The sequence below is a fragment of the Phasianus colchicus genome, chromosome 8 (genome assembly GCF_987193195.1).
Source record: "Phasianus colchicus chromosome 8, bPhaCol1.hap1.1, whole genome shotgun sequence".
Lineage (NCBI taxonomy): Eukaryota > Metazoa > Chordata > Aves > Galliformes > Phasianidae > Phasianus > Phasianus colchicus.
In genome coordinates this window covers 12,427,508-12,715,865 of record NC_143443.1, presented here as the reverse complement: position 1 = coordinate 12,715,865, position 288,358 = coordinate 12,427,508, and the positions used below count along the sequence as shown (strand labels likewise).

At 41.0% G+C, this 288,358-nt stretch overlaps 3 protein-coding genes and 2 long non-coding RNA genes across 36 annotated transcripts in view; 3 read left to right on the top strand and 2 right to left on the bottom strand.

Moving 5' to 3' along the window:
- The window catches only part of ZMIZ1 (zinc finger MIZ-type containing 1), a 326,518-nt gene extending 257,392 nt beyond the window's left edge, over positions 1-69,126 (top strand). For 9 of the 15 annotated variants that reach the window (XM_031602968.2, XM_090144977.1, XM_031602966.2 and 6 more), the window contains 17 exons: positions 16,990-17,134; positions 32,685-32,799; positions 34,965-35,182; positions 36,589-36,787; positions 37,768-38,058; positions 40,294-40,476; positions 42,749-42,923; positions 44,161-44,347; positions 47,658-47,868; positions 49,069-49,174; positions 49,723-49,883; positions 50,230-50,297; positions 52,209-52,277; positions 52,826-53,073; positions 55,963-56,126; positions 60,969-61,217; positions 64,507-69,126. In XM_031602968.2, the coding sequence (XP_031458828.1) occupies positions 16,990-17,134; positions 32,685-32,799; positions 34,965-35,182; positions 36,589-36,787; positions 37,768-38,058; positions 40,294-40,476; positions 42,749-42,923; positions 44,161-44,347; positions 47,658-47,868; positions 49,069-49,174; positions 49,723-49,883; positions 50,230-50,297; positions 52,209-52,277; positions 52,826-53,073; positions 55,963-56,126; positions 60,969-61,217; positions 64,507-64,614 (2,897 nt within the window). In that variant the 3' untranslated portion in view covers positions 64,615-69,126. Of the gene's footprint in view, positions 1-16,989; positions 17,135-24,694; positions 25,135-25,268; positions 25,347-32,684; positions 32,800-34,964; positions 35,183-36,588; positions 36,788-37,767; positions 38,059-40,293; positions 40,477-42,748; positions 42,924-44,160; positions 44,348-47,657; positions 47,869-49,068; positions 49,175-49,722; positions 49,884-50,229; positions 50,298-52,208; positions 52,278-52,825; positions 53,074-55,962; positions 56,127-60,968; positions 61,218-64,506 lie in introns of those variants that run through there. The other 6 variants (XM_031602969.2, XM_031602973.2, XM_031602970.2 and 3 more) reach the window with 6 other exon arrangements.
- A 6,733-nt stretch (positions 69,127-75,859) lies between these two features.
- On the top strand, positions 75,860-83,081 carry PPIF (peptidylprolyl isomerase F). The gene is made up of 6 exons (XM_031602965.2): positions 75,860-76,053; positions 76,949-76,979; positions 77,910-77,998; positions 80,356-80,452; positions 81,230-81,305; positions 81,740-83,081. The coding sequence occupies exons 1-6, from the start codon at positions 75,886-75,888 to the stop codon at positions 81,873-81,875; spliced, it is 597 nt and encodes a 198-aa protein (XP_031458825.1). The 5' UTR covers positions 75,860-75,885; the 3' UTR covers positions 81,876-83,081.
- A 22,484-nt stretch (positions 83,082-105,565) lies between these two features.
- ZCCHC24 (zinc finger CCHC-type containing 24) lies at positions 105,566-208,396 on the bottom strand. 2 transcript variants are annotated; one of them, XM_031602964.2, is made up of 4 exons: positions 207,828-208,375; positions 190,566-190,766; positions 117,151-117,315; positions 105,566-106,649 (listed from the first exon to the last, which is right to left on the bottom strand). In XM_031602964.2, the coding sequence occupies exons 1-4, from the start codon at positions 208,065-208,067 to the stop codon at positions 106,536-106,538; spliced, it is 720 nt and encodes a 239-aa protein (XP_031458824.1). In that variant the 5' UTR covers positions 208,068-208,375; the 3' UTR covers positions 105,566-106,535. The 2 variants fall into 2 exon arrangements, with proteins under 2 accessions (XP_031458824.1, XP_090001097.1); XM_090144971.1 differs by lacking the exons at positions 105,566-106,649; positions 117,151-117,315 and adding an exon at positions 158,965-184,540 and having other exon boundaries at positions 207,828-208,396.
- A 98-nt stretch (positions 208,397-208,494) lies between these two features.
- Positions 208,495-267,309, top strand: LOC116235122 (uncharacterized). 5 transcript variants are annotated; one of them, XR_016468770.1, is made up of 11 exons: positions 208,495-208,872; positions 213,536-213,629; positions 213,992-214,147; positions 235,478-235,527; positions 237,156-237,222; positions 240,375-240,581; positions 248,620-248,900; positions 249,275-249,495; positions 263,140-263,753; positions 264,814-264,909; positions 265,440-267,309. It is a non-coding gene; the product is annotated as an uncharacterized LOC116235122 (long non-coding RNA). The 5 variants fall into 5 exon arrangements; XR_016468772.1 differs by lacking the exon at positions 263,140-263,753; XR_004168283.2 differs by lacking the exons at positions 263,140-263,753; positions 264,814-264,909; positions 265,440-267,309 and adding exons at positions 251,951-252,011; positions 252,615-253,425.
- A 14,321-nt stretch (positions 267,310-281,630) lies between these two features.
- LOC149917025 (uncharacterized) lies at positions 281,631-287,480 on the bottom strand. 13 transcript variants are annotated; one of them, XR_016468762.1, is made up of 7 exons: positions 287,162-287,480; positions 287,051-287,091; positions 285,513-286,755; positions 285,244-285,404; positions 285,125-285,175; positions 282,682-282,808; positions 281,631-282,242 (listed from the first exon to the last, which is right to left on the bottom strand). It is a non-coding gene; the product is annotated as an uncharacterized LOC149917025 (long non-coding RNA). The 13 variants fall into 13 exon arrangements; XR_016468761.1 differs by having other exon boundaries at positions 285,139-285,175; XR_016468758.1 differs by having other exon boundaries at positions 285,125-285,404.
- Between the last annotated feature and the right edge of the window lie 878 nt (positions 287,481-288,358).

Here is a 288,358-nt window from a genome sequence, read left to right as displayed (position 1 = left end):
TGGCCATCTTCATAGTGGCCTTACAGGTCATATTCCAGTGCCACAGCATTCTGTGGAGCCTGTCAACCTGGACCATCAATATACTTTCTGAGATATGGTACTGCTTAGAGTAAGGAATAAAAAAGGGTGATATCACCAGCTTCTGAGGTACTGGTGTGCTGTTATGCGTATTACTTCTTGTAGGAAGAAGTACTCGTAGATAACTTCTACACTTGTAGAAGAACCCTGTGCTGGTTATTGGAGCTGGGCAGATAGTGCCCTGAATTCTACCATGCCTCTCTTCCTGGCACTGAAGCACGCTGTTTTGCAGCCTGGTGGAGGGTTGGCTCTGGGAATCCCATATCCTCCACTGCTGGGGAGGTCCTCCCTTGTGGGGCGGACAGATGGCTTTCAAACCTGGCGCCTGGGATGCATACGGTATGATGGGAAAGCTCATGAACATGAGACTGTTTCACCCAGTAATTCCCTTTTTCCACTTTCTTCCACCTACTCACCCCCATTTCTTACCCCTTTTCTCCCATTCTCCCCCCAAGCAGCTCTGTTGGCCATCCTGCTTCTTGGGCCTGACCCTGACAACCAAGGCCTAGTGCCCAGGCACCATGCTCTTGTCTACTGTGTGCCAGTCCTTTCACTTATTTACTTTCTATGTATTTTGCACATTGTTTTCAGAGAAATCTTTGCCTTATCCAATAGTGTTTACTGCCTTTTAAGCAAAGTAACAACAGCTATATTTTTTGTCGTAGCTGATATAATTGGTTTCTTCTAACTCATTCTCCATCTACAGCTAATAGCCAAAGCATTCTTTAATACACACTTTGAAACTGAAAACTAAATGCAGTACAGCTGGGTCCCCATGGTGCAACTTACGAGGCAGCACACAATAACATAATATTTTTCTAGTTTTTATAGTAATTTAGAATGTCATGTGATTTCACAAGGTTTAGGCAATCTCACTACTAATTCACTGGACTGGTGTTAGGTTTTATGGTTTTTTTTTTTCTGATTGTCATTTCTTCTACCATTACAAATGCCAGTTTCACATGTGCTCTTTCATGGAGAACAAGGCATTTGCCATTACTAGTTATTAATATTCGTTTTTTTTTATCTAAATCAGAAATCCCATTGTGCAAACAGTACAAACACATTTGAAGAGGAAGTCTCTGCTCCAACGAGTTAAGCAGCTTTGATACTTAAGTCCTTTCACCTTACTTAACGTACTACATTTTTGCACTCCATTGCTTAGAATGGATAGAAAGAAAATGGAGCCTACAAGAGCATTGGTTTAACTAGTGTAGTTTCTCACCTTTACTAAAAGAGGTCTTTCACAAAGCCCTTATGATTTGTAACCCAGTGGGTCTGGAACACACACTGCATGTACACATCAGTATCAGTTACATCAGATTACAGCTTTCTTTATTAATTGCTCTCTTGTTACTTGTCATTAGTACAGCAGTTATGCTTCACACCCACTCTCTCTCCCAGACCTTAACCCACATGGGTCCAGGCTGGGGGTTTTGCTGACTGTTTTTTTTTTAAATCAGTGTCTCTGCAGAAACTTGACAAAAGATTTTGATTGGTTTTATCATGATACCTACAGTAACATTTGGTGTAGATGTGTAATCGTTCTTTCAGTCTTTCCTTATGAAGTCTTTGTATCTTTTTAATGTATTCCTTTTATCTCACAGAGCTGTTACTGTTGGCTTGCTTGTGTTGTGTTCTGCTGTTCTTACTGATTCCTAGATTTTCCCAGGATGAAATACATTTTTGCTTTATAAGGCTTCCTTCTAGATGTCTTTCCTATTAGTTTATTCCACTTTGTAATAGCAGGAGCTTATTCTGTACTCAGTGAGAACTTTGAATACTACCCCTTATACATACTTCAGTCAACTAGACAACTTTACTGCAAAATTGCTTGGTTGCTTGATTCTAGTCTTCAGCTGTCAACCTGTTCCCTCTCAGTGATGCTCTGGCTGGCGTGGACCGATGCCGGATGTCACTGTCACTGTGGCTCTCGGAGTCAGACAGGCTACAGAGCAGAGCTTGTTCCAAGCCTGTGCACATGCTCGGGAGTCCACTTAAAAAGGACACTTTTCAGCCTTTACAGCATAGTTATAATTTGTTCTCTAGTGTTCAGGGATGCATTTGCTTGTGCAGAAATTTGCAAAGATGTTTTAGAATCCCTGGTTCATTTTCTGTGGCACGAATCTGTCTCTTTCCCAGCTCCCTGCAGGATTCCTCCTGTCAGATTAGCATAGTCTGGTGGTCTGCATTCAGGTTGTGAAAAGAGACTCTGAGCTCTAATCTCACATCTCATGTTGAGTGCATTGATCCTTTTCAGAATGCTGTGGATGATTATGAATGTATGGCCTTAATGATTGGCATTATTCTCTGGAACAGTTCTTTTCTTTGTTCAAGACTGTTCTATAGACATGAAAATCCTGTTCTATGTTCATGACCAAACCTGTACTCTCCTTCATGGTCTTTTTGTCAACAGTTGTCCAAAAGATCCTTCGGAGAGAGAGAATAATTTTGACAGCAGCAGTGTATCAGAATGGATAGAAATGTTGATGTCGACCTACCCGTCAGTGGCCTCAGGCTCTCTCACCCTAGCAGCACTTGGATGTGATCTCACCACACCTTCAGACAATAACTGGTCTCTGCGGCTTTCTAACCTGAGTCTTTTCCCAAAAGGATTATTTCACTACCTTAGTTTCCCTCTTGGTTAAACTAGGATGATGTTCTTCTCTTCATAGGATTAGGTGAGGATTAGCTAGTGTTTACTGGAGACTTGCAGATGAAAGCAGTACCTTGTTTACATGTATATCTGCATGGGCTTGATGCATGGCTGTGCTCAACTCTACCTCTGAAAAACACCTGCTGTAGGATACTGAGACAAACTCAGTGTTTCTTGCAGTTTGGAAAAGTTTTGCAATATTCTTTTTTTTTAATTATCTTTTTTTTACTTTTATTATTGTATTATTGTAATACATAGTATTTGCATGGTCATGCTAGAAGTTCCAATAGCATTTCTAGCTCAAGAGCTATAAGAACTGTATGAAAGAGGAAATGTAATGCCATCCTTGAAGAGTTACCTTGCTAGACAGATGGAGTACTCACTGTCTGCTGTTACCTTTCCATACCAAGTGTCCCTGGTTTACAAATTAAAGTATAAGGAACCAGAAATTCACAGTGCTTTTTCTGCTGCTTGTATGAATTCTGAAAATAAAGGCTTTGCAGCAGCTGGAATCAGCTAACAGGCTTGTTGAAAATACATCTTGTTCTTCCATGGTGATATTGGCTCTGTGGGGCTTTCTTAGTAACATGAGCAGATATGACTCAGAAGACAGAGGGAGAACAACTATGTTGTGTAGGAAGTTAAAAAATATTTTTTACCATTTTTTGGGCCAACATCACAGCCAAGCTGCACTGCCTGTATTTCATTTTTCTTAAACTCTTCTTGACAGCTTTTGGAACTTGAGCTGGTATCCTGAATTGATCTTAGACAATCAGCTTGAAATCCAAGAGAGATCAAAACAGATGTTTTCAACAGCCAGTTCTTTATTTCAGAGGGGTTGTGCTACTGAAGAGCTGCAAGGATTAAATGTGTGTGTAGAATACAAGCAGGAGCATGTCCACAGAGCAGTTTGTACCCCATGGATAATAAAGATGGGCACAAAACATGATATCTGAAATGATGTAACGCATCATTTTTGTAGCACCAAGGCGCAGGCTGCTAAGGAAGATTTATTCGTGTTAGATGAAATATTGCCTGCATTTATTATTTTAATTTGTCTAGATTTGGCTTTTTTTTTTTTTTTTCTTCCATGGGGTCATGTACATATGGGCTCTAAGCTGGAGGAGAGTATTGTTTATGGAGTACGTACAGCACTTAAAATGCGCAGGTGAAAGATCACACCTTCTTGAAACTGTGATAATTACCCATTATTCCTTCTCATTACAGGTCCAGACCTTGCCCTCAGATCTGCTCCTTGGTGCCTTTGTCCTTGTTCCCTGTTTCTGTTGCTCTTGAGGGTTCCCTTCATCTGCTCCTCCACCCTCATGATTTCATTTATTCCCCTTAGAGAAAGTTTCCTAATCCTTGGCTGCAAACCCCTTCTTTCTTTAAAGCCCTTCAAGTAACCAGCTCCTTCCAGAAAACAGTCCTATGCTTACTTTGTTGAGAAATTTTTGACCATCTTGTTTTGAACTTTTATTGCTTTTCTTTCAAGCTCTTTATGAAAGGAGTGAGTTACTCTGCACTTTCAAAAGGCCCTTTCTGTAGTCCCCAGGCAATGAATAGCCAGGCACAGTCTGCAGGCAGCCACATCTCCATCCACCTTTCAGAACCCTGATCTTTTGCTCTCATTTGTATTGTTTTGGACAACTGGTTTAGTCACTTTCCTGCATAATGTGTTAGTACATATCACAAAAGTTAACAGTTATGATTGCTTGGGCTAATACAAAAGTAATTGTGAATGTAAAAAGAAAAAAATATCACATGATCATTAAGGTTGTAGAAGACTACATAAATCATCTAGACCAACTCAGCCTATCACCACTGTGTTCACTAACCACATCCCTCAGTGCTACATACTGTGTTTTCTTTTACAGACTTAAAGTAGTGTGGTTTAGTGAAAGGATCAGATTGAAAGTCTGCGAATTTAAGGCATTCGGTCTTCTTGCTACAAAAACTATTCATGGGGTTTCCCACCAACTTCATCAGGAGCAGGAGTTGATCCACAACTGCTTGCACCAAGAGCAGACAGTTTTATTTACCATCAGCAGGAACAGCACCTTACTGTGTGCATTCTGGTCGTATTTGGTGTTCTAATGTCTGGTTTGAATCCTTTGATCCAAATGTTCTGGAAACATAAAGCAGATATAGTTGCTATTTTGATAGGATGTTTGTTCAGTGCTGGTGCAAACTACTGCTTTTCTGCAGGCTGTTGTCCTTGTGAGAAGCTCTGCAGAATTAGCGGAGTCTGACAGCTATCTACAGAATCCTGTTCTCTTCTTGTGCCTCACTCCCCTCTCCTTGCTAGGCTTGCTTCTGTTTCTGCTTCCAAAGATGAAAATCTTACCCCTACAATGTCATGTGGGTATTTCCATCTCAGGTAAACAACATTTTTGGTAGGCTCTGTTGATTGTGTCAAGTTGTATTCTAGTCCTTTTCCCAGGAAAAAAAAAAAAAAATAGCAACAAGTCACATACAATTTGTCCAAAACGTCCAAAATGCTTTCCAGTTCGTGTTACTAATGCTGTGTAGAGTTGTTTAAGTATTCAAATTATATTTTAGAAAAAAAGTTCTTTTGCACTGCTCTACTGCTTCAGGCAGCTTTGCTTTAGGAAATTGTCCCTATAACCTGGATCCTTGTGTCATTAGCACTGTATGGTTGTCTCTGCCATCCTCCTCCTGAGGTGCTGGGAGCGGGGTTGCCCGAGAGCTGCTGGCTCTGCCTCTGCCAGCCGCCTGCACACAGCAGTGCGTGATATGATTTCGCACAATGCCCCGCTAATGCCCTCGTCAGCAGCTTCTGAGGGAAGAGCTACACTGGAAAATACAATAGCGGTCCTCTGCAAGCTATAGGGAGTGCATGGACCAGAGCTAAATTTGGAAAGCTAAAGCTTATTTCATGCAAGATTATTAGAATTATTTGGGTTTCAAAGCGCGTGCTCACACACATGCATATATTGAGGGCCAGCCTTTCCACGTGACTCTGCTGGATCTGAGTGCAGTTGTTATTTATAGACAGCAGGAGCAGTGATGGCATTATCTTGTAGCACTTTGGTCCTGAAATTACAGCACTTCTGTGTGGGGAGAGGGGACCAGGTGCCCTTCATGGGAATTTAGATGGTCTGCTCACCCATAAATGTCTCTGTGATGAGATGCTCACAAATAACCTTTTCCCTCTTCCTCATTTTTTGCATTTTCAAACAGAGGAAAGAAAGATACTGAAAGATCAGTGTGGTGATTTGCACTGCCTTCTTTCCTGAGTGCGTGGAGAAAGCAACTAGCTGTGTTCATGTTTTCATCTGTTCCATAGGTAACCCGTTTCTATTCATGTAAAAACATAAACATCCCCTTGAGGACAAAGAAATAGCAATTTCTAATCTGTTCATATGATGATTCTAAACAAACGCAGCCTCCTGTTGCAAGCCACTGTGCCTGCAGTGCTGCTAGCATGACTGGGGCACGCAGGAGCACAGCAAAGCTGCAGCCCCTATCCATACAGGTGCAGAACAGCCACCCCCCCCCCCTCTGCACAGAGCCCAAGTACTGCAGGACCAAGCCAGCTGGAAAAAACAGCATAAAGTCAAGCAAGGACGGTCTGGAAGAGGAAAAAAAAAAAAGAAAAAAGAAAAAGAAAAAAAAAAGACCACTGATCTCCCTGGTCAGGTTCACAGGGTGGTCATGCAGACAGATGCTCCAACACAGCTGGGTGCGTGCCAGCACGGCAGGGCATGGCACATGGTGAGGATGGGTACCTGCAGGCAGAACTGCTGCTGCTGATCACTTTGTGTCTTGAAAATATGATGAAAATAATCTGAAGATCAGGGTAGCTTTATTTAGGCCTTGAATCCCATTTTTTATTTTATGCCAACTTTGGTTCTCTGTGTGGCTCTAATTGTAATGGAACATCAATGAGTTTTCCTTTATTGGTAATAAAATAAATGTGGTGCATGTTGTATCTTAAAGGAAATCAGAATGCCTTAATGAGAGCTTCCATTGCTCAGTCTGCTCCTTTAATACAACTGTATTTGAGTTGAGAAACAGAAGGAATGAATTTAGTAAGTGATGTTGCGTATTTTAAATTGTACTGTTGTTGCAGTATCAGTGATAATCCAAGACTCTAAGTAATGCAAGATTTGTAGGGAGAGGCAATATCTGTTGTTTGACCAAAAAAGCAGCCAGGAGAAACGAACTTTCAGGGTGCACAACTCTTTTGCTCCAGATAGTAACCAGGTTCCCAGTGCTGCTTGGAACAATTTAACTTCGGTGTGTTAATTAAACATTAATTCATCAGGCAGTTCTCAAAGGAAGGTGATGAGTACCAGAGGAGAAGAGCAGGTTGCTAGCAAAGGGAAGGTGACAGGCTGAGTGGAATTGGTGGGACACAGAGAGAAAAACAGAAGTGGTAGTGCTTTTAGAAAACCAAAGCATTAGTTAGGGAGCGAGGTGGGAAACACTGCCTGTTTGAACCTGCAGTACTGGCATGCATTGCTCTGCTCTGTGCTGTTAGAACAGAAATAATTAAGTTGAAAAATATTGCCGGCTGAGGTTTTTTTTTGTTAATATCCTTAACTGTTTCCACGTTCAGTGCAGGCAGATTGTTCTATATGTAGTTACAATTTTTTTTTTTCCAAAAGGAAAACAAGAGCATATGCCCAGAGTGCTTTCAGCTTATTTCTGCTTAAACACAGAGGTTTGGATAATGCAAAAAATGGTCCTGCTACCCCCAACTTCGCAAACTAACTTTTTTTTTTTTTTTTTTTTTTGCTGTAACGCTTAAAGAGAAGTTGGCAAAGACTGTATTAAGCTAATCAAAGAAAAGCAAAAAGTTCCGAGGACACCTGATAAAACATTCTTTTCTCATTAAAAAAAAAAAAAAAAAAAAAAGAATTAAAATGATGTAAAATAAATGTTAGGAGCGAAACTGCAAAACCAAGAAGCAAAACTTCCTAAAATAGCATTTGGTCCTTCTCAGAAGTTCTGGCTGTGCAGTGTTAACTTTGGAAACATGTTTCTGCTATAAATTTTGGTTGTGTGGTTTTCTTGGCTTTTGGGGTTTTTTTTTCCTCCTTGAAAGCCTCTCCAGATGTTCTGCAGTTGTTGCCTGCAAATGTTCCATGGCAGACATGAGAGTGCTGGCACAGAGCAGGAGCCCCTTGATGTGGCAGTGGTGATTTTTCCTTCCTGCAAAGGGAAGGTGTGTGATCTGCTCTGCTCGGGGCCTCGTTCAGCCATAGGCAGTGTGACCTTCAGCACAGCACCTGTACTCAGAGTAAAACTTTTTCTTCAAAACTTAGCCAGCAAGCCATGGATCTGAATGGCCACTTCAGCAGCCTCTGCAGGAGCTCCCCACTCTGTTACCATAATGTTAAGTATTCTTTAATTTTCTTGTGTTTTGGAGTAGTAATAAGTACAAGGCAGACATCAAATCTTTTCAGATGCAAGCTCTTTGAAATTCCTGTGCTCACAATCACAAATTCATTGGACTGTAGAAGTCTTAAAAAGTCATCAGTGCCATTCTCTGTTGGCTAAAGAACTCTCAGTGCCATCCTCACTGCTGCTTTTTCTGACCTGTTCTCAGCATCCCCAGTCATGGAGGTTCCTCAGCTTACCGTTTTCTGATGAGGAGAGTGATCCTGGTATATAACCAGTGTCTTTGCTATGTCTTCATAGTTTATTATTTTCTGGCTTTTATGCTGCTGATATAGATACTGGGGTATTACTCTTTAAAGTCAAATACCGCTCTCAATCTTCCCTCTTCTTAAATAGCTAAATAAATAAACCCACTCCATGCACTCTTATCTTCATGGTTAATTTAATAGCTTCTTCCTACTCATTCTCTGCCCATTCAGTGGGTGTGTAATGTTGTTGAGGAGAGAGAAATAGCTGGGCACTTCTTGAACTGCGCATGCAACTGAGTTCCTTCAACTCCACCTGGAAGAGCTCTTGCCTGCAGAGGCTTTTCTCACTCTGTTATGAAGATACGCAGTGCCATGTTTTGTACTTGTCTCTGTTGAACACTATTTCACACTACTTCTCCAACTTGTCAAGATCATTTTAACTTTAAACTTCTGAAGTAAACCAATGTTTCTTTGCAGCTTGTGCCATCTGTAAGTTGACCAGAACATGTTCTTTCCCTTTATCCATGGATCCTTTTTTCCATCATTGATATCTGTAAATGACGCACTCAGTAATTTTAGACCCTGAACAGAGTTCTGCAGAAACCTATCTGATTATGCTCGGGTTTATTACTGCCATTGGCTTGATATTTCTGTAAGTTTAAGTTTCCAGCCATTTTCTATTGTGTTAAGCTAGACCTTATTTCCTCTATCTGTTTGCAAAAAAAGTCATGTAGAGAAGTGCTGAAGCCTCAGTAACATCAAAATAATATTCACTCTGCACTCAAGATCCTTTGTTTGCTAGTAAAAAAGAATAGAAGCATGATGTGATTTGTTTCTGACCAATCCATTTTATTTTTTAGTCATTTTTCACTTTTCTCTTAGTTGTTTTGAATCATTTTGCTTTTTTTTCCCCTAATAAGATACTGGATCTTTAATTTTGCAGTTCTTCCTTCTGCTTTTTTGAAGATAATCACGAGATTTTGCCTTCTCCAGTCTTTTCATCATTGTACTGTCTGTGCATGGATTCCCTGTGTGCATGGATTCCCTGTGTTGAATCTCTGGTCAAATGCCTCTGGTGTTTTTTGTAGCACTTTTTATTGTTAAGCCTGCTGTTAGTTAGCTCAGAAGTTGTTTACAGTAGTGATCAGAGAGCTCAAAATGGTTTAAGAGGAAGTGAGCCTCTCACCTATGGGTCACCAGTTTGAATCTACCCGAAGATGGGCTGCCATGAGTCATTTCCATTTTTCAGATGCTTGTGTTATGTGTGAAATCTGTTGACAACTGAAACTGGCATTACACAATAAAAGCACACAGCAGTAATGAAAGACACTGTTGTTTGAAATCGAGGCAGTGAAACTAACAATTGGATGAGTAAGAAAACGAACAGTCTAATGCTATTTGAATGCATTTCTTTTGGAAAGTCAAATTCAGGAGCTCACAATTCACATGCTGGTGGCCTTTCACTGGCTTTGTCTTCTCTTTATAATGGTTTGTGTTTTCAGATGTAGCAACATGGGTACTGCTAAGTCTAAATGAGATGCTTATGTATTTTATCTGGATCCATGCAGTGTGTTTAGTGCTTGCCAAATTGAGCCATTGTGCTGTGTTTTGTAATGTATTACTTCAAAGTTAATGTAGTGAATCTGGTAAGATGCTCTGCCAAGTTTTGGCAAGTATAGAAGGAAATTGGGAAATCCCAGTTCCACTGAAGTCATGGGATAAGGATAGCAGTATTCAAATCTGTGTCTCCAGCATGTCCTCTTCCAATTGGCAAGAGCTTTTGGGAAAGCCTGTATATGTGTGTGTGTGTGTGTGTGTGTAAGTCTGAAGAGGTATTTATGAAGAGCTGAAAGTATGCCAAGGCAAACTGGACCCATATTCCAGACAAGACTGGTACGCTGTGTTATTCTCTTGCAGCAGCCTTGAGAGCTCATGCTTGATAATGCTCAGGTTTTATTAGGGTTTTATTCAATAATGCCTATGTTAGTTAACATCTAGTTTAATTAGGCATCCCCCATGTTATCTGTTGTGCTACAAACCCTCATGATGTTTGTTTTTTCATTCATAACAATACATAACTACATTGTAGATCGATCCCACCAGGGCAAAGCTGGGTCTTTCTGCAGGACACAAATGTGGTTTTGGTAATGGAGGAAACATTGGTGATAAACGATATGACTTAATATTGGTGGTGAAAGCAAGTATCCTACCCTGTTCTGCAGCACTGAATGATTGCTGTTGACTCTGTGTTTATGTTGGGCTTAGCAGGGCAGCTCATGCCTCCCCACACCACAGCGCCTGCCTGCTCTGTGAGGGAATTCATTTCTACACAGTTCCTTGTGCCCTTTTTACAGAACGTGTCCATTCAAAGGTGCTACTAAAGTCACAGATCTCCTCACTGCTCTGCTCAACGCAGTTCTGCGTTGGTATTGTTCAACTTCAGATCAAATTGGTCTGTTTAATCCAGTCTACTTACCACGACTGTTCCAGGTGATTCTGCCTGATGGAGAGCATCAGGCACAGCCCCCAGCTGCTCCAGGAAGGTAGGCAGCAGGGCATGAGCCCCCTGGGATGGGACGGGAGCAGAATGGAGAGCAGGCCTGGTGCTGTGCTGCGGGTGGTGCTGGCAGCCAGGCCTGTGAGAGGTGGGTGCCCGGCTCCTGTTGCACAGCCACAGGGAGGCTGCTGAAAAATTGACATTTCTGCTTTGTAATTGGGTTGTATGCATTTCTTTTGTGCTCTTGGCATTGGGGCGGATACAGATAGAAGGCTGTGTAATGACAGGGGTAGGGCTTGTCTGTCAGTGGGTCAGGACATGCAGGGGTACTCGGCATTGCTGAGAGGAGGGGGGAACACCCATGCTCTGAGCTGCTTTTAATCGCTAATTACATCCTTTCTCCTCCATGGCCTTGCTTTCCTGCCCTGTCTGACTCAGAGAGGTTAGTCAGCCATTGCCAGGCTCTGCTGACGTGCCTCAGGAGGAGAGCTGCAGGAAAAGCAGTCCTGGCAGCAGCTGGGAATGAGCAGTTTCTCCTCTGTCTCTCCATTTCCCAGCTCTTTACAAGTAAAAATGGCTTTTAGAAAAAGAGAAAAACAGATAATTTTCTGTTTTCCAAAACCGTGGACAAAGATTCTGTCCTTTTAAGGCAAATGGAGTTATTTCTGTAATAATGCAGCACTTTGAGCGTTAACTAGTTAACATATTTTATATTTGTTTTCCCAACACTGTGCATTCTGCATTATCCTGTGTTAAAAGAATGACATTCTTAAATAACCAAGATGATCGTTATTTTCACTCCTTTCCTTCCTTTCTTGTCACTGTTTCCCTTTCTGCCCCATCACATTATTTCATGGGATGATTTATAAACACTTTATTCAGATTGTGGTTTATGCAGCAAAGGATATAAAGCCATCAGTAACTCTGTATTCCCTTTACATGGAATTCTCCATACAAAACATATAAATCTGGTCCTACAAACAATATAAAATTAAGGGATAGAATCTGGGGAGGGAGGAAAGATTTTTAAAAAACTGGATTTTCTTACGGATGCTGTAGAAATGTTTCAGCCAAATGCATTTCATTCTGAGATACAGCAGCAAGCCAGAGAGATGGTGCTGAATAGATAGTTCTCCAAATCAGACTCATCCTTTTTTTCCTAATATTTTCATTGCAGTGAGTAAGAAATACGGGTCTGCCAGCCTGCCTATTGAACTATCTGCTGCAGCTTAACTGCAGCAAGAAAACGGTAATCCTATTGTGCTCCTCCAGCAGTCTCCTGGGAAGCAGAAGGCATTGAAATTACTGAGCTGTTGTCCTATCCCCTCCTCACCTGTCTTTGTAGCTGTAAATATAGTGTCTGCCTGTAAATAACAGTTTGCTGCATCTTTAAGCACATTCCCTAACAAGAGGCAGTGATTTACTGAGGTGATAAGCTGTAACTAATACTAGGGTATCATAATAGGTAAATAGATTAACACCATGCTTCTCTGTATTTTGCTTTCTAGGGAGCCCACTGGCTCATTCGCTCCTAGATGCTTACTGCAGCACTTTGCGATGCGCTGAGTTAAATCAGTCAGCTACAGGATTGTAGCAATCGACGGTGGTGTGTATACAGCTAATGAAATGCATTAGGGAATCTATCGGGTAGCATTGATTGCTTAGCCTATTTGCCTTTCCTTTTCTGTTCCCCTACCCAAAAAGGATTATAATGGACTATACCCAATATTCAATGCCAGGACTATAAACTACTCTTATAGACACGCCATCATCATTCATCGTGTAATTGTTGCTTTGTGAATGCAAGTACACTGGCAGCCTTTGTCACTGAGAAGTAAGGAAACGTGCAGGCAGCCTGGGTGGGAGGCATGGTTTCCCTCCCCTCCAAAGCCTGGCCGATGAGAGCACCTCGTCAAGTGTGTGCTGGAGAGGTCTGCTTTGTCTCCAAGTGACAGGTCTTCGGCTCCAAAGGGCCCTAGCAAAAGACGAGCAATGTTGGGCGGTGTTAATGGTGCTGCACATCTTGTGATATTTGGCACATTCCTAAGTACCTGGCTCCTGGAGGCAGGGGATTAAATAACGATTGCTTCCTTTCTCTTTGAAGAAAAGCTTAGCTCTGCGGTTGCAAAGAAATGCTTGAAATGTCACTCAAGTCGAAGGGAAAAAGATCTTCTGCCTTCCACCATTCTCCGTCCCCAGGCTCTCAGTGCACACATCGCAGTGTTGCTCTGTGATTTTTCAGTGAAAGCACTAAGAAGTACCGAAGGCACCCAGCAGGCCGCAGCCGTGGGATGTGGGGTATTGTCAGTGCGGTGGGGAGAGCTCAGCCTGCTCTGCATGGAGGCACTAGCACCTCCCTTCTCTGGAGACAAGCAAAACAACGGGCTGGCTGTGTTTAAGGAACAACGGTTTCTTAAATTCTTTTTCTTGCTTCCTTCAGAAACCTCGTTGGCTAGTTGAGATTGGAATCTCTCTCATTTTTAAATCTCTGTTTTTCTCCATTTCACAAGTGCAAAACCAGAGGCTGCTCATTTCTGTGTTGGTTCCCTAACACAGTCGTTCCTAGCAAATCGGTATTGATTTATTCCTGTGAAAACGCATCAACGTTTGAAGTAAAATGCAATCCCATTAAGAATGATACAGGTTTTCCAAATGGAGAAAAGTAGGTCAAATATTGCACCAATCAGCTCAGAGCATGTCCCTTTAAGCAAAATAAATGTGTGAATACACTTAAACTGTCAGCACATCATTTGATTGCCATTATTATGCATCTTTTGGCATGAGCTGGCAAAGCCCTCTGCGGCTGCACGTTGGCTGAAAATGTCAGTTCTGGGGAATTAACCAGGCTATGCTCTGCATTTGTTTGTGTACAGGGGAGCGAGGGGGTGCATGCTTAAAGGATTTTTGTTTCCTCCTTGCAACAGTTGACTTCAACTTAGGCAGGAGAGCTGGGTTATTATATGCAAGGGACATTGTAGCAGTGCAGCACAGGAACACGATTTAAATCTGATCATTAAAGTGCCGCAGTGAGAGGCTGTGAGAGACGGTGTGGATGGTCCATCTGCAAAATCTGTGCTCCTGTTGCAAGAAGGAGGGGTGGAGTGGGGAGAAAAAGCAGCTGCTTGGCTGTGCTGTGAGAGGGAGAGACTGACTGTTGGCACCATCTGTAGCTGTCCTTTGTGCTTGCTGCTTTATCTGTTCATTATAGTACGATACTGAATTTCTCGTGCTTTGAGTGTAAATGAGTTGAGATGTGCCCAATACTGTCAGCATAAAAAGCAGTAACTAACTACACTAAAGATGAATAGTGTAATCTGTAAATTCATTTTGAGTTTGTTTCATCTGACTTGAATAGCAGAGGAAGTAATGTTCTCCAGAAGGCAGCTGTACCAGATGTGAGGTGCACGCTCCCCCTACGCATCGAGCACGCAGCAGCTCATGGCAGGGCGGGGAGGGCAGCAGGCCCCTGTCTGGCTGGGGCTGTGGACTGGGAGCTTTGGGCAGGGTCTGTTTGCATTGCTGCACAAACACCAATGTCAGGAGGAGAGTGATTATCCTGCGTGGTACATGAGTTGAGATGTCCCCAGGGAAAAAGGTTAAACCTCTCAGTAATGAGTGCTGTGATAGGGATGAGTAAATGTGTTATGTTCTATACCCGCAGTCTCCTAGTTTCTGAAAACAGGAGTCCTCTCCAGATAACTTGTAGAATGTAACTGTCTGGCTTATCTTGAGGGCTTCTTTGTTCTTTGACAGTTCACATTTCACCTTTATAAATGCGTGTGTTAGATATTAGTAATAATAATTACTCATTAAGATCTTCCCTTATCTCCACCTCACCAAAGCAATGCTATCTCACTGGCATATTCCTTTTCCAAGGGTTACTCTGCTTTTTTCCAAAGCAGGTATGGCTTTTGTTTGCAGATTCATGCCCCCCTTAGGTTGCTTCTTTTTATCTTATTTGTCAAGTGCCTACGTGTACGGAAGGAGCAATGCCCTGCTTGCATCAAAGCCGCGTGTAAGATGGGCGATTTCCATTTGACACTGCAGTAATTGCACTTGGTGTGGTGATGCTCAGCATCCCCTGTTGCTCCGACATGGCTGCACTGCTGCGCAGCAGCATGGTGCTTGCCTGCAATGCTCCAGTGGTCTTGGTGTGGGTAGCAGCTGTGCCAGGCTGTGGCTGTGTCACTGGGCAGCTGGAAAAGAGGAGCATGTTAGTAGTGGTAGGGCAGGGATGAAAGGTGAGTGTAATGTGATCAGATGCTTGTTGACAGATTCCTTGGCTAATAGAGAAGCAGCTTAGGCTGACACTCATTGCTGGAACATTTCACACCGCTCGGGGGAACACTCTGCAGGCTGCATGCGAGGCTAACCATTTTGGAGTGGCTGTATTTGGTTACATAAAGGAGCGGTGTCCCCTTCTTGTCAAAGCAGAGCTCTAAAATGCCTCCCCGAACACCACAGCTGACCTTCCATTTGATAAATGCAAAGAATTTACTGCATCGCCTTTGTCCAAATGTGTGATTAATTCACAGGAATAGTCTAGCTTAAAATATTTTTCTTGTGTGGCCATTAAGCTTGAGAAATACCAATTGTTTTGCCGACTGAAAAATCATATTTGTGGGTGTTCTTGGCAAAATGAGTTCTTTTTTTCCCCTGCAAATATGACTTCACAATTAGTCCCTTTGGAATGTGCTCTATTAAATGTTGATTAACAGGACCTCCACAACAAAAAGGTGGGTGCTGCTTGGGGTTCTGTTACTGGGCTGGAGGATATCCATTAGAAAAAAATAAGAATTGAAACGAAAAGCCTCGATTTTGGAGAATTCTGCTCTTGCTCTTTTAAACTGGCAAGCCTGAAGTTACACGTAGAGCTCTCCTGCTTAAAGCTGCTATGGCAGTTTGCTTTTCAAGCAGCCTCCTGGTTCTCACCTGGCAGCACAATCTGTTGATTTGTTCCATTCATACCACCTTAGGAAAGCACTTAGTTTAAAAAAATATACAAGCACAAAACATGTTACTGTGATGAGGTTTATGCAAAGCACACTTTAAAGGATGAAAATCCCCAAGCGCTTCCACTTGGAAATGCTTCTCCAGCTGCAGAACAGAGTTCAGTTCACGTGCATCTCATTGGTGGGGCCCTTTGCCATGCTTGGTAATGTCTTGCCCCATGGAGCCACTCCTGCTGCTGGCACCGTGGCAGCTCTGTGGTTCAGCCATTCCACTGGTGGCTCTTTGCAAAGCCGTGTCGTCACAGCCAGACCCAACTCACAGTCACTTTCTCAGGCTCTGATTACTCCCAAGTACATGGGTTTTGTAACACGGGCTGGTCTTCTCTGTCTGTGGGTGCTTAAGGAAAAGGCCACATTTTCAGAGATAATGAACCCTTTCATGTCTTCTGAGGGAGTTGCAAGCTTTTAGTCTCTCTAGGAAATATCTGCCTGTCATCATTCATAAGCATGATGTTCCTGTAAGCACTGAAGCACCCTCATTGCCCAGAAGATTAGTCACATAATGGAGATAAGCATTTAGGGGTTATGCTGGTTCAAATACAGATGGAAGTATCTAACTTCTGTATAGCTACCCGCATTAGTGCGCCTGTATTCTCTTGTTTATCTATTCAGGACTGGTAGCTAATGGCAGTTTTGGAAATGAATTCTAGCACATGGGTTCCTCTTCATGCCTCTCCAATTAAGCGTTAGCACAAAAATAGCCAAACAGAAAAGAGATCTTGTTATCCACTGCTCCCCTCTGTGAATGATGTCTTCTGCATGTTTTTGTTACGTTTCTATTAGTGTGAAATGAATTCTTCAGTGCCTTTTTTCACCCACAACAGCTACCCCATGTCCTTGTGCCTCATCCATTTATCTCTTTGCTGCTCAGCTCAGACAAATTCTCTCGTGCCTCCTGGGCTGTGCAGACTGTTCGTAACTTGTGTAAAAACATTATAATGATAGTGTAGTGCAATTACAGACTCAATTTGATAGGATAATAATGTGAGTGGTGGTTCGTGGACGAACTTTTCACTCCTGGGGCTTGTCTGTTCAGTTTGTGGCTCTTGTTATAGCAGCTTGCATCTGCACTCAGCTGTACCAGTTATTCTGATGTGCACTTACTGTCATTTTGTTCTGATTGCACAGCGCTGCTCTCGTCGTGGTGTGAGGAGCTGGGACGGCTCTTGCTGCTTCGCCACCAGAAAAGCCGGCAGAACGATCCTCCAGGGAAGCTCCCCATGCAACCCCCCATGAACTCTATGAGCTCCATGAAACCCACCCTCTCTCATAGGTGAGTCTCAGCCCGGCCTGTAGGAGTGCAATGGTGTCAGATAACCTGTTTTTCAACTGAAATGCTCATTACCATTAACTAGAGGTGGCTACAGTTTTGTGCTGCGAACAGCGTTAGAGAAATCAGGGGATCTGTAATGACAGCACGTACTAAATAAATGCAGTTTTTGTTTTTGCCATTACCTGGTGCATAGAGAAATGATGCTTCCATCTTGAAATCTGTGCTCAGGTCAAGTGGGCTCACTTTGAAACTTGAAGTTGTGCCCAAAGGATAAACTTTCGCAACGTATCTCTCACCAAGCACTTTCCTACTGTTTATTTAAATAGAGCTGGCTTTTCTTGAGGTTGAAAACATTTCACTGATGTTCCATTTTGTACATTGCATTAGAAATGTCATGCTAAATTGAAGCAATTGTGTAGTGGGAGCGCCCAGAGGTATGAGAATGTCTTGTACCACCTTAAATCAGGTGAAGATCACAAAGTACTTGATATCGAGAAAATGTGAGTGTTAAATGAAGCTAGAAGAGACTAAAGATGTGAGCCTTTGATTACCAGTTTGTGCAGAAAAACAGAATTTGTACTTCTTGCCTGAGTCAAGGCAAAAGCTGAAGAGTAAATGTACACAGGGTTAAACACTCATTTAATGCTTTATGTTTCTGTGAAGCTTTTTTCAAGGCTTACTTTCCCATAGTGTCACATTAAAGAAATCATAATAGTACAAATTGTTTTTTGTGCAGGGCACTATTGTTAGTAAGGAATTATAACAGTCTAGATGAGGCTGGGTTCCTCATACCCATATACTGCAGAAGCATAACATGTCTTGAACTTTCATGGTAGAATAGAACTTAGGGGTTTGATTCATTTTCATAGCAGTGTATTTGTGTAAAAGAATTTGTCTGGAAACCACTTTTTTCTGCCCTTATTTGTTGTACTTATGGAAGAACTGTGGGACCTCTATGCTTTTTTTTATTATAGATCTTGAGAATAACGTTCATTTTCAAATATAATGCAGTATCACTGAGGTTTTGGAGCATCTGGATTGCCTTTTTTTTCAGTTGATTGCATAATAATGAATTGTAAACATAGAATCATAGAATGGCTTGGATTGGAAGGGACCTTAGAGCCCATCTAGTTCCAGTCTCTGGCCATGGGCAGGGTTACCACCCACCAGACCAGGTGCCCAAGGTGCCATCCAACCTGACCTTGAGCGTCCCCAGGGATGAGGCACCCACAGCTTCTCTGGGCAGCTGTGCCGGGACCTCATCATCCTCTGAGTGAAAACTTTTCCCCTATTATCTAATCTAAATCTCTCTCTTTTAGTTTAAAACCATTCCTACTTGGCCTATCACCATGTGCCCAAGTTAGAAGTTGGCCTCTCTCTTCTTAATAAGCTCCCCTAAGGTACTGGAAGGCCACAGTGAGGTCTCCCTGGAGCTTTCTCTATCCAGGCTGAACAAGCCCAGCTCCCTTAGCCTTTCTTCACAAGAGAAGTGCTCCAGCCCTCAGAGCATCTTCATGCCCATCTCCTTAACCTGCTCCAAGAAGTCCACATCTTCCTTGTGCTGGAGGCCCCAGGCCTGGATGCAGTAATTAAAAAAAAAAAAACAAAAAAAAAACAAAAAAAAAAAACACCAACCAAACTATAATGAATAAAACAAAAAGCCTAGGAAAATTTAAATTTCTGTATTGAAACGACTTAGTTTTTGCACCTTGAGAAAAGCTTTGCAGAATTCAGCATGACATTTAGTAGTCATTCTGCACAGAAACATGTGATACAGTGTGTAAACGTATGCACATTCTTGCACGTAGTTTTGTAGTTTTCAGATTCCCGATTCTCATCTGATGATTTAGCCTGAGTTGCCCTAAAGTCTATAAAGCAAGGATAAAATCACTGTCGTACCTCACAGAGGCTGTATAATATTTAACTAGATAAGATAGACACAATTATTTTTTCCTTCATGACATTTCTACCCCAGAACTCTGTCACTTGAAATATTCTCTCCTGCTAAAACTTAAAGTGACATTCCTGGCAAGACCAACTTACCCAGTATTCTACCTGATAGTAGGACATCCTGTCCAGTATCAAGCAATCCCTGTAAGTTTCTCCTGAGTAATGCCCTTCAAATGTTTTACTAAAGAAGACACTGGGAGTCGGTTCTAAATTACTGCTGTTTACCTACGAGATATCCCTCTAGAAACATCAATTCTGTGGCATAAGTTGTTATCTACAATAGCTGCTGCAGCATCTTAGGGATTTGAAATACCAGCCAGCTATGGAGCATCACTGCTTCATTGTGTACTGTTCTCTCATCTGTAGTTTAGCCATAACCATGACTGTGCAAAATATCTCAGGTGGTACATTAGAACAAAGCATCTTGTCACTCTCCAACTTCCTTTTCCAGCTGAAAATGTTTATTTGCCATGAATGATGACAGTAATAAAGCATGGAGGGGGGAAGAAGTGAGTTTTCTCTTTGTTAAATACAAGATGAAAAGGAGTTAAACATAATCCTAGCAATAAAGCTGTTGATGAGGCGAAATTTGTGTTAGATCGCATTTGGGTATGGAGCTTAGTATTGGAGTTAAATGCAGTCTCTAATTCAACAGGTTCTTGTGTGAATCAAACAAATTAAAAAATAACATCACAAAAAGAAAAGAACAACCAAGCCTGTTTTGCATTCAAGTAATTAATGTAGTCAGCTACTTTAAGTTGTGAAGAACTAGATATGAAATTAGAATAGCCAAGAGTGTATTCAGAAACCTTGTATATCTTAACAAAGGGAATATAGGATGGATGATGACTGCTTAACATCACCAGAAAAGAAAAGAAATTTCCCCTGTCATCAGACTACCGTTGAGTAGCCAGCACAAGGTTTTTTTCTTTGCCATTGCTTTAACGAGTGACAGAATTTCTCAAAACACTGGTCAGGCTCTCAATTGCCATTGCATATGATGCTACAGAAACACAGCTGTATAGTCTCTAAGTTGTAACAGGCCTCAGCTTTTTAAAATAAATTCTGACTGAAGAACACATCAAAAGAGACTATATCTAAGGATTTGTATTTAAGTAACTGTGGGCACATACATTGGAAAGAATTCAGGTCTGGCCTATTGTTGGGGGTAGCTTCTTATTTTGAGAAAGCAAATTGAGTTGTGAGAGAAAACTGAGGTAGACAGATCAAGGACTGTGGTGGCAATATTATTGAGCAGAACGTTAGCCATGTAAAGATCTGCACACATGCAAAAAAATGCTTTCAGAGTAGAGATTGCCTTGTGCTGATTTATTTATAAAGTAAGGGGATCAAGTGGTAAATAACTGTGCAAGTTGCATATAGAACAAAAATGCAATGAAATACCTGCTCTGTAATGTCGGATAGTTGGTTTGACAGCAAAATCGTGCGCTTTAGGGAGAGTGAGCACTGGCTTCTCAAAAAAAAAAAACAAAAAAAAACCCTGTTTTTATTTGTTGTTTTTATGTCTGTGCACTGTGATAGTACTAAGCTCAAAATTGATTTTGAGATACATAGATTTTCTTTTTAGACCTTTTTTTTTTTTACTGATCTACATGGGTAAATTTGACTCAGATACCAAAGGACCAGTATGAGACCTATCTGCCTCCTTAATCCTGTGTAATTTCTAATTTAAGCCCTACTTAAAGGATTTATGGGGGACTTAAGGAGAGTCTTTGGGCTGGCCTTTTGCAGAGGAGTGAAATTTCATTCTTAGTGTAACTTCTTTGTGTTGTAGCTTTCCAGTCTGACATAATGTCTATAACAACAGACAAATACTTCTCAAAGAGGCTGATTTATGCCATTAAAGATGCTTTAAGATCTTTGGCAAATGCTACAATGTAAGTACAAATTGCCATCATAATAACACCTTGCTTTGCTTTGAAGAAGTCCCTACTTCACACTTTGCTGCATTATGTGGTGAATCTCATAATCATGGATCAAATTGAATCTTGGTTACAGTGGGCACCATTTTCATCCCTCTCAGAGATTTGCACCTGATCAGAACCATCAGTCTAAGGTGGTTCTGAGCCATGCAGGCACATGGGGATTGCTTGTTTCTTGGCTAGCTTGTGGTAAAGCTCCTGTTGTCAATGAACAGCCAAGGATGTGCAGCTGTTCGCAGTAGCCTGCAGTGTGGTCCTCAGTGTTCTTCAGGTTCCTGATGTCTTCTCTCTAGTTTCAAGTGTTGGTCTTCTGTATTCATTGGCAGCTGTCCTGCAGTTGGTGAGCAAATTACAGTGATGTCTGCATAAGGCAGTCAAGGTTGATGAGAATTATGAAGATAGAGTTATTTTTAACACAAATGACTTAATGCCAGAGGTTTTGATGAAACTAAACAGTTTGTCAAATTAACTAGTAACTCAGTATTACAGTACTACTTTATTTATTATCATTATTGTTTTATATTCAGGCAATTCCCACAAATACATTTTATTGGTTAGAATCGCTTTACAAGGGTGCTTTATTTTAGTGTTGGTTTTGTCCCTTTATTTTCCACCTAAAGCTTAACTAACATCTGAACTTACATTGCTAGGAGCTTTTGGAAGAGATTGATGATCCTGTGTCTGAACTTCTACTGGGTGGTTAGGACCATCCCTTACATGGTTTGTTAAGAATGAGGAGCGAGCTGGCTGTAACACACTGCCAATATTGGTACCAGCATTGTCAACGTTTCTGCAGAGGTTGCTGCCTTATCAAGTTGGCTGATGGTGGTAGTTGCTTGTAGGAGTCCAGATGGGGGAAATTAAGTGAAAGGTCAGGTGCTGTGTGTACAATGCACCTGTTATGAAAACAAATACTTATGCTTCTTCCATACATCAGGGCAAAGCTGAAGACCATAGAATCATTAGGGTTAAAAAGAGCACTAAGATCTAGTCCAGCTGTCAACCCCTGCCACCCTGCCCACATCCCTCAGTGCCACCTCTCTACAGTTCTTCTCCACTATGGACAATTACTCTACCACCCCCTGGTGAGCTTCTGCCAGTGCATCTGAGAAGAAATTTTTCATAATATCCAACCTGAGATCACATGATTATTGCAGATGGCTGTGGTGTGCAGGTACAATCTTTGTAAAATAATTTAAAAGTGTTAAGCTGAAAAATAAGATTGTTTCAAAGACTTTTCATTTTTTTTAAATTATGAAATAAATGTAATTAGGGACTGAACAGATGGTAATGTAAGACAATATACTCTGTTAAACAAACTCTGTATCTCCCAATTCTGGAAGAATGCTCTCTTTCTTTAGTCCTCTAGATCAAGATATGATAAAATCCACAGCATCAGGAGAATATGAGGGAAGAAATTCAGAATCCAAAAATGTTTCTGCAGATGTGGCACTACTTAAAGAAAAGAAAATGTTGAAAGCAGTGTTAAGTAAGGATCCTCACGCTCTGAGTATTGTAAAAAGAAGACTGTAATTGCTTGAAAATACTGTCCCAAGACTGTTTGCCCACCTTGTCCCCTGGGATCACTAACATTAAATTTAGTATACTCCTATTATGGGAAGAAACTAGACTAAAACCTTGAAAGAGTATTGGAGCTAAAAGCAAATTATTAGTGATCTCTAATTGAAAAATGAAAGTGTGTAACTATGAGCTGTTAATAATTAAACCTCCAATATTTTCACGTGAAAAATCTGCATTTCATTTTAAGTGGGCTAATTTTGTGGTCAGTCATTGTGGTAAAAGGAGAAATGGATGGGCAAGAGCTGAAAACAGTAGTGGGCAGCTTCAGTACTCTTCCAGTGTGTGTTCTTCACATGTTTGGTAAAAGGAAGAGGGTAAAGATCATTTCTTATTGTGTGTACAGCACTGTGTGAGGCATCTGTATTTACGAGGGTGCCAAAGTAAGTGCTACTGCTATAAGGATAATGCATGGCAATACAGCTACTATCATTTTGGTATACTGGTATGTACACATAAGTGTATTCTTTACATTTTTTCATTTAAGCTCAATGTATACTAGATAAAAAGTTTGGGGTTTATTTTGTGTTTTTGGTGGTGGTGTTTTTTGTGGTTTTTTGTAATAAGTGTCAGCTGATATTTTTTAAATCCCTCATAAAGACGAGGCAAGCACAATGTAAGCTATATCTGCTGACTGAGGCAAAACCTGACCTTCCCAGGTTTTGCTCTGCCTTCAGTAGTTTTTAAAATATAGCTCTACCTTTGAAAAGACAGCTGAAGTCCTGGTGTTTGGGGCAGAGTGAACATCCAGTTCCTAAAAGCGTCTCCTTGATTGCAATTTACTGTTGGGTGAGAAGCGTTGCTGTCTCCTGCTCGTTGCAGGAGGGCTGCCTGCAGCAGCAGATGGTTTGTGCTGAGCCCGGGTGATTCTGCTCTCCCCGTGTGGAGGGAAGGTTCCCTCTGTCACTTGTTCTCCACGAAACCAATTCATTTGTGATGGCACCGGAGTTCAAATCCTTCAGCAGTGGCAACATCCTTAGTTTTTACCAATTTTGACTGCCAGCATGATAACCGTGTGGTGACACTGAGAGCTCTACTTTGCTTAGCTCTTTGATACAGCACATGGGGAGTCTTGTAACTGAAGGAGGAGTGCCTGTGACCGTCAGAGCAGCCTGCGCCCTGCACGCAGCCCTGGGTCGGGAGAAATATGTTCCTGCCATAAGTGATGTCAAATACGGCTTCTTTTTTACCTCCATGTTTTATGGGGGGATAATTTGGCAGCATGAACACGTGTGTTTTGTCTAAACCCGATGTTTTTTTGATGCCTTTTCATTGCATGCTCCTGTTATTCATTCTGATAGTTGAGAATGGGACCCTCCCCAGGATTTCTCCGTAGATGCATTACAAAAGGAGTGAATTATCGATATATTAATGTATTTTGTTTATTCTTACTATTCCCATACACTTGGGTTCTTAAGTCTCCGTAGTATCGCCAAGGAAGAAAAGGAAGCAGTCTCTACTAATTGCACGAGGGAGAGCTAATGGCTTTCCTAGAACAGGGTGGCTTAGAAATTCCTACTGAAATCGCTGCCGGATTTTACACAGCGATAACAAAGACCTCTCATTGACACAGAGCACCGACAACCTGTTCAGGCGAACCCGTGAATTAATTAGATACCGACGATGCCTTTAATAGGAATCGGTCGTTTCTCCAAATGAGAAAGCTGTTGTAAGAACGAGGAACAGCACCTCAGCCAGGGGATCGCGCATCGATGCATCTCCCCGAGCTCAGAAGGCGGGGAAGGTACCACCGCCTGCTTGTCCTCTCCTTTACCGCTTACCTCAGCAGGGAGATGCGATAGTCCGTTCGCCGGTGTCATTGTGGCAGCCGCGGCATTCCCAGGCAACTTTGACGGGCGAATTACCGGAGCCGCCTCCTGACGCCTCCCCGCCCGGCCCTTTCCGTGCCCCCCCACACCCCCCGCACGCCGTGCCCAGCCCCGCTACCGGAGCCGCCGCGTGGCCCCGGGGCGCTCCGCCGCCCGCCCCTGCCCGCTCCGCTCCCGGCCCCGCCGCGCTGCCCGGCCGCCCCCCCGGCGCCGCGGCTCCCGCAGGCAGCCTGGCTGCCTCCCGTAAGTTGTGGCGGGGCTCTGCTGCCCCCCCGCCTCTGCAGAAAGCGGCTTTTTCCTGTTCCCTGCGAGCGTAAATCAGCTTCATCTAAAATCTCGGAAGTGCAAGTCCATCACATCTCCCTCCTAGCCGCCCGCTACACCTGCGTGAGTCAGACCGCAGCTCCCGCTGCCCCGCTCCGGCGCAGGGCTGCTCGCGGTCCCCTCTCGGGCAAAAGCAGAAGTGGAATCTGCTCACGCGTTCGGCGGTTCCTTCCCCGGTTGTTGTAGCAGTCGCTGACCTCCAGGCACTATGAATAAACAGCAAAGCCGGGAACAAAAGGAGTCTTCTGGCTGCCATTATCTCACATTAACGTAGCGGACGCGCTGCGGTGTGAACAATGTGAGTCTCGTTCGCCGATAATCAGCGAGTACCCAGGCATTCGGATTACCACGGCAACGGGCAACGGTAGCCCGCTGGGTGGGTGTGTTTTTGTTGTAGGGGAGCAGCGGGAGCGGGAGGCCAGGCGCTGCGCTGAGCTGGGTGCTGCGGGCAGCGCTCGGGGCGCGTTCCGGCACACGTGCGTAGGTCGGGCACGGGCCGAGTGGGGCCGTGCCCCCAGGTGCAATAAAGGTTAAACCGCGTTTGCCGCGCTGAAAATGATCGTAAGATAATTTCAGCGTTTCGGAAAGGTAACAGGTGGCGTGTTAACGGCAGGGCTGTTGCCGGCGGACCGTGCGACCGGGATCCGGGCGGTAGTAGCGCGGTGCATGGGCTGCTGTCCAACATGGAGCCGGGGCGATGCTGCAGCCTGCTTTCCTTTGAGCAGATGGATGCCGTGGTCTCACGCTGCCGGGCGATGACAGCCCTCACGGCTCCGAAGCTGAGGGTGTTGCGGAGCGTTTCTATCGCCTACCTGCGCCGTGTGATCCGCGCTGAGTGCTGAGCGGTGTGACCCGTGCCTCGGAGCACACCCGCACGCGTGTGCAGGGACATTGGTGAGGGCAGGAACGTGGCAGGGCTGTTTGTGAAGCGGCTCGGGTGCTCGCAGGTCCAGAAACACCCGGCTTAATCTCGTCGTTGACCCGATGTATTTTCTGATTCCAGGGCTGGGTTTGGACGCAGCAGCTCTTGGTGAGCACGTGGCTGCCTGCAGTGTCGGCCAGGCGTGTGGCTCCCTGCAGCCCGTGGGACGGGCAGGCAGCATCAGCTCTTGCAGGCCCCGCCGGCCTCGCAGGCCTATAAAGTAAAACTTGAAGGCTTTCAATTTCCAAAGGTGCTTTCCGTTGCCTGCAAAGCACCATGGCTGTATGGATGGCTGCATGAATGGCTCCTGAGAGGGGTGCTGGGATCTAGCAGGGCAGCAGCAGATACCCAGCTGCAGGTGCTGTGAGCCTCCAGGCTGACAGCTTGCTCTCTGCTTTCACCTGCTGACTACCTCACCTTTGCCTGCCCATTGAGCTCAGGGTCAGGACCTTTCTGTTTTTCTCAAGCAGCTCACCAGAAAGCAGTTGTCCTTCGTTTTACAGTGAATGATGGGACCTCTAACTGCTTTCAGTCTTCCTCTTCAGTTCACGTTGCTTGTAGCCCAGTACAGGCAATGTCCAGTACTGAGACAATAACTTGAGGTAACTCCACAGATAGCTGCTCAGTGCTTTTGGAGCCAGGAGTTTTGCACAGAGTTGGGGAATGTGTTCGTCTGTTTGGAAGCAATGGACTTGACAAGCTTTTTAAGGATCATGTGGGGAGCTGGATGTTTTTCCAGAAGACCTCAATGCTTGGAGTCACACCTTTAAGAAGTAAAGAGGGAGATAGAATTTTGCAGAAGGTTCCAAAATGGCTCTTTTCATATTCACGTTACATAGTTGCACAGAGTGATTTGTATGGGCTCTGTCCATGGGCATTTATTGAGTGAATTATACAATGGAGCCTTAATTTATGCTGCAAACTTCTTCAAGTAATACTATAAAATACAGAGAGGTATTTGAGGAAGGTATGCAACCCATAGCTGTCATCAGTGGAAAGTAAATTTCTGCAGCTATCCAAAGCCACTGCTGGCATTCATGCTTGTTATACGGTTCTCTTACTTCCTTTGTCTTTCATGTAAGTACCTTAGGGCACCTATACACAGCACTGGCTTATAGTTTGCTTTGTGCTGAAAGGATGTTCGCACTCTTTGTTGCTTTTACAGTAAGTCTTCGTGTTTCCTTGCTGACTTAGGCCATCTTTGCATTATTTCTATGCCAGTGTCTGCTTGCTCTGCCTCTTCCTCCCTGTGAATGAGTTGTGTAGAATGGTTCCTACAGCATGCGTAAAACACAGCACAGAAAGTCAAGTGATATCTTGTTGCTTTTTTTTTTTTTGTAATAAAATTGTTAATAATTATGCTTTCTACTACCTACAAACTGAACTAAAAATAAAGTATTCTGATGTCAGAGGGCTTTGAGTGTTTCAGTTGAAATATTTCAGCCAAATGCGTTAGCCATGTAAAGGCAGTGCGTGTGTCTAAGTTGGTGAGGCATTCGTTTTGTTCCCCTGCAAAAAAAAAAAAAAAAAAAAAAAAAGAGAGAAGTCTGTTGTTTCCTTCTAAATGTGGGGGTTCTCAAAAACAAAAAACAAATGCAGACTGTTTCTGATTGCCAGTAAGGAGAAAGAAAATTCAGTTTTCCGGTGTCTTTTCTTCATAGAAATCACAGCTAACTACAGATTAAGTGGAAGCTTGGCCAGAAATAACAAAAATAAAAATTTCCACTCTATCTGTTATTTCTGAATGGGTTGTCAGGGCTTGCTAGCTTATTGAAATGGGACAAATCAGCTGGAGCCCTTCCTCTGAAGCATTCTGGTGTTGCAGGAAACTGCTAATAGTGTTCCATCTGTTCTTGTGATTTTATTTTTAAAGAAGTCGTTGGGTTTTGTTTATACTGATGAGAAAATGGTAGAAATGCAGTCGGATTCATGCCTGTTCAGGTTTGAATTCAAACCACTTTTTTGGTGTGTTCAGATGCGCTGCACCATGCAAAATAGTCTTATAGAGTATGCTTAGAATACGTTTGTGGTGGAATTCCTAATCAAGAAGGATTGCTAATTGAATCCATGTTAATAATTAAAGCTATGCAAGCACTGTTCATTTGAGAAACCCGAGTACAGCAAAACCTAAACCTGAATGAGAGCAAGTAAAGCTGTATACCTTGTGAGACAGCGTGGGATAGGGAATGCATGTATGAATACTAGAGTTGTGAAGGGCTTTGTCTCCTGTTCTGATTGTGCGATTTGTCCTTTTTTTTTTTCTCACTGCAGATGAATGGGATTTTAGGGTGGAGAGGAGAGACAGGAAGGAGCCTGGAGTCTTGTTTGGAAATTGTTGTGTTAGTTTGTATTAAAGTAGTGTCACCTAGAGGCTCCAGCCAAGAATACAGCCACAGGGTGCTCCCACCCTGCACGCACACTCTGCTCGGGGCAGAGGCACAGGCTGGGAGAGCTGCCACCTGCCAGGGGTTCTTACAGCTGCCGTGTGCTTGGATTGCTCTGCTTTTGGCTATGTGCTATATAACTATAGAGATAAGATCTGCAGAATTTCGGTTTGTGTCACCAGGTGTGCGCTCCTCTCTACGTGTGCTTGGGTTGCATAAGAAATGAGAAATGCTGGTCAATGTTGTGTGGGTAATCACCTGCTCTTATTGATGTCAGCGGAAGGAGTTGCGATAGATTTTGTAGATTTAAAGGACTGTGTGGTCTGTGTGTGTGTCAGCCAGCAGCTGAGTGGAGCGACTGTGGTTCGAAAGTACTACAGATTGCTGCAAAACTGCACAGTTGGCTTCAGGGTAAGGAGCAAAGAGTAGTCACTGAGAGCCCAGTTCTGTGAAACCTGATGTCAGTGCTTGGAGGGAAAAGGTTTGTTTTGGTTTTTTTTTTTGAGAAAGCCAACATTTGGTGCTTTTCTTCAATAGTTGATGGATTTTCTGTGTTTAAAATAGGGAGTGATTTAAAAGTGTAGTGGTTTAGACACCTGGGCTTCCCAACAAGAGATGTGGGAAATCACCAGGAAGATACTACTTCTCCACAGTATGTAAAGTACCAATTCCCTCGGGATGTGTACTTCACTAAACAGTCTGAATCTCGCTTTCCTCAATCAATGAAGATACGTAAACAGAGTATCTGATACACATACAATTGCTTTAATGACAACTGTAGTTTTAGTTATGTAAACATATTTTAAGTGCAGCATTTCCAAATAATGCCTCAAATCATGTGAGAGCCACCGTAATTCCCTAGCTTTTACTTGCTATACGGAGCCCACTTTCTCTTAAGCTATTTTTATTAGAGCTAGCTGACGATCTGTGTCTGATGCAAGTCTGTAACTATTCTGAAGAGGTTTGCCATCTGATTGGTTCTCTTTTTCTAGCACTGGGAATTAAGAGATGTGCCAGTGTACCTCTCTGGTATTTGTGCTGTATTACCACTGGCTTCAGTAGGCTAAGAAATCTTTCCTACTTACAGCTTGGTCACAGTTTCACTACATCATCATTGAAGAAGTATTTCCCTTCATCTCCTCCTCTTTGTTCTATGGCTTCTTCTGCTGTTTGGCCTTTCATGCTGACCAGTAGCATGCAAAGATTCATTAATGCTGTTATAAATTTAGTCCGTACTCTTTTAGTGGACTCCAGCTGAGGCTAAACTGACTCACTGTCCTCCAGGATATACTGAGAGACTTAATTACCCTTGTACTGTTCAACAGGAACAACGTTGCAGGCAGCACTTCACTTGGCCTGGAGACATCGAAGCTGCTTTGCCTACTGACTGACATTTTCAGGCCTCAAGAAAGGGATGTCAGAAATATGCAGCCTTGTATAGTAACAGCAGAGGTGACTGCTCTTTTGCAAAAGACAATTGGATTGGTCACGTCTCAGTATAATACTTACATGGATTTGCCTATGATGGTGGGAGTACTCCTCTGGGTTGTCTAAGGACAGAAATGCAACTTAAAGGAGTGGAGAAATGAAAGAGCAAGTTATCCTGTAGCTAAATGCTGTGTATTTCAGCATGTCTCACTGCTTAAAGCCAGAGAGACATTCATACAGCAGAGGTGCAGTGAGTGTCATGTCCAGTGTAGCAAGGTTGGACTCAAACGCATGTGTAAGAGGTGATAGCCAGGGCGTTGTGTCATGGAGTTCAAACTGGGAGAATGCCAAATATTCCTCACTGCAGTGGCCGAAGGAAAACTTGTGTGAAGTGACATCTAGCTCAATAAGTGCACATTAGGTGTACAAGTTGCTGTTCTACGAAGCACTACCTGCCATTATTACAGAGTTGCCGTAATTTCTGAGCTAAGTTCTGTGTTGGACAATGTAGGAGTCATGTGGTTTGATGTGTGCAGTGAATGTTCCTCAACAAATCTATGTATGGTCTTTTATTCTGGCTTTCATGTGTTATGTTGGGTTTCCTATGCCAGCAGCTTTCATCATATGTCAACAATATGGCTTCTCGAGGTGACACTTTACCATAATGTGGTAAAAATTGAGTGATTTACTCTTCTTTATAATTAGATGAAGTGATTGCATAATCTGCGAGAATCTAGCTCAACCTTTGACTAACAAATGTTCTGAATCTACAGTTGGATGAATAATAGATGAATTCTTTTCTGTGTACTGTAAAGGAGAATAGGAGAAACATACTTTGGAGGCAAAGAAAGTAAAGATATGGGTGCAACTTCTTACCGTAAGCTATGGCATCACTAGCTCAAAGCATGAGCGTGTGTACCAGCCACACTGCTTATTTGCATTAGAAGAGCCTTCAGTGACTCTGGTTTTATCCATGTCTGTCATTACCCTTCTTACACTGTCTTTACTCCTGCACTTACAAAATATTTTCTTTGTCCCTCAGGTTTTGTTACCTGTTGGCAGCACATCATTAGGAAGTATACAGAAATGGCTGCAGTGAGTCCTTTAACTGCTTATGTCATAGCAAGATCTTTGTAGTCATTGAAGTACACAAGTATCCATACGTGCCATAAATATATTAAAAGATCGCAGAGCAGACATCATCAAAAACCATCAGAGGAGGAAATAAAGTAGGAGGCATCATTCAGAGCAGGAAAAAAGAGGAGAGCTTTGTAGTAGTCACACATTGTGAGTTAGTCATCATTCATCTCCATGTTGACCGAGGGGACTCACTGAAACATTGCGTCACTTGCAAATATTAGTCACCAAAACCACTGTCTGAGACTTTGAGGGTGACTAGGAAGATTTTTAACCTTGCAAGAGAAAATATTTTAAAGAAAAATGGGCTAAGAGGACTCGCTGATTGCAAGGCATTAAATATGCCCTTATTCACACATCATTTTATATGCATGCTGTCAAGATAAACATTACCTGTCAAGCATTTCATATAGAATTAGTGTTTTCCATTAATTTTCTCTAATTATTTGTTAGGGGAAATTATTTTTTTCCCTAATTAAATTCTTTTCTTTTTCTATTATTACTTAATTCAATTTGGGTATTTTGAAACAAACAGGTCAGTTTAAATTCATCATTATGTTCTAATACAGTGCTGCTGAGCTGACGCAGGTATATGGAATTTGTTTGAAATTTACTGGTTGTTTGTAAAATGTACTCACTACTTCATTTCAGCTTAGCTGCTATTGGTGTTACTAAGATTATTGGTCACTTTGGACATGGGCAGTTTTTAATCACGTGTGCACACTTCTTTGTGCAATGTAATTCCTATTCTTAAATGATTTATGCTAGACTTTACGAGCTAGATGAAGAGCAAACACAGATGTAGTCCTTGATTTTGGCTCTTGGCAGAAAAGGGAAAAGTGGCCCAAGCTTGTATGCTGTCTGATAATACAGGAGCGTCACCTCTCTAGTCTGCCCCAGAGCCCTCACTGGGGCATAGGCAGCTCCGTTGTCTTGCCAGGTGTTGCTTGAATTACTTCTGAGGTCCCTGTAGCTTAGGCTTTGATGCACTCCTATGCATTTCTAGGAGAACCTGCATAGATTCTTTGGGCATGGTAGCTCCATAAGGAATTCTAGTGGTAGCTGGCTACCACTGTAGCTGTTCTTGATTAAAAAAAAAATACAGGTAAGGATCTTTTGGTGATGAAAGAGCAATTTGTATGCTTATTAAATGGTTTATATCTAGGTGAGGCAAGATCGTGTGTATATATGTACATATATGCAAATAGAAGTCTAATTTACAAGTTAATGGTATCAGAACAAGTAAATTTCAAATGGGGATGTGTTTTATGGTGATGGATCAATGGTTACTTTCACAGAATTTAGCATATGTCATTAATTACATGGTGTGTACATATGCTGTGTTTATTTTGCAACCATTTAAGTTTTTTAATGAAAAGAACTGTAAGAAATGTTTACTTGTATCTGTGGACAAAGCTAATGGAAAAACCCAGTCTTCTCATCCACGTATTTATCTGAAAGATGTGGTGTATATCTGCAGTTGATTTTCTAGCATGCTGATTAGCTAATACTGTTTTTGGCATGCAGCTTATCCGTTGTGTGGGAGAACACTATCTGAATTTCAATTTACTTTTCAAAATGATGTTGAACTGCTATTCCTTTAAAGGCTCTTCTGGCCATTTGAGGACCCAGTGCAGACAGTGGAGCTGCAGTCTAGTCTCAAAATCTAATTGAATTGTTATGAGGCAGCTGAAGAAGTGATTGTTGAAGAGCTTGAGATGAATTGCAAAAAAATAAGTGCTTCTGAGCAACTGGCTTAGTGTCCCCATTTGAAAATCTGCCCTTGAGTTTATTTTTACTTTCACTAGTAACAGACCTTTATGGTAAAAGCCCTGTATTTTGATACAATCAAGGAATTCATTAATTCTGTGTGGTTTTGGTGAGATCACATTGCTGTTAAAGAAGAAACTTTATGCCTCTGGGAGTGCTAAGCTAAGAATGGAAAAAGGAGTGGGGAGTTAAGGTAATGTGAGGTGTTAATCCTGTGTTCCCGCCAGCAATTTGCCACCATTTAACCTTCCAGAATCTCATTCTCCTAAACGTTTGTTTTCACAGTGATGGGTCTTTCCCTTACGACTCTGTTCCCTGGCAGCAAAATACCAACCAGCCTCCAGGTTCCTTATCAGTGGTCACCACGGTATGGGGTGTGACTAATACCTCTCAAAGCCAGGTAAGCTTCACTTTAATGTTGCCTCCCTGCTAGATTTGTGTTTTGATTAATGCTTGCAAAATGAAAAGCTTTTGGGAAAATTCTCTTATGATCATTAACATGTCTGCGTTCTCTTTGTTGTGCTTTAGTGCTTTGCTGCTTTTTTTTCTTCCTTTTTTTTCTTCTTTTTTTTTTTTTTTTCCAGTTGTGTTCTTTTTGGAAGCATCAGAAAGGAGGTGACTGAAAGCTTCAATCAGCAATCCTCTTATCTGCATGCAGATGTCAGGATAGGGCATAGCACATATTTAAGCACTACAGGCATGACTTTGTCACCTCTTTGTAAACCTCTTAGGAATTCTAGTTAGATTTTTTTTTATTGAAAAAACAGTGTTTTTGTCTAGATTCTCAAAATGGCAACTTCTGTTGTTTTTACCTGGGTCTGTTGTTGCGTTCTGAGATCTGTTTGCAAAGTCTACCTCCATGCTGAGGTACTAACTACCAACTGCAGGTTGAACTCTCTTCAACCTCACTGTTGGTACTGCCTTACTTCACTAATATATTTCAGTATGCCTTGGAGCAAAAGCAGGATCTACTGGCTTCCAGGCAAGAGACACATTTATGTGATTTTCATTCCATTCTCTCCATCTTTACTTCTGTTTCTCTTCTCCAATGTGTTAGAGAAGATGATGCTATGCAGAATTATGCTGTATGAAGGAAACAGCTTTAATGAAAAGGATACAGGTTATCTCTGATAGTGTGGTCTCCAAGGGTTGTGACACAAGTCATACTCTCAGACAACATTGCCCTTTCTTATACCATGGATGAAGCACCTTAAACACATTGCCATGTTTTATGGGCACAAGTGATGTGTAAATCCAACCTGTTTTTTCCGTGTTTCTCAAATGAAACATTATTAGATCCCTTACCAAATTTTTCTGTTTGCTTGTTTTAAAAGTTTGGTTAGAAAAATAAAAACAAAAATGTTGTAAATTGAGTAATTTAGAAAAGAAATCATTCAGGAGCAAAGTCGTATAGATTGTCATGTGGCAGTTATGTGAACACTGTGGCACAGTCTTCCTTCAAAAATACAGATAGGTAACACTTACCAGACTTCATTTATTACTGTTGATTTCTTTTTAAAACCAAGGTCTCCCATCTAGGAGAGCAACAGCTGAATAAATATAAACATATAGGTCCATAATAGCATTGGCCAGAAAATGGAAAGATAGTCCATTGCAGAAATGTTTCGCTCTTAAGATGGAAAAAGAAAAAATGATTCGGTGTTTTGTTCTATCTTAAGAACACTGTTATATTATTTAAGCTCTTCATGATACTTCAGAGGAATGTGCAGTTAAAAAAAAACAAGTGCTTTGGTAAAAAGAAGATGCTTCTTCAGAATTACTGCAAGGAAAGGGTGAAACTCTGAAACGTGAGGGTTGGCTGTAGCTGTTCAGAGCAGATTGAGACAAATGGCAAGGTTTCCCATAAGTCTTCCTGCTCCCTGAGGGGATGAGCTGGACTCACAGATTTGGTATCACAAATCTCAAAACTGGATAAACTCAACACCACCTTGTGGTTTGGTCTTTTGCAAAAATTGTAACTCCTAAATTTCTTTCTAAACAGCAGGCAGATTTCCATGCAGGTAATCCCTGAACCATCATGCTTACATCTCAAAGAAAGTCATATCATCTTTGGTTCAATTGAAAAAAAAAAAAAGTACAAAACAGGCTAAGCCATGGAAATACATACTCTTAACAGTTTTTGCATCTGTAACATCCTTTACAGTATGTCTGTGGGGCTGGATACTTGTAAGTCCTACGTGAAGTCCTCCGTAAACAAAACAAACTGAAAATAAATGTGCTTTCTCTTAATTGGATCAGTGTCACCTAAAGAACATGGATCTAGCAGGTCTTTATTGAAACTTTTTAGTAAGTGCTCTTGTTAACTAAGTAGAATCTAAACTGCCCTCTGTGAAGGAAAATTAGGTATCAGAGACTCTTGATAGTTTGAAAATGGGTAAAGGAGAGATCATCAGAAGCCAGTGCATCTAGGCTTCAGCAAGACACATGCTTAGAGTTCAGAGTACAAGATGGTTATATCGTAATTTATTGATTCCATCAAATCAACACAATTTGCTTGATGTAGTTCAAAGTACATCCCCTTATTCTCATGTTTCTTACTCACAGGTGCTGGGAAATCCAATGGCAAATGCTAACAACCCTATGAACCCAGGAGGAAATCCCATGGCTTCTGGGATGACTACCAGCAACCCTGGAATCAACTCCCCTCAGTTTGCTGGACAGCAGCAACAGTTTTCAGCCAAGGCAGGCTCCACTCAGCCGTATATACAGCAGGGCATGTATGGGCGACCCAACTACCCTGGAAGTGGAGGCTTTGGTGGGAGGTAAGGTTTACCTGTGTGAGGTGGAGAAGGGGTGTAAATAGTCGATGAAGCTTGTTTTAGTGATGTGATGGAAGTGTCACACACTCATTTCGATGCGTTAAGTCTCAGTAGTTATTTTATGCTGGTTAAATAAAATGCTTTTACAGCTTCAGAAATCAGCTACTCAAACTACAACAGAATTCATCACAGTAAATGGAAATGGCTTAGGTCAATCAATTAGTTCTAATAAACCCCCCAAATAAAGTTTTAATTAAGAGAGATTGTTAAATAGACCACAGGCTTAGGAATGATTAACGTTTAATAAGGCCAGGTTGTGAAAGATATTGATGACATAATTTATGTGCTTGTATGGAGAAATAAACTTGGGCATTAGGCAACAGTAGATTCTTATGGATGGAGCATTTCTGCCCAAAGTCTTGTACCACAGCAGGCATTTTGGAAAAAAATAAATAAATAAAAATGGAGGAGGCGCAGATTTTGTTAAGAGATGTGATCTTACTGTGTATTTGTTTTGTTTTGGATAAGTAAATAATGCATTTGCAAAGTAGGCCTAAAGTAATAGCCTGGGCTTTGTTAAATGTTGACATTCTGTATATGTCCTTTGTAAAGAAGAGTAGTAAGTCCACTTAACAGAACCACCATTTATGGCCTCTCAGCAACGACTGCTGGAAAGGTTGTTAACATAATCAGTCTAATGTGAAGAATATAAGCTTAGAACTTGAATGTCTTGATCTCTCATCTCTGGCACTGATCTACTGAGTGACCTTGAACAAACCATGAAGTTTCTGTACCTCTATGTTAACATCTCTAAAATGGACACAGTAGTGCTGACCCATATTTATAAAGATACTAGAAGTCTTGGAGTTGAAAAGACAGGATTTCGTTTCATTTATATTATGATCAATAGAAGACCTGGCTAGGAACTGCAAAATTCATTGTGCAAGATCTGGAAGGAGCTGATTGCAGTGGGTCTCTCCTTGCTGCTGTGCTCAGGTTGAGGGAGGAGTGCTTTTGCACTTGGCATAGTTTGCCACCAAGGCGGGTGAATGTGCTTCTTTGGAGGCAGCTGTCTGTCTGTTCATGCTGCTGTGCAGTCTGCCCTTAAATTATTGAGAAATGGAGTACACATTAACTTTTTGGATTTCAGCTCAATTTCTCAGTAAGCTGCAGAGCTGCTGCAAAGCAGTTCAGTGCCCTCCAGCAAACAACCAGGGGGAGATGTCTTGCAGTCCTGGTAGCATGTGAGCAGCTCTTGTATCTCACTTACATGCTGAATTTCTCCTCCTGCTGACTCCCACTGGGAATTGGTAACATAGTTTTGAAACAGTTCTTCTGGATGTGGAACACTGAAGTTCAGAACAAAACCAGACAGGTCTCAATTGTTTCTATCTTTTTTTCCTGGTCAGTTACCCTGGAGGCCCCAATACTCCCGCAGGGATGGGCATCCCGCCGCACACCAGGCCACCAGCTGATTTCACCCAGCCAGCAGCTGCCGCTGCCGCCGCTGCAGTTGCAGCTGCAGCTGCTACAGCAACAGCTACGGCAACAGCCACTGTGGCAGCCCTTCAGGAAACACAGAATAAGGACATGAACCAGTATGGACCGGTAAGAATGTAGCTCCTATGACTTCGTACCTGCCTGATTTGGACCATCACAGGGAACTGGGCTGCCTTCCCTTTATTTATTTATTTTATTATTATTATATAGGGTGCCAACCTATATTTTTGCATGAGCATGGTTATAAATGCTTATGAGAAACTGGTGGAATATATGTTGTTAATGAGTTGAAGTGTCCCATTTTTCCCCAAAAAGTCTGTCTTTTGTGGTTCATAGATTGTCCCTTTAAACAGTCAAAGACTACCTGAAGTTACGGGTACGTCTGGTGGAATGTATTATTTCTGCCTTTGCTAGTCCTGTGAACCTCTAAACTGGAGTACCTGGTGAAATGTTTCAGAATCTCAAAAATGGTTTTGTATTGCTTGAGTAATTGCTTATTTTGCCAACTGCAGTCGGTTTGTGTTCTCCCTTCAGACAAGGAAACAACAATAGAAAAGAGATTTGCTTTTTAATAATTCTTTCTGCCTGAACGGCTATGTGAGACATGCATTTCTGGTGATCCATAGCCTCCAGCACATCATGATTTGCTGTAATATTTTTTTTTTCTGAAAACAAACAAGGGTTCGATTGCTTCAAGTTTTCTCTTTAGCAAACCTCTCAGAGTTTTGAAGTATATAGGCGCGTATGCCAGGTGATGTAATGAAGAATAGCATCTTAGAAATTGTAGCACAGTGCTGTATGTATGTAGCGAGCTTTGTAGCCTAACCATTATAGACTAGCATTTTGAAACTGTTGCTCATTGTAGACATGCCTGTCTGTCTCTCTTATGTCTTTTACGATTCTAAGTGAGCTTTTATTATAAATAACATCACCACCCATCAAAAGCTGGAGAACGTTAAAGGAAAATGCGACATAACACATCCCTTTCTTTTTCCCCTCTCCCCCCAAAAGCATGTTCAGCCCCCTCTTCCCATTTTAAATGCATGTCGCATTTTATTCTTTTTTTTTTTCTTCTTCTTCCGTTGAAGGTTTGTTCCTCTTTCCAGATGGGTCCAACTCAGGCTTACAACAACCAGTTTATGAACCAGCCTGGTCCTCGTGGCCCTGCTTCAATGCCAGGCAACATGAACCCAGCAAGCATGGGAGCAGGAATGACACCTTCCAGCATGAGTGGGCCACCCATGGCCATGAACCAACCTAGGCCTCCTGGAATGAGTCCCTTCAGTACCCATGGGCAGAGGATGCCTCAGCAAGCCTACCCAGGCCCGCGGCCTCAGTCTTTGCCTATACAGGGCATAAAGAGACCATACCCAGGAGAGGTAGGAAGTTCTCTAGCTTGTTTTAGTTAGTATAGAGCATTATTTTGGCTGAAGGTTGCTGTATGCTAAATAATAACTATTATTTAACTATTATTAAACCTCTACAGTAACTATATCTTTGTTCCAAACTTACAAGCAGGAAAACTGCTTGTAAAGTCTGAGTGACAGCAGTTATTGATTTTTAGCTTCTAAAGTACTCAGATTGGTCTTTGATATGTTAGTCAAAATTACAAAAATCATTAAAATCAAGAAAGGCTCTAAACCATCTGAGTCTTCAAAATGTCACTTTGAGGTTCTCATGCTAGGTGGTAGAGTCATAGACCTTAAGCACACTTCCTTCAGAAGAGTGGATTTATTTTGCTTGACAACTTCAAAGAGATGTTCAAGGGTGAAATACTTCATTTGAGCCCAGTATGTATGTGGTCTACATTTTCTTGAATGGTTTTATTGTTCTAAGGAAGTACAGGGCATACGCTGTATAAACACCAATAGTAATAACATTTATTTTGAAGACCAAATGCTTTCCAAACCTCTTCAGGCTTGATTTTCATAGGTGCTTAGATGAATATAAATCATGCTGAGCTCATGATCCCTCTGTGTCAGCACTTACCTAATATAAGTTTATTTGGAGTGCAGTATTTCTAAGTTCTCATGCTGTTATGTGAGACCTGAGTGACTTCATATGCAAAATTACTTTGCCATGGACTTGTATTGTGACTTTGAGCAGTATAATTAGGGTCAAAATGATACAAAGATTAAAACAACTAAAGGTGTAGGCAGATGTGCTTTTGCATTTTAAAATGCACAATGACATTTTACTATTAAAATTGGTGAGAATTAGGCAGTAGGTGCTTTTGAGAATTCCATCCGTTACCTCTCTGCATCTGTATATGCCTAAATGTCTTTATAAAACTAGCCACCAGTTACTGGCTTCAGATATAATTTCCTAGTGAAATTATGTATAAAACAGAGACTGTAGTAATAGCTATAACTCAGCTGTAAAGCTTTCAATATTATTATTTTTTCCCCAGATGTAATAACAATAGTAAGAGTTTATAGAAAACATACAGCAAAGAGTACTATGGCATGCACAAAATATAGCAAGCGTTATTTCTAGAGCTGCATATATTTATTCAAGACTAGTTTTTTCCTAATCCATAAACTGTTCTTTAAAAAATCTGGAATAAAAAAAAAATAATAATTAAAAAAAAAAAAAAGGAGGAATTGTTTTTCTGGGAAGGTCTTTCACTCTGTAGAGCGAATGTTACCACTTACTCTAAAATAATAAAAATAAAAAATACTTGTCTTCAGATTTCATGTTTTAGGGAAGGCTGTGGCTTCTGTTTTTCTGTTTCAGAAGCAACTTTGTAGTCATAACTGAATATGATCATGTTCCCAAGAAGTTAATACTGATCAGAGCCTAACTGTTGCATGCCTGCTAGTCTGACAGCGCGCAAATTCTGTAGATGCTGTTTGTATTTTGGTTTTTGAGAGCTTAGTTTATGGAGACTTCTTATTAATCAATTAATCATCAAATTGACATTTTATTACCTTTGAAGTTACAGTTTTCATTATTTTCATTCTGGAAATGCGGCACAGTACTCACAAGAGTTAGCAAGGTGTTTATGACAAATACCAACTTGTATTTAGCTTGGGTACAGCTGAGCACTGTCACTCAGGGCCAGGGTGGCAGCTGTGTTGAGCAGTAAGAATGTGCTATTTTGTGTACGTTCTAGAATTGCCATATTTTTAAGGTACTTTTTCTTTCTGTGCTTCCATTCTCCATCTGGAAATGGAAACACAAGGATGGTGCTGGTAGTGCTTATAAAAACAGAGAGACTGTGAACATTTCACATTTCTACAATTCTAGGTTTCTTTTTGAAACTAGAATTTCCGTTTGAATCATAAAGGTAGCATAAACAGAAGATTGTGGGGACTTAACAACACCATAAGGGGTGTGTGTGTGTTTGTGGAGATGCAGGGAAAAATGTATGTGGTTGATCTTATTACTCTTCAGTTTGTGGGACTTTCACTCTTCTGAGTGAATATACACTTCCAGCCATCAGGGTGCTGGTTTACGCATGAATGATACTAAATGAAGGAATATTCACTTGGAGATTTGAATTTGTTCTGTTTTGATTCTACCACCTAATATATACTAACAATCAATTCAGGACAGTTGCTTGCAAGAAACAGACCTTTGTTTTGTTTTCTTTCATCTCCGTTGTGAAATAGCCAAATTATGGAAACCAGCAGTACGGACCAAATAGCCAGTTTCCAAACCAGCCTGGTCAGTATCCCACTCCCAATCCTCCAAGACCCCTTACATCTCCCAACTATCCTGGACAGAGGATGCCAAGCCAGCAGAACACAGGGCAGTACCCTCCTCCAACAGTCAACATGGGGCAGTATTACAAGGTAAGCATTTTTAGATTCTCAGTTCGCATTTGGGTAGACTTTTATGGATGAAGTCATATTTATGACTTCTCAGCTACTGCTTTTATATCATAAAAGGAAAGACAGAAAAAAATACAGTGCTTATACTCATGTTCTAGGTATCAGAGGAACAAGTTTATCAGCCAGGTTGGATTGCAGTTTCAGACCAGTTCATAAAGAAAACTGAATGTTACTGTGACTCATTAGGAGCTCTTGGTTTCACTTCAAATATAGATTCTAAAAATAAGTACCTAATGGATACAGCTGTAAAATTTTCACCTGTTCATAACAAACTACAAGAAACAGCTTTGGAAATTTGTAATAAAGAAGTTCCACATTGCAGCATCCCAATTTCAGACCTACAGTGCTCACTGTGAGGTTAAACTAGACCAAAATTAAAAGCTGTTCCAGCTGTAGAATTCATGTTCTTTCTCCCACTTCTCCCTGTTTTCTCTGTTGTTGTTGGTTTGTTTTTTTGTTTGTTGTGGGTTTTTTTTTTGTTTTTTGGTTTTTTTTTCCCTGTGCTTGTTTTGGGCAAGAAGTAGAATTGTTTGCGTGTTGTATAAAACCTTTTTTATGGAATTATCCCGATTGTTTCTGATTATCCATATTGAGTTTTACTGAAGACCTTCTGAAGTTTGACATCTCTTGCACACAGATACTTCAGTGAATATAAAAATTGAGAGGATGTGGATGATCTGATCTGCTCTTAAAACATTAGCTCTAGGTTACTTTCTCATTTTGGAGGTTGGAAGGTGCAAATTTGTCTTGGATTGGAATTTCTTGTGTTAATCACACAGAAAACACACCACTGAAAAAGGAGCCAAAAAAAAAACCCAAACCCTTTTCTATAGAGTATCTGTTCTATGTGCAGCTAAGCTGTCCACTGCAACTTGCCCCAGGAAATCCTGTTGCATCATAGCAGCTTTTGCAGAAGAACACAACAAGGTGACAGATCCTCATCCACTGCAGTTCCAGTGCAGTCGATTATGCTAAAATAACAGCAGAAGATTCCTTTGAAGTTTTAAAGTGACAGATTTAAAATATATATTTTACATTTGTTTATTTTGGCTGGGTTTTAAGGGTTGTTTTTTTTTTTTTATGAAATAGTTCTGATGGGGGATTTGTGGTCTTTCCAGTGCATTTTGTATTCAAATATAGACCGTTCTTGGAAACACTTAGAAAATAACTTGTCAAGAAGGGAGATTATCTCTGGCCAGGGGAAAAATAAAAATTCCATAGATGAAGCCTAAACCTATGGACTATAATGGTCGTGGAGACAGGAACTGTATGTTTTAATGAAAAGAAAAAAAAGAACACACACACAGAGAAATGTAGGATGGAAAAGTAAAGACTTAGAATGTAACTTTCTTCTTGGGTACATCAGAGTACCTTACTCTAGCAGCATGGCGTTTAGATGTGGAATCAGATATGCAGTCCTCATATTCTGGCTGCTTGTTAAGATGTTCATCCTGTGATGCTCTGCTGTGTGTGTACTTATGGTACACTATTAAAGGAGGGTGCCAGGAGTTGCAGTTTTGTTTAGTATCATCATCTTTCATATTATTCTTACTGGTTTATTCTGTTACCTCTACCCTTCCCCTTAATTGCAAGAAACAAAACCAATGGTGTTTTAATACTAGAACTGCTGTTTATAATCAACCATCTGTTTTCTTTTAGCTAGTCTGATTTAGCAGCAAACAGAGAACACAGTCAAACTGTAGATGCGTAGAATAAAATAGATCCCCTGAGCCTCAGAGCCTTCATTCTGAGTAGGTGAATTGGACAGGAGTAGAAAAAAAGGGTAGATGGAAGTGAAAGGGTCACAGACATTCTTATTCTATGTCCTTGGATTTTGTTTTTCGTGTAGGCATTTGAGCATAGGGTCTTTTTGGAAGGAAACTAAAGAGGTGCAAAGGGCTGGATGGGTTGGAGTGGTGTGGAGAAACTGAAACAGTTGGTTGTGGAAAGAGAGCGTTCAGTGGAACGCAGTAAGCGTCTTAGCAGCCTTGCTTTTTGTCTGGTCATTGCCTGAATGAAACTGGCTAGTCTGCTGGTTCCAGATCCTGCTTGCTTCTTCTGGTCTGCCTCTTCCCTGAAGGCCTCATGGGACATCCTGTGGTTTCTCTTCCTTCTGGAGACAGAAGAGCCTTCCTCCTTTGTAGTCCTTGATGTTTGATAACAGTACAGTTCACAAAGCTTATTATTGTTACTTTCAGACTGCAATAACAATGTGATGTTATTTATTTTCTAGCCATCAAGGCCTGTACCTGTGGCAAATTACCCTCATTCACCTGTTCCAGGAAATCCCACGCCACCTATGACTCCAGGGAGCAATATTCCTCCATACCTGTCACCTAACCAGGATGTCAAACCACCATTCCCACCTGACATTAAGCCAAATATCAATGCTTTACCACCACCTCCAAGTGAGTAGCAACCAGAATACTCCCCCTGTCATTTATTGTCCCTTTATTCTTTGCCACATACATTTCAGTCTGGAAACCAGGTTTGATTGCTGCTCTGGGAGAGGCTCAGATTGCTAAGTTGTAATAGATGGCATGGCCCTGCTGCGCAGTGCAGACTCTGTAGAGTGAGGAGAAAAGAAAAGGAAAGATTACTGTCCCCTCCTAAAATAGAATATCCCAAGAAATTCTTCAAAGTTAAAGTATTCTTTACACATTTCTTCAAAGTATTCCTTTGATACGCTTCCTAGTGATAAAACATTTAATTTCAAGTTGTGTTCTGTGTGCTTGGTATGCTTGTTGATTGTATGAACTTTTATTGTGGTATATTTTGTTCAAGGACAAAGCCATTCATTGAACATAACAGCAGAATGGCATATGATGTGAATATTTATAGCATTGTCCCTATTGTGATCCATACAGGCTTAAGAATATTCAGTAGCATGCCAAAAATTGATATATGTTCCTTTCAAAGCCACTCAACCTCACAGCTACATTTGGCTGGGAATAGGGAAGGAATAACAAGATCTCTCTGGCTCTATACTAGCACAAGATGTTTGATGTTTTGCTGTGACTGATGAACAGTAGGAGATATTACTTACTAGGGAATTGGGAGAATCTTTGTTTCCTAAAATGGACTTCTGCTGCATTAGCACTTGCAGCCAGTCTTTGGAATTCAGGATAGCTGAAAAATGAAGTAGAAGAAACTGACTTGCAGTATTGTTTGGGCAAAAACATAGTATTTTAAAGGCATTTGGTCTGTATTGTTTAGCTGTAAATTACCATAAAATCTTGTGTTGCTAGATCAGATAGCAATTGTGTGCTAGTATATTTGATCTTGGGAAAGATCCAGTTGAAACTAATTGGGTAATGTTCTGCTCAAAGCAGAAGAAATAGCTAAACATCATTGCTGTTGGCCATAATCAAGAGTTGTCAGTCTTTCTGCTAACAGAGTAAGGCTGGACACCAAACCTATGCGGTGATAAAAACACAAGTTCTTGCCACACTGTTGCCCAGAATAAAAGGAGAACAAAAGAGTCAGGTTTTCCATCGTTATCAGCCTTTTCACTTGACTAGATCCTGTAGCTACTTGTGTCTTTCTTTTGTGTGTGTATGAACCTGCAAAGTTAAACCCAGTAGCAGATCGCTGTGCCATTTGTTACTATTCTGTATAAATATACACATTATTATTGCACTGCAGATGCTAAAGGGAAAGTTCATGCTTTCTCTCCCTCTTCGATCCCAGCCAACCACAATGATGAGCTGCGTCTGACATTTCCCGTGAGGGATGGTGTTGTGTTGGAGCCCTTCCGGCTGGAACACAACCTGGCAGTCAGTAACCATGTCTTTCACTTACGGCCAACTGTTCATCAAACGCTGATGTGGAGGTAAGCTGAGTCTTGTTGTGAAGAAGTCTTGCACCAGCGATGGAGAATTGGCAGGCCATGTGAACTTCATTTAGGTTTGCCATTTCACTTCAAAAACTGTGGCCTAGCTTGGAAAAGTCCCGTTTATGCTCACAGATAATCTCACCTGCTGATTTCCAAAGGCAGTGTGTTTTAAAATACTTCCTGAGGGATGTTGCATTCCCTTGCTGATAGCACACCCTGAAAAGTCGTCGTAACCATTTCATCATTTCTGCTCTGGGCAGAATGAGTGCGGGATGTGCGCGACCAACACTGGTTCAAACTTTGATGTAGCAGACTCTGAAGCCCTGGGTGCTCTGTGACCTGTGAAATATTAGTTGCAGGTATAGCTGAAATTAAATGGCTGAATATCTGATAATTAAAAATAACACGCTAAAGAAGAACCCAGTTTAGATGCCTGATAGCATCAGTTGGAAAGAAGACTGCTTACATCCTCCAAAGTTTTGAAACTGATTTCATACATCCCCTCTCTTCCATGAATCCCCAAATAAGGATGGATCAGAAATACAGAACATAGCTTCCCATGCATAAAGTCTCCTGTTTTTCAATTACAGCAAATGCTACTACTTTCCAGTACAGAGAAATAGTTTTCCTAGGTGGTAGGAATTTAATTTGGATTTGCATGAGTGATTCCAGCTTATGTGCTGCTGTCAACATTTATATCAGCTTACAATCAGAGCCAGATTTCTTTTTCTATTTGTATGTTTTCGAATCCTGCCAAATAACTCTGTCTCCTGTTTTTCTCAGAAAGTATTTCAGTGTTATCCTGTTTTCTGATTGCATTGTTTGAAGCTCTGTGTACTGTGGAGCTTGGATAGCCACTCACTATCTTGTACAGAGATTGTTTTACAGGTGTAGCAGCTGAGGTGGTAAAACACTGCATCTTCAGCACATTTTCTGCTATGCCTTCCTCACTTTCAGCTTCTTCTGAGCCTGGATCAAATACACCCTGGCCAAAAGGGGACTAACAACTTGTAGTTTCAGCTTTTTCCACCTGAGGACCTTCTTCCCATTTACTGGAATTCATTTGAGACTTCCGTTTTTATGGCATGGACAAAGCACCAGGTGTTCAGGGGTAGCAGAGAGATGTGCTGGGTTCACTGCCCCCAGGATGGACTCTGGCTCTAAAGCTGAGACTGGACATAGGATACAAGAGTGGTTTGCTGCCACAGTGCCCAAACTTGAGGAAGCCTGGGGGTTAGAAGTGAGAGAGATTTCAGACAGACCACATCCAATAATTAACACCTAACTTTGAGGTCAGTTATTGCTTACTTGAATTTCATTATCATGGAGTACTAGAAGCAGAGGGAGTTTTGGCAGTTATTTGCTGGTTCTTATTAATAAGTAATCACTACTGGGGATTGTGCTGGCTCATTCAGTAGATTTATAGTGCTGCACTGAGGCATGAGGCTGTTTCTTAATATCTGTTCTTTCTTTCTGTTCGTTCTTTCTTCCTTAGCTCACCAAACACACAGCCTTTATTTAAACTCATTTTAATGAAGACTCGTAGGTAAACTGTGCTCAGGTCTACTGTTTTGAAAAGCTTGTCGGTGGTGGGGAGAACGGATGGTCCTGTAACAAAGTCATTGCAAATTTACCTCAGGGCTGGATGGGTTCCAAAAAAATGAATTAGCCACATGTGTGGAAGGATTTTGTTTTTATAGAGAATGATGGAATTGAGCCAGTTCTGAATATTTTTCTGCCAGTTAAAATATTCAGCAAAACCTCTCACGTGTACACTCGTTACGAACTGTTTTTGTCCCCATTGGGAACTTTTCATGGTTATGAGAAACAGAAGATTGAAAGCAAGAAATTGAAGCTGGCTTGAAGCTGACTCAATCTTAGCACTACTTAGTTATTAGCGAAGACCTGCTGGGGGGCTGAGTGCTAAGAACACGAAGGTCTCCTAATCTCTGTTCTCACCCTGAGACTTTCAGAAGACCTGGCCAGAGTTCTCAGGAATGCACATAATCCATTTGGGTTTTATATTAGAGGCACTGAGGCTTGCTTGCCTCTGGGTTTCAGTGGTTTGCTGTATGTTCTCATGAGATGAGAATTTCCAGTAGATCTTGCAGAGATCTTTCAAAACTTGTCAGTAAAATACTAGAAAAAAAAACATCTAGGAACACTTGATAGAGAAGGATTATACTGAATGGTCACGTAATTTGTATTCTGTGCTTTTCTTTACTAAAAACAAAACAAAACAAAAAGACATTTTTATCCAGTACTAAATCTAGATGTTTTGAAATCTGGAGAAGACGGTGTTAAGTCAGAATTCAACTCTCTATTTCTGGATAAGGAAAATGACAGTTAAGATGATAATCTGAATGAACTGTTCCTTGTGGATCTTACAAAGACGTATTCTTCCAGACAAGATGAAGAAATGAGCACCTGAGTTTTCAAGCATAGAAGATAAACATTGGGCAGAACGTTTTAGCTATCACAAACAGCAGAATTCCAGCATTTCAGTTCAGTTCCTCATGTTCTTTTACATTTCTTCTTCAAATTGCTCTTTTCTAACACACTGACATTTGTCTGTGACACTTAGGAGTCATAATCTCTACCCATTTAATTTTTATTAACTTAGTTTAGCCACTCCCTTTTTTTGGAGGTGTTATAAATCTGATTTTGAGGTGCTGAATAGCATGTGATATTTATTAGTAGAGAGAGGAAGGGAATCCTACTCTGAAAGAAGTTGTAACTTGGGTAAATTTAATCCAAGCTGTGTTAATTTGGAATCACAGACATACAGGCATTGAAAAACAGAGGTTACTTTCTGTTAGTTGATTACCTGTTCTAAGGCTGGAATAGCTGTATCTGTACTACGTCTGACAAGCACTTGTTCAAAACCTTGTTCAAATGCCCTGACATAGTGAAAGATCTGGAATCTTTTAACACAACCTGCTGCAGTGTATAACTTTCTTGTTCTTTACTTTTCACTCAGACATGAAAAACCTATCTGATGTTAACATTTCTTTTTTTGTAGGATCATTTCACAGTCTGTTTTTGCAAAGTGGTTTGAGATGTTCCCTTGGAAAGTCCTTTATAAATGTAAAATATTAACAACTCTGTAGTATGCTTGCATCATTAATTCATCGTGACTTCCTTCAGTTAAGGGCTTTTGTGATGAAAGTATGTTATATCTTTTATTGGGAATAATTCTAGAAGAATAATCTGATTGGTCAAGAAAAAAATGTTCCTAGCAACAAAAAAGACCTCCCTCTGCAATGTGCAGGAAAAGTTAAAGGAAGATTTATTGGTTGTTGTACAGGTCTGACTTGGAATTACAGTTCAAGTGCTATCACCATGAAGACAGACAAATGAACACAAACTGGCCAGCTTCAGTCCAGGTCAGCGTTAATGCAACCCCACTTACCATCGAACGTGGTGACAACAAGACATCTCATAAACCTCTGCACCTAAAGCATGTCTGCCAGCCAGGAAGAAACACGATTCAAATTACAGTCACAGCATGTTGTTGTGTAAGTACATCGAGCTTGCGGCTGCAGCTGCTGATGCTGACTTTGCTATTTAGTACAGTTTGCAAATGTCGCCTTGGCTGAAAAAGCCTTCCTCTCTTTCTTTTTTTTTTTCCACAATTTTTTTTTGGTAAGGTGCTTGTTTAATGGTGTTGACACATGCAGAGTACTAATGCTGATTTTTTTTTTTTTTTTTTTTTTTTGGTGCTGCAGAATTATACAAACTGTAGCAATGTCCCTTCAGTGTGTTTGAAAGGACTTGGGGGCCTGGGGGAGGAACAGAGTTTGCTCTCCAAGCTCTTTTGCGTGTGCCTGAATTACAAAGTGGCTGAAGGATTTTAAGGAAGTAGATTGTTGTGGTGTGGACTGTTATCCAGTACTAATTTCATTTATGTAGAGGATTAAACTGCAGTTGATTTGACATGATAACTTCAGCTCTCTCATTGTTGGTAATGACTTTCAGATGAAAAAATCGTATCGTATGAAAACCTTCCCCTTTCTCCATTTGCATGGTTTAGTTGCTTTCAGAGACAAGTACTATATTTTAAATGCAGACTGTTGCACACATTACAGTCTGAGCTTTTAACTGCTTTGTTGTTATTGACAAGAAAGCAAGCTGCTACCTCTCCCAAGGTCACAGTGTGAGACATTTTAATGGGGAGCCATTGACACATTTTGCTTTACCTCTCATTGAAGTATCTGTGCCTAATACCATTTATCTGTTGGCTAAAAGCAGGGGCAGCATCCTGCAAATCCACAGCAGGCTCTTACGGCTCTGCGTTGGGAAGGTGGATTCAGTGAGTTGCAGACAGATCAGTGGCAAATTGTGCAACTTGTAACATAGTGTGATGGTAGGCAGATGGTCTAGATTATGTAAAAAAATCCAGGGTCTTAGGAATAAACCCAAGTATCAGAGATGAATATATCAGCCCTCCATATTCTGAATATTAAGGAGAAGGAAAGTGCAGAACATTTTTTTTTTTTTCTAAAGCTATTGTATGCTGTGCTCCTGGGGAACAGAACAAAATACTGTACAGCATTCAATATATCCTTATGGGAGTGCATGCACTCAGCAGAGCAGCACCAGCTTTATTTATGTGTTAGATGCCTCTTGAAGCTATGCATCCAAGGGAAGAATGCAGCTCTGTTCATATGTACCATGTGTGCTTGGTTCTGGTGGTAACAAAGCATGTTCTCTTTCAGTCACACTTGTTCGTGTTGCAGTTAGTACACCGGCCATCAGTTCGCTCTGTACTTCAAGGTCTACTAAAGAAACGCCTCCTCCCAGCAGAACATTGTATCACCAAGAGTGAGTTTTGTTTTTTGTGGGTGATGACTTTCTTAAAATGCCTACATTCAATTGTGATTAACTGTTTCTACACCAGATTTGCTTGCTGACTGAAAACTTTAAACTACACTTAAGAATTTCCAGAATATTATATGCATAGATTAAAACCTTGGGATACTCAAATTTTAAAGTCTGTTTGGGTGGGGTAACAAAATACCAAGAACACAAGCTTAGTGCCTAATGATGGCTCTCCTGTCCTGGGATAATCTGCTTTTCCACCCATATTTGTTTTTCTCTTATTCCAAAGAGTTGCATTGAAAGATGCTTCTCCTTTTTTCGTTTGGGGCTGCTTTAAGTGCATGTGTAGCACTTGCTATAGGTGAGATTGTGGCTGATACCCATGTGTGTGATGGTTTGTCTGTACAGCGCAAGATTATGCAATGTACACTCATGTGGATAAATTGTCTGTTGAAGTAGCCTGTAAAGGATGAATTGTTGCTGTTTCAGATTTCTACAGTAGGATTTAAAGAGTACATGTATTTTCTCATGCATGCCTTCTTCCTAAACAGTAAAGAGGAACTTCAGTAGTGTAGCAGCTTCCTCTGGCAACGCGACACTAAATGGGGAAGATGGAGTAGAGCAAACAGCTATTAAAGTGTCTCTGAAGTGTCCGATCACATTCCGGCGGATTCAGCTCCCAGCAAGGGGTCATGATTGCAAGCATGTACAAGTGAGTAGATGCCAATGACATTGCAGTGTTCCCTCTGCCATATGTTATTACCTTTTGCTTGGTTATTGTAAGAGAGACCTTAACAGATTTCCTTTTTGTCTATCAACATAAAAAGTTAAATACATATATGTGTTGTTGAACATATATACATGTATACTGTTGAATGTAGAGACAAGTAAGCTACTTGGTTTAGGTGTTGGTTCTAGTAGGGTTTTATTCATGGCAGTTTTACTTTTGACTGACTCAGTTAATACAGTATTTTCCTTTGATTTTTCTCTTTTTTTGTTTTTTTTTTGTTTCTTTCTTTCTTTCTTTCTCTCTTTCTTTCTTCCTTTCTGATACATAGTGCTTTGATCTGGAATCTTACTTACAACTGAACTGTGAAAGAGGAACTTGGAGGTGTCCAGTATGCAAGTAAGTGCAACTATGCTACGTGAAATGCTGCTGTAGGTGATTTAACCTAATTCCAGTAATACTGAAGGTAATAAAGAAAAGATAATTTATTTGGAAGGGAGAGAAAGGAAATGCTAGAAAATAAGATGTATAAATACATTACATTTACCTAAAGTCCAATGAGAATTCTTCAGTATTGTATGAATTGAGGAAACACCCTGGATTTTTTAGAAATTAAAAAACAACTAACAGGACATTTTCTCACAAAGCATATAATCTGCTAGCTCTCATCAGGCTATCATTGTATTGTGTAGAGTTCAAAAGAAGCTCAAATATTTGTAGTGATAAGACAGGTATCTACATGAAACTGGTGAACTGGGAGTTGATTTTCTAGATTATAAAGTGTAAACAATGAGCAGATAGCAACATACCGTGATAAAAGAAAAGATAGTCTATTCTGGAGTTACTTTTGTATAATTTTCATGTTGTAATGCTCAAATTAGTAAACTTCAAATATTTAAATATTAAAATGCTCAATGTGCAGCTGAGCTTGGTGGTTTAAGGATGCCAAATAACCATCGTAGCTATCGTGCTTTGAGTCACGTAGGAATGCAGTTAACATCAGTGTCCAAGGAGAATGGGAATTTTGGAGGCTGCAGCGTTTGCCTGTTGGATCCTCCAAGGTCAATGTCAAGTGTAAATGAAGGCAAAAGCAGAAAGTAGAAAGGATTTCAGTTCAGAATAAGGCTGATTTTAAGAAGTTAAAATGTTTCCAAGAAGCTGTGACTAGTTCGGAGAAATTGCTAATAGAAAAAGGAAAATACCTCAGTATATTTTCAACCTTATGCCTTGACCAGAGCACTAGCATGCTGCAGAAGAAACAGAACATGATGCTTTAAAGCGGTCACATTTAACTGAGCAAAAAAGACTCACAGAATGTCTGCAAGCCCATTCAGTGTCTGTAACCTTCTGTGCTTAGTGCACGTGGTTATGATTTGGTTACAGCCTCAGCTGAGAGCCAGTGCTCTTAAGCTCAGGCATTTGTAGCTGTAGCAGTTTGCAAGCACCTCTGCCCATCTCCTCTTCAGTCCTGGTTGTGTCAGCCAACGTTATCTATTGAACAGATGTGGCCATTGTCCGTTTTATCTGCTTCTGTGAACATCACAGACTTGAGATAAGCTTGACCATCTGTGATTCATAGCTATCCTAAAGCTCAGATGATTTCTCTGAACTACCTCAAGCATTTTAATCTTTTGAGTTTGGCTAAAAATAAGAATTGGATGTCTTAAAAGATAGCAGTTGCTTCATAGTTTATGTATTGATATATTCAGGCTAAAATTTGTATCCTCTTTCTCTAAGTATGAGCACCTGCATTCTGATCTTAGAGCCGATGTAACTAACTCATTTCTGTTAGTTTTGTTCTGTCCCCATTTGTACTATGTAAAACAGTTCTAATACACAGTTAATTTGAAGACATATTACTGCATAGTTCAAGAAAACAGCACAGATGCGATTTTTAAAAATTAGTAGTTGTAGATGATCACAGGAGAGATCTACTGTGCTTGAAGAGACTTTATATGTGAAATATGGTTCAATAAAATCAACAATTTAAAAGATGTGAACAGTTTGTGGGCATATACAGATCCACATATGTATGTATGCATGTATCCTTATCTTACCTATTTGATTTAAAAAACTATTATCTTTGTAAAGCAGATGTAGAACTGAAGCTGTTTCTCCCTAGTCATTATAAGTTACTTGTAAGAGATAGTTGGTAGATCTTACACTGCTGATTATGTCACTAACCTAACCTTCTTCCATCCTTCTTTTAAATATATAAAATATTTATATAACTATATAGAGAGAGTATATAAAGATATATTCTAATATGAAGGAGTTGGTTTTTTCTTTGTTTTTTTTTTCCTTTTCTAGTAAAACTGCTCTGCTGGAAGGGTTGGAGGTTGACCAGTACATGTGGGGTATTCTCAACGCTATACAGAAGTAAGTGATTGATATTTCTGATATCCAAGACTAAGTAACTGGGAGATATTTTAATGAGTGCTGAGGCAGTCATGCCAAAGAAGGTGTTAATGATTGAACTTGAATATTCTGTTTCATGGCTTCTTGGTGAAGCTAGTAATATCAGTGAGTGTAGCTAATAATAGTGTGTGTGTCTCTTTCTGCCTACTTAATAGATCTTGTTTGGGTCATCTCCTGATGACAACCTCATCAGTGAAGCAGAAGGAAGGATGAGAATGGAGGATGAAATGTTTTCTCGTGTTTAGAAGGAGACCTTCTGATTCACATGTAGCAGATCATGTAGATACATTTGGATTCCATTGTGAGGATATAAACAGAAATGTGCTCTCACAGTTGCCTTTTCTAAAATTTGCTTTCAGCACACACTTGAGGAGTGAAAGATTTTGAGGTTGTGTATACTAGAACATTTAAAAACATTTGTTACCATCAGTTTCTTAGGGAAATATCAACAGAATTGATAGAAAACAGAAGAGCAATTAATGTGCTAAAATTCTCATGTTATTTTACAGCTCAGAGTTTGAAGAAGTTACCATTGATCCAACTTGCAGTTGGAGGCCAGTCCCTATAAAGTCAGATATTCACATCAAAGATGACCCAGATGGCATTCCCTCCAAAAGATTTAAGACCATGAGTCCAAGCCAGATGATCATGCCAAATGTGATGGAGATGATTGCAGCTTTGGGTCCTGGGCCATCACCTTACCCATCCCTCCCACCTCCTCCGGGAGGCAACAACTCCACCGAATATGGAAACCAAGGTAGGTTTTACATCATTGTTCACACAAATTGTTTCTCTCGAAGTCAGTGAGTCAGGCAGCCTCCTTTGTTATGCAGGTTTGTCGTTGCACCTTCTCATGGACATACAAAAGGAAAGCAAAATATATGTGGCTGCAGTTCTGAAATTCTGCGTAAGACTTTTTATATAAGATTCATCTGGTTAGAGGAAATATCTTTTAGTAAAGCAATTGGTGACTGCCAATGCAGCTCTCTCTAAATCAGTGAGCACTGTGTGTTCCCTTATGTATTCATGGCTTGCCACAATATACATCTTTCCTCATTTTTTCTGTCCATTTTCCTTCTGTTCACCTCTCATTCTAATGAAAGCTCCTCCTGCTACATTACTTACTACGTAGCAGACCTGAGTCATCAATCCTGCCACTTGGGCAGGTGGCTGACATTTCAAGGATCAATCAGAAACTTTTAGCTGCTTTGCAAACACCTTTGCATTAGATAATGACTTCTGAGATCCTGTCTATGTACTGCCAGTTTGAGAAACATAGAACTAAATCCAAGCAGTGGAAATACCTTTTCAAATGACTAGGATACTTGAATAACTAAATTATACTGACAATTCTGAAAATATGAAACCAGAGACTGTTCTTTTTGCAAGAAATAAGATATGACTCAGTTCAGCTCAGAGAAAAGACCAACTGTTCACACCATCAGAATCCTCAAATTGATTACAAGGTGATATATGTGCTTTTTGCAGGCATTTGAAGAAAAATGTATCTTGCATGCAAAATGTGGTTCATTTGCTCCAATGACTGCAAAAGTGGTGACAGATGATAAAACTTTCCAGGTTTTCAAACAGATGAATGATTACTATAACAAAGCCAAGAGCACTGAATCACAAATTTTTCAGTTGTTAAGTAGGAGTAAAATGCAGTCAGAACATGAGAACAGAGCCATCTTTTCTTCATCATCTTTCTAGCTCCTTTACTCGGGAATGGACACAGTAGTCGTGTAAACTGGGTTTTAGGGTTTCTTTAGTGATTGTTGCCTGGACTGTTATTTCCCTCCCTTCTGCTGAGATCCTGTAGGAGAGTTAGGCATTGCTGCTCAGAGCCTCAGCTCATCATGTGAAACCCATTTTGTTGTACCTCTGCTGCAACACACGTATCAGTTGCAATGACCAGATTATCCTAAATGACTTTACAGGTGTGTCCCTCAGCAGATGGCATAACTCTTCCCCCAGAGAAGGGTGTATTTCTGCATGGCTGTAAATGCCTGGGCATTGTGTTTTTATTCTCTATCAGTATGTGCAATGAAACTTAGCCTTTAGAATTAGGTGATGTCCTCTGATTGACAACATTCTAGAAAAGAAGTAGTAGTGTTATTACTGCGGTTTTGTTTGTAATTATACTGAAGTATAGTTTGTAAATATAGCAAGTACTTGGAAATACAAGAGCTTATTAAATTTTTCCTGAGAAGTGAGGCAAGAGCAGTTACATTCTGGGAGAATTATCCAGTTTGCAGATTAGCAAAATGGGAATTAGTAAGGCTCTGTGGTATTTACATGGTAGATCAAAGACCTGACTTCTCTGAGAAATACTCTTACATGGCTAATGACTTCTATTCCTCTGAGATTAAGCTTCTGCTTATGAAACTGGAGAGCAAATGTTGCAGCTACTTTGGTTTATTGAACTCCCTTCTTGACTTCTTCCATTTAAAGCTGCTGTATTCCGGCCGAGAAACTTCAAGTTCTCTGTTCAAGTTCTAAAACTATTCTATTGTTTCTGAGTTCAGCATCATGCAGTTAGGTCACATATTAAAAAAAAATAGCTCAATGGATTCGGTCCAGTCCTAATTCTTCAGAGCAGATAAACCAACAGAGTTGGTATCTCAAATGAAAGTGGCAACAGAGGGATCAGAACAGAAAAGAATTGTGAAAATAAATCCCCTGTACTATGATGCATGCTTACTGCAGAATTATAGTAACGCTCACAGGGCTGAGGTGAAAGGGATCAAAACACACTTGTCCTGAAATTGAGCAGAGGGCCTCAGGCTTGTTGCTGAACAGTAGATGTGTGAGGGTTAAAACCTGATTCTGAATTGTTATGGAATTTTGATGTTCTAGAGAACATCTTTTTCATCCAAAGTTACATTTCATAAATTTGCTCATTTTTCATTGTGAATGCTTGTATCCACATCTGAAACACAGGATGCGAGCAAGCAACTTGTAGCTCTGAAATTGAGGGTAGGTGTTTCCAGAAAGGGAAAATTGATGTATATCCCAACAGTTGAATGCATGTTATTAGGTTTCGTGGAAACAAGGAGAATTACATCATAAGCCATAATTAGACATGAAGGCCTCTTCTGCATTCTCTCAACAGAAGTTGCCTATTTATACTGAAAAAGAAGAGGTGAAATGAATGTGCAGCATCCATGTTGGCATCTTCCTGGTACAGCTCTGTCAATTAACTTTGTCAGAAACTGATGCAAAGCTACAGTCCTCCTTAGTGCATGGAAATGTAGATAAAAATAACACAGGTGTCCTATATATAATTTGTGCTTGGGCAGCGAGTCAGTTTCACTCTGATTCTTCTGACTTTTCATCTTGCTTAAGTTTAATTAGTGACTTAACAGCAGCTTTTCTAAGTGTCAGGAGGTTTCAGTTATTTTCACAAGGTACACGAATTACTGCAATCAATTCTAATATTCCCAGCAGTAGCCAATACATGAAAGCCAAATGACGTTTTTTCCTCCTTATTCCTTCAGCTGCCTCTGCAGTGGGGAGCACAACATTGTCACGTTCTCCCGTCCTATGCGTGGGAGATACAGCCCTGTGCAGCTTTTACAAGACTCTAAAAGATCAGTGTCAGGAAAAATATAAAAATTATTTTGTATCATATCTGCTTGTCTTTCAGGTAACAGTTACCAAGGTCATGGCAATTTTGATTTTCCGCACGGGAATCCTGGTGGAACATCTATGAATGATTTCATGCATGGGCCACAGCTGTCACATCCCCCAGACATGCCAAGCAGCATGGCAGCTCTCGACAAACCTCTCAGTCACCCTATGCAGGAATCTGTAAGTAATGGTGCTGCAGACATAGATCTTTCTTTGCAGGAGTAAGATGCTCCAGTCAGGCGAATGGACTTTCCTTGTGATTTGATTTTCCTTGTTTTGGAATCCTAACTTTGGCAGCATCTGAAATAGAGTAGCACTGAGAAATGTTGTCAGGAATGTCAGTTTTAGTTTCTGGCCTTTTCAAGTTTGTGGAGAAATGTTTTAAGGATTTTTTTAATTGCTGATTAAGCTTGTTTATCTGAAAGAAACAGCCTGGCTCAGTGTACTTGTGTTAATCATTGTGCTTTCCTCTGACACCTGGAAAAAACTAGCCAGCAGCATCTGTGAATGTCCATCTTCAGCAGACAGCTTGTTATAGCAAGACATTGACTGAGCAGGGACAGTGTCTTCCCTGACTTTGTCTCTGAGGTCAAAGTTTGCATCAAAGCATTTTGTGAGGGATTCTATCCAAGTAGAATAAAACGTACCTTTAAGCTGTTGTGAATAGGACAAACCTGTAGATTTCAAGGAGAGATACTGCTGCTGGTCTGAGGGTGCACCAATGTAATAGATTTAAAAAACAGAGGTTCCTCAGGTCTCAGGTGGAAAGGCAGAACTGCTCATGAGAAAAGCAGCTTGCTCAGTGAAACAAGTTTTATATATAGAACTTTACATCTAGATGATGCGGTACTGCAGCAACAAGATGATAGAAAAGTTACAAGCAGTGTTTAGCTCTTAGGCATGGCTAGTCATTTATTTTAACTCTGTGTGGTATATGTGTGTGTATATCCTTTTATATTCAATTAAGTTACAGGGCAGGGACTTTATAGCGTGCTGTTACTGCACAGGAAGGATGTTTAACTTGACGAGTCATCTGTGCTGTGTCTTCATTGAGCACTAGAAAGTACTATTTCAGAGTGTAATGAGGATATGTGGTAGCAGATGCTTAGGAAAAGCCTACTCAGTCAGTGTCTCCTCTAGCTGGCAGTGGATTTTCCGAGGAGGATGGTGAGAAATAGGAAGGGAACGGAGAGAGCATTCTTAGTATAGCTTGGACAGATCCCAAGTGAGAAAAATGTCTGCAAAGAAAGAGTACAGAAACTGTAATGGCTTTACCACTTCACAGGCTAATAAAGGATAGAACTAGCATGCTGTAAATTTAATTTTACTTTTGCAAACTTTACATATCAGTTTAATGAGCAACCTGAGTATCTGTATCTGAACCAACTGTACAGCATGAGAATGCAGTAGTGAGGAGAATTGCTACCACTCACAGCTGCTGTCCTTTGAACCAAAGCTGCAGGGAATTCTTCTGCACCTCCCATTCTGTGACACCTACATTTCCACTCCATTGGTTAACCGCTTTACCTTTGCTATAGCAGTTGCCCTAGTGAAATCTCTGAAGTGGTAGGATATGAAGCGGTTGAATATGAAAGTGAAGAATCTGTGGTTTTCTGAAAATTGGACTCCTTACAGATAATAGCAGAGTTAAAAGTTGCTCGAGGCTATGCATACTGCAGAACTGTAAGAGAGTATTTGGGCAAACGTTAATAAATTTTTGATTCTGTGGGTCAGTCTGTAGCAGATCTAATGCTTGCTTATGATAGATAGCAATTAAAGTAAACCTTTGCCTTGCTTCTCCCTCTTCTATTATTATATGCAAGCTATGCTATTTGGGAAAGGGAAGTAGCACTAAAGCAGACTCCACCTGGCTTATGTCAGTGGGTGATTTGCACTAATAAGGATCAGTTGTAACATCTCTTTGCACAACAGAATTAGATTGACCTTGCCAATTTGGCCATACAGTTTTTAGGCCACTTTTGTGGACTGATAGTACTCTAGCAGAACTTTGTCAATATTATAAAGTCTCTGCTTCGCTCCTCTGTTTTTTCTGTCTTCCGTTCTTCTCTCTCAGAAGGGAACTGTTTTTTGGCAGCAAACACACAGGAAAGATAGCTTTAAAACTGCTGCTTTTAGAGAAATGCATGATATTTGCACATGGTATTGATATAATTGAAAACAAATATGGGGGAGGTTTTCATCTGTGATAGTCCACCTGCTGAGTTTGCAAGGATGTATGCAATGGCAAAGGAAAAAAGGATGGGAAACGTGGCAGATAGCAGCGGCAGGGCAGGATAGCATCTTTCCATGGTTCTGCCATTTAGCACAGCTCAAAGAGTTGGTGAGTCTGTGACCTCCGTAGTGGAGAGATATATAAACAATTGACTTAACCTAATGATCTTTTTTTTCACTATCAATTTTCTCCTGAGATGAAAGGAATATTGTTCTGCAGCTGGCAGAATATCGTTCTGTTGCTGTTCATCTCAGCACTCCTAGAGGTCACTCTTAGACTGACTCATAAAGAATTGTGCTTTTATGCTATTAAACAGTAGATGTAGTTGTGTCAGCTATAAACTTTCCTTTTACAGATTGTAAATGTTTTAAGAGTGCCACAGTTTACACTCCTAAAAACAACTCTGAATTACCTTGCTATGTAAGCAGTGGCAACTTTGTTAGACTAAGCATTCCTAATGTAAGTTAGTGCTTTTGAAATAAAACAGTGCAAGTTGCAGGCACGAGCTGGAGACCCACGTGTCATACGTGTAGAGGGTTTTAACCAGTGGTAATTAATTCATCATTACTCAGCTGAATAAAGACAGAAAAATAGTCCTGAGCATTTACTCTGTCATGGGTAGGCCTGGATGAATGCTGTCAGATGGATTTTGAAGCTGTGTTGGCTGTTTAAGATTTTGATAACCCTCAGTCTTATAATGAGCAATGGGTCCTTGTCCAACAGTTACCTCTGCTCAAGATACTGCCTTATCAACAAAATATTTATATAATGTTAGTATATGGAAACATAATGTATAGAATTTCTAACCTGTTTATCTGTTCTGAAATATAGCTGAAACATATGCCTCTTTGTTTAAATAATTTCTTCTGTAAGCACACCAGCGTGACAATTGCCATGTGCATTTGGGGATAAATATGAGAGAGTTTTCAAGATGATCCTATTTTGTTTCATTTTCTAGAAACAACTTTCCCACTTCAGCAACACTGTCTTTAATTGCTCTTTACTTTTTGTTATTATTAAGCTTTCTTACTTTGCACAGTTCCTGTTGCACGTGTTCTCAATAAACGAAGAAGGAAACGATACTATTTGGACAGGCATCTACTTTCACTTGCAAAGACTTAGGCTGTATATTCATTTACATTAAACTGTGGTCTATGGGCAGATTTTGTACAGGTTTACCTTTAAGGTAACAACAATAATGTTACAGAATACCTTCCAGGTAGTCAAATTATGACCCTAATGGAGAGAAAAGTGTGCAGCAGTACTTTGTAACAGTTATTTTAAAGTCTCATATAGGAAGGAGAAACAAAAACACTTTACATGTAGAATCCTGCTAATTTCCACCAACATTCCTACTGCCAAACTGTTGAAAAGGACCTCCATGTAGCTGAGTATGAGTGTCCCATTGTATCACTGTTCAGATGTCAGTTTTCGTGCAAGTGGAAAAATGTTTCTTTATAAAATGCTTGTTTCTGTGATTTTTTTTCCTTAATATCTTGGAATATTTTAATTAAGTTTTGTAATAACCTCCCTTTTGCTTTCCAAAACTGAAGATTAAGGTTAAAATAACCTTGCAGTTTACTGTGATATGAAAGGGTCAATGCTGACATGTGACATAGCATTTTGCCAGTTTCTGTTGGCTTGGCTGGATGAATTTCATGCTGTTGTTGTACGTATCTGTTCTTTTGTTTCAGCTCCACTGTGTGGCAATGTAGCATTTCTCAAAAAATGTTTACATTTTTTGCTTCTCCATATACCCAATTAACATGAAACAATTTTAAGGCATTCACACTCATTTTTCTTGTGGCACCATGGTCAAGTCCCAAAGAGTCCACTAGCATTAAAGATGACATGTAGCGTGGGTTTGTGCATTTCTGTTGCTACTCTGTAATGTGAGAAAGATATTTTTTTTCCTCCATTCTTCCATAATATGGTTTAAAAGACGCATATGGTTTGGTAGGTTATTCCCCATTGAAATCCTAGAAAATACAAAGTTTTTGCTGGAGAATTTGCCATGTGAAGATAAAAATGCATTCTGTTGCATGATCTTTGATTAATTTAAAATAATGCGTTGTACTTCACAGGGTGTCAGCAGGTATGTGGCCACCTCCAGCAGCTCTGTGGGTGGCTGAGAGCTTGGCTAACCAAGTCCACTTGGTTTTTTCAACCATCAGCTAAGAAAATCCCTTAAAAGAGATGCTGCATTCTCAAAAGATGGATGAAAATAAAATAGAGGATGGCGTAGGGAAGGGCTGGCATTTGCCAGATGTTTATAACAAGCTGAAACAAGAATAGGTAGCAATGTCAGGGAAGCTACCCAATGAGCAATCTGAGCAGAACTTAAGCATTTTCTCAGTTAATCAGTTTGCTGGCACAGGGATTATTATTCAATGAATTCTCCATTCATTTCTGAAATTTTGCAAGGGCAGAGCATCTGCCTGGCTCATGCTGAGCAGCACCATCAGCCCCCCTCAACATCGTGGGCTGCTTGATTTGCACCTTCAGCCAGTTTCCCACATTACAGCAAAGCAAATGCAGCAGTACAAACCCAGTGTCTTTATTTCCCCTTAGCAAATGACCTCCAAAAAGCCAAAACATTTCCTTCGGCATTGGGATATGGAGCTTTCTTTTCCAATTATGCTTTTTTTCCTTTTTTTTCTTTTTTTTCTTTTTGGTCTTTTTAATTCATTTTCGTTGTTTCTTTTTAACATGCGGTTACAGAGTCAGGCACTGCGAGCACTGTACCTTGTGGCCTCACTTTCTTTTCCTGCTTTTTTCCTCCTCCGCAGATCCCTCATCCCGGCAGCACTGATCAGTCCCATACTTCCATGCAGCAAGGTTTGCACGTCCCTCACCCCAGCAGCCAGTCAGGGCAGCCATTACATCACAGCGGGCCTCCCAGCCAGCAGTCCCGGCAGCCGCCCCCGGCCGCTTCTGGCAACCATCCACACAGTGACCTGACCTTTAATCCCTCCTCAGCCTTAGAGGGTCAGGCTGGTGGACAGGGAGCACCTGACATGCCGGAGCCCTCGCTGGATGTAAGTCTGTGTCATACTATCATCTGCCTGCCATAGCGTGTGCTTGACATGGCGGCGGGAGGGCGGGGTGGGTGCGGGGATGGGGAGCCGCTTCCACAGCACATGCCATCGTCTCATGCTTGGGTACATGGGCGTAGTCACTGCAGCTGAGGTGACAGGGCGCTCCTGGCTTGCTGTGGAAACTCTTCTGTTTTAAGCTGTATGACGTGCCAGCCGTGTCCTCCTCAGAGTAGGCAGGCAGGTTTCTCTCGAGACAGCAGGTCGAGTGTCTGCACAGAGAGATCTCCCATCCCCTCGCTGCCGGATGAAGGCACTCGTGTGCACGAGCCCAGGCCCTGGAGCCGCTGCAGCCTCCAGATTAGAAGGAGGCAACCGCGTATGGGCCGGGCTTGGGCCGCGTGGTGCCCGCTGAGCTGTGTGCTGGCTCAGCTTCGGCCTCGCGGTGCCTGGCAGCGGGGTCCGTCCCTGGCTCTGGGCCCTGCCACCGGCACTCAGCAGCACATGTCCTGCTCCATGCCGTGCAAGTGCTTCAAATGAACAACGAGGACGTCTTCTGCCTCCTTAGCCAAGGTTGAGCGCAGCATGTGACTAAATGAAGATGAGCCTAGTGTTAAAGACAGAAGCAATGTCTGCAGCCACCCACTGCTAGTGCTGGGAGTGAGCTACCTGAGGCATCCCTCTGGTCAACCACTCACCTTCCAAAGGTTATATTTCTTAGCACTAGAGTTGGATTTTCGTTTAAGTCGTGCATTCCTGTACTTGTATCTTCTGTCTGGTCCAAAGTCTGCCGCACGATGTATTTTTCTGAGAGAAGTGTTCACTCTGTGCCTCAGGTTTATACCTGTCTGTGCTGTCATTGTGTGCGTGCCTGTTCCCTGTCCCATGACAGCACTGTGCCATCAGGCAGCCTTGCAGGGGAAGGCGAGCTCCAGGCACTGGGAGAAGCCCTCAGTGAGCAGTGCCTGTGCTGGAGCCAGGCTGTGTCTGTCACACAGCACGGCCATGGCACATCCCTCAGGAGCTGCGGGTCATGTGGCAACCGGAGGTCTGAGCCCTTAAGGATGCCGTATGAGTAATAGCACTAGGTGAAATAAAAATCTCATTTTTTGTTCAGGTATTTAAGTAACACTGTACACTGTAATGGGTCAGGCAATTGTTGCTCGGTGAAAAGAAAATATACGTTACAGTACTCTGAGTATGGCTGATGGAGGCATTTAGTGCAACACTGAAATTGCCGTAGCTGAGTGAAGCAGGCGCTGTGCAGTGTGGAGAGCATAGAGCTTAGAAATATCTGTGAGCTCAGTCACGCTCAGATGAATAATGTCAGGGACTGTTGTGGAACCAGGCTGAGCAAGGCACCATGCAGTACTGTGAGCTGGAACCAAGCTGGGAAATGCACTGTGGGCAGCTGGGCCCACTGCCTGCTGGCACAGATGGGGTCATTCATTAATGCTTCAGTGCAGTGCTTAACCAGGCAGAAGGGTACACCTCATATAGATGGAGATGACCCACCCTGACACCACACACAGCAGAGACACGGGGCGCAGATGCCTGGTGAGAGCACTACAGTATCGCTTCAGGAGCACCCTCTCAAAATTCTGACAAGTCCAACACACCCTCACAGTGCCTGCCCCTCTCAGCCCTCCATCCTTCCCTCCTGGCTCAGTACTGCTCTCAGCTGAGTCCTTGGATTTGCCTCTTGCTGCGAGGGGCTGCCGTGAGGATCCCCACACATCAGCGGCCAAGCTGCAGTGCCGGCTCCTAGCTCGAGGGCCGTGTGTTGCACAGGCCTGCATGCAGGGAGACACCCCAGCATTCAGAAATGCTCTTCTTGTTTTCAGGATTTCCTCCCCTTTACCCTTTTTCTCCTTGAGACTGTGTCAGAATATGCCTTAACTAGCAAAAACTGGACACTTCTCTTTTGAGAAGTCTTAGAAATATTCTAGTCTTGAATTTTTGCCATTACTTCATCTTATGAAATACACCCTCAAAATTCAGAAGACAGCATTGTTAACGAGCATATTGTTTTAAACTTTCACCTTTCTAAAAAAAAAAAAAAACACAAAAAAACACAATCCTCTGTATAAAAGAATGAGTCTCAAACACATTATGTTAATTTTTTAAGAATTGAGTTGGACTATCTGTGGACTATCTGTTGGACTATCCATTCAACCTTTTGTTACTTTCTAAACATATGGTGAGGCCGCAGTTTTCTTCTTGTCCCATACTAGATATTCAGAAAACTACGTTAGCAGGTAAAATGCATTTAAAAGCTGTATATCTTTAGTCTAGCAATATGACAACAGCAGTTAAAACTATGTATAAAAGAAGGAGGTGTTTTATGAAAAACATTCTCTCAGAAACATTTTGTTTATGCAGACTTTTTTTTTTCTTTTTCTTTTTTTAATAATGCTTAGGAAGTAATAAACTTCCTTCTTTGTTTCATGTATAGCTTATTTAAAAATATGTTCATCCATTTGAGCATATAGAAGCATATAAATATAGTACTTGTATGCTAAATGTGATGCAGTCAAGGTTTTACTTTCATAGTATTTGAAAACACAGAACAATTTAAAATGAATTTCTTGTACTTATTGTTATGGTTTTTTAATTATTCCATGTTTTTCTGTCTTGGCCTCAACACAGTGCTGAATATAACGGGAACTTATTACAAACTCTTCCCTGTCAGTTTATAAATACTTTTACTTTTTACCTTAAGACTCTTAGCGCGTTTTTTTAATTTTGATCTGGGGGCTTTTTTTGGTCTGGATTAGTTTCAAAATCTGGTGAGTTCCAGTTCAGCTCTCTGCCCAGCCTGTGTGTCCATGCACGAGGAAGGGTGGACACAGCAGCCTAGTTCCATAGAGATGCAGGCCTAAAGCAGTCACCACGCTGCTGCCTGCCAGTCACATACACCAGGCTTTGTTGATCCACTTTAAGGATCAAATAAGTCTTACATGACTGCATGGTTCAAGTTTACATTCAGTGTTCTACACGAAACTAACCTACGTAACTGGCATTTATCAAGCAGGTCTTATCAGCATCACTAGGCAGGAATTAAACTTTGTTTATTGATAAGCTTTGTGATGGGGAAGTTGAGTAATACAGACTTTCACAAACAAGTGGCTACTGCATCACCTTAGGGTGTTAGGCAGCATTACTGCTGTCAGATTCATTTCAGTATATTTATATGAAAGCCAGTTTCCTGGAATGTATGGTGTTTAATCCCTTTTTTTCACAACTGTATTTCTGTTATCTGTAATTTTCCTTTTATCTTTATATTTTATAGCTGCTTCCAGAACTCACAAATCCAGATGAGCTGCTTTCATACCTGGATCCTCCTGATTTGCCAAGCAATAGCAATGATGACCTTCTGTCTCTCTTTGAGAACAACTGAACCCATGTGTATTTCCCCATCCCTTTCACTTGTTCACACGTGTGGCTGCACAGCGAGGAATCTTAACACTCCTTTTCCACAAAAGAAGAAAAAAAACACCTCACAAGTTGATCCAGTGGTGCACTCCCTGCTTTCTTCATCTCAGAACTGCTTTTGTCAGCTTCAAAAACTGCGAAAGTGCCGGGAGAAAAAATACACAAAAAACTGCAGTAATCTCAGAGTCCGCCGTGCTACGTGTCACAACAAAACACAGACAGTTGTGCAGCTATTGGAAACCCTGTTTGTTGTTCATCCTATAGAGAGAGAGTTCTGTGATAAACATAGTGTGAAGTATCTTGGCAAAAACAAATCTTGGCAAGGGAAGAAAAGGCAACAAAATGGAACTGTCTTTAATTGACCTGTCTCAGAGTGTCCTTCCAATGCGTGTTCTTCCATTTTTTTTGAAACCATCTCCCTCCACCCTGCTTCTCCTCTGTCCCTCTCCAAGCACAAGTTTGTGTTGGAGTAATTTTTCTGGCCACACACAAAACGAAAAACAAAAACACAAACAAAGCTCCAGAAAGCACAAATCGTACGGTAAAATGGCAAAGGTAGGGAAGAAATACGAGCCCATCAAGAAGGTGAGAGCAGTTTAGTAAACACGTTGTCAGTAATGGAGTCCTGAGCATCTCCAGGCCGCAGCCGCGTGTGTTTGGACTTAGAAAAGTTCAGGAATCTTAAACACTTCTTTGCAAAGGATTCCTCTGTTCAAACACACACATTGGAAACACATGGAAAAAATAAAAAATACTTTCAATGTTTAGGGTTTTTCTGTGGTTTGGTTTCAAATCATTACCGTTTGTGGCTGTGTTGACACCCGACTGTCGAGATTGTTGTAAGTGGTCTTTTTGCCATTTAATCCATACAGAATGGAAAAGAGAGGGAGGGGGGAACGCAAACCAAAACACTCTCAATTATTAACTTACAGCCTTTGCTTCCTGAGCGTTTGCATCACTGTGTGTATTGCACAACACATAATAAGACAAGCTAGGTCAAAGGCGGATAGGAAATCGTTGCAGGATGAGGGAGAATAACATCACAATCTGCATAATTATTTTTCATAATCAGCTTGAAAAGGGGCATTGAAATTGAATAGACATAGCTTATTTTTTGTTTTCCTTTCGTTCTGTTTTCATGACTGTTACAAATAATTCAAACTTTCTTTTCTCCTCCTTCAGTTTTGTTTTTTAAACCTTAGGTACCAGGAAGAAATTGTTCTCATGAAGGAAAGGGCATGGGGAGGAAAATTGACTTGGTAGATTGCTGCTGCCCTCAAGAGACCCTAATGCCACAATCACTGTCTTGCCCCTGTGATCCGTGCTTCTCGTGTGGTTGCTTCTCCTGCATGAGCTTCCTATTGCTTCTGTGCCCATTTCTGTGCTCTTTGTCTCTCTCTCTCTCTCTCTCTTTTATAAATTATGTACAGTAGCTGTGTAAGAAGTGCATGTGTGCCAACTTTGCCCTCGTGGTGCAACATTTCAGCTTTTGCCCACTGTAGAGTTATTGGTTAATTTCTTTTTATTACTAAAGCAAATTTGACCTACTCTTTTCCTCATCCCAAACCCAATCCAGTAACTTTTATTTGCTCGCCACAACACATTTTAAACTTAAGTGCCAGACAAATTTTGTTTGTTCCCATCTGTTTGACTAGAGTTTCCTAGCCCTCTATGTTCAGTTTGCAAGCTGTAAATGGCATGCTATGTGCTTACAACTCTGGATTTGCTTTCCTCACCAAAGTCATGTTTGTAAATTCTTTGCAGTTCTTGTTTTATTTTGCTCTTTGTTAACATTTCCCACTACTGCTGTACATGCGTCGTGATATATATATGCTAGTCAGCAGCACCTTGCTGTAGATATTAAAGGAAATGGCGGTTTAGTTCTTTTATTTTCCAGTAGAAGTATTGAATCTGTCAAACATATTATGTAGAGATGGTCCCACACTTATATTTTTCCTGTTTCGAGTTTTTTTAAGAAAGGCGCTGTTCATTATGCAAAATCAATTATTTTAAGAATTGCTATTGTAAATATCTTTGTGAATATTTTAGTATCGTCTTTGATAATATTCAACATTTTCATGATCTGATTATACTTTTGCTGGTGTTTTTAAATACCTTGTCTGAAAAAAATATATGGGTCCTTTTTTAACAAAACAAAAAAAAAAAAACAAAACATTGAGGGTTCTTTAACAGAATAAGGGAGGTTTTTTTTTCTTCCCCCTCCCCGCCCCCTCTCCCCTCCCCCAACCCATTTTCTTTTGAAAAATTAGCCCAAACTTCATTTCTGTTTACCTGATGAATGAATTGATATGTCAGACAGTACCTGGACAATCAGGGCCCAGCTCTGTCATGGAAACACAGTAAGAAGTGATTGCCTAGGGCAAAAATCCCATCACCCAACCAACTGATGTTCCCTGCCCGTGTGGTGCCTGTGGGCTGGTGACAGCAGAAGTTTTGTCCCTTTGCCCCAATGAGCAGGACACCTAGGAGCAGCTGTCTGAACGGGTGAAGAAGCACTAAGGCAAGCAGCGAGTACGTAAGGTACCGTATTTATATCACTGTGCTGGTGTTCCAGCCTGCAGAGCTGGGCACACTAACACGAAGGGATGCTGGTGGGTGGGGAGGGAAACAGTATAGTACACTTTATTCTGCTTAGAAGTGTCTTTTTTCTTATGTAGGCTTGACAACCTGTAGAGGATCTCTGCAGAATATTAAAGATACCTTGGTATGATACATGGTAACATGGTTGTGGTGTGGTGCTGCTGCCACGCCAACGCTAGGAAAGACCATTCTTCAGTTACAGATGTGTTTTGTAGCCATTTTACTGTAGTAGTTTTCCCCTGTATTTTTGCTGCATTGTTCATATATGTATTGAAGTCATGTTCAGGGGTGGTGAATGATAAACTGACGTTATGCCCTTAGAATTTTGTTTTGTTTCATTTTGGGGGAAGTTTCTTAAGCCATAGGTTTTGGAATAAAGAACATTTCTCAGTACTAGATGGAATGGGTTGCTCAGATTTTTTAATTGATTCTATTTAATCCACTCTCCATTGTTTCCTGAGCAGCTAAGTTAGCCACCTGAAATTGTTTTTCTCTTAAACACAACGTTAGTATTTTAAACCAGGTATGTTAAGAATTGACTTTTTGCTAACCGGTAGTATTTAAAATGTATCATCTGAAAGTACCTGCTGGAAAGAATAAAGGGAAAAAAAAAACCCACATAGATATTAGCAATATGTTTGGAGCAGTGTTTGCATCTGCTTTGTTCAGTAATAGAGCATTAAAGTGGATGGTTGACACGTTGGAGCTTAGAGAAGCGTTTGGTTTCTAAGCAGAACTTACGATCGAAAACACGATTTTTACCCATCACCCAAATGTTGGACATACGAGACAGTTTTGAAACTATGTCAGCTAAAATCAGGTACTGTATAGTAGATTCAGTATGGAAAAGCTTCTAAATGAAAATTTAGTTATTTTTTTATCTGTTCACTGCCGTATTAAAGTTTAGAGGAAAAACCTAGCAAATAGGGTAATCACAGTCATTTCTTTTAAAGCTTAATTATTGTATGAAATTCCAGTAGTATTTTTATTCTTCTTTTTTTGTTTGCTTACTTTTTAATTGTTTCCCTATGGAAGTTCATCTGGGAAAGAACCCACAGAAATCTACAGTTCTGCTGGCAAGACATTATTATAGGACTGACAGATACACGCCAATGTCTGCAGCGGAGACTCAAGGGACATCTGTACATATGTAAATGACAAATAGAGACATGTTAACAGAAATGCATTCATTTTCCTTGGAATGTGCATTGTTTTTATTTCGCAGGAAAAAAAAAAAAAAGCTTGAAGCTCCATCTTATGTGGAAAATGAATCCTGTTTGTTAGCGTTTGTGGAGTCTCGGCATTCGTTTCACTTTCACTTCTGTAATATACTCTGATCCTTCGTTTTGTTTTGTTTTATCTACATGTAATATTTAGCTTACGTGTACTAGTCTATCACCTGTGTATTTTTAGGGTGCTACAGAAATAATGAAGAAAAATAAGGGGATTACAAAAAAAAGTAAATTGTAACCAAATTCATACTTTGTACAATTTTTGATATCGCGATTAGAGGGGAATTAAAAAAAAAAAAAAAAAGTACAATCTGACATAACACGCAAAAATGGCCATTGTCTTTGTTTGTACATTGTATGTACAGTACAATGCAATCATTTCATACTTTAAACTGGTCAGAAAAAATAATTGTGATTTTTAGTCTTGCAAAACTGTATGTAGTTAGATGATGTGACAACCTAATATTTATCTAATAAATATGTATTCAGATGAAACCTGTATATTAGGTGTTCATGTGGTTATTTTGTATTTAAAGATCAAATTATTTGACTATTGCTAGACATTTATATACTCTGTTGTAACACTGAGGTATTCTCATTTGCTCATGTTAATTCCTTTTCCTAAATAAATTTGCAAAATTAAGGTCTGGCTAATTGGCAGCTGCTTTGTAAATTTTCAGGTTTTTTTTTTGGAACACCCTACTTGCCCTTCTCCTTCTGGGCTCTTGTGTTCATCTGAAGGCTATGTGCGCAGGGTGGCGCTTCCCAGGAAGCACAGTTTGCTCCAGGAAGGGAAAAAGGTGCAAACCAGGGTGGAAGAGACCCAGGCTAGGAGTTAGGGAGCACAGATTTACTGATAGTCACAGGCTCATGTCAAAGAAAAGACCCTGACATGAAACTGTATTGATGACTTGCAGTTCAGCACAGACAGTCCTGCATACCACCAAAACACAGAGCGATTTCTTTGAAATGAAATATTTCCATGATATGAATAAGACAAAAAGAGGCTTATCTCTTGTGCTGACCTGTGTTCTGAAATGCAAGACAACTGTAATACTTGCAGCAAGATGTTAGTGGAGGGACTGACCATCCAGCAGCACAAAGACTGTTAGTTTCCTCTTTGTTTTAAATTCTCACCAGTCTCATTATTTTTCTTTTAATTGCAGTCTGTCATTTAGGGGAAATCAGTAATGGGAGATAACCAAAAATGAGATTTTTTTTTTTAATGTATTCCCATTTAAAGCTGAAGGTTGGTTTCAGATGCAGTTCTGAGGCCTGCTTAATCTCTCAGCACCCTGAGCTGCTGGCAGACGGAGCCATGTCTCTGTGAGCACGCACAGGGCACTGGCAGCAGCAGTGGCATGCACAGCACCATTCCTGGCAGAGTCCCACACCTGTCATACCCACAGTCACACACTAGGAGCTTTGTTGAAGGCTAAGGACTTGTTTTTGTAGAGAATTCCTGAGTACCTTCTGGATATTGCATTTGCAGAAGTGTTTAGCTTAAACCCACCTTTCAAATATATTCTGTAGACAGGAACAACCTAACCATTTCACATTGTGAGTATCTACATGTTGTAAGTCAGATACAGCAATTACCTCATAAGGACAGAAGCCCCTGCCGTTGATTGAATTACACATAAGTAATTATGGATATACATAAAACTATGGATATATATAAAAATTCATTTTCTCAAAATTGGAAAAAAAAGTTTCTGCCTCAGTTATGCCTTCTTTGCTATCATTATCAGTTAAAATGGTAATTCAGGATAAAGTAATAAACTGACTTACAATGCATTCAATGCATTTATCTATCCCAGCCAATAATTAATCAACATTTTGGTATTTTGTTTTCCTGGAAGCTCCTCAGAAGGGCCAGTCAGCCAGTGTACAGACCTGCCTCAGCGCTCAGAATGGAGACATTTCTGCACGAAGCGTGTGAGTGACGTCCTTCAGTGCTGGTTGTTCTTCATGCTTACTTGGAAGTCAGAAGACTGTGACAGTTTTCCAGATGGAGCTTCTCCCAGAGGTTGACACCAGGATATGTATGATGCATGCATCCAGTACATGCTGGAGTCTCGTGTTCCATCCTGTGGCAGCGTGGCCCTGCAATGTTTGCTCTCCTGTGGTTCCAGGCAGCCACATGTGGGAGTATCTCTTATGCCTTCTGTGCTTGTCATGGTGCCTCATTGTTGAACAATTTCAGAACACTCTCAGGTCCCTACATTTTTTCTCTACTCTTTCTAATCAGTATGGAATTCTGAGTACATATTATTTGTGTTTGTTGCATTATCTTCCCAGACACCTGATCATGCCTCTTATAGGAGCAAGAGACAAACTGCAGAAATGGAGGTGGCACCATCTGCTTGTTTGCTGACTGGACAGTGGGAGTGGGACTCCTGCATGTAAGTGCTGTGTCAATAGAGCTGCTTTCTTTCCTTTAAAGAAGGAAGCTAGACAACATAGAAAAAGTTGTACAACTCTTAATATAAAATATTCTCATATGTTACTGCTCTTTGTTTATTACTTCCTAAAACTCTTTAACATATTTGATTTTTGTGTACCTAGTCTTTTATTTGTTTGTATTTATTTTTACCTAGAAGTCACTTCTCTCTTATTTGCTTAAATTCCAAGTCTGCCCAAATCCTCTTGCACTGTGAACTTCCAGTTGTGAATGACTACCTTTCCTTTTCATAGTTTGAGTTAAAACTAGTGTGTCACTTTCTGACAGTTTTCCTTTGCCTGTATCCCTGAAATCCTACCAGTTCCGTGTGGGATGTTACTCCTGATGTCAGAGCCAATGCCCTGCTCACACTTCTCTCTAAAAGGAACAAAGGTCAGACCTCTGCACCTTCTGCAGAGGTATCTTGTGTCCATCAGTGTACAGCATTTTCCAGGGGAATGTAAAAACAGTCTACAAGGAACCTAACCAATTAAACATTCCTATTTAAAAAGCAAGCAGATAGCGATTACAGCATGACTCCTACAGGGCGTTAGCAAACAGCCTGGCAGGAGGGACTTACTGGTTTGCCCGCTCTATGGCTTATCTGCATTTTCAGGAGCTCCTTACCTAAACTGTAAAAACTGGTTTTCTGTTCTTTAACTCCATCTTTGTGTTTAAAATATTCTATTCTCAATATATGTGGGCTAGACAAGATAAAGCTGTTTCCCTTCATTTATAGAATACGTCTACTTGGTTTGTCCAGTATGTTTCCAATTACTGATCTCACTATTCTTGATAGACCCAGTAATACACACAAACTTAGATTCTCTAGAAATGCTAGTGTATACCCATTTTTAAATACCCTCCTTTCTCTATGTATTTTTGTTTTTTGTTCTACTGAATGTCCTAAGAGTTTCAGGATTACCAATTTTTTTTTCCCTCTAAATCCGAGTTTTTGAATTGATTGAATATTGCAATCTAGACATTGCTGTTTGCCCAGAGTTGTTTTATAGTGCTGTTCTGGGGATCCTGTTAAACTATTCCGGAAAATTTAGTTTCGGTTGTCGCTGTGCTCACATATCAACGTACTGATTATTGTGAACATGTTGAAAGATACTTTTTTGTGTTCGTTTTTTTTTTTTCATATTGAACTGATCAAATGCTAGAAAAAGCCAAATATTTTCAAAGTGCTCCAATTGTTAGGATTGTCATCTTTTTTTTTTTTTTTTTTCTCTTTCATTTGGTTTCTAAAAACTATTGAAGAAGTACCCACACTTAAATAATGAAATTCTGGAGCTGAGGTTTTAATGCATAAGTAAATTGAAAGCAATTTTCACCATCTATTCATATATTTCACATTTGTAATAGATGCTTATTTTTTCTTGATTGTTATTTCTGTACTTCTCAGAACGCACTTTCTGTATATTCTTAAACATGCAAAATCAACAGATCTTGGACTTTCTATGTGCATCTCTCACTAGCTGCCCTACTTACATTGCTTCACAATAAATCACACTTTGCTTAGATTTCCTTTTAAATTATGAATGATGTTCTCTGTGAGGAAGCATTACTTTCATATTGCCCCTACCAAACTGATGGCAAAATTTAGAGGAGCGACACTGGGATGGGATCAAAAGTTTAGGAAAGCTGGACTCCTGTCTCCATTGGCTGCTAATAAAAATTCTTACCTTGAGATTTTTAGTATTTCACCAAACATTTCATTATCCAAAAATGGCTTCTTCAGTTGTAAATGTGACAGACATTAATTTTCACTTGACAACATACTAGCTGACTTTGGTGGGGCACTGCATATTCAGGTGATTGTCATATGTAATTATGTCATCTGAGTATGTCATCAATTTCCACACTAGGTAATGCACTAATGCTTATGGTAAGCAATCCTTTCTGTAGTGAAACTGCAAAAAAAAAGTAGAAAGGAATCAGAAAAACAGCATTGGGAAGATGGTTCCTGAATTGTTAACTGGAAAAGTTGGTGGAATCTTTTAGCCATTGCATGTGTGAAGCATCATTTCTGGATGGTTTTTTTTGTGAAAAACAGTGGCTAACACTATATTTTTAGCATTCAACTTTTGTTGTGAAGTTGTACAACCAAAACCCAGTGTCTCATTATGATTATTGTTAGAATCAGTTTAGTGCTGACAGAATAGGTGGTACAGAGGAAGCTGCTAGCTCAAAGTGCCATCATTCAGATTGACACACATGACAAATTCAAGGAACATTCAGGGCTCTTCCAGACAGATGATTAAAGCAGGGCACTTACGAAACAGTAGAGAAGAAGAAGGATCAGGAAGATATGACACAATAAGGAAAATAATTAGATAGAAAGCTGCTAAATACTCTGAAGAGGAAAAGAACAGAAAGGAGGTCAATTTGAACCGAAGAACTATCAGCAAATTATTCCAGAAATTCAAGTATTACAGTGGGGAAAGAGCATTAAAACCCTTATCTGGGAGTCTGTTGTGCTGCCAGTGAGGAGCTGCCTGGGGCCGTGGGTATGGCACCTCGCTGCCTGTACCTCTGTAAACACTCCAACCATGTCCCACTTGAGTGACACTAAAATTCACCTCTAAAACACACCTCAGCCTAGAATGTCACATTACCACCCCAATAGTCTTAAAATGTTAAGTGTGATGTTCTTTCCCTTTGTTTCAGTTTGTTTGCAGTTCCTGTGTTACGGCTGAAATGTCTGTGTTTTGGAACACAGGCGGACTCCCGTAATATTTGCCATCCCTTAGTAGCTTCATCCACAGCTATGCAAGGCACCTGCACACCCATCTACAGATGTGGCCATCCTGGACCTTCTGATGCCTTCCCACTTGGAAAGAGCTGCATTTCTTCTGCATTCACTTGTAATGTTCCTCATGCCTTGCCAGCCTGCTGTGAACTCTCCATAAATGTTCCTCAGGCACTCAGGTGGTGCATGAGCAGCCAGTCACCTGAGCAATGCACGACCCCACGTGTGAGCACTGTGCTTCCATACATTATGCAGGGTGGCTGAGTAATGAATTCCAGGTAAGCAAGGTCATTCCTAATGTCTGAAAGGAAAATGCTAATCATAGTTGTAAGGAGCGTGAGAGGACTGAGTTTTTCTTGTATGACAATTTGTCGGTAATTAGTATGAAGTCATGTGGGGAAACTCCCCCCTCATGTACATGGTGTGCTGCAGAGAAGTTCATGTTTCCTAAGATGAAACCTTGATCAGAGGAAACATTTCTTGTCTATACATGTAACTGAGTGGCTACTCTTTGCCCTTCATGCATTTGTATGACCTAATTTCTCATTGCAATCACTCAGTATAATGGAAGGGTCTTTCACCATCTCTCCGGCTCTAGTCCCCATTCATAAATAAATGCACATCACAGATAATAGCATGAAATTCCTTCCCTCTCTCGGCTTATCTTCCAGCTTAGCCAAAACCTTGAAGAAAAAACTGATTGTGATGGGACCTTCAGCACCAGCACCAGGCTGCTTCTGCCTGTGCCAAAGCCTCTCCTACCTGCTGTGCCCATCCCTATCCTTATCCCACAGGGCTCGGGGCCCTGGGCATTCCTTGGGATGTAACAGTGAGCAGATCTTCACACAGGTCTGTTCAGTACTCTTCTAAAACCATTTCACATCATGCAGCTAGCTCTCAGCCTCATGTTCTCATGATCCAAGGTGGTCTTTTGGCAGATTTTTTACAGTGCTTTTTTTCTGCCTTTCTTGGAAAATGACTTCTCTGTAACTCCTGAGTTCTTAATGTCCCATCAATTCACTGATTGTGAAGAGGTAGAACATGACAGGTGGTTTGGTGGCTTTGTTGCATAAGCCTAGAGATAATAATTTAGCCTATCTTCCCAAGTAAAACACTACTGAGAAAGAAAGCAAGTTGTTCTGCTTCTCACAAAGCAGTAAGTGTGCAGGAGTGCATTGCTTGGCCTACTCAAGACTCCCAAGAACTCAGAGCAAAACAGCTCAGAGTGTGAAAAGAGGACATTCTGTTGCTCATCTTTTGTCTTGCTTATTAAATAATGAGCCCTTTAAGGCCAGAACTGTCTCTTATTATAGGTACACACAAAACCTAATACCCAAGTGCTCATTCTGGTTTCTGCTTCTAGTGGCTCCTACAATTAAAACAACACTAGAAAGAGTGTTTGGGGTTTTTTTACAGTCACCAGAGAATAAGCAGATTGATGGATTGACAGCTAGGTGAACTGAACTATTTTTCAAAATGGACTTGTGGCTGAGAGGATAAAAGGCAACTAGAAATGCATGCTTGTTGGGCTACTGTTAAACAAACCCACAATAAATCACCTTATGGCAGCCGGTACTCATTGTCCAAAAAGCAGGAGATGATGTGCAGTTTCACGTGCAGTAGGAGCTCTTCCCTGTGCGCGTGCTTCCCTGGGCTGCAGGAAACCATCCGCTGCTCGGCTGCTCCTGCTGTCACTGCAGCGGAGCTGCAGAGAAACTCTCGCCGCCTCACCAGCAGCGCTCGGCCTGGCATGGGCGCTTGTGAATCTTGGGGACAGGTATATTCTTTTTGTCTGTTACAGATACAGACACGGATACATTTCCTAAAGCCCATACTGCTTCTATTTCCCTTAGTAATCTCCCTTAAAGCCCACGGCAGCGAACACAGTGACACCGGGCACAACTCAGAGTCCTGCAAGTCGCTGTTCACCTCGCTTGCCCGATCTATTGCTTAGAATAGGTTACTCCTCTGTTACATGCTGCACCTACTGTAAGCATCACCCGGCATTTCTCATGACGAAGCCAGACGCGCGTCTAAAGACGCCCCGCCCCGCCGGCCCCGGCTCGCAGCCCGCAGCCGGATGACCGCACGGCGGCTGCGCGCGGACAGCCAATAGCCGCGGCGGCCCCAGCGGCGCTGCCGAGCCGATAAAAGGCGGGGGCGGGACCGCCGGCTTCGTACGGCCGTGCTGCCGCCCGCGTGCCGATGCTGGCGTTGAGCGCCGCCCGCCGCCTGCTGCGCCCGCCGGGGCTCGCCTGCGCGCGAGCGGCCGGAGCCCGCGGCTGCAGCTCGGACGGAGCGGGCCCGCGCAACCCGCTGGTGTATCTGGACGTGGGCGCCGACAACCAGCCGCTGGGGCGCGTGGTGCTGGAGGTAGGCGGGGCGGGGAGCGCGGCGGCGGCCGGCGTGGCGGGCCGCAAGGTCACGGGAGGGCGGGGAAGCGGCGGGAGCTCGGATCCGAGCGCGGGGAGGGGGCGAGGGGCCGCTCCGGGCTCCGCTTTCACACCGCGGGTCGCGGTGCCCGAGGACGTGCCAAGGGCGCAGCTGGGCTCGGCCGTGCGGTGGCTTTGCCCCCTGTGTCCCTGCGTGCTTACAGAGACCGCGGTGTGCTCCGTAAGGATGTCTCCGAAATGATTTGGTGCTTGGCCGGAGCCCAGCTCCTTCTTCATCCTGGGAAATGTTGATGTATGTGTTAATTGCACACAGACGTTTGAGATGGTCAGAGGTAAAAGTCCCGCTGTGCAAGTTCCTTCTTCATCTGTAAGATTTAGTAATGTCTGGGTGCTTTTGTGTGCCCTGTATGCCATCTTGATCTGATGTTGCTTTTTCTAGGTGGCACGTAGTGCTTGTATTTAGGATTAGTAAAAAGAGGTGTAGCAATCACAGGAGTTCCTGTCGTGAGTCAGATTTGATAAGCATTTTCTGTTCTTCTTTTTCCTTTCTGTAAGGCTTCACAGATGGCAGTGTGCTAGGGAGAGCTTACTGCTCTGGTTCTACCAATGGGGCTTTTGTCCCTGGGGTCTGTCGTAGCTTCCTCCTGATGTTTCTGTTTTCAGGGCTGTTTTCAGATATTGCTTAAGTCAGTCATCATTAACTTGCCCAAATTTCCATAGCAAAGGATGCCATTTGCTACTGGCTATTACTTGCCCACACTAAGCATTAGGTTTTTGGGTGGCCTGTGTTTTCAAACACCTTGTGTTTGGTTAAAAGGGTTTAGCTGAACCAGCCTGTCACACAGAGCTAACTTCTATTTTATTTTCTCTTACAGCTGAAAGCAGATGTTGTTCCGAAGACAGCAGGTAAGGCAGCATCTTGTGACTTTCATACTTGAAGTGGTAGGAAGAAGAATGTTCTGTTGCTTTATGGAACCCACTTCTATTATCCTTCTCCATTTGTTAAATAGGAAAATACACACTCAACTTTATCAGACAGTGCTATGAGTGGGGTTATAATCTTCTGCTATTTCAAATAGTCACTGTGTGCTTACAAAATAAAACAGTACGCTCCATGTTAGGCTATCAGTGGTGAATAAATGTTTCAAGACAAATTGCTTCCTATTAAAATCAAACCACAAAAGAAATAGGTAAGGGTAGGTGTACGGGATGGTGTCCCTTGCATTTTGGTTCTCAGGCATTATACAGGGGTTTGTCCTCATTGGCATTAGTTGACTGTAGAATCATAGAACAGCTTGTGTTGAAAGCAACCTCAAAGATCATCAAATTCCAACCCCCCTGCCACAGGCAGGGTTGCAACTCCTGGGTCACTTATCCATGTGCATTAGATCAGCGTGTCCAGGTTACAAAGTTCATGTGTTTTCCCAGGTGCTTCCTACCTCATCTGCTTATTTCATGGTTCTGAAAACTTTTTTCAGTTCCCAGTGGATTAATTGTCTAAAAAAAAAAAAGTGCCATCTGTACGATTAATGCAGAGAGCAAAGGGATAAGGTGTAAGAAATGAAACCTTTGATTCCAGAGTGGGGCTTAGGACTATACTTAAGATACGGCAGTAAATAAAAGAGCAGTGTGGGGGGAGAACTGTGTTTGTAGCCTGCTCTGAGGCAAACTTTAGGCTTTGTATCTGTAGCTATGCAGCAAAGGATTTTTGAGGGTGAAAATGATCATTGCAATAATACTGCCTTTTTTGGTTCATGAACTTTGGAACTAGTCAGCTGTGTTTGATTCTGTTGTATCATGTATGGGTAACAATGTTTTATGTGTTGTTTTTTCTAGAGAACTTCAGAGCGCTTTGTACTGGTGAAAAAGGATTTGGTTATAAAGGATCCACCTTTCACAGAGTTATTCCTTCATTTATGTGCCAGGTAATGTTTACCATTTGGTTTTACTTCTGCTTCTAATGTTATCTGTATGCTATTGCTGTATTTTTAGAACCAGTGATACCAGTGGTAACATTTTAAGTGTCCCTGCTCTCACTTTTGCTTACTGCATTTCTGGTCTTGCTGTGGCAGCTGCTTGGCATATGTTTTGTACAAATAAATGTGAATTCTGTATAGATTCACTTTAAAAGAGAAAAAGCAACTTTGCTTAAGGCTTCATGCTTTTATAACAGTGTACTTAAGGTGAGGCACACCTGGTGACTGGCACTTGTTTGGGAGAACTGTTTATGAGTAGAATGACAAGCAGTCTTACCTCTGAAGCCAGTTTAGAGAATAGTGTGTGCAATCTTAGTGGGTTAATTTGTTCACAGTAAACATTGTGCTTCAGGGGAAAAAATAGGGAGGGGGGATGGAGTAGAAAGTGTTGGGATAAATTTGGGGTGGCACACCTAAAGTAGGTTGTGTTTTGATTAAAAAAAAATATATATATATCTTTCAAAATTCTGAAATAAAACCCATATTAACTTTTTTTTTTAAAAAAAAAGCCTTTTTGGAAGCCCTTTTCTTACTGCATTCTGCTGCTATAGTGCACTGGATTGTATAATTCCTGGTATTCCTCTCTTCCCTTGGGAGAAGCTCCATTTCAACAGTATTGTGTTGTAGAATGAAAACAACTGGAAATCAAATGGGCTTTCTGTATTGATGGCTGTGGTGGTCCCTCATTCTTGTTTGGTTATTTAGGTGTTGTTGGTTTTTTTTTTGTAACAGACAGTTCTTTGAACAAGAAGTCCTCATCTTATGACCCATTTATACCTAAGAAGGTGGGCAGGTGTGCTGTAAAAAATGTAATATCTTGCCTTTAAAATGCAAATTAGCTTTTGCGGTGATAAACTGACAAAATTTAGCAGTCTTGCTGAGGTCATAAAACAGAAATCCTATCCTCAGTTGTACCACTAATTTGTGAAGTTAGTATAATTTGGTCTTACTTGTCTACTTTGTTTGCACAAATGGACCTGAAATGAGGACATAGGTGGCTGATGATACCATGAGATGACGACTTAACATCTGGGAAGTACTCGGTAGTCACTACAGAAGTGAAATATTGTCAAGGGTTACAATGATTTTTAAGATGAACCAATCCATAGGCCTTTCCACTTACTGAGATGGGGTGTTGATGTGAGTCAGGCGGTCACTATGCCTAATTAGAGTCCGTCATATCCAGGTGATGGCTATGACTTGTAATTAAGATGCCTCCTTACAGCACATGATACGCAAAGCATGCTTCTGGGATTGCATACAAGGTTACTGTCAGAAGAGATTGCTCAAGGTGAGAACACGAAGATGAGTATCACGTGCAGTGTTTGTTGCATGGCTGCTATGTGCCAGCACAGTGGTTTCTGGGAGCAGAGCCAGCGAGTTGTTGTGCACAGTGCTCAGGAGCTGCCTTTGAGAGTTGCTGTGGTAGGGTTCTGGTTTAGGCTTTTAGTTTTCATGTGTAATCTAAGGGAGGTGGCCACATGCATGCCAGCAAGCACATGCAGCTGAGGAAGTGTGGAGTACCTTGGATGTAGCATGGGATAATGATGTAGATGAGAACCTACAATGATGGTTTCTGCTTTCCTGAAGAAAAACGTATGGTATAGAGGTCTGATTTGTAGCTTGTTCTTGTAAGGAATAGCCTGTTCTATTATATCTTCAAAAAAATATATACAAAAGTTCTGGATTATGACTCTCAGAGATTCTGAATGTTTTTCAGTTATCTGTCAGTTCATCTATAGGTTTGTGCATGACCATCCAATTCTGTGCTGCAAAGTCAGCACTTACAGGTGCTGTGCCTGCTGAGTGGGAGCCCAGGTGGCTGCATGCTGCTGCTTTGCCAGCTCTCAGCCCTTACATGAGAAGAGCTGTTAAAGGTGAATAGTGATGACAGATCTTAGGAGTAAGAACTTTTTTTTAAAAGGGGGATGGGGATAAAATTCTCCTTGTGTGCTTGTGGCTATGCATTTTGATGTAATGTATTTGCTTGAGGGCCTTTTAGTTCTTAAAAGTACTACTGAATTTCTTTCAATATGTTTGGGAATAAGAATGGTAATACAGGAAGATTGTCTTAAGAGTTAGGGATGTCAGCTGGAGAATATTAATGATATCTAGAGCAGAAATTTGCTTTTAGTTTATTTCTTCATCTAGTTATATGATTTTAAATCTTCACATGAACTTACTTTGGAAAATCTGATGTTTTTATTCCTTCTACCGTAGAGCAGATGAGTATACTTTGACAGCAGTACTTCTGGTGTAAAATAACACTTGTGTGCTAGTAATGTTAATACCTATTTCTTTTTCAGGGTGGTGACTTTACAAACCATAATGGAACTGGAGGAAAATCAATTTATGGCAGTAGATTTCCGGATGAAAACTTTGTACTTAAGCACGTAGGACCTGGTAAATAAACATTTTTCTCTTCTGGTTACTGTAACCTTTGATGCATTGTTCTTAGAAATAAACTTTTTGGGGGAAAAAAAAAAGCTTCTTTAGATATTTGGTGCATGTGAGAGTTACTGAAATATTACTGATTACATTATTGTCCCTGACATGTATGTGTATGAACATGTTAGCCTGTAATAGGTGATATTGCTCCTTATATGACATAACTGTGAAAAATATATCTGTGGATTTTTAGTATTTTACTTAAATTCTACAAAGGTGAAAATACTGCTTTTTATTTCCTCTTTTTAAAATTTTCTCTTTTGTAAGTCTTGACTTAATTTTTACTCAGGTGGTTACTATAAAAGTAAAATCAATCTGGGACTTCTGTCTACTATAATACAAGTACATCCTTTAAGCTTAAATAAAATCCAGAAAAAAAGGGAAACCTATGCATAAACATATCTGATTAAAGGTTAAGTATCTTCTTTGGATGGTTATGTCCTTAGTACAAGGAACTACTGCTACAGTTGAACCACAGTAGAAGTTAGCTGATATTAATTAAAATATAAGGCTTGCTCAAATAAATATTACTACAGTTCTTGCTGTGGCAGGAAGAGAGGTTGGGCTGGAGGGAAAAGCTAAAGACAAGAGGTTGACATTAGAAATAATTTAGAAATCATTTGGAGACCATCATGTGTGTCTTCTGTCCATTATTAGTCTAAACTTGTAGAGGGGAATGGTCATTTCTATGACAGCCTTCTTATACTGATCTAAAACCTGCTTCTGTTCCAGGTGTTCTCTCAATGGCCAATGCAGGACCCAACACAAACGGATCTCAGTTCTTCATCTGCACTGCAAAAACAGACTGGTATGTTTTTAGCCTAGCATATTAACCTGATGAATCGATGCCTGGATCCATAGGTGTTGTAGTTATTTTTGGCTGTGGTTTAGTTTATCCATTACTTATGGAAAATAAACAGCTTTGTGTAACTTGGGTGCTCAGTCTGGCCTACCTCACTGTTATCCTTGACATATTGTAGTTGAAAATACAGCAGCCTTACTTTCTTCTGTGCTCTGGAGTAGACTGAAAGTTTTAAGTTAGAGTCTCAGCAAGATAAGGCCTTGGTCTCTTGTAACATATCTAAAACCCATAGCTAAATGGTTTTCTTGTCACTAGAAGTGCAGTTGTTTCTTTCCAATAATTGGAGTAGATCAGCAGGTGACAGCTATGCAGGTCTGCTTACATCCCTTCACTGAGCTGTATGTTGCTGAGTAAACATGCCTTTGTTATTTCTCTTCCAGGCTGGATGGAAAACACGTTGTTTTTGGGCACGTAAAGGAAGGAATGGATGTTGTGAAAAAAATTGAGAGCTTTGGTTCCAAGAATGGAAAGCCTTCCAAAAAGATTGTTATTACTGACTGTGGCCAACTGTCATAGCCTTTTGCTCTGCTGTTAAGGACAACTTCAATGCTGTGAAGAATGAATCATAAACATTTCTGATCCCATGAGTAGCAATATGAAGCCATATTTTCTATTTAACTTGGTCCTACTTTTATACTTGTATTGAATAATATGAATTAAAAGTGTAAAATGTGTATGAACTGAGGTATTGTGGTAGTCACAGCTGTGCTGACTTGTCAGAGTCCTACTGTGTTCTGAAAGAAGTAGCACAGTCTGCCTGTCCTGCTGATAACATTCTTAATATGTGAGTGCTTTAGGTACTAGAGTTGGTGGTGGGGCTGATAATTCAGTGCTCTGTAACTGAGGGGTAAATAAAAGCTAAATTGTGAAATAGCATGTTTCCTTCAGTTCTAGTAACCCCTTTCTGTTCTGTCTCGCCATCATTCAGAAAAATGGTACTAACTGGTGTTATCAGGGATAACTGCAGCAATTATGTCACGCATTTTCTTTGTGTCTCAAGATGATCCAGTAGAACTATTAATGTATGGTTGTGGGTTTTTTAATTAAACGTTAAATCTATTTTTGTAGTCTAATCACTGTTTAAAAAATGATCGATTCCTTACTTGCTTCAGCAGAGCAGTGTGGATTCTGGGTTGAGTAGCAGCCTGCTTCCAGAGCTTTACCTGTGCAATAAGACCACAAATGTGCCAGAAGATTGTGGGACAGTGAACTTGCTTGAAGTACAGTTCTTCTGAGGCCCAATCATGTAATGAATGCAGCACAGTTCTCAAGAGATGGGCTATTTTTGCACTTGGAGGACATAAACAAGAGTGTAGTGCGCTTATTTGTGTGAGCAATGGGCTCTATTGCTATTTTTCTGTTATTCTGGTCCTGCGAGGTCAGCCTGCCCTTGATATTTCTTTTTGTTGTGGCTTCTTCTCATCCATCAGCAGGAGTCAGAATTGGTCACCATGGAATTGCATGGCCAGTGGGTACAGCAAAATTGTTGTGGTTGATGCATGAGAAGGAAAGAATTTAGCTGATCAGATTCAGTTTCATTTGTAGAAACTGGTGTGTTTTTATGTGGAATCCTTGAGCAGTAACAAATGTTGGAACCTCGCAGTACTGCTTCTAGAATTGCTGAAGTTGTAAGCTTTCCATGCTTGGGGGGAAAGCATTTGGCTGGTTTTATGTGACCATCTTCTGCTGAAGAGAAAAATAAAATGTGATAGCTCTGTTCAACTGTGAATTTACTTCCACTGCATTCTGCTACCCATGTGGGTTTTAAAGTAATTTGCACTGCAGTTTTTTCCTACTTGGAGCTGCATTCTTGTGTATACATAGGAGTGTAATCTTACAGGAGAGTGTGATTTATGAGCTTCCCTTCACTAGAGCTGTTTCATCTTTGTATCATTTTTGATTTTTATTGTTTTGGTTTCTTATAACAATTGTGTTCTCAATTTGTATATAAAAACTAATTTAAATATAGTTCTGCTACAAAAGGAAAAAATAAGTTGTTTCTTTCTTAAATAAGACTGTACTCTTATTTGAAAGTAGAAAATGTGGTGCTGAATTTTGGTGTGTATACATGGGCTTCATTTAGAAAAGAATCATAGAATCTTTTCATTTAGAAGGGACCTTTAGAACTGCCTCCTAGTCCAACACCTCTGCAGTGAACAGGGACACCTACAGCTGGATCAGGTGCTTAGAGCTCCATCCAGCCTGACCTTGGATGGAGCACGGGGCCTCCTACCTCCTCTGGGCAATTTGTGCTGGTGTCTCACCACTCCTATAAAGAACTAAAGTCTCAATCTCTCTTCTGGATTCAAGGCAAAATGGCTTCAAACTAGCAGGCACTAGAGCTTTCCGAGTTGCTTCATCATTTCCTGGGAACCCTCGGATGTCACCAGCAGCCTGGAGGGCAGTGGTTTCTCCCTTGGCGGTGCTGCCCCATCTCTGGATGGGTGTGCAGGTGGCGGCTGGAGTGGGCGCTGGAGGCTGCTTTTTTACTGCTAAGACCTCTACCTCGCGGCGTTGTTAGGGACAGAGAAAGGCTTTAAGGACGTGTGTTTCAAGTGTAAAAGGATACAATGCCCGAAGTGACTTTTGAAATCAACTGGGATGTTAAATTCCCGCAGACCGCCTATTTCCCTTGTGTTCTAACGAGCGACAAGGCGGGAGGCGAAGCGCGATGTGACCGCGGGGTGGCGCTGCTGCCCGCCGGCGGGGTCGGGCGGTCCGGAGGCGGGCGCTGGGCTGCGGCCCGCGGGGCGGGCGGGTCGTGGTGCGCGGGGTGGAGGGGGCGCGGGGAGCAGCGCCCGGAGCCAGGGAGTGCCAACAGATGCGCGCCAAAAAGCCGAGTTTGTATTGCGGAGTTTTTCCAGCAAACTCACAAATGTTTTTGTTTAGTCTCGTGTTTTAATTATGTCCCAGACTCTGCTTACATAGGTTGCTTTCATTGGTGCTGGGCTGGGGCTGTGTTGTTTGCGTTTGTAACGTTCAAATACTTGGAAGAAGTGGCATCGGAGGTACCAAATACCGTTCCCTGCTGCAGTGCGTGCACCGCCTGTGGCAATGTATCCACAGAGCATGGAGGATGATATTGAAATGTGCACAGATCCGTTGTCCCTGAAAAGGCCACATCAAGTGATGCTGTGCTGCAGGCTGAAGGCTTGTGGCTGCACACACCTTCCCTCCTGGCAGTCAGGTCTGGGGAGTGTGGCGTCGTCCATTGGCAGCTTCTGTCTGCAGTGTCGGCAGTGAAGATGTCCCGGGACTCCGCTGGAAATGAAATACTGCTGATGGTTTTGACCTGAGTTCAGTGTAAGTGTATCAGAGGTCAGTGCTGACTGAGTTGCTTGTTATTTGTTAAGAGGTTCAGCGAACGAGAACTTAGAATTAGGTCATCATTGGGACTGATGAAGTTAGAGCAGGACGGAGGAAAGCCCAGCAGCACAGTGACCCCTCCCTCAAGAAGGCAGCAGTACACTCAGGTCACCAGCGCTCTGTTGGAGAGCGGTGTAAATGGGCAGGGAACCGGGCTTCAAGCCTGCAGCCATAGCCCCAGCCATGCGTCCCCACTGGGTGGACAGCTAGCTCTCCACCTGGTTTGGTAACGTGCCCTGTGCTTTACTGGGCATGAGCCCACTGCTGCTGAGTGGCACTTTGAAGCCCAGCTCTGCTGCGGAGCAGTGGGATCATGCATTGGGCTCCTGCTGTGCTGCCTGGCACTGGGCGCTGTGTTTCTTCTGGCATTCCTTGGCTCCAGCTGAGGGAGGGGAGTGGTGGGTGGATCCAGAAGCTGCAGTGTGGCTCTGGTGATCATTGACTGTAACCACCCAAAAGACAGCTTGGATGAACTATCACTTTTTTTTACTAGCCAGAACAACAAAGGAAAAAGAGCATGTATCAGAAGGAAAAAAAAATGACTGTGTCTTTAAAACAGGGTCAGGGAGAAGTTAAAAATGTGCAGATACAGAGCTTTGTGGGGGGGGAAACTCTGTCACCATTCTTGTTTTCACTCACCTCCTACTTACATCTGGGAAGGTGGGCAGAGCAGCTGCTGAAATTACCAGGTGGAAATCGCTTTTAGCAGTCGCAAGTATGGGGTGCTTTTCCTGCTCACTCTGGCCTCACCCCCAGCACACCCTCATGATGTGGGGCCAAATGCCACCCATCCATCTGTCTGTCCATCCTTTCTTCTGTTCCATCCGTCTGAGCCATGCCCGGCAACCAGGAGCTGCTCCCCTGGGATCCAAGGCAGGAGGAGGCAGCAGCTGCGCGGTTCAGCTCTGCTGCAGCCATAAATTTTGCATTAGCACTAAACAGTGCTCACTCCAAGTGATGCAGTGCCTTGGATTCTTTTTCTGCCTGCCAAAAGTCAGTGTTTGGTTGGGATTTTATTTTTTTGGAAGAGGCTTTGCTATTAACTTGATGGTTGCCAAGGCCAAACAAAGTGCAAAGTGTCCTTGGAGAAAGCTACGTGATTCTGTGCATTAAAATCTGGGGGATGCCAACACACGAGCTCAGCCTTGCAATGTCACGTGGCTTGCTTGTGCTGCCAGCACCCTATAAAAGCTTTGCTGAATTTTTAAAGGACATTCCCATGCTTAAACTGTAGAGGTTGAAGCTCTGCCTTCTTTGTCCTGCTTGTTGCATGGGACTGTCCAGCCCGTGGCTGGCCCAGCAGGGCCAAGGGGTAGCACCCAGCTGGGAGCCACAGCCGGTACTGCACACTTGTGCCATTGCTCCATGCTGACCCTAACCCTTGGTGCGTCAAGCTGCCACATGCAAATAGCAGTGGGCACTGGGGGGGGGCAGCGTCTCCTGACTCCTCCATGCAGGAATAAAGTCCAGTGCTCTGCTGAATGCTTCCATTTGCTTGCAGAGTGATCAGGATTGCACAGAGCTTGAGAGCTTAACACAGCAGGGGAAGAAGGGGAGATGGCTGCAGGGCCAGCTGCTCAGTGGTGGCTGCTGCTCTAGCACAGTGCCCACGGGGTCAAGGCAAAACTGCTCATTTTTCCAGCACTGTCATCTGGTTTCCCTCACAGCTGCTCTGAGTTGTGCTGCCCTGGATTTGGAAAACAGTGCTCGTGCACACAGACACGGGAACACACAGTGAAGGTAAATAAGATGCTCTTTTTAGTTGCAAGGATGACTTCATTTCCGGGGTGAGCTGGAGGATTACTTGTGGTTAGAAACAGAAAGCACAGAAATTGTTTTGGAACAGTAGTGGAGATAATTATGTCTTCCTCTTCTCCACCTTTCCAGCACTCCTTCTTTCATGATGAAAGGAAATGTTTTTTTTTCCTCTTCACAATACTATGAAAGAATTTTCCAGAGCCCATCCTGATTCAGTGGCTTCCAGCAGACTATGGCCCTGCTTGGGATCCTGCAGCTTGCAGACCCCATGCTGCCCCACGCTTTACAGCCAGAATGTCAGAAGCATGACGTTCAATGTGTGCAGCCAGCTCTTCTCCATCAGTTGCAGTCCCATTCCTGGAGCACTTCCAGCAGCCCCACAGCTCTGTCCAGCTGCGGGTGATGGCTTCACTCCCATTTAATTGCTGCCCCAGCTAATGAGCTGGCTGCCACCTCCCACAGGTGATCCTGAAGGTGCTGAGGAGTGGCAGAGTAAGGGAGGGATGTCGCCTGCTCCCAGGGTCCCGTCCCAGCTGTCGCAGCAGCATCCTGCAGCTGGCAGCAGCTTTACCTATTCTTTGCGCTTTCTGTTTTCTTTGCTTTCGAAACTGAAAAAGCTCTCAGTGGGACCTTGCAGCTGCAGACATTATTATCCCAGCCAGAACTCAGTTCCTTTTCTTCCTCTTTTCAGGCATTTGGAGCACCAGCCCGTGCCAGCTTCCTCAGCCCAGAAGCTGTCTCAGTTTCTCAGGAACGAAGCTGAATGGAGTTTTTCAATGGCTTCAGTAGCAGCTTGCAGATAACAGAAATTTGTTCCATGTTGTTCTTTGCGAGCAGAGTCCCTGACAGAGTAGTCTTAACTCTCTATCAAGGAGTCAAAGAGTTAAAATAATATTGCCCCAATGTGTCATTGCTGACTAAGGTCCTGGGTTTAACAAGACCCTAAATTGTTCATGTTCTAATGATGTAATTTGTTATCCCAAATTTCCCCCTATTTTGTCATTAGAGTGCCCGTCTCTAAGGTTGTAACTTTAACACAAATTCTTCACTCGAAATCAGCCACAATTGTGTGTCTGGGTGATAAACTAGTAGCAGCTCTGGTCTCACCTGCTTGATGCGGTCCCGTGGTCGCTGCCTTTCCACGGAGCCGAATGCTGGCCCTGCACTCGGCTCACTGGCTGGCCACAAAATTCAGCCAGGTAGGTGGGATATGTTGGAAGAGGGCAGTGGTCCTCAAGGGAAAAAGAGCAGGAAAATCACTTCTGTGTTCTTCAGGTTGATACAGATCTTATCTAATGAGTGACATTTTTCTTATATTCCAATCCAGTGTGATTTATTAGGACAAGAGTATTTCCTGCTGGGGATATACTTAATTTACAACCAGTTATTTCTTTTCTTGTTTTCTTTTGTGGGTTTTTTGTTTGTTTGTTTGGTTTTTTTTTGTGGTCTTGTAGCCAGGTTTCTCAGAGCTGGAGGACCAACACCAAGGTGGCTTCATTGCCTCCAGCAGACCATCAGCAAAAGTGAGCACAGCTGACATGGAAAGATGGAAAATGGAGGGAAACAGGCTATGGAGCAGAGAGAATAAAAACAAGAATATAAGCTAAGTCCTTTACTTTTGGAAACTTTCCAACAACCTCTAATACGCATATATGCATTAGTGAGATATCCTGCCTTGCAGAATGAACTATATGATATTACATCTTAGCCCTCCACATTTTCAAGTTCCTTGCCCTTTATTACAGCCACTGGTTTATTAAAACTAGACATGGACCTAGATCAAACCTCGGCATGAAACTGACTGAATGTCTGCCTCTGAAGCCTACAGCTAGCTACAACTGCTCTCTAATGCTTAAAATAACGCTTAACCCAATGATACACCCAAGTGCTTCTCATCCCTTTTCTCTTTGCTCTCCCTGAACAACGTTCCATGTGCCTGGATGTGCGGGAGCTGACAGCGTGCAAAACTCCCTGCCCACTAATGCTCCTGGTGTGGTGGGCAGTGTCTGAGGAGCCACATTCCATGCTATGAAGCATGATCGATGGTGAGTCTGAAAGGGTACTGCATCTGACTTGTTTTGAAGTCTGTTCATGTGACCTGTTCTGCTTCCAGGACTAGCTGGCAGTTAATTTCCTCTTGCTTTTTTCCAAAACGTCCTTCCCATGTCCTTTTATTTTATGGTCTTCACTAAGGAATGTTGTCCTCTGGATCATTTTTATTGGCTTTGCTTTTTAATAATCAGCATTTGTGTTTTAATGCAGTAGGGTTTTTTTTGGTAACAAAATTCATAGCTTAGAAAGAAATCAAAGCAGCCTTTCATTTCCTCAGATAGATCTGAAATGTGATTACTTTTGTAAGTTGTAAATAAAGAGCTGGTAACTGACGCTTAATGGGATGCACTCCCAGCATGTTTTCAGCATCCACTGATAGGAAAACTGCTGAGTTGGCGCATCGGGCCACTTCGTGCTGCTCTTTTCACTCCCGGGTCCATCCAGGCTGCTTCCCTGATGGCTTCTGCCAGAGGGTTTTTTATCCCCATAATCTGCCCTGGCAGTTCAGCACAGGGAGATTCATGGGGGGCAGTAACTCCTATTGGACAACAAAAAGCTGTAAGAACCATCTTCCTGATGACAGTGGGTGAGGGCCCAGCAGAAGGAGTGAGTTTGAGACAATTTTGGTAACGGAAAAAGAATTCTAGTATTTAAAATCAAATTATTTTCCTCCCTGACTGGCAGTCAGGTTGGAAGCAAGTCTAAGTCCCTGAGGCCACGCACTCCTCACCCCCCAGTGAGGCCCTCCCCTGGGCCGCCTGTCCTGCATCCTGAGCTGTGAGGCTGGGCCCTGTTAGAGGGATCCTTGGAATGGCCAGGCTGTGAGGCAGCAAGACCTCGAGGAACTCAGCTGTGCGTGGCCGCTCCCTGTGAGCTCACGCTGTCGGGCTGCCAGCAGCACTGGGGCTGGCTTCTGTCACACCATCACAGCAGGGAGGGTCCAGGGAGGCTCCCAGCCCAAGGGGACCTTCGCAAGGACCCGGAGGACCTGGAGGTACTGAGGCGTGCACAGGCTGACGTGGTCCCTGCACGCGTGGCTCGCTCAGTGCTCCCAGAAAGTGTACAGAGCACAGCAGCAGCAGCATCCAAACTTGTGACACCAAATCCTGTAGCTTAGCTCCAGCCCAGCCACTGGGGGAAAGCAGCCCTCCTGAAGTAGTCATCACATGGGCAGTGAGGGGTGGGAGTCAGTGGTGTGTCACAGGGACTAGGACTAAAGAAGGGCTGGAAGTGAAGGGACTGAGTGACTGAATTACACTGTGTGAGTGGAATGTGGGAGAAAATGCCAGGTACGTAACTCACCGTATGAAAGCACTAAAAGAAACAACACCTGAAAATTGAGGCATGAAAATTCATTCAGGAAATGAGAACCAACGCCTGAGCAGTGAGGATGATGAGTATTGGACCAAGCTACCAATTTATGTGAGTCTTCCAGTCCAGATGAAAGCATGCCAGAAGTCTTACAAGTCTGAGAGCAACTAGCTGAAACTCAGTGCCTTGTAGCATGCAGGCTGTCAGGCTGGATGCTTTCATGTTCCTTTTGGCCTCAGACTATATGAAAAATGAAGAAACCAAAAGCCTCTTTCCTGATCTGAATCTTGCCTCGCCAGGACTCCTTATCATTTCTTTCTATTCTTGTTCTCAATCTGATCTTGGAGGAGTTACTTTCTCTGTCCTATTAGAAGTCTCTCTCTCTCACTCTGCTTTTAGTAGATAAAAACTGGGGATTTTGAAGGTCCTGAAGGAAGTCAGACTCCCAGCTTCAACTGAATTCAAAGGGAACTGGGTGCCAAATTCAGAGCTCTTGTGAAAGTTCCAACCCAGAGCCCTGAAATTCAGAGTAGCTTTTGAAAACCTTGTAAAAAGCAAGCTTGCTGATAGTGGGCTGTCTCAAGTTTTATTCCTTACTCTTATGCATTTTTCTGATGGGGGGGCTCTATAAATATGCACAATGATGATGCGAAATAGAGTAAATGTCTGGCTGTTGCGTATGAATTTTCTGCAGTGAAAATCACCAAAGTTATTTTACTGGCTGGTTATCTCAAAGCAGCAAGTATCCAGACGGTTGTCTCCAACTGTTGTTATTAAATTCAGCAGGAAATCCATCCTGTCCAGAAGAATTATGAGTTTCCATTGCTCCTGGAGATGTCCGGAGATGTTAGTGTGCATATGCTCGTGTTGCACAAGCAGCCAGCAGTGTGTGGGGCTGGGTTTTGATCTCATCCTGAGCTGGGGGAGCTGGGTTGGAGCTGTAAAACTGATGTCAGTGTCTAGCCTGGGGGTTTATTTAAGAAAGCAAGCCTTCCAAAACACCCTGATCACTCCAGCTATAAATATGTTTCACATCACAGGGCAGGATTTGAAATTAGTGGTTCAGCATCCCATAGCGGGGCCCGGATGCCGTCAGTGGCAGCCTTTGCCATTAAGGACTTGGTGTTTGTCAGCTATTTCTGCTCAGAGGTGTGTGAGATACCACAGTTTCCCCTTTTACTTAAAAGAGGAAATAACTGTGGTGGCAATCTGGTCTTTGTCACTGCTGTAGATGCTAAACTGCAGAGTCCTGGTCCCTTATGTATCCCATAAGGCCCATTGTGGGTGGGACTCATCTAACAGTGGGTCAGGAAGCAGAACCCTGACTGGGGGATTTGCCCTGGCCAGGGGCCTGGAGCAGGTCCTCTCATATGCGGCCATCTGGATGGCTGGGGAGATGCTGCTGCTGCAGTGGCAGCCCCCAGTTGACACAGCTCCCAAATCCCCCCTGCTCTCTGTGGCACAAGACAGTCTGAAGACATCTGTGGCTGTCTCCTCACACATTGTTCCTTGCCCAGTTGACAGAGGACAGGATGGTGGAAGCGACGTGCTCAGCCCTAGAACAACCTCGCAGCATAGCTTTATTTTTCAGGTCGTTTTGATTGCACAAAATGGCAGCTGTTGTCCTGGATAAGCTAGGAAGCCTGTTGGTGTAAGCACACTGCTCAACTATCAGCCTCTGTTTGTTTCACAGGCTGAGACTAGATCTAACGTGATTAGAAAAATCCAGATTTGTCTTTAAAACTTTGATTCATCTCAAAAATCATTGTGTTCTTGGCAAAATATGTAAGTGAGCATCTTTAGAATATCTGCACCAGCCCTGCATTTAACTCACTGTAATACCACAGCCACATATAGCCACTTGGCAAAAGTCTCTTAGAGAAACACAGCAGCACAGAAACATGATGCTGTAGCCTTGAGAAAACAGCAACAGGGCACTGACACTGTTCAGATGTTTGATTTTATAGAAGATACCTCTGAACATGAATCAAATCAGTCTTGGTGAGCATATATACACATAACAGGGTGCATTGCCAGCAATGTGAAATGCCATATACTGCAATGAATAAATGCTGTTGTTGGAAGTATGGAGTGTACCAATGCAACTGGGGCTTTGGAACTTCTGAGGGCCACTCTGGATCCACACCAGCCTGTTCCATCTCAGCCAGAAGGCAGCCTTAGGAGTTGCAGGTAGCATTTCTCCAGTTCCACTGTGGGAGCACAGCAGTGTGCTCAGGATGCAGCCAGCCTGTCAGGCTGTCATGCGTCTATGCCAGCAACAGCACACTGGCAACCACTGTTGTGGCAATGCCTTGCGCAGTGCTTTCTTCTCCTCGTGTCAAGTGTGTATAGATAGGAGTCACTGTATGGTAACTGTTGAGTCACGGCCTGAACCACTGATTGAGCACCTGGGAAAGAACCCAGTCAGCTGTGGGAGCACAGGTGAAGGCAATTCAGCTGTATGACAGTAAGGGGTGGACCTGGCTGCACCTCTCTTAGCCCTCATTTAAGGGCTGACTGCCCCTGAGAAAGGGTCCCTAGTTGGAGATCTTTCCTTTGTGGAGTTTTTCCTGTATGCCTAGATCTTCAGAGAAGGGTGAGCACTTTTCCTTTGTAATACCTTTTCATTGTACTGGTCCCTTTGTCATTACATCTCCTGTATCACCATGCCACTGTGTTGATCTTTCTGACTGTTATAGTCACCGAGTTCTTAAGTCACTTTTTTTCTACCTTCCCCAGTTAGTGTAACCTTAATTCAGGAAGTTTTCTGAGGCTTTGTATGTACAGAACAAAGCTTTTTCATCAGCTTTGGTGCGTTTACAACTTTTCATCGAGAAAGTCAAAAACAGGAGTGTGTTGTCCAGCTTTTTCTGGGGCATAGTGCCCTTACTGCCTCCTCTCACTCTGGAAACTGCATGCCATGTGCATTTCCTGCTTCAGCCCTTCCTAGTGGAGCAGGGCTTTGGCAATTAGTAATGATACTGACATACTGATTTTCAAAGGAGCAGCACTGAAACCTCATACAAGCTAAAAACTCTTCTAGTGATGAGTTCAAGATGGAGAAAGTTCCTTACATGTTGCAGAGTGCCATTCTGGAAGAATTTGAACAGCTGTCCCTTAATATTTCCTATCTTTCAAGTGCAGTGTTTTACTATCTAATGGCTTACTGCTGACAACTCTTGATTATCTGGTGTAGCCAAAGGATTGGGATGGCCAAGACAAAGTAAAAACAAAGATAATATGAAGCATATGGCAATTAAATGCTAAGAAAATAAAGTCAGAGCACTGTGAGAGACCACAGCCCCTGAGCAGCACTGACCTGGGCAAGGGTGGCCACTGAGGACCACATGGTGGAAAAGAGCAGCGGTTCATCCAAGGCCTTTTGCAACTCACTTTGGACTCCCTGTGCTCCCAGTATGATTAATCCACAGCCCAGGTAATCTGCACGAGAACCGGTGATGGCTGCTTGGTTTTCTTTTAACAAAGCTGCGTTGCTTTAATAAAACATTGTGCACTGTATGTGTTACCAATGGTGCTTCAGTGTCAGAGCAGCACAGGAGGATGGAGAGTATTTTGCACTGTTGACTACCTCTTCTTTCCACACTGCAGACACGGGCTTGAATTTGCTCAGTTTGTGATGTTTCCCACCCTGCTCAGCCTGTGATGCGAAGTGCAGACTGCCTTTCCATACCAAACTGCCTGCAAGGGGAGCTCAGTGCAGGTGTATGTGGGAAGTGAGCGGGAATTGGGCCCAGATGTTGCAAGACATCTCCAGCTCCCAGCCAAGCTGCTGGGGGCTGTCAGCACAGCTTGCTGATCACTGGGGAAGTTTATGGGGGAGCCAAACTCCAGAGCAGGCAGCCACACATGGCAGCTTGGCCCAGCTCAGCTCCCACCAGGCTTCAGTATGCTGTTCAGCCACGAGTGTGTGCAACTTTCTGACAGCTCCTCTTGAGCGGCTTTTCTCCAAAATAACCATCCTCGCTCTCTCCCACTGGCAGCGTGACCCTGGAACAAGCGTATCACAGTTTTGGCATGTTTAGGACATGCTACCATAGTACAGCAATATTATGTGGCAAGAACAACATATGTTTTGGAAGGGAGTTCAGTTTATCTTAGCTGCTCCAAATTTACTTGACCTGTTTAATCCGGCTTTCACACTACATCATCTCAGTTGCTGGGATTGCTTTTAGGTCATGCCCCACGCAACATGTGCAGCCAGTTGGCCTTTCATCTATATGTTTAATTGTCCAAAATGGTTTCCATGTGATTAACACAACCCCTCCCCACTGGTGGTAGGCCATGGGTAGGCCAGACTGTGTTGTCCTCCCTTCAGTTGTCAAGTGCAGGGGGGGGGAGGGCCTACAAGGAAGGAATCGTGCTCAGTTGGTGAGCTGGAGAACTTCCTCAGGGACATTATCAGATTGCTCCCTGCCTGGGGGGTACAGACTCCATCACTGGGGGGGGAGAAGGAGGTATTTGCTGTCATCATTACTTCTCCAAGGGAGAGCAGCTCAGCTCTGCCCCTGCCTCATCTCCTGCCAACAGCAACAGCCATTGCCCTGCCCATCAGCCATTCCCTCTGTCCAGCCGAATCACTCTGGAGACATGAGGCAGTGTTGGGTGCTGAAACCTTACAAGGCTTACAGTTGCAGAATACACCCACGTGCCCAGCCTCGAAACTGGTTCCCACCCTGCAGAGAGAGACAGGCCCCCTCAGTTGGGCATTCATGGTGGACCAGATGGGGCTGTGGCTGGGGGCTGCAGAAGTTTCCATGTTTACCAGCTCCAGTCTTGCAGACCCATCTGCTAACTCCATCCAGCGCTTTCTCTCACATGGCAACCAAATGCGCTAAGAAAAGAAATTGAGAAGATCATTTTCACACCTGGCTTACTGACTGCAGGACATTTTTCTCCCGTCACTGCAAAACCATTGCACCGTGCCACTTGTCTTCCCTAACCTTTCAATATTAATGTGGTAAAATGCTTTATAGGGTTGGAAAAACAAAGTTCATCTCTGATAGAAAGGTCTCCTGGAGCAGGAGGGTGCCCTGATGTATACCTCAAATTAACATGGAGATATCCATAGAACTCACGGAAGAAATCAAAGCCAGGGCCCTAGGCTGTAATGCAAGTGCAGGTGGCGGTGCTTAGAGACTAACAGGGCAATCAGGCCCTCAGGCCCCATGTTCTGAAAAGCTTCCCTTTTGGTTCTGTGCTGAACTAAAGATAGGGGCTGTGTGAAGAACAGATGAGCAGTTGTAAGCGTGACTTGACTGTAGAGGTCCTGTGTTGCTTCCTGTGAGTGCAGTGAAATGGCTGTGGTCAGACACCTGCTTCCTTTCCATCTGGAAATGACTGCATTTAAGCACTGGTTAAACCCTGCCTAGCTGGACAACCTGTTTCTTTGTACTCTTCCAACAAACTTCAGGCCCTTCCTAATGCTTTAAAAACAAACAAACAAAACCCCAGTAAATTACTCAACTATAGACCAAATCATTTTATTTAGGCTGGGTAGCACCAGGGAACTTGTTATGCTGCTGATGGTGTGGGGCCAGGGCTGCAGTGGAGTTACTTAAGAGATATGCTGAGGACAATGAGAGGGGACAGCACTTTGTTGCAATACAAACTGATGCTTCTGAAAAACCAGAGTGGCACATAGCAAGTCAGAGGACTTCAGGCTTGAAGTAAAAAACTCACAGAAGACCAATGACTGTGAAATATTAGCAACAGAGGTAGCTGAGAGTGGTAGGAGAAAAAGGGGAGGTAGGAGGCAACTAGATACTTCAAGATTGCAGTTCCAATTATTTCATGTGCAGTCATGTGCAAACTAAGATGAAGGACTTTACTGAGGCTGGTCAATTTTGTAATCTAAACATATATGTCTTAATTTAGTGGCCAAGAAGATTTTAAACAGCTGGGTTTTTCAGAAGATCAGTTTAGTTATAGGGATTTATTTTATTTTATTTTTGACCTGGAGAACAGGAAACAGCTTTGGAGTGAATTAATAGCAGATTTTTGTTTGTTTGTTTTTATTTTTCTTTGTGTATCCCTGAAAAGGATTGGCAGCATGCTAGAGACCAAGTAGTACCTCAGTTTAAAAAAAAAAAAAAAGTGTTTAACTCTTAAGAAAACAATAATATCTGCCAGGAGCAAAAATGAAGTTTATGTGCCCATTACTGTAAAGTTAAATGCTACCAGCTGTATTGTCTACCTTTTCAAAAGGAACTTAGGTGACAAATTTCCCCTACTTTTCATATTTAAAAATCTGTTTTGAAATCTGCCAGGTTTCCTGGTAAGGTGTTGAAGAGAAGATCAGGTTTATGAAGTGTATTAAATTCTGATTTAAAAAAAAAAAAATCTAAGCTATATTTCAAATGTAGAGTCCTCGAGGGAGAAAATCACACATACCTTAGACTGAACTTCACCTTTCCTGGGACTGTAGAGCCTTTTTGAGCCCTTCTTTCTTCTCCTGTTGCACTAAATTCCTGTGAGGAGGCACACAGAGCTCAACATAGGAAGGAAATTGAGGGAGAAAAAGTTCACTTTCTTCTATTGGCTCCACTCATCTCACAAAAGCCTCCAGATGTAACTCCTTTTGTCTGAATATTTCTGTCTGCTTCAGACTGACATTTCCTCTCCTAGTAGAGAGACGGGCAGACATATTTATGGCAGAAAAGATAAACTGTGAAGCATTTCTCCATCCAGGTCTGCATTTGCTTGCACATCTTGTGCTTTCCCTGGAGCCAAATGTGCTTTCATGCATACAGGAGCACTTCAGGATGCCAAGCAGCATGAGAGGCTGCCTGGACATAGAGCTGTACCCCTAGGTTCAAGGATATTGTTTAAGACTTGTGGAGGTGAAATATGGTCATAAGCTAGCCAGCACTCATGGTCAGTTGGGATCTCCCCAACTGGGCAGGATGATATTGCCCAGCATGGATGAAAGCCACCGCTTGGTTACCTCCCACCAAGCTGTGGCATAGCACATAGCACATGGCACAGCCACGGCCAGGAGGAACACCCAAGCCCCCTTTCTTTGCAGGGCTGGTGAGTACCTCGTGCTCGTGGCCTCAAGCCAGGCCTTTCCCAGTTCTTGGCACTGCTGAATAGCAGCTGCAGGGGTCCAGAGGCCAGCACTAGATATTTCCACTCATTTGTTTTTTAAGCCTACGACCTCATCCTTACAAGCTCCATTTACTACACCTTCAGGATCCTGTGAGGTGGGCAAACACCTCTTAGAAATTTTACTTGGCTCAGTAAATTCCTCTGGGCCCCTGGTGAGCCATACGGTGAGCTGACCCTGCCCCACTGCTGGGAGACCCAGAGCAAGTGGCACATCCAGCATGGGGAAATGCAGTGCGTGGACAGGCTTAAAATAACCTTAAACACAGCTAATTGGGGTCAGCTTTTCCAACAAAAGTATCTGCAATTAATTAAGAAAAAAAAAGAAAGAAAGAAAAAACAACACCCCCCACCCACCAAATGAGTTACAGTTGTGCATTATTTGGTTGTATACTATGAATTATGGTGGGATTGTAGTTAGTGCCCTGTCTGTTAACCCAATTGAGCCTGAGTGTGGGTGACTTGCGGGATTTTCTTCCAGAGCGTGAGTGCTGGAAAACCAGAGGGCATTTTGTTAGGAACTGAACAGCTAGACTGAATATTGTGCCACACAAGCAGACCTGCCTATGGAGGAACTAACTGCATGCATACTCTTTTATGATGAAGCAGAACAGATCCTTTCAGGCCAGATCAGTGATCAGATGTGCACCGGCTCCAGTGTCATTTTTCCTACAATAGCTATTAAAACCAGGCAATTAAACGTCTGTTGGCACAGTCTTTGCTCCTGTGCTTTGGGACTTCCTGAGCCAGGGCTGCAGCTCTGCAGTTAATAACCCTTTAAGGATCTTATTTTTTTTTATGTGGTTTTCTAATCGTTTTTGAGCTCATTTCTTCTTTTGAATTAGAACATCCCATGGCTGTGAATTTCTATCTCCTGTGTGAAAACTTTGTTTTAATTGTTATCTCAGATAATTTTATCCAAAATTCTCTGTTTCTGGTAGGGAAGCGCTCTAGAAGCAATGAGTACTTCCTCTCTTCTTCGTGTCATTTATTAAGTTGCAGGCCATGACATCACATTGGTGATCTCTTTTTACAGGAAGAGAAGGCCTAGTGCACAGAGCCTCTTTCCTTTCACTGGTCCTAATTTTTTCAGTTCTGCTTCACCTTTTCAGAGTTTGTGAGTGCAAAATTAATCAGTAATGGAGTGATAAAGGCTATGTAATGATGTTTTCTCTTTGGTTTGTTGCCCTGAATTCCAAATCTTACACTTGCCTCTTTTTTTTTTTTTTTTTTTTGAATGATTATGGTCACTCAGTAAATTATGCAAAACAACTTATTCTTGACAAATACTAGTAAATTAAAACCTATTATTGAATATGCACAATTTGGGGAGTCTTTGCAGTTGTGCATAATTTGTGTTTACCACTGTTGAATTACAGGAGCCAACATTTCAGCCCATCACTGAGCATCATGTTGCTGGCTGGCTCTGTGCAGCCTGGGTTGCAGCTCCAACACTTCCCAGCAGGATGGGCCCGCTCAGTCCCAACTCTGGAGAGTGTCCCAGTAAACGCTGACTGAGGTAGGTGTTTCCTGATATGTTCTGTTATTAAAGCTTTTCCTAAAGTTTGTTAAAGCATTGTGAGAGGCTTTGTTCGAATGAAGTTTTGCAGTTCTGGTGAGTTGTACTAAGGCCCATTTGCTTGTTTTTCGCCTGAAGAGGTGAGGATGGGGAGGACGGAGAGGATGAGTGATGTCATTACTTCCAGTAAGAACAAATCGCTCTGTGAGCAGGTGTGGGCCTTACAGCTGGTGCTGCTGAGGTGAGAGTTTGCAAATACTATCCCTGAGGTCAGGAGGTGAATGCTAGAGAAAAGCAAGCCTGAGTGCAGTGTTCCCTTTGTTCAGGACCCCAAACAAACCACATGCTACATGCTTCTCATGAATGAGGATTCTGTATGTCCTTCTAGGTAGGTGCTTCACTTCTGAGTGGGAAGACCTGACTGTCAGCTTTCAGTGACCGGTGTTTTGGTCTTTAAGACTCCTCTTTTGTCAGTGTCTCCTGTGTGAATCTTCTTGAGAGAGATGAAGACAAACGAGGGCCTACCTTGTGTAGCTGCTGATGCACTGGAATATGCGGCTGGGGATGTGGTGTGTTTTGGCTGACTTAATAATTGTAATCTTTGTGCACTGTTTGTTTTTCAATAAAGAACAGTGAAACATTTTTACTTCAAAGTATGGATGTTATGTGAAATCCCTGTGATGAATTCCCTATTATTTTTCCTAAAGTGGGAACTTCTTAGTTCCTCTGTTACGAGCGTTGTCTTTTGACTTCGTTCACATATAACAGGAAGGCAAATCACTTGGGAATTAAGAGTAAAGGAAAAGTAGTTTGATAATTTATGTTGCTACTATATTGTTTGCGTTAATCTATTTTTGTTTTCAATATGAAAAAGTTATTTCTGATGGATAACATGGAAGATGTGGTAACAGGGAATTGGCATTTTGTCTGCTGAGTGTTTTTTCTGGTATCAGTGGAGCACTGAACTTGGCATGCTGGCATTAGGAGATCCCCTGGTTCCGGTGGAAGGAAATATTACAGTTAGCTTGGCTTTGTGGCTATAGCTGCGTATGAGAAGAGAGATCTTCACAATTTGTATACTGAAGAGCAGTGTGTAGTGTGTTTTGTGCTTACAACAATAATTTACTACTAATTCACTGTCTTCTATGGGGTTTAGCTAGGAGCACGCCTTTCATCATCAGATGGACATTGCTTTTTTCAGTGCTTCAAATCTGCATGATTCCTTGTCCAGTCTCTCCTTTGCACACGCATGCATGCACATGTATGTGTTTTGACTCTGATGCAAAATGAATGAGGGGAGCCCTCAAATCTTCCTAGCAATCAGGTTTGCTATGCAGTGTATGTCATGTCACTATGTTACAGTGCTCCAGATGTCTGAGACGCACCATATTTATAGGAGCCTATACGAACAGTGTGCTCATCAGACTACTAAAAATCCTTTCTTTCTAAATGAAGAGGATCCCTCGTGTTAGAGGCCATATACCTAAACTACAAAGTTAGTATAATGACAACCTCATTTTAATGTATTGCAAGAAAACCACACCAGTCACTGGTTTTTTTTTTTGTTTTTTTTTTTTGCATTATTTTAATACAGCATTAAAATGCTAGAATACTAGAGGAAAGCTGTATACTATCCAGCAAATAAGGCACATGTCGGAATGCCATTTTATGGACAATCCACAACAGAGGTTTTACAGTCTCTTTAGCAACATAGTCGCTCAGTAAGCTAGCTGTCATCTTGATTGCTGAAGCAGAACTGGTACCTCCGAGGCTGTTGTCCATAGGTTCTGTTTTTGTTTTAGCTGTACAAGTTTCTTAACAGTTACAGAAAATGAAATTGTACAAATAGCCAACTGAATCTGACAAAGTCAGTGGGCACAGCTAAACAAATGTAATAGTAATTAGGTTAATTTTTTTAAAGCTGAAGAAATTCATAAGATACAGTGTTAGTTTTAGCACTAGTACACAATGCAGTGAGTGCTGTACTAAACAATCTTTTAAAGGAAACAAGAATCCAGTACAGGGTTGGGCAGACCTCCCATTTTAGCATGGTAAAATATCAAACTAAAAACCCAATCCTTCATAATATAATCAAACTACATGAAATGTAAAGTGTAAAAATGCTTCAAATACGTGCACATGCATATTCTATATTGCTATGAGTTCTAATTAAAATAAACATAAATCCTTACAATCATCTACTTCAATGCATTTCTCTTACATCCTTTGATTAATATTATTGCTGTAGCCAGTACTGCATAGCTGAGCTCACAGTCTGCAAAGAGTTGTGAAAGTTGAGTTGTCAGACAGCGTCCCAACCAACTCTTTTCCCCTCTCACCATGAAAAAGGACAAGAACTACCATTTGAAACTTGACGCTTGTGCTTCAGAGTCTCTGAAAGCTGAGTCTCTGTGGTGCTTTCAGCATCTTCTGTCTCTCACAAGGTCATAAAGTGACACTATATTGTTATTTGCTCTCACTTGCTATACATCTAGTGATAGCTTTTTCTAGCAATCCTTCCCCAAATACACATAAATAAAATGTATAAGCATTTTCATATAAGTCAAAGCACTTGAATAATATATTGGTTACTTAATACTGATATTTTCATCCAAGGATAACAAAAACAATATGGCTTAAAGAATTGCAAGTTTTTTTTGTCAGAATTATGTACCAACTTTCATATAATATTTTATGTAGACAATATTTCCTTCTTAATGTAGTTCTGTTGCATACTTTATACAGACAAAAGCATTGTAAAAAAAAAAAAAAAAAAAAAAAGTAAATTACTTCCATAAATATTTTCTTGAGGATACATCCCTAGTTCTGCAAAATACTTAAGAAAACTTTTACCTCTGTTAGTATCCTAGTTGAGAGGAAGGCCCTTCTGAAAGCTTCCAAGTTGTAAAAACTTTTTCCCAAAGAACAAACAATACTTTTTCTAAAAAGGCCCTCAAATATATACAAAAAAGTTACTGCAAAGAGTTTCCAGATAAGATAACGATTCAGTATTACAAGAAATATTTGTAACCATTCAAAAATTTTAACATCTAGAAAGGTTTCCAAAATACACACATAGTATTAAAAAAAAAAATTGAAAGAAACTCTATGTCAAGTATAACTCAAGATAAATACACATCTGCAAGTAAAACTGTAAAATACTTCATACAGGGTAAACATTTATATCAATCATCTATAGCTAGTAACTGCACACGATTGTCCCTTTGAAATTCATCCTAGAAACACAAACCATCATCCCTATGTCTAAGATCTTGATCAGCCCTCTGAGCACTTCAGCAAAATAGCAACATTAATGGACAGCAGTGGTTTTGCGGATAGGAAGGAGATGTGATGAAGCCTGATCAGGAGTAGAGTGATATCTTAGAGGATGATTTTATATGGGGATAGTTCCATCGCATTTTAAAATGTTGGCAAAGGCAAATGGAAAATGTACGTCAGTTCACTTAAATCATAAACATGTGTTTTTGAAATCATTGCAATCTATTCAGTGGATAACTCTTAGCATCCACACTAGAGAAAAAAATGGTATTCCATTTGACTGCAGGACGTAGAGAACTAATCTATGAATACTGACATTTCCAAAAGCTTCTCAATATTTTAAAAGTAGTTTTATTTGGGAAATAATGGTTGGATCTTGTCAGGTATGCAACCCATGTTTAATCTAAATTTCATGTTATACAAAAGGTAAAATATAGAGAGCGCTTCTTGATAAAAGGCTTCTTTCAGACATCCGTAAATTCACATTTTTAGTTTACAAATTGTGTCCCATATAATGGGGAATTTAAAATACACTTATTTTCAGAAATAATATATACTCTTGTGTATTTATTTGAAATTAAGAGGCAACTTTAAGACAGAAAGGCCTCATTTTTTTTCTTGTGTGGCATCATTTTATGCCAGCAGTAGCAGCAATAGAAACTGGCTAAAAGGGGGCCATCCTTTAAGCTACAGGGATTTCTTTCATTGTCATGAAAGGAAGTATTTGTAACAACTTCAAAGGAGCTGCGTCAAGTTAAAACAGCTAAAAGCCTATACTACTTATTTTGGATTCCCAATGATTTTCTCCAGTGCAGGGCCAATGCCAAAGACAAATTTCATGTGAAATGTTCAGACCAACTAAAGAAACAATTTGTTTCAAGGAACAAATGAACCAAAAAAAGTCTGAAGGAGGAGGAAAATGTAAGAAAATCATCCCCAAAATACTGCTGCATGCTGGATGGACCTATGGATCTGTAGGTAGGCAGATAATAGCAAGCATCTGATGAGGTTTAAAACCAGGCTTGACAGATAAAGGCAGAGAGAGAAATTTATTTCAGGTACATCCCTGAGAATACTCTATTTAGGGAGACCTGCACTGATTTAAATTTCTTTACTGGAACAGCTTTGTTTCTGATAGCTGCTTAAAAATCCCTTTGAGAAATACTAGCTAATGGACTAAATGTAGAGCTATTTAAAGAGAACATCAAAAAGTATTCCTAAAAATACAAGTGGTAAATAAACTCATCCTCTTCCCAGTCAAAGTACGACTTTTAGGGTTGTATTTTTTCTGTTTGGAAGGAGTTTAGCCTATCGGTGAAAGATAAAATGATCTTATAGTCAATTTGTTTTCTATTTTTTTGATGGGAAATCAGTATTCAGAAGTTTTCTTTCTGTGCCAATGACCACAAGATATTGTATGGTTCTTAGAGCCATGTGTTCTTCCAGCAAGACACCAAGCACAGAAAAGCATGGAGCAAATGCCTAGCGCTGGATGCTACAGTCCTATGAGCAAACCTTGGCAGAAGGAATGGAGGAACCTCATTCATGCTTCCTCAGCCACCAGCTTGTTAGAGAGAGGCCCTGAGCAGGACAAGAAAAACAGGGTTGCCCTGCATTCTAGGGGAAGTTTGAGTTGAGCCCCGCAGACACAAGGACAAGGGTGTCCTGTCTGGGTTCCCAGTGCTCTCCTGTCCCACCCCATGCCTCTCAGCTCCAGCAGAGACAGTGAGATCAGCACGCTGCTTCCAGCCCCAGGGGGCTGCAGTCCAATTTAGGCAGGACAAAGTAGGGCAGTGTCTGGCTTCTAGCTTCTCCCCACATTTTTTAATCTGTTCTTCCCCAGCATAAGTGCAGGGGAAAATCGATTTTCTTCCTAGATATTTTAGATATGCTTAATATTTCTTACATACTTTGTCTGCTACCTGGAAAAATGTGATATATAAATATTGAACTCTTTCAACTCTACTTTTAGGAACTGTTACTCTACATGGAGAGTTGTTAAGTATGTTGAAGTTGTTCACGTATATTTTTAGGAAGTTTATTTTAAAATAAAACCTAAAAGCACCACCATGAAACATTGAATCTGGATAAACAGTTGTTAAGAGAATACTGTCATGAGAATAGCAATGATTGCATATAATGGCATTGGCAGTTGGCTTTTGTTCAGTATCTGCTGGTATGCTCTATACTGATGTAGCTATACCATGGGATGTGCTACTCTACTGATTTAGTGGTTATCAAAAAACAGGAATTATTTAAAAACAAAATGCTTGGTAGCAATGTTAGAGTTTCAGGGAGAAAAATAATTCTCTGATTTTCACCTGATGGTGTTCATCTACTTGTCCTTTAGTTGGATATGAAACACCAAGGATATTTCTGTTCATGTTCTGTTAAGTGCTCAAAAGGAAAAAAAAAAAACAAAACCAAAACCAACAGATCTGATTTAATGTGTTATTCTTTCAGTATAAGCATGCATGTTGGAAACTAATTATCAAGATTAACAAGCTTTAAAATCCACCCTCAAAATCACCTGTGTATTTTATTCTCTTATAGGCAAATTAGTATCTTTGTTTTTCTCTAAGGTATTTTTTTCTGAATCTGTGCAAAAGAATGCATTTCTATTTGAAAAAGCTGAAACTGTATATCTTGACTGATGTAACTGAGATCTCTTATTAGTGTTAACGTTCAATAATATTATTTTTCAGCTATTTTAGTTTATAGAATTACCATCTTGGCAAAACTAGTTTCAAAGTGATTAATTTTCTTTAAGATTTTAGAATTACATAGCATTTTTCATCCAGTGATGTCAAAACGCTAATGGACACTGAGTATGCCTCACAACACTGCTGTGAGGTAGGTGCACTGAAGTATGACCCCCCTTTTGCAGCTGGGAGAACTGAAGTCCAAGAAGGATCTCATGACTTGCCCACAGCCAGGGAGCTAATGTAAGAGTCATGGTCAGAATCAACAAATCCCAAGGTTTTTTCATCAAACTGACCAGTGGGCTGTGTCACTTGGGCTACACATAAATAATGCAGTTTGTGAGATATGTATATTACCCTACCACCAGAATAAGCAGACACTATTCTGCACTGTTTAGAACAAAGCAGAGAAATGGTCAAAGCTTCACCTTAGAACAAATTCGTAAAGACCTTCACATTTCCTACAGGAATGCTCACTGAGTTTTCAGTTCGCTTGACTGTATGTATTGGTTACATTTTGGTATTACTTGGCACAAAACCCTCTCTGTATTAGTACTATGGAATTAATCCTCAAAACAGATTTAATTCACATCAAGTTATTTAGGATTTTAAATATTTCCACTAAGTATTCACACAAATCAATCTCTAAAGGAAACCTCACAAAAATAGAAATTGTTCTTTTTTTTTTTTTTAAAAAAAAAAAAAACAACCAAACCTAAAACCACACAAACCATTATCCCTGTAAGTTTTCTCAGTGAATAATGCAAGTGAATTGCTTGTTTTGTCCTTATGCCCATGTATTCTTATACAGACATATAAACAGGATACTGTCTCGAGGTACTTTCAGCTCATCCCTGATGAGATACTACTTTGCAACAGGATCACCCTGCCCAAAGTTCCACCTGAAATGGGACAACCAAATATAACTCCTACATTTCTCCTAAGGTAAATAGGTGTTTCAGGAAGACAGGAAAGTGGGAATATTATATAGAGTGTTCTTCATACCTCATAACACCTTATGGCTAAAAAGTTTTACATTATAACAAATTTGTACAGTAGAAAACAGGACATAAAAAATATTTCCAGAAAGTGGCTTTAAAACTATTATAAATAGTAAGTTTGGCTAATCATTCAATTATGGATTTGGAGGACAATTTTAAGCATTCTTATCCCCCTTTATTCACAGTAAATTTAGTGTGCTTGCAGCCTAATGAATAGCGCATACACATGCAAAACCTGTTGTAGCAGAATTATATGACAAGAGAAGGATCTGTTAGTCACACAACCAAGCCAATTTTATCTCCTCCAAAAACCTCTTGAAATCCTTCCCGATGCTATAGGTCCCATTATGGCATTCCCTTTCTGTACAACCACACCCTCAAACAATTATTCACTTTTTTTTGCCACAAAATTGCAAAAAATGATTTTGCCTTAGCCCTGCCTGAGTGACACTAACAAATAGAAAAGTCCAAGAAAGCAGCAACACAAAACTCTCAGACTTTCTAAAACTGGGAAAACAATTATTTTCCTTCTTTTATGCTGTGGCTTGTTTAATCTCCCTTTGTCTTGTCATATAATAGGAAAAATATTCCTGTCGTGGGTGAGTGCTTTTAATCAGTGGCCCCGCAGTTATTTAACCTCTGCAAAACCCATTTATCACATATAGTCCTTGTGAATGTTATATCTTGCCTAAAGAATAGTTCTTCATTTCATTTCACCTGACCATGATATAGGGTCTGTGTAAACAATCAGCAGAACCTGCGACTGTGGTTCTGTTGTGAACACTATCAGTAATGCTTATACGTGTGTACGTATATATATGTAAGCTTACATATATATGTATGTATACAAATTCACCATAGTCCTGTAAATACCTGTTGCATGTGTGTGCATACACAGGAGAAATGTTACATTCCGTTAATGGTAAGGCATACTGTTAGGTTATAGATAGGCAATATTGGCAATTATTTTAGCTTTTATCTTGATGTGTTGTGTTGCTCTTGATCGTGTGCTGTCAGAGGATCTTTAAGGATGAGGGGGATGGGAAGAGGCCACTTGGAAGGTTTATTGCACACGGCGGCAGTAGTAGCCCAAAACTTTGCACTTCTCACACAGGTGCTGGGGATGTTCTTTGCTCTGGTCTGAAACGTCCAGGCCGTCCGGCTTTTCCAGGGGTCTCTGCAGAGAAGGGTGGGAACAAGAGTTGATTCAAGGCTTTGTCACTGCTGTTAATCTTTACTACGTGTGCTGAACATACTTTTAAGCTTAACCCAGCTTTCTCCTCACGGTTACAGAAGTCCTGCTGTCCTGAGCAGGGAAAATGCTTTCGACTCTTTGCTTCATAGTGGCATGAAGTTGCCTCACAATCTTGAACGTTGTTCTTCATAAAGGTTCTGTTTACCTTGCTGTAGGTAAACTAATGAAAGCCTGAATGGGGAGTATGTTTATGTGGTTACACAGCAATTTAGTCCCTTGGCTCCAGTAACTGAGACATCCCAAAAGTATTAGCACTTCAAGCATGGGAATCCCTCTGCCCAAAATGCCAGAAGGGTTAACAACACTGCAATTAGCTGCTGCTACAGGAAAACTGTTTTACCTATGCACAGATATCACATAGGTTAGTGAGGTCTCAATCCCATATTTACGAGGCTGATGTTTGTTTGTTTTTTAAGTAGAGCAACTGCAGAGCTATTAGTAAAAACACAACCAAAAAAACAACGAAGAACCAGAAGCACAACCTCTGTTGTGAACCTGACTGATAATTTGGATATATTGTTTAAGAACACTTGTGGAATCACAGGGCTGGCAGTATATTTAACTAAAATAGGGAACAAAGCTGCTTGGAGCTTAGTAATCCATGTGCTTTAATTTTCTATGACATGTAAGAAGTTTTGCAATCACTTGGAAAATATTAAGTATTGTAGTAGGGATATTGCTGTTTGGAAAATCTAATCAACAGAAGTGATAGAGCTGTGAGGTAGAACATAACACTGATGTGCACAGTTTGTAACATAATTTCTCAGCTTTCTTGGAATGTACTTGAAAAATGATTTAAATACTCAACGCCTTACCAAGAAGAAGACAGTGGAAGTTCTGTGGAACTGTGGTAGAGACAGTGCATGATGTGAAAACTCGAAATAAGCCATAAGCTTCTCACTGTTCTTACAAGGATAGCAGACTACTGCTTATCTTTCTTGTAACAAAGAAAGGATGAAAAAAATATAAAATTATGGCCATTTATCTTTTATACCTTCCCTAAATACTGTCATCATCTTTAAAACCTTAAAGTACACCTGGTCCTCTAAGTTTCCTTGTTATTTATTTTTAAGTTCTGCATGTCAAAGCCACCCATCTGAGTCCCACTGAATAAGAAGTATTGCGCTTTCTAAATCTTTTTTTTTTCTCTTAATGTTACTCTGTAAGAGCTGCTCACACCCTATGGATTGGAAGGGCTTCCCAGCATTCAGTGGTTACAGTCAGGCAAAATGTACTCTTTTCCTAAAAAAAAAGTCTGCAACTTCTTGCTATAATCAGCTGTATTGGATTATAAGTACAACACTTGTTCATTATGTTGCATAGCTAGTAGAAAGAATGTATGGGAGCAATTCATAGTGATTGCCAATGTCTTGTCACCAGTTCAGGATTCCTACCCACAGCACGTTGCCAAAATTTTTCTCTGTGCTAGGCTAGAGGCTATGTGACTTTCTGAGTTTAAATTTGTTTACAATTTAATTTCAGATTGTTTTTCCTTTCTTGGAGAGGGGGTGCTTGAACCTGTATTGGTTGCGTATGAGGAAGTAAGATTTTGGATCAGAACCGGCAATCTTGATTTTGAGACTGCAACTCAAATGATGATGCATTCTGGGCTTCTGCCACAACAGAGACAAGTTGAATAAGCTTATTGGGTCAGAGAAACTGCCTTTATGCCTCTTCTACAGCCTATTCCACCAACATCTGCCCATAAATTTTCTTCAACAGTTTGCATTACATAAATCTCCCTCAAAGATGATGTCCAGGTTTAGGGGCTCCAACATTTGATTTATTCTCCACGAATTTTAGAGCTTTGAAATGTTGCACTTAAGACAGTCTATTTGACTCAGCTCTGATTGCTTCTACATGCTAGCTGTGTTCTGATTAAAGAGAAAAAAATACAGCAGTTATCATGTTTATTGATATAAGCCAGATTTTTTTAATACACATGGCCTTGGGAATCATTTTTCCTGGAAACAGTGCAAAGGACATTGGGAGTGTCTTGAAGAGCCAAGAGTTTTTTGGACTGTTTTCAGAAACAATAGCTCTCCGTGGTTTGCTTTCCCCCTGCGTTGATTGAGCTCAGCTTTTTGGCCCACGAAGCATTTCGATTTCAGAGATGTTATTGTTACCAGCGTGTTACGACACAGAGGCTGGGGAGAGAGGGGTTACAAGGCAGGAAACTGGGTTTCCAAGGGCCGGCTGGAAGGAGCTGAGCTGGGCCCAAGCACTGCTTTTACTGAGGGCTGAAGCCTCAAAATGGTGGTGGGCTTGCACAGTTTGTGCATAAAATGAAGCCCCAGTTTATCTCTGTGGGTTTCCTGCAAGGCAAAAATCCCTGCAAGTGCTCTGAGAAGCAGCTGTTCTCCTCCCATTCTTACTGCTGATGTTCTAATCTTGTGGAGGCCTTTGAGGCAGTAATCTTGCAGACTTGCAACTTTAATGCTATGCGAAAAAGGCAGGATGTTAGATAGCTAAGGGTTTGCAGGTGATGAAGTGAGATTTCATTGGTACAGGCAGCTGAGGCTGACTCAGGAGCACTCTCACCAGCTTTGGAGGGTGGAAGCAGAAGGTGGAGAGTGCTGAACAGTTGTGTGGCTGCACACCATGGGGTAATTTGGGGAGTCTTCTGAATGCTGCAGGAGATGCACCCAGCTGAGGAGGCTCTAATCCTCCAGCTCTATGCTGCTGGGAGCCCAACAGCAGGAAGGCTCATTGCACTCAGAGCAGGGCTCGGAAAGAGGACAGGCTGCTTGGCTGAAGGAACAGTGCCTTTCCTTAGAAAGAGGCGAAATGCAGCCTGCAGAAGAGCAGAAAATCCTGCTATATTTCTCCGGGAAAGGTATTCTTTCTTCTGTTAAAGGGAGAGTTTACTGTTTTGGTTTTCTTTTTTTTTTAATGCAAGTAAACAGGATTTGATTGTCTACTTTCTGTAGATAGTATGGGGAAGGGCATTTCTCAAGGTCTTGAGTTTTTGTATCTTTTTCTTTAGCATTCTTTGGTAGTTGATGGCTCAGAATGACCTTACGCAGCTCCACCAGGAAGGCATTTGATGGCAGTGACTAAAGCCATTGCCCAAGGTGAATAAAACTGAACTAAATTTAAATTGATACAGCAATTCCTGTCCTGCAAACTAACTTTAGACTGTGAAGTATTGCTTCCCCATGTACTTCCCAAATGTACTGATTAAACTCTGTATTCCATAAATCCTTTTTTCAAAATAAAGAACAAAACATACTCAAAATGACTCATATATATATATATATATATAATGTCTTAGATGTTACTGGAAATGTCACAAGGACATCCTTTAGAGAAATTATTCTTAGTGGAAGCAAAATGGGTGCTTATATTTCTATTTAGAAGTTTGAATTTATTTTTTTCCGCTTTAGAGTGGAACAATTTGATTGTACCACTGGTAGATAAACCATATCAAAATTTAAATGCAAGAAAACAAATATATTTCTGGACTCATTACATCAGGCCTTAATGGAGCATGAATAGATGACAAGTTAGATATGCATGTAAAAATTGATTCTACAGCTAGAGGTGGCAGGATGCTGATAAAGGGCAATAATCTTCAGGTGCATTAGCTCCCATGCTTCTCTCAAGGCACAGACTCTCAAGAATTTGTATATTGTTATTACAATAAAAGATTATGTGATGGGGAAAAGAATTAAATGCAACGTGTTCTTGAGCGGCAGAGCTCTGCTCTCCTGCCTGTATGGCATGAACAAGGCCTTCAGTTGTGGCTGTGAAACAAAAAGACTGTGATGAGAAGGCTACAAATCCATGGCATGAGGATGTGAGAGCAGGCAGCCTCAGCTAGCAGCATACCTCTGGAACAGGCCAGCTAGGAATGAAAGAGAGCCACCTGAGATGAACAGCAGAAATCTCTCTGGCTCAGAGGAGCAGCAGTCTGGGATGACCTGTTTTCCAACTGCTGAGGCACACAAGGGTGGAAATGCAATGATTCCCCTCCAGCTGCTGGAGAGGGATTAAATCCAAATAGGAGAGAGAATACTTGCAGGCCTCAATCTCCTCACTAGTGTGTTGGGCTTCAGAGTGATCAGAGCCATTCCTCCCCAAGCAGAGGGAAGAGAAACTGCACCTGGACAGGGGAATTATGATGGAATCACTGCACTGCCTGTGGAAGTAATAGCTTGGATAACATGAAGAATGTATTTACATACCAAATTATTTTCAGTCTAGCGATAAATTCCTGACAGCTGGAAGTAAGTCATGTCCAAGAGGACAAGTCAGTCACCAGATGGCTGGTTCTACACCAGTGCAACAGCTGTCATCACAAACAGCCCTGGAGTCAGCCACGAAGTCAGAGGAGAAGCCTTGATAAGAGGCCAGCCAGGAAGCAGGCACAGATGCTGCTGCTAGAGCAGTCAGGGGAAGAAAATGAAAATTCAGAGCTTCGCGTCTGGGCTGTTACAATGCCAAGAACACTGGTGAAAGGCTAAAATGACTGGCTCCACACTGGAGCAGTATAAGGAAGAACACAAACAACTATATGGAATCCAAATTTCATGAAATAATAAGAGGTAGAATTAAGTTCCATCTGAGGCTTCTTTTTTTGTTGTTGTTGTTGGGTTTTGTTTGTTTGTTTGTTTTGTTTTGTTTAGGGTAGATAATGTGACTAGGCAGGAAACCTCTTTCGAAAGAGTAATCCAGTAACTTGGTCTGGGCAGTTCTTTGCTCTCCTGTTTCTCAGCAACACTTGAACTCAACAGGCCTCAAGGTCTTGGGAATTCCTGTAAGTATTTCCACCAGGAACTTAGTCATGAAGACAAAAATGCATGCAGTTTTCTTGGAACAGCTGAAGTAGTTTTGCAGCTCAGGTGTGAAAGGCACCCGATTTTTCCACTCTGAATTAGTTGGTATCAAGGCAGCAGACTTGCCAGTCAGGCTCTTGTGTTACTACTTGTTATGCATGCTGTGCCATCCCTCTCAAACACAAAGATTTAGAACTGTGTTTGTAGAGCACTCTGAAGTATATACACAGCTGTAAAATTGCTGAGAAGACTTTTCCTGCTGCAGAGAGATTAAAAGCTCATTCTCACAGATAGGGTATGTGGAATAAAAAAACAGAGCTGAAGAGACTTTCCTTGTGGGGAATTGGCACAGAATCTTTTCACTCCAGGAAAAAGCCTCCAGGAACAAAGAGCAGTTGGAAAGGATGTGTTGCTGCTCTCTTCTCCAGGGATGTCTAGTGAAAGGTATGCATAGGTAATCAAGATTTTAGCATAGGTGTAGAAGCCATTCACAGACACAGCATATGTTCTTGAATGGCTACCCCAGAGCTATACAGTGAAGATTCTTGTCTGCAGTACTCTGATACTATTGCTTGAGCCAGTTCAATGGAACTTAGGCTCAAACCATCCCCAGTAAATACAATGTAATCAAGCCCTACAGGACTCAGAAGTCCACAGATGGAGTAAAGCATCTGAGTAAGATGAAGTAAAGAGATGAAGATGATGACTAGTAAAAAGGGCAAGCCTGGGAATTGATTGAACTTCTAATTCACAACAGCATATATCAAGCAATCATTAATATAAAAATTTCAAAATTTTTCTCCTAAATTGGATAAAAGCATCCTAATCTCCAATATTCAGGGTTGACATTAAAAAAAACACATGGTGGCCCATGTGGTTAAGCCTCAGCTACTGAATAGATTCTAGAGATACTGGTCTGCTGGATGAGTGGGGGAACTTAGAGGCAATACTGGAGGGATGAGGAAGTATCCTTGGAGATGGTTGCTGTGTCTTATCCTAGATCCATACCTTCCTGTGGGCACTCTCTACTGCGTAGGATGGTGTGTGAAATGGAGGATGTAGATCTGACCTGATACGAGTTCTTATGACAGAATCATCATGCCAATTCTTTCACGCAGTATACGTGTATGGAAATGGAGATGCTGTAATATGCCCTCACCAGGGAAATGTGATAACTGTATTTTTAGAAATGGCATGGACTGTTTGCAGTTAGGTAATTTTTGTAATTCTGAAGGCTCTTGTAACTCAGCATAAGGTTGAGGAAATAACAATGATTAGCATCTGCTAATCAAATGACCCTCTTCTAATAATGTAAGGATATTATTGTGACCTAACAGATGGAGGAAGAGAAAAAACAAGTTGATTACCAAATGGTAGGGTAAGGAGTAAGAAAAGGATGCTGAGTTAAAATACATTGTAGAGGGTGTATATTGACCAGATTGTTTTGGAGAAGAAATAATTTAATCTGCTAGAAGTAATACTGTCTGAAGTAGAACGGAGGTGAAATTTCTGACTGGCCAGTTCATCTGAATTTTGTTAGTTTAAATTAAAAAAATATATATATACTAATATCATGTAGTATGGTAACTGCAGTGAAAGAACAGACATTATAAAACAGCAGTATCAATTTATTTCTTGAATGGAGTTTTATCTGTACAGGTACTGAGTGTAAAAACAGCTTCTAGAGAGAGAGTGTCTTTATTATATTAAGCTGAAAAAGATGTTCATTGGAAGATCCAGACGAGTGGAAGTACTGTCTAAGCCCTTATAATGAAGTCACTAGGAGCCCAGAATTAACTAAGAACTTCCATTGATGCACTGAGAGGGGGGAAAAAAATGTTTGTTTAGAAATGCATGGGAACGCTGTTCATGAATGAGAACTCTCCTTTGGTATATGTCAACAGAATAATGAAAATGAAGGAAAAGCAAGAAATGTATACAGAAAATGATAAAGGAGTGTAGGTAGTTCTAATAGTTTATTATAATACCACTAAATCTTACATCCATAGTATGTGCCTATGCTTTAACCTTCAAACTCAAAACACGGGACTCTTTAATTAGAACAATCAATCACTATGCTTTTATAAAATACATAGCATTACCATAAAAGTATTGCTGACTGAGTACAGCGCATTTTTAAAAAGCTGCAGAACAGCAACCCATAGCCATGTATAAGATATGCTTAAAGTCTGGTGTGGGGCTGGATGCTTAGGGCTGGATCCTTTGCTGCTAGCTCTGTGCATGAACTGATGTTTTCTTTACTGTCTGGCTATAGCTGATACATTTAATTAGAAATACAAGGCACTGGAAGAATGAAAAAGAATTGAAAGAATAGCAATAGTAAAACTGAGATATAGAATCAGACAGAGGTAAGGCAAGATGAGAAACAACAGAATGATAAATCTTTCAACTTGAGGTTGTAAGTTTGGATTTGGGGGAAAAAGCACTATTGACTGGCTGCAGGTTCTTTGCATCTGGAAGCTTAGCTGAAATGCATAGTCCAGACTTGAAGATCTCACCTGGCACCACCAACTACTAATGAGACATGGACACATGGATTGGTAAGAAGAGTAAAGCCCAGATTATGGTCTTAGGGGATGATGTGGAAACACAGTGATGGAGGTCAGGTGTAAACCTGCATTGCACATGCTGTGATTGTTCATATACATGTTCATATACAAGGAAGAAGCACTGTGGACTGCAGCCCATCCACAGAGTCTTCGATGTCTGCGCTATGCAGTTCACAGACTCCTCTAGCCCTGCCATGAGGGGCAGCTCTCCCCAGGGGACTGCTTGCAAACCTCCTTTACTATACAACATTTTTACTCCCCAGTATATAATGTCTTTTGTGGATGGGATACTTCCTGAGCAAGTTCTTGTGACTCTTTGAACACTAACAAAAATGATGGAGGTTATTTAGAAGAACAAAGTAAATATTTATAAACTTGTGTTGTAATTCCTCTTGCCATCAAGACTCTACTTCTTTATGTGTAATAAATGCTCAGCCTGGATTTTGTTCTAAGCAAGCTGTCTAAGCAGGAGCAAGGAATCAGAGACTTCTGAAGCTTTGAACTAGTGTCTCATCAGGTAATTTAGGTTTCTGAAGATAACCTCTTGTTTTTAGATTTGGAATCAGAGTGGTGTTAACCTAGAGATGGAGGGGGATTAGGATTAGGGTTACATCATCTGAACTGTCCAGCAGAAACAGTGATATTCACTGACTTGGCCATTTGTTCATCCTACAGTGGAAATAGTCGTGTGTTATTTAAGTGAACAAATAACCCCACAAAAAACTATCATTTCAAGTGAATTAAGTGGGTCAGGTCTAAATCAAGCCCTCTGCCACAAACATGTCAGATTTCAAAAACTCCAATTTATATTGCTTCAAGGTACTAGGTAGTATAAATTGATATCTTAGCTGAATATGGGAACACAGAATTACCATAGAAACTGAGCCAAAACTTACCCTTAGAATTAGATGAACATGCATGTGTATAAAAGGAAGAAATAGAGTTGATTAAATTTTCCTGGTTGGGATAATGTTAATAAGCTTGTCTCTCCATTGCGGCTTGTTGCAATGAATTTCAGTACTTCTATCTTTTCATCATAATAAAATCACAATATTACTTACGATTATTTTTTTACAAACATGCTTCCTCTCCCCAAAATCACATGAAATGGTATGAAGTGTTCCTTATGAGCCCATGGAAAGTTTAGCCAGCATTTAGCTGGCTAATGAGACACTTAAGACTCCCAATGGAATTTCCTTTTCACCTATTGCAAGTACTCCCAAATAATCCATCTGTGATTTGAGCATGGGTTATGAGTGGGCAGCAGATAATTTGACCCATAGCAGAGCCCTATTTATTGCTGAGATTCAGCTAGGATAAACTGCATCTGAAGCAAATTACACCTCCCAAACTCTTAAAATAATTCCCACTTATTTCATCCATAACAATTTACAGCAATATTGCAAAATCACACTTAAATTTTTCTGTAACGCTTCTTGCATTTGCTTAGTATCAGCTATCTTGAAGAAAAGTGCTGTGTGGCTTAAGACAGATGCACTCACAGGTGTCTCTCTTTTGACTGTGCTGAAATTGGCAGCATTAAATCCCAGGTGTTGCTCCAATAGCAGTTGAAGTTGTAAAGTCATTCCCTAGAAGCGAGCCTGCAATTGTGTCTTTCTGGTTATGCTAAGCAAGCTTTCACAGAATTGTAGGGATTGGAAGGGACCTCCAAAGATCATCTAGTCCAACTCCCCCTAGTGCAGGTTGCACAGGGAGGCGTCCAGGAAGGTCTCGAATATCTCCAGAGAAGTAGAATCCACAACTTTCCTGAGCAGCCTTGTTCCAGTGCTTACTGTGAAGAAGTTCCTTCACATAATGGTGCAGAACTTCCTATGCTCCAGTTTATGGTCATTTCCCCCACAACGGTCCCCACAGACCGTTGAAAAGAAGTTGGCTGTGTCTGTTTGGCTCTCACACTTAAGATATTTATAAACATTAATAAGATCACCTCTCAGTCTTCTTTTCTCAAGGCTGAACAGACCCAGTTTGCTCAGCCTTTCCTAATAGGGGAGGAAGCTCTGTGTACTTTCTAGCATCTATTGAGTAATTTTATTTATTTTTTTGTTTGTGTGTGTGTGAGTTGCTAAAAATTACTTTTTGCATGAAAATCCAACTTCAACAAAATCAGTCTGTAGCCTGGTTTGTCAGCAAAATGAGGAGTGTGAGCTTAGTTGTTATGAGCAATTGATCAGTCTCTCATTAACTGCCACTGTACTAGATGGTGGTTTGCAACCACTTCTGACAGGATACAGACGAGAACTGAGTCAGTCTTCCCATTGTAAATTGCAAATACAGGGGGCTGGAAATGCAGGAGATGCAGCTGCACTCCAGAGGGGGCAGGAATGAAGGCTATGGCTAGCAGCATTGCAGATATGGATTTCTTATTAGAGCTACTGCTTACACTTGACTGTTTCAGCTTATTAAGAGACTTTCTCTTGAAGTTCCTAGCCTGGGCACCACCAAGTACTATGGAAAACAAGAAATGCCTTTTTACACAGGCTGTCTTGCTTTACTGTTTAACTAAGTTATTTAGTAAGTAGGGGTCCTCTTAGTATTCTATTTTATCGCTAGTACTACATATTTATAAATATGTATCTCCCTATCCAAGTCCAATCTTATTTAAATGGATGAACAAAAAAATTATTCTTTGGAAATAACTTCACTGACACCAGTGCAATAAAGCAGCTAATTGGTGTAAATATGAAGAGAGTCAGAAGTATCAGGAGGCCCATTGCTACTGCTGAACTTGTCTTCTCTATAATGGTTCCATCTCAGACTATATGGTCCCAAAGTCTGTTTTTATAATAAAGATAAGTAAAGACTTTGTTTTGGAGGTATTTTTACTGAAAGGGTATTCAAATTTTGTGAAACTGGAAGTAATTCACTTCCCCAGGACTCTGAAAACAGCAGCTCATTTATGAAAGGTTGTGTTTTCTTTTTTATTATTATTTTAATTTTATTTTGTGGCATGCTGTTGTCCATGCCAAGTCCTGTTTAGGTCATAGCCATGCTATCCAAATTCAAGAGAATTCCAATTTCCAAGACTGTATGCCACCAGGTTGGTTCTTCTCCTACCTGTTTGTGAGGATAAACGTTAATGTGGCACTTGATGCACTCTTGTCCCATGTTAGCCCAGGAGTTTCCACTCATCCATTTTCTCTTGCATTTGGGGCACTTATATTCACCGAAGCAGCGTTTCTTGCCCTGGTACGGGGTCAGGCCTTCTCCCTTCGGACGAGCCTAAAGAAAACAAAAAAAAATGAGTAGCAATGAGTGATCAACACACTTTAATGAAAGAGCAGTAAAACAAGGTCTTTGTACAGGAAACTGTGAGAAAAAGATACTGGAGACAGGCAGCATGCAGGTCATATCTTAAGGAATAGTTTGTATGTTGAAGCTCAAGTTTAAGTTCAAAAAGGTACTTCTGAGAAGTATACAAAAATTCAAGAATGCTTGCAACACTTCTGGCACTGAACTCAGCATTTAGAAATTTTTGTGCACATTTGCAGTGAATATTTTTATTACGAATTTCACTATAACCAATCATATATTGAATAAGTATTGTTATGAATATAAATAGCATCTGGAGAAGTAGCTCAGTAGGCTTTTGTGGCTAGATCCTTATCTTCCCCAAGGGAAGCTTTCAGTAAGAAAGCTTTGCAAGTAAGAATTACTTGGCCTTAAATATTGAAATGCAGGTGATACACTAGTATGAGGGTATGCAATGCTATATGTGACAGTCAAACTGAGGTTAAGTATGAAGGAAAGATAAGATTTTGATCAAAGGAAATCGTTAATTTCATGAACTTCATTAGGATTTCTGCTCGCTGTAAACAATGTTTCACTGATCTTCTGTTTTGAAGGAAACAGGAAAGGATTCCCAAATGTAATGAACTGCCATGATGTTGAAATATTAAATATTGCCTAAAGAAAGCCTGCTTACCAGGGAAGCTATTAGAGTTGGCAATGATCTTATGTAAATAGCTTTTTTTTTTTTTTTTTTTTAACAATCAGATTATGTCGTATTCAACAGAAATATGGCGATATACATAATAACACTAATACTTTAAGGTGACGATGAGTATTGCATACAGCTGTCCTGAGAAGAGCTGTATGCATGAAGCTCCTTTCCCAGAGACTCTAGCAGATGTTGAAATGCTGCCCGCATATTCACTCTATTTTGTTTATTGTTGTCTAGAGTGAGAGACTTCCCCTGTGCTATGGCAGGATGGTACGATCACCTATCAAAGGATGCTTTGTTATTTGTTCACATGTCATGCTGTTGGAGCTTTTTTTTTTTTTTTTTTTAAGTTCCCATATTAAGTTTACAAAAGTTAAATGGCCCATCGTGCTGGGAAAGGGGATGTTTTGTTTTGGGAGCTTGTACGATTTCTCAGTGTGTAGGTCCAAATTGCTTTCTATGTGAAAACACTGGTTGGAAAAGCAGGTGGTTGGCAGAAGACCTGAGCTTGGCAGGCACACTGGGACTCCAGCTCCCATGGCTGGTGGTGTTCACTGCACTACCTCCGGTGTCGCGCGTGGGAACAGAGCATCAAGCACTGAATCCTGCACCCTGGCAGATGGGAGACAAGCAGGGGGCACCCGAAACCTTTTCTGACACACTGGCCCTATTTTTATTTATTTTTTATTATTTATTTATTTATTTATTTATTTTTGGTGCTTTTTCCTCAGCATAATTATTCTTCAAAAAATCAGATGTGGCAGCACAAACAGACAAACACTTCCAATAGTTTTTCATGACCTGATGTGCCGCTGTAAGTGTTCTGGCTCATAGTGAAGATGAAGCTGATGCTAAGACATGCATTTACACTGCACAAAAAAAGTGCTCAGTATAATGGGAAACATTTGGACTTTCATGCCTAAATGAGTGCTGGCAGGCACCCAGGGTTTAATCCTCCAATCCATGGTGTTCCTTGATAAAGATGGAGATTGCAATTGAATGTAGGGCAGGAAAATGTCAATTTATGGAGCCGTCCTTATTCAGGACACTTAATTTGGCACTGCCTCTGAGGAATTTGTTGCACAGCTCAAGTCAGTGTAAGAAGGAGCCACATGCTCTCTTCATTTACAAGTTCTCATGGAACTGAATAGGAGCCCTGTGAGAGCTCCCATGATTGTGAGATGTTTCCCCTCCTCCTGAGGTGTCATGGATTGCTTTGTTTGTAGTTTTGACTGAGGCTATGCTGTTGAGCAGTGGAAGAGAGTTATTTCCAATTCTCAGTTTCAGCGACACTGTACTTAAACTCTTCCTCTGGTCATAGCTGGGAAGGCAGCTTCATTACCCCTACTAAGCAGCAGTCCTTTCAGAAAAAAGTACAGGTCACTGAGCATGTTATTTCCAAAAGCAATAGCGTAGACTTTGGAGACAGAGCATGTCTGAGAAGTCCTACGCATGTTTATAAACAGTATTAGAACATAGAACTCCCACTGCAGTATGCTGTGCCAACCAGAAACAATGGTAAAACATCAGATTCCCCAGGCAATATGTTAGCTAGCCACACACTGCAGGCAGGGCAGCTCTGAGATGGCTGCCTGGAGCAGGATGGGGAGGACAGGTTTCTGCAGCTGAGGCAGCTGGCTGCAGAGACAGAATAGAGATCCTGTGCTCCCCCAAACCCGCTGCAGGGAACTGGAGGTGCTTGTCTGTGATGACCTCTATGGGTATAGCTGGGCACCAGCACTGGAGGCTTGCCAGATTAGAAGTCACTTCTCTGAACTTGCTCAGTCAGTGGGAAGCAGGACCAGGAAAAGAAGGCAGGAGAGGGAACTCCAGAGGTAATTTCCTGTTATAATTGCTTAGCTAAACTTCTGATTTATTTTTACTTTAACTATTCAGCTGTCACACCTTCCTCCTCATTCAGTGACTTTAATTAGTTCGCTGGCAAACTACAACCTTCTCTGTAGGTGTTTCACTATTCAGTTTTATGGATGTTTATACTTCATCCTAACAGATTTTATTTTCTTTCTCATATCCTCAGTTTCCCAGACTATGCCTGACAGGGAATTTGTTTTCTCAAACAAACAAGCTCATTTTCTCTATCAAGAAATGCCATTTGGAATCACTGAAAGCAGTGAAAGCAACTCTCCAACTCCCTTCACCCTTCAGGTCCAGACAAAACAGATGTGACAGTTTCTGGTGAAAGGCACAATAGGCAAAAGCCCTTCCAATGCCCTCTGTCCACAGCAGTCAGAAAAACGGGTCTTGTTAGGCTCATTAGATAGAGATGCATTACCTCAATCTTCCAGACAAAAGGCTATAACAAGTGATAGCATCTTTGCAGTTTTACCTAAGCACGTACCTGAAAGTTGGTGCATGAGCTTGCCTCAATGAGATTTAACCTATGTATAAAGCCAGCTTTTTTTTTTCTCTGTGGCACAGCAATGAAAATTACTTCAATGTTCCATCTTTTACTGACACCCAACTACTTCTATTTTTCATCTTCCTCCTTTCTTTAGCCAAAACCACAAATTGGCTATAATAAGATTTTAAAACTGTTAAAGTTGAGCTTTTCTGTTGGTAACTGGCCAGCTGATCTCTCACACATAACCTATTGGATTGTGCATCTCATGGAGGAATCTGCCAAATCACTTGGCAGTGATGGCCATAATAAAGGACTCTGCTTTCCCCAGACAGTTCTCTCCAAGTATCAGTTTGCAGAGTCAGCAACAAAACAAAACAGAATCTCCACATGTCCAGCTTAGAACTAGACTGATTATAAACAACAGCTTGCAGAGATTTCCTTCGAAGTGAAATGGAGAGGTTCAGTTTGTTTAATACTCTTCTTCCTTACATCATCCCCTGGGTTTGTGTTGCACAGCTGAAAGATGTACAACGCAGGAGGATGATGAAGTCAGCATGACACTGGTAGGTGGGTCCCCTTCCTAGAAGAACGATGTAAGTATCTGCTTATAAGGATGCTTCAACAGAGCAGAAAAGCAAGAACAGAAAACAATAGCTTGGTGCACTGCCTTCTCCCAAGTGATTTGCAGAAGTGAGAGGGCTGAAGTTGTATTTGGAAATATGAGCTTTCTGACATTCAATTTGAAGTCAGCAAAACTAGGAGACAGAATTCCTAAAGTACTTCTAGCACTCATATTTTACACTGTTCTGCCAACAATACTGGGAAACATAAAATGATTATGGTAAAGGATACCCCAAATGCTCAGTCATAAAATGAAAGTATTATGACTGATTTGACATATGGAGTGTCCTGGCCCTCTGCTTCTGCAGAGCATTGGAAAACTCATATTTGTGTAGGCTGTGTAGGGAATGAAGATACACTTGATTACCTATGGAAATCTTCAGCAGAAGTAATGCCAAAATGACACAAAATGAATCTATCTAATGAATGATGAGCATTATTTCTTTGTCTTTCCTGACCTTTGCAATAATTCAAATTTGAAATTCAGCATGAAACCTGGACTGATGCAGAGGCTGTGTGTTTAGGAAATGAGTTCTAATATAGCTGCTCTTATTTTGCTTGCTGCCCATGATCTATTTTGCTGGTGTATGATATTGCTGATGTGCGGCACTGGAGACTTCTGAGGTATTCAATTATTGTAGCTACACCTTTAATTAGTATGCACAATATAGGAACAGGATTTGGAGGTACAGAAACAAAATTCATTCTTTGTTTCAACCTTCTTGTTGCTGGTATAATTTGGGCATTATTGATATGATGAGAACTGGCAGGTTAACGGGGGCTCTTCATTACAGCATTACTATTAAAAGCTTTTATTTAATTAACTAAACAATAGCTTTTATGGAGTTGCTAGATATAACAGATATCCAAACGAAGGATTTATGACAAACAAAATTGTATCTGAGCAAGACATGAATGAAAAATAAACTTGCAAACTTGTATGTTTAAGATAACAGAGGAGGTTAGTATGTATTTTGCCTAGGATTTTCCTAGGGGTTTGACATGTCGCAAGGCCTGGGGTTACATCATATTCTGACTGGGAGGCTGTTATACAGCTGCTGCCATCACTGGAAGAATCAGTTATTTATACCTCTGCATTCATAGAAACAGGTTCATTCTTTGCTGCAGTCAGAGTTCACCTGTTGTTATCACTAATCTGAAATCTTGTGTGCACATCAGTTCTGCTCTTAAAATCCAATCAAGGCAGGAGGTGGCTTTGTACTGAGGTTCCTTATAATAAAACAATTACAGTCAATCATCTGATAAAATTAGTAGGATTTTTTGTCGCTCCTTCTCTAGGGCAGTATGCTTACTGTCTCCTTCCTGCTCACTGCCAGCGTGCTGAGCTGGGGAATAGGGGATGATGAGCTGCTGATGCCTGACCTCTTAAAGAAACACAAAATTAGAAAGACCAGACTGCTTAGGCTATATGTCTGCCTGTTTGATGCTCCAAGGGTCACCAACTACTGTGCTCTTGCTAGTAGTCTATTCTGTCACTTTCATAGAAAATATTTTCACAGCTTACTGTGTATACTCACCATTTCTCTTTTCTTTATTTCATCTTCATACCTATATCTCTATTAAGCATAATCACAGTCATCTGCTTTTAGGTTCTGATACATTCTAGAGTCATTTAGACTCCTCACATACTTAACACCTTCTTCTCTCCAGACTGTGTCTCCGCCAGCTGAGAGAGACATATTTAGCTATTCTGATCATCTTTTCTGGCAATATTCCCTCTTCATTAATGATGTTTTTCTAGGATTTGGTTCCATGCAGTCAGTGTCTTTCTGTCAGGGTGGTGTTCAGAATGAAGTGCAGTTCTCCAGGAATAGAGCATTAAGAGACACAAGTTTGTATAGCACACAGACAAAAATAATATTCATTTTGATTTGACTTGAACAAGCATCCTACTACAAATATTTTCATTCTCTAAGCCTTACTTTTTTGGGGAAACATGTAAGAGTATATTGATTAAGCTGTGTTGATGAACTTTTTACACGTATATTTTGAAATGGCAGGAGACCGATTTTATGTTTGTCATTTTAGTATATGAGTATGTGTCTTCTGGTAGCTTTGGAAAATCAGTGTTGTCAATATATCACCAACTTTGATCTCATTCCCACAATGATAATCCAAGGGTATTATTTGGCACTATGTGTTACTAATAACACACACATTGATGATTGAAGCAATAGGCATGATTGTCATGGGCATGCCAATCAACATTTAAAAATCCAAGAAGCCAGCTTGGCAAACATTTAAATCAAAATCCGGTTATGCAGATTTTTCAGAATATTAGCCATGCTTTTGAGACAAATCCTTTTTTCTGTTACAAAATGCCTAGTTGAGCTGATTATTGGAACCATCCTTGGGCTGAAGATGCATAATACTCTTTTCTTTATGTCAGTTTGAAGCATGATGCCTGCAGAACTGCCAAAAAGTAGTTACTTATGTGATCTGTCAATTACCAAACATCTGAGGACATGATAATGTGGATTTCAGTCATGTAATCACAATGTGCCTCAGCCCTTCCTTTCTGGGGTGAAGACATCTTACAGTTCCCCAGCTCTCTGCACTTATTGCGACATCATATAATCACTTTGTGTATAGGCTGCTCCAGAAGTAATGCCTCCTATTTATTTCCATGGAAGCTACAACAGATACAAAGAGCACAATAACACTTTTTGATAGAACAAATTCTCAGCTACAAAACACTATTTTTCAGTGTAGTCACCATCATTAGCTATGCATTTTATGTGAGAAATGAACAGGAGTCTCCATGTCATGCTCAGAAAAGTATGTACCAGCAGAGGTGTCCCACTGTCACTGTTGCCACTGCTGAAATGCACCACCCACCACCTTGCTGTGCTCACATCCACTATTCAGCAAGCACAATGTCAATAGGTGCCATTTTCTTCTGCATGGAGGAATTCAATAACACAGCTTTGCTTCATATGCACTTCCATGTCAGATGCCATTCTCTCACTCTGCCCCTCTGCTGTCACATGGCAACAAAATGTAATGGAATATTGGTGGGGAGGTTCAGCCTCTACTACCATATCATCAAGATCTGCCTCTGACGCTGTGGGCCAACATCATAAAATAGGAGGCATTATCTTTGGAGCAGCCCTTGTACTATGTATGGTACTGGAGCATATCTAGTTGCTTCTATAACATACTATGCAAACAGTACAATACTTTTGCTCAATCTTTTTAATAAAAGAACTTTAGGGTTCATAGTTATTGCGTATAAATGTTACGTGTTGATGAATCCTCTTTGTGGAGTCTTAAAAAATAAATCTCCCATTGCATTCATAATTTTAACTTATTACAGAATTTTCTTGCTAAATATTCTTGAATACTTGAATTTTATATGCTTTAGAATTTGAAACTCAGCTATATAATGTATTATGTACAGAGCAACAGGCAATTATGATGTGTTCAGTGTATTTGGTAAAGTTTAAGAGCTGTTGATCTCAACTAACCCTGCTCCAGTCTTCCATTGAGGAAGGCTGCAAATAATTATCACTGTTAACTGTACTTCCAGGACTTATTTTACCTGTGCATGCTATTCTTCGCTTGTTAAATGGCTGTGAAAGATCTCCAAAACTATCTGTACTTGCAGCCAATCACAGCTTTAATACATTTTTTCCCTTAGGACCTAGAAAACAATGGAATTACTTGAGCATATAAATAGCTGCTTAGTGAACCTACTATTGAAAGTATTGCATAACTAACTCAGATCCTAGAATTTCAAGCATGGGGAAAGAATAGATCTCTGGAATCTTATATGTGTGAAGATAACAGTCAAAATGTGAACCAAATATTAACATACACAAGGAAGCAAACATACTGGAAAGAATTCTCATAGGGAATAGTATCAACTTCTGTGAAAACTAGTTGGTTTTTTTTTTTCAATGTATCAATGAAATAAAAAGTAAGAATTAAAAAAGGCTGAGGACTGGGGTTAGAAAATGGAAATCAGTAGTGCTTAATTGAACCTGATCTCTGCTTTATAATTTATGTCTTGTATGTTATACAGAAAATGGAATTTACATATCAAATCAGGCATGTAAAGAGTTAAAATTGCACTCGCATGCTGGGATGCAATGAGGCACTTCTTTTCAGCGTTACAAGATCGTATTCTTCCAAACAGCTTGAGATAAAAGGAAGTGGTTGAAATCTCTCTTTCCCCTTCTCTGATACAAAATTGGCCATGTTGAATTAATTATGAAGAAACTAGGAATGTATTCATTTTAATAGTTTCCTGATGCGTGGACTCTTTTGTCTCTCTTCCTCTGTTGCTTGAAAACATACAACAGCAATACGCTCCTGCTCCTCACTTCCTCCCTCCCCTTTTGCTCTGCTAACATACTATGTTAAATATGCTAACTTTTTTTTCAGTAGTTGAAATCAGAGTTTTGGAGCAGTAAGAGTCACACCCTTGCTATAATCAAGATTTACTTTTTCTAAGCTAAAGCCAAGACTTATATTTTTGTTCTTGTAGAAGCTGCTTAATTGGTCCACCTTGGATAGCTTTATGTAGGTTTTGGATTTCTCCCAAGGCTAATGTGGCACAGCTGAGGCACTGCTCTAATGATGAGCTGACATGTCTAGAGATGATCTTCTGTCCTTTAAAAAGCAATGAAGTAGCCATAGTAGCCCCTTTGCTTCTCCTCATAGGTGGGATCCTTCCAGAGGCAAGACAGAGAGGAAGGCTGATGTTACTGGAGGTAATTTTATTTTTATTTAAGTTAGGTGTTTTTGAAGCCCTGCTCAAAATGAGGAAGCTGTATGCTTTGAAAGTGTTCTGAAGTGTGCTTGTGCAAAGCCTTTGCCTGAAGAGAATATTTGGACTGAATTATGCAGTTGCTATGCAGCTGTAACTCTCCTTTAGATCTTGTAGTGATATTAATTGTCCAGCTAAAGAAAATGGGTGAGCAGGCTCTGTTAAGGCTAGGTTAGTGTGCTGCTACTTGGTAGAAGAAGATTTTCAAAACAGGATCTGACCAGGGCATTTTCCCAATGATGTGGTGACCATATTCAGCTACTTCCTGTTTCATACTACAGCTGAGAATGAGACTTTTTTACATAAAACTGCTTGCAGAATGAATGTTACCTTTTCTCTCTACCATTTGTGAAAGCTGTGCAGGACTCTTAATTGCATACTTGGCAACTCCCCTGTTTAGTTCCTTGGCAAACATATTTAGTCCTTATTCTTTATGAAGTACTGTAGCCTAATCTTATAGCAGGGTGGCTTAACGTAGCTTCAGTGTGAATTCACACAGAGAGTAGAGATGGACCTATTTTAGTAGGTAAGAGAAGTGTAGGTGTTGATGAGAGGTAGTATCCTCTGCTGTTATAACTGTAAAATATTGCTGTGTGACTATCCACATCTTTGGGTGCCTTTATTGTGCAAATCTGGTAGCATTGTGGCTTTCCTCTGTTGGTCTGCAAAGTAGAGGGGAGGGGCTTTACTACCACAGAGATTTTAAGAGGTGTAACCTCATCTTGGAAAACTGCAACCTTTTGCTGGTTCATTAGCAACAAAGTTAGCTGATCTCCAGGGATGTTAGGAGAGACGACTGCTTTTTTCCTCTGAGGCAGAATGATTTGTAGAACTCAGATGGCATTTATTACAATACGTTATGGAATTAGAATAAATAATGAATTTATTTCACTGAGAAGCTTTGCCATCATTCATAACATTCATAAAAAGAAGTTCATGTTATTTTTAGATTAAAAATTTTTAGATTAAATTTTTAGATTAAAAATAACATGAACTTCTTTTTCCAGTTTCCAAACAAAACTGTATCACCCCAAAACATTACCTGTTTTACTTCTAACAAATTTGTAGCCCACAATAAAGGTGAATCTGATATGACAGATAATGAAATATCCTTTAGAGAAATCTTAAATAAGCTTATTGAGTTCCTATTCAGTTTCCCAAATAATGTCTGTACTGGGTGGTAGCAGATGGACGAGCACTCTGCTCCCTGCAGGGTGGGCTGGAGTTGCAGGGGAAGGTATTGGTATTACACTGGGAGAATACATGGGACAGAGAGGAGAAGGAGAAGCAGAGAACATTTTAATTCAGTGCTCTTGAACAATGCACTATAAAATGAGACTAGTGGTTTTACCACTCAGGAAGCTGCTTACTTTGCTGTGGTTTGTCTTTACACTACTTGTTGCACCCTCTGGACTGATAACACTCTCGTCTTTTCTTGTTCCCTGCATATGTGTATGAATCATAACAATGATGGATTTTTTTATTAGTCTGAATTAGAAATGCTTTTGCTCCTGTAAAGTTTTTATCCCTTCAAAACAACTCTTGGAAAGCAGAGGAAATATTGTTAAGATGATAAGGACAAGTTTCAGTGGAAAGGATGTTTCTAGAACTGTGCCTTCTTCCTTCCTACTGCTCTGAAAGGGACAGACTCTTTTTAACTACCCACCAAATCCTGAAGGATTTGGGACCTGGCTCATGGCATATTCTGTACCTACATAGGAATGGGTGTAGATGAAGTAAGAAAAATCCAGCAGGAGAACTGGAGTCATGAGGAAAAGAATGTGGTGTTGTGGTTAAGGCACAAGCCTGGGTCTCTGTAAGCCTGGGTTTATTTTCTGGCTTGACTACAGGCTCTTTGCAAGTTTGCAGACAAGTTACTTGATCTTTGTGCTTCAATTCTTCATCTAGAGTACGAACAGTGTACGAGCATAGTTCATGTTGTATGAGGATAATTAATGTTTGTTGCTACAGCAATGAACAGAAATCTGAGTTCCACTAGTCTCAGTTTGGGTTTAGAGCAAAGACTGACAAAGGCCTGAACCTGACCTCACATCCTGAGCCAGTTTTTTAAAAAGTTCTGCTGAACAGATGTTTTCTCTTTCATCTGCTTTGTTTTCCCTACAACCAGCTTGGTTAACATAGTCAGAATGACATTTTTTAAATGCAGGTGATATCTCCTCTGATGCAACACTTTTTAAAAAGTTAACAGTAACTGCATGGCAGTAGGTAAGGTAAGTTACTACAAGGATTTCTAGCTAGGCAATTCTTCATGCGAAAGATAAAATACGAAATATTTTTAGAAATCTACCCATTGCAATAGAAACCATGGTCTGCACCACATCTAACCTCCCCACCCTAAAGCAGTGTGGTGGAGGCTCCCAGGACGCTAACATGCTGAGCTGGCTGTGGCCTGCCCTTCTCCAAGATGAAATACCATAACAAGAGTGTCATTGCTTGTAGTTGGAATGGGCCTTTTGCTTGAAATATTAAGAAACAGGGAAAGGAAATAAAGACCAGATGAGCAACCACCCTCCCTTTCTCCACCTCAGCCCCCATTCCTTCCCTCTCCACCATTCCGTCATCCCTAAGATGACATGCAGAAACACCAGTTGAATCTGTTGGCCTGCTTTAAATTACAGCATACTTCTTGAGTCTGGAAAAAGACTGAGTGCCCAAATGTGAAACAAGATTTCAGCTCCTGATGTCTAAACTGCATAAATGTTTACATATGCTTAATAAATAATGTGAAATAGACTTTTCTCTCTTGTTGCGATGTCTTTACTCTAGAAATATTCTGCCCAATTACATGAGCATGTTGCACAGAATGAAGTCTTAGCAACCCATCTCTTCTGCCCACAGAGTCCATGCGGAGATCTGTACACCTCAAGATCCCGTAAATCCCAGCTACCTGACCTACTTTGTGTGCATGACATCACTGGGTGCCTCACTGGCTTTCTCATTTGCTTTGAACTCTGCACACATGTGGCTGCATGGGAGGAAGTCCTTGCTTGTGTTTTCTTCTACTGTAGGTCAGTCTCTCTGTTATGACAGAGCAGGATTTTACTCTAACTCAAAGGAATTGGATAAGTCTCAGTTTCAACCATAATGGTTTGCAGGGAAAGCTTACAGGCATATACACCTACGCTTTAGATGATCCAATGGACAACATTCTTTGGTGTGAAGATTGTAATTATCCCATACAAATCTGCATCTCTTTATTTTTCTACCCTTCCTAGTCCATCCTGTTTCTGCAGTTGTATTTGCATTTTCCACAGTACTCCCTCATTGATTTTTCCACTATGTGCAAAACTAGCTTGAATCATCCAAAGCAAAAATAATATGTGCTGTGCTACCAAACTGCACCGACTGCTGATAAACACTGTTAACCATTCTATGATGGCCATAGCTGATGTTAGTAGATTTACAAGAACTGTGAGCATTTTAGTAAAAGTTTTATGGGTGGGACCTGGGGCAAATCACTTCCCTCTGCAATATCTGACTTGGTCACATGCAGAAATATGAGGAAACCTTAAAAGTGAGGAAGAATGGCCCACAATCAATATGTATACTGTTAGAATTCTGAGTATAGCTCCAACTGTGTTTCAAGAACTTTGAGAATAAGATAACTGTTGCTGTTAAATACTTTATTTGGAAAAGTTGTTCTAACCAGAAGGTAGTCAGAATAGTGAAACAAAACAGTAACTGATGGGGTTTTCATCCCTATTTCCTTTAATACAAGTAGGTGACATTTCTGTTATGCTTTTTTGCTTTCAGTAGCTCTTTGCTTATACCTTCTTTAAAAAGCAGAACGATTCTACCTTTTAAAGCCTTGTATTTCTACACTGTACACTTTTTTGTATATTTAAATGTTTTATCGGCAGACACTGGTGAGGAGCATTTCCTTATCACGAGTACCTAAAATCTCACTTCCTGGAAGTCATTGCTTTCCTGTCTGAGTACAGAGAAGTAGTTGTCACCGTAAGAATGTAATGCTGAATCACTCTAATATTGGCAGTCTTGTTGGTTATACCCCGTATGTGTTGCTAGCACCAACCTCAAGCAGCATCAGGAGATGGGCTGGGAGGTGAATGGGCCTTCCAAAATAATTATACTTTCTCTTAGCCTTACGGTGTCACTCTACGCGGGTGCTGTTTTGTTCTACAAGTAACGTGTATCAGAGGTAAAGCTGGTAAGGAGCAGCGCAAGTTCTTTCACTATGCATGCACGGAATGTTCCTCCCCCCATTGCTATCCATGAGATGAGAATAAATTAGCTATTTTTGTTGCTGTTTAGAACATTGGTGACCAGCAGCAGAATGTATCTATTTGAAATTCTCATGTCTTCAGAATATGATATGTAAAGTAAGAGCTAATCTTTGTTTCCATCTTCATGTTAGAGCTTCAGAATGTAGAAAAAAAAGTTGGTTATTTTGGTCAACAAAAAAGAACAAGATCCCTGACTACAGTATCTTTTTACTCTTTATCCTAATTTAAAGCAGACAGCATCGGTAAGAGTGAGAATTCACTACATGGTCTAATTTAAAAACTATACTTCCTTGTGCATAGTCCCAAGCCCAGTAGGCACTCCACTATATTTTATATTTTGACTGATTCAGGTGTGAGGAAGTAAACCTAATTGGTGCTGATTTTACTGTGGCTGGCGTGTTGCTAACTGTGCAGAGCAATGTCTTTGGAAGTAAGTGGATTTGGTGTGTCTGTTATTCCTGATTTCCTCCCTCCCTTTAGACTCACTTTTGTAGTTCAGCAGTGCCTTTAACAGATTAGCAGAAGAGAAAAGGAAAGATAGCACTGTTCAAAGCAAATGCTTTCACCATAGCGCAGTTTGTGTCATCCTGAAGTTAAACAATGTTCTGAGGCCATCCCAAGTCCTAAAGGAGTAATTGTGGACTAGACTTTCTGCACATTCCAGATTTTGACAACTATAACTTCCATGGACTTCTCATCCTTTCAGATCCAGAAGCAAATCTCACCCTAGCTCATAGCAAGTAAATACAATTTATTCAAGAGAAAAAAAGAACACATCACAGCACTGGGTGTATCTTTTAGTACTGAACTCAATGTGCCAGAAAGCACATGTGAAGAACAGTTGCAGTGTTCTTCTTCCCTTCATGTTCTAGGAGTGTTTTTTGCCTAAGGTTCTAGTTCTATTTTAAAGATTATCCACGCTGTCCTGTTCAGAATGTCTGATTCCACTTTTGTCAGAGCAGACAGTTTTAATACCCACAGGCAAGTAAAGTGAAAAGCTCATTATCAAACAATAAAAAGGATTAATACATGCTCTAATAAAAACTTTATGAAAGGAGAGGATATACCAAAGGACTGTAGGGCACAGAAAGCATGAAAAGGCTTTGTCCTGTGATCACTACTTCATGAGAACATGTCTGTTACCAAGGCTATCTTCAAATTCTCTAAAGTGTAAAGCAGTCTTCCCAACACAGACAGTAAACAGGCCACTGCAAAACATCTGTACTTGGTACTGTCTCTCTCTATTGTTTCTTCAAGTCTAAGAAACTATTCATTTTTGAAAGGGTATTGTGCAAGAGGAATCTGGTATAAAATGTTTGCCATAGCATTTGTCCTGGAAGGCCACTGGAGAGGTGGGATGAGGATGGGTGGAGGGGAGACAGATAGTTATTTCTCCTTTTTGCTACATTTTCCCCTTTATTTCACTCTGATACTGTTTCCATAGAAAAATGCCAGTCTTAAAATAGAGGGGAAGATCTTGGAGTGGAAGAAAAATTCCAAAGCACTGAGAAACATTACTAGTATTTTATTTTATTTTTCATATTAATGTATTTCTCTCTGTTAGATAAAATTATTTCAGCAGTTAGTGATAGAAAGAAAAAAAAAAAAAGCCTAAAACATTATGGAATGACAAAAATAGAAGATGAATAGCAACAAGTGCATCCCACCTGTCTTACTATAAGGTCTCTGAATCTAAGGGTGTTTTCTTCCCCAGCCAAGGAGTGCTGTGAAAGCTGTGCTGTTTTGGTAAGTCACAGATTCAGATGTTTGCACAGAGATTGGCACAGCCACAAATGTTTTCTAGTCCCTTGATTTATTTATTTTTCCCAGTCTTTCCAAGGACCAGTTAATTTTATCCTCCCTGTGCATTGCAGTGGGACGTTCAGTTCAGTGTGTGTCTAGCAAAGAGAGGCTCATTATCTTTCGCAGACTCAAAACAAACCCTTGATTTTAAAATGTGACAAAAACAGAGGCAAGTGCCCCTTTCCGGTGCCTCGGGCTGAGCCAGCACACGGGCTCCTCGCTCCATGATCCCCAGTGCAGCTGTCCCTTTGTGCACTGGGACACAAGGAGATGGGCTCAGGAAGAAGCAGTCGGGCTGACAGGTGTGCCATGGTGTGAGGACTTGGCGGGGTAGGCTGCACGTCTCCACACACATGGGTCTTGTATTTGCTTTCCTCTGTGGCCTCATCATGCAGCCTCCCTTTCTGCACTGTCTCCTGGCCAGCTCTGGCCAGAATAATCTCCTTTCTCATTATTCTCAAACACTGGTATTTGTCAAGTTGATGGGAACAATGAGAGCATTCATTTAGCTGGGAGACAGGCAAAAGGGGGTCAGGAAAAAACCCTTCAAGGGGAAAGAAATAGTTCTGTCAAACTTTGAGCTCCACTGGCGCTCCATTTGTCTTGAGGTTTGACTGGGTGGGAGACAGACTGCCTTACACTGGCTATGTCTTCATCTGGGGTCACAGGGCAAACTCAGGTTTTATTGTTTAGGTTTTATTTTATTTTAGGTTTCGTTTTTTAACTGCATCTTTAATCGCAGAGCCTTGCTGTTCAGCTGTGTTCCTTCATGCTTTGCAGAATTAAACCTGTAAGAAAGGGATTTTACGTACATGCTTGTTTATTATACACATATGCAGTTATTCTAATATCAGAGACTTCAGTCTCCTGTCCAACACTCAGCAATACACGGCCCTTGCTGGTAGTGAGGGACAGCTTGAGCTCTAACAACAGTACCAATGAGAGGTCTCAAGAAAAAGTAAGGAAAGTCTGTTCTTTCTGAACATCCTAGTAATTGCTGTGGGATGGTGAGGATCAGTAGAAATTGCCCTGCAAACAAATATTTTAACTTAATGCCTAAAGAAGGCCTCTAGCCCTATTTCGGTTTGCTCTCAAACAGTTAGCAGACTTCTCACAAATAGCACTGGCTTTTTGGCACTTGTTGAATGTAAATAGATAGCTAAAGATATCAGTGTGCTTTTAAGAATATTTCACATTATTGAAAATAGATCCAATGATTTTATAAACGTTGTGTTACCTGCAAGCTGAGAGTGAGCATTGAGCTCACTTAAAATTCACTCTAAGCAGCACTGTATGCAGAGACAGTTAACCATGGGGTATTTGTGTCACAAATACTGCTGCAGTGGAGACCTGGGAAGGTTTAATAGTTTCAGATAATCCTATCTTTCATCTTTGTACTCTAATGAGGCTGTGTTGAAGTGCTGTCATACCTTGCTGCAGAGGTTTTGTGTTTTAGAGGGAAGTTAAATGAGTTTTGTGGGCCATTAATAACAGCCTGTGTGGTTTGCCACTTGCTCCAATTCCAAAGCACTCAACAAATTATACAGAGTAAATCTATTGGTATGAAAATGCAGCTACCTCTGGGATTGAGAGCAGTACTCATCTGTACTTTGCATTTTGCCAGCTCTTCATAATAAGAAATCGTTTATCTAAAAAAACACCACTGACGTATACTCAGTATCTATGATCTTCAGGAAGATAAGCTGTTTCTAATACCTATTGTGTTAATCACAATGAGATTTGAATCAGTTTTGAGAAGCTGAGACAGCGTTATCATAATTCATAGTTACTGTAAATGTAAAAGATTAGCAGTAATAAGAAAAGGATATAGAAAGATAAGGATGTTTTCATCACGCATTTAGATTCCATGCATAAACACCAAGAGGAAGAGTATACTGTTTACACTTAACACAATGCGTACAGCACAGGGAATTTTCCTTAACGTGGTGAATGGTGCAGTTCAATCTGATACGACACTATTGCTGGGTAGATCCTGAGAGAAACTTTACTCAGCTTCATATAACTTCTAGAGAGCAAATGGAAACTGACAGAGAAGACTCGGAGATGGTGGGATTGTGGCTCAGGTGACCATTTATGAGTTGACATAGCTGATGTTGGAGGAGAAACTGTGTTCTCAGCCAGTTATCATGCAAGAATTGTTGCAAGTCTATATATGTTGTATTAATTCCTTGCTTTTTCTGTGCTTCAGTTGTTGTGAAATGGGTAAAATCACTGTGGGAATAGCAAGCCTAAATGCATTAAAACTTCTGAAAAGTTTAAATGTTTAAGAGCAGCCTACAGAATTTACTTCATTTGCTGTCATTGATAATAAAGCCATACCATTTTCCTTACTGCAGATATGTGAAAACATCCCAGGGCAATTAAGCACAGTGAGTCCTTGTTATTCTCTTTCAATAGCTTATGCAGCATCTGAGGGTCAATGTGAATTAACCAAGAGTAGGTGGAACTTATTATGCCTGTCTTATTGTTTTTCACAGCATTTATCTGGGTTATTTAACACACTGTTCTATTACATAAACACGTAAAGCTTAAAACATGTATTTTCTGTAAGTAGGAGCAGGTAGGGAAGTCCAATAGAACTAACCCAAACATGTCTGTAAATGAGTGTCTGAGCCAGGATTGTCCCCCAGTTAATTTATATCTGTTCCACCCTGCCGTTATTGCCAGATCAGTTATCATTTGCAACTAAACTTGTCAAACCAGAAGTGGCTTAAGAAAAAACAACAAATCAAAACACCAAAAACAAACAAACAAAAAAAAAACTTTGATGTAAGAAAGCTGTAACCACACAAGGACTATCTTTCAGTTCTCTTATGAAACAGATGTTTCATTGCTCCATATAGAGGAAATTGAGATCAGCTGATTACCTCACAGATTGGCCTGGAAAAGTGAGCATATAACTTGCAGCCAGTAACTGTGAGAAGAGTTTTAGAAGTGCGCTATTTTACTTGGGAAAGGGGCAGTGGTGAATAACCAGCTTGGTGTGGTACTTGGCAAGAAGGTTCTGATGACAATATGTTTTTGAAGGCACCGTGAAACAAATAAATGTTCTGAAAAAGGAGATATGCGCAACAAATTCCAGGGCAGGAGAACAGCTGCAGAAATGTTTTATGCCTTTGTTTGATCTCCAAATTTAAACTGAGCTGCTTTGTTTCACGGTGCCTGCAAACAACGGAGTTTCTTCTAATGCCACAATTCATGCGTGTCTGTGGAAAAGCTGCAACTATTTGCAGCCATCTGAGTGTGTAGGTGGATGTGTATTTAACAGGTCTTTAATCAAAGAGAAGAAGGTATTTAAAATAATTAGTTGGGATTTTAAAGTGGTGGGTGCAGAAAGGCTCAGCATGCTGGACATTGTCATGCGTGGTGTGTAAGGCAGTAGAAGATGGAGGGCTAGGAGAGCTGATGTCTGATACCCACATCCATCTGTCGCTGGGATAACTTGCAGATATGTCTGCCTAGGGTTCAGGTCCTGTTGCATCATCGGGTATGCACGCATGATGCAGGAGTGGGTGCTATTGCCCTGGTGCTGCTGATTTGCAGGCTGCAGGAGGCATGCTGCTTAGGGTACAGGTGTGTGCAGGTTCTGCTCAGATGGCTGAGTGCCATGGTAGGCCTTGAGGACTGTTAGAAAAGCTGTGTGGTCTTTCTCAGACAATGTGTGTGTAACTTGCATAATTTTGCAGCTCTTTGCATAGGATGCTTCTTTGGAAAATTGTATCCTTGGCCATATTCACTGAAAACTCCTGGGGGACTTTGAAGGATGTGTTCAACATTGTATAAGGGGAACTGTTCTGAAAATGTGAGGCAGTGCTGTCAAGCAAAACCAGTTCTGTAAACTTGAAGAAGACATTGCTTTCAACCAGAACTGCTGAGTGGGGCCAATTTAGGATTTGCAGCCCCCACCCTTTTCCTCTCCTCAAGTAATTAGCTCAGCTAAAGTGGATTATAGTACGGGTGTTTAACTAAAAGCAAAAAGTAGTGCCTCCTCTGCTATGGATTAGCAAAGGACAGAATTAAAATGGCACATGGAGCTCTTGCCAGGCAGCAAGAGGTTTTTAGAGGGCAGTTCCAAATGTCCCCTGGAAGCAGTGCTAGAGATGCCTGGGCTGCAGCCAGCAGCGCCCAAGTCGTGCGCAGAACAGCTGGCGGGAGCAGCGCTGGGAGGGTGGGGAGCGCGGTGCTCCTGCAGCTGGGGAGAGGTCATTGCTGTGTGCTCTGGTGGATAGGAAGGACAAAAGGGAAGAGCTGAACCTTCCCAGAAAAAAGGGCATGTAAATAAAGGGTGGGGAATTACTTTTTTTCTGTCCAGGAAATAGAGAGTAACTCTTCACAAACATATTTAACCAAATAAATAAAAAGCCTTGGAGCACAGAGTTTTGCATTGATTTGAATACAATAATTATCTTCTTGCCATTCGGGTAGAGATTAATATCCCCATAAGCAAAGGATATATTCAGTCTCTTAAATGATGACAACTGAACAGACCTGTCTGCAGAAAGCAAGGTAGTTTGCAGAAGCATTGAGCACCCCACATGCACTGACTTTCTCTGGTGTCCCTGAGATTCCCAGACAGTGCAGTACCATGGCACAGCACATAATAGGAGGAAAGGGCCTGTTACCCTTTTGGCCAGCGTGAAGATCAACTTCCCTAAGCACATTTGCTTTCTGCACTCCAAACTATTGGTCATGTAAACATGTTACAGAAAACAAAGCAGCCCAGATGCTGGCTGAACCCAGGTTAAGGAAAGGTCGTTCAGGTGGCACCAGCTAAATCAAGGCCCATAATCCTTACCAATCCTGGTCCCTGACTACAGAAGCAGTGACCTGAATACTGTTTTCTCCCATATTAGATATAATTTCTCCAACTCCTTTGTTTCTGTGGTTCTTCCTGCACACCCTGCAATTTCTGCTAACAATGTGATTTTGGAAGGAATATTCTGAAAGTCTGCATTGCAGACCATATGTCTGATGAAAAAATACTGTAGACAGTGGCAATTTAGTCAAATGAATGAAAATATAAAAGTTCATATGTTTTATACTGAGAAGAGAAGGTCCAAATTGCTGGTGGGCATTAAAGACAGGTATGGATTGGGTGCCCCATCTCCTCTTAGTGGAACAATGAGAGCAATAAAATCAGTGCTTTCAACCTTGCCTATATGTGCATCTGTCTTGATCAGCTCTCTTTCAAGAAATGGGAGCGTGAATAAGTTGAAATGGCCATCAGATATTTCACACTTATTAGTAATTAATTAACAGAATTCTCTACTCTTTCTTTTTTTCCCTGCTATGACACTCATGCTCTTCCTTACTCTTTTTTCTTCTTTCTTCTGAGCTCCCCAGTTCAAAAAAGACAGGGTCTGGAGCATCTCCCCTACGAGGAAAGGCTGAGTAACATGGGTCTGTTCAGTCCAGGGAAAAGGAGACTGAGGGGAGATCTGGTGGGTGTTTGTAAATATCTAAAGGGAGGTGGGAGGAAAATGGATGAGGACAGACTCTTCTTGGTGGTGCGTAGCAAGGAGTAATGACCTAAAACTTGAACACAGAAAGTTCCATACAAACATGAAGAACTTCTTTGTGGTAAGAGGGACAGAGCATTGGAACACGTTGCCCAGAGAAGTTGTGGAGTCTCCTTCTATGGAGATATTCAAGACCTGTCTGAATGCCTACTTGTGCAACCAATTATAGGGTACCTGCTCTAGCAGTGGTGTGGACTCAATCTCTTGGGGTTCCTTTCAACCCTGGCAATTCTGTGTTTCTTCGGGATCTTAACATTTAAAGACTTCAAAAGAAAAGAATGTACAAGTGTAAAATATTAGTTCTCCACAGAAAAACAACAGTGTTTTGTGTGTTATCACTACACAACATTTTTTTCTGCAGTTATTCCTCTCCAACCTGATTGCTTGCTCCTTTTAGTTACATTATGATAAACAGACTTCTCTCTGTGGGGCTCAGTGGTTAGTAATAACTCAACCCCATGAGGCAGAATTATAACTTTATAGTCCATGTGATCTGTCATAAGTGGTGATATGTAGGACTGCTCTTTAAGTAGTTGCAGGAAATGCAGCTTACAGACCTATTTTTTTAAACCTATTGTAGAAACAGACACACAAACTGTAACAATTAATGAAAAACTCTTAGAAATTTGTCTGTGTAGACTTGCAAATGATTCTTTAACTCAGAATTGCACCAGTAAACTGTTTTCAATTAATGATTTACTAGTTCCATTTAACATTAAACAGAAGATCCCAGCTGAGTGTAGAAATTCTAGTGGATGGGAAAATATTGCACATTGGCTTTGGATTCTTCTGAATTTCAAACCTAAAATGAGTGTAGATTATAGCTTTGTTCATAATAATAACCTGCAGGGAACTTGAAATTTTGCCTTTTTATCTCTCTTACAACATCAATAGCAATAATTTTCCCAGACTTGACCAAAAAAAAAGCACTGCAGTATTCATGACTGATTGAAAAAGAAGTTGCCCCAAACGGGGATCAAAGGCTGACATTAACCCTTAATAATCATATCACTAATACATATTAAAAGACTGCAGGAGCTGAAGTGTTCTCCAGTAAGTGCTGATTAAAAGCCAGCAAGAAGTTTTGCATCCAACAGATATACAAAAACTGGAAGAAAGTATCCTATCAAATCTGTTACCTCAGCATTGGGACCAAAGCACTTCCACACAGTATGTTATGACCTATCATCATTTAACAATTTCTTCCATGCTTCTTCAGTGGAAATTTTGTTTTAGACAGGATTTTTCATTTTTAAATATATTGTAAATATATGTACTTCACTATGCATTTACTTGAAACCAAGCGCAGAATGTATGTGCCTTGTACACATTGATGTTTGTGGTCATCCTTAATTCCTGAGCACCTTTAATTCTAAAGTTAGGATCTCCCCCCACCTCCCTGCCTCCTGCTCCTGCTTCTTAAAACCAGTTTCTGCCCTCAGGGTCAAGTGCTACTGAGATAGTTGTGTGAACTTCACAGTGTAACTGGCACTATTAGGAATACAGCGCAGTTCATGGAAAAGCTTGAAGATGAGGACCTGATGGACCAAATACTCAAAAGACATTTAGAATGCTCCAAGAACTCAATGGAAGTATCTCTGGGATCTTGTCTGTGATCTACCCTGTACCTTCTATTTTGTGCAGGGATGTAGAAGACAATCTCACTCTTGAATTTTTAGGAACACTCATTGTGCTATATTCTTGAAATAGCACAATCTTCCTGAAAGATGGAGGCATCCTATTCAGGCATACAGTATTGCACTCTATGCCTGATGTTGATGAGTAAAGAGGTGAGGAGGATATAAGCAAAGGCTTGATGATCTTCTGCAAATAGTGGCTGAACCAGAGTATTTGGAGAGAGGAAGAAAAACACTGCTTGATAATGATGACATGTTAGTCTCTGGGAGGAATACTGTAATAGTCGTATAAGCAACTAAATTTGAGCACTGTTGAGACTGCACTAGTCCTAAAACTTTTCCCAAAACTCTGCTTTGGTTGCCAGCATCAGCTTTTGCTCTAGTTCAGCTTCAAGCAGCTGTTTTTCATCCATGAATTCAATTCACTGTGTTGAACGTGGGCTCACTATGTGGTAGTGATGCAGTTGCAGGCAGTAAAAACTAGTTAGTGTTGTGTGTCACATACACATATTGCTAACATTTAAATGCAACTGTCCAACCTAGTAAATGTGACCATACAGACACTAATTCTTGTGGGACGACACAAAAATGATCCAGGGAAGGGAAATAGTATTTCTGTTCAAAAAGCTATTTTAACGTGTGTTAAAAACTCTGTTTGCCTGCTACCTTTTTTTTGGTGCGACAGCTGTATCTCGTGGCCAGTAGTGTCAAATACTAAAGAGGTGCAGGATGAAGGGAATGGATGTGTTCTCTCTTCATTGCCAGAAGGAGGTCATCCATCAGTGCCATTACAGTGGTTTCATTTGTGTCCTGGCTTGCATCCAGGCTGTGCTGGGACTGCTTCAGTTAGCTAAGTAGACTCCCTTAGCTCTTCTAAGATGTATATTCCTTGCCACAGGCAAAGCATTCCTGCAAAGAACTGTATTTTTATCTATGCTTTTGTGAATATCTGTCAGCCAGACAAGAAGTTGTCCAAGATGTTCACACAGGGAAACTAGATTGATTTGAACTTAGACTGTACAATTAACCAATCTTTTAATAACTATTAAAAGATTTAGGTATGTTCCACACTGTTTAAGTTGCTAGTGCATTGTCTCAACCCTCCCCTACATCTGCTTCCGCCTTCTCAGTGTCAGCCTAATCAATTCTACAGACATTTGGGATCAACAACATCTGGCAAAAAAGGCAATAAAGCTTCCTTAGTATTATTGTGAAGCTAGAGGCCAGATCTGGGATTTTTTTAAAACATGTTTTTACTACTGGCCACAGAATGGCTTAATGCCTAGATCTTGCAGTAGGAGTTCCTCCAGTAAACCCATTTAATGATTCATCCTCATCTCTCTTAAAAGAAATGTAAGTATACAATACAATTGTATGCAATACACTCCCTGCATTTCACTCAAAGTGGAGGAACAAGATCCCACCAATTGCAGTTATCCATCTCATTAGTCTTAGGCTCAACAGCATACCTTTCACTAGCTTGCAGGTAACATTGTAAAGTATTCTATTTATTGAGCCTGCCTAATCATGCTCCTTGCTTGTTTGCCTTCTAAGCTTGACATTGTCATCTTTCATGATTATGGTTGATGTCTGCAGCTCAGAGCAGATACACGTGTATTTTACTATAAATTTCTAACATTTTGCCTGTATTAGTTGGATTGTCTTTGAGTCTATGGTCATAGCTATGAATGGAGAAGTTTTCTGCATAAGTCCAAAGGGGAGAAAAAAAGAAAAATTCTCAACTGCTCTTTGAAGAAGGAAATAAATTGGCAGGGTCCTAAGTTGAAATTTCTACTAATTTCTCTCTAACCCTTCTAAGAGCTTCCTGTGCAGTTGGTGAGGCTTTGCCAATCAGCCTCTGGGGACAAGTTGTGCCGGTCCACACGGCAGCTTCTTCCCACTGGGATGCAGACTGGGACAAAGCAGTCTGCTGTGAGCCTCTTTGCCCTCTTGACCATGCTAGTGCTAGCCTTTTCAAACTGATAGAACTGGACAGGTTTTGCTCAGCAGATAAACCACTGCTTGTTTGGAGTCAAAACTGAAAAGTGGAGTGCCAAACTCATGCAGTGCCACTTGTCTGACTGCATGGATAGCTAGAGGGGCTTAACTATATGGACCTCCCTGTTTTATTCCCATCTTCTAGCTGTAGCATTACATTCACATGTACCTATTTTTTCCTGGAAATAAAAGTGAAGGTCTTGTATTATGATTTATGCATGAAATGCATCACTTGTTTTACTTCAGTTTGGAGCATTTGGAGTCATATCATCAGTATGCTCTAAAGGATATTCAGCAAAAGTAATAGTGATGTAAAGATGAAGCCCTAAATTTCACTTTCAACAATTTTGGTCAGTATCACCACTCTTTGGAAGATGTTAATGAAAGTAAAATAGAGTGAGAGTATATATAAATGTAGTGTAGAGATCTTGGCTTGTGTGTAGTTTGTAACACTGGACAAATTCACACAGCTCAAAAATTGTCTTTTGAAATAAAGTCTGGAAAGAACAAGAACCTGACAGCCCTGGGAGCAGCATCTTCAATGCTGAAACTAGCATGGTTAATCCAGAACAAAGTTTATTTCACATTGCTGGAAGGAGCAGGCCCCTCAACAGCCTTCAGTTTTGAGATGACTTGAGTTCCTTGCAATTGCCAATGCAGCACCTGCACTAGAAACAAGTTTTTAAAAACTAGGTCATAATCACACGTGCAATTGTTGATTGCACAAAACAGGCAGGCTATAAAGCTGTCCTGTTTTATCTGCTTTAAGTGCTGGCATGCAATGTCAGGAAACCCAGCAAATACAGGGCCACCTGTGGAGTCCTTGTTACGGCATGATCCTGTTAAGTTAATACTCTCAAGCCTCTCTGCTGACTAATACAGGCAAACATTACAGCTAGCCAGGGGTTTAATAAGAGGGATGCTTTTACCTAGGGTACATGCCAACCCTAAGATTACTATGGAAAGCAAGCCTAAAAGTAAGCAAGAGGTTAAAAAAGAAAACGTCTGGCTTTTTCAACAGCTGGGTTCCATTGTGAAAGGGTCATGTAGTGCCAAGGAAAACAGAAAATAGGAAGGCACACAGATTTGTTAGTTTGAAGTAATTGACCACATGGTGTCCAATGGTTTGTGTTCTCATGTTCTCTAGAGCGAAGTCCCACGGGAGCTGAGGCAGGGGTTCCAGTTCCTAGCACTCTATTGTTTATCCTGATGGTTTCCAGATGCTGGAGACAAGGACAGTGAAATCTCTGGGATGCTGCCAAAGAATGAAAAAGACTAAAGAAAACACTGAGGATATTTTTTCATTTTATTTTTAAAGAGACAGCTCTTCTTTTCACTAAGATCATCTTAATTTACGATGTCCCTGCTCTCTCGAATGCACATGCACATTCTTTTTCTTTCCCATTCTTCCCTCTCTGTTTCTCTTTTTGTATGTAAACAGCTCTGCAATGCAATCAATGAAGGGAACGCAGTGTCGACATATTTTTTCCCTTGGCATCCTTACCTCATTTAGCTGCAACACTGAGGATGTACAGAAATGATTAGAAAACCCCAGCAAAAACTCCATAGCAGGAACATCACCAAGAGAGCATTAGCAGCGATGGGAAAGCCTCAGAAGGCTGTGAGTTCAAGTTTGCTTTGGCATGGCTGTAAGAAATTTGCAGAATTCTACCAAGCCTTTCCAAACATCAGAACCACTGAAATTAGGGAAGGGGAGCAGGGAGCAAGGCCAGGAGCACAGAAAAGACCAAGGTAATGTTAAATTATGAGGAGAGTCCTCCTGGTAATTAGTTCTCATCTCTCAGTAAGATGAGGTCCAAGAACAGGACTTTTCTTGTGCCAGAGAATGTTTGTAGACTGGTCTTCCAGTCAAGCTTGCTGCCAATGCTCTGAGTTGCAGTGAGCTTCTGCATTGCACCTTTATGTGTGTATGCACTTGTGGTTGGACAGAGGCTGTGGAAATCAAGGAAAAGATTTTCTGGGTTCCATGTTAGCAGTATCAGGTCATACCTCTTCTTTTGTAGTAATGAAGGACTTCAGGATATTTGCTACAGCTGTGTATTTGCTGCATTGTTTGTATCGCCTGAGAGGGATGGTAAGTGCAAGGGAAGGAGTGTCTGCAGGAAAACAACTCCTTTAAAGTAGACTTTGTGTAGAGGTTATCTTGCTAACACAAGACCTTAGCAAAACCAGTCCTTCACAGAGAAAGTTCTGAAACAGTCTAAAAGCTTGATTCTGTATTCAGTGTTAACATTCCACCCCAAACATTGTTCAATACACCTTTCTGTTCAAAACAGAAGGCAAAATCTATTGGGCAGCTTTCAGTCTCTTTGATACTGCTATTCTCTGCTTATTCAGACTCCTCCAAAGAACCTTTTATGAAAACTAAAGATACTGAGATCTGATGTTCTGGGCTGAAGCTGTGATATTGCACAGCATGTTTCCTTTTTCTCCATCCTGTTTTCTGAACATACTGAAACGGACCTTCTATCTCTTTGCTTTCTGATTTGTTATTATCTGGATGTAAGGCTGGTACAAATACTTTGTTCAGAGAGGAGTATTTGCTTGTTTCTCATGTGCATTTCATAGATTTTAAATGCTAGAAGAAGTAGAGAATCTCTATAACAGAAACTACTGTGTTTCTTTTTGCAATACCTACAGTAGAAAGAATTTCTCTTTCCTTTCTCTTACTGCGTGTGTTAACAACAGCACAGTGGAGCTGAATCCTGATGGCAATGAAATAAAAAATGGTTTAAGAATACTATTTCTCAGCAGATATTATAAGCAGGACTTCCAACATGAGATACACTTCAGCAAATGCCACGGGGGGCATGTCTACATGTTGGCATGTAGGCACCCAGTCATTTTGCAAGTCAAACAGGCTGTGCTGATGGAAACCTCAGTACTCACGCTTTGTAAATCTACTGACAAATAGGCTGAGGCACTTGACGAGTAAGTTTATACCTCTATCTGTCTGTTGACATGATAAAATCATTAACTGTCCAGTTTTGTCAGAGAGTTGTGGTCCTTCCCAGTTCTGCAGTTAGATCTGGGCAGGCCACGTGCTTGAGCAGTACACCTGCCTTTTGGATTCTACTGAGGTGAGGTATGGCACCAACCTTCTCCTTTTCCACTTTCCCTCCATCTTTTTAAATAATGAAATCTAAGCTGCATTTGAAAACAAAAGAATCCCTGTGATCCTCTGACTGACTCCTTACCTTATTTCCAAATAAAATGCAATAAATGAACTGCAAGCCTATTTCTCTCCCCACAATTGTAAAGAAGTGTAAAGAAGGATTGGGATTACCTAGTATCTGTATCATGTCCTGAATGGAACCTGTTAACAGAACCACTCAGGGCATTCTGAGTCAAGATGTTGTTTTACAGGGCCAGCAGTGGCTGCCAGAGGGGGTACCAAAGCAAGCCATGGGGCAACCAGTACTGCCCCAGGTTGCTCTGCCCACCCCCAAAGACTTGCTGCCCTGGGACGTCCAGGGACAGAGGAGCATCCTTTTGCACCTCTTTCTGCTCTTGCTTCTCTGAAGTGTAGTCTGGGAGGACTGTTAAGACAGAGCCCAGCTGACAAACAGTGGTATTATGATGTGCTAACCAAGTGGCAGCACTAGCTTGTAATTCATTTATGTTGGAAACATCACAAGTGACTGAACAGTGTGTGTTTCTTGTTTTGGGTGGAGCTGGTGAATAATGTGCATGTCAGATGCTGAGCTAAAATCTTTACATTTCCGTGCATTGCTTTCTGACTTGAAAGATGCAGACAAAATCAAAATGACTTGCTGTCAAATGAGAACTTGAATATTGAAAGGCTTGCAACCCTGCAGAGAGACTCCATCAGTTTCATCAGAGTGTACCTTGCCTCTCTAGTTTTCTAGTGAACAACTGCACTGGAACTTGTTCTTAGTCTGCTGCAGAGACAAAAAATGTGCTGGAGGACAAAGCTTAAAAGGATATTTAATGTGTGATGATTTTTCTTATTTCTTTATGTGCCACTGGATTTGGTGAAGATGTTTGAGGGCTAATCCTTAGCTTGTCAAAATAGATATAACTGGATAAATGCATCCTGGTGAATTCATAGTGGTTGTGAATCTAGCTCCTGTGAATCTAGTTTCCCTCTTAAACTCAATAGAATAAATTAACTGTAAGGAAAGACGTTTGCTGCAGTCCTCTATACAGAAGTATTGCAATTTTGATTGGCTTTTAGGTACTACGTGAGGAGTATGTTACCAAGTTCTTTGTACCTTCTGTTTTTCAGGCACCTGAATTAGAGTTTGGAAAGCTTGTCAGAAATTAGTACACTTGGGGCTTCTGGTCTTTGCCAAGCTAGTATGAATATCTAACATGCTGTGTTAAAGCTTAGTGGCAATATGGAAACCTTTCAATTCCATTGCTCTTTCAACAGCTGCCAAGCTGGCACTACAGTGTACAAGTTTTGAATCAACCTGGTGTGTTTTTTTCCAGGCAGACTTTTTTCCTTACTGTAAAAACTGATTACTCTTTTACTCCTATTTTAGAATAACATTTCACTTATGGTTTGTAAAATGTGGCTGGAAGGAGATCTAGGACAAGTGCAGTGGCTTGAAAAAGATGAAATAATTTCTCACTAAGCATGTTTTTCTTGTTCATCTATATAAACATTTTTGTTATTGGAAAGATAAGGCATATATTTGCTTTTTCTTTATGTATACTACTGAAACAGCTGAAATGTCATGAATAATAAATAAAAGAGAGAGTATCTAGATCTTTATAAGCAGGTAATGCTTTGGAGTGTATCTGGATTTTGCTGTTAAGTTTCAGATACCATGAAGGGGTTTTGTTTTCACAAAGTATATTTCATCAATGCATTTTTCAGGTGCTAAGCATTCTAAATTAATGTTTTATTTTTTGATCTGCATTTCTACCATTTTTCAAATGATTAAGAGTAATACAGTGTGGACCAAATTCAGTATGTAATGCCAAAAGTGAAGCTAATGTTTTGGTTTGTATTTTTCCTACAATTACTGTAGCTTACATTGTAAACTTGTGAGGGTTTGAACTCTATCCTGTGCTCTGCATCAGAACTGGAAATAGAGCTCTGATCAAGTCAAGAAATTTTAAATGGAGCATATGTATTTGTTAGAGGACAGAAGTGGAGATAGATGCCTTCAACATTGGTCTGCAATTCCAGCATGCTAAAAATGTGCTTGCTGCAAGCAGCTGATTCTCTTCAAATATGTCTGATCTAGCAGATGTCTTAGTTTGGGAGCTATGACCTCAAACACTGGCTTATGTAGAGAGTTGCCTCCCAAAGAGGAGCTCCCAAAGAGACAGTCAGGGAGAGAAAATAAGGAAGGAAAATGGTTTATTTGTTGCATCCGGTTAACCGGTAACAAAACAAACAGAAAAACAAACTCAATTATATCCTGGATTTCAAGAGCTTCAATTCTAAACTTGGTTTGACCCGGTTACTTTGGGCTGTCTTTAGAAAATGAAATGCTGCCTTTCCTCCTAGGTTTGAAAACTGTTTCCGGCCTGGGATTTATGGCTAGTGGTGCGCCTCAAAGGACCACATAATGTCAGTGAGTGAAGCAGATATAGCTGCAAACACAACCCAAAAAAGAGGATTATCAATAGATTTCTACAGTGCTTCCTTCTATCTCATGTAGAGGACCCCAAGGAGTTTTCTCCCCTCTTTTTTTTTCCTTGTTTCAGCTCAGTAAATCGTGTCTGGGGACTGCATGTTGTGGTCAAAGTGTCAACAGTTAAAATGCATACATTTCTAAGCTGGTTGCATGGCTCTAAAATATTCTACACTGAGATACTATCTTGTTCTCATCCAAAATATAGAAGTTGGCTATTTCTGCTGGAACTATTTAATGCTTTTTGAGGCTCATGCCTAAAATAAGCGCTGTTGGATTCTGGCAGTGGTTTATATCGTATGCCTTCTGAGCTGTGCGTTTCCTTGTCAGAATGTGTGAACAGATTACAGTACTGGCAAATCATGCTGCTAGTAATCCACAGGCAAATCAGATAAGGGAGCACTGAATGGCCCTTGTGGTTTCCAGGCAGGCTTTGCTGGCGGCAGAAACAGTTTTGCTGCAGAGTTCAATAGGAGTAAGATGCAGGTTCCATAGGGAGAAGAAATGATGTTTTTTCACTCGCAGTCAGTATCTGGTTTGAGGAGTATCAAATATAAGGCATTAAGAGATAAGAAATGTTAACTTATTTTCTAGTTAGACCATTATAACTGATGGAAAACTTAGAAATACTATTAACGTTTCTTATTTATAGTTATTGTATTTTCCTTGAAGCGCTGTTGAAATATGACTTTTAATTCCTAACTCTTCTGTGTCCTCGCACATTGGAATAAATCTGGGAGAATTCAAGCCTTGCAGCTCTTCCACAAATCTGTGCCTGTAATCTTGTTAGGACTTTACTTGCATCTTTCTTTCATTCTCTTTTTGAATGCATTCTTTATGATTTCCAGCAAGCCACTATTGTTTCTTAGGTTAAATTAAAAAAACCCACTGTTACTCAGAAGGCAGTTTTCATCTTCTCATAGTAGGCTCTTTCCTACCTACATTTTTTTTAATATAAAGAACTAAATATGGCTGAAGGAAAACTTGCTTTAAGGAAACAGAACTTGACTGAGCTAAAACAAGACTTGAAGGGAAGATGATTTAATTCCACTATGGAGCTTGGGATGGGTCATTGCCCTCCTTATTTCTCTCTCTTTATTGTGGATCACCGATCAATTTAATAGGAATATGGTAAGGCAAACTAAGTTTACTATTTTAGACTTAGCATAGCAATGTGAGTCAAATAGAATGAAAGAAAAGCGTAAGGAGATAATTAAAAGGAATAATGGATTAAGTTCCATTACTGTACAAGGAAAACTCTCTTGGAACTGATTAAGGACTGCAGGATATGGCAAAGAATTTAAAAAAGGCTGCATCTGGCACTTGATACCTAAAGCTGTAAGCATGACAACATGATACAGGTGTTTGTGTGCATTTTCTGTCACAAGTCTAATCACCTAACACAAAATCTGATCCAAACAAGCTCCTAGACACATATTTTAACTAGAAAGTACATGAAAAACAAACAAACAAACAAACAAAAAAAACAGCTTCATGAAGTTAGCTAAATTTTAGTAGATTGTGGTCATATGTCTCTGACAGCAAATGTGATTTGATAGAATCTGACTTGCGTTTTTTCTTAGAGAAAAGAAAAATATTCTTATCTCAACCCTGTTTCATTTCTCTGTGTGAGCTGTGTATGTGGGGAAAAGTTCAGAGCTTGTTACTTTTCCTAACACTCAGACTATTTTAGATCAGACAAAAGAGAAAAGAGTCACTGCTGAATGAGACTCTGTTTCCATTACTTAAGATGGTTCTCATTTTGCTGTAGAAATACGTGTGAAAGCAAAAGAGGCAGCTGCGCCAAAGAGCCCAGTAACCCAGAAATTTCCTGTCCTATTCTTTCCTATGGAGAATGCTGGGATTTGGAAGCTCTCAAGACAAACATGCGTCTATATTCCCATATAAGACTACAGCACAGCTGCCAAGATTGCAAGATACCACAGAATCTGTAGTTGTCTCTGAGACCAACTGTGCTAGGAGTGGATAATCCTGCCTTTTATTTATAAATAAAAATATATTTTTAAAAAATTCCCTGTCATCCATTAAAGTCAAATGTGTGCTGGGATAAACAGAAGTGAAAATGGCTAATTCCTAGGGCCTAGGACTATTTCATCTGGATGGGATTTTGTGACAGTTTTTCCTATAGTGCTTTATAATTCTTGTTCACATGCACCAGAAACACCATGAGAAACAAGCACTGACTGGTTATGGGTGGATGTGTTTTTCTTTCTGGGATGTGCACTATAGAGTTGCATAAAACTGGAAATAAACAGTTGTCTATCACCCAGAACAAAGATGCTGAGTTCACTTCAGATGCAATTAAAATCAGGGCTGAAATACTGCTTGTGGTTAACGGTTCTGAGAAAGCTATAATGTTACTGATGTAACGTGGACTTTCCCGGCTGCTGTGGAAGTTAGAGACTGTATACATACAGCTTTGCTCTCATCCAGTTTGAGAACTGGCAAGTATCCTATTTTTGCCTGCACAGTATCCTGATGCTGGCTGTGGGTAGCCTTCTGTTGCATCTCCGCTGCTTCTCCTTGGGAGCATTGCTCTCCAGAAATAAGGGTTGTACATGAGCCAACCAAATTACTTTTCCCCTTTATCTTAGCTCTTAAGCTATGGAAAGATAACAGTGACTACAGGAAGACTGTTTTAAAATGATGGGTTCCACTTTGCCGTGGAGGCTGGGATGCTGCTCTCTGGATATGACAAGGAAGAAAACCTTATATGCATGATTGACCAGAAGAATTCCTTGAATGTGGCTGAATGTGACTTGCCAAGGAAATAGATTATTATTTTCTCCTCTCTTCTTCCTCCGCTGGCACTTTTTTTCACTATATGGGAATGGTGAAAATAAAAGATAGTAGAAGAAAGGAATGAAAGATCAAAGCTTTTGATTCAGTCATTCAGTAATCACTTTATTAATATTGTATTTACAATTCAAGGTTAAAAAAAAAATTCAAAGTGCAGATTTGTAAGTGTGCTTGCTGGCTACGTTGATGTAAACTGAATTATTCTATTGCGACCTGCTGCTGATATTTCTACATGAGAACAACCCATAGTCATCAGTAGGGTCCAGTTCAACAACCACCTCTTGGGGAAAAGTGGGATTAATTAACACCCTATAAATATCTGATGCTTGTCTTTATAGGTTTTTTGTTGGCAATAGAAGTGTAGTGTTTGGGTTTCTAGAATATACATAGCTTGACAGAAGATTGCTCAGATTCCGCAATGCAACAGCACTCCTTTGGAAGTCAGCTAGGTTTTTTACAGAGGGAAAAATAACTTTATGGTCCAGTCTTACAGTTGGTTTTAAGCAACTTGACCTGTAGTAAAATTGCAAATTCCCTCCAAGTTTTAGGAAAATCTTCATAGGCACAAGGATGTTGCTTTAAATTCATGTCTTTAAAAATGTATGTTTTGTCACTTACTGTAAGCCCAGAGCTGTAACCACGTCTTGATATTTGAAAGGGACTGTATTATAAAATTCAGTCATTTTCCCTTAATGGAATATCTAATAGTTTTTAATGGAATGTCTAATAGTTGTTTATTGGTAAGCAAACATCAGACTTCCCTCATTACTGTGGCAAATATATGCAGGCAGAAGGGCTTACTCTTCCAGTATGAGGCAAAGAATAAAGAACTTTATCTTGGCTCGAGAGCATTTGTACTAGTTCAAGTATAACAACAGAAAATCCCTTCTACCATGTCTCCAAGAACCAGGCATGAATCTGATAGAGACATCTGTGCCTGGAAAATGTGCTATGTGCTGGCCAAGTTGTCTATGCAGGGTGAAAAATGGGGTAAGTGAAAGTTCTTCCCTGGTAAAGCAAGTAGTAGTAAAGTACACAGAAACTAGAAAGAGGTTTCTCCTCTGCTCAGTGAAACCTCCTGCCAAGGCAGGCCAGGGTAAGAGATGAGATGAGCAGAAACATTCTAAGATGAAAGGAAAATAAGGGGAGAGAAGAAAATCGAGTGGTGAGAGACCACAGAAAGCACCATGGAAAAAAAAGATCAAAAAAGATCAATTCTTCAGCAATCAAGTGTTCTTACATTTCTTAGAATGTGTTGCTAGCTCACCACAAGTCTGCAAGCCAGTTAGCACCCTGTCTTGAAGTAAATTAGATGAAATAAAGGGGAGAACAAGGCATTTTAGTAAGGGCAGAACTGAGCTAATTAAGTAAAGGTCTATAGAGATTTTTCTTTTTATTTTTAATGACTTTGGTTCTGTGATCAAGCCAAAAGATGGATCTGGGAAAACAAAGACTGCTCAGCCTTGCTCTTGTCCCTGAAAAAATCATGGGGTGAGTTCTCCTGGAAACCATTTCTTGGCACATGAAAAAAGTAACAGGGAACAATCAGCATGGTTTTACTGAAGGTAAAATATTCCTGATTGCCTTCTATGATAGAATAACTGGATTTATGAATGCAGGGAGAGCAAGGGATATCATTTACTTTGACTTAGAAAAGCTGTTGATAGTATCTTCCGCAGCACTCTTGTATTGGAATTAGGATGATATTGTCTGGATAATGCGGTTAGAAAAAATCAGCTCGGATGACTGAGCCCAAGGGAAGTAGTTTGAGGGTCATACTCTACCTGGATGGCATTAATGAGTGGGATGACACGTATTTGTTCTTGTGCTTCTTTTCCAGTGATGTGACTGAGATGATGGAGAGCTTATAAGCCCAGCTTGTGGGAGCAGTCAGTCTGCTCAAGGGCAGGGCTGCTGTTCAGAGATCTAGATTGGATGGAGGAATGGGCTGATGGGGCTGAATGAAACTAGTAGGGACAAACATGAAGTCCTGAGCCGCGGCAGAAGAGGCCCTGCCAAAAGGAAGGGCTGGGCACTGACCAGTCAGGGAGCAGCTCTGTAGGAAGGAAGCTGTTTTCCATTCCATGCTCGCTGTCCCCATTCCCCGCTCTACTTTTTCCCAGCTTGATTTCCACTCTATCTCAAAAACGTTACAGGAGATTAAATCAATCTAGAGATAGATAGCAATAAAAAGTAGAGATGCAGAAGACTGTTATGAAGGCCAAATAAATTTCAGGACTCTGTAGACACATTAAGTGAATACACAGCGGAAGTGTAGAGTGGGTAAGCTGGAAGTTGTCCTAGCTCTTTTTCACAGAAGATGATGTTAAACCAGAAAAGATTTAAAAGAAATACATCTTATGCAACTATAGTTCCAGTCTTTAGCACTCACTGAAACCAAGAACCACAGCATTCAAAACCTGAATTAGGAGTTTATTAAAAAGAGTGAGAACGATGAGTTAGGCATGGTAAAAACTCTCCTGCAATTAATAAAGACCATTATTCCTGAGGACATGTGACAAATACAATTCATAAAATGTATCTTTGTCACATTGTTTTAAGATTTTACATCCATTAATAGCGTCTTTGAATACTTGTTGAATTATCTGGACTGTTGCTGCCCTTTACTATGATCTATGTTTTTAGGCTGCACCTTTCAGTGCTTAAATAGTCTGAGTAAAGGTGCTGGATATGGACAGTCTTCCGGCAGCGCTGGCAGAACTCGCACTGCAGTTGTGAAATAGGCTGTGGAAGATGATGACTACGGAAAGGGATGGAAGAAAGTATCAAGTAGCACAGTGCAAGAGTGTAGTTGCTCACAAAAATGGGGTTATGGAGAACGTAGTGAAAACCAAGATGCTGGTAGGAAGAGGACACTGACAAAGATGCTAGTGTTGGAGGAAGGACAGAAGGGGGTGTAATCACAATAATGGAGAGAGATCTGAAGTTAACTAAAGTGGCATTGAGCTTCAGGCATGCTGCTATTTTAGTCCATCTCCTGGAACTGCAGGGTTATTTACTGGAAATCTAGCCTGAAAAGGCATTCTTTGTGTAATACTCTAAGTAGGAAGCCACCCCAAGGGATGTGAATTACCAAATACTGTGACGCAGTAGTGTAGAACATAAACCCAAACAAATCAGGATTCTCAAAGGTCTATAGCTAAATATTTATTTCAAAGTCAATTTAAAAACAGAATTTTCATCCAGCAAGAGCATACAGTAATCCTGCAGGTCTCACTTGGCTCTGTTATTTCCTCATGCCACATTTCCAGCCCTAACAGATTTTAATGTTCAAAGACTTGGCGTCTATAGTGGGATGGGTCCTGTCTGCTTTAAGTAACAAAAAGGGCACTTTTCACTGTATATAACAGTGTAGCAGCAGTACTTAACTATTCAACACAAGTTACAAAAACTAATAGCAACTCTAACTTGAACCTATTAGCAAAAAAGACATGAAGCAGGCAGGATTTATGATTTACACTAGATCTACATGGATGTTAAATAATTATCATTTAATTCTTCAACCAGCCTCAAGTTAAGGTTCCATGGAGTTCATTCAGTAAGAATGTGGCAAACTTACCTTTTCTGAATTTGAAAGACAGTCTTACCACAAATTAATTTGTTGCTGATAAACAAGTTTCGAAACATTTGAGTTTCTTAACAGAAGTCTGGGAACACTCATTTCTCTTACTGAATCCTTTTCCATTCATTAATAACCACAAGGACACAGACGCAACCATTTTTTTTGAGCTTCTGGTCCTCCTTCATAAATAGAAGTCTCAGCATTTATCTACATCTATGGGCACCTATAAAACTTTGGTCTATCCATTATTTCTTCAATCCTCACAGAAACTGTTAGATGTAGTGCTGTCACAACACAACAGATGAATTAAAAGTATTCAGGTACCAGAGTAAGGAACAGTAATATATGCTTCTATTTGTGTGCTTTGTTGTTTTTATACTTGCAGCTTTTTTGCTGTAAAAGGCTGATTTTGGGGGGGATAGCAGTTTCAAGCATGAGCAGATTTCATGACTTTAACTGTGGAGGTCTGTTATCAATTTTCTACATCACAAAAGGTATAGAGAGCATCTCAGTGAGATCCAAGAATGGCGATGAGGTTTTGGTCACATGATTAATGTGTTTAACTGGATGCTGAGCAAAGTCAGCTCTAAGTGCCACAGTTGGTAGGTTTCAGAAATTTTACTTCTAAATAAAGATTTTAAAAGGTATATCTGGTTGAATAACAGATGAAAAAGTTACAGAGAGGCTGCTTTAGAGAGATTAGCACCATGATACCTGTTTTACACAGGTGAAATTGAAGCATGGATGGATGAACAAGGCATGCCTTATGTCTCACAGCCAGGCAGGTCAGAGTGGAGAACTCAGGTCTCCTGGCTGTGGGATCATTCTTGATTTCAGGCATTGTATGTGTCTTGTTAAAAGACAGACATGCAAGCGCCTTTCCTGACAAACTGGTTCCTATGGATATGTTGTAATTATTGATGCAATCCCAAGACAATGCCAATTTACTGCAGAACGATGTTTCTCTAAGTCTTTTAGACTTAGGGCCTGTTTTATTTCCAGTGAAGCAATTGCTTTTCTCTTCCTGTTAGGACCACTTCCATGCAGCCCCTCAAACTGCTAAATCATCCCCTCACGCGCGTACACACTGGTAATATTTATTAAATGAAACACTTATGTCAACAATCAATGCTTGGCAGCCAAGGAAACATGACAGGAAATATCTTTAGTATCAAAAGGGTTGTTACACAGCAGGATGCATGCACTGCTTGAAAGTGGAATCTTATGGCTTGTTTGCTGGGTCTTTACTGATATGCATCTAGAGAAAAGACTTAGATTACAGATAAGGGGCCAATTGGTGTATTAACATCCCAATCTATCCCACTTGTTAAAGCTGTGCAGGTCGTTATAATATTCTTTGAAACTAAAACGTTCAGATATAAAATCAGCAGCAACTGCAAAAACAGGCATACCATTTTGCTCCCTAATAAATGTTAAGTCAGTGTGAGAAATGGGAGTTGTATTGCTTGAACACAAAGAATAAGACACAGATGTGGCCTGCCTATAAACCAGAAGGACTGCAAGCTTGAAAGCAAGACAACTGTTGTGAGAAACTGTGGGACTCAAGTGTCCTCAAGTTCCCTAGTGTTCCTTTGGAAATTGTAGTGAAGTACAGGAAGTTTATTCCATGTAGCATCATTCGGAGCATTAGCCTTCCTAGAGGCTCGGGGAGGGGTGTTGAGGGTGGGAAATGAGGAGTGCTCATTTGCCTATGAACTAAAAGCTACAGGGTTTGGATTGAGGTCTGTTTTTCAGTCTTGTTCTCAAGAGCAAAAGAAAGGGCGACAAACCACCTCATTACCACACTTAAAAATGGCCGTAGTTGAATTTCCCTTTGGAAACAGCCTTGTGCAGTTAACCAACACAATCTCCTGTTCAGAAATTCATGTTTCCAGGAAGCCACAAAGCAGAGACCAACAGAAAAGTGAAGGCTGTTTTACATGTATCATGGCTTGGGTTTCCACTAGGAAAGTGAACTTTCCCCAGTTAAATGATTAGCTTGAACTAAAAAGCAAAACAGAAAAACCCAGTTTATTTGGAATTTTACTCTTGGATGTGAAACTTTTCTGTCTCCAGTTCTGCTGAGCAGTTCACACTAAGCTTCAGTTTCTGTTCTGCATTCCCTGTGTGATTACAGTGTAAGCTTTTCCACACATCATCATCTGCTTGGTTTGCCTCCTCCTTTGTTCCACTGGGATCAAGAATTACTATTTTGCTCAAAGGGAAGAACGTCAATGATTATGCACAAGATGAATTCAGAACCTGCTTACTGGAGGTGCACACCTTAAAGAAAAACATCCTGTAATTGTAAATCCCAGGACTGCCTTTTTTCTTGAGCTTGCATTTGGAAGTTGCAGAAGAAATCTCTGGGTGTTCTGCTCCAAACTCACTAGACTGGGCTTTGCTTATCAAGGAATGCAAATATTTAATAGCATCCTGACTTTATAACTAAGGGCACGTGAGGAAAACTCCTAGCATAAAAGATTCAGAGATGTATAAATAATTAGGAGAGGGCTCAGGATAAATATATCTCTCTTTATATATAAATTGAATTCAGAAATACTGAATGCTATGAGCTTATGAGCATCCAGGTCCACGGTTTGGATTCTTTCTCCTTTACAGCTGCAAGTCCAGATATGGGCTAGGCTTAGAAAGAGCAGCTTCCTCATGCGGGTTCAAAGATTCTCTGGTCTGGAGTTGGAGATCCAAGTTAATTCCAAGAACAACTTGCATTTACATTTTTCCTCTGTCTTCCAAGGGCCTAACTATATTGCTCTTGGCTTATGGAAGGTGTATGGACATCAAAGGGTATCTTCTACAGTAATACATTTTATAACAATTTATACCAGACCTTACGCAAAAACAGAGAAGAAAAAAGTCCTTTGCATATTTTGAAATGATGTTCTGGATTTTAGAGTGAATTCTCTGAAATGGGCTGTACTTCAGCATGGCAGTCTGGTGCTGTTTGCTGCTCCAGGCTACAATGAGTAATGAATGAAAATTAGGTTATGTTATCCCTATTCTTATTTACTGTATTTGGTGGGTTTCAAACACTATTTTCTAATGCTAGAAATGTAGCATAAAAGTTAGGACAAAATCCAGAAACAACAGTGAAGTTACCAGTCACTGCTTTCTCTCAACATATCTATTTTGATTTGTTCCTTTTTTCTAACTTTTAGCTCAGCCAGGCTGAGGTGACAGTGGTGAAGTGTAGTGAGACTGCTGATTTATTTTCTTAGCTGCTAAGATATGGTGGATATATATTAGGCAGAATATGCATTCTTCCGTGCATGTCTCAAAGGGCCTGCTCAGAGAAGTGTTTATGTGGAAACCACAACTCTCTGAGGAAAACAACGTTAGGGAGGAAAATTTCTGTCCACTTGCAAGAATTTGCTATTACCTCTGGAATCAGACTGTTGCAAAAAGAGCTGTGGTTTTTTTGTTTTTGTTTTTGTTTTGTTTTTTAGTGTTAGAAGCTGGGGAAAACCATACATTGAAAGCACATAGCCCTGTATTAAACAGGATTTTAGTTTGGCCACAGAATCAGAGTGACATTCTATTGAAATATATCCAAAATATCTATATTCAGTTGGAATATATAGGTTGCTCCATTTTCCATGTTCCTATTTATTTCCATGGAAACTACAACAAAGAGCACAGTAATACTATTTGAGAGAGAAATTCTCAACTACAAAACACTATTTTTCAACAGCCAACACTATTTGCATTTTCACCAGTGATGAAGTAGATCCTGCATCCCGTGCTTGTAAAAATCTGCACCAGGGGAGGTGATTCACTCTCACTGTTGCCACTGCTGAAATGCATCACCCAGTCTTCACTGTGCTCACATCCACTGTTTGGTCTCAGTCAACATTCAGCAAACATAAATGAATGTCAATGGATGCCTTTTTTTTTTTTCCACATGGAGGAATTCAGTGACACACTTTTGCATCATATGCACTTCCATGTCAGATGACGATCTGTCTGCTGTCCTTCTGCCATCTGTCACATAGCAAGAACATGTAATGGGATATTGGTGTGAAGGTTCAACCTCTACTGCCATACCCCAACATTCACTTCTAATGTCATTGGCCAACATATTTAAATAGGAGGCGTTAGTTTTGGAGCAGCCCTTGTATTTTCAACAGAACAAAGATACATAATAGAGACACAGAAAACAAAATACTCATGTGAAGATGCATTTTTAGCCCAAGATGCCAGCCATGCTGCTGACATAAGTCATCTGCTGAGGATGGTTTGGTTAGGTACCTGTGCAAAAGGGAGATCTGAAAAATAATTCAACTCAGTTACTGTTTTTTTTTAATACTGCGGCAAAAAAGAAAGGAAATCTGTTTTCCTTTCTTTTCTCTATCTAGGTGATGTGGGGAGGGATGGAACAGTTCTGTATAGAACAGGTAGAAAAGCATGCGGAGGTAGGAGCAAATGTTCTTGGGAAGTTTCTGGACTGTAGGGAAGCGGAAAGGCCTGGCTCATTCCATGTTTCCCCAGAACCTACTGAAGAAATGTTCCACAGAAGAGGAATTAAGAGATAGAGCAAAGTTGTATAGTGGTAGAAGAACACTGGTGTAATGACTTTACTGCAGCTACAGAAGGGTTGCACACGTTATAACAGCTGGCATTTTGGAACACAGCCTACAAAACAGACTGGAATGGTGAGTCACCTCAAATTTTATTCAATCATTTTACATGTCTGTGCATCCATGGCAGGTTGTTTGCTGTTTCTCATTTCCCCTCTGCTACAGAAAAAGCACCCTGTTCAATTCACTTTGGTAGTAAATTTACATACTTTCACCTCCAAAGCAATAGAAGAAGGCTATAATATATATTGTTATTTCCATGGAAATAAATAAGAGGCATTATTTTCAGAGCAACCTACATAAATTCTCAGTGTAAACTCAATTACAGTCCTCTTCTACATTCTCTTGGTTCTCCCCTTTGACACACATGCATTCTACTTCTCAGATCCTGGCAGTGCACAGATATGTATCTCTATTTCCACACACAAAAGAAAGAAAAGGCCCAATAATAAAGGCCAAATCTGGACTAGAAGTTCGATTTCAGCCAAATCAGTGGTTTATCCTATAATGTTCTTGTTCTTCCTCTGTGAGAAGTTGTGTAAATAACTTGAGTGGATGTTCAATGTTCGCAGATAACTTCAAAAAAATTTCAAGACAGTAACATACCTTCAGGTCATGGCACAAAACATAAACAAGTCTAACCAAAATATTGGTAGAAGACTGAGCGAGAGGGATAAACTTCCTCTCAGCATGCAGGGCTGAATCTTGATCCTTTATCTGGCATTTAGAATCATTGTAATGAGAAAGAGAACCCAAAATCTTCTCTTATATGGAAAAAACATTGCAGAGCACTCTTTTCTGGAGCTGGTTCCAACCCAGAATCACTTGTGTGGGTGAGACGTGAAGAATTCCTTTAAACTTGATTTGGATTGCAAGGCATCTGCAGAGAATTACTGTTCACATCCCTAGACCACCAGTTCAGTGTATGGATAGCTTCAAATGTTGGCTTTTTTAGGGCTTTCTCCCCCTGATTTAATGCTGTACCATCATCTCTTCACCAAGGGAGTGGTTTACCCATTTGTGATGTGGTAGCTTTTGCCAGTTTTGGAAATTCCAGCTTGAAGAATACACATCAGTGTCTACAACATGCTGTTATAATTAAGTCTATCCAAAACCCATTTGCATTATCTAGTCAAAGGGAAGTCACTATGATGTGCAACTGAGCTTTGCGACTTGCCTGCCGGTTTTTTGCATGGCTTTTTGCTTTTTTACAATGAAAGCTTCAAGGGCAGAATCAAAGCTGTTTGAAGCTGTGCTGTCTGACATGGGATAGATGTTTATGTAAACAAGCCAAGTACATGTAAATGTGCATTTCTTGCATAAGCAAGGTATTGAACTGCCTTACAATATCACGTTCAGCTGCATCTTTGAAAGCATGCTTCCTTTTCTGGTGAGGACACAAGCTATGGAAAGAATTCTCTCCTTGGCAGCAGAGAAATCCCCAGTACAGCCACTCTCCTTTGTGCAGCTTGCTCCATGCAAGATAAATTGAACATCCACTCAGGTTATTTATACAAGTTCTCCCAGAGAAGGAACGGAGCTTTACAGGCTAAACCACTGTGCAGCACTGTGCCGTGTTACAATCGAGTTCACTGTGGGACTGCTGGTGTTTACTTTTGGCATGATGGAGGCATTCACAGGAGGAGGGAGCAACACAGCCATGTGCTGCCAACTGCTTGACGCCCTGCTGCTGGCCTGCCCCGATGATTTGTGCAGCTGCTGGAGGGGTCTGGTTTCACAGGCCATGAGCTGCAGTAGCAGGTGGGACTCCCAGCAGTGGGACCAGACGTGGGATGAAGCAGAAAGATCTGTGCTCTTTGCAGGGTGGTAAGGGGACGGATAAGGGAGCACTTTGTGAGCTTTGCTTTCCCAGAAAGGCAAACCCTTAGGATCCCTGCAAAACCACCTGCCACTTCCAGGGTAACAGGATCCTTTGTAAAAACACTGGACAACAAGTACAAAGTTGGAAGAACAACTGTGTTGCACTGCTCTACCTCTAAGGTAATTACTGCAGTAACTTTTCTGTGTATTAGAAGGTCTTTGTTCCAGTCAGTGTACACACACATCCATTCAGCTCATCAACTCTGACAATGCAGTGCTTGCCAAGGTAGGGTTTAGTATCGCCTCCCCCATTATTGTGGCATAAAACCAGGCAGGATGGTCTTTATATTTATTGCTATTTTGGGGATCCTTCTTGAGGGCTTGCTATCAATGCTTGTACAGTTTAAAGTAATTTGTAACTTAAAGTCACAATACCCAGGCCAACAATAACAACTACAGTTCTGCTATTGAGCTCTGTGGAAGTTCACATCCTCCACTGTGTGTTACCCCTCTCCCCTGCCAGCATTTGATACATTTTGCCAGTAGGAAGATATCAGATGTAATTTGCAAAGAACAATATTCTGTGATATTCATTTTAAATAATGCTTTTTTTACTAAAGTGTGTGCATGGGGCGGAACATCCTAGGGCAAAACCTTTGTGGTTGGGGAATGGGACTGGTTGGGCTGCCTGTCTGGGACTATGGGACCTGTCTTCTCACCTGTGCCTTACTGTCCTACATGCCACCGAACATCTGTAAGATGGGGTAGTGTCTGTGGCTCTCAGACAAAAAGCCATGTGCCTCAGTTCTGCTGGAATCAATGGGACCCTGGCAAACATTTCAGGATTAGTGACCCCAGGCTTATACTAAATGTATGTTGGTACCAAGTTTTTTTTTTTTTTTTAACTATATCTCATCATTCATTTCATGGTTGGGTTGTAGATCTTCATGTATGATATATTCCTTCCAACCTGCAGATTCTGTTTCTTTTGGAAGATGAAATGTTACTGGAAGGAAGTCTGTGCTCAGAAGGAGAAAGTTGGAAAAAATTTTTTTAGACCATGATCTCAAAGTGACCACACTAGAACCCCTAAGTAAGCAATTCTCCAAGTCGTGGTAGCAGTAAATCATAGGACACTACTACATGGTCTTCCTGGCCTCTTGTGTGCTATATCTAATTTTCCCAGAGCCTCAGCTCTGATATGCTTGATCTCTGATGTCAGAAAGCTGGTCCGTCTGCACATTTTCTCTAGAGACTAAACCATGATAAATAGATGTGTTTCAGAATTTTCTCCAAGAAAATAAAATATCCATCTTATAGGTATTTTTGCTGTGCAACTGTACCTGTTCCCAACGTCACTTGCTTAGACCAAGACGAACAGCACAGTGATTTGTCTGTGTTTGTGTGATCTGAACATTTATAGCATTAAAGTCTTGCAGATATTCTTTTTTGTGGCTAAGTAGAGATTTACAAGGGCAAACATGATTAATAGAAGAAATTTTGTGTATGTAGCTTACAGTACTTACACATAATATTTTTACTCTTGAAATGTAAAACATTGAAGTCTAATTGTATTATGAGGAGTACCTATGTAAAAATTTTACCTATTCAGTATTCCTGATCCCTCCAAGCTCATTTCAAATCTTGTAGAAAGTCAATGGACTTTCCAGTGCCTTCAGGCAGGCTTTAGGTTACACCTTAAAGATCCTTCAGCGGAATATGAGGCTGCCTTTGTGTATTTCAGTCATGAGACAATGCATTTAGGATACAGAGATCTGGATCACATTCTTTCTGGCTAATCAGCAACACCTATCCTGATTTCTATGTTTCTTTGGAGGGAGTCCTTGTCTCCAGGAGTCCAGAGACAGAGCTTATATGTTTCTAGTATAGTCCTTGTAGGAGAATGTACAGCTAAGGGAGAGATGAATAGAAATGAAGGAGCTCTGGAGAACCAGACCACTGTCTAGTCATCAAAAACTGAACTTTTAATTTCCTCTTATATTCTGATTTACATTTGGGGTTTGTTCTGAATACGAACTGAAAGAAGAAATGGTGAACTTGTACTGGAGAGAGATGCTGTGGATTAATGACAGCCAGCCAGCCAGCTCCTTAAACTGAGTGTTGTACGAGTCATCATTACTCCCAAATGCTGTTAATCTCGTGGTTACTACTGCATTGCTGTCTTTTGAGAGACCATATGGGATGGTGAGACTTGGTTCTCTGCATTCATGACTTACAGAATACTTTGCCCAGTTATGCTAGGGGAGAAGTTCTCTCTTGCTCTTCAGTTTTCTAGTGTCACAAGTCACATCACTGTATTTAGGAGACAGTGTGTTGAGCACTACAGGAAAGGACTAAGATGGAAGAATGTTTTGGGGAGCTCAATGGTTTTGTGAAAGAACGTGAAACAGCCCAGCCAGTCTGGTGACAATAGTGCCATCAGCAGAAAAAAAACAACTCCTGGACCTCTGGCAAATTGGAAAGCCAGACTTAACCATGCTGTTTCTTACAAGTGACAGAGCCGCAGGAGTGAATTTGTGTTGAGAACAAATCCCATCATAAAAGAACAACGATGAAAGGCCATGAGGGGGAAAATGAATTCCAGAGTGGGTCGATGTGCTTACGCAAGACAATTTACACAATCACAGCATTGTACCAAGAAACAAAGATATGGCCTTAGGGAAGCTGCAGCCATTTTGTAAGTAATAGTTTTAAAAATGCTTGTGCTGATTGTACCAAGAAATGTCTGTAGGGGCAGGGGCCCCAGTGGGAAGCTGCAGGCAGGCCCTGTTGGGGAGCAGCCTGACCTGGCTCCCTGCAAAGACTGGTCCCTCGAGAACACAACTGGCTTTGTGCCGAGCTGCAGGCCCCGGCTGTGCTCTGCGGCCTTAGCACTGGCCTTTGCCGGAACACTTTTGGGCTGCGTGTGTTCTTAGAGGTGCATGGGGACAAGAGGTTTCACAGCAAGAGCTTTCGTCCTTGCTTTTTGTTATTGTCTATGTCTCCGGTGTGTTTAGAGCTCGGCATGTTCAGCTGTGTTTTTAGAGCAAGTTCCTCCAGCACGGTTTCTTTGTTCCTGTTCTGCTCCAATCTGCTTGTATTTAGGCCTCCCCAGCAGAGTGAGAAAACTCCAGAAGTGTCAGTAAAGCACTGGGCTTGGTTTGTGTTTCAAGCTAAGAATCCAGTAAATGACTTAAAAAAAAAAGTATTGGTAATCAAGTGTCATGGGAAAAGCTGTTTTTGCAGCTAAGAACATAAATTATTGATGATTAATTCAGGAATTTGGTAGCTTTTTTTGTTGTTGTTGTTGTTTTTTAGCAATAGCTCAGCAGGGTCATCAAAGCAGTGTGCCTTACTGGATGAGCAGGTCTGAGAGGAATGCAATGAGTTTCCAAAACACAGGTGAACAGGATTTCAGGGCATGGGAAATCCACTTAGATGAGGTGACTGACTGTAAGATCTGCTGTTGCTCAGAGTTGCTTTTCTGCTTGTGTTAATATAGATTAAGATGCAAGTGAAAATGAAGTTCTATACAGCAACAAATCAAACCTGGGAAAATGATCCCAAGTGAGATCTAAGTGAGATTTAGGTCTATGTGGCATCCTGAAATTAATTGTTACTTCAATGCTACCAGTTGTAGCAATGTGCCTTGGGTGCCTGCACAGTTCTTTGACAGCTCTGCTCAGGAAATAGCTGTAAGGCACCAATTTGCTTCTGCACCATCTAAAACACAGAGCTCAATGTGCAGCTCAGGAGGGAGAGCTCTGCACCCATGGTGCTCCTGTCCCTGTCTGCTTCAGTTTCTTCTGCACTACCAGAGTAATGGTCTAAGGAAATATTTTTTCTCCACTGCGTTTTTTAAATAATGTGGTAGACACATTACATGTGCCTCCGTGAGGTTATTCTGATCCGATACTACTCTGCCTTACAGAATACTCCAGGCTGTTATTGTAACCAGCGATTAACACGGTTGTTTCAGTTTTTGTTTTTCACTTGAATGTAAATTTTGCAGGATCAAAGGCTTTATACTCAGATTTCTCTGTATGAAAGAAATGTTTCCATCTCATTCTGGCGGTTGCTGTGCATTATGGCTACAAAAGCAGTTCTCTTTCAATTCTGAAAAGCAATTATAAGAAAAGCAAACCACTAATTAGGCTATGAAATTGACTTCAGTATTGAATATAGATGCTTCATTACCAAGTCATTTAAAACAGTACAGCAAGAGAGGGAAAATTCTACATTAGTGACAGCAGGCACTAACCTAGGTGATCTAGCAGGCATTCTCTGGCACAGTTTCCAGAAGTCTACTGCGCAGCAGATTAGCAATAAACCCTGGAAGCTTTTTTACCAGCTATGCCATTCGTGTGGAACACAGTATGTGAAACAGATTATGTACGTTGTTTGAAAGTTATGCTTCTAATAGTTCACATTTTTAATTCTGTAATAGGAATTTCTTCAAGTTTGTGTATAAATAATGGGAAAACTGAATTAAGCAACACTAACAAGTGTTTAACTTGCTTTTGAGAAATCTTTTCCAAAACTTGACGTTTACATGACAGTTAGCACTGTGCTAATGCCAGAAGATATTGAAAGGAACGGAAACGAACTGCGCTGTCATTTACACCCCATGAAAAGTCATTTGATAGCTCAGAAAGATTTCTCGGTTTCTCTAGCGACTTGTTTCTAGTGTAAGCCTGCCATGTCTATATGCTGCTCACGTACTTAGTCAAGCACAAAAGCAGCATTGGAGAAAAAAAAAAGAAAAAGATAAACTGCGGGGCCAAATCCGTTATGATGTAGCTTCATTGCACTTGGTGGAGTTAAGCAAGCAGAGAATTTTTTGTGGAGACTTAGGAACAACAATAAAAATGATGAACTATTAAAATGAAGCCTTAATAGAGTATTAGAGCTGAGAGGAGTTAACAATTGTTTATCTGGAAGTCACTTTCACTCCAAACATAAGGAAAATGGTAAATGGAAAGTCCTTTCCAAAGCCTTGGAAGTCGTGCATGCACAGTCTCTCTTCTTCTCTGACTAGGAAGCTGGTCTTTCCCATAGGCTTCCAAAAAGTTATCTCCCTATAAAGATATGCTGTTATCTCCTGGCTTTGATCAGATCATTTATGCAGATAGATACATGTAATGGCTCAGTTTAAAAACTGAGTCCTTGCCAAAACTGTCTGTGTTGTCAGAGTAAAATGAAACTTAACATCACGCATGTAAAAAAAAAAAAAAAAAAAAATCACTGATTAAGACAATGACATGAATAACCTACTAGAACAGATGCACACAACATCACATAATAAATGTATCCTTACTGCATGTGGAGTGACATCACAGATGTGTCTGAACACACTTGATGTTTTAGCACCTTTTTCTGTGAGATAAAGCTGTGCCAGATCAAGGCAGAAAGCGATCCAGGCAGCTGAACTATGAAAGGCTTTCACAAATACCATAAGTAAATTATTTCATACAAAGTTGTCAACAGTTTACGGGCTGGTTCGGCCCAGTTCTGTGACTAGCGGGGCGGATCCGCGCCTCTGGAAAAGGGAACAAGGGACCCCAAAATAATTAAAAGCAGTGGCAACGATCTGAGGAGAAACAAACTAATTTACTAAATATAATATCGGAATGCAAGATAGCACACTATAATACAATATAATTAGAATTGTAACTAATAAATCAAATATAATGAGAGAGAGAATGTCCGAAAAGTGGAAAGGCCTCACCGCAACACTGAGGTGAGATGCATGGTCTGGTTGAGCAGCAGGGAGAAGAGCCTGATGAAGAAGAGCACATCAGGTAACCTTGCCAGGGGTTATATCTCCTCTCTGACCACAAAACCCCCTGGGGTATGCAGTTCTTCTCTTCCAGACAGGTGCCCAGAACTGGAGCATTAAGTCTCAGTGCACTACATGATGTTATGATGTGGAATATCGATAACCAAAAATGATAAAACCATGACAAAAGTGTTCTGTTCTTTACAATATTTTTTGTTCATTCTAAAGGGCAACAGGTGCTTCATGATCAAAGATCTCTAGTTAAAAAGATGCTTAGGATCTACAACAAACACTGGCAGTTTTTGTATTGTTTTTGTATTGTTTTTGTTTCCTCCAGTTTTGTTGTGTATCCTATTAATATTATCTCTGCATGTAGTATAACTTCTTTCCATGTAGTCTGAATGATTTGATTTTCTAGAGTAACAATTAAAGAATGTTTTGTTTGAGCCATTCAGGGCTAGTAATTAACTTGATAGTCTCCACTTTAACCTGGCATACATTGTTTGCCTTTACTAACCCTACCTGATGAAGGGCAGAATGTGTGGCAGTTCAGAGGCTAGGCTCAGGTAAACATTCTTTACCAAAAAACTTTCTAAGCCAGCTGAAGTGAATTGGATATACCCATGTGAAAGATTCCTTTAGCCTTTTAGTCTCACCTGTACAGTGATTGTATGGAATAACCTGACAGTAACTTTTCCTGTACTACTCAGCACTTCTGATTCCTGTCCCTCTACAATCCAGTTTAGCAAAGGTCTACAAACATGCAGCAAGATGAGACAAAGCCAAGACTTTTTGTCTGAGCTCAGTAAAAGGTTAGCTGCAATCTGATTCAAATAGAAACTTTTGCAAACATAATATTTTATCTGATTCAGTGAAAACAACTGTGTCTTGATGGCTAATCTCATTGCTGTGATTGAAAAGAGTAAATTGTGCTACTTCCACAGATGGAATCTTATGACCTATGATGACAGTACAAACTGTTGATTAGGTCTCTGGTCAAGATTGAAGCATACTACTTAAGATGACATAACCCACTCAAGCTGGTCTCATATTCCTCCCTAATTTCTGATTGCTGGTGACATCATGCACCACTCCAGTCACCTCCACAAGAGGTAACAACTGTACTTGTCTGTAAGGCCTATACCAGCTAGGGATAATTGAAAAAGAAAGTACATTATTATCAATGAAACTACAAGTCATCTGAAATCTCAGTTTTTACATCTTCCTTCAAATATATTTCTGCAGGAAATAGCAGTAAGCGAATAGTATAAGGATGACTTCTGTAGAAAACTTGGTAGCACTGGAACTGAGACGTATCAATATGGCACTAAGGGACGTGTTTAGTGATAGGACATGGTGAGTCAGATTAATGGTTGGACTTGATGACCTTGAATGTCTTTTCCAACCTAAATTCCATGCAGACTGTTTTTTCTGCCTGCCCTGATGGTAAACAATGTATGCGTTCCTCATCATGGGTTCATCCTCCTCTGTCTAGGTGATTTACTTGTCTTGCTTCATATAAAAATTTGCTGATACCACACTATGCAACTTCTCCCTATCATATTCCTTTACATTCCTTTCCAGTTCAGCCCATCACAAACCTGACCATTTGGAATATAACAGTGTAGTGAAAATAGCTTTGGTGAGTCCATCTGAAGCCTGACACAGTAATCCCTCTTCCATAGTAACTACCTCCTTTGACATACAGTCATACAGAAACTACACGGTGCTATTTCAAGCATGTTATAGGGACAAGGAAGGATAAAATGTAGTCTTCCCCTTGAGCTATTGATTTTGTCACAGTGTGCACCTTTCTTCTATTAACAAGTATTTAATAGTCTGAAGCTCTAAGACAAGTGTGGCTTTCTGCTCACTGCAATTTACAAATTTTATTGTAAGCTATTTAAAAAAAAAAAAAAGCTTGCACACTTGGGTGGTATCTGTTTCTTGTTCCCTCAGTTTCCCGAAAATGGTACTAAAAATAAGACTTTGTTTCACCCTTCCCTTATTCTGGATTGTTGGATCTGAACAGGATCTAGCAGTGCATCTTTATTTGATCAATACAGGAAGAGATAGTACCAGCACAGGAGCCTATATTTATCATCTGAGAAACAGCTGTAGTTAAAGCAATAATTAATTGTGAACTAAATGAAATTTCAGTGGTCTGGAGTATGGTTATCACCTGTCTCCAGAATGTAATCTGAGACCATATATGTTAGGTCCTAATATCCATGCATATGTGCTTGGGTGAGAATGATTAGGTGAGGACAGTGATCTGTGCTACCCTGAAGAAAGACAGAAAGGCTCAGTCATTCATCTCCTATTCCCTTCTAATCCCAACTTCAGGAAAAAAACCCTCAAAACTAAATACTAAATGTCCCAAACTTAAAATCTGGGGGGGGGGGGGGGGGCAGGTTATGTGGGTTTGTTTTGTTTTGTTTTGATTTGTTTTTTATAATTGCTCTCAAGAATTGTTAGGCAAGAGATGAGAGAGAAATTCAGGCAGGCATGCTGGCACAAACACCAGTGCATTCAGAATAATGCTGCAAATAGCCACAAGCAGGTTAGAGAAGAAGTCTGTCAACAGCATCAGTAAAAACTTGGGGAGAGGAAGTGTGGTCATAATGTTTTTGGGGTTTTTTTTTTGCTTGCTGACCATACTTAAGATCTTCTCCTTTGTCAAATGAAGTGAGACTTCCTGTTCATCTGTGTAGAAGGAAAGATTCTTGGCAAGAGGGTAAGAGACCCTTCCCTATTAATCTTTGTGGAAAGTAAAAGCCCCTAAGGAGAAAGGTCTGGTACTGATATTTTTGTTCATTATTTGCAAGAAGCTGACTATCATACTAGATTTTGCAGAAATGTATGGAAAGACAGAGTCGCTACCCAAATTAATTTACTCTGTAAATGTTAACATGGAGGATGGGAAAACCATGCAGAATTACTTTTGTTTTGCAGATCCATGGAGTACATGGTATCACCTTTTATAGTCTCCTGAGAAAAAGAAGGTGGTATTATGCTCTTTTCAGTGTTGACTTCATGGACAGCACATTTTTCTCCCTAACTACAGTTTATCTCTTACAAGATTGAAATTTCATTGTACACTTTCCGTTTCTTCCTGTGAGTTTGATGAAGAAAGGTTAAACTCAGTGTGTGGCTGTGCATTTACAGCAGTAAAGGAAGGAGGCATGAGTTAAAAAACATGAGGACCTGCAAATAACATCTGGGCATAGATAAGGTATGAGAAAAAACATGAATCTTCCAGATTCTAGCTGAAGATCAAATGAATCGAGAGAAGTTGCATTTTCCATTAGTGTTTTCATACGGCTCTGCCTCCAGGCTTCAGGCAGGACCAGAAAGAAACAAAAGTGCCAAAATATCATGAGAAAGGCTGCTATTGCAAAATTTCTGGCCTGACCAGTATAGGAAAATCTCATGAAATACTGTTCTCGTCTGCTTTCCAGCCCTGCTTGGCATCCCCACTTGGAAGTTTTGAACCATGTTTGAATTATCTGGTTTCCCATGTGAATAGTATTCTGTAAAACTGTGGTATGACAGTCATACAAACTTGACACACCAGACCTTTGCAGACCAGCAGCTATTTAAGCACTTTTCAGCTCATCTCTGGAAATTAGTGTTTATTAGCAAGCAGAGTTCTAGAGTCTATTGAGGAAGGAGCTGTAAAAACCAATAGTAAAACACATCGGCCACCAGAGTTTAGACCCTAATAGTTAAGACAGGATTTTGCAACAGGTCCTCATCTATAGGATAGATAGTATCACTAACACAAAAGCATACAACTAATCAGTGTTCAACCTAGATTTTTTAAATGTGAGTCCAGAGTGTAAATCACAAGACAATTTTCTCACATTCAACAGAATGTGTTGTACACTGCAAGATGTCATAATGCAAACCAAAGTATCTGAAAAGCCTATTGTGCAGGAAACTAACTGGGATTCAGTCTGTCACCTTAGTCAGTTCACATTTAGCCTAATTCACTCCAAGCACAACAGCCTACATGTTCTGTGGAACATGTAGATTGTTGTGCCTGCAGCAGACAGTAAGCAGAACCAATTTCAAAATCACTATGAACAGTGGCTTTGCTTATTAAAAGACAAAAATCTAGCTCCTGGGTTCTGCAACTTGTAGAGTTAATGATAACCTAAAGAAAAAAAATACATGTTTTTGAGAATTCATGACTGTAAAGTTGAGCCCTAGAACTGCCAGATGAAAGGAGGAAGGTTGGAAGAGTTTGCTGGCTCAGTCAGCCTCCATGGAAGACAGATTCTCCAGGAATTTCTCCATGACTTCAGTATAAGTCACTGAAAGCCATGTTTTTTTCTCACTGTAGAGACCATTATTTTAGGTTCTGCAAGCTAACTGGAGTAATAATATGATTCCCATTGAACAAATCTCTTCCTCAACTCAGCAAGAAAGATATTTGCCTTTGAAGAGCCACAGATATCACAGTCACTCTTTATATGATAGATACAACACAAAACCCGTAGGTTTTATCCAACACATATTTTACAGTTGGGACATATTGCCAGTAGTAATGTACTAGACTGCAGTTCCAAGGACACACATATTTAACAAGGAGGACTTAGCTATGATTTTGAAAGGCATGAATTCCCTGGGGACAATGTGTGGGGTACTGCAGTGCCTTAGGGCAAACTGGGAGAGCCAAGGAATATACTTCTGTTTGTGCTGATGAGATGCTCCATGCAAAGTCCATTAGTCAGAACAAATACGGCTCTGTTTTGCATGATGCGAATGGATTGTAAGGGCACATTACTGCCTCCTTGTAAAAAAGGGTGTTCTTTGTGACCAAAATTCCTCAGCATGCTGCACACTGCAGCTAAACTGGGGAGGTCCACACACAATATCTCTGTTGTATTTCTGTGGCAAATATGTGGCAGTGTAAAAGACAATAACAGATGAAACAATCTGAATTGCTGAATAGTAAATGGGATTATCTTTTTTTTTAAGCTCATAATTTTTTCTTAATTTACTGAACAGAATTGAACTGCCTATGCTCTAATATGTAAGGCAGTTTCCAAGACCAGCTTCTGGACTAGAAGCATTTAAAAGTCATCCACAGCATGGCCTGAAGTTGCCATGACACAGTACTTGTGCAGTCTGCGAAGCACTGCCAGTGAATCTTGTATGCAGGATGTATGAGACCAGAGTCTGCTATAGAAAACTTGGGCTGTTTAGAGAGGTTTTGAACTTTTATTTGCCTTATTACTTTTGTATAAAATAGCTGTCTCCCACTGTTGACACTTCCAGTCCCTGTGGGATGAGTGACCCTTGTTGCTGTGTAGCAGACCAGGGCCTAACAGAGAGAATCCAGGTCAAGTGGCAGTGGTATAAATCACTGATAGTCTTGTTCTTGCTCTACTCCCAGATAAAAGAGGACATTGGCTGCAACTTGTTAAAAAAACAATGTGTGATCTTAGCTTTTGTTAGCTGACCGGTGTGTTCCTCATGGCACCACTACGTTCTCCCTTTCATCTGGTTCCCATGAATTATAATTTTCCTCCCAAGAAAAAGAGACAAATAAGATCTATCTTTGATGGCAAAACAGCAAATGGTTGTCTTCCAGAATCTCTGCTTGCTGTTTGTTAACCAGTCCCAAGTTCTCTCAGTACATATTCTTTGAACTAGCAGAATTTTGTTGAAGAATATTTTCCACAGACCCGTCACACTATTATCCACCCACTGCATTGGTTTTCTTTCCAGAAATACACCACCAACTGAAACTGCATGATCAGTACCAGAACAAATTGCTATTTCAACACTCACTGCCACCCAAAGGGCATAATTCCTTAACAGGCAGGACTGCCACTTGTTCTAATGTCACTGCATTTCAAGCCCAGGTGGGGAGCTCCAGGCTGACCTCTTAGCAGGATGGGGCAGCATGCAGCTCCAATTTCAACTTATATTGTGCCATGTCACAGCCAGTCACACTATGAAAGAGAGACAGGCATCTGTAGAAATGATATACATCACTGGATTTGGTTGGCTGAGGTCAACTGCACCACAAGAATTCCTCAGGCAAACTTTGTCTGGATACATAGGGCGATACTGTGTCTTGCAGATATCTTTTGAAATACACAGCTTTTTAGTTCCAAAGCACTCTCTAGAAGATAGAGTTTGTTACAGGCAAGGCTTTCTTCATCATCCTGCACCAGTACAAAGAAATGCGACCAGTCTGAAAGCAACACCTTGTTTGAGCCAGTTGTTGTGAGAGAGTATACCAGTGGGCAGACCATACCGCATTTTGTGCATAAGACAACTTTAAAAGTATCGGTGGGGACAATTTAGATCTCATTCTTGGGTGTTGGTGACTTTCTTCATTGAGTTTTTAACCTCTTTGGTCTGTAAAAAGAAATATAAGAAGACCTGAGCTGTAAGGCCTAGGAGGGATGGTTGGAGGTTGAAATCTGGCATCGCACAGCCACTGAAGATTTTGATTACTTCAACCCTTACAGATCTCGGTCCTATCTGTTAAAATTTTGTAAGATTTATGGAAATGTATCCTAAAGATACAGTTCTATTTTCTTGGGGCACTTATTTCAAAGGAAGAGAATGCTTTTGTTTTTCTCCTTGTAACAAGACATGTAATATGTAATTCAAGGCAGGTAATCACAATATGATCTTTTTATTCTGTTTTCTTATGATAATATAAACATAATATTAACTAAACAGAAATTATAGTTGGATTTGATCTTCATATTTGCTAAATGCCCAAAACTGCTACCTAATGCACAAAACAAAAAAGTAAAAGTAGAATATTTCTAATGCATATCTAATGCTTTTGGTGGTACCAATATTAACGTTTGTGTCTACAGAGCTCCAGTTCCTTGTTTTGCGTAGCAGAGCTATGGGGAAATGTGAGGACAAATCTGAGAACAGGGCATGCAGGGAGATCACTTCGGCCCCTTCCTCATCTGTGTTCTTACAGGAACATAAAGTGAGGTGAGAGAAAGACAATTATTGTAACCAACTATTTGCATGATGTATCTGGCAAATGCTATTGTAGTATGGTAAAATCCAAGAGGCCCAGCTTTTGATGAGAATTTTAAAACAAATGAGAATGCCACTGCTTTGTAACAAATGTCTTATTTGTTCATTTGACTTCAACCAGCATCCTCTGGTGGCACTGCTACATCTGTTGTGTAAGAACTAAGATGCAGTACAAACAAACAATGAATCATGTGCTTTGTCAAATGTTAACATACCCTATTCACTTTCCAAAAAGATGAAAGGAACTGTACAGTTACTGTTGAGTCACAGCCTGAACCACTGATGGAGCACCTGGGGAAAGGACCAGGTCAGCCCTGGGAGCACAGGTGAAGGCAATTCAGCTGTGTGACCACAAGGGGTGGAGCCTGGCTGCACCTCTCTTAGACTTCATTTAAGGACTGACCCCCACTGGGGGATGGGTTTCCAGTTTGAGATCTCTCCTTCATGAAGTTTTTCCTGTGTGCCTACATCTTCAGTGAAGGGTGAGTGTTTTTACTTTTTCTTTGTAATACCTTTCCATTGTGCTAGTGCCTTTGTCATTACATTTCCTGTATTGCTATTCCACCATGTTGGGTTTTTTTTTATTATTACAGGAACTCACCCAGATTCCTGGGCAGAGGCACATTGATGTCTTTTCTTTTGTTGAAATAGGTGGAAAGGATGTGATCTTGTAATAAACCTAAAAGGTGGGTGGGAGAGCATGCTTTAGCACTGACTGGCTCCTCTAGACAGTGGTTATTTGTAGGTGAGCTTCAATCTTGAGACTGGCATCTTTAGTGACACTAAAGAAAAATAACCCATAGCCACAGATTGTTTTCTGTTGAAAATATTCCCTTGCTGTTGATGACTATGGAACTGAAAAATGTCCTCTAAAAAGGAAAAACTGTGAGAAATGGTCTTGTGGTAAAACACACGTAAACTCCTGCACAATGTTTTCCCTTAGACTAAAGCAAAGCTGTGAGGCTGACTTGATCAAGAACTTCCAGAAGCAGTGAAAGCTGGTTAGATAACTTTTCTTCAAAATAAGTTTTTTTCTTTTAATGTTCCAGAAGCAATGTGAGTTATTTCTGATTGTTTTTACTCCTTTGATAACACTAAAGTTGTATTCTGAGTCTGTTTGCTATTTATTTCTTCTATTATTATCAGTGCTTAACAATCTCATTATTTTTTGCTAAGTAGAGATTTGAAGCGTTTTCTTTCACGTGGAACTTCTTTATGCTCAGGTTGCTAATGTTTTTCTATTTTTTGGTCTACATAGTTAAACCCTTATGACATAAAATTAATTGCTTATGATTGTATCTTACTGTGCAACAAGGAAACCTATCAGGATTTTAACTGTGCTGGTACAATTTGTTGCTTTATTTTACAAGTATGGGACTAAGTTGCACATTTAAAAATTAGAATTGGTTTTATTTTATGAAAAATATGAGGACTGCTTTGACAATTATTCATAATGATGACTAGTAACAGGAAACTTTTAGAACCTAATTTTTGTCAGCTTGAGTCATCCCGTCTCCCAAATTCACTATTCCCTGATTCAAGTATGGGGTTGAATTAGCTATAAAGAGATGCTTTCCATACCATCAGAAACAGTTCTGGTATGAGCTGAATCTGTGTGTAAAAAATCTACCATTTACAAAATGTGGATGCTGAAGCAACAGTGCTCCTGTCTCAGTTTGATAGTACTATAGATATATGATAATAATGAAGAGGTCAGGTAACTGATGTCATCACCTAAACCATGGGATCCGTTACACACAGCTATATTCTACCATGGCTGAATGTAAAATTAGAGAGATACAAAACATTCTTTAGTTTAGATCTTGGAACAATTTGGTTAGCTTTGGAGAAACAAGCAAGTTATCTGCTTCCAAGGAACCTAAGTGAGCAATAAAATGCTGGAAATAGATAGCACAGCAATCACAGGACAGCTCTGTAGCACTGCTTGTGTACATCCAAGCTGCAATGCTTAGTGCTTACTTCTGGTGCTAAGTGGCTGAGATGCAGGTATTCCAAATGGTATCTTTGGCCATGAATCAAAAAGAAGCTGACAGCTTTCTAGTGAGGAAGAATCACTTGGAATGAGAAGTAATCGATGTATATGGAAATGTGAAGAGAAATACAATATGTTGTCTTTGGAATTGTCATTTCTGACTCAAGATTAAAGTATCCATTGTGCACCTTGAGTTCTTTCCATCATGTGAACATGACAGCTAACTAAAGTTGGAATGCTACACTAGCCAGAACTCATAGGTAATAATATTACCCAGCTTTTCTTGTTTGTTAGGCAAACAGATGCATCCCCATAAACTTGAACAGAAACAAGCTCATTCGTCTGGGAGCGCTGATGCTTTTAAGCTTGCCTGTCTTCAGTTTTAAGGCCAAACACAGGAAATAGTGCTGAAAATTTAGGAGTGGTTGTAAGGCAAAAAAAACAACAGGAACAGAGGAGAAGGGGGTAAAGTTTTTTTTCCAAATCCTAGTCCTGTCACTGTTTGAGATGGAGAAATAATTGCAAACTGTCTGCCAGCAATGAAAAAAAAACTTCAGGGCAAAGCACAGTTTCTCTGAAAAAACTGACAAAAAGACTGAAGTCAATGCAGGTATTACGACTTACAATGGAATTTTGGTTTAATTTTTCATATTTTCCATTCAAATGGGATAGAGAGAGAGGAATTTGAAGTCACAATTTTACTTGTGTGACTACTTCACTCTACATCACTATTTCTTTATTTTAATCCAGTGTATTCAGAGCTTCTTTGTCCCCAGCATCTGAAATGCAGTAATGGTCTCACGAGAAATTTCTGTTTCAATTACTCAGCAAAATTCTGTCAATTCATTTGCTTCATCTGAGGGCTCTTTCTGCAGAGAGTACTCAATATTTGGGAAAATAAACAGTTTTCCACCTGATAACATGTATTGTTCTAATGTTTCGTTTTTTCTCTTACAGGATATGTATTTGTATTAAAGTAGCTCTAAGGGAGCTACATCCAGAACTAGAAGTTGCACACTGTCAGGTGCACAATCCAGATTCTCTTTGAAAAGGCTCAGCTATGTGTGAAGGAACACTGGTTCCATAGTCTGTGGGATGTTTATCTGATCAGTCCACATAGTTTGCCCCAACAGGAAAATCAGGGAGGGGTTAAAAGGAAAATCGGCTCCAAGGAGCTTTGACTTCCTAAGATACACAATATGTTTGTACTTAGTGTCCAAATTCGGTTATTTATCTTAGCAAGAAATGTCATTAGAAGGAATCGGGTTTCTAAAAAGCAGTATGGAATACATCAGTTTTATAAAGAGACAGTGAAAATCTACTGCTGGACTGTCAGCCAGCAGCTGAATATCCAACTTACGGAGTCAGACTGAAAAGCAGTGTAGGCTTTTTCAAGATCTTCAAGTTTTTTTTTCTGGATCTACAAACTTAACTTTTGTGACTCAAGGTACTTTGGTCATGTTCCTCACTGCAATGTAGCAAAGTGTGCTAAAAATGTCCAGAGATGAAACTACGTCTTAGTTTGCAAAAAATGATAGGCAGGTAAACATGTTTTATAGGTTGTGACTTGCAGTGAATGAAATAACAGCCACTGAAGATTAAAAGGAAAAAATATAGGAAAATATTTTCAACTTAAAGAGCTACATAAAGTTTATGTCCTGAATAACTGTATACGAGAAATACCAGAGGTGTGTGTTCTACTTGTGTTTTCAGCTTCAGTGTACTAAATATCTGTTCTTCAGCCTTAATTTTTCTTTACAAATGAAAGGCGTCTTGGAAAGGAGACTCAATGGGTCAAAATCTTGATACTCCAGAAAAGGAACAAAAGCTTTAACTGTAGCAGCTGAACAGGGAAAGGAATTGATTCAGAAAGAATCTTAAGAATGGAGGTGAGATAAAGAGAAGGTAAGACATGATGTAGAGTGTGGGGTCAGCCAGGTCAGACCCTAAGTACATCAACCTATAACTCTGTTGGAGGAAGACAATAGCCTATTTCTGAAGGCTGACCATCCAAAGTTGCTTGTCTGTATCCAGCTCCTACTGAAATGAGTAGGTCTTCTTCATAGCTGTAGATGAGAGATCAGATGTGGATTGAGGCCCTATATAACAAAACTTAGGATGATGCTGTATACTGACCACTGATTGCTTTCAAACAGCAGGCAGTCTTCAGCCAACAGCCGTCTTTTGACACTTCCCTGGCTCTTATCTCTACTAGCTTCTGCTTTTGGCTCTTATCAGCCATCCTACGTATTAGGGGCCTGTAGGAGGGAAGACTATGAGGTAGAAAGAAAAGGCACGATAAGAAGTGTTTGTGAAAAGCGATACTTTCATAAGATAGTGCTCTCCCCCTGAGAAAGGGGGCAAGGCCCAAGGAATTGTAGCAAGGTGGTTTGCATCCATCATGGAAGGGTCACACAGCCTATTCCTAGCACAAGCAGTGACAATTCCAGCTCTACTATCCATCCCTGCTCTGGTTTCTATGCATGACAGTCCTGTTGAATCTCTGCATACAGCCGCCAGATGAACTAACAGAACAACATAGGCTTTAAGGCAAGCTCTGCAGGCTGCACCCAGCTCTAACCATCCATCATTACAAATAATCACCACTGTGAACCAGTGTTCAGATAAGGCCTACTCATGAAGAACTAACAGCTCGATAACCTAGGCTGACAGCACAGCAGTGATCCAGTACTAAAGTGCTGCAGCTGCAGAGCAGCTCCCTTTTTGAGGCAAAAACATCCAATAGCTCTGCTCACTCTGATTGCAGATCTTTCCTGAAGCCTGTGCTAATGCTGAACTTCTGCTTCTGATGAGTATGTCCAGCAGGAATTCTGTCTCCTGATGGGCAGATTTATCTCCATCATAGCTGGTATAATCATGGACCTTTGCCACTGTCCTCCATGGAGAAAACATCCAGAAATGTGAAGCTGTCATGTTGGAAATGTTAGGTCATCTCATCTTGCATGGTTGCAGAACTTGTGGCTCAAAACTAGGTTAGGTTGGTGGCCTGGAGCAGAGGCAGATATCTATGTCTGCAGGCAGTGCTGTCAGGTCCTGGGAGAGATGCAGCTGTGAGAGAGGGCAACTTCTGTTGGCCACTCTGCTTTCTGGCACAGTGGGAACAGGGCAGCACGCTAGTAGGTGAAAGAAAGCTTTCCTGAGGCACTGTTACTCATGCTCCCTGGAGTTAAGCTTAGCAGAAACATTCCATTCTGAGTGCAAGGTATATTGTAGATCTGATCTCATGTTAGAGAAGGCAGTTACTAAATAGAAACACTACATGTTATGCACAAGACTCACCCTGGAAAGAGACTAATAGCACAAACTACAGGCATATACCTTGAGAAGTTCAGATGCAAAATTAAAGGAAACTGGCACAGAAGTGACTAGAGGAAGCTTTCCTTCATGGAGAGACTGTAAATCCTTCACCTATAGGTCTGGGAAGTACCTATGAAGGAGTGAACTCTCTGCTGCAGCAATGGATCTACCTGTAGAAGCTTATCTCTATCTTGCTAACCAAGAATAGCATAGTTGCTGAAACACAAAGGCAAAAGTAACAAGAAAGCAACTTGTGGTTTGTTTTAAATTAAGTGCAGTTGAAATAAGGAAAGCCACACAACCTGTGCCTATGAAAACACCCCTCTAAGTCAAAGCACACTACAAAGCACCCTTATGTTACTAGAAATACAGAAGTCTCTGCTTTCATTTCAATTATTCAGTTGTCAGAAAATAACTGGGAACATTCCTTTGGATTAGTCACATAAAAATCTCAAGTAAAATTGATTTTTATTAAGCTGTTCCCTTAAAAATGAAAAAAAAAAAAATTCCATTTGGCTGCTTAGCCCAACGTTCTGTGCACAAAATGTCTGTCCTTTTTCAAGCCCAAGGTGTAACAAATTTCAATAGTTCCAGAAATATAAAGCAGTAAAGAAAAAAAATGCAGAGATACAGTTGTAGAGGAGTAACACGATCTTCCAAAGTACCAAAAACCAATGCTAGAAATTCACCTTATGGCATACTGAATTTCTGTAAGTGGGACTTGGACACTGTGCTTCTGCCGGGGACTGGGATTACTGCTGAAAGAAGGTGGACCAGAGCTATGGTGTTGGGAAGGGAGCTGGCAAAGGGAACTGAAGGCTGCAAAACAAAATTCTGTGAGGAATTCTTAGTCTAGGGAAGGACTGGACTGCTTGGTCCAAAGGGGTTAGGGTTAAGGAGAAAGCCTAAAGCTACTGTTGGATTTGTGCTGGAAGGAGCTGCCAAAGAGACTGAGGGCTGTGGAAAGAATTGTCCCCTGCGGAATTCTTGATCTTGGAAAGGGCTTGGGCATCATGTGTTCAGCTCAGCCTAGGACTAGGATTAGGCTTCAGAGGAAGCTCAGAGTTACAGCTGTGAGATGTGGCAGATAATCCTCCAAAATAAATAAGGGGTCGATGTTATGATTCTCCTTCCAGCTCTATCAAGTCTCTTGATGGAATGGGACCCTGAAGCAGTACAGTGAAAGAGTAAAACAGTATAATAATTTGCTTCACATTGCCTTCTCATTTCTGACTCAAGAGCTGTGCTTTGTGATACTCAGTGTAATTTTTCAGTAGCAGAACTGAATTTGGGGCATACTAGACCTCCTTACTGGTCTGAGTAACTGGTAACCGCTCAGTTTCTCGATTTTTTTTTTTCTTACTTTTCCAACAAAAATCTTGACTTGCTGTCAATTTTACCTCCAAACTATTCCCTTCCCCCTGCTGCCCTCTGGTCTCTGCAAACATGCTGAAATCTAAAGTTTCAGCCATTCTAGGAATCTCTCCTGATTCTTTTTTTCCCCAATCCCTGAGAAACCTGATCTGCCAGATGGGTGGGAGAGCTTATTGTTTTTTTGTCTGACATCTGGATTTCATTAGCAGACTCATGCGTGCTGAATCAGGAATGGGAGCTCAGAAGAAAGCAGATGAGAGTTAGAATTGTATTAATGCTTAAAAAAAAAAAAAAAAAGCCCTGTTCTCTTCCTTAAGTTTGCAAACAAACACAAAACGTGAGTGATACAAGCTCAATGTAAGCAGTACAACCCTTATTAGCTGTACCTATTTACATTAATGCTGGATGTGAAAAGAATCCCTTTCAACAGTTTCACATTAGCAGCACAACTTTTCAGATTTATGAGTTTATGACAGTTTCCTGTATTCTGTTTGAATAGGCTCATTGTAATACACAAGAAAATAGTTTGCCACAAACCAACCAGGTAAGATTTGCTGCAACAGGGACTGCTGAAAATGACAGCAGCGAGAGGGAGGATTTATTTATTCAAATTTTAACAGGCAGCAGCAAAGTGTTAGTGGTGTCCCAAAAGTCAGGGTGTTATTAATTACTGTAACTCTCATTACTGAATAATAGAAACAGTATTATACACAGACGCTGTCTGTCAGTCCGGTATGTGGTGCTGTGCTAACAGTGCTGGGTGGTGGTTAGATCTATTTTGCTAAGGCTAATGGCTGACAGCATATAGTATCTCTTCAATGCATCTTATCCTTTCCTTCTCCAAGGTACAGGGAACCCCAGTTCTCAGGCTGAATGTCCTGCCTATGGGCACAGAATGGTGATGAGGAGATTCAGGTAGTATTTTTGATTGCAGGGAGAGAAACTTTCATCATGTTGTAGAAGTTCAAAGAGGCCTAGTATAAGGAATACAACAAAATTACAAAATGAGGGCAAGCTTAAAAGGCAGAATTACTCCTTTGTATGTTGGTAACACAGGTGTCTGCTCCCCTTTAGGACCTCAACTGGTTCAGCTGCTCCCCTCAGGTAGAACTGCATACATGACATCACACAGGATACAGCTGCATAATGTTCTCATACTAGCAGAAAGCAGATAGAAGCATTTAGTCACTAACACAAAAAAGACCAGCACCTTCTGAAATCAGAGCACAGTTACTCTCATTTCAATGCACTCCAGCCTCCATCAGAAGATACAGCTATCTCCTGTGCTGAGAAAGTGATCTGCCTGTGACAGGTGACATGCAAGTGGATGCATACTTGCCTGTCACAGTCATGTAACAACATCAGGCTAGGAATAAGGCTGTAGTTTTATGTGATGAGCCAACATTTTCAAGGAAGCCTGAAAAATAATGGTCTTGATTCTCCTTTTTCCCTTGCTTCCTATAAACATTTTTTACGTTCTGGAAAAAACACTTTTTCCCCACCATTTCTTTGAAATGAGTTTTTCACCTCCACTTTGCTTTTCTTTCTCTAATTTTCTCAGCTGTGTAACCTGAAGTTTAGGAGTAAAAATAACATTCTCTCTGCTCTCATGAGCTCATGTAAGACCCAGTGGGGCTGTGTGGGAACCATGTGCTTGGGCTTCCTGGTAGCAGCAGGTGGTGTGGGATGCTCCCCCAGGTGGAGGTATTGATTTCCCTGGGCTGTTGCAGAGGTTTATCTACAGCTGTGCACCTGCAACATGGGTTCAAATTAGAATGGATTCGAAACCAGTATTTTGTATGTGAAAGCCTTGAGCCTGGGAAATTGGTCTAAAATCATGTCTAAAATTACAGCCTGAGACCGCATCGAAGTCTAGCTGAAATGTGCTCCTTCTATGCAGAATGAAAAAAGAGTGTTTTTAGGACTCAGTAATACAGATCTCCAGAGGCTCTGTTCTAACCCCGTGCAGATTTCCCTGCAGCCAGAGGATGAGATAGAAACAGAATAGTGAGTATCCTGTGGAAAATCAGTTTCAGACCTGAGGATGAACTAGAAATCAAGATTATGTCACTTCCAGAATGTCTGCTGTTGCTTCTAAAATACCCAAATGTTTCAATGTAAGTGTCTGTCCATGGGCTTTATTGCCTTAGCTAATAATTTGGCACCGACTGGGCCCTGACATGAAAGGCTTATTCTTCATTTTGTCTAATTACACAGAATTTCTAGCATTTCAGCCCTGCAAGGGAAATTTGGAAGAAAAAGGTTCCTTTTTTTTAAGGAAAAATAAGCTTTTGCAGACTTTAGAAATGTCTCCTTAAATAACAGCCTTCTCTTAGTAATGACTAAGAGGTACACTCTTGGCTGGGTAAGGAACTGGCTAGAGGGCTGGGCCCAGAGAGTGGTGGTGAGTGAAGCTAAATCCAGCTGGCAACTGGTCACAAATGGTGTTTCCTGGGGGTCGGTGCTGGGGCCTGTCCTCTTCAGTATCTTTATTGATGACCTGGATGAGGGCATTGAGTGCACCCTCAGTAAGTTTGCAGATGACACCAAGTTGGCTGGAAGTGTCGATCTGCCTGGGGGTAGTGAAGCCCTACAGAGGGATCTGGACAGGCTGGATAGCTGGGCTGAAGCCAATGGGATGAGGTTCAACAAATGCCAGGTCCTGCACTTTGGCCACAACAACCCCAGGCAACAATACAGGCTTGGGGTGGAGTGGCTGAAAGGCTATGTAGAGGAAATGGACCTGGGGATATTGATGGATGCTTGGCTAAACATGAGCCAGCAGTGTGGCCGGGTAACCAAGAAGGCCAATGGCATCCTGGCTTGCACCAGAAACAGTGTTGCCAGCAGGAACAGGGAAGTGATTGTCCTCCTGTACTCATCTCTGGTGGGGCCGCACCTCGAGTACTTTGTCCAGTTCTGGGCCCCTCACTGCAAGAAAGACACTGAGGCTCTGGAGCGTGTTCAAAGAAGGGCAACAAAGCTGGTGAGGGGTCTGGAGCACAGGCCTTATGAGGAGCAGCTGAGGGAGCTGGGATTGTTCAGTCTGGAGAAGAGGAGGCTCAGGGGAGACCTTATTGCTCTCTATGACTACTTGAAGGGAGGTTGTAGTGAGCTGGGGGTCATGTAACTGGTGATAGGAATAGAGGGAATGGCTTCAAACTGCACCAGGGGAGATTCAGGCTGGACATTAGGAAATGCTACTTCTCTGAAAGAGTGGTCAGGCACTGGTATGGGCTGCCCAGGGAGGTGGTGGAGTCACCGACCCTGGAGGTGTTCAAGGAATGTTAGGACATTGTGTTGAGGGACATGGTTTAGTGAGAACTATTGGTGTTTGGTGGATGACTGGACTGGGTGATCCTGTGGGTCTTTTCCAACCTTGGTGATTCTAAGAATCTAAGACTAGCGATTTTGGGTATAACTTTTAAAACTCCAAGGAACCAAGTTTACAGTAAGCTTATCATTAAATTTGTCTATTACTTTATTAGAAGGTGTATTTTCCTAACAAAAAAAAAAAAAAAAAGTGAATATTTAAGATATTTAGTATTGGTTCTGGTGAGTTGTAAAGTGGTGCAGGGAAGTAGACTAGGAGTTACAGCAGGACTTATGCCTGAAGTCTGCTCTCAGTTCTGTCAGTTTGGCATTTGGGAAAGATATTAGGTTTCTGAGACTCACCTTACACATCTGTACAACATAAATACATTGAATTTCTGAAGGTAAACTGAAGTCAGAGCTAACAGTTCCAGAATATAAACAGAAAACATTCTTACGCAAGTAACAGCTTACTGGTACTAATTTTAGGAAACCAACAAGTTTTTTTTATAATATTGAAAGCACTAGGAATGGCTCTTGTGGGTGAAAAAGTAAATTAAAAATAAATACAGTTTCTGCTCTCACTTGAATTTGCAAGCAAATCAGCATGGTTAGACTAACAGGTCTCTGAAGTCCTCAGGTTTGGAGTTTCAGCAAATATACAAACACTGTCCTTTCACAGGTATGCACAGAGTAATATTGCTTTAAAAATGAACCTACAGTCATTTTTTATGCTATCTGCTCCAAATGCCATTAATTTAAGGCGAAAACATGTGACTTACTGTGCAGGCAACAAATGGCACCTGTATCAAAATGTGCTCTTCTGGGAGGGTGCAGAAACTGGAGAGCTACTCCAGTATAGACGTTGCTTCTTTACAAACTAAATGCAAAGCAAGCTCTTGAACCCTACAGTCACTGACAAGATGAAATGCTTTGATCTCCAGCACACACAATGACTTCTCAAGTCTTCCTCTGTACCCCTAGGATTGCTGATTGTCAGTAAAATCAGAGCATCACCCAGACAGACTGTTTGACCAGATGCCTCCTGAGCTTGTTGTAAGTGAAGCTGGCATCCATGAACCATTATGGCACAATGATTTGTGTTCCTGATACATTCAATGCTGGATCCATGCACCTGGGAAAATTTGTATTCACCCTGAAGTAGACCTCTTTATAGCTGAAAAAAAGGCCATACCTAAACATATAAGGCTCCTTTTACCTTTGTTGACGTAAACCAGATAGAGAAGAACAGCACTGATACCTGTGGTTAGACATCAACAGGGAAATGGAAGAGGAATTGATTTCTATTTAGTATCTTAATTTCTTCTGTACAGTGAATTAAGGGGGTGGAGACAAGCCAGTTTACTCCCTGGTCAATCTCTTTTTCCATCTCAACTCCCAGAGAGTCTCATTTTCCTGACATCACCCCAGCTTCTCCTCCACTTGAAGCCCTTACTTGGGTGTGGGGATTAACAGAAAATGTGTTTTCCCTTTTTGAAAAACTGTGAGATTCTGTTAAAACTGAGAAGGAAATCTGAAATGTTGATACATTTGGTGGATGCAAAAAAAAAAAAAAAAAAAAAATTGTTTCAAACTGGCAGTGTCAAGATAGGAATGTTCATTTGATTAAGTGATAACTAACACATCACAGGACAAAGAATGTTTCCTCTGTATTAGATGTACACTTCAAACTGTTTTGCTTCTTCAGCTGAGCCCTTCTTTGAAACATACATTTTCCTTGAAAAAACTTCTTTTTAAAAGGAAAATGAAGCTGTAGTTCTGCAGGAAGTGTTTGTGTGTGACCGTTTTGACTGTGGCTGTTTCCAAGGTTTACAGTCTTTTGTTTTTTATGTGTGTTGTTGCAATAAATCACATTTGCTTCAGCTTTTATTTTTTAGCAGTATTGTATTTTGCACAGAAGTATTTGATTTAAAAGCACAGAAGGAAGGATTGTGGTTAACATTATAACTGGGTGATACAGACATCTGGAAGGACAACCAATGATCTCTTATTGCACGACCTGAAAGTGTGTTTAATTATTGTAAAGCAGAATCACAGAATCATTGAAGAAAGGACCTTAGGAGGTCACCAAATCCAACCTCCTGCTCCAAGCAGGACCAGCACTGAGTTCAGATCTGGTTTTCTAGGGCTTTCTCTAGGCAGGTTTTGAAAAGTTCCAACCATGGATGGAAATTCCACAAGCTGTACTTCACACTGAAGAAAAACACTCTAATGAAATGAGAAAAAATTATTCACTCAGTCTTTCATTACTACTTCCTTATGCAAAAATAGGAGTTTATGAATACTGTGGTTTTAACCTAGTAGTCTTCTCTCTGCCTTATCTACCACAAATCAGTTTGTTGAGGGCTGGAAACCAGACGTTATTTTCTCTCTCAAGAGGAATGCTCATAGTATTTGTTTCCAAGCTAAGCACTTAATTATGCTTCAACAGGAGTTTTGCTGCAAGTGAAGCAAGTAACAAATCATTAGTAAACAGAATTCAGATTTAGACCAATGCAATAACTATATTCAGTCTACTTCAAAGAATTTGAGAAGTCTCCCAGTGGCTTGCACAATATTTGAGTCACAGAATCATAGAATTATTAATGTTAGAAGAGGCTGCTAAGATCGTCTAGCTTAACCATCAACCCGTCACCACCATGCCATACACCTAAACCATGTCACTTGGAGTCTGGTCTGTTGTGTGCAGTTTTTAAATGTAAATTGTGCATGTTCAAGATCATGAGTTGTATTATTAATATGCAGATCTATAGTAACAGAAGAATAAGGCTGGGAGATACTTTGGGAGATTATCTCACAGAATCACAGAGGTTGGAAGGGGACTCAAGAGATCACTGAGTCCAACCCCCTGCTAAAGCAGGTACCCTATAATAGGTCACACAGGTAGGCATCCAGATGGGTCTTGAATATCTCAATAGAAGGAGACTCCACTGCCCCTCTGGGCAGCCTGTCCCAGTGCTCTGTCACCCTTACCACAAAGAAGTAGTTCTTCATTTCTGTATGGAACTTTCTATGTTCAAGTTTTAGGCGGTTACTTCTTGCCCTAGTGCTACACACCAAGAAGAGCCTGGCCTCATCCATTTGCCTCCCACCTCCCTTTAGATATTTATAAACATTCCTCAAATCTCCTCTTAGCTTACTTTTCTCCAGGTTGAACAGACCCACGTTACTCAGACTTTCCTGATAGAGGAGATGATCCAGGTCCTTTATCATCTTTGTGGCCCTCCTCTGGACTCCTTCTAGGAGATCCCTGTCTTTTCTGAACAAAATCCTGTTTATATGGCATTTCCTCCTTCCCTCCCCCCCCCATCCCCCCCCCCCCAAAAAAAAAAAAAAAAATTATATCAGTAATGAAGACTGGGACAGAGTAATAAGTAATAATGCCTTAGGAATGGTACATAAGGAGGGTTTGGTTTTGGCTGGTCTTCCAGAGTTTGGGAAATGCAATATCAAGCAGTCTGCTAGACAGGAAAGGGGCAGAGCCCCAGTTCACTAGACATTTCTGCTTTCTTTTTCACCAACTGCTCTTATTTTGGTATTTTACGGTTTGGTATTTCCTACTGAAGCAACGGCTTTATCAAACAACAGGCACCATCTCAAACCCAGCACTTGGGAGTGTTCTCTCCAGGCAGAACTGTGGGGATCCCCCTATTCACGTGCAGCTGGCTGAGTCTTCGCCTTCCTGATGAACAGTTTGAAGGCATGGCATGCACTGAGTTTTCAGGATTTCCAAAGCAGAGAGCAATGTGTATCTTTTGATGTTTCAGACTATTAAGCACTGTAAACTTCCAGAGATAGAGTGAATGTTACTAAATTACAGTTCACCAGACTTTTGTTACAAGATTTCTGCAAGTTTTCATAGTAAGAGTAGAAAAGATCTGAGAAAATGTATCCAGCTAATCTCACAGGCTGAGAAACTCCGCAGGGCTAAGTCCAAGCATATGAGAAAAAGAGTAAGCAACCGGCAATAAATTTTGTAATGTATTTGACTCCTTTAACTTTTGGGGCTTTTTGAAATATAGTCTTCCACTATAAAAATAAATTTCAAGAGGCTTGCGGGTTTTTTGTTTTGTCAGTCAGTTGGTTTTCCACTGAGACTTCTAAGCTAAAAACCAGAAAGGTGAAATCTTTGGTTTTGTAAAGATGGCAGCCTATTCCCCACTACCATCTCAACCAGCCCTCGGTACCTGGGGAAAGGACAACTGTGGGCTCCTTGAATTTAGAGGACGTTTGATTTCCTTTTCCAACCGTAAGGCACAAGACAAATGAGATTAGTGCTTAGGGCACGAGAGCTGCTCTAAATGTGCAGCCCAGAGCTGCCTGTTGGGCCAGCAGTGCTGAGCCAGCTGTGCTGCCAGGAGCTGCTCTGCCTGTGCGCTGGAGGGGCAGCTTTGGGGCAGGGCGATCCAGCACACCAGGCTGCAGGCTGGGGAGAAAGGGTTGTGCTCAACTTGATGCTGATTTATTCCACGTCCTGCATGAGACCACAAAGGTAAATCTGTGCAAACTCTGGCAGTCACAGCAGTTACCTGCTACTCCCATTGACTTGAATATGTCTGCTCAAGGTACTTTTGTTCTGCAGGATCTGCTTTGCAGATCAGTGTTGCCAAAGGAAGGGCTCTCATTGGATTCATTAATTTGAATCATGCCATACCTTTTATTCGGAGTTAAAGCACAGCACAAAATAAGACTAATATTGTTTCTCATTACATATAGTAATATGTCTGTACTCCTATGAGTTTGCACATGCATTTTCCTCTGTAGGTATAGTGCAAAATTTGGAAATACACTACGTAGTGGTTCTGTATCTCAGAGAGGTATGGGTAAGATGATATCATTTAAGACACTGAAATGCAAAATTAGTTTGGAGAAAATGCAAGTATCCCTGCATGCTACTAAAGATTGAAAGTGCTGCATTTTTTGTGTACGTTCTAATTACAACAGGTTTTGCAAATGTAGACAAGTTCATGGTGGTGAATTGCAGTCAACATTGCTCCACTTCGTGTCATTTCTAAAACAAAGTCGACAATTTCTACCACTAAACATCACAGAAACTATTTAAAGAATAATTAATTCTTACCTACTGAAAAACTAAAAGTTTTCTCCATTTCAGTTTCCAAGCAGATTATTTTGGACAGGATATCAGACAAACTGCAGATAGCTGACTACAGCTGACCTTTTCAGTGAGAACTATCCAGCCTCCTAGAGCACCACCATCACTTAGGATAGAAATCTGAAGCAATGTATGTATCTCCATTGTATGGTATGCTGTTAACTTTTACAGCGACCAAAGAAGAACACTCATCTTTATGGTGTTTGTAACAAGCAGAATTAAGGGAGGATGTAAAATCTCAAAGTTGTTACACAATTTCTTTGTTATGCAGGAAAAACTCCATAAAACACTCCATTTCAAAATCTGCTTCGCATTAGGCAATTACATGAAAAGAAAATAAAAATACCACGATTTATTGATTTGCATTTTGTCCAAATCAGATTACTTTATCTCTTTTCTGTTTCCAAATCTAAGTACAAAAATGCAAAACAGCATCCCTTTTCTCGTAGGATTTGCAAAGCAGCTTTCATTTTTGACAGCATTAGAAAAGCTAGGCATCAAAATCTAAGTCATTAAGTGTGTGTAATGTTGAAATTAAGAAATCAATTACCATCCAAAGCTGTGGTGGCAAATGATGTCTCTCTAAAGATCTAGTCCCACTGTTGCTATTCCATTCTCGAGAACAATTTTTTCAAAGTTTTGAATGTAGCTCATGCACACCAGGTCACCCCCTGTAGATCTGTTCTCCAATTTGGAGAAAATAAGGGAAGTGCTTACATTTCTGTGTTCAGAAACCACTAGATCATAAAACATTGCATATGTTAGATACCTGCAAAAAAGAACTGATTTCTTATCACCTGCTCCTTAAGTAGGATTTGGAAATTAACTTTGGTCTGTAGAAGCAGACAGGTGCATGCACAGCACACGCACTGATGAGATCTGACCTGGGTGCTGTATGTGCACGTTGGCTGTGCGCGTTGGAAACGGAGCAGCACAAGAGCTCAGCAATGAGAGCTGCAGGGCCGGGTGCCTCTGTGAGGGGCTGAGGAGGCTTGGCTCAGCTGGCCCCACAGGACGCATGCTGAGAGAGGATACAGTTGCAGTCTATTAATACATCCTGAGATAAACACCAGGGAGGGAGATGAGTTATTTCAGTGGAGGACAATGTTGGCATGAGAACAAATGACTGTGAAGAGGCCACGAGTTACATTTACCCTGGAAACTGGAAGATTTCGAGTTGTGAGAGGAGTTAAGTTCTGGAGCAGCTTCCCTCAAGAGCAGGAAAATGATGAATCTCTTCCCAACTAAAACTCAACTGGTTTACGCAAGGCGCTGCATGATATGGCTGCCTGTAACTGGAGGAGGATGGGTGCAGCAGATGCCTGGCAGTCCTGCAGCCCTTTTCTCAATAGTGGCTTGTCAGCCAGCCATGGAGTATGCTCTGCAGGAAGTCATTTCATTCCCCAGTTCACATAGAAATTGAAGACCTTGCTAGTGAAATCTTAATATATGGAAAAATATTATGCACCCAGGATGTGCAATTTAAGTGAATCAATATTTCTACAGGAACCTTAATTAGTTTTCATTTCTCAGAAATTTTGTGGGTGCATCTTCAACTTTAATTATGTGTTCTTGAATCTCCAGTGCACAAATTGTAAGAATACCTGTGAGATACACAATGCATTTCTGCTCCAGCACTGACACGTCTGATTGTGACCGTCGGTGTGAGCTGCAGCTTGGACATGCTGATCACTGAGGGACATTTACATCCATTTGACTCCCTGTGCAGCAGGGCAGCCCACAGCTCAACACTACGTCATTGTGAAGCACACTTAGGAGCTGGAGTTCTAAACCCTTGTTAAGCAACACATGCTGTTACACAATCCTATCTCTATGTATTGCTGTAGCACACTAAACTAAGCACATTAAACAAAGAAGCATACAAACCAAAGTATTTTTGATCTTATAGTAAGGGAAATTTCATGTTTTCCTCAAGAGAATTGCCTTACTGAACATATATTGAAATAACGTGAAGTAAAAGTATTTTCAGGTGCCACACGTAGGTCTGCAAAGGTAGTTTAAAACTCCACAGCTGTCATTAGAGTTAATGAAAGATATACAGCTGAATTCCATGAAGAAAACAGTTTAGCCCATGCATAACAGCAGTTGGAATACTCTCAGTTAAAGCTCATTTGACATTAGACTTGATTTCACACTGACCTTGCTCAGCTGGCAAATGCTTTTCTGCCTGTGTTTTGGCTTATGTGTGTTTGGTATCCCCAACTGCCACAAGCTGTAGTTAATTCTATGCAGATTAATTCTGCTGAAAGTCACACATTAAGGGGGTAGGAGGTTAAAACCATAGTAAAGCAGATGACAGTAACGTCCACATCTGTATTTCTAGAATATTGGCAACACTTGAATTTCCTTGGGACGCTACATAGATACAGTTGGAGTTGTGGAAGTTTAAGCCAGAAACACAAATACATCCAGCTGAAACTTGAGAGCATGGAGAAGCCTCGCACACTGTGGCTTGAACCTCAGGGGAAAAAAAAACTCTGCAGATCAGTAAGAGCTTTTAGTGCACACAGGTTTATATCTCTTTTCTATGGAAATAAGTATTGCCAGCTTTGCCACTACAAAAAAAGTTCTTGGAATCTAAGACCATCACATCTTGCCAAGTATAGCAAACCACTTTTACGAGACAAGAGACGTTTTGCACCAGGTTCACTTGGAGCTTGTGTTACTGCAGCACCAATTCAAAGTTCCCATCCAGTGTAACAATTTCTTCTCCTTTAGCATATGTAACTTGTTATATTTTTTATTAAGTGCCATTGCCAAAATGGCTATATGGTGTGCTGCTTGAAAATTTAATTTACACAGTCTCTGTGATGGAAAATTACATAGTAGCCATTTTTAAAGTTTCAAATTCTACTTTTTCATGTGCCTAGATGAGTATCCTTTATAATGCTTAATAGACAAATTAAATAGATTTTTTTTTCCCCCATCAGCATTGTGATAAAGAAAAGATTAAAAGAACACATGGCTAGCTGGGCACTTTGTCAAGACATTTCTTCAGTGTTACTGTAAGGAACAGTTTCAGTCAAATTTTGTGTCAGTAAATGAAAGAATGTTCAAAGTTTGCACAAAAATTTCTGCAGAATACTGTATATTCCTTACCTGTGGGCAGTCTTTGATGTAGTGTCCCTTGTTAAAGCAGAGGTGGCACAGGTAGTTGGGAGGTGGCCGCTTGCTGGGTTTTCTAGCTTCTGAGGAAAGGGACAGGTCAGAAAAATGCTCAGTGAGGGAGCTTAACCCATCCACTATGTTGTTAAGAGAGCCATAAGGAGATGCACTCTTATACAGACTGCTGCTCAGAGCCTGCAAAAGAAAAGAAAATTTTACATGAAATGCAACACTGTGTTCCTAGACTGACCTGGGCAGGGGAAGGATAAAATTAACATTAAAAAAATGTGGGATTTTTTCATTAAGAATGTGGCTGTGCATTTGAGGGGAGCAATACAGTGGCCATCAATAAAGTGGTTTCTTGAGGGCAGCATGATAGAGATGATCATTCCACTGCCGGGAGCATACTGAGCCATGGTTCTTTTATCCACAGCCTTGCCACTAAGCAGTGATTGCTTTCTTGTGTTTGTGCCACAGTCATGTTCTAGTTAGAATATGTTGGCAAAAAGCTGAAAGAACAAAGCAGAGAATGGACCATTTCTGTAAACAGAACTATTTATAAGAATACTGAAGTTGGAGAAAGGAAAAGAACATGAGAAAAATGCAAAGTAATTTTTAATTTCCAGTCAAGTTAACATGACAGTCAACATAGAGTCCTTTGTTCAACCAATAGCAAGAAATGTTCAGACCTACATCTGTCTTGGATTTTCTAAGGGTTATTTAAACATTTCTTAATGAATGGTAAAGACCTAGTTTTTGTACTTCAGTATGACCTTCATTCACTCTATCTGTGGATGACAATCTTTTCCACTCTGAAGTGATAGGACTCATTTCACAGGGTTTTTCTCAGGTCTGATAGACCTCACACCAGAGCCATAACCATGTAGTTCTACTGGCATCAGAGAATTCCTGCTGCTCTGTGTGAAAGTAAAATAAGAAGACATCCAACCTGTGCCTCTACGGAGGTCTTGTTTCTCAGTACTATTAAATACAAATATTTCAATGGAGTCTTTACAAATGTTACATAGATATATTGAAGACATACAGAAATTGGTTGTGATAACTTGCAAATTGAAATAGGATTATATTTATCTCAGAGGTCTCAAAAATTCGGGATGTCTGTACACTGAGTGTGCTTTCTTTGTAACAGTCAGTTACTGAAAGAACCTTTCACAAGCCCTAGTCACTACTCACTGGTCAGATATGGCTTATTGAGTCCCACCAGCCCTCTTACAAAGGCAAAGCTGGTGCACAGCAGCAAGATCAACCCAAGGAGTGGGAGTCCAGAGCCCCAGACTTTGCCCTGGCCTTCCCACTGACCTTCTCTCTGCCCCAGGGAAATTACAACTTTCTCTGCCCTTTTAGTCTGGGACATGTATAGCAGATTTTCTGTTTATAAAATCATGAGATCTCATGGAGGACTTAAACTAGCAGAGTGCTGATGCAGTTTTGTGCTGGTTCAAAACATTCTATCTGCTGATAGAAGAGTCAGCCACTTTGTTTTGGGGGTTAAACCTGTATATTTCAAAAGGAAAAGCTATTGGAAGAACTAATGAAAAGGTTTTAGCTGCTTTAGTCATCAAGTAAGCAGAGATACCTCCAAATACCTCCAACAGTCACTGGAATTTTTTTTTTTAAGATTTATTGGACACTAGTGGAATGGGAAATTCTTGGCATCAAACTGCTAAAAGGAAGAGGAAGTACTATGGATGCCAAAATACTATTAATTAGGGTCTTCAAAAAGTTCTTGTCTCCCTAGGAGCCACTTTCTATAACATACGCTTGGAAAATACAAAATCTCTCTTTTTAAGAGTCTCTCTTGCCAAGAGATTCTTAAGCTACTTCACATGCATTAAACCCATTAGTACCTTTGCAAATCCTCTATTACCTGATTTTTACAGAAATGTATGTATACCCACAGAATATGTAAAATACCAAATTCTTTACCTTTAACAGAAATGTGTAACAGAATGTACAACTTCTGACCATAAGTAGGCTGCTGGTTCTGACCCCAGGGCTAACCCAGTGCAAAAACGTGCCTATCTGCTGCCTAAATTGGGTTTGGAATGGGACATATGACTCACAAAGGTGATGATTTTCCTTTCTACATATCTTTCACACTGAGCTATTACAACCACTGTAAGGGAGATGTTCAGCACTGTGACCATGTGTTAGTTAATTCTATCCAACACCAGTGCTTCTTGGTATGTTTCAGGTCAGTGGGGGAATGGACAGGTTGTAAAGACAGGTTGTAAAGACCATAGTTCTGTCTCCTCTATCAGCAAACCTTCTTTACAAATCATGGTATCCACTTGTGAAAGGCCAGGACTCCCTCAGACCAATGGCTTTACTGATACAAAATCATAATCTTAGCAGAGAGCCATAGCTTTCTGGCCTATGTGTGACAGCTGGCTGAGAAAGTGACCACGTGGCTCTGCTGGCAGGGCACTGGTGTAATATTTGCTAAAAGTGGACATGCCAAAATTTCACCATGAAACACTCTTCTGTAGTCACCTTGAAGCCCAGTGTTAAGACAAGGAAAAGCCACAAATTAACAACCAGCAGATTACAACAGAAGAGAAGATGGATACTGTCAACATCACTGAGGCTTCAAAGAATAATTTTTTTCATTAAGGAAAATTCCTAGAAAATCCCAGAATGCTCTGTCCCTTCTGGTACAGAGTCAGGCAAATTAATTCAACAGTTCCTGCCAATCTGAGCTAGAAAATGGTCTGACATCAGTTTAACTCTGAGTCAATATGAAAAACACATCAATCTGGCACTTGAAAGATACCATAAAGTGCATCAGTGCAAACAGTGCTACATTTCCCTCAATGTGGAAATCTCCAGTTCTTCAAGAGAAAAAGCCATACCAAAAAGCCCAGTTACATGATAAGGGTGGTGGTGAGAAAATTCATCCTGGGCCCTGGAATGAAATAGCAAAAGCCCAGGAACATGTAATAAAAATGATGGAACCGAATGGTCCTGTAGTCAATTTTGTCTTTGCCTTTGACAAGGGATGAATGAATGTTGCTATGGTACATAAACCAGCGTTTGTTTTTTTTTTTTTGTCTGGGAGATTTAATGTAGCAAATCAGCAATTCAATGCTTGCTGAGTTTTTGCTCTGTTGCAAAATAGAAAAATAGAGTTTCAAGAAGGATTTTGAACAAAAGCTTTGAGTTAGCTTCACACTCAAAATGTTCAGGGGAAGATCAAGATGACAAGCAGAATGTCAATGGTCTTAAAAAGATGACAATATAAAGAGAAATGGAGAGGAAGAGGGAATTGCATTCTGACTCCTTTTGACCTTGAGCATACTGGTACACATCTGCAAGGTGCCAGGGAGACTGCTCCTCTGTTGGGTTCCACTAAGAGCAGTGATTACTTTGTGTTTACAGTATGCCCTAGCAAAGTCAGCCTGCCTTAGGCTGGAAGACTTCCAGACTGGAAGGAGCAGTTCTTGAGAGTAGCCCTGTAGAGAAGGACCTGGTGGTCCTGATGGATGAAAAACTTAACATGAGCCAGCAGTGTGCTCTTGCAGCTCAGAAAGCAAATGGTATCCTGCGCTCTATCAGAAGGGGAGTGGCCAGCAGGTACAGGGAGGTGATTTTCCCCCTCTACTCTGCTCTTGTGAGGCCCCATCTGGAGTACTGTGTCCAGATCTGGAGCTCCCATTACAAGAAAGAGAGAGCTGTTGGAGCAGGTCCAGAGGAAAACCACAAAGATGGTCAGGGGACTGGAGCACCTCCCCTATGAAGACAGGCTGAGGGAGCTGGGCTTGTTCAGCCTGGAGAAAAAAAAGGCTGTGGGGTGATCTCATTGCAGCCTTTCAGTACCTTAAGGGAGATTACAAACAGGAGGGGAGTTAACTCTTTGAAAGGGGAGATAACAGCAGGGCAAGGGGAAATGGTTTTAAGTTGAGGGAGGAGAGATTTAGGGGGAAGTTCTTTACTATGAGAGTAGTGAGCTGCTGGAACAGGCTGCCCAGAGAAGTTGCGGATGCCCCATCCCTAGAAGTGTTCAAGGCCAGGTTGGATGAGGCCCTGGGCAACCTGGGGGATTAAATGGGGAGGTTGGTGGCCCTACATGTGGCAGGGGGGTTGGAGATTCATGATCCTTGAGGTCCCTTCCAATCCAGGCCATTCTGTGATTCTGTGAAGCACTCAAACCACAAATAATAATTCCCACCGGGAGTCTCATTTTGAGTTACAATAGGGTTTGAGCTTGGCAGTGAAAGGGTTAGTGCTCTTAAGGATCCCAAAGACCACACTGCATGTCCTAATTACAAGGCTCATCAGGTCAGCTGCAAAGAATTCAGAATTTCCTTATCTTGATATGCTGGGAGAGCAGAGAAATTACGTAAAACTTGCTCAGTGGGAAGTTCTGGCTGATAATGTAAGTTTGATTGGTTTTGTTGTTTGTTTGTTTGTTCTTTTTCTTACTGTGACTCTTGTTGACTTAGCTGAATGGGAACCAAACTGAAAATCTGGTGGCCTGTTTTTGAAAGATAACCTTTCTGCTTGGTAGGTCTTCAAGTTCTGTTGATGGTGCTGTGAAGTAAGGCTTCCTTTGTTATTTTTTTGCTAAGTGTTTCCAGTTGAAGAATATGCAATCAGTAAGGTTGTGGTGTGGTCCTGACTAATAGAGGCAGCTATTGTCTTGTATCATTTCTTTGCTCATGTTGCCAGTTGGGTAACATGTGTGAGTTCTACTATCCAGCTCATGTCTAAGAAATTCCTGATTCAGTGAAGGATCTGGCAAATGCTCTTGATTCTCTCATCTAGTCCCCTCCTTTTAGAGACAGCTTTGGGAATTAATGTGCCAAGGGGCAAGTAATGAGACACTGGAACAGAATTTCTCTCTTCAACTTCTTTTTTAGTGATGTCATGTTAGAAATAAAATTGTACTCTTTGGAATGTGATGTTGCATGGCACACTGTAACAAATGGATGGTAAGCTTTCTTTCCTTTTCCAAGTTCTCCCTGGTACATCTATTGCTTTACTTGTAAAAGTATTTTTTAATTCAGGTTGGAGAACATAGCAACTATAGTAGCATCTCAATTATGATAATATTTAATTTAGTCCAGAGGCAACCTGGATAAAATTAGAGGGATTACCTATTTTCAGAACCCTAATTTACAGTTAATTAGTGATAACAACCTGTTTATGTGGGAACAGCACCTTGTTATTAGGATTTACAGAAGTTGAGAAGCGAAGGTTTTAGACATGGAACTGAGTATGTAGAGGCATGTCTGGGAAACTGAGTTTCTGCTTGGAGTTCACTTTGTGGCGGCTTGGCCCTGAAAGCAGTGGCCAAGTCATTAGTTACCTGCAGTTGAAATGACCTGTGCTGGTGGAAGTGTTCAAAAGGTTGTATTTGGCAGTACGTTAGTTTGGTGCCCTTGGAGTTATTTGGATTTGTTTTTGTTTCAGAATTACACTTCAAAGGTACGATTTGTGATAGTGGCTCTCTCCACATTTTTATTAATTGTATATAACGATGGGAGAGCCTGTAAGACTCTAATATTCCTACAATGACATTAGTTCTTCTACAGCATGAAATGGTCTGTAATTGAAAAGCAGTGATCAGGAATTCTTAATGACTTATTTTTGCTTTGGTATTTTGCCAGCATACTAAAGAAAACTGAAAATAAAGCAGCCTTACCTTCCAGAGTTAGGTTTAAGTCAGTAAGCCCCATGGCTGCTTGACGTTGGTTGGAAAAAGGAGTTGGATTGCCCTGTCATCAGTGTGAAAAAGTAAGGGTTTTCATATACTGTAAACTATAAACATTCTCTAGTCTGTGAAGTGTCTGTGATGGTAACCAGATGAGCTATGCTAATTATTAGCCCTGCACTGAAATGTCAAAAGGTGCTGAAGTTGTTTATCAGCTTGGATTTTCATGAAGATAAGAACTGAGTGCATCCCTGTGTTGTGTCATGCATGAAACAGTAGGACAGACAAGTCATTGCCTTCACTAGGTTCCTATTTTTATGTGAAAGGGGGAAGATTGAAGCTATCAAAACAGTAATTCAGTGGCCTGTATGTGCTAACAAACAAAACTTCATCTGCCCCTCATCTGTTTTCCCTGATAGTCGTGGAAGTCTTGTTCCTGATGTGAGAATTATCTGTGAAGGTAGGACAGAGGTACCTGAAAACAGGCACATCTGGAGAACAGCACCTGGAATGTGTGACCTTTTTGTGCTCTGGTTCTTTGATTTTTATTTTTGTACTACTACAGAAAGTGCTGAACACAAAATCCACGTTTATGGCTAATCCAAAAGCCTTCTGAAAACAGGATTAAATGAAAAAGCAAACTTAGTTGTACCAGAATTAGCCAGAGAAATTAAGAAAATTAATTACCAAGGCTGAACTGGAAAACCTCAGAAACTGCTTCTGAATGGCTTCTACCCGCTGTAGTTCTTCTACCAATTGTAGGCACTTTTACAGAGAATAGTTTATGTAGTGCCCTAGTGAAATTTTATCATTGGACAGGAGCAAGAAAAGCTCATCTCTCATTGAAGAAAACATCTGTCTGGAGGAAGGGAAAAGACCACATCTTCTGTGGTCTTTAGGCTGACTTTAAGAAAATGTGAATTACTCAGGTTCCTCACTTAACATAGGTAAACATGGATTAGCCAAGGATATCTTAATTTATCCTTCTTCCATAGGGGGATTTAAATAAACACTTTCTTGTATTAAACTGCTAACACTAATGCCTGCTTGTAAATATTCTCAAATAGGGAGCACTAGGATTCTCTTTTCACAGAAATGTTATCTTAGAGAGATAGCAGTGAATGCAGCATGACTTGATAGTAGTGAAGCAAGGTGGTAGAGCAACAAATCTTGAATCTAGTGCCTTGATCTACCTAATAAAGTTCTTCTGGAGCTATCAGCTTGGTTGGCTCTGGCTTCTCAGATTGTAACTGATACCACCTCTGAAATTGCATAACAGCATATATACGATTCTGTGATTCTGGGTGCAACATGCTTCTCTGAATGGCTTTTATACTTTGTTTCATGGAGGGATTGAAGGACAATGTGTGGCACGATCTCACCTTATTTAAAATCTGCTGATCTCTAGAGCCTTGAGCTAAGACTTACAAAGTCTGCCAGTTCAAGACATCCACAGATCCATAGCTCTTAAAAAGTGCAGCTGCCTGTCTGCTGGGGGGCATGGAGGTAGTAAAACTGATGGTTACACTGCCCAATCACTGACTTCAGGTAGGGCTCTTGGCTCTCTGTTAGGAGTGTGATCCTTCCTGCTTCAGCTCAGGCAAAGGCTTGGTGTAGATGTCAGTAGGAGCACTTGTACAGGGGGTCCTCACAAACAGACTTTAATGGAAAGGTGGGAAAGGAGAGGCTTGATTTCTTCTGGACAGACGTGCCCAGGCTTGGAGGTACGCTCTAAATCTCGAACCACGCTCTGCAGGAATCCTTTTCATCAGCTGAAGGTGAAACAACTGCCCGCTTATGTTAAAGAGAAGCTCTAACACACAAGCAGTATATTAGGGACAAGGGAGACCATTCACACTGCAAATTGCTTTAACACATTTCCCCAGGAGCTCTCACTTCCCAGCCTGTCCCTGGGCTGCCTGCAGCTGGGTCCCCAGGTTGCAGAGCACTAAATTCTGACCTCCCCAGAACCTGGGGTGCTGGGGGCAGGGAACACCCCACCAGGAACCCTGATCCCAGCCCCACCTCACGTTGTTGAAAAACAAGCACGTTTTGGGGGTGTTAGCATGGAGTTCTTGGGCTTTGTGGAGGTTATAAAGCATAAAGTGAGGGGAGAAACGGATGGACGAATTTTGACCCCTGCACTTTAATACCCACAACCACATTCTGTTAACATCTCTGTTTCCTGCAGGAAATCTTGTCTCAATCTGACCTACAGTTTGAAAAACAAGAGTCAGGTTTCCTTTCATTTGATGGGTCTTTTGACACTCCAAACATAAGAAAAATAACACCCGGAAATAGATATGTGCCTGTTTAAGGCACACTTAGGAAAGCGTTTACCTCCTGCAAAGCTCTTACGCGATGAAAGGTTTTGTGAAGAAATGTTCATTTTGGGTTACATAGAACTTTAAGCCAGAGACTCTTTTGTTTATATCATTTACATTCAGTAATGCCTTTTTGGCACAGAAACCTCTGCGATGGCTGCCAAAGTTAAAAAGAGGCAAAGCTAAGGTCTCTGTCAGAGGTAGAAACAATACATCATCTGCCCAGAATGGGCCCCTCACAATGTGCTTGGGGCCTCAGTTCCTGCACTCATGAGGAGACAGAAACTTTTATTAAATTGAGTATGGTGAAGAAAATAAATCGTTTTCATCTATCAAATGACAGGCTGGAATTTCATCTCATGATTCCAGCTTTTGGATAGTTTTATCTTCATCTATAGCAACACTTTGAATCAGTTGCGATACAGCATAACTTCAAGTGCGACCTGAGCAAGTCCACTTAAAACTTCACAGTCTACTTCAGATAAAGTATAACAATTGAGTAACTTGGTTTCAAAGTAGATTGAAGGATTTTTTTTTTCCAGGTTGGGTCTGCTAATGGAATGAACGTACTGTTCTATTCAATTCAGTTGCAGTGCATGTTGGAGAAAGATGGCTGTAAGAACACATCCATATTTCAAGGACCACTGATGCTCAGACACTGTTTTCCTACAAGTCCTTACGAATCCCCTTTTTCAAGATACAGTTCTTGTACAATAGGTTATTTGCTCCCCATTCAACCGCAGGTATCCTCAGCCTTTATGAATACATGCATGTAGGTATCTGGCAGGCTGACTTAGTGCAAAGAAATGCAGGCTCCTCCTCCCAGACTTTTCCTACTCCCCTGCTACAACCTCAACTACAAACAAGTTTAGAAATCTGGGGCAAGGTTGGCAAGAGAAGCCTATGGGAGCAAGATGATCCCTCAAAAATGTTTGCTTGGTTGGCAGTTAGCTGGATGAGATGTAAATATAGATGGCCAGATTCCTGAGATCCTTCTAGAGCATTGCACTTGTGTTCATTCAAAAGAGACACCGAATCCTGCCTTGTGTTTGGAGTAGGTGTGGGTGGTCTTCTTATATAATAGAAACATAAACATCTGCTTTGGATATGAGAGCAAGAGCCATGGACCACATAGAATTTCTGTGGACCATGTGGGTATTTGCTTATCATCAAACTAAATCTTGAGAGACAGAAAGTATATTTCCTAAGATGCAGGTTTGGGAATACCATGCAATAGTTCTCAGTGGGTACAGAAGTATCAAGAAAGAGGCCTACAGGATGTTCCTTAAGCACCTCCTACTTTAAGTGCTGGACTTGCATGCTCTCAACAAAACCCATGACAGAAAGTAATGGGCTAGGTTTGTGATATGTTAGAACTTGGTAACTTAAAATCCACCAAAACTCAAAACAACTGTGCAGGCCTAGCTAGTCAGTAAGGGGCATAGATAAAAACCAGTCCTCTTAACTTTTCTGAAGTGAATCTCTCCATAATTTTAGGTTCTGGTTTTTGTAGATCACAGATTGTTTGCAACATTTCCTGCAGGTCATTTTTTATTCCCAAGAAAAAAAACTGATCCGTGTTGTGACACTTATGAAATACTGTCTGTCTGAGTTATGTCAGAATTGTTGAGAGATTTGAATAGCTTTGTAAAACTTAATCAGTTCCTTTGCTCCATTATAACTTCTCTGGAACCCAGACAGAAACCAAAGTAAACCACAATGAAGCAAAGACTGAGATTCTTTCCATTTAATTTAATCATTTCATCGTGGCTTTCTAAAAGAGGGAAAACGGCAGTGCAAGAGAGCAGCGAAATGGGCATTGGGCAGCTGGTAAATTCCCTGGGAAAAGGAAACTGAGGAGAGGTGCAAGCACCGGCAGTTACGTTTCACCAAACCACTTGGAAGCTTTCAGGTGATACCCGCTATTGCTTTTTGGGAGCATTTATAGCTATATATAGAGAGAGTTTTGTTTAAGGAAAAAAAATACATCTGCTTTGTTTTCTATGTAAATACATCTTATCAGTTATGAATGATCAGCTTTGCAATATCTGTGCCTGGATCTTTGTGCATCTGTATCGAGTAAGAATTTAAGCGGCCCACTTAGACTTGGAATTAGAAAACTTCTCTTTGCCTTAATCCTCACCTAGTGACTGTCAATTATATGAACTCTTCTGAACTTTTTAACTTGAAAGCCAGCACATTGCTAAAGGTTACGTGCTATCCTGCAGTTCCATAAATTCCCACAAACAAAATATTGGAAGTTGAGTTACCTTGGCTTCTGAATAAAATCATAGTTTTGTACACTTTTTCTATTCACTCAATAAATTTCTTAAGTAAACACATTGGTTCAAGTCAGGTTTGCCTGTCTGATGGTTTGTATGGTTCACTGGAGGAGGGTTTTCCTTTTCTGAGTAAGTGAGTCTATGTCTGCAGAGTAAAAGAGGAAGGGATGAGAAACATTACCCTACAAAGTTAATCACCCCTTTGTTTCGGTTCTTTACATGGAAGAGACTGTAAAATAACTGAAAACTTCACTGACAAAATAGAATTTTAGTAAGAATTTTGCATGCTTTTGCCTCTGACTGTTTGGGTGGGTTTCTTGGTTGTTTGTTTTTTCCTCTCTTCCCCTCTATGTACTTCCTGGCAAACTTTTCAAGACATGGATGTATTTCTGAGACAAAAAGTGAGTGCCTATGCTGTTTTCAGTCAGGAGTTTGCACGTATACAATGTCTCAAGGGATTTCTGGGGTTTGGTTATGATTTTCTACTAACTGGGAAGAATTCATATAATTGCCTTATTTTCAATAGCTAGCTTAAAAAAGTAATTGTTAGAAACAAGAGGGCCCATCTCTGTGTGACCTGATATACATCTAGCAATTAATATTTTAGCTCTTGCTAGCTTTTCAAACAGAGCTCAGCCTTTGATATAGTGCTGTGTGGCTAAGTAGTTCTGGTTTCAAGAAGTAAAAGCCCAACTGTGAGACACATCTGAACTAGTTAACGCTTGAAGAACAGAGCAGATGTGCTACAGAGCTTCAGTTGTATTGATTTCAGGTGTGGAGATGGTAAGGGGGTAATAAAAGAGGCTCTGGCTGCTGGACTGACTACAGCACATCACTACCAGGTTGCTTCTGTGAGGCTTCTGCTGTCCTTGCATTGTTTTTCCTCAGGTTTCCTTACCTGAGCAACTCTGCTTCAATTATTTCCAGTTTAATATAAAGAAAAACAGCAAAAATTCTAAATCTTATAAAAAGTTAAAAGCCACAACTTGCAAGGTACAAATGGAAGAGGCTGATAGGTATTATTGCTTGGCTTTCTCTTCATCTCTTAGACAGAATATAGATTTTAGTTTCAGATTCCGCTTTGTATAAAACCTTCATGGATATTTTGTGCTGGTTTTAGTTCTCCTCCCTGTCCTGAGTAAAAGAGTGTTTTCCAAAGACAAAAGCAGCAAAGCAGGATGCTGTGGTTGTAGTAGGAATGGGGGAAAAAAAAAAACATGCTTCTGGACTTCAAATCCCTCTTGGTACTCACCTGAACTTTGAATTTTACAGCACACACCAAACTGGAGTTGAAAATACAGTAGTTGCATTCTGGGCTCAAAGCCTCAGATCTAACAGCTAAGGGTGTGAAATCTGCACTTTCTGTGCTGAGGCGGTGCTTTCTGAATGGTTTTGGAGCCAGCTGCAGAGGAGGACAGAGGCTGATGTACTAAAGACTCAAAAGTCTGCTGGCTCAGAAGTCCAGCTCTTTTTGCAATCCCTTGCAAGAATTCATGCAAGGAAGAAATGCCTAAATCAGTGTAAGTTGTGGGGCATGTATGTAGAGGTATAAAAAAGTTTTAAAAGCTTAAATTGTATGCATACACTGACAGCAAAGGTTTGCAGGGAGCTTCTCAACTTTAAATGTTACTGGTTTGGATTTTTGCTTTAACCTAAAATTATTCTCACTAGCAGGAGCAGCCAGTTATCTTAGGAGTGATGGATTGAAAAACAACAATTATTTTGGCTTGATTGCTTCAGTTGTCTGAGAGCATTGTGCTGGATTTTATTACTTCTTTGCAGTCAGATGTATGACTAGGAAGGAGAAGGAAACACATATTGGTTTTGTCTTTATTTTCTTTCCTTTTAAATACCTCTTGCAAAACCACAGAAAAGCTTTTTGCACCTGAGGAGGAGACAGCAGGGACAACACAGCTGAACTGCCAATTAACTTCTTGAAAAGCTGTCTGACCGGAACTGACTGTGACTTTGTGTAGTTGTAGGATATCTGTGAGGTTCAGCCAGCCTGAGTTAGAGAGCAGAAGTGCCTCCAACACAAGAATTGCTGAGCTATGGCATTCCCAATAAAGTTGGTTAGGAGGATAAGGCCACTGAGGTGTTAGCACTTGCTCAGAACGATAAAACCACAGAGTATCCTGAGTTGGAATGGATCCATAAAGATCAGGTCCAACTCTTACGGTTTCACTGGAAGTGACAAAAAATACTGAGAAAAATAAAGATAAGGAAATCAATGAAATCATAATCACTACTATTAAAGGATTTTTTTTCAAGAGGACTTTACAATAGGCAGTCATGGTGGGGCGTTTAATTATTCTGTAATGCAGTCTACTTTTTTCTCAAATATGTGAAATTCACTGTACATGAACTGCTTATGTCAGGCTGCTAACATTTTTAGGATAATGCATTGAAGATTCTAGATCTTATTTGCAGACTTAGCTTTTTGTATGTACGCTTTAAGTATTTAAATAATTCTTGCTCTGTTTACATTTGAAAATAAAGAGCCAAATGTCTAAGCTTGAGTAATAGTACCATCTATGACTCTAGATGAGAGCACTGGTTGAGGACAGCAGTCAGCCTGCCTTGTTGCCTTTCTCCAGGTAAGAGAGCCTTACTGCAGGAACAGTCCTGTGCAGTGCATTTGATGCTTTGTGGTGCTGCCCACTGTCTGACTGTGCTAAGGTCTGATCCTACTTTCACTGGAAGAATAATAAATACAGGAACCAAACTGCTTATAAGGAATTTATTTTTAACGTGCCTTCATGACCTGTACTGCTCCGCACTTAAGAAGGCTTAAATAAGAGGAGATAGCTGTTGTTGTTTAGTCTGCAGCAGAGAAACAAGAAATCCTGGCTGAGCACACTAAGCACTGTGTGTGACCACAGATATGCTCTGTGGTATGGTGACCAAGGATAGACCAGAAAACAGGGGCAATCAGAAGTGTTGCAGAGCTTTCAGTGATTTCTGCTAATCCTTATCTCTGCTGTATTTGCTCTTGGATCTCTCCAGCTAGTTTTTCAATTCGTGACTGCTCTCAGAGACCTGACAGTTCATTTAATGGGACAGATATTTAATGGGTCTGATATTGTATGGTGATCTCCCATCCTCTCAGTAACAGGAGACTACAGAGAAATTTTTTTTTTTTAATCTTACTATTACCCTTTGAATTAACCCACCTAGGCTAAAGAACAAATTTTACTTTGTAAAGTATCAAGGTAGGTGATATGCCCAGAAATCTATGGAAGACAGTAAACAGGATTGCCTGATATAAACTGTGTTTTCAGTAGAAATGCAGAAGTGCCAGCTTCGTTCCATAAATGTTCCTGCGTTTTTTTTGTTGTTGTTGCTGTTGTTTGTGTTTCTTTGTTTGTTTTTCTGTTTTTGGAGGGAGTGGGAGGGAGGGGGTAGAGTGGTCTTTAACGTGTGTGTGACAATGACATATATAACCTTTCTCCTTTCTTCTCTGGGAGGCTGTCTGATAAGCAGCACCGATCTCAGCGCTTCTGTTTCACTCAGGTTTGAGTGGTTTTCGCCGTACTAAACATTCCTTTTTTTTTTTTTTTCTCTTCCAAATTTTCCTTCCTCCCTTCCTTTGTGATCTACACTTTAATGTAACCAACTGAACTAGCTCATGTTTCCTCATTCACAATTAGTTCCCCTCTTGACAGTAAGGAATGGGTCTGGAAGTCCCAGAGTCAAAAGCATGAACTACTTCTCAAAAACAGTGATTATTTTCTAATTTAAAACATGCAGCTATTTTTGCTCAAGTACGAAATGCTTCAGATCTGGAAAGCGGCTGCTGTAGAGGTTTCTGGAAGGAATTCCCCTCTTGGAAAGACATTCAAAATATTGTACGTGGGCAAAGAATTCATTAGGACTCAGGCTCCTTCTCATGTAAATATTGGCCAGTGCTGGAATTAGCACTCTGTGTCCAAAGGAACACGTTTCATTATACTATGATAACTTAGAGTTACTTGTGGCTGGCTCCTCTTGATTGAAGTCAGCACTGATTTAGTAAGAAGCCCACTGTGAGAGTAGGAAAATGCCTTAAGACCCTATTGCACCATTATTTAGGGTTTCTCAATTATACCACTCAGTGACACAAAGCCACAGTTACCTGGCTGTGTCTCAGATGCCTTAAGCCCCATGTAGCCAGCCCCACAGCAAAACCTCAGATATTTGGCCCTGATGGATGGTGTTAGAATGAAGGTGGAGTTCAGTTCAATAGCCAATCTAATGCATCTTAATGTTCTAACGTGCTTTCTCTTCATATCTGGGACAACAAATGCTGCAGTAAAGTTTTATTTAAAGCAGGTCTGTTTTTCAAAATGGGTCTTACATGTGGAACAAAACATTCATTGTCACTTTACTGTTTAAACCTTTATTATTGCTTTTTTTCTGGGTACAATGGGCTTTTATGCACCAAACAGCTGTGTTCATCATGTTTATTTAGAAGGCATCCATTGTAGTGGAAAAAAGTCTGGAGGACAAAAATCTTGGTGAAGTGCAAGACTACTCTGTGGGTGCTGGCTTTTTTTGTTGTTGTTTTTTTTTTATTTCTGTCCAGCTCTTTGGTCAGCATGCAGGTCACATACACAGGCACTGCCATGCAGACTTGCAAACCCAGTATAACAGCAGCTTCTTACAAGTGCTGTTTCTCATCCTAAGCAATCTCCTCCAGAAATTTTCAATTGCAAGGCAACATACAAGACGCCTAACTATTTTATATCCTATGATCCTACCATTTCTCAATCTGTTGCTATTTTGGCCACTCATTAGGTCACTTTCCAAATATTGTGTACAGCTATGTGTCAATCATTGTCACAGCCCAGCTCCAGGCTAAGCCAATCCAGGACAAAACTGGGAGGAAAAAAATGCCAGCCAAAGCAAGCACTGTGCAGAAAACAGTCAACGATTTAACTGTGGAAGGCTACGTGTCTTCCAAAGATAGCATAAGCCCACTTGATGCACAAGTAGCACACAGCACTGTTGCTCCCCAAAATAGTTCTACACACTCAAAATACTTAGTTTATGCCGACTGGCACCTGCAAATAAACAGATGTTAGAATTTCAAGAACTGAGAGCATGACACTGTAGGAAACTCTCGGGTGGCTCCTGCCTAAAAGCAGCCTAACTTGGTTTCTGGAAAGAGCAAAACATCTAGCATATGGACAGAACTTCTCCTATTGAGCAAGATCATCTCTAACACTTTCTAAACCTGTCAATGGAAGCAGCTGTATAAGCAAGCAGCATTAGCTGGGGGAGCTGAAAGCATTCCCACTTCCTTCAGAGCACGCTCAGTGGATGCTGCTGTGCCCTAGGAGGTTGCCATGCCTCTTCCCTCATCCCCAAGCATGAGCTGTATTAATACACAGCTCAGGTCAAGCCTGGAAGCAAAGACGTGACCTGTGCAAGATCCCTTCCCTCAGAGGGTAAGGAGTTGTGCTGCAGTGTGGCCCAGGTGGCAGCTCCCTGCAGCAGAGCCAGTGGGTGGCACAGGTCTGGCTGCTGCCTGCAGGGTGACCTGGGTAAAACATGAGGAGCCAGGGAGACAGTGCTCCAGAGAGAAGTGGTAAAGGAATGTGAGGGGAAAAATGGAGAGAGATGTGAACCAAGAGGAAAGGGAGAGAGTGTGACAAAAGGATTAACTCCTACTTGTGAAAAGTGTAAGTAGAAACAGGAGAATGAAGTCAGGAGAAACTTCAGGAAAACTTCTGGAGGCTGTTTTGGGGGCTTCGTGCATATGCCCTTCATCTGCTTTTGTGGGTGGTTCTTTGTTTTGGGGTTGTTTTTTCTACCTTCTTTCTCCCCAGAAGAAGGAGCCACACTAAGCACAGCACACCCTGAGTGCACCAGCCCCAGGGGCTGGGCAGCATCCCACTCTGGGCCGGGGGCATATAGCTCAACTTGGCTCTCATGACTACCTGAGGAGCACAAAGCTCTTGCTTCACGTGGAGTAGCAAAACCTATCTGGTAACAGGGGGCTGTGGTATGCTGCCCATTCCAGCAAAATCGATGTGCTGCAAAGGCTGTGTGTTCCTACATCAAGTATTCTGTGTTATGCTTGCTAAGGGTGCATCAGGCTGACTGGATTGTGAGTTATGCGCTCTCAGAAACAGTTTGTTTTGAGACTGGATGTCTTTGCAAGATTTTTAAGCAAGAAATGATTTCTAATTAAGGAAAAAAGAATGTGTATACAGCTTGAGCTCCTCACTCCTAGCAGCTGTAATATGGTGACTGGTGGGGAACTTGAGTTGTTTTCATTGAACAACCCTGTCAGTGATGGATTAGAAATAGATATTTTGACTGAGAACACTTCTGAAGCCTGTGCTGGGAGGACTCAGAAACGTCCCTCTCTGGGCAGTGCTCAGGAGGTTGGGCACGGCACTCCAAACCCTCACCCAGTGCAGCCACCATAGAACGCCCGAGGCGAGAGCCCTCCCCAGGGCACAGCATTGCTGTTTGGAGGGTTTTAGCTGTCGTGCACCAGTGGAGACCCCCACTGCAGAAGTGCTTGACCCCAACAACTTCCTGTGGCAAGGCGCTCTGCAGCAGATTGTCTTTGCCTGCCCCAGAGTTATTTAATTTCCTTCCCTTGGGTCCCTACAGCCCAGTCTCGCCCGACAAAACGCACGCTCAACTTTTTTGCTTTTGTCACGACCCTTCTTATACTTTCTCAGCCTATAAATATAGATACCAAAGTGATTTAGTGGCTATAGCTAGAGAGAAGAAAGTGATTTAAATATGACTTTTAAATAGAGGGGGCACGTCTCGCTGTTAGTAGGGACGCGGTGTTTTCCGTGCGTCCGTCCCTCCACCTCCTCCGCACTTCTGGCAGCGGGACGGTCGGATCCCGGTAACCATTTACCACACTGTCAACACGGGTTAGCGGGACAGCGGCGTGGGGCAGCGTCCCCGCGGTCCCCCGTGGGGCGGAAGGCGGCCGAGGGCTCGGCATCATGGCGGTTGGGGCACTCACCTCGCTGCGCTGGAGCTGGAAGAAGCTGTTGAGATAGCTGGAGCTGAGCGAGGAGCCCAGCTCCGGGGGGCTCTTGGTGTAGCCGAGGTCGGGGTGCTGCGAGGAGGAGGGCTCGGGGCGGAAGGCATCGAAGGCGCTGGCCTGGTGCGTGTCTTGCAGCGAGAGATAGACCCAGTTGAGGAGCTGGGCGGGCTGGTACACGGACGCGGCGCTGGTGTCGATGGCTGACAACAAGCTCATCTTTCCCCCGAGCGGCGGCCGCCTCCGAGCTGCCGCTCCCGCTCCGGCCGCGTCCCCGTCCCCGCGCGGGCCGCCTCCTCCCGCCGCCCAGAGGACGGGCCGGGGGCTCGCCGCTCCCCGCTCGCTGCCCTACGGCCCGCGGAGCCCGCCCAGCCCCAGCGCTCCGCGCCGCACAGACATCGCTGCCGCCGCCCGCGGGCCGCGCAGGAAACTTTCCGCGCTCTGCTCCGGGCCCCGCTATCTGTCTTTATTCCCACTCCCGCAGGCACGGCCGGGGAGGAGCCGCCGGCGCTCCCATACGCCTCCCGCCCGCCGCGGGGTGCGGGGCCGGGCGGGGCTCCGATCCGGCCGCCTCCGCGCCCGCCCCGGCCCGGTGTCCCCGCACGGGGCGCGCCGGCGGGCGGGCTCGCTCGGCCCGGGGCTTCCTTTTCCTCTTTCCTGCGATAGCTGCCGCACGCGCGGCCGGCCCCGGGGCTGCTCGCTCGGGGCCGTTGCGGAGCGGGCGAGCCCCGCTCGGTGCCCCGGCGTCCCGCCCCCGCTCCTTGCTGGGATCCGCGACGCGAGGTGCCCGCTCGTTCACCCCCTGCCAGAGACGCAGTTTACAGAAGCTCCCTGGCTGCGAGCGGTGCCAGGCCCTGCTGAGGGCCAGGGTTTCCCAAATAAGGCGGCGAGCGTGCCGTGTTCCGCTGGAACCCCGCTAGGCTGCTCTGGCCCCGGGCCGCGCCGAGGTAACGCCGCGGCCTTTTAAGGAGTCGGCAGCACGAGGGGTGATGGACGATCGTGCTCTTTGGAAGGAGCCTCAGCGGTAAGCTGGTGCTTCCCAGCAGAACTAGAAGAAAAACATCCAACACTTTCATTACTTAGATAAAACAAAAATCTGACCTTTGAAACTTCAAAGTTGGCATCCAGGTTTGCCGTAATGAGTCACATCTCTGTTATGTTGGAGGAAAAACCGCTGTACTGAATGCAGTGGGAAATGCAGGCTGGCGTGTGCACAGCAGGTAACTCGTCAGCTGCAAACCTGACAGGTAGATGCACCTTTCTGCTGAAAGCTGGCAGTCAGCTGCACAGCTTCCTGCTTGCAGGAGTGTGAGAGAAGATGGGGTTTGCAAAGCTGCAAAGCCTGGTCAGGTTTGGAATAACTGGAAGCAACTTGAACTCCTTTAATGGTGCTAATATGTATACTTATTTTAGAAGAGAAAGTTCCTGCAGTGTGGATCCAATCTACTCATTTATGAGCTCTTGGTTCATAAGCACCTCTGGGAGCTTCTGAATGTGTTGGTGTCAGTTGAGAAGGAACAGGCTGTGCTGGGCAGTGCAGACGGTCTCAGTTGTCCATGGCACACACTGTGGGGACAGAGCTCAAACTCAAACAATTGCTTAGGTTATTATAAAAACAAAAAAAGTTTGAACTAGGTTTGATGACTTAATAAATTATGGATGAGGATTGCACTGTATTTGCTGGTAAATGGAAGAAGAACGAGAAATAAAGCTTGTGTTTGTGGAGCCTGCGTTTCTGGTAGGAGGTGATGGTCATGTCAGGGCAAGGCTCTGGGTTTGCAGTTGTGAACTTCTGTGGGCGTACTAATTCCTTCCTTAATGACACTTTGCATTTTTATCACTTCCTTCTTTTACCTGATAAATTGAAGTTCCACTGTTCACTCCCATAATGTGTGAGCAGTGATACAGTGAACCTCAAGGTTGCCCTGAGCAAGCAGGAAACAAAATGTAGCAGGGTTCCTGGAGTGATGTGGAGTGGTGGAGGTGCTACAAAGTTTCACGAGTGCTTTGGGTATATTTGCAATTCCCCCCCGGACAGTAGGCCAGCTGGATTCTGGCTGTGTGGGGGGTTGAGCATGTTGAGTAAATGCTTTGTTCAGCCAAGCGTCAAGAAAGGGAAAGACTGCGAATGCCTCTGCTGTGAGCGGTTCAGTCACAGAGTGGGACGTGGCTGCCATCCTGGTCTGCTGCTGCAGCCTCTTCTGAAACATAATTTCTATGGAATTCTTCCCCTCTGAGTTGAAAATTGATCTTAGCTTAGCAAAATTCTGCTACCACATTTCCAGATGTCCAGTGATCTTCAAGTTGATGACATTTTTTTCCTAGTAAGTCTCCTCCTTGTTCACCTTCAGAAGTCATGGATTGAAGAGGAGGGGATGAGCACAGTGGTCACTGCAGCAGATGTGTCGCAGCTGAGAAAGAAATGCTGTGAAGTTCAGTTCTGTCGGTTGTTCTCTGAAAGGTGTGGGGAGGGAGCTAACCCATGAGACAGCCCGATGGCTGCAAGGTGCTTTCAGCTTGGTTCCTACTGACCATGGTAGGCTGGAATGTAAGCAACATCAGCTGTGTGGATTGTGCATCAGCTGCATGGTGCTAAAGCAGTAGTTTGTTTATCCTCCTGGTCTTACTTGTGTGTAGTGTTAATGAAGTCAGAAAACAACCAGAACTGTAACATGAAACTTTAAATGGTTTGCATGGCTTATGTGAATTGGTAATAGTCTTGAAAGAGGTCAAAGTCAAATGTACAGACAGAATCCAGCCCATTTATCCCAGTTCTGTTCCCCAAGCAGCAGGTCACTGTGCAGTTCATTAGTGTCATGTAGCTGCTCACCTCAGCAAGCTGGGCTTCTTGCAGCTGCTCTCTGCCTGAGGAATTTTTGCAAGAGTGAGGAACAGAATTGTCAACTTCTGGCCAGAAATCACATCCAAGTAGTCATGTTCCTGCTTTCAGTGTTCATACCTTTAGAAGGTGTCAGCCAGTAACCTGCATTGTGCTTTGTAAGTGTGTTTATGTTAGGATTTTGTTTGTTCGTTTAATGATATTCTGTATTTTTAAAAAATGGATGCACCCTCCTTGAAAATGTCCTGGATTCTCATCCTTTTTAAAAAGATCTTAGCCTGATTTGCTGTCATCTTAGTTTAGCTCCTTACTAGATGAGGTTCCAAGGAGAAGATGGAAGTAACGTCTAAATGTGGCAATGAGAGTGGAGAGCTTTGAGCCTATCACTGAACCCAGGAACACAGAGTGCAATGGGCCTCTCAGCTGTAGCACAGCAGGAATATTCTAAGTGAAGTTTTTTTCTCTACAGCAGAGATTCTTATGAAATAAATTAGCCATGCTATGGAAATAGTACGTAAGCACCCTTCGGATTATGAGAAGGCATTTCAGTTTTACAGTTGTAATAACAGTACATCTTCATGTGATGTTGCTCAGATCTGGATGTCAGACACTTGTGCTTCCTACGTAGCCAGGACGATTCTGCTGCCAGAAATGAAGCGCAGCATAAACCAAGCATTTTAAAAGTTAGTCTAGAAAATATAACCTAGCTTTATGTTCAGAAGTCAAAATGCCTGTTTTCTTCCTCTAAGCAGAAGCGATGTAAAAGTGCTCTTCCTCCTAGAGCTTTGACATAGAAAGTTCTGGAAATGAATGAATATGAATTGATATCTTATCATCTGTAGTCTTTTAGTAAATACGTACCATATGCAATACTGATTTGCTGTGGGTAGTGTGCCAAGCACAGCTCCTAAGGCTGCCTAAAACCACAAAGTGGGTAATTGCTGTAACAGACCCTCGCTGAGCACGTGGTTCTGCACCTGGCCAGCTTATGGTTTCGAGTCTTGGGGCCTCCCCACTTGCTCTAGGTTAGCATGTCTATGCATTGCTGAATAATTGCATGAAAACTGTAGTTAATATGAGTAGTTGTATGAGGAATACTGCTTTCAGTGGTTTGGGGTTTTTGAAGAAGGAGGTGTTTTTGTTTTGGTTTGGCTTTGCATTGTTCTACAAAGGTCTCTGCTGACTCGTCAGCTGCTGGACAGACTTCTGAAGTATTCTGTTTATTTCACATTAAAAGACAGGAGGCCTTTCCTCTACTGCTGGTCTAAGCATTTGGCATCCCTGACCAAAGCAGTAGCTGAGGCATGGTATCCCCATACTTAGCCCACCCTATCCACTTGCTCTCACTTGCTCCGGGAATCCAATGGAGCCAGGAAAGGCAGCAGGGTACAGGGGAAGGAGGGGACACAGGCACAGCAGCAGCCCCTGTGTCCTGCCTGAGGGACCTCAGTGGGTACTGGCATCCCCAGCCAGGGAGCAACACATTGTTCTGCCAACACATATAAATAGTTCTGGGTTTGCCCATTGTGGCAGAACAAGGCTAAAGAAAAGAGGAGAGCAACAGCAGGAAGGAGAAGAAAACAGCTGAGATAAAGATGAATGGAAGGGCGATGAACAGATGGCATGGTTCAGCACTGGATAATAAGAGAAGAGGGAGCAAGTGAGGCCTGCGAACAGAGAGGTGTGATGGGATTGGAGCTGCAATTTGGTTTTTGGTAGCAGACTGTCTGTTGTGGAAGTAGTGACTGCCTCAGGTCAGCTCAGCTGTGGGAGTAGTGTTTTGTCCATGGCCTACGAGCCTGGTAGCAGCGCAGTTGTCTCTCAGACTGTTGCTGCCTCCTGCTTTAATGCTACACTCTCACTGGTTTCTTCTCAGTGCCTTCTTTACATACTCAGCTTTATTGGAAATTTTGTTTTTTCTGTGTTATCCCAGATTTCCACCAGGTTGGGTAACAGAACAAGGGTTTTGTTTTTTCACTGGAGTGTGTGCATATCATTCATTGCGACTTCTGTGGCTGTGGCGATTCTAGACTGGGCATTTCTGGTGTTTAGCCCTACCCCTGTTCCAGGAAAGTTTGTTTCCTGGTTACTTTGAGTTGACACAGTATTTATATCGGAATCGGAAAGTCTCCAAGGAGGTTTCAGGCACTTCTTTACATAAAACAAATGAACTGCAGACGGTTGAACACAAGAGATTTTGTTTTCATGTTCTAGAATGTGGTTCTTTGTTTCAAGTAAGGTTTCTCTCTTTGCCTCAGTCAGCATACCTCACATGTCAAATTTTCTGAGATGTTCTAGAAAATGTCTTACCTGCATCACCTGGCTCTCAGTTGTCTGGCACTGGCAATATCTGTGTACAGCTTCAAGCAGGCAGAGGCTGCTAACCAACACCATTTCATCAAGGGCCCAAAGTCATCAGCTTTTACATCTGATGGCATATTGGGTCTTGAATCTGTTCTGCTATAGGGTTTCATGAGGATAATTGCGTTGCTGCAGGCATAAATATGACTAAGCTGCTCTAGTATAGAACTTCATATAGGTACATTTATCAGTTATATGTAAAAATAATTGTATTCTTCATTTTCTCCATACCATCGTAAGTGAGAAAGATGAAGCTATAGTGGAGATTACAGTAAAGAAGTATAGGTAATTAAGTTGTAAGGAAAAATATACCCCACTCTACTGATGTAAAGTTGAGCAACACTGTTCTTCTGGAAAGTTTTGGATTTGAATTTTGTTTTTGGTTTGTTATAATTGTTGTTTCCTTGTGTGTGTTTTTTTGTTGTTGTTGTTTATTTTGTTTTGCCTACTAACTTGAAATTTAATTTTTAATCCCTGCATGATTTAGACACCTCTGCAAAGCCTTGCAGTGCACCTGCTGAGATGAAGCTGGCACCAGGCCACACATACTGACCTGACCCTTCCCATCCACATTCAGTCAGGTGAGTAACTTTCCCCACATAAAAGATTGAACAAGCCTCCTAGTGTCTGTCTTACACTCAGCTGTTAATTTGGAGGTGTTAACATGCACCATCTGGTCCTGCAAGGATGGGATTAGTCAAGCATATCATTACCACTAATAACTTGTTGAATGAAAAGTAAAAATGAAAGCTGAGGAAATCTGCTAGGGTGTAACTGCTCCAAAATTAACTTTCCAGTATTTCTGTCTTATGGAATGTCCTATTTGCCAGGAAACGTGAAGAACCAATGAACAGATGACGTATTTTTTGACACAAAGTGTGGGGTTCTTTTTCCTGCTGTCGCTGTTGACTGCGCCTTGTTCTCTGCCCCTTGTCTCTGCCAGCCCACAGAACAGAGCTGCTGCAGAAGTCCTTTTCCAGCCAGCATGCCCACATTGTGGCCTTTGCCACAGAACCAAAGTCTCTGTGGAAAGAACAATCATCCTTGTTCATGCTTTTGGAGATGCTTCTTAAATATCTGTCAAAACCGAATTGCTCAGGTAAGTAAGGATATTGAGAAATTGGGGGAATATCTCGTTATAATCCTAATACTCACCTTAAAGACCACGACAAAAGGTCTTGTGTGTTTTCACATTGAGAAAATATATATGAGAGATTCCTGATTTTCAGCCTTTTTGTGATGGCTTTCCTCTGTACATGCTAACTGTCTACTCCGTCTCGAGGGAGAACATCTTTCAGGAAGGTGGCTTTAACTCACAAGCACCGATGACATACTGCTGATGTTAAAGTGCTGCAGGTTCCTGCCATTGCCAAATTCCAGCTTTCTTAGTGGCACAGTTATGTATTGCATGGGCAAAAAACGTTTCCCATCTTTCAGCCACTATTTTAATAAAGAAATGCTTTTGATATCTATAGTTTGCTTTCATGTTGTGTTTTGAATGAAGGAGAAGGTGGTGAGTGAGAGTACAGTGGCTGTTAAATGGCCTATGTTCATTCCTTCCCTTAGAAATAATGTTAGAAATGGGTTTTTATATACTGTGTTGAGAAGCAGGGAGCTGTCAAGCACAGATTACTTCCAAGTATGAAGTGGCCATTCTGTTTATGTAGTCAGAAAGTGGAAGTACGAGCTGTTGTCCCTTATTAACAAGAGCCAGAGGGGCTGCAGAGAAACTTAATGCTCTAACTAATTGCTGGAGTAATATCCTACATGCTACTCATTTTCCTTCCAGCATGAACATGTGCATTCTGACTCTATTTGTATGAAAGCACAGCAAAGTGCAGATGACACACCTCCACACTGAGGCCCGGTGCAGGAAGGGGTCATGCTTTTCAGCCAGATTCTTTCTAGGTCACCAGTACCTTGAATGAAGATGTCAGTATCCTGCATCTGTTCTCGTATCTTGCCAGATGTCTCAAGGTGAGATAAGAGGATTCATGCAGCGAAGGGAAAAAATTTATCTGTACTGTGTTTTTTTGTGAGTCAGCTAAAAATAAATAGATAAATCAGGCCTCCCTTGGCAAACTGAATGCTATGAAGAGGTTTCACTTGGCTTGGATTTACCTATGTTTAGTAAAGCATTTAACAATATACTAGAAAGAATATCCTTTGTTTTACTTCTTTTAAACCTTTTCCCTTGCTGATCTGAAAATATGAGTGTGCTGAAAATATTGCCAAAATTATGATTGTCTTAAAAATCTTTTGAGAAGAACTGACAGTGACAGCTAATATCCCCAGTAAAATGTTGTGGTTTGGCTTTGATTTGTGGTTAGCTGTGGCTAGAGTGGCAGCTGGAGGTACAATTTGCAGAAGTACTTCCAAAATTATGATTCATTTCCAGTTGTAGTTGGACAGATCGAGCTGAGTTCAGACTTGGTTTGATTCTCTCTTCTGAAATACCTGTATCTTGTACTGTTTCTGCATTTCAAAGGTTCTCTTGTTCTCTCTGCCGTCATAGTTATGCAATTGTAATTCTTTCATAAAGAATGGCTCTAGAAGGCCAATAAATAAATAATTCATGGCATACCCCCTAAATATCTGCTTTCTGGATAGCTTGAAGGCTGTATGTTAGCAGGAGGCTTGGGTTACACTGGGACATTTTTTAACTGACAGTCACATTTTTAAAATGAATAATTGTGTTTGATCATAATAGCAGCCAGTCTGCAAGGACTCATAAATTCCACTGAGTTACCAGAGATATAGCTTAGTCTCCTTGGAATCCATAATGCATTTTTAATCGGACTATTATGGCTCCATGGTACCTGCATATTCCATTGAAAGTTTGAAAAACTTTCTATTATAATTCAATAGAAACCTAAAGAGTCATATATCCTTCTAGGGTTTCTTGAGCTTATTTTCTTGGCTTGTGATAACTCCCAGAGAATGGAGAAAAAAAAGGCTTTACTTTTTTGACCTGCTTGTTCAGTCATTTGTTTTCCCTCATCGAACTTTCCTTTATCAGTAAACTCTTTGTTCCCTCTCTCGCTCTGTAACAATTTGAGTCTTGTTGTTTTGAAAGCCTTCTGGGGGGAGTAACGCGCCAACCAACACTCCAACTGGGTGGGTTAACGCATAAGGTTATATCTGCTCTAGCAAGTACTGTGACCATTTCTAAAGGAAGGTCAATGGGTCTGATATCCACACTACTCATTTCAGGGATTTTTTTTCCACAGGATGAATCTAGTTTAGCTAGTTGGACTGAATGCCCTGTAGTAGTCAGAACACATTTCAGCCCAGGCTTGTGATTAGGGCATGTTGTGTGTGCTCTGACATGTGAACAAAACCAAGGGAGAAAGTCAGAAGATTTACAATGGGAATGTTAAAAAATTGTTTAAAAAATGTTAAAATCCAGCTGGTCTCTTGGTGCACCTACCTGGGAGCAGTGCATGGCCTAAACTGTTCCTGTGGCTAGCTCTGTAGAGAAGGTGCAGTATATCTGTTTTTCCTCTGAGATGTCTTATGACTGACAGCAAATTCCTTTCATTCCCCTCCCACCTATTCAGGATGGATTTCAGCAATGTTCTCTTGCAGCTTTTTTTTTTTTTTTTTTTTTTTTTTTTTTTAAATGCATTTTTTCCCCGTGGAAGTTGAAGGAAAACTAAAAACTCAGCATTACTGTTAATAAGAGTTTCAAAATCACAAGCTGTCCCTCCTGTGATTTTGCAGGACATGGAATACTATATGAATCTGCATATAGTTGCATTCCAGCAGTCACAAAGCATTTCTGTGTACAGCTGGTCTTTGCTCATGCTTCTATGCTTCCTCCATTATGTAGTTTATTTATCCCTTCTGCAAGGCCCGAGAGGATCCATGCTATGAATAATGGCCCAACTCAGTCCTGATAATCACTTATTTGCTTGGAATGGAAATAAAACTATGCATGATTTGACACAGGACACTGAACAGCCATCAGGTCGGGATGTTGTCAGTGATGTGGGGTAAGTTACAACTAACAAGGGCAGAAGAAAATGAACCTATATTATTCTCTTCAGGTTCTAAAAATAATGTTTTTCTTTAGTGACTCTCAGCTGAATGGTACTCTGGAATTACTAAGTATTAATATATAATAAGGTGAGTGCAGCCACCAGAAAAGTGTTATAAAACCAGCTGGGTAGGTACATAAGCTGAACGACTTGACTGCGGGTAACAGTGGCCCCATGGCAGGCAGAGCCAGCCAAGGCAGTGACCTAGAATTTTGTACTCGAGCCACTAAACCACATAGCAACAATTTGATGAGTGTCCTTTCACAATGGAGATGCTGGAAATACATTCTCTCCCTTGAAAAAAAATGTTCTACATTTGGGATGCAGAGTTCTACCCTGCCTTTTCCACTGAAACAAGAACAGTATATATTAAAAAAAGAAAAAAAAAAAAAAAATCTAAGATAGCTGGCCAGTTCTGATTTTTATTTTTTTATCCCATTGAGTTTTGACTAAAATCTGGACACATGAAGAATATTTCTCCTTTAGGTCACCAAACTTCTTATCTCTGTGCTGGTTCCTTCCCCTTTCTCTGGCCTATTGAAGATGGTGGTGCTCCCTGGATGCACATCTTCTGAACCATTCCCTCTACCCTGTCTTGCAGCACAAGTTTAAGGGGAACAGTTTCCTCTGTTTATTGCAATTGAAGAGCGGCTGTGTTTAGAGTGAAGGGCAGTGCTGGGGATGTGTGAAAGCCTTTATTTGTGTTTTTCTTTTCTTTTTATATTCTTCAGGCAGCGTTGCCAAGTTGCACCTCTCGTAAGTGTGAGAAAGAACAGCACTGCAAAGCAGTGAATTTAAAGAGCCTGGCTGCATTTTGGCACCTGGTCACTGGAGATGGAATGTGTTTAAAACCTTAAGCTCCCTCCAGCTGTCTGTGGTATACTTGTGGAAAACAACAATAATGCTTTTCCTGTTCTTCCTAGGGCCAAATACGTCTGTTACAGTCAAGTAACAGAACAGTGTAATCTAGTACTGATATCCCTTCAAGCTAAACAGGGCACCATGGGAAGGGAAAGGAAACCAAAATGTTGGGCTGTGGCTCAGCTTTGCTTGGCCACGCATGTGCTTGTGGCTTCCCAGCGCCTGCCCAGGCCCTGCTGTTCCAAGGATAAGACAGTGATTTATTACAAGCTTTGTACCTTAAACAATTTTTCATTTAAAGTTCTGCTCTTACTGTCCAACTTATCCTCTTACAGCGATGAAGGCACAGGCTACACATGAGGGGAGTATTGTTATTTCTGTGGGACATTATTTAAAATAAAATTTTAAAAAAAGTAAAAAAAGAAAACCACCCCAGCTTGTGGTGAGAGCTCTGTTTGCAAACCATTTTCCTACATTTTACGTGGAATACCTCCAGCTCCCTCTTTTGCAGTGGTTGTCTGTGACACGTTCCCAGAACTAATAAGCCCCTCTTTTTTTCCAACAAGAGGAAGGCTTCGGGCCTGCTATAATTGCTCCCAACATCCTGACTCTACCTGGAGTGCTTCCATCTCCTGGAACAAGCTCAGTGTCTGCTCTGCAAACCACAGTGTGCATAGTTTTGGTTGTTAAAAACACTAAAGATTTACTTTCTTAAATGTACCTGTATAAGAGTTCAAGTGCTGACAGTTCCTACTAGTATATGAAGCACATTTATTTGATTTTGACTTTACGCTTGATGCCCATTAACATTTTAATTTAAAGATTTTATTTTACAGTGTTGATAAATCTTTTCTTTAATGACCTTAATCCTTGTGTCCTTTGCATAATAACATCTTAGGTATTTATAGTGCATTTCAGTACAAGACACCACAGAATGTACTTTTCCTCTTAATTCCTCCTTGTTCCTTTACTTCTCTTTGGATGAGTGTTGCTTTGTGTATTTGTTTGCCCTGGCAGATTTTGTATAAGTATTTCCAGGTTTGTATTTTCAAGTGACTTTTACTATTTTTTTCCTTTCTTTTTTCCTTTCTTTCTTTTTTCCTTTCTTTCTTTTTTCCTTTCTTTTTTTTTTTTTTTTTTTTTTTTTTGAGAACAATGGCAACTTCGAAATCCCAGGCAAAAAAATGCTATGTGGGTGAGAGACTCGTATTAACCTTATAGGAGAGCAGAGCTCCCAGCTCTTTCTACAAGCAGAAGTGTGAGAAAAGTGGGCATCTAGGTTACAGCAGGTATGAGATCTGCTGCCCACAGGACAGCGAGTGGGGCTGAGACAGGCTTGGAGTGGTCTTTTGATGCTGAAGACAGCTGCTGGTTTCAGTGAAGGAATGGCTCTGTGCACTTTGTCTCTTGATTTCTTTCTCGTGAAAGTAGTAGGTAGCTCTGAGAGCACACTGTCTGGTTCCCACTACTTGCAGTCTGGATGTGAACCAGTGACCTGGCTCACAAGTTCAGAGGTGTTAGCCCCATGCAACTTCTTTTACCTTTTAAAATGGTACAGACCAAAAGCAAACAAAGAACACAAAGTTCAGTAAGTCATTGCTTATAAGCTGTGCCACTAGAGCATTGGATTTGTTTACTTTTCGTATTTTCTCTTTTGCACTGAGCTGCTCTGTGTTGCCATCAGCATCTTGATCAGCGCAGGAACATGTTGGCCTGCCCAGCACAGCCACTGGGGCTGGGAGGTCTCAGACATGGTGTGAAGCTCTCTGCTAGGCTGGCCTTGCAGGGTGCGTGTTATTTTCCTGTCAGCTGGATTGTTTGCATGGAGACTTTGCTGAGAAGCCTTGGGAGGGGGAGAACAGAACTGAAATGCACTTTTCATCAACTCTGCACATTCATATACATCTGTGTACTCAGAAAAATACCCGAAGGTTTATGCTGCCAACAAAAACAGCTGTATATAATGAACAGCCAGTCCTTCCTGTATACTACTCCAATATACTGCTCCCATATGACCTACAGCATAAAAAATATTTGTAGAAAGGACTTGGCAAATAATTTTCAGAAGTTAATATTTCTAAAAAAAGGTATGACAAAATTTAACAAAACAAAAATTGAAATGAATTATTGGATTTTACTTGAGGAATTCTCTCCTTCAGAAGTTTAATTTCAGTACTGTTCTATTTTCCAATCTTATATAAATATATCAATAGTATAATTCATAAATGGGCATATGATTATTCTGGTATTCATTTTTATCATCTGTGGAAGAGTGGATTTCATTTTTATGTTATTTCTACTGTAGAAAGAATTTATAAGTATGTCTCTGGCTACGTGCATATGCTCACAGCTAGTTATTTTCCTTATTTACATTTATGAGAGAACTCTTCACGATACCTTTTGAAAAGCACTCAAGTTCTATTGTTGCCTGTTTTGTTAACTTACTTATGTATTGAAATAATCGAAGGAGGGAGCAGATTTTCTTTAAAGAAACCATATTTCTTTGAACAGTTGGCACTTTCTATCTCAGTGTTGCATTGTGCTGCCCTTAGTAACTTCTCGATAGTTTCCCACTAAAATGTTTGTGATTATTATAAATGAATGATTTATTATAAACTGCAATTATTTACTATCATCAAGTATTGCATGCAATACATCTTGTAATTGACTGAAGCTATGTACTCTGACACAAACTTTCTCCAAGTACACATATCTGTCTGACCTTTATACAACACAAATAAGGATTGCATTAGAAAGGAGATTCAGAGATTTGGGGGGGAGGGGGGAGGAAGGAGAGGTAAAAGGTGGTCTGGACTATTTTTTAAAAATGGATTATTTGAAAACAAACAAGCAAATATAATTTGCCAGAGTGATGCTTCAAGGAGCAATTTACACATACAAAAATCAAAGTAATTGTTAAACTTTAATATTTGTTGTCAGAACAGATTTTTTAAATTATTAATTCTTTTCTCTACAAACTTGCGAAATAGTTTTGTCTGATTTGAAGCAGCATATTTAGGAATACCTGGATTTTAACTTCTGCTTCAGGTACCTTCTGTACCTGACTTAAGGATGAAGTGGGAATCACTCAACTTTTCCCACTATTACTGAGTTATTGTAATTAGTCATTGGCAGTTTCTTTGTCCTCAGGCTTAAAAAAATGGATATTGGGATGGTGCCTCCCACACACTTGCTTTGGCCAATGGTTACTTAAGGCCCAGTGGCTCTGTTTCTTGCTCTATGTGTGCAGTAAGTTAATATCCTGAAAGGATCTTGATGATCTGTCAGCAGTTCATGCAGCTATTCCTTCTGAGCTTTCACTCAACACAAAGCATTATCTAAGCATAGTGGCTTGTGGTGAGTTTTTTGTTAAATTTTATTTTCAGTAATTTATGATTAGGTCAGATTATGTGAAAGATGATGTACAAATTAGACCAAAAAATCACTTTCTAATTTTGACAGGAAAAGACTACTTTACCACTGACAATTTTGTTTCATATTATTTTCACTTGACTATATTGTCCAATATCTGACACATCATATTAGACCTTGAGATTTAGCTCATGTTAGCTCCACTTTGAGAATTTGTCCAAAGCTCCCTGTATTTATTCTTAATCTCTAGGGATGCACTAGGAAATTCATGATTCAGATGGCTCTGTTCCTGACCTACTATTATTGTTATCTGTGTATCTCGTTTTACCATTTTGAAAATTGTCTTTGGCTAAATCTCCTAGTCACATCCTTCAGTGCTAAAATAGCCTGAAATTTTAGTTACAGATTTTAGGCATTGCTATGCGATTGCATGGATTCTGAGATGAAGGAGGATTAGTATAGTTTAGCTTTGATTGTATAGGTCATTGAAGATTATGTATTGGTAGAGTAACAAACTATAAGTATTTATCCTTTGGTCAAGTCACAATGCAGCTTATGTAGACAACAACTCAGCAGTATTTTTTCCCATCAGTCAACCACTGACCTTAGTCTCCCTCTTATGGTTCCACTCTTCTCAAGTGTGGTAATGTAATTCTAACTATTTGGTACACTGCACCTATGCAGTCTTGTGACTTTATCAAATGGATGCATGAGCATTTTTGACTTGGAATTCTTGGCTACTCAGTTTTCTAAAAGTATCTATAGCTTAATCTGCAATGGCAAATAGACAATGAATATATGTACTTAAATAGTTAGACCAAAAAATACTGCGTTTATTTCTATAACTCCCTAAAGTGAACTGTTAAATAGTTGCTACTATAGTGTAATCCTCTTGTAATTACCTGTAGTGCTTGCTGAAGAAATGTAAATTTTGCAAAGTTTATAAGCAAAACCAAAACCAGGCTGAGTACAGATCAATAGTTGTGATGTAGAGACCTGAATTCTGGAGTCAGTGCTGTGTACTGATGCATCATTTCTCCCATACTGCTGCACAAAATATATCTGACTGCGTCTTGCAGGATGTTTTAGCTACTGTATGCCAGTAAAACTTGTTGTTTGGAATGTATCAGCAGCAGTTGTAATTTTGTTCATTTTTCAGCAATAGTCAGGATTTAGGAACATCATCTCCTTTAGACTTGGATAACAAATCCATAGGGAGAGGGCATTTTTACCTGTCTCAGAAGATTGTTATATCTAGATTTACTACTGTCTGCAAAGAAATGTGAGATCTTGCAGGAGCATCCTCTAGAAATCTGAATTTTAAGAAAACATTTTGGCTATTTTTCCACTTTTGAATCAGTGCCCAAACTCTCCCCCCTCTTTTGAAAGCCTGTTTCCATTGCTGCACCTGCCAATCTCTTTGTTTTCCCTCAAAATAATGTGATAAACTAAAAAATCTTAAACCTTTCAGTTTCTGAAGTATCTTCTTGGACATGAAATTTTGCAATGCCTGTTACTGTTTGGGCTAAGAAGGGGGGCATTGTTGCCTAGAGAGCTCCCATAAATACTGTGTTGAAGCATCTCATAAAGAAAAAATGCATACTGGGAAATAATCAACAGTGATTCATTGATTTCTCACTACACTCTGAACTGCCTGTTTTCAGCTTCTAAATGAATCAATATACAGTAAAGTCTCGATCATGAAGAATGGCTACTGGTATGCAGCAGCACATCTTGTGGTTAAGACAAAGGATGGAAGTTGAACTGAGCTGTGTTCCTATTGCTCATTAAGCCATAGACTCACTCCATGGTCTTAGGAAGGCCACCTTGCTGCTTTGGCTCCTCGATTCCTTTGTCCACCTTTTCTAGGTAAGACTGTCTGACTATGTTACCAGGGACTGTCTTTTGTCTTGTGACCTTTTGTCCTGCAAGGCCCAATTGAATAGTACACTGGACCCGTTATATCTGTGTAGGTCCCTCTTATTGTATCCATTGCTGCTGTCCTCTACAGGAGTTTCTAAGATCAGAATTGAATACATCACATAGTTTAGTGGTGATGGGATGTATGTGGTCGCCAATCTCCTTCTTACTATTTACCTTTTTTAGCTATTTAAGTCTTTTGCATTCCTCTTTTGAGGAAAAGGAAGTTTATCAAGTGTCTTTATAGTCTAAATTGTCCTCCTACATTGAGGCTAAATACAGCCTCAAACTAATTAGTTTAGATGTTTGGGTAGCTTAAGCCTAACCCTTCCATGAGAACATCCCATTTTCAATCAATTTCATATGCATAAAAGTCATATGCTGTTGTGCATCACTAGGTATGTTGGTGGCAGTCCAATTGGACAGGACTGGGGTGAAATGGATCAGCATTGTGGCGCTGCTTCAGGTTTGAGTTGTGGGTGAGCTCTGGCTACGCCATGTGGCTTTTGTAGTATCTGCTGTAAATAAACAACAAGCAGAGAAGATTTGTAGGTGGTATTAGACACCAGTTTTCCTGTAATTGGAATCCTGGAAATGTTTACAACAGTGATGCAAACACTTACATTGAAGAATAGCCAGCTTAGCTGGAGAGTCTTCTCATCTGCAGTACATGCAGCAGATATTTCCCAGCTGGATCATGATTAGGAAAAAATTGTGACATGAAAATAGGGTAGTATGTTCACTTTCAGTGTTATGTTGGTTGCAATGTAGAGGAGCAGAGGGGAAAACAAATTGTTTGCTGGAGTTATCAGGCAGATTAATTCCTTGGCTTGACAAATTTTGCTAAACTATTTTCGCTGTGTTTGAAAAGCTACAGTCTGTGGTGAATAAGTAAAAGATCCTTGCAAAGAAGTAAACAAACAAAAAGCCCACAGCTGATCAGTTCTTGGTCACATTTCAAACAATCAAAACCACAGAGTATAAGTTTGCATCAGACCTGGGTGGTGCCTGGGTTTGCCTGGTGATATCTCTGAAACAAACAGAAGAATCAAGGCCAACAACGATCAACAGGAAAACTACAGCTTTTAAAGAAACAAAGAATCCTGTGCACTGTGTGCAGAGAGCACCATTTGCCTTTTGGTAGGCAAATGCATTGAGGGATTACTTTCACCTGTATACCACTTCACTGCCACTCATTTTGCTATTAAGTTGCTTGGAGAAGAACTTTTAGGTGTGTGGATAGACTTCATGATGGAATCCTAGATATTTCCAAGCTCAGATACATAATTGTTTACCAAGGTTGGCAGTAGTATGTAGCTTTGTGCAGGCACACAAGACCTGGTGATCAAAACTTAGATGCTGTGGTTTCTTGTGAGCATTTTCCAGGGTGTTTTATTGATGTGCGCACTTTTCAATGTACTCAGTATTTTTCTTGGGAAGGAACAGGAAAAAAAAATCCCTGTTATGACTGTCAGTTGTCTACAAAAAGACATAACTAATTAGTTGATTACTCAGCCCTGGAATGTGATGCAGTTCCCTTGAGCTTGCAGTTCAGTATTGTGCTCAAGCGTTTCATTCTGTGCACTCACATTTCTTCCCTTCTGTTGCTGCAAAGGTGCAACTTGTTAAAAATACACTTGATGCTGCTAGATACCTCAGTGGGATTTTGTGTAGAAGCATGAGTCAAAACCTTCACCTCAAGTGCTGGGAGGCAGGTCTACCTCTCATAAAATTTAAAGCTGGCAGAGACTGTGAAAATGTTTATTCCAACCAAAACTAGTACATAAGGCACAGAATTTTATGACCTTTCTAATATCTTTGGCTAAGAAGTTCTTCTTGATCTAAGAAACACTCCAGCAGACGTAGGGTATCAACCTTTTCCTTTGTAGTTGTTTCCAGCAGTTAGTCACTCTTTTCATTCAAAGTGGCCTCCACCACTATTTACCCATTTGTTTAGTTACCATTTATTTTGCTTTTCCGCAAGTAGAAGGATGAATTGTTTTTGTTTTGTTTTGTTTTGCTGGGTTTTTTGTTTGTTTGATTGCTTTTAATTACACAGTAGTTGCTTTTTCTATGGAAAGAATAATAGAATCGATTTATATTCATGCAATTTTTAAACTGGTTTTCTCCCTCCAGAAATTCCATTTTGTCAGCTGAAAAAGCAGAATGATATTTTCAAACAATTAACAAGCTATAAAATGCTGGCTTGTGTTGCACTATTGAAATTTAGGCTCTTCTCACTGTCCTCCCCTGATTTTGTAGAAGAGATGTTTTAGTCAGAATAGCAAACTATGCTCTAAAGCTTCTTTTAGGAAGACGTTCTCAAGTTGCACTTAAACTTTTTCAATCATTTTTATTCTTCTTGGTATAATCTTTGATTCTGCAGAATATTTTATGTATATGAAAAAAGAAGAATAGCAAAGCCTGCCTGGAAACATTCCAACAGAGAACTGCTATAAGATGTCTGCCCTAAGGCTCTAGTACGAATTACTGCTGCACATCCTAGAAGCCCTAATGGCACGATGATTGTTATGGAAGGCCCTAGTGGGACACTCATCCAGATTTCCTAAACTGTCTGGCTGAACCAGGATTTTGGCCAGCCCTTCTAACTATTGGCTCTTAACAAATTACTTGAGGTAGTTTGTTGATTTGGTTATTTAACTGGTTGGGGCAGGAATACTGGAAAATGTAATGCAAGGGGAAAAATGACAGCACAGCTGTGCAAACAACACTAAGATGTTCCTCATGCCCCTTCCTCATTGATTAGTATCCCCTCCTCTACATACTTAGGGAATGCAGTAAGTTGTATTTAAGTGTATATATATTCTGTATGATATGCAGAAAATATATAGTTCTGATGTGGCTTATTATGAGCATAATTTATTAATGATAATTGAAGAGCACACTGAGGCTTGCTCTGTTACAGCCTTCAGGGCATCAGCAGTAGTTTGAGGATCCAAGAGGATTCTAAACTATGATCAGCATGACACATGCCAGTAGGTGTATCTTAAACAGAAGAACTGCCATAGGGCTATTTTTAGTGTGGCTATCAGATGTCTTAGGATGGAAAATTGCAGAGCTCTATTTCAAAAGATCCTATGAAGCCAGAGAGGATGATCTCAAAATATAAGCAGTATTAAGATTGTATCAAGCATGAATACATTGTCAGAAAGATGAAGGGCAATTCTTCACACGCAGGAGAGGGAAAGGGGAAGGGGAAGATGCTTTCCCCAAACTGTGGTAATTCGTACATTCGTTAGTTTTGTTTCAGGATTTGTTTGTTTCTTTTCCTTATGGTTCACAGGGCTCAGTCCTAATACCTTCCTATTTACACCTGCATCATGTAGTTCCCACCATGTTTAAAGCCTTTTCTGTACTGGCTGAGCTGATACATTAGTGTAGCATGGAGTTCAAAGACAGCAGAAGTATATTTTTGTAATCATTTATACAGTTAATGACAATCAGAAGATCCTTGGACAGGATTATCTTCACTAACTGTGCAGACAAATGGATGCCATTTTATTCTTATTGTCTTATATGCATATTTTGATCAGTAAAATGGGTTACTACTACTAACGTGTGGCTAAGGCAAAAAAAAAAAGTCAGTAGAAGGTGCATGAGACAACTGAGACACTTACATGAGAACTTACTATTGTATATGCAATATACAAATGCACAGACACGTTGTGTAACTACATTGCATTACATGCTACTGAAGAAGTGTGTGCTGAAGATTGTAATGGGAGAACTAACTATGCTTCAGAGCATGACATGTGGCTCCACGTTCTTAATTTTAGTAGTATCTAATCTCTCTGTGGCAGTAATGTCCCAGCTCGGTTTCCACAGTCAGGTGTAACTTCTTGTTAATGTGTGGCCTGACTACATGAGAGTAGGAAAAAAAACTAAAGAGGTTTATTTGAAATTCTTTCCCAAACTCATATAAAAGCACATGTGAGGATTTTTGCTTAGAATAAAGAAAAATGTCAGGCTATCTGGGGATAGAAATTAAGTAGTCCCTTGATTCACCACTACTGTGTAATTGGCTGTGTTTTCTAGAATATGTTGGTGTTGGTTTTCTGAGGTTTTTCTTCCAGTCTTGGATATGGAGAAAAAATATTGTTTTTTCTTATTTGAAGACACAGTCGTAATAACTGAGAGGCTGCTTGACTGTAGTTCTGCGTAGAAGTTTAATGGCTCAGCTGCAGTTCATACAGTTTGCAGGCAGGTTAGGCAGTGCGTAAGGTCACAGGCAGGTTAGGCTGTGGAGCATCTGAACTCTAGTTCATTATATGTGTTATATTAGTCATAGTTAAGAGAGGTGACAGGAACGTAACTTTTTTTTTCCTAGCTGAGTTCTCTCTGAAAATTGTACGTTTTGAAAGACGGTAACGTGACCTCCATTTCCTGTCCAAAATCTTTTACTGTGCTTCCTTGCTGATATCTCTGGCTCTTTCCTGTTTCTCAGTGTGCTGTGCACAGCAACTGTATTTGTAAGTTTGCTGTTCCCTACCCTGAAGACTTTCTTGATTAAATGTTAGCACTTTTTTGTTGCCTGATTTTCTTCCCTCTGCTTTGGCAGCTTTCCTCAGCTCTTGGCAGTTTCAGTTCTTTGTCTAGGCTGTGCAGTAAGAGATATTCTCATTCTGGGTACATTTCTCAGAAAGGACAACTTTTGTTGCCTCTCACAGAAGCCTCATAGAAATGTGCACAATGTTTCCTTTTCAACCAGCAGCCTACGTAAATCTGTAGGATCCGAAGGAGTCTTCCTGCTATCGAACTGTAGCAGAGGTGAAATATCTCTTTCAGCTCAACCCTCCATTACATACCATATTCAGCAATTAATTACTGATTTATTGCTTTACACTGAGGACTGTTGAGATGGTATTTGTTTTGTTGTTTTGTTTTTATCCAGACATGCTGTACTGTGCTGCAGTCTTTAAATGCAGGTATTAAATGACCTGATTAATGGAATTATGACAAATATAAAGTGCCTTTTGTACCTAACTAGTGGTAGGATCAGTACTGGCATCAATATAAATGATGATTTATTAAGGATAGGATTAGTAAGAGCTCATTTCACTTTAGGAGTGAGGTTAGAATATTGCTCAAAATCTCACCCAGATCTCCTGTAACTTTTCTTCAGCTTGTCTTTGTGTTGTTGCACACCATTGGCCATTCAGTAATGGTGAATATTAAATGCTCGGAATTAGGTTCTGAATTAGAGGTGATTTTTTCAAAAAAATAAATATTACAAGTGCTTACTATTGCCCTGCAGCTTTTAAGCTGCCTTAAAGACAGAAATGCATTGCATCTATAATAGCAGCTGCTGTTTTCTCTTGTTCTAAGCATGCATTCTCTACCGATATATTCCTCTCACTGAGTGTATCCAGTTTCCAAGTGAGTGGCTGAAGGGTTATCTCAAAGGGAGATCTGTCCTGCTTTCCTGGGCCTTTCCTGACTAGAAATCCAAGTGGATTTTGAATACAAACATCAGGAATTCTTTTGCAGAATATCCTGAAGCAAGTTTTCAGCATCCTGAAGCGAGTTTCCTCTGTTGTGGTTGAACTTTAGTTTGAATTTTGTGATTTGGCCATGTTAATCTATTAGACACTAGCATCTAATATGAATATTAGGCGGCTCTAAAAAATAAATAGGGTCTTCTTCCTTACAGACAAGATCAGAAAAGGTGAGTCATTCTGATAAATAACTTCTATCCAGCAACCTGATTGCACTGCCAATATATTTTTTTCCTTTCCTTCCTCCTCATTTGACTCTCATTTGATACAGATGATAAGTAAATGGCTCTTAAACTTTCATTACAAGGACTGTAGAGCTTCAATTCATAAACTTCAAACAAATTTTATAAGCCCAGGATATAATAAATTTGGATTAGAAGGATTAGAACTCAGGATTAGAAGTGATAGATTCCAAATGCAAGGTATAATCATGAATGGGGAAATAGTTTGTTGTTGTTGTTTGTTTGTTTGTTTGTTTTCCTTTTTCTATTTTAAAATTGGGGAGGGATAAATCTGTTTTGGCAAACAGTGGCTAAAGTGCAGAATTCAAGACAAATGAGTGCCAATACTTGAGGTGCACAAACAGTGATGAGTGAATAGGGGCAAACAAACAATGATACAAGGTTGCAAAGGAAAGTTGAGCTGTTATGCTCTGCTGATGATGAACTGCACTGGGCTGCAAATTTGGAGGTGGTAGAACTGCTTCTTCAGATGCATGATTAACTTGGCCAGAGCACAGGAAAATGTACAGTTGGGATCAGTCTTGTTTTGGCCTGGAACGTAACTAGCTGAATCCATGATTATTTTTTTCCCCTGTTTCTAGCATCTATGATGTCACTCTTGTGAGAACATTTTATGATAGAAAAAGTAGATAAAATTCTTCCTCTGATATTTCTGTAAGGTTCTGCAGGGATGGAAACTCACTGTACTGAGCTGTCAGAGTTCTGGAGAGTAAAACCTCCTTCTGCTATGCATCATAGGCAAGGGCAGGCCATGTGTGGGCTGAGATGGTAATTAGGTTTTATAGCATGTCTATCTGTGGGTCTTTTTACAATCTATTGCCAGAATATACTATTTTAAGAGGTGAGCATGTGCCTGTTGAGGATTGATGTGAGATCACCAGCCAGGGTCTCGCACGCCACCAAACAGCTGTCAGGAGAGAACACTGGGCTCCAGTCCCACACTGAATTCCATGCAGGCAGCCCCTGCACCCCTGTTCATGGATCCGCCCCTGCAGAGCTCGGCAAGGGATTCAAGCAGGCATCAGGTTGTTCCCAGCAGCTGTTTTTCATTGTGTGTGAAGGGAGAGGGCCTGTCTCTGAAGCAGGATATGAGCTGGTGACCTAATGGTGAAATGTATTTTTTCCAGCATCTTTGGAAATGCCAGAAAGAGACGATGGTGTTTCTGTATATTTGCTTAAATTCGCACTTTGAGTTAAACTGCTGAATGTCAAGCTTGGAGAGTACTATCCTGAAGAACAATGCACTGCTTGCTGCTCTGCTTTGCCTACGTCTTTTTCTCCCCATCATAGGAGCTGGGTACTTCCAGCACAAAGTATTCTCTAGGGTCAGAGTAACACAGAATAGCCAAAAGAGGACAGAGCAGCCTTCACAGCTGGGGTTCCTTGCCTGCTGCGACCTGCTGGGCTGCAGCTCCTGTGAAAGACGGCTGCCTTCATCCCCTCCTGCTGTTCTGCCACACGTACTGCAAAGAATTCCTCCTGAGAGGCTCCTGAGCAAAGGGGTTCTGTAAGTCAGTCAAAAGCCCTGTTTGGTGACTCAGTTTCACGTGCAGAGAGCAGATGTATTTCAAGATTGTGTCCTTCGCTAGAACAGATTCTTTGTCACCTTTAGAGTGCTCTGAAGTTACTGCCTGATCAGAGGGCAACAGAAATGTGTGTGAAGGACTGAGAATTCCAGTTTGAGTGGTGATTTCAGGAAGTGTTTGGAGGAAGTGAGACCATGCCAAGTCTTCAGTGTCAAGTGTAATTTCAGTGTCTCTTACGTGATAAAAGCCAGGTTGAAAATCAAGCCTACTCTCTACTGATTTCATAGATTGTCACCCAGCCCATCAGATGAGTGTCTAAATTGCATCTCCTCTTGAGCAGATAATGAAAGTGTGGAACTATGCATCTCCTAAGCTTTGTCCTTTACGCTTGTCTTTGTAGTTTCCATGCTTTTAGTATTATCCTCTCGTTAAGAAGATCCTCTCAAAACGAAGTGTGTTAAGAGAAGACTTTGGAAGATGTTAATTCTTGTGAAAATACTACTTCATCTGCAATATAGCAGAGAATCAGATTTATGGTAAATTGCTGGATGTGCTCAACTCTAAATAACTCAGAACTTGAAAAAAAATTTCTCTGTAGGATTTTCTTGAATAAATGAAAACATGTTGCTAACTAGGGAAATTAAGTAATTTCCTCCTTACCATGATACTACTTTATTAATTGCTCTGTATAAAATCTGGCTAGACATGAAGCTAAATAGGCTATCAGAATCAAATGAGACAATGGAAAATCAAATATTTTCCTGTGAGCTAAATTCATTTTTGTTTCGACTTGGCTTTGTTTTCCCCTAAATAAACAGGGTGCGAACTCCAGCCAATTTTCCTTTCGATTTTAACTGCTCCTCTGGAATCTTTTCCTAGGAGCTAACCAGTCAAAGGATACCACCTGCTATAAAATACGGTTTGTATGCTCTTGTTCAGTGAGTACGTAGGGTTTTTCATCTCCAGCCTTGTGATAACTAACAATGCTTGCGTTATTTGTGAGAATGATTATTTTAAGACAGGTATCAGTGACAGGAGTGCTATGTAGCAGTGGTATTGTTGTCCCCTGAATTGGGGATGCTGGATCCCGCACAGAGCTGACCAACAGCAGGACGAGTTACCTGCTGAAGGAATATATGCTACAAAAACATAAGGGATGGATGATTTTTCTGAGTGATCAGGGCTTTGTGTGGGCAGAGGAGCAGCCTGCCAGTTTGAGCGCAGGTGGAGCAGTGGAAAAGGAATAGTGGATGCCAGGTTTTAACAGTTGGCTCGGAAACTACTGCCTGAGTACCTCTGGGCATGTTAGAAACTGTGTGTCTCTGCTGAGTCTCTGGTGACTTGTTGCTACAAACTCATCAAGTATTAGTGGAACTACTTTGACACTGAGAAAATCACCACAGCTGAGGAGTGGCAAAAGACAAAACAGTGGTAGCAGTCACTGTGTGCCGAGGAGAGTGTGAAGCTACTGAGACATCAGGGTGTCTGAGGGGGTTTCTGGGCCCTGCCATGCTGTGGGCATGGAGGTACCAGTCAGCAGGTGAATGGAAGAAGAGGCATTTGTGGAAGTTCTCCCTCCTAGGTCAGATCAACCATGGCCTCATAGAATGTGCAGCATCAAGCTGAACTCTGTGAAGAAATAGCATTGAGTTGTAGTCACAGGTGACATCTACAGAATTGAAAATCCAGTCTAACTCCTGAGGTGTCACTCTTTGAGTTCAGGACTTGATAGGAAGATGACAAAAGCTTCAATCAAAACTGCTTCCATTGAGTTTTATTCTGTTAAACTGTTGCTAAAGTATAGTAGAAAGCAGCTCAGAAGGTTTATGCATACAGCTTGTGTCTTTGAAAAAGCTTACTGTGTTGTCATGTGCAAAACAGGAAATGTGTAATGGTTCAAACCCGGGAGAAGCTGATCCAGGGCAAACTCTCCTGACCTCATGAAAAACACATCCATCTGAACCTCACAGTGAAATGCAAACATACAGGCTAACCACAGAAGTTAAGAAATATTCTTTCCTGCATTGTATTGCTTTAATATGGAAAATTTTAACATGAGTAGCAGAGCAACAAGTAATGCTGCCTGCAAGCTGATGCCACCATGATGACGCCTCAAGCTGATGCCTCATGGTGATGGTAGTGTTCTTCTCAGAAGCAATATCCTACCCTAAGTTGTTTTCATTTTGGAGGTAAAGTTATACTACTAGATAGTATTACTAGTCACAAAGAGTAAGAAAAATGTAAGGGGGATGGAGAGAGAGAGATGATGCAAGTTATCCTGGGAGATCCTTGGTTATAACTGAGTAAATATTTGATCCAGAACAGAAACCTTTTTCCAGAAATGACATGTTCTGGACAATGCCAGATCTCCTCTGAAGGCAACCTACGTAAACTTGCATGTGTCAGAATGAATAGCAGGCATTGTTAAAGACAAGAAAGACTTCAAACTTATCCTGCACAGGTGTGATAGTAGAGTCCAGATGCTGGTCCTAGTGGTATCTGAGGTCACATGCCTTATGAAAAAAGGCCCAGCTTATTTTTCTCATTAAATTAAAATGAAGAGTTTAATATACCACTTGAAACTCAGACAGCTATATTCTATTTTTCACATAACCTACCTGTTATAATTATTTCTTCTGAGAAGATGGGGAAATACATTCAGAGTCAGAAACCACTTAAACTCTGGGAGTTCATAAACTACAAAGCATACTGTGCAGAGATGTGCTAAATACTGTCAGACCAGTACTAATCTCTGTTTAAAGTTCTGGTTGTTGCAGTAGTATGCGTTTTCACCTACTGATAGAAACAATATTACTTTAGGAGCCTTTCCGTTAAATACAATGCTGAAGTTATTCAGTGCAACATAAACATTTAGCTCTGCAGTTTAGTCTGTAAACGTTTAAAAGGTTGGAATGTTTATCCAAAATGGCCAGACTTCCAAAACTTGCAAAACTGTTTGCAGTGCTAACAAGGAGTAGAAAATGATGAGGCTTACACATTTGAAAGACAAGAAGACAGAATCTTATTTTTAGCCCCCATAAACTGTTATCTTCAGGTTTTATTTCACTTTTGAGCTTCCTTGAAAATAGTTTGCCTGCTTTGAGTTGATTTCAGAAAGAATTGGTGGGAATTGGATTGCTCCTGGAATCTTGATGTAAACCCAGGTCCCAGTGAGATGACGAGAAGGGACTGATTCAGTTAATAATGCTTTTTCCATAATGCTTTCTATAAATGCACACTGATATGTCAACCTGGGGAAAAAAAAAAAAAAAAAGCAGCAGAGTTTGAAGGGTTGCTTCATGAGCAATTAAGCTTAACTGCCATGAAAATGGCATTTTCCTAACACACAGATGTGGCTGTAACATCTTATTTTGTTCTTCTATATTACGATACTGCAAGTAAGTCACTACCCCTAGATGCAAAAAAACCATGATTGTTTCTCAGTTCTTGGTTTCGTTACTTAATATTTCCACAGGACTTTGCTAGCCCTGGTGTATATTATAGTTGTAAAGGGTTTATTTGGTGTAGTAATTAGAACTGTTACTTCTGCCAGTTTTTGTCTTCCTTTGATGCGCTAAGATGCTGAGTTCCACCTGATCTGTAACATGATTTTTGTTATTGTCTGCTCTGCTGTTGAAATCCTCTGCTAAGTCAGGAGGGAGCTGACAACTTCACATGGGGGTTCAGCAGCAGGGATGGTAATGGTCCAAGCAATGGTTCCAAAACACTAAATTTAATGTTTTCATAAGTCGAAAGACAGTTTGGTTCATGTTGTGGTGAAAGGGCAGTTGAAGGCAGAAGGATCTTGTCTCATGCAAGCTCGTTCTGTCATGACTAAAGTTACACAAGATTTTAATAAAATGACCACATAGAAGGAAGCCAATTTATTTCAAGCCTTAGAAGGGGCTAACTGCAGAACTGCTGTGTGACAAGCTACAGCATCAGGGAAGAAGTCACACCAGTTCTGCAGTTAAAGGTGAATCCCTCAATAGAGGTGAACTATACAGTTCCCCTATAGTATCTGACACAATTATTCTGAATGTATGTGAAAGTAATTATGCTCACAGGTTTTTTTCGCAGTGGTGCTATAATGGCACAAGCAGCCATTTTAATCCTCCAGCACAATTATACATGGCTGATATTATTCCATCTTTTCATCTGCTAAATACTCTGCGGTGACCTTATTTTGCCAGCTTTTTTCCTTCTTGCTATTAGTGCAGCATTAGTCGTGCAGGGGGCACGGTCACTACTGGAAGCCTCTGAATATTCACTGACACTGACTGGTAGACAGTAGAAGGACTCCCTCTATTGGCAGATTGATGTGTAGCTGTAAAGTAAGAATTAAGCAACTGGATACTTGAGTTTTGTGAAATCTCAGAAATTTGATTGACGCAGAGAATTAAATAAAACAGTCACAATCAGCAATTGAACTGTAAATTCTGACACTACCTATAAAGCTGGTCTGTGTACATCTGAGTGTCACGTACAATCTTTTCTCTCCAACCTTTTTCTTCATTCCCTGATGTAGGTTTATAATAAGTTGAAGAATGATGGAATGCCAGTTGCTCATATTTTTGGGGTGCTAAATACTTAGAGAGGTGATGCAGTACAACTATTTAAAGGAAAAACAAAACGGTTTTCCCTTTTACCAGAAGAGGGCTCTGAGTCGCCGTCTCGTGTCTTTCAATAGGCTGTGGGTCAGAATCTTAACTGTTGGCACTGCTCTCTCGTTTCTTTGCTCTCTGAGCCCTGTTATCGTTTGAGACAATAGCTCGATTCTTTTATTATTGCTGTTGTTCTGTGCCCAAAACTGAGCACGGTATTCGAGGTGAGGCCTCACCAGTGCCGAGTACAGGACATAAGGTTGGATTAGGCAACATTGTCACAATGCAGCTATAACATACCTGCTTTGTAGGAGGAAATATACCAATATATACTTCCTTTTTTCACAGATAAAACCATGGTCTCTTACCATACCCGTGACAGTGGTCAATGTGTACTGGTGAGTACTAAGTGAAGATGGCATGTGCGTAAGAATAAAAGCAATTTTTACTTATTTGATGAATTTGAGATGACAAGGAATTTCTGATCATATAGTGAGATAGAAGGTGTACTGTTTCATAGGAGTTAAATGGATTTTGAAAGGAGTAAGTCCTTCATTGTATTGTTTACCATTTGAACTACAATTCCTGCGTATTTTCTACAATTTAGACACTGGATTCCACCTGAATCAAGTCAATCTCTATAATCACTATAGCTTGGAGTCACAGCTAATCTGGCAGCCTCTTTTAACAGCTGTTAAAAGAGTGGTGACATAAAAGCTCAGTGGTGGTATACGCAAATGTTGTTTATGAAATAGTGTGTAGTAACAGTAAAATGAGTAAAATGGTGAGTGGAATTTTTACAAGCAAGAGAAGACAATCAGCTAAGAAGTATTTAAGTATTAAACTGAAGCTTTGAAAAGACTGCTGTAAGGAAAGTAAAAGACTCCTATATGAGTACAAACGTGAGCGCAAGGGCAGTTATTCCTCACTGCTTTAGAACCATTTGCCATACCACTGCATATACATGAAGGCTTTCTCTCAGATAATTTACAGTCAGTCAAGCTGATGTTTTTACCCTGAATTGTAGGAGCTAGACTTGCTCTTGACAAATTAAGTTATGAAAATAAGATAAATACATTGGGCCTGTCATTTAGGGTAACCAGATTCATGGTAATAGCTAGAGGCATACTCAGTTGATGATGGTTTGGCTGGAGACTTATGCCTCTCTTCACTGATCTGTAATGAGACCACAGATGTGGGAGGAGTAGCCATGGCATTAGTGTATCTGTTGCTCTGAGGTAGAGACATAGTTTGGGATGGATTAATCCATCTCAGAAAGAGTTGATCAAAACTCTTATTATGTGTGTGCTTTAATGTGTTGCTATCCTATTTATGCTATGCTATTTTACCAAGTTCAAAAATATATGTGAGAGTATGTCTCTGTAATACTATAAGGGAACTACGGTACTGTTTCTATTGAGGTTTGCATGTTGTACTGAGTATTGCAAATTTCTGATAATTCACATTTGGCTTCAACTGAGATTTTTTCTGGAGGTGACCTGGAGACAGCTCCCGTCTGTGTGAGGAATGTGGTCATTTCAGTGTTCAAACTACTGGCAGGACATGCAAAAATACAATTGGAAAACCTGCAGTACTCGTGGATATGGTTTATTTTAATTTGGAAATGTGATTTCCATTACTATTCCATTATTATACCACCCCATTTATGATTTTGTGGTAACAAGTACAGGACAAAATTGATATTATCACTCTCAAAGTCACTCATTGTGCTCCATGTTGTTTTGTAGAACCTGTTAGGTATTCCTACTTAGGACTTTTTGTGAGAGTTTATTTCTGGAAAAAATATGAATGTGTAAAAATGATGAATTGGTGGTAGCTAGATGCTATGGTGATAGACTTTATAAAGTTTCATATAATTATAACGATGAGCTCTTGTGTATGAGATAATATTATTTCCCTCTAAATGGTGTGAAACATTAACTATTTGCCTTGAATGAACTGACTGCTAGTTTCCAAGTACTCACTCCTCAGTAGGACCTTACCTGACAACTTTTCTCTTGCATAGCTTAATCACAAGTCTATGCCATTTTCTCCAGCCAGGAAATGCCTACACAGGTGGATGAATCTATACTGTGAGTATTTATATAAAAAATAAAAAACAAAATGACTTATTTTCTGTCTAAGTGAGATGGGATGATATGATTACTATCTCTTTCCAGCCCCTGAGCTACCTAGCATTGTTTATCATTGTGCTATGTACGCTAATTATGATTTCTGAGGGGGAAGAGTGAAAAACAGTGGGATTTAATATCTTTGTTTTAGACCAACTGACTGTGGTCATGAAGCACAGTCAAGAGTTGTAGCTGTCACAATATCAGCAATCACTCTGTGCGTTTATCAAAGTCCTGAATTTTCTGGTGGCTGATTCTAGCACTTTCTGTATTTTACCCGATTTATGTCAATATTACTCATTCTTTTGCACTGAGGCTTCCTAACCCTGACTTTTGTTGTGGAACTGTGTATTCCAGGGGTACAAAATATTAACTATAACAGCTTAAAAAAATTAGACATATAAACACCACTTGTGATTGCTTATTGTAAAGAGATGTTATGGCTTTTCAAAAAAAAAAGTGTATAAAGACAGCCAGAAATCTATTGTTAACTGTGGACAGCACATGATAGCCATTTTAAGAACGAAATTTGGGATAGTATTTGCTGGCACTGGAGGAATGGCAGTCATATTTACAGCAGACAACTAATGTGTGACTCTGGAATCCTCTCTGGGTTTATGTGACAAAATGCTATGAGGCTGATTGCATTGCTTTTCATCCATAAAATGTAGCTTCTCTTTGATTCTGGGAAAATTTCTAACTCCCTGTTTGATTATAAGGTCCTACACAAATCCTCAAGAGTGGTGAGCAGAGGTCCCTCTATGTTAGGTCTGTCATAATTTTCTTAGAACTGTTCTATTATGGATAATTCTCTCGAAGTCAGCTGTAAAGATCAGCAGGTTCCTTCCTGATATCCTTCACATTTTGATAAGGAACTGAGCTGTTTGAACAAAAGAAACTTTATAATGTTCAGCAGTGGGAGTCTTGCAGCTGACCAACTTTATCTTCATCAGCACTTGTCATTTTAACACTCTAATGTTTCAGGATGAATATAATCTTCAAGCAGGAGAAGATTTAAAACATACAAGAAAATTAAGGCCTCAATAAATTTATTATGTAGACTGTAACTCTCCTTGCTCTGTGTTGCTCTTCTACACTGCATTACTATCAAAGAGGGATTTAGTCAACCTTGTATCTGTATAAAATACATTTTGCTTCACTGAAAGGAAAGAACAAGTAATGAATCCTCATGAGAACCAATCCTCAACATCCTGAGGGATAGGATGCATAAAACCTTCGTGCTGATCACAGCAGTCTTTTCCAGACAAAACTTAATTTGTTTAGAAATGGTGAAGTGATATATGCTCTGGATTCTTATTCTTTTGATCAGTTCATTTGATAGTGAAAAATGTTTCAAGGTCTAATCATTTCAGTGGAGCTTAGAGGAGCAGTGTGGTCAGGGATTTCTGGAACAGTGATGGCCTTGTGCAGGACCACCCAAAAATCAGACCCTGTGTCTGAGATGGTTGTCCAGATTCTTGAACTCTGGCATGTGTGACCACTTCTCTAGGAAACTTGTCCCAGCACGAAGAATATTTTTCTGATATCAAACCTGACCCTCCTGTGACTCAGCTCCACTCTGTTCCCCCAAGCCCTGTCATTGTCACCAGAGGACTGAAATCAGCACTGCCATGATGCTCCCCTCATAAGGACCTGTATTTCTTTCCCTTCAAGGTCTCACTCCTCTCATTCCCATTCACTAAGTAGCCTCCTTTGTTTACAGTCCGACAGATGTTTGGGACTCAGATCAGTTTCCAATAGAATGTGTTATAACTATTTTTTTTTTTTACTTCATTATTGTTTCTCCTTGAAAATCAGAAAAGCTTGGAAGACCTTTTGGGAATAATTTCCTCTTTATTTAAAAAAAAAGAAAAAGCCCTTCCTTCCTAAACAGTTAATGCATTTCTATGAAATAAAAATATACTATGTTTTTTTATGTACTTTTTCAGTGTTTTTTTCCATAGGTCATTCCAAAAGTAATGCCTCCTATTTACTTCCATGGAAACTACAATAGATACTAAAAGCACATAACATTATTGAATAGAGCAAATTCAACAAAACACTATTTTTCATCATAGTCACCGCCATTAGCTACTTTGTATGGATGATGGAGAGACTCTTCATTTCATGATGTGACAGCTATGCGTGGCCATCTGGAATGTGGCTTGTCTTTCACATTACTGTCACCATTGCTGAAACACTGCCTCACTGTGCTCCCATCCACTCTTTTTATCCAGAACTGTTCAGCAAGTGCCAAAGTCAATAGGTGCAATTTTTTTCTGCATGGAGGAATTCAGTGGCACATCTTTGCTTCATATGCTCTTTCATATCAGAAGCCACTGTATCAGGCCAACTGTCACACAGCAACAACATGCAGTGGAATATTGGCAAGAAGGTTCAATCTCTACTGCCATACCAACAACTTCCACCTGTGACTTTGTGGGCCAATATAATAAAACTGGAAGCATTACTTTTGGAGCAGCCTTCCTACTATAAAGGCAGTATTTATTGTCTCACATAATCTGACACTAAGAAGATCCTCTTAGGCAAAAAACTAAAACTGTTCTAAATGAGTTCAGTGAGATCAAAACCTCAAGGAGTTTAAAGGGCAAAAGGTTTTACTTGAGAGGCTACTGAATTTAGCAAAGGAATATTACTGTTATGGTCAAATAAAATCCAATGACCACAGGGAAATTTGTCCTCACATTTTTTTACTGAATTTTGTTCTAAAAATTGGATGCTTAAGCATCCGCCATGCCTCCAATTGTTTTTGTCTGTGCTCACTAGTACAAAAAATATTACTGTTAGAAAGATTTAACACTGTTTGACATCTATTTATTACCCAAGAACTGTGAAGGACTGTTAGAAATTAAGAGGGGTTTGTAAATCATGATGCGTTATTTAATGTCCTGAAAAATAGTTGCAGTAGATGATTACTGTGAGATGTTGTTACGATGGCTAAACATAACTAGAATAAGAAATGTGTTTTAAAATGCAGCAAAAAGCAATATATGCACAGTGGTTAAAAATACCATATTTCTTTAAGCAATTTATCTTAATTGTAATGAACTAGAAAGCAAATTTTGAAATATTTATTCATTATTAAATTTCAGGATGCATGAAGACCTAAAGGACCTAAATATTATCTGACAGACTACTGTAAGCCATAGAATCATAGAATCACTAAGGGTTGGAAAAGACCCACAGGTTCATCCAGTCCAACCATTCACCCATCACCAATGGTCAAAAAAAAAAAAAAAAGGCTGATTTTCTCAATGCCAAGATCTCTTGCTATAGCCCAGTTTTCTGCAGATGAGTATGTAAGTAGATGCACTGTTTCCCATATTATTCATACTGGTGAGGTTAAGATGCACTATTCTCAGGTCAGGGTAGTGTTTGTCTTCTGAAGAGAACTATTCAGAATTTATTTATTTACTTATTTACTTTTCTCACTTCTGTAACAGCAAGTGCAGTAAATAGTGTGTTATATGAGAATGTAGCAGAGAGATTGTTTGTTATAAGCCATTCCTCTTAGTGCACTGTAGGCTGCTTTCTATTAGGTAAGTAGAATGTTTTTTAAATTAAAAAGGTTGTAGTTTCTTTAAGTCTTTCCTCTGCTCTGAGATGTAAACCTGTTCTTTAATAATACAGTCAGTGTGTAGCCTTGTTAACACAGCTTCCCAAGACAGTATTTCTTTATCCTAATAAAGTAAAAGAATATGTAGTATAATAACTCATCTGCAACTAGGTTAACTTCAATTTTTTATTAAGACAGGGGCCATTAAGCTATAGTTGCAGTTAAATACGGAAAAAAAGTGTTAACCATACCAAGATTTTCTCTGACACCTTTCCCATTTTGCTTTACATATGTTCTAGTAATACTTAGAAAATATTTCTCTCAAGTGTCAGTGTGATCACTTTCTTATAACTGCTTTGTGCTAGAATTACTCCTATATGACTCTACAAATGAAAAACTTAATATACTGAGCAGCTTCAATCACCTACTATAGCTCAGATAAGCCAATATTAAAACACATTTATGCATGAACAACTAATAAATAATAATTGAAAGAAATTGCATGCAACCCTAGAAACTATTTCTTAATTGTAACTCATTAAAATAAATTATGGTATATTATACCAATTACAATGCTGCAAATAGAATTTAGAAGCAGTTGTTTTGTCACTTTACCCTTCATTTTAGCTTTTTATGGCAGGTATGTTTTGAAAAGAGAAAAAAAGAGAAAGAAGGATTGAAAGAAAGTCAAGAGAGAGGTACACTAAGAAGCTGAGGGAAACAGAAGTGTTATGGATGTGTTGATGTGGATGTGAATTATTAACACAACCTCTTTCCTTCTCCTCTCAAAAATATCCTTAAACTTTCTGCTAAATGAACGCATTCAACCACTGAAATATTAGAAATTATCATAAATAACAATGAATGTTATTTTTCAGATGCATCATCCCTGGTGTCTGAGCTGTATTATATGTTCATTAATTATGCTTCATTTTGCTAATTTTTGTTACAAATTCAGTACCTCATCTAATGTATTGAATGGAATAATGATCACAAGATTATTACTATTTGATAATTTTATTCAGGATGATGAAGTGACTAAATTGTATTTTTCTGTGTTTTCATGATTTCCATCACTGTAAATGACCCATATCTGTTTGTTTTTAAGTTGACATTTGTATTCTTGAATGAAGGTTTGAGGCTCAGAGTGATTGAGTCTTCAACTATAAGGTTCCCACTAATCTTAGATATTTGGCCTGAGGCATGAAGAATCTGAGTTTTTGGGCATACCAGGTCCTGTTTTTGACCTTTCAGTCAAATCTGGCTTTCTGGACAATCAAGCCTCCTGTCTTTTCTGTAGAAGAGACGAAGAATAGTTGTTTGAGTACAAAATAGTGACCTCCCAGTACCTGAAGAGGGCTTACAGGAAAGCTGAGGAGGGACTTTTTATAAGGGTGTGTAGCAACAGGTTGAGGGGAAATGGTTTTAAACTAGAAGAGGGTAGATTTAGACTAGATATCAGGAAGAAATTCTTTACAGCGAGGGTGGTGAGACACTGAAACAGGTTGCCCTGAGGGGGTTGTGGATGCATTCAACCTGGAGGTGTTCAAGGCCAGGCTAGACAGGGCTTTGAGCAACCTGGTCTAGTGGAGGTGTCTGCGCCTATAACAGGGAGGTTGGAAATAGATGATCTTAAAGGTTGATTCCAACCTGAACCATTCTACAATTCTATGCGAATGCAATGTTTTGAACAACCAATACAGTACGAATAGCCAGTATTAATTCCACATTTGATCATAGTCCAGTGAGTAGGGATAAAACAAGTGCCAGGCACATAAACCTTTCCCAATTATAAATGGTGGCCTTCACTTCACCGTGTGACACATGCACAGAGGATGACTATGATTCCATAGTCTCTCAGTGGCTGGTTTTGTCACTTGCCCAACCAGTCAGATGCAAGTTACTGTAAGTACGACTTTTGCCAGAAGGGAATCCTCTCTTTTTTGTTTTTATTTCTCTCTCTCTCTCTCTCTCTCTCTCTCTTTCTTTTCCTGCTTTTCAAAGAGAAATGGCCATTAGATCCACAGATGTGAGGTAACTGGCTGCTGAGCATATTTTATGCCATTTTAGCAAAGTCAGTATTTTAGGTCCTCATCCACATACTTAGAACACATTGCTTTTGACTTACAGCTACTGATCTTCAGTCCTTTAGAAAGTCAGACCACAAATCTCTCAAGTTTGAAGTGGTCCCTAGAGGAAAAGAGTGATATAAATTGATTCTCTGAACCTCAGAATTACAGTATGGTAGAGAGAGGGCATTTTAGACACACATGCAATGACCAATTTTTTTCAATATGTTGCTTAACTGATGCTTAACCAGAAGTTAATCCTTTTATTTTAGTATCAACTATGCCCAGTGTGCCGGTTCAATACTGAAATCCTTTCCATCATCCAACTCATGTGCGCTGTTACTGCATGTGTTCCACTTGGGTCAGAGACTGAATACAAAGAAGCATTTTTCATTTCATTTGCAATTTGTTATTCAGTGCCAGGGGAGATGGAAGTGTGATGATGTGAGTTATTTACGTTTTTAGTGTTGCTAATGAATGTATCACATTAATTGACGTTTTCAAGTACAAATAGAAGCAGGATTGCAGCTCAAGAGACAGAATGAAATGTATTTCAAAACTACTCAGTACTCAACTCCCAGTTAAACTACCACAGAAATGTGATTGAACAGATATCTCTAAACTTATCTTCAACCATATTTCTTTATATAGCCTGTACAGCATTTCAACCTTTCAAAATATTTGTTTTAAAGCTAGAATTTGCTCTGTAGCTATTAAGTTGCAAGTAGCATATTCTACAGCAGTTAAATGTGAGCCTTGATAGACAGTGGTTCTTGAGTTTGCAGCCCTTCTGATTTTTATTGCTGGTAGAGGAATGTCCCATTTCTATTAGGTAATTCCATTGGTTTTAGACAGAAAACCAGAGGAAGTAAAATAGGTTGTTAATATTACACTAGTGCCATTCTTTCGTCTCTGTTTACCTCTAAAGCTGGCAGAGATTGTGATTTTACACTCGTGCCATCATGAGACCTTTCCCTTTCAATAGAAGAGACATTCAAGTTGTTCAAAATACACTGCCTTCATGCTATTGGTATCTCTGTAGGTAAAGTTCTGCAGTCTCCTGCAGAACAAGGCTGTAGCTTACCTTACACTTTTGTTGACTATTCTTTTAATACAGAAGCTTTACCAAACAAAAATCTTTGTTTCTTTTTAGCAGAGACTATTTCTGAAAGAATTTCCCTCTTTTTTTTCTGCTAAGTAATGCTTTACGTAAGAGGTAAGCATACAAAAATAAGTCAAACTACTTCCTAGTTTTTCTGCAATTGACTTTTAATGGCTTTTATCATTTTTGTACTGGAAAAAAAATATTCATATTAGAGTAACCTGAATTTAACTTCACAACACTGTTCTGAGGGACAAATGTATAATTATCTCTATTTACCAGTGGTAGCCTGGAGCACAGATAGATTATAGTGGCTGACCCAAGGTTATACAGAAATGCTGTAGCAGAAGCTTAATTATAGGCAAGACCTTCTCAGTGCTAGTGTAATACTTATTAGTTATCCTTTCTGTGTTGTTAATAGCAATGGGAGGCATTTATTCTTATGTAGGAGAACACTAGCCTGAAGAAATTGTTTTTCCAAGCATGACAGAATAGGATCTTGTGCATTCTGTGAGGATTTCTCTTAGGCTTAGCACACTTGGGTTTAACCTTGGTAGTATAAAAGTCAAAGAGGTTGCAAAGTGAAATTCTGCTCTCTGCAGTGCCTGGGCAATTAGCATTGTGAGGTTGCAGGTCTCTGTCACATCAGTGTTCTGGGCTGAATTTGTTCTGCTTAAAAGCAGAGTGTTACTGGCTGTCAATTGGACTTGAAAGCCCATTTTAGACACAAATGTCAATCAGGTTACCTGTGGTCTACACGTCTAAAATTAAAGACTGAGATACAGTTAACAAAACCCAAGCATATATTTCCAGTGCTTATGCTTTTGACATGTGATCTCTCCATAAAAATCAACATTTAATATGCTTAAGATATAGAGAGATGTGCAAGGATGTCACTAAAGAAAACAGAACTTCAATTAGAATTTTATATAATTTTATTTATTTAAATAATTAAAAAATCAATCTTAGATGGGCAAAATGCTCCATTGAAGCTTTACTAGGTTACTTTAAAAATAAAATCCGTGAAGTCTCTGTACATCACAGGGATCTCTCTATATTGTAAAATCTTGCCACGTAAATGGAAATGAGATCTTCTATTCCAGTGTAGTGAATGATGCAGTTCCACTCACTGACACAGTGGATGAAAACATCTCTGTAAGTTCTTAGTGAGATGCAAGGCAGCATAAGGGTGGTGGTGTTTTGTTCTTGTATTTTTTTTTTCTCTGTTGTTCCACTGGTACTTTTGTTAATTCTATCACTATGCTAAAATGTCTCACTCCACCTAATTTAATAATGGTAGCAAAGAGAGGACCAAGCTCTACGTATAAGCCATATGTTATACACTAAATAAGGAGTGTTTTAATCTAGTTACCACAGAAAATCTGATGACCTTACTGAGTCCAGTGAGAACGAGATAGTTCTTTTATACAGTAATGTCACCCAATAGATGGCAGTATAATCTTTACAGTAAAATAGATTGTAGTGAGTACAGAGACATTTGGGATGAATTTCAGTTTCTGTCCGTGTCATGGTTTTATGATTTTTATTTTATTTTTTGTTATCAGTATTCCACATCATAACAACATGTAGTGCACTGGTAGTTAAAGAGTTAATGCTCCAGTTATATGGACTGTCAGCATTTCCAGGTGCCTGGTTCTCAGAAAAAGAAGAACTACACCTCCCAGAAGACTTCACTGTTACATTTTCCATTTAGAGGAAAAGATAAAACTGATGAGACTGCCCCTTTTCTTTTACTGCTCATCTCTGCACTGTGTGCTCCCTAGCCATCTGGCCTTCAGCGTTAGAGCAAGGCCTTCGATTTTTCAGTTTTGGACACTCTCTCTCTCATTTATTTCATTTTTTAGCTTCAGTCTTAATTAACTTGTATTTCTGCTACCCATATTAGTACTTCTCTGTCAGATTGGTGCAGGAGCATATTTTTGAAGAAAATCTCTAATTTTTCCTAGTTATTGTGCTGGAGTTGGATTTCTTTAGGATGCAATTAAACTAGAATGAGTATGAATCAGTGAGAATCATGAGAACTAATACCCACAGCGGTGAGGCTAACTTCAGCTGTGTGCAGAAGGTCTTCCTCATCCTGGTCTGTAGCAAACGCCCCCAGTGATGTTACATTTACCTGCTTCTTGAGCTTCACATGCAAGTGCTCCACTAGTTCTTCATTCATCCCTCAGTACGTTCCCATTCTCCCACTGGAAGAGCAACTCCACCACCTTTCTGGTCTGTCTTTCCTAAAAAGAACAGAGCCATCCACAACAACATTCCAGTCATGCAAGCTGTCCCACCATATCTCCATGACGGTATCCTTGCCGCAAGAAGTGTCACTGCAGTGTCAAAATGAAAACAACAGGAAATATTAAATGAATCCCAAGGTTTCATTTTAAAAACAGCCCCTTGTGTTGCTTTTCAGCCTCAGCAACACTACAGCTGGGCTAATAAACAAAGCCCCCTCCTAATGCTAGAGGCAGAAAACCCCAGGAACTCCATCACAGCTGCCAGCAGCCTTCAGTGGACCTTAAGGGCTTTGGGGCAGACCCTGCCCTGAACTCCTGACAACACACAGCTCTGCCTGGGCAGCCACAGCCCCATGGCACCGGCACATCGCTGCTTTGTTAGCACAGCCAGGCCTCGTTAGGGCCCTGGGGCCCTGACAGTTAGGCATGTGGGCTCTAGATCTGAATTAGGGACTTAAATTACACGTTAAATTAAAGTTTGAAGAGAGGCATGCATTAAAAGAAAAATAAGACTTATTGGAACAAACATGCTGACCTCCCCTGCTCAGGGGGACTACAGACCAAAGGAAAACAAGGGGCTGGGAAAAACATGGTGTTCCACTTAATTTAATAAAACATAGTGGAATCCACTAGAATAGCATGAAATTCAAAAGCCAGTCAGACTGGAACTTCGTGTGCTGACTGGCAGATGTTTGGAAAGGTGCTAAAATGTAACTCTTATTGTCGGTAAAATTTGCTGTTAAGCACTTAGAAGATACAAAGCAACAGCCAGCTGGATGAAAGGGAGAATGTATATGAGCACTCAGAACTAACAGACCCAGGACAGTGTACCACTGCCTTGAATTAGGCACCGAGAGTAAGTTCAGACAATGTTTATATATGCTTTTAATATTCAAATAAATTTCCATCAGGACACAACTTTGTTAAGGCGAGCTGTACAAAATTCATCTCATTTCCCTTTATATTCCATTCCATGTTTAATGTATGTTACAAGAGAGATACTGCTCTATGCTTCATTACTTTAATCTCTGTCCTGTCCTATTGTAGTTCAACTATGTGTACAAGTGTACTGTTCTTGTTAGAGGCACGGTCTAGAGAAGATGGCTGGGGAGCTGAACAGCATTTCTATATCAGCTGCTGAAGCATCCAGTAACTTTGGATGTCACCTTAACTTTCAGATGGAATACTTCCAGGCATTCTCATGGGGATCACTAAATAGCAGTTACTGAGTTTGGAGTTCTGGGAAGTATTTGTGGGTTTAATCAATTTACACTTTTGATAGGTAAATGCATTCCATGAGTAATGATAGATTATTGCTAAGAAAAGATGAATGGAAGAATGGATGTTTTATTTTATTATATATCCTGGGAAAAATTGTTCTTTTTTCAGATTATAACCCTGCTTTTATTTACAGGACCAGACTTCTTTATTTATTTTTGTATTTATGTATTGCAAGAAAAGCCAAAGTAGACAATATTTCTTCAGTCTTCTATATTTACTGAGTGCCTTCTAAAAAGTGCTAGTAAGGACTACTGTTTTGAACAAAACAAATGAGAAGGAAATCTGTTCTGTCAGTTTAAATTCAGTTGATGTCAGGAATTCCACGTGCCTCTGCATTTATTTTCATCCATCTAGTTATCATTGCAATTTTTGCATCTGGAAGTCCCTGAAGAATCAGTCATATCCATGAAACAGAGTAGATGCCTCCTAAACTATCTGAATTTTTCCCCTTCAGAATGTAACATAAAATAGAGATCTAAGACCGGGAACAGTTCTCCAGTCGTTCCTCTCTACCTTCACTCATAGTTCTGTAAACTGATCTGTGATGGATCATAATCACAGGCAATAGAAAGAGTGATGGAACTGAAGGAATATAATTACTAATATTATATACCGTGAAAAAATTACTATCTTATAGTATGATGAGGAGAACCTCTGTGATGATGTCATGTTAGCCTGAAAAATCCCTTTAGTGGATCATTAGCATCGTTATTCTGGGGTTATGTAGCCAATTCTATTAGGGCAAGCAGGAACTGTATGCAATTGCAAATCAATTAACATACTATTAATGTCTTTTTAATCTCAACTGTCTGACACTATATTTCTCCAGGTACTTCAAACAAACTAAAAACAAAAGTAAACTTCAAACTAGAAAATGAATGCCCTGAAGTATATCTTCCAAGGCATAAACATTATTTTTCTCCACCTTTCCAATAACAGCTTCATCACAGCCCAAACCTACTTACCAGTCATGGCTCTTAGATAAACTTGCATTTCATAAATAGATAGTTTGAACAAAGCACTTGAAAAAATAGTAAAATCCTGTGTTAATTTTTCCTGCTCTGTTCTGATCTCCAGGTTGGACGCCTGTGCTAAGCACCATCAGTACCACAGCCGCTTCCCTCGGGTCCTGGGTGTCTCTCTCCAGGCAGTCCCTTTGCCTGGCTGACATGCCTGGCAGAGGATTCCCTGAAGGGAACCTTTTCCTCACAGCTGATGCTGAGCACCTTACGTTCTGTGTCCATCATCGGATCACCTCCACAGCCCCATTTTATACCACTGTTACAATGAGAAAGAATGTAGGCAAGGATGGAATGAAACGAATTTAGCAAACACAAACTGCAAGGCATAGCCATTAGGTGAGCATTTCGAACCACGGTGTGTAAAGGAGTTATAAAATACAAGCAGGTCTATAAAACAAGAACATCCTGTGTTGACAAATAAATTGTATCCTTCCTCCATCAGGTATCAGCTTTTTTCACCTTTTCCCTCAGTAATGATATCTCGGAGCACAGAGGGATTTTTGCTGTAGGGGCAGAGATGGGAGGTGTCACTGGGAAAAATTCCTTAAAAATATATATGTTTTTATTTTTTAATAACGTTTGTGAGCATCTACTACTCAGGAAGGAACCTCAGCCTGTCTTGAAGGGGAGGTGTTCAGCTCCCTGATCATCTTTGTGGCCCTCATCTGGACTCTCTCTGACAGCTCTTTGTCTTTTCCTCCTCCTTTCAGGAAAATCATAGAAGCTGAAGTGAGGATATTTGTGGGTTTTGTTTGGGGCCTGGTGCTGAGAAGACCTACATCCTTGCCGCTGCACAGAAAACACACCAATGTTTCTGTGCCCCTCCACTCACCTCTCCTGCTGTATGAAGTTGGCTGCATCAGCCTTTGGATGCTGGAAGGCACCACAGGTGTGAGCCAGAGAAACCCCACAGAAAATAAAGTAGATACCAGTAAGTGTTTCTCTGCATAGATCTTAAATGAATTACTCTTGAGGCTTTTCTGTGTCTAGCAGTTAAGATGCATTCCGAGTGAAATAATAATAGCTCTTACTTGTATTTGAGCTAGATTATTAAGACTTCATAATAATAAGGTATTAGATTCATATGTTCCCCTTTGATATTAACAAGGTTTTGAGTGTAAAAAGAGATGCCATTAATGGGAAGTGCAAGAAGCTTTAAATGTACATCACAGAAATGATAACTGATTTTACCTTGCATTAGTTCCTTTGAGCTTTTACAGTACAAAATAGTGCAGTATATATAGTAAAGTAATACAGTTTTCTTTAAACCAAGTTATTTGTGAAAACATGGGGAAAAAAAAAAAAAGAAGCATGAAAGGTCAAAGCAGATGGCAAAACATTTGATCTTTAATAAAGAAAGCTTACTGTTGTTTAGCTTATAGTGAACAGCAGTTTTTAATAAACCCATTGTAAGATTATTGGATCATAGAATTGAAGAATATTAGCACAAGATAGAACCTTGAAAGCTTTGCTTTTTGGATACAGAGAGAAATATGGCAAAGAACAAGGAAAGTTGATCTGAAGCTACTGCTACTTCTGTAGCAGTGATCAACATTAGCTTAATCTGAGGTCTGCGTGAACCTGGATAGGAACCTGGATAGGCTGCCCAGGGAGGCTGTGGAGTCTCCTTCTCTGGAGATATTCAAGACCCGCCCGGACACCTACTTGTGCGACCTGGTGTAGGGATCCTGCTTTGGCAGGGGGGTTGGACTCGATGATCTCTGGAGGTCCCTTCCAACCCTTACGATTCTGTGATTCTGTAATTATTTCTGAATTCGGGGTCCATTAATTGATTTAGTTACTTTTTGAAAATTTAAAAAGGTTTTCTAGTAAAAATACTGTTTTAGTGTAAATGGAGGAAAACACTTAGTTTCCTAAAACTTAGGCCCATTTTTATCAGGTGCCAGGTGATTCTTGTACTTTGAGAACAGATTTGCTGTGCCCTCTGCACATCTTTTAAGCATTTTCTGCAACTATTCTTTTGCTGGATCTGAAGCATTCTTGACTGTAGACAGTTCATAGTTCACAACCCATTTCTCATTCTTCATTCTCTGAGTGTATAAAGAGAGATGGCTCACGGAGATGGTGGCAGTAGTAATGGCAAGCAGTCTTAATAGCTACTGCTGTAGGGTATGAATTAAACTCTGCTACAAAGGGATTCCTTTGGGTCAGAAAAAGGACTAAAGTGAAATAAGGGACGATACCAGTGATGGTAAGAAACAGACTTTTTGTTGCTGTTGTTCTTTTCAGAGCTTGAAGTTTAACTTTCTAATGAACTACAATTAATTTTTAAATTTCTGTTAATGGTGATTTCTTTATAATGCTGTGCGTTAGAGTATAACCTTAGAACCACGTATAGTTTTGCTGAGAAAGTCACTGCAAAATGACCTTTATGTTTGCTCTTAGTGTTGTATTAAATGTGCTGAAGTAAGAGGCCTGTCTGATTGACATTCAGACAACAAAACCTGTTTTTCATCTCTGTATTTTGGTAACATTAGTGATTCCTAAATTAAAACATATGTGATATCTGATGACGCATCAGATATGACACCAACAAAGCATTTCTGTTGCAATTGTATGGCTCTTATGTTCTGTGTTAAGTTGATAGAACTTAAAAGATTTGAGGCACTACTTCAGCTGTTGCTGAAACTTTTCCTTCTCTCTACATGCTCTGTACTTTCTTTTGACTAAAACTCACGCAGTGTAGATTGAAAATGGTACTGCAGCATCTTTTAGAAGTTTGAAAGATGTTCCATAGTGTTGATGCTCAGCAGTATGTCTACCAGCAGTATTAGACTCTCAGACACAGTGGTACTACTGGAACAAGGTCTTTTTGCTTTGATTGTACAACATTTTAGTAGTGTAGAACTTATCTGACTTTCTCTTTAGCTTTTTAGACATGTATATGTGGGAGTTCAGCTTGTGCTTTATTTGTAACTGTCAGAGATGCCAGTGGAAAAGAATTTGCTAACAAATTCATCTCCTGAGCACCAGAGAGGTTAAGAGCTTTGTCAGTCACCTCCTTCTCTCATGTTCAGATGAACATACTCAGAAAAAAAAAAACTGCCATAGCACTGTGGAATTAACTGCATACAAGGCTGCAATTTTGTTGTTTAACCTAGGATCATGCATAGTCTCATATTTTGGAAGCCTATCTTTTGTATCGTTAAATCAACAATAACTTGTCATTTTTCTTTCTCTTTAATGGGAAATTAGTTTTGGTATGTAAAGTAACAGTTTGTAGGGGAAATGCCAGGACTTTAAACATTGATGCAGCACCTTGTGGGAAGGCAGGGCCAACCTAGGGGAACTCAGGTGCATGCAATGCAGCCGAGTAACTGGGAGTGGTGGAGCCAGGATCCACCCCTTTCCAACCCTCATTTCAGGGCTGGCAGTGGAGGCAAGCATATTTTGCTGGAATCCCTGTGTGCTAGAGACCTTCCAAAGGTAAGCAGCAGCTTTTTTTTTTTTTTTTTTTTTTTTTTTTATTCTGTGCCCACAGCTGTTGTACTCAAGCAAGTCCTCAGTTGCTGCAGCCTGAGCCCTTACTACTCTGCTTTCATTGTGGTGCTTTCTATCATGTTACAGCATCACGTGATCTTTTAGTATCTTAAGGGGAGCTGTAAAAAAGGAGGAGGCAGACTCTCGAGCAGTCTGTTATGATAGGACAGGAGGAAATAACTTCATACTAAAAGAAGAGAGAGATAGATTGGATATGAGGAAGAAGTATTTTACTGTGAGGGTAGTGATACACTGGAATAGGAAGAAGTTGCTTACAGTAAAGGTAATGAAGCACTGGAACAGGTTGCCAGAGAGATGATGGATGCTCTGTCCTTGAAGGCATCCAAAGTCAGTCTGGACCAGGCTCTGAGCAACCTGATCTAGCCGTGGGTATTCATTGCAGGGGAGTTAGTCTAGATGATTTAAGAGTCCCTTCCAACTCAAACAATTCCATGATTCTATGAAAATTTGGTTCCCTAATTACTGTTGCTGGCACTTGATTGAGAAAAAATCACCCACATTCTTAAAGATCATTACTCTTTGTTGCAGGCCTTACCCTGGAACACCACTGAAGTTTGTGGCAGTTTTGCATGCACAGCATTGACAGGATGTACCTTCAGTAAAAGTGACAAGGCGTTATTTGCTGCTGAGCAGGGATTCCCTAGAAGGCTTCAGGAAAGCAAATATATCAGGACTGTTGTTGCTACAAAGAGCACAGTGAAAAAAGAATGAATGCTTCTGAAGGATCTCCCCTTATTTGAAAGGAGCAAAAGTAAATAAAAGCACTTAATAGATTTTGTAGTCAAATGGAAATATGAACATGTTTATTGTAGGAAAATAAATAATAATTAAAAAAAACCCAGAACTTTCCTCTTAAAAACAGAGAATGGAACTGAGCATGTAGAATTTGGTATGCTTGTTTCTTTTACACACATTATCGACAAAAAATTTTCTGTCTGTTGGCAGCACTGGTGATGTGAGATATTTTGCAAGAGAATATGGTAATTTGGAAAGTGGAGACACCAGTCAGTTAACAGCAGAGAAAGTGATATTCCTGGGAGAGATGAAATATCACTGAAAATGAAAGTCCACAAGTGTTTGCAATGAAGCCTTTTCTGTGAAAACATTATTTAAAAACTATGTTTCTGATGCCTTACCTTTTATTAAAAATGCAATAATAAATCAGCTCTGTTCCACTGCCAAAATGTATCCGATTCAGTTGGATCATGGAATTTCTCTTCCATTTAAGGGGTTTGGCTTTTGAAATAAAAAGAAAACCTTGGCTGTGCATTCACATGTGTTAACACATCTGTGTGTTTCCCGGAATACTTTATGTTATTTTAAGCTTTTTAGTTGCTTTAAAAATCATTAGCAAAATAGAATGACTTTTTGCCATAGAAGCTCAAAAATTCATGTTTTGATGTCAAGAAGAGGTGATCACTGACATGGGAAAGAGCAGTGTCAGGAGCTCTTAATGAAAGCCATGTAATAACTGAGAGTAATTCTAATCTTTGAACATAGTGCTTGTACAAATATGCAAGGTAGTTTTTTGTAATTTTGGAATAAATATAATAAAACCAGAAAAAATCTCTGAAAAACTGATACTTTAGAGCTGGAGATCTCCCCTGGAAAATGGGACATCGCAGGAATTTTTATAAAGATTTCATATGTTATATCTTGTAACTAGGCTAGTAATTAATTTGGAACTGAGTTCAGTTTTCCTATGTTCAGCACAGATCCATACCAGTGTTCCTTGCCTTACTAAGAATGGAATAGAAGAGGTTTTTTTAAATTTAGGAATTTTACATTTCAGTAAATCAGGCTGTTGTTTTTTTCTAGTAAAAAAAATAGTTGCAAATTCTCAACTAAAATGAAGAATCAAGTATTTGTGTATAAATGAAAGTATGTAGATGATTGAATTCCTGTGTGAGAATGAGCTCTGAATAACTCCTAATTCTAGCTAAATCATGACAGTGGCTCTGAAAATTCAGGTCTCTTAATCAGTTGACTCTGTGTTATAGTGCCTTGCAGTTTTTATGCAGATGAGCTTTGCCAGCCTTGTAGGGAGTTCAGATACTTCAGGTACTGAATAGCTGAGGCTAAACAGGAGATTTCTGTTTGATGCACAGATATTGACTTTTAAAAAAAATCTGAAAAGTATTCATTGTGTCAATGGGCTGAGAAGTTCTTTGCTTTCACAGCTGTTGAATAAATGGGAGGATGACAGTGAGGTCTTATGCTGAGAACAAGCAGCCAACTTATAAGCTTCTGTCCTACTTCAGTGTGGTTAACTGTAGTGCACTGCTCTGTCAGTAGGGGAATGCAAGGAAACTGTATTAGTATAGCAAGTCACAATCTTTAGAAATAATATTTACATATTAAGTCTTAATCGTCTGTGTATTTGAGCATCACCAGAGCATAGGTTGTTCGTCATGGTTTTGTGATTTTTGGTTTTTGGTATTCCACATCACAACATCATGTGGGGCACTGGGAGTTTAACTGTTAATGCTCAAGTTCTGGGTACCTGCCTGGAAGAGAACAACAACTACATTCCCCAGGGGACTTTGTGGTCACAGAGAGGAGATAGAACTCCTGGCAAGGTCACCTGATACATTCTTCTTCGCCTGCTCTTTCTCATCAGCTCTCCTCCCATCTCCCTGCTGCTCAACTGGACCGCGCATCTCACCTCAGCAATGTGGTGAGCCTATCCACCTTTTGGACATCTTCTCTCTCATTATATTTGATTTACTAGCTTCAATTCTAATTATATTGTATTATAGTGTGTTATCTTGCATTCCGATAATATATTTAGTGAATTAGTTTGTTTCTCCTCAGATTGTTGCCACTGTTTTTTTAATTATTTTGGGGTCCCCTGTTCCCTTTTTCTGGAGGCGCAGATCTGCGGATCCCTCCGCCCTGCTAGTCATGGAACTGGGCCGACCAGCCCATGAACCGTTGACACTGTTCAATGTCAGCGTACATTTGCTTGAGTGTATGAAGACACATACAGTACATAGGTCACTCTGAAAATAATGCCTCATTTATTTCCACGGAAGTGGAAATAGTTGTTGGAAGTGTTGTTCCACTACAACAGATAAAAACAGCACAATGGTGCTATTTGGGAGAGAAATTTTTCAGTTGCACAATACTATTTTTCATCACAGTCCTCATCATTAGCGATGCGTTTTCAGCAGCAACGAGCAGGAGTTGGTCTCATAAAAATCTGCACCAGTGGAGGTGATTCATTGTCACAGCACTGCTGAGGTGCACCACCCGCCTCCTAATTACACTCACATACTCTGATTTCACAAAGTGTTCAGCGAGCATCAATGAATGTAGATTTTGCATGTGGGGGAATTGAATTCCACGCCTTTGCTTCACCTGCACTTCCATGTCAGACATGATTTTGCAGAGTGCCCTTCTGCTGCCATCTGTCTCATGTTTTGTAATACTGGTGGGAAAGTTCAGTGTCTACAGCCATATCGTCAGCATCTGACTGACTTCATAGGCTGAAGTAATAAAACGGGAGGCATTAATTTTGGAGAAGTCCTTATATGTACTCACAGCATGAGTGCTTTTAGGTGCATGGTCTAATGATCACATGTGCATTTCCTGGCCTTGTGAAACTATCTCAAGAATAGAAAAAAAAAAACTATTTTATAGGCGTCTTATCTGTATTTTCCCTGAATAATGCTTAAAGTAAAATTTGGGAAAGTAAGTCTGAAGTATAAAGAAAGCAGTAGCTACTGGATGAAAATGGCTCTGGTCTTTTTATAGCTTTTTTTGTTGTTGTTTATCTTTTAAGACAGTTCTGTTCCCTATAGTGTATTTGTGAAGTGCAGAAAGAGTTCATAGATGATGACCCTGAGGTACAGAGCTAGTGAAGTGTGAGATAATCTTGTGAGCTGAGAATTAGTGTCTGAGGCACCCAAGTGAGAAACCAAGGGGAAGTTATTTCTTCAGTGAAGTTTGACATCCAAGATGTACCAGTAACTGTAGATCTTCAAGTCCATACTTGTGACCATCTTCTCACACGCTGTGGGTTTTTTTTGGTGGCTTTGTTGTTATTTTTTTGAGGAGAGGCTATCTTTTGGCAGGAGACAGCGACTGTGCTACAAAATATGATATTGGTTTTGGAGTACAAATTTCTAATAGAATAGAATTTCTAATACAGCCAGTATCGCCTTTACAGCATTGTTTTCTGTACTCTCCAGATGTCTGTATGCAATGCACTCGTTCCCGTATTTTCCTTGTAAAAATGTGCAGATAAAAAGAAGAGGGAAGTGTAAAATTTTCAGTGGTTTCATTTGGTTGTTTTTTTTTTTTGTTTTTTTTTTTAGATCACTAAGATTGGGCATGACGTCTTAACACAGTATAATGGAGTTATGTGAAATCCAAGGCTGTTCACTGCTCTTTAGTTATTAATGCCCATTAATTTTCTCTTGATTCATTGATAGGAAACTGAAAAGTTAGCATTAGGGAAGGATAGGGAATGAATTAGAATCATAGAATCATTTGAGTTGGAAGGGACATTTAAAGCTCACCCAGACTGCTGTACAGTGATCAGAGACACCTACAGCTTGATCAGGTTGCTCAGAACCCTGGCCATGCTCACCTTGAATGTCTGAGGTTCGGCCAACAACCACCTCTCTGGAAACCTGTTCCCGTGTCTCACTACTCTTATCATAAAAACTGCAAGGAAAAAAAAAGAAAGGGAAAGCAGAACTGATGTCTCTGCACAAAAATGTTCAGGATTTTGTTGAGGATGATGAGCTTAAATAAAAAGTGTGGAATTTCTGACACCATTTTTTTTCAAGAAATGATTACTTGACTCACAATATTCCTGTTGCATGTATTTGCCAAAGCATTTAAAAACAAACAACCAGACAAAATGTTGATAATGTTGATAATTTCTCTACCTCCTTGCTAGGGTTTCCAAAACCTTTCTGTTAAAATATTACATCATTTTCTTCATTTTTGTAACCATTCTTCAAACATTCTTCTTGACATTCTTGTGAAAATTGACATCGTACACTCATATTTTGATGTGTCAGTCCATGGGTGTTTGGAGTTATTAGGTTCTAATATAAGGTCTGGCATTACATATGGTTCTTAAAATGCATAAGCCTGTGTTGTAGGTGTAATTGACCCTCTAATTACGAAGTAGCGTGTGCACGATGCTGCTGTGTGTTGAGTGCTCACTAGTCTGACTTTTGAAGAGCATAAGCATTAATTTACGAAACCTATTGAAAATTAAAAGCCAGCTGTATGTAGTGATCAACTTTTAAGAATGTGTGATTGACGCAAGCTGTTAGTAAATGTCCTAGCTAATCTTCAAATCAGATGAAATAGTTGAGTTTTGTTAGTAAATAAAAATGTGTATGTCTGTGTATTCTCAATGCTATTTCAGGGAAAAGTCTTTCTTTAATGCCAGTTTATTTTTGTATGCTTTCACCCATAAGCCAGTTCCTCTGATGCGTGAGATGCAACTGTGCATGATTGTGAGATGGATGTAAAATCATGGCATGGTTGATGTTGGACAATACCTCTGGAGGACACCTGCTCAAGCAGGGCCACCTATCTCAAGCTGCCCAGAGTCACATCCAGGCAGCTTGTGAAGACCTCCTGGGAAGGATACTCCACAGCCTGTGGCAGTGTTTTGACACCCATACGGTAAAGAAGGGTTTCCTGATGTTTGGAGGAAACCACCCATGTTACAGTTTGTGCCCACTGCCTCTTGTTCTGTCATTGGACACTACTGGAAAGAGCCTGTCATCTTTTTTCCCTCCCTTCAGGTATGCAAGCGCACTAATAGATTGTGCATTTGGTGACACATTATGTATGCTATTTGTTTTTTTTTTATATTTATGACTGATAAGAATGACTTGCTTATAAGAATGCCTAATTCTACTCTTGATTCATTTTTTCTTCTTTTTCTTTGACTGAATTGGAACATGTAAGTAATCATTTGAAAGCAGCGCTGCAGTGCAACCATACTGCATCATAGTATAAGGAACTGAATAGTTTTAGAAAAACAACTTTAACTTTCCCTATTCAAACTGCAAGTTTTGCTATTTTAAAAGAACACTGATAACTGAGGATGTCTTAAGCATTCTTTTGTTTCAATTAAATAAACGTGAGGGTTTTCACGTGGCTAAAGATCAAGGTCTAGCTATAGCATTTCCTGAAATATCTTACTCCAGGATGGCTGGTAAATGCCATTGATTTTGCTTTCTGAAGTTGTTTTCATATATGAAATTTAAGAGCTCTGAAGAGGTAAAGGTGCTTAATCTCAGGGGCTGCTTTATGCCTGATAGGATTTACATGGCTGATATCCAGTGCTGGCAGACGAGCAGAGTGCGACTGGGGATCTGAGGAAGAGGAGAGGCTGTTGGTTTGCGTCCTACTAAGGACAGGATGAGGTAGTGGGTTGAGGCTGCTCTTGAGAATTGCAGTAAAATGTTGCTCTGATCTTGACAAAAGAATTCTTCTTCTGATTCTGAAACATCAAAGTTGTGTTTCCTTGCTGAGCCATTTGTTTGATAGTCTGTGTCATTGCTCGTCTGTCTGCTGTGCTGAAGAATTCTAAGAAATAGAATTTTCCGCAGACGTGCCAGAATGACAACATCCATGTGATTCTGACATCAGTCAGGTTTTGGCAACATGAACAATCCACCTGAAAGAGATGTTTTCTTTTCTGCAACTGCAATTGCTCTATGGGATTATTTGTATCATTTGAGAGGCCTGTTCTCAACAAGAAATTAAAAATAAACAGAATGGAAAGTTAAAATAGCGCAGCACTTCTCAATAGCGGTGTTTCCATTTGTCAATGGTTTGACAACCATTTTGATCAACCAGGCTGATTTGGCCCGGTTCCACAACTAATGGGTCTAATGGGATGGGGGTAGACACAGACACATGCCCTGGGGAAGGGGGAAAAGGGGAAAGGCTTGGGAGATGGGTCTAAAAATGAAACAGCAGCAATGATCGGAGGAGGAAAGTTAATTTAAAATATAGTATCAAAATGTGAGAGAATGCAATATACTAGAATATAATTGGAATTGAGGCTAAAAAATCAAATAAAATGAGAGTGTATCCAAAAAACAAAGACCTTACTCTAATGCTGAAGATGAGACAGCTAGGGAGCATGCACGCTGTGGAGGCTTGGTATCCTAAACCTATCCTCTACTGCTGCATGCAATTATCTTCACTGCTCTATTATCTAGGAAAAATCAACCTGAGTTGAGGAACTATGTGAAGGTGAAGCCAGGTTTGGTGGGTTAGATTTGTCTCATGGCTATACACCCACCTGAACTCTCCCTCTTCTCCTTGGGGTGGGAAGAGAAATCAAGATGGAACAGCTGGTGGGAGATGGCCTACTGGCTAGTGATAAGGGAAAAAGAGTTTGGGAAAACTGATTTCATGTTTTCTGAGTAACCCTGAACACTGCTATGCTTTTCTCCGATTTTGAATTAATAGAAATTGGATATATGCTCTTAGTGATTTGATGAAACCTAAATAAATTCACACGGTGAGGAGAGACAGAGAGCTTTTTGTGGTTCCACAGGGATTTCCCTCAATCACGTTTATTTACAGCAACAGATTCCACAGTGCTTTTCCCAAATTGTAGAGAGGGTAATATCGCACAGCTTTGCTGCCTCACCATAGAAACAGTTTATTAGCTTATTTTTCTTGAAATATATTGTTCTTTCGCGATCTCTTGTTTATTATATCCATACTGATAATCAGTACTAGCTTCTGAAAATATATCTATCACACAGCCCTGCTTGTGACTAAGGCCTCTCTATGGAAGCCTTTGGTGTGTTACTTTTATGTTTCTCTCTGTATTTAACTTCTGTGCACATTAACACAAAGAGCTTGAGACAAAGTTAGCGTAATGTAATCTAAATGTTATTTGGCCATGCTGGCACCACAGAAAGAAGGGAGAACAGGATTGCTCTGGGAAAGTCTTGCAGCTGTAACTTCTCCATGTAACGCTGAGTGTTTTTCTGTGACAAGAGAGAAATCAAATTTTCCACTGAGGAGGCCCAAGCCCAGGTGTAACATTTACTCTTTTGTAATTTCCTTGTTTGTATTTTCAGTCTGGATCTAAAGCAGAATAAATCCTACTTCCTGCTGGATATGCCTACTGAAGCATGTGAGAAAAAATCCTGTGTTAAAGGGTTTTGAGCCGGTTAAGTGACACCAGTACCTCGGCTCCAAGACCTTTTCTGATATTAGAAGGCTACTCCTATAAACAAATGCAGTCATGACCTAATCTAGTGACCGGCAGCTGACATCACGTTTGTGTTGGTTGCTCTGAAAGTAATGCCTCATATTTATTTCCATGGAAAATAGAGCAGATAAAACCAGCTCAAGGACACTATTTGAGAGAGAATTCTCAACTACAAAGTACTGTTTTTCAACACTACCAGTATCCACACATTTTCATCAGTGATGAACAAGAGCCTGCATGCTGCACTAGTATCTATCTGCACTAGCGGAGCTGACCCTGAGTCGCCACTGCTGAAACACACCACCAACATCCTCTGTGTGTTCACATCCCATGTTTGGTCTCCATAAACGTTTAGCAAGCTTTGACGACTGTGAACAAATGCCATTTTTTCCACACAGAGGAATTCAGTGGCATGCCTTTGCTTCACATGTACTTCCATGTCAGATGCCATTCTGTCAGTCTGTCCCTCTGCTGCCATCTGTCTCGTGGCAACAAAATGGAATGGAATATTGGTGGGAAGATTCAGCTTCTACTACCACACCACCAGTGTTCCCATCTAATGTTTGGGTCAACGTAATGAAATAGGAGGCATTACTTTTGGAACAGCCCTCCTAGAATGTACATAGGGTAATATATGCAAAATAGAAAATGTTTTGATAGTAGATTTGCTCTTTTGGTATCCTATTATTTATTTATTTTATCTACAGTTACAATAGCTTTATTTGTAGGGCTTCTCATTAATTGGCGTGCATATTTTAACAATGTGTTTGAGTACTCTCATTTCTCCTTTACCCCTGGCAGCTGAAGAGCGGGGAAAAAAGCATTCTTTGTTGCTTTAAATGCATTAGAGTCAAAGAGCAAAACATAAAAGCTGTTTCACTGGGTAAAATAAATTTTGATCTGTATAGATCCAGCAGCAATAAATTTTTTTAAAAAATTATAAAGAGAAATACCTTGGTATTTGATGAAGACATGAAACGTGGCAGACTATGAACTATGTTTATAAGCTTTTTCTCAATTTGGAACTAGTGGGAATTATGTAACTGACTGCTTTTCGCAATCCGATCCAAACAGTTTGTAAAAATCTCAAGAAACTGTACTTGTTTTTCTCCTTTCCCCCACGTGACTTGAGGGTAGCTTTGCTGAGGTGAAGAGCTGAGATATTTGGAGTTGTATATGGAGGAGTGAATTTGTCTTGAAAAATCATAAAATTTACAATTTAAACGCCAATGCAATTCTATTTGTTTCTGTAGTTCCCATCTTCAGCTTAAGTAAGTGCCTCACAAGCTATAAGGAGATTATTGCTTAGACTTGTCTTGTTATCGTCAGAAAAAAATTGGATTTTAAATCATAAGCAGGAAGTATGTAGTAAGTATGTTCACATGTATTCACCTCTTTAGGTCTCATGGTTCATGCAGAGTCCTTGGTACTGACTGCTTTTGTCATGTTATTCCTTTTTGCTATCTAACACCATAAATCGTAAGAAGAAGAAACATCTGTAAAATTAATTAAACAATGTACTGGGGAAAGAATATACTATATTACATTTACCATATTGCCATATTACATTTGAAAGTCTTCATGTGTTTTGTTTGTTTTTTGTCTGATTCTATTTGACAGTGGTACTTTAGGTGGCATCTCTCTGTAAGAGTACTCTTGGTGTACCTGTGGTGACATCTGCTGTGGAGTAAGAAGATATATAAGATTTTCCCAACCAATAAGAATAATACCCCAACACTTCTTTATACATCTTCTACCATTTTTCCTCTAAGATATTTATATGTATAATAAGAAATCCTTGGAAAGTAGAATTTAGAAACTGAATTGAGTAAGGAAGCAATCCTATAAAGAAGCAATTCCGTTGAGTACCTCCTCTGTGCTTTCCTTGCACATAGTTGTGTGAATAATGGGTATTTTCTACTGTGTCACTCTACATATTTTTTCATTTTGAGATCCTCAGCTTCAGTAATTGTGTTACATGTGCCCTAGATGACATTAGAAGGTCTGAACTGTAGGTCATTGTACTCTGCCTTTAAAATATTAATTTTCTTCTTGTTCTACAAGGTTTAAAAAACTGTTATAAAGCAAGGTTAACTGGGGTATTCTGATTTTTGACCGGTCACCCTATTTTTATAAAGTCTTTATTCTCCCCTTTTTGTGAATTGTCTTGGTCAGGTGCCACTTATTGCCATTAATCTTAGTTAACATATGAGTTGGTATCTTCATATCACTTCACCTTGTGAAATTTACATTTCTGATGCTTTTATCTTCTGTCACGTGTTTCATGCACCTTTAATCACACCTGACTAATGTTAAACAAAATTTCCTGTAAAATCATTCTTTTTTTCTGCATTTGAGATACTCAGTGAAGACTGACAGATTTTATGTTCAGAAGAGTGACTCTTCTACAAGCAGCACATGTCGATGTTATGTTGTCTTTTCTTTTGTGCAGTAACAGCAGCTCAAACTGATGTCTCAAATTGCCTTCATCCAAATGAACAGCTGATTCTTCAATCCTCATTCTGTGAGGAGAGTTTTGTTCTCGCATAAGAAAAGATGATTCACAAGGAGATCACAGAATCTCAGAATTGTAGGGGCTGGAAGGGACCTCCAGAGATCATTGAGTTCCAGCCCCCTGCAAAGCAGGCCCCCTACAGCAGGCTGTACAGGTAGGCATCCAGATGGGCCTTGAATATCTCCAGAGGAAAATCCACAAACTTCCTAGGCAGCTTGTTCCAGTGCTCCATCTCACTCGCTCTGAAGAAGTTCCTTTGCATATTGGTGCAGAACTTCCTGTGCTCCAGTTTATGGCTGTTTCCCCTTGTCTTGTCCCCACAGACCGAGAGAAAAGATGTTGGCCATGTCTCCTTGACTTCCACACTGAAGATACTTATAAACATTAATAAGATCACCTCTCAGACTTCTTTTCTCAAGGCTGAGCAGGCCCTGTACTGATACTCGCATTACTCTCCCCATGTGCAAGCCTCTACACTTGCTGTTATTAAGCCTCATCTGGTTTCTTGTTGCCCAGCTCTCCAATCTGTGCAGGTCTCTCTAAATTGCAGCACAGCCTTCAGGTGTGTCAGCTACTCCTCCCAGCTTTGTATCATCAGCATACTTGCTGAGGGTGGGCACTATTCCCTCATCAAGGCTGTCAGTGAAGACAGTGAACGAGGCTGGACCCAGCACCAACCCCTGGAGAACACCGCTACTCACAGGTCTCCAACCAGACTCTACATCACCAATCACAACCCTTTGGGATTTGGAGCTCAGCCACACAGCCAGTTCTCAACCCACCTCACAGTCCACTCATCTACCCCACACTTTCTCAGCTTCAGTATCAGGATATCATGGGAAACGGTATCGAAAACCTTGCTGAAGTCAAGATAGATGACACCCACTGCTCTCCCCCTATCTATCCAGCTGGTGATGCCATCAGAGAAGGCTACCAGGTTTGTCAAGCACAACATAAAGTCAAAATATAAGGTCAAAACAATACAAAAATAACAAACCAGAAGGTTCCAGAAAAGCAATGTTGGCAAAATGTACTATCTGATTTCTGGCGGCTCTATGCTACCAGAAGCTTAGAGATAAATAGTTGTCTGTTCTCAATTCAATAGAGAAGTAAAAGCTCCTTCAACCTCCCACTCCAGGAAAGAAAGAAAGGAAAAGAAATCTGGAGCTGCTACAGTTTTTTGTAAAATTAGTTGTTCTCAATTCATCTTTTTATTGGAAATATTAAACTTGAATGTTTTCCTGTGTCTGGTGCAAAAATAAAGTTTAATGTCTAGAGAAAGGAGGGCATTCTAATTGTGTTAGAATGAATCAGAATTAGTTCCTGCTTAATATTCATTTTACCTAATTAACTTCTTACCAACGGTCCTCACCAGAGCTGTTGGCATTAACCCCCTGAATGGGTCAGAAGAGATACGGATAAACTGAAGGCAAATGAGGAGAGCAGATTGCTCATGGTGTGCTGAATGCTTTGGTACGTCTTTGTGCTGTGAATGTACAAGGCTGACAAGCAGAAAGCATGTGAAAAAGAAACTGCCTGTGCGAATATAGTGTTGCTGGTGTAGTAATGGTGACTTGTAGTGGTGCATTGAGATACACTGAGGTGGTCATTAAAAAGACATCATAAACCTAAAAGCCATATGATTTTAAATTTCAGATGTTTTGTTGGTTTTTTTAACTCTGTTGAGAAGAGATGAAGCAAAGCTTGTGTATATTTGACTGCCTACTGTAAGAAAGAAAGAAATTATATTTAGTGGAATGCTTTGCAATCTTGCTGTTTGATATTGATCAAAAAGCCTTAGAAACTACTGGTTTGGTGCTTTTATTTCCTTCCAGAGTGTAGCAAGCATCTCTCGAAATTGCTTGTAATCAGAAAGCACTAACCTATGCAAATGTCATGAATAATAGGTTCGAGCTTAGTGAGTCTTGTACTAGAGACAAGCTGGAGTGATAATATATGAATTACTCATTCTTTCTTCTCCATTTTCTTGCTTGTAGATGTGGCAAGGTACTGCAGTTCTTCATGGCTCCAAAGCACTACATGCATCGTACGGACACAGATGTCCTGAGTGTTTCACCTCATTCACCAAACAGGTAAGTGTCCTTCACGAATTCTTGAAAATGTAAGTACTCATAGAGGGTTTTTAAAAATACTGTAACTTTCTGCATACTGAGCCACCTAAGTAATATATTCTGATTTGCTCTCATGTAGAGGAATGTACTTTGCTAAGGTTAAGTGGGGTAACAGATAACTTTGGGAGAGGGAAAATATACCCTACAAGACTTTGGCATCACATCCATAACGTGATGATAACGTGTGATTGAATCACGAATACCTACGTATTCATGGTAGGTGTTTGTAGGAATGTTGCACACTCTCTGGCTAGACTTTGGAGAGATCTCTAGCGAATACAATTGAGGATGGAAAATGGAAAGGACAGAGAGGGTTACAAGGGGGCTGCCCATCCAAAAGTGACTAGATGCATTTTCCTCAAAAAAAGAGTCCTGAGCTCTGACTGTATGTTTACCTAGTGACGTGGCATACAACGGTCCAGTTGTTTGAAAAGAGGATCTTTTCATTGGAAGCAACTGGGACTTCTTTCCCCTCTTTTTCCCTCATGCAGCAGGAAGGTTACACACAGTAGAAAACATCTTCTTCCAGAAGACCTTGAAAAACTGTTGGAATGATGCCATGTCCTATAGAAGCTGTGCTGGTACTTCAAATGTTTTTGATATGTGATTCCTAATTTTAGAAGTTGTGCTTGATTTGCTTTGCTGCGGTGTTCCAGGTAGGACCTGCAGTTCATGAAATTGCATGAACTACGAATGTGAGTAAGGTGTGTTCATCAGAAAAGGTTCATTTACTGTTTCTTAGCAGAGCAGAGCTGGTCCAACATCTCACCAATCTGTCTGTTGTCTACCTTCCTTCAATTCTCTCAGAAGTACTCTCTGGTTAAAGTGTGGTGCTCCAGAACAGTAGTCCATGTAAGATTCCACAGAGCAGGGATAATATCCAATTTCTTGTTTTCCTGAATATAATTTCTGTTAATGCTGGAGTGAAAGGCAACAAAAACGGTACATCTTTAGTAAATCTTATGATGTTACCATGAAACTGTGGCTGCTATGAACCAAGTTTTAAAGTGCCCTTCTCCTTTAAGGCAAAAGGGGAAAAGATACCCAACCTGTTTCTACTCCATTGCGACTGTTTTACAAACAATGCTTTGCTTTGAACACGTATTGTGAAAAAATTGAATAGTGTTAACAATTTGAATATTGTGAATATTCTGATAGAGTATGCTAATTAAAAGTCAATTTAGTTACGTGTTTAAGAGGAATCTGATCTCTATAAATCATTGTCCATAGACATTTCTACTTCTCACCCATCCCTGGTGGCATATTATTCAAGGAGTGCAAATGTGTTCTTTAAAGTACTGAGAAAAAGTGAAAAATATGTTTTCTCCCCTTTTCTATTACTGTCACCTTCATAGCAGTTTCCTGGTTGACCAACCCTGCTCTCTGACAGTCTCTGTCACGGAAACTGGAATGGAATTTCAGAGCTGATGCAGGCTGTGAGATGGTAATTGAGTGTGTGACTGAGCTTTTGGAATATGATGTATCAGGTCCGTAGTGCACTTGTGGACTCTCCAAGCCATGTCAGAAAAGAAGAGTTGCAAGCAAACTAGCAGCGCTGCACAAGGCAGAACGTTACATTTGGCTGCTAGTAGAGGTAGCTATGAAGTTCATTCTGGGGGTAGGAGAATTGTCTCAAACTCTTCCTTCTCTGTATTACACCCACAATTTACGTTGTGCAAGCTAACATATTTACTAACAGATCACCTGCAGAAAGATAGTAATAACCATGCTACTGGAATTCAAGAAACAGAAAATAATTGTGAGTCTCATGTAACTGTACTTTCAGTCCCATTCATGAATGGGTTTGGTCCATGAAATGAATTAAACTAATGTATTCATATCATCCCCTAATTCTTTTGTAACATCTGACCCATGTTATTTTATATTTTAACTCTTGGTGAGTGTATGTTGGGATATATCTTGAACTAGCTCTCGTTGCTAATCAAACGCTTAAGGTCCGTGTCGTGGTTTTATGATTTTTGGTAATCAGTATTCTACATCACATCTTCATGTAGTGCACTGGGAGGTAAAGAGTTAATTCTCCAGTTCTGGGTACCTGTCTCAGAAGAGAAGTTGAGTTTGCTGTTCTGTTCCTGTTTCCGTTCAGAGGGAAAAGATAAAACTTACACGTATCTGGAGACAGCCCTTCTTCTCTCTTCTGCTCAGCCCAACTACGTGTCTCCTCAACATTAGAGTAAGGCCTTCAGTTTTTGGACACTCTCATTTTATTTGATTTATTAGCTTCAATTTTAATTATATTGTATTATATTGCATTATATTGTATTATAGTATGTTACCTTGCATTCCGATATCTTATTTAGTAGATTAGTTTGTTGCTCCTCAGATTGTTGCCCCCGCTTTGTTTTTAGGCCCATCTTTCTCCCCGTTTCCTTATTTCCCCCTTTTCTCTTTCCTGGGGCGTGGGTCCATGGGTTATCCTTCAGAAAAGCTTTTCTGTTTTTGAAATCCTTTTTGTGCTTTTGTGAGCTGTACTTTATGAACTGTCCTTTTTGAAATGCATCAAAAGAATAACACGTTATAATATTAATCTCTGAGAACAAACTTTTCTTTGCCTGCCCTGGCCCAATTCTCCACATTCAGGATGTTTAAAAGAATTACTGCCTAAGCAATACTGATGTTATAAGTACAATGTTATCCATTTGATCTGTGTAGCTGTCACAAGAACAACGATCACAGCAAATGTTCTGTTATTCAGCACTGGTAAAGGAGATGGAAATGCATCTATTTAGGTGAATCCTGAGAGACGAGTTATCTACAGAGGAACCTCTCTGATTTCCCCATTCTCTTCTCAAATGGAGATTAAAGAATGAATGCCATTTTTACTGTGTATTTGAGTACTTCGGTGAAGGTGGTTTGACAGCCTTCTCTATAACAGAGCAGGTGGTAGGAGAATACTCTAGGTGGGTTCTTTCCCTCAGGTAGAGTCTGTCATTCCATGTCAATACATGGTTTCCCAAGGTACAAAAAGGTTACAAATTGGGCATGTATTGAGTTCCTGCCCTTACTGCTGATGATTTTTATTACGTGTGTGAAATCATTTCTTCTCAGTATACAGACAGTTGACAGTTTTAAAGCCGATATTCATGCCACAAAGTACTTATTTTTGAATATGTGAAACTATTTCAGGGAAAAATCTCTCAGGCACCATTTCTTCCACTGCTGATAGAGCCTCACGTTGCTTCAGTAGGTCCTGACAAACTTGCGATGTTTTCGGAGTGCAAGGAAAAGCGCAGGTACAGTAGCCAAAAAAAAAAAGTTCAAGCAGTAATACCACACCGTGGAGAGCAATACAGGCAGGCTAATGATGATGGAAGAGGAGAAGGCTGAGGTACTTCACAGCATTTTTGCCTCTGTCTTCATTGTCAGCTGCTCTTCACCGAGGCCCTGAGTGAAGTGGTTGGAAGGTGAGGACTGCATCCCTCAAGCTGTAAGCAAAGATCAGGTCTGCAGACACCTGCGGAACCTGATGGGTCCTGATGAAATGCATCCCAGAGCTCTGAGAGAACTGGTTTATATTGTTGCCAAGCCACTGTTGATGATTGAAAAGTCATGGCAGTCAGGTGAAGTCCGTGGTGGCTGGAAAAAGGGTGAGGTCACGCCCTTTTTTAAGAAGGGTAAAAAGGATGAATCGGGGAACTGCTGACCTGTCAGCCTCGCCTCTGTGCCTGAGGAGATTGTGGAACAGATCCTCCTGGAAGCTGTGCTAGGGCACATGGAAGAGAGGGAAGTGAAATGAGACAACTGGCACGGCTTCAGCAGGGGCGGATCCTGTCTGAACAACCTCCTGGCCTTTCTTTTTGTGATGGCATAAAATGGGGAAGAACCATTGATATCAACTATCTGGATTTCAGTGATGCTTTTAACACTTTCTCCCACAACATCCTTCTCTCCAATGGCTGGACCCTTCAGTGAATGAGGAAAATGAGTCAATGTCTGGAAGCAGACCAGTGACGAGTGGTGTCCCTCAAGGGTCAGTAATGGGACTAATGCTCTTTAATGTCTTCATCAGTGACGCCAGCAGTGGGATCAAGTGTACTCTCAGCAAGTCTGTGGACAACACCATGCTGTCTGATGTGTTCAACATGTTTGAGAGACAGAACGAGGTCCAAGGAGACCTAGGCAAGCTCAGGCAGTGGGGGCCCTGTAGAATCTCAACAAATCCAATTTCCAGATCTTCTTGCACCTGGGTTCCCAGGGGATGAAAGAATTGAGCACAGCCCTTCCAAAAAGGACTTGGAAGTACTCCTTTATGGGAAGCTGGATGTGAGCCAGCAATGTGCCCTTACAGCCCAAAAAGCCGACCGTATGCTGAGCTGCATCAAAAGAAGCGTGGCCAGCGGGTCAAGGGAGGTAACCCTGCTCCTCTACTCTGCGCTGGGGAGGCCTCACCTGAAATACTGTGTCCAGATGTGGAGTCCTCAGTGCAGGAGAGACTGGAACTGTAGGAGCTCATCCAGAGCAGGGCCCCAGAAATGATCCAAGAGATGGAACAGCTCCCCTACGAGGACAGGTTGAAAGCTGGGGCTGTTCAGTTTGGAGAAGAGAAGGCCCAGGGACACCCAATAGCAGCCTTTCACTATCTGAAGGGAGGCTGTCAGAAAGCAGGGGACAGACTCTTTTCTTTAGCAGGGTCTGTTGTGATAGGAAGAGAGGAAATGGTTTCAAACCACAAAGGAATTCAACGATACACCTTTGCTTCATACACACTTCCATATCAGGTGCCATTTTGTCAGACTGCCCATCTGCTGCCATCTGTCACATGGCAACAAAAAGTAATGAAATATTGGTGGGAAGGTTCAGACTCCACTGTCATACCACCAACATCCACCTCTGACGCCGTGGGCCTACATAATACAGTAGGAGGTACTACTTCTGGAGCAGACCTTGTATATTACTATTATCTGGTGATATCACAATACGTTTGAAAGACTTTTAGCTGAGCCCAGTGTTATATTGGACACTGTCTATATATTTACATATTGGTGTATATATTTATGCATAGATTAATCTTTAGCTACTTTTCTCTCTGTAAGAAGATGCTGCCAAGGACTGTCTTTTCATTGTGAACTTTTGGCTTGTAGTAGCAACTGCAATCTGTTGTTATTGCACAGGCCATCCGCAGACTCTGTATACAGGAAACACCATGGCCATTTTCTGCACAGGGAGCTAAAAATGCCAAATGCAGTGAAAAGGAGGATTTAATTTTTTTATTTTTTATTTTTTTTTACATACTGTAGTGAATTACTTATTGCACAGAGCAAGTCTTTGTATTGATGAGAACTATGTAAATATTCAGAGCGATTCATTATCACTTTGTTAAGCATTTCCATCCACTCATGTTACGAACGAAAGAAAGAATGGAAGAAGTAGAGGTACTGCTTTGCACTGAGCTTACCTGACACTTCTGCTGTGACACGGTGCCTGTCATACTTTGAATACGTTTTCCAGCTGCTTCATACTTTTGTCTCTTTACACCCAAGGAGAGAGGAAATCGCCCTGTCAGACTTACCAGCTGTTTCTGGTGTTATCTGGACTGGTTATAATACTCAGGAGGGAATATTGTTCTTTCATGAATTGTGAAACTCATACAGTTCACGGTTCTGTTGTGAGGTTGTATGAAATCTGCCAGGTGATTGTTCTGTTCTTGACCTGGAGATAGGGTTATCTTTCAAAGAACTGTCATTAACTGTGTCTAGATTTCAGTAAATCAACCCACAGAGCCTTATCATTGGGATCATCCTTACAAATGTGTCATGATCTCTCACCATCCGTAAACTTCCATACTCTGAAATCACACTTTCCTACGGATGATCTCAGAGCAGGTTTCCTTTTGTTACGCTTTGAAGGTGAATTTTTCATTCTGTGCACACGTGAATTTCTACCTGCACAGAGGAGCGTGTGAATAGCAAAGCCCTAGGAAGAATTAAATAACATTTATCCTGTACTTCCAATTGATTCGCTTCCAATGTGCCCATTAACCTATGAGACTTTTTAAAACTTCATATGAATGTAAAGATTCCTTATGGATGTGAGGCATAGTGTAACATTTACATTCAAACGAATGGCTGAGGATAAGAAAAAAGAAAGAAAGAAAAAAAAAAGGTAGCAAGGAGGGTTATATCTTGATTTTTCCAGAGATGTTTTCAGGTGGTGAGAGCGCACCTGTGCATTTGTGCTGTCAAAAAAGAAATAAGCAGTATGAGTTTTTCTGGAATAAAAAAAAAAAAAAAAAAAAAAAAAAAAAAAAAAGATGTAATTGTAAATATTTGGCATTAGAACGCCAACCCAGAGCAAGAAAGCCCAAGGCGTTCTGTAGGAGCTAGTTACAGTAACTGCCTTGAAGAGCCTTTTATAAACGGCTTTATTGTATTGCCCTCTACCGGAACTACCGAAGATTGCCGGCTGATGCTTAACGCGGAGAAAAAACTCGGGCAGGAGAGCCGTGAGATGGATACAATTACGTTGTTACACACTGCTTAGCAGAATCGAATGTTCCTGGATTTGGAATCCAAAGAGGGGCTCGGGTTTTGTTCTGTCTTACTGAAGGGATTTTCATTTATGTAGAGAAGAATCCGTGCATGCAGGAGAGATCCAAAGTTGCCCAGAAAATGAATAGCGTACCCTTGAACTGAGAGGAAAAGAAAAAAAGAAAGCTTTCTGAGTTACAGAGGCAGATGGGTTCAGTGCTGATGAGAGAACTGTTGTGTGAAACTGTGAGGAAAAGTCTCTGGGTCCTATGCCACCAATTATTATTAATTACTATGTTTGCATTCAAAAAACGCTTAGCTTTTCCTTACTGAAAGATTTTTATTATTATTATTTATAATCATCCAGCACTTGACTTAGACCATTTTCCCCATTAAAGCTTTAGGTCACTCAATGTGTCCTTTGTTACTGAGATCCAAGGAAGAAATGAATCCCATATCGGTGCATTCTTATCTTAAAACAAGAAAGGGATATAAATGGTCAGCTCATCCTGAATCCAAAGTAAAATCTTCAGTGTTTCTCCTGCCACAGGTGCCTAAATTCTACTGCTATTGTACCATGAGGCTGTTATGCCTGTTGTCGCAGCTTTAGTTGGATGACTTGAACTTTTAAACTAAATTATGAAAATAAGTCAGAAATGTACTGAAATGAGAACTTTTACTGATGCAGTCCTAACGTGGAAAGATTGAGTTTTGCATGAAGCTGTGAAAGTTTTCATGGGTGAATTCACAGATTTTCCACGTTGTAATAATCCCTTAGAAGAAAACCTTCTTTCCATGCAAGGAATTGGAGAATGTGTGATTTACTCACGGCAGCAAGCTGAAGATCAGACTTGTTTTGTGTAACAGATGAAAGATCAGGTCACAGCTCTTGGCCCTGTAAGATACACTGGCTGTAGTTTCATTCCACCTATTTAATTAACAGGTTCTGTACTCTTGTTCAGCCTTAGCAAGGTCATCCAAGCCTTTGAAGGAAAAGGAAAAAAAGTATCGAAAGGACAGATTTAAAGAACCAAGTTAATTGAGTTTTGTATATGTTAGATTTCTCACAAATAAGCCAGCAGGGCATCTCCAAATAAACAAACACGTTCAGGAGTTGTTCTTTCTGAAGGCGATTCAGCAGTCCTACAGTACTGTCCACGGTTTGTTGCGACCTCCTTGCTGGAACCGAGAATTTACGAGCGTCATTCTGCTCGTCTTGGCCCTAAATGTTGAGCTCTGCTTTTTGTGACATTGAACGAATAGGGTAAAAGTTAGGAGGACTCACCTGTACTTTTAAGGGAGCCGTACTGATATTGTTTTCATCTTAGCATTTCATGGCGCATGTTTTGATTGCGGAAGTAGCTGTGATACCACTGTCAGTAAAAGCGTGTTAGCATGCAGTATCCCTTTATGCAGCGTGTCAAAGTTGGAGATATGTTTTGAAAGTCTTTTCAATATCTCCGTTGCGAGGATGATGTAAAAAGGCACATTTACAGAATTTGCTCTCGTGAATTACTCATAGAAACAGAGAAGGTTCCTGCAAAACTGTGGTTTGAGGCCAAAACGCAGAACTATCCTGGAAGGGCCTCATGACGTAGCTGGGGGTTTTCACAGGTGTCTTGAGGCATCTTAAATGCATTATTTCCCCTCATGGAATGGGGAAATGGAAGGATCTGTTCTGTCTCCATTTCTCCAGTAAGCAATGAGACTTCGCTAGAGGTGAACTGATGCGTAAAGGAATAGCGACCTCAGCAGACCAGCAGATGACATTACTTCGATTTTAGGTCTTTAACTTGTCTTTTCCTTTTTGTGAAACGAATGTCAAGTAAATTGTTTTACATTAAATGTTCCATTTAACATTGAGTGAGAATGAGGAAAAGAAAAGCAACTATTTAGCAAATGAAGTCTATATACTTGATACACACGAAAATCGTCTTCTTTCTTTTTTTGACACTGTTGCTGTTAGAGTGGAACCCTGAAAATCCTATTTTCACTGAAGAAGGAATTTTCTGCCGGGACTGACGAAGAGATAGAACAGTGTTCAGCCTACTTAATAAAAAACAATACTTTGTTTTTGTAATTAGTCTTTATTTTGAAAAATGATATGTAGCGCAGTTGACCTTTCCTCCACTGTGTCTTATAGAGATACGTATGTATAGAATACATCTAAATTTGCTTTTAAAAATAAATAAATAAAAACAGAAAGATCACAGACTTAAAATATCTTGAGTGAAGACCTATGAAGAACTGGGGAAACCTCCGGTGATTTCCAACATCAAAGCTCACCCTTTCTTCTGCTAGCTTAGCAGCCTTCACATTAATTTCCTGCTTTATGCATTGTCATAAAATTTTGCTTGTATGGGTAAATACTAAGAATAAAGTTCAGAACAGACTGGATTTCGTAAACTGGGTGTTGTTTGTTTTTTTTGTGTTTTTTTTTTTTTTTCAGAGGCTAACAAAGTTGTTTTTCAGGACCATCCGCTGCCTATGTTTTCAGAAAAGTAAAAATGGCAAAATTTATCACGTGCCAAGGGAGAGCATTTGTTCAACTGCACTCTTAAGTTGTGTAATACTAAACAAGCAGTAAAATACGTGACTGTGGCCAGGAATAAAACCGAAACAACTGATTATTGCAATGCCTCTTCAGACACCAAACACTGCTAAGAAGAGAAAATGTGATAAACAAAAGGATGATATTGTAAAGTGCTGAAGAGAACAGACTTTACGAATGATAATTAGTGTATGTTTTACATGCACTGCCAGGTGGATGAGGCGAAAGTGTGCATTTGTCAGCATTATTGCTCTTGGGTTTTGATTGTTCAGGCAATTTTAAGTGGCTGTATTAGAAGGGATGCAGAAATGTCACAATAGTTTGCACCGTCTAATAGAGGTTGTCTAGCCACAACTCGGAGAAAAACATATCGTCTTCCTCATGTGTTTGAAAATAACCTTTCTTCCTTGAAATCCTATGTACTCTGTCCCACAGATCCTGCTGTATCCGAGCTTAACTCCAAATTCCTTGAAGTCAGTAATAAACTTTCCATACAGTGAAAAGATATTCGGCTGACAATCTGTTTCCAGGATCTAATTCTTATCTTTTTTTTTTTTTTTTTTTTTTTCTGAGGAGGGGGGGGGACGAGGGGACGGAGGAAGTAAGTTCCATTGTTGTTTATAATGTATATGCGGATTACTTTCTGATGGTGTGAATTTAATTAAAGTTATTTTGTTAACATTTTCTGCCAAGAAGCAGTTCTTGATTTTCACTGGTTTAAATAAGTAGGAAATAAAGGTCAGCAGTTTTCTCTGTCTTCAAAACGCTGTGACTGTAGGTTACACGTGGCTTCAGAGATGTTCCAAAAGCCAGCAGAATCTCGGTCCTCTAACATGAGGTTTAGACAGCAAACTTTAGACCACATATTATTGGAAATATTTCCACACAAGAAATACTGCTGAAAAATGTTCTACTGAAACTGTTTTCCTCCTTTCTCTTCTTTATTTTCAGTTTGTAAAAATGAATGTTTTCAGACAACTTCCACTGGTAACCTTTCCTTCATTCAATGCACAAATAACCTAACGAAGAAAATGAGCCTCCCAAAATCAATCATCTTCAGGCAGGTACTCGAGTCTATTTTGCTGGGATTCCAGATAAGAAACCTAATTGCTAGGGGCATGGCTGACCTGAAGAAACACTCTAGTGACATTTTTGAGGGATCTTGAGTCTTCCATGAGTGGAAACGCTGCTTCGTCTCAACATTTTTGGAAGCAGAGATGGGACCATTTACTTCTCTTCTAATGAGATGCTGAAAAGGATAGAAAAAAAGAAAGCTTAAAACACTGCTAGAACTGTCTCCTCTAGTTCACTTCTACATGTTTTGGTTTTGGTTTTTTTTTTTTCTGTTTTGGTTATAAAGTGATCTGTCATTAAAAAGAAATACTGGTTAAAGCCTTTTCATCCACTCCACCCCTGACAAGAAGACGTTTTCTGAAGGCAGCAGAAGAAACTGCACCCAGCTGCTCTTTCTCTCACCTTAATATTAGGGCTTCTGCCTGTTAAGCAGACAATTAGGTACCAATTGCTGCAGAAGTCTGGAAGCTTCCCGTTGGAGAGCTGCACGGGGACACATTTCTTACAGCACCAGAGTGTTTGGATGGCTTCTACATTTTCCTGCACTATCTTTTAATAGTTTTTCAAGGGCAATAGGAATTTCCAACAACTGCCCCTCTTAAAAGTCATGATCTAATTGAAAGTTATGATATAAAAGATGACATTATGGCCCATGACAGGGCAATGTGAGGGACCCGAAGCTTCATTTAGAGTCTGGATTCTAGCTGAAACTCTTGAGGAGATAATGGATGATGTTATTACATGTAGAAGTCTCACATTGATTCAGATTCACTCTGCTAAGGGTGAGCATGCTGGATTTTGCAGTTGAATGTCACACGGTCTTAAACGTGACCTTCGTTTGAGATCTATCACCCACACGAAAAAAGAAAATGTTACAGAATAAGTAGCTTCTCTATACGGAATAAAGTCAATTCTGAACTTTACTATCTGAGGAAAAGTGAAGTAGGCAGTTTTACGCTGGCTACAAAATCCAGAGCAACGAGTCAACATCAAATAGATTTTTAGAGAGATTCCTGGTGGGAAACTTTCAAGTTTAGTATCGAAAGATGGAGAATGCAGATATACTTAAATAAGAAACAGCCAGGTGGATTTAATAGACACTGTGCTAGGTAACCTCTAAAGAAGAGGAAAACCCTAGTATTAACAATAATTTTCATTGAGTAAAATTAGATATTCTTAATACTGAATATTTTTATAAAGAGTTGTGCGTATCTTTTTCAATAATTGTTTTAAATAATCTTCATCTGCAACCAAAAAATAAAATTAAAATTAAATGAAAATCCAACATTTTACTGCAAAAGTGATTCCAACCAATTTAAAACAAAGGTTACAGTAATGTGTACCCATGAGATTTTCAGACTGAGTACTTAAGGGTCAAAATCTGGACTGTCATTTTCCAACCAAGCCGCATTTTCCCCACTGGTATTTTTTCATCCATTTGTTTGCTTTAAGCCACGCTGCTTTAATTTGAAATGCTCAAATGCACACTTAGCCTCTGAGCATGCTTCTGTTTCTGGGTTTTAGGCACCTTGTTTGATCTTAGTCTTCCATTTTCTTTTTGCTGGTTTTGGACCCACATTTTCTATTTTGAGCGGTTTATGGCACCCAAACTGAACTCTAACTTGTAACTGAAATCTTTTGAATAAAAATGTAGTCAAGCCTCTGTCCTTTATCCTCCACAAAGAGGGCTGTGGATCTCTTTCGTCCCATTCAACTCGTCTGCCAACAAACTGAGTTGTCTAATAAAATATAAATCTGGTTACAGATTTACAGCTGAACACTGGCTATGTACTGCTAGGATGAGAAAGTGGATACAAGTTGCTAAAAGGAGATGTCTTCTCTCTGATGTAAATCTGCTGAGGCGAGCGACAGCGTGCCTTCCGAGATTTGCAGCGTGGAAGCGTGGCTGATTTCCGGTCATTCCTATTTTTCACGCAGCCTGAGTTTGGCTCACACATCACTGACCACATACTAAAAATGGAACTCTGTTTACATTTCATGTATTTTCACTCCATTTCTTCTTTCTGGAAGGCTTGTTGGGCTCACGTCCTCTTCTTTCTGGCATTCTTCCTCCTTTATTTTCTCGAGTTGCATTTTAAGAGCGTGAATGGAATGCTTTGTCTGTTTCTCTCCCCTCACCTTGTGATTACTTAGCAAGCAGCTGAAGGGACTTTATAGCCCTCTTGGTGTATAGGCAACGTACTTTAGAGAAAGGTAGGTTTGTCAATTGAAGTCTGCTACTTCGGCATCATGTATCATCTGAGTGTTACCCGATCAAAAATAACACCAAACATTACAAGAATCGTAATGCCATCCAATCCATCTTTGTATGGGTGATTTTAGCATTGTCGCAGGGGGTTATACCTCTCTACCTAAAGCTTGTGTATTGACAAGAAAGAAAGCGGGAAACAAATAGGGCTGAATACTGCATAGATTTTGAAATTGTGCTTGTGAGGACACTGACAAGCTTGTAATAGATTCACTCTTTTATTTTTCCCTTCTAATGATGCTTACAGTCTTGGAGTACTTGGAGTTCTCGTTTGTGGTCAGAATTTCGGTTTCTCTCTCTCGAAGCACTTGATTTTTCTTCAGGCAGCCTAATGGTTTTCCTTTGATGCTGTTATTTTACTGTAATCAGATTTATATTTTCTTACACAACTTGGTTTGTTGGCAGATTTAGTCAAATGTTCTCAGCGTACCTTCGATGAGTTGAATGGGACAAAAGAGTTTCACAGCCCTCCTTGTGGAGGATAAAGGACAGAGGCTCGACTACATTTTTATTCGAAAGACTTCAGTTATAAGAAATGAGGTTGTAATCCCACAACCGGAGTGAGCAGGGAGAACCAACTTTCCTGTAGAGTTTCTCACTGAAGTATGTGACAGCAAGTGCTCTTTTTTTTCCTTTTCTCTCTCTCTTTTTTTTTTAGCTAGTGATCATTTTTCAAGGATTTTGAGATGTAAACCTTCGATCTACCCTCTTAACCATTTTCTAAGCTCGTATTAAGCTGCTCTCTTTCTAGTATCACATCAAAGTCTCACCATTTCATTATTTTTTTTTTAGAAATTCCCACAAACAATGCTTTTTTAAACACAGAGCAGTAAGTATTTATTTTAACTGGCGGTCAGTAAAGTTTCCCAAGACCAGTCTAGTTTTCTCACAACAGAATTGCGTTTGCGATCTCCTCATTCATTTGTTGCCAGAGATTTGTCGCTTCAGTTCCACCTTGTCCTGTGGCTACCAGGCTGTAGCGGAAATGCCAGATCACAGCTTGCACAGGTGATTGCACACCTGGTGGGGAGGCGGGGCCAATCCAGGGGAGCTCAGGTGCATGCAATGCAGCTGATTGTCCAGGAGGGGTGGAGCCAGGGTCCACGCCTTCCCAGGCCTCATTTAAAAGTTGGCAGGGGAGGTGAAGGTGTGTTGCTGGTGATTTCTGTCTCCTGGAGACCTTCAGAAGGTGAGCGGCTGCTTTTCTTTGTTTCTGTATCCATACCTGCTGCAGCAGCAGCAGCAGCATTTGGGCTTGTTCTCATTTACTGTAGCTGAGGGCTCTGCTACCCTGCTGTTGATGATGTACTTTCCATCACGTTACATTGCTACATAGACTATGTAAATGCTTAGTCCCCCTCCTGTTTATAAGCTTCCTTCAAGTGCTAGGGGATGCAATGAGGCATTTTCTTCTCTGAGATCAGCAAACCCAATTCCCTCAACTTTTCTTGATAGGAGGAGTGCTGCAGCTCATTGCCCATCTTTGTGACTTTGCCCTGCACCCACTCTATCAGCTTCAGTTGTCTCTTGTGCTAAGGGCCTCAGGTGCAGGGCTCCAGATAAAGCCTCGTAAGGGCAGGATAGAGGGGGATGATTGCCTCCCTCTCTTGATGCACCCAAGATATCCTTAATCTTCTGGGCTGCGTGTGCTGTTGGCTCACATCGAGCTTCTAGTCCACTGGGACCCTCAAACTCTTCCCTGCAAGGCTAATCTCAGCGAGTTCTTCGCTGGTCTGTGCTCTTATCTAGCTAGGCGCTGGCCTTAGCATGCGTGTTATCAGGCCCCATAGACTTGTACACATTCAGTCTCATTGAGTGGTCTCAGACTCACTCTTCTCTTACAGTGTAAGGGATTTTGATCCCCCCGACCCTGCCCAGAGGTTTAGGGATACGAGAGAGATGGAAAGCCTGGCTGCCAGCGAAGATTGAGTTGAAGAACACATTGAGCACCTCAGCCTTCCCTATGTCTGATGTTGCCTTTTCTCACTTATGAGAGCGAGTACGTGTTCCTCGCCCTTTCTCTTCTTAGCAGTGTACGTGTAGAAATCCCTTCCTGGTTTTATTTATTTATTAATTTATTTTTTGTAAATTTTCTGCCCAGTTCAGTGTCGTCTGAACTGCTGGGGGCTGGAGTACTCTCATGCTCTCAGGAAGACATCCTTAAAGAACTCCTTTTTGACTTGGCATTTGAGAATATCTCTATTATTCTTCTGCATGGGGAGTGCTATACTCTATTGTATGTATTAATTTCTAATTAGCCTCCACCTGAATTAACTGAGAACTGTGAAGCATATCCAATGTTGCAGAAACAGGATCTGTCTGAAATAATTCTGTTTGCCTGGCTTTGTTCCCTCTCGGTGCAGGGGATGGAGGGGGAGAGAGGGAAGAACCAAGGGGAGTGATAGATCTTTTTGTTTTCTGAGGATTTTGTAATGAGAGGGCTTTAATATTGGAACTCTACTTTCTACTGGAGGGATGATATTTGTTGTTTATTGTCCTTGGGATTCTATATGCTGTTGAGAAACACTCACGCAGAGGTAGGTAACTTACAATGAATGTGTTTTACTCCCTGGCAAGCTTTGGCAGAGAAGCGTGGTGTCACCTGGTCCCTCTGTGGACATAGCAGATTCCAGCATGCTTTGCACTTTACAGGGACTCTGCGTACTTTGTTCCTGCAAGGCAATAAATGCTGCCTTGAAGAATGCAGCAATTGCTTCCCAGAGTAAAGAGTTCTGGTGGGGTGGGATAGCATAATGAAGTTGTTAACTCTGTGCTCAGATCAGTGTTTATTCACAGCCTCACAGGAGGAGGTCAGACTCTAAGCAAATCTCACAGAAAGGGAGAACAAGTTTAGTCTTGCAATCCCTGAAAAATCTTGTAGGCAAATTCACTTTTTTCAAAATTACTGAAATTCTTGACTGTTTTTTTTTTTTTCAGGTAGGCCTTCTTAACAGCATGAACCCTCTGGGGGGTAAATAAAACTAAGGCTTCTCAAGCAGAGAATACTCTGTGGTGTTAACAATTTGGGCCACTAAAAAGGATGTTTCATAGATAAAACTTTTTAGAAAAATAAGCAAAACAGTATTAGTCAGAGGGGGGGAAAATGCCACTGTGAACTTACATCCAGACATCCAGAAATCAGATGGGTTGGAAACCAGTTATTGCTTGAGAATGGCAATTTAATTTCTTCTAAAAGTTAGATAATTGCCCTGTCTTGGAACAGGGCAAACCTTTCCTGCAGCTTTTCTAATTGAAACTTCAGATTCAGCCTCCTATCTCAGCATAAGTAATAGAGAAGAGGGTTCAGTGAGTCAGAGGATGACTTTAGAAACATACTTTTGATTATCCTCCCTTAACAAACTGTTATTAAAAACAATGTAAAAAGGCAGCAGCCCACCAGCAAGCTTACTTTTCTTCCTCAGAGTTTACTGGACCCATTTTTGTGAGCTTTTGCTAGGCTTGCAGGGTCTTAGTTCTTTGGAAATGCATTTGGAAGGTTAAGTGATTGTGCCTGACTTCTCCAAGGCCAGCGTGTCAGGGTAGCGTGAAGAGCTTATGCTGTAAGCAGTAAGACTTGCACGATGATACTTGAAGCCTTCCCTTAGTTTTCCTGCTTCTACTGCTGGTTTTTGGTGTGTCAAATAATCTGTGAACTGAGAACAACGAGGTTGTATGAAATTTAAGAGACCACCTCTTATCACTGTATGGGTTATTTTTAAATAAAAAGAAGCTTATCCTGTAGCGTATAGGCTGGGGGAAGAGATTTGTCTCCTCAGCACAGTAACTCATGCTGCTGCAGGAGGGAAAGTAACTATAAAGAGAATTACTGCAAATGAGCGTAGGATCTTCCCCCCATGCAACTGTGGATTGGCATTAATTAAAAAGAACAAAGGTCAGTGTGAAGTAGGGAGTAGGGCTTTTACATACGAGTTGTCATAAAAACAAAAAAGGAAATCCTTTCTTCTTTTCAGCCAGGGGAACACACTTGTGCAGCCCAGACCTCTAGCTAGAGAGAGAGCAAAATAGAGCTTATACTGTTGTTTATAAGGAAGGATACACTATAAAGACTAGTATACATGCTGGAAGCTCTTCTCCGAATGTGCACCCCCCAAGAAATACATTAAGAATCAACAGAACAGGTTTTTTTGTCTGTTGAGCATTATAGGTGTTACTTGTTGTCACAGGGTTAACTAGATCAATCCATGCCCGTGACAGGGGGCAGTAGGCCCCTGCCCTCCCTACCTGGCCCCACAAAATGGGAAGGAAGGGAAGAAGAAAAACACAGCAACAATCTACAGAGGTAAACTTATTTTACTATGATATTGGAATGCAAGATAACACAATATAATACAATCTAATTGAAATTGAGACTAATAAGTCAAATAACATGGGAGAGAGAGTTCCCGAGACCGAGTCAAACCTGAAAAGCTTGGAACGCACCCTCCAGCACCCACTGCCAGGCAGTAAGAGGCCACCCCACCCCAAAGGGTCAGATCCCATGACTTCCATAATGTGTAGGGATAGGTACCTGGAAGTGGAGCATTAACACTTGAATTCCAGTACATGATGTTTTGATGTGGAATACTGAAAACCAAAAAAAAACATAAAACCACAACAATCCTACTCCTTGCTGAGACTATTAATGGTAGAAAGCGCTCATCCCACACTAGGGATTACGATAAGTTCCTTCACCAGAAGATGGTTGGGTACCACAGCCCCAAGCCAACGGCATTGGAGAAGCATTTGAACGTGACATTTGGATACTGTATTTGAAGTGCAAGTAGTCACGCACAGAGCTACAAGTTGTGGGCCCCTTCCATCACAGGATTTCCTTGAGATTCTATACACCAGGCACTTCACGGAGGCTTGTTGTGTAGCGGCTTATGCTTTTCCTCTCATTTTAGGCAGCCCTCTGGAAAAAAGTTGTTAATCACCTGGAGCAACAGGTTAAACACCTGCTTGCACTAATGAGTCAACCTAATAACACAGACCCTGTCAAAGTCAAGTCATGAGTCTAAATTAACTAAACTTCCTGTTCTGCATCCTCTAGTTGTTGCAATTCAGTTGCAGCAGAACTGGGGCATGAGGAATTAAAATGGTAGTTAGTTAATAATTGTAAACTCTCCTGAAGATACAACATACTGCATGCAAACATTTAGCGCAAAGGCAGAACCATGTCTTTTGTTAAAAACTGATACAGCACAACATATTACTGTCATTTTTAGTAGAGTTCAGTTTGGGAGGAACTTACTGAGATATAGCACAAAGGTTTTCACCACGTAGCACACTCCTGGGTTATCAAGCAAGAAACCAGATAGAAGTAAACCAGATAGAAGTCTCAGTGAACTCACCTTAAAAAAAGAGACCAGAAGTTTGTTGCAAGACAGTCAATCTCACTCCTTTCTCAGGATAGCACACCCATCTTCAAGCTGGGGAAGCTGTACCACATTCAAAATTAGCCACCGCACAGAAATTCAGCTGCAACAATACAAACACCAGAAACACACTCGGTGATTTCATTCAGTGAGTAAAGCAAGTCTGAGGCATTGTATGGTTGAATTAGATGACTAGCAAACATTTGTTATTGACATAAGTCTCACTCTTTTTTTTTTTTACAGGACATGCAAAGCTAGATGGCCCAATGCAAAAGGAATCATTCTTCTCCCCTTTCTTATCCCTCAAGATAATTAAGCTAATGGCATTAGACAGGGAAGGAGTCCCAGGCACAGAAATATCAGATGCATCCTTTTTTTGTGGTAAGCATGTACTTCTTTTGCTTCAAGTTGAAGACACACAAATAACCACTTTACCACAAAAGCTTTAGCTTACTAGCTGTTCTTTTTAGTGCAGATATTGTCAGGCATCCCAGTTACCACACAAGTCTTTTCACCAAGAGTAGAAACTGTCTTCACTAAAAGCTGTGGCAAGGTGATGGATCCATTCTTTAGAAGAACTATCATCACCCACCTTGCACCCCACAGAGGGGGATTCTGTTACTAATATTTTGGGAACATGCCTTGAAAGGAAAACGCAGTGGCATCTAGAAATTCCCCTATACAGTTTTGCTTCAGCATGATAAATAGAGCAGAAGACACCTCTCAAACAGATCTAGTTCTTCCACTGTTTCAAAGTTACAAATGGTTAAGTTTCAAGGTGCTTGCCCACCAACTCAGCACATTTTGAAATGCATGCTCTTTAATGTTAGGCATTACCCACACAATATAATTTTACTTTTACAGATACAAAACTGTGCAGGCCTTGTTAGAGACCTCAAGACAAGATTGAGTAAGTATTTCCTGTTTAATTTTCCCATTGATCTGGTTTTCTTCCAAGAGCAGCCTGCCAGTCCCAGAAAGAAGAGCAGCAGCTTCCCTCCTTCCTGAGGGTCTTGGTCTACTTAGGCTGCTGATATTGTATACATCCTGCATATGCCATAACTGGTTTACTCCCACACACCACAGTTGAACATTACCTCCAGCCACCTTCCCAAACCCCCAGGGCACAGTCAATTACTAAACAGAAGAAACCTCAAGTCACAAGAGTTGCTTCCAAGAGGGCTAACCCAAGTTTTGAAAGAAGTTAAAAACTCTCCTCCTCCTAGCCCAGGAACACTCTCACAAAGCAGCCATCACCATATGGGAGCCACTGCATGGCCCGGCCCAAGGGGGGGGGGGGCAGGCCGCCCCCAAGGGGGGGGGGGGGCAGGCCGCCCCCAAGGGGGGGGGGGGCAGGCCGCCCCCAAGGGGGGGGGGGGGCAGGCCGCCCCCAAGGGGGGGGGGGGGCAGGCCGCCCCCAAGGGGGGGGGGGGCAGGCCGCCCCCAAGGGGGGGGGGGGGCAGGCCGCCCCCAAGGGGGGGGGGGGCAGGCCGCCCCCAAGGGGGGGGGGGGGGCAGGCCGCCCCCAAGGGGGGGGGGGGGGCAGGCCGCCCCCAAGGGGGGGGGGGGGCAGGCCGCCCCCAAGGGGGGGGGGGGGGCAGGCCGCCCCCAAGGGGGGGGGGGGCAGGCCGCCCCCAAGGGGGGGGGGGGCAGGCCGCCCCCAAGGGGGGGGGGGGGCAGGCCGCCCCCAAGGGGGGGGGGGGCAGGCCGCCCCCAAGGGGGGGGGGGGCAGGCCGCCCCCAAGGGGGGGGGGGGCAGGCCGCCCCCAAGGGGGGGGGGGGGCAGGCCGCCCCCAAGGGGGGGGGGGGGCAGGCCGCCCCCAAGGGGGGGGGGGGGCAGGCCGCCCCCAAGGGGGGGGGGGGGCAGGCCGCCCCCAAGGGGGGGGGGGGCAGGCCGCCCCCAAGGGGGGGGGGGGCAGGCCGCCCCCAAGGGGGGGGGGGGGCAGGCCGCCCCCAAGGGGGGGGGGGGGCAGGCCGCCCCCAAGGGGGGGGGGGGGGCAGGCCGCCCCCAAGGGGGGGGGGGGCAGGCCGCCCCCAAGGGGGGGGGGGGGCAGGCCGCCCCCAAGGGGGGGGGGGGGCAGGCCGCCCCCAAGGGGGGGGGGGGGCAGGCCGCCCCCAAGGGGGGGGGGGGCAGGCCGCCCCCAAGGGGGGGGGGGGGCAGGCCAGCCCCACAACCCACCAGAAAGATTTCCGAGACTAACCTTCCCACCCTCCCACCTAAAAAAAAAAATAATCTCTTTGAGATAGTGCAAATCCCAGCAAACAGCCCCCATACTAGAAGCACTGCATGCATGCAGTGCTTCTGGTTGCTCTGAACACCCACCCTCACAAGACAAACATCATAAGCACCAAAACCCTGACAACAGAACCCTCCACTCCCAAACACACCACATACTCAAACCTGTAAGAAAAGCACATCACCATGAACTCCATACCGGAGACAACACCGGGATCCTCACTCCAGCCTTCACCCTGCAAAAAAAAAAAAACAAGGCCACTCAGAAAGGAAACACCCCACATCCCCAACACAACCAACCCACCTTGACTGCTCCTCAGACATTTCCTCTCCTCCAAAGACTCAGAGATGACATCTGGAGCAAGTTGTTACACCACCTGTCCAGAAACAGAAATAAGGCCATCTTTCTTGCCCTTTCTCAAGGCTGCAGTGGCATCAGCTATCCTCCAGTCTTCAGGCATTTTCCTACAGGAAAGATCAGAACAAATGAGAGCACTCCCTCAGCACACACAGGCATATCCCATTACAGCTCAGGAATTTGCTGGCATCCATTTAAACTAAATGATCTTTTACCAGTTCCTCCAGAATCCAGGGTTCCCAAAGAGCAGTCTCAGTACTGATCACTGAAGCCAGAAAGGTATTCAGGGCACCTGCCCCATAAAGCACAGGCCCACACATTCTCTACTGCTTTCCTGTTGACAAACTTACAAACTTCTGTTAGCCTTGACCCCCCTCCCAAACACAATACCAAGAGGGCCTCAGCAGGCCTCCTGCCATTCCCATACAGTTCCTTACTCTTCAGGATGCAACACTCCAGTATCTACAATTGCTCACAGGACCCCTTCTAATGCTCAAACCCAAGGGATACCTCCAAGTAAGCCCCTTAACAGGAGAAACTTGGCTCCCTTGAAGTCCAGCATTTCAAAACTATTCATTGCTTTTCATCTTCCACACAAGATCCTGAACACAGCCACCCCCAAACAGCCCTTGCACAACAGGGAGCTCCAGCAGTAACTCCCTCCTCGATGGCTCCTTCATCTCCTGTGTCAGATTATTTTAGCAACACATTGCAGGAACCTCCCAGAATAAGCACAGCTGGCAGGGTGGTTCAAGTCTACCATGAGAACTAATGCCCACAGCTGTGTGCAGAAGGTCTCATCAACTTCCTCATCCTGGTCTGCAACAACCAGCCCCAGCTATGTTATCCACACTTACCTGTCTCTTGAGCCTCACGTGCAAGCACTCCACTACTTCTTCATTCTTCCCTAGGCAGAGCTCGATACATTCCCATTCTCTCACTGGAAGAGCAACTCCACAACAGCATTCCGGTTGTGCAAGCTGCCCCACCAGGTCTCCACACTGGAAGCAAGATCACGCTCCTGAAATTACACGTGAAGGAGGAGAAAAAGGAAATAGTCCCATCCTGCTCCCTCCCACAGCTGCAAATGGGAGAACGGAGGCACCCGCAAAACCCTCCTGGGGCGCTGAGGGCATCCCGGGGTTGTGCTCGGTCTCAGGCAGTCGGGCAGCAGCCCCGTGCCGGCCCTTCTAGAAAGCCACGCGGGAGCCCGGCAGCGGCGCCGCACCGATGCCAAAGACACAGGGGTAGCCGAGCAGCAGCCCTACGAATGCCCTAAAAAGAGAGATCTTACCGAGTGACTGCCAAACACTCACCGCTTCGGGCTGACGAGAGGGCCTGCCACAGTCCTTGCTCAGCCTGCAATAGGAGAGAACTTACGTTTCAACAGCTCTCCGCGTTGCTTCTTACTCCCAGGAGCACCGAGGCGTCAGGAACACGGCACCATCCCACTCGCTCCTACCGAAGAACCGAAGAGAGCTCGAAGAACTGAAGCGTCCGCTAAAAAAACTCTGGGGAGGGGGGGATTGAGAGCACCCCGGGGCTGCGCTAAGATTCGAGAATCTAAGCGGCAGCCCCTCAGAAAACGCGATGGGAGCCGGGCAGCGACGTTACATTGGCTGCAAACAGCAGGGGAGCCCGGCAGCTGCCCTACGCCGGCCCCGAAAAGAACGGAATCCGACCGCCCAAGATACGCTAACGGCTCCCGAGCGCTCATCACCTCCACGGTCCCCTTACTCCCAGAACTGCTCACCGGTTTGGGCTGAGCCTTACCGCGAGAGGTCTCACAGCAACCTGAAACAAAACGACACAATGAGAACATCACAGAGAAGCCCGCGGCTCCATTTTAAACACCCCCCCGTACCGCTTTCCCAACCCCAGCAGCGTTAGGACCGGACAAAGGAACGGAGGGAACGGAGCGAACGGAGGGAACGGAGCCCGCTCCGTCTCCCACGGAGGTGCGCAGGAACTGCCCCGTGACTCCCAGCAGCCTCCGGCGGTGCTTAAAAGGCTTTGGGACGGGCCCCGCCCGGGGCCCCCGACGAGGCGCAGCTGTGCGCGGCCGGCCGCGGCACCGCGGCACCTGGGAGTCGTTGGCTGCCTCGTTAGCGCAGCCGGCCTCGTTAGGGCCGGCCCGGGGCTTTGACAGATTGGCGTGCGGACTCTAGACCAGAATTAGGGATTTAAATGACACTTTAAATTACAGTTCGTTACGTGCTTCTCTTTTTCGCCTCATCGTGAGACTCATTAGTAACTTAAATAATTGTGCCTAATTCAAAAGGATCGCTTTGCATCTGACACGAACGGAACAATAGAGCATCGCCCCTCCAAAGAACGTCCCCAGCCTTCCCGAGGCCCCCACTGCCTGCCGTCTCCGCTCCGCTTTCCCTTGCCCAACGTCCAAACAAAAGAAAAGAGAGGAAAAAAAAAAATTTTCTTTGTTGAACCCGTAAAAGCTTTGTAGCTCAGAGAAAACGTGACTAAAGATGGCAGTGGAAATATGGGATAATGATGTCACAAATGTCCAAACGGGTTAATGATACAGATGAGAAAATTGCCAACCGGAGAAATTTGAAGCGGAGCTTTACAAATGCTTCTCTGCGGTGTTGCTCAGGACTACGTTCACGTGTCTTATAAATCAGAAGGAAGACTTTTGGTGACGTTTCAGTTACACCCAGTTAAGGGCACAGGTAGTCTGTGAAGACCTCAGCGATGAAATTCACTTTACGTAACAGTTTAGATCTTAAAACACTCGTTCTTATTTCTTCTGATGGTAGAACTGTGAATGTTTTGATTGTATGTTGTTCTGGATATGTTCTCGCAGCCATCAGCAGCGTCACATGTGAAAAGGGAGATCTGAACGTGCAGAGTGAGGCGAGAGATCCCGCTGAGGGGGCACGATGTACGGTAACATCCTCGGGCAGAAGAAGCAGGTTCGGTGCCAGGTCGTCTCGCAGATGAGCAGCACCCTTACATTTATACAAGCGTTACCAGGGAATCGTCCTGAGAGACAGAGAGCATCGTAGCACAGAGCTTACAGTTATATGTGTGAGCTGTCACT

Bases quoted from the DNA above. Each gene is read 5' to 3' on its own strand.
- PPIF (XM_031602965.2), top strand. From the start codon at position 75,886: ATGCTGGCGTTGAGCGCCGCCCGCCGCCTGCTGCGCCCGCCGGGGCTC. The intron at 77,999-80,355 runs GTAATGTTTACC...TTTCTTTTTCAG, and splicing joins TTCCTTCATTTATGTGCCAG to GGTGGTGACTTTACAAACCA. The intron at 81,306-81,739 runs GTATGTTTTTAG...TTTCTCTTCCAG, and splicing joins TGCACTGCAAAAACAGACTG to GCTGGATGGAAAACACGTTG.
- ZCCHC24 (XM_031602964.2), bottom strand. From the start codon at position 208,067: ATGAGCTTGTTGTCAGCCATCGACACCAGCGCCGCGTCCGTGTACCAG. The intron at 190,767-207,827 runs GTGAGTGCCCCA...TTTCTTTTGCAG, and splicing joins TCCAGCTCCAGCGCAGCGAG to GCTCTGAGCAGCAGTCTGTA. The intron at 106,650-117,150 runs GTAGGAGAAGAA...CCTTCTCTGCAG, and splicing joins ACGTTTATCCTCACAAACAG to AGACCCCTGGAAAAGCCGGA.